A 203,291-nucleotide genomic window follows, 5' to 3' on the forward strand; every position below is an offset into this window, starting at 1 on the left:
AGCTTCGAACAGGAGAGGGCCGTTACTGGGGATCTGGAGCGAAGCCCGGTGTCTGTCCTTGCTGCAGGCCTGCGGGGCTCACAGGAGCTTCGGGACGTTTGGTGGGTTCCCTGGCCCTCGGCTGACGGGAAGGAGGGGAAATCTGCCCTTCCCTGATGGGGTGGAGGCAGGCGCGGGCCTGGCTACCCTCTTTGACCTTGGCTTCACCTCATTGCTCCCCCACAAGCTCGGTTTCCCTGGTGGGCTCATTGGGCGGTTAATTAGCTCTTTGAAGCTCTGAAAGAGGCAAAGTGGCGCTATGTGGGTTTTAGAAATAAAATCAATAAACGACTTAACCGCAGCCCAGCTATCTCCTGTGTCTCCCCCGGGGCCAGCTCCACTCCTGCGCTCCTCTGCTCCCTGCCGTCAGCTTTTGTTAAGGTTTGGAGAGTAACAAAGTGGCTGAGGAAGGCATCCCATGCAGCTCTAGGCCCTGAAATGGAGGAGAGACAACAGGAAGGCCGGGCCTTCTGAGTGGCTGCGAGCCACCTGCCTTTGGCAGATTGGAGAGCTGTGGCTGCTCCCTTCACCCCCTCCTGGATGCTCCCTCTGGAAAGGCCTTTTGTGAGCCCTATTGTTAGGGGACCGGCCTCCCCTTAGGCCTTTCTGTGCTGCCACATCGCCCACACCCTGCAGCTTGGGCGAAGGGGATGCCAGCTGGGGAAGGTCAGCGATAGGGCTGTTACTAAGACCCAGCCAAGTGCTCTGAGAAACTAAAGACTGGTCCAGGGAGGGAGGCAGGATTTCTGATGAGAAACCTGGTCAGACAAATAACCTTGAGTTCGTTCAGGTTGGAAAACGGCTTTAAGGATTCTTTAAAATAAACGCACATATAACTGGAGGGAGCGAATGAGCAGGGAGAACGGACTCGGTGAAATAGGAGTAGGGCCGTTGGAACCTACCGGTAGGTTTCATGCTGCTGGGTGGGGACATCGAAGGAGAAAAAGCTGGAAGCTGAGTTGGAGGCCACTGACACAGACCGAAAATGCCCACAAGAAGGCAGTTAAATGAGTCAGAAGTGAGTTTGTCACCTCCACTGCCTCAGTTGGTCAAGCATCGGCCGTGTATTAGGAGGTCACAGGGCACATGCCTGGGGTGTAGGCTCAATTCCCAGTAGAGGGCATGCAGGAGGCAGCCCATCAATGTTTCTCTCCTCAGAAATCATTAAAAACATTTAAAAATACACATTACTGATTTCAGAGAGGAAGGGGTGGGGTGTGTGGGGAGAAAGAGAAACATTAATCAGCTGTCTCCTGCATGCCCCACACTGGATCAAACCCACAACCTAGACATATGCCCTGACCAGGAATTGAACTGTGATCTGACTCAGATTGATGCTTGACCACTGAGCCACACCAGCCAGGCAATAAGAACATTTTTTTAAAAAGGTATTTTATTGATTTTTTTACAGAGAGGAAGAGAGAGGGAGAGAGAATTAGAAACATTGATGAGAGAGAATCATTGATCAGCCGCCTCTTGCACACCCCCCACTGGGGATGTGCCCACAACCAAGGTATGTGCCCTTGACCGGAATCGAACCTGGGACCTTTCAGTCCACAGGCCGACGCTCTATCTACTGAGCCAAACCGGTTTTGGCAATAAGAACATTTTTAAAGGCACATCTGTTTTCCAGTAGAAACGGTATGTCCTAGTTCAAGTGCCTTGAGTGAGAGGAAGAGTGGACACTGGATTGATAAGAGGACTGTGGGCCAATTCTGGAAAAGGATTGAATGAATTCGGGGAGCCGAATAGAAAGATGGGAGTGATCTGGCATTGGCCAGTGTTGCCAGTTCGATGCCATCTCGGGGCACAGGCCTGGGGTACAGGCTTGATCTCCTGTAGGGGGCATGTAGCAGACAACAATGGTTCACTCTCCCTCTGGAAGAGAAAGGATGGGAAAAGCCCTGGCTGGTTTTGTTCAGCAGTTAGAAAGGCAGGCCTCGGTCTGAAGAGTCACAGGTTTGATTCCTGGCCAGGAGCACACACCTTGGTTGCACGTTCAATCCCTGGCCCCCGTTGGCTGGGGCGCCAGTGGGAGGCAGCCATTGGATGTCTTTCTGATGCTTCCTTTCTCCCCCGCCCCCTCCTTCCGCTCTGAAAGTCAGTGGGAAAACATCCTCCTGTGAGGATTAAAGAAAACGAGGGGCATGGTCTGTTGGGAGCCATCCTTAGTGGCAGGAAAGAGTCTTACAGGCAATTAGGGGTCAGTATGAAGTTTTGTGAGGCCAAAGTGTGCTGCCATAGTTGGGGTGTGGCGAGAGCACACTTACCTGGTGTGCTCTGCTCGGACCAGCCCGCGGGGGGAGCTGAGCAGAGGCTGCGCAGGAGGCTGAGGACAGGAGCTGTGAGGAGACGAGAATGCCGCCAGCATTCCTTTTGGAAACAGACTTCTAGAAGCCTTGCCTCGCTGGTTTGGCTCAGTGACCAGTGTCTGGCCTGCAGACTGAAGAGTCCCAGGTTTGATTCGGGTGAAGGGCACAGGCCTGGGTTGCAGGCTTGATCTCCAGTAGGGGGCATGCAGGAGGCAGCCAATTAACCTGTTAACCCGGGAGTTCCTTTTCAATTACGCAAACTGTAATGGGCGTGTACTCTTTCACTAGGATGTGTCAGTACGTCATGCCCGGTGGACGTAATTTCATATTATTTTTATTTATACTTAATTAAAATAAATAATATATATATATTTTCATTTATTTATATATAAAGCACAAAGGAAAATACAAAATTATTTTAAAAAAATAGAAAAGAATACCAACAAAAAAAATGGAAACATCGAATTAAAAAATTATAAATTTTACAAACAATTATAAAGATTACAAAAAATATATACCGTTCCTCTCAGGGCGCAACATATATTTCCAGGACGTATTCATACGTCCTACCTGTTCCCGATATTGTTTACATTTGACGTATTTATAGGTCCCGCTCGGTTAACAGGTTAATCTCTTTCATTGATGTTTCTATATCTCCCTCTCCCTTCCTCTGAAATCAATAAAAATATATTAAAAGTCTGAATAAAAGTTATTTAAACAAAGAAAACCGGTCTTTTCTTTGGGTCCCTTTCCTCCACTGTGGAGCATGGCACCATGGGGGACCAGCATGGGCAGAGCAGGGCTTGGGTATCGGAGGCCTGGGTGGACTTGGACTTGGCCCAGCACTGAGCTGTGGTTCAGGCTGGGCCTGCTGTGGGTCACAAGGTCCTGGGGAAGAGCTTGCCTTCCCTGAGTCGGGCTCCCTGTACATCACCCTGCAGCTGTCCAGGCCTCTGACCTTCCTTGGCTCCTCCTCCCTGCCCCCAAACCACCGGCTACAGCTCCAGGAGGCCCAGGGCTCCCTTTGCTTCCAAAGTCAGCTTCCACAGCGCAGGCTCAGAAAACAGCACCCACCTGAGGACACAGCACATCGGTGCCGGGGCCAGTCCCTGAGCAGTGAGTTGGGGGCCGTCGGAGCCTCCAGAGGAAGATGAATGGCGTGAAGTTCCTGGGTGCAGGGGCTTCCAGTTGACTGAAGTCCCAGCTGTGAATCCTGGGCCACTAAGTCCTTGTCGGGTGGGTAGCCCCAGGGGGGAGGAGAGAGGGAGAAGGCCTCCAATCACCTGGCAGCTCAGTACAGGAACACGTACTACCATCGGCCATTGTTATGGCTGGTGGGGGGGTGGGGTGAGGGAATAGTATGTTTCAGTTTCTCCTACCCCTGTGGGCCCACAGGACTACAGTTCCCAGGGGCCCCTGCTACAGGCTGCTGGCCCCTAAGCAAAGTTGGCCTGTAATCTGACCATTCTGGAAAGGTCACCTCAGAGCTCCTTGAGAGACAGCAACAGGGGGAGATGGGCTTGGGTGGGGCTGGGAGGGGTGGGGATAGCGGCTCCCACCCCTTGAAACTCGGGGTCCTCATCTCCCTTTTCTCCAGACACCCAGTGTCCTACGCTAGCTGCACCTCCTCTGATTGGGGCACACCGACCATCAACTCCTAGCCCTTCAGCCTGAGGGGGGAGGGGGCCCTGTCCCCTTTTGCCACCACATGTGGCCTTCCCACCAGAGTGCAGCTAACATAGACAGCCCCCCAGTGTGGCCACTATGGAAGCTTGGTCAGACGTCATTCAGCCTATGGCTTGCAGTCTCCCTGGGCAAATGTCTAAAGCAAACCAAGCTGGCCCTAGCTGGTTTGGCTCATTGGATATAGAGCATCAGCCTGCAGACTGAAGGGTCCTGGGTTCAATTCCAGTCAAGGGCATTAAAATAATAATAATAATAATAATAATAATAATAAAGCAAACCAAGCTGCTCATGAAGGCTGGGCCTCCTGACACCTGCCCACTTGACAGCCCCCTCAGACTCTCCTGATTGACAGCCCACAATCCAGACCCACCCTTCATCTAGATCCCAGGAAAAGGACCAGATCCAGGCAGCCTCTACTCCAAGGTCTCAGCCCAGGGCCTCCAGGCAAACCTCGGGGCCCTCCAGCCAGCAGCTGCATCTTGTTTCTGACGCTGAAGACAAGACAGAGACCCCAGTGTGCAGGCCCGGAGGAAGTGGGTCAGCACAGGCTGTGAATGAGCCAGGCTGGGCCTGGCCTGGCCCCGTGCGGAGCTGGGCCCTGTTGTCCCTGTCCCGCTCTGCTCTCTCCTCCTCCCCTCACCCCCAAAATAGCTCCCGGGCGGGCGGGCGGTCTGGCCAAGACCCTCCCCTCCCGGGGGAGGCGGGGCGTGCTGCCCGGAGCCTGGCTTTAAGTCCCCGGGCTCCTGGGGATTTCCACTGCCTGGCTGGAGGCACCACTGAGGCCGCCCGTGCACCTAGCCCCCAGTCCGCCAGGCCACCTCCCGCAGCCATGTCCCGGCCGCTGACAGACCAGGAGAAGAGGAAGCAGATCAGCGTGCGCGGCCTGGCCGGCGTGGAGAACGTGACCGACCTGAAGAAGAGCTTCAACCGGCACCTGCACTTCACGCTGGTCAAGGACCGCAACGTGGCCACCCCCCGCGACTACTACTTCGCGCTGGCCCACACGGTGCGCGACCACCTGGTGGGCCGCTGGATCCGCACGCAGCAGCACTACTACGAGAAGGACCCCAAGGTGCTGCGGGGCACCCGGGCCGGGAAGGGGCGGGGCCGCGGGGGCCGGGATACGTGACCCAGGCGCAGCCCCTTCCCGGGGACCGGTTTTCCGTGGAAGTTTCCTGAGGCCAGAGGACCCAGGGTCCCCGGCCCAGGGGGGCTGGGCAGCCCAGGGGAGGAGCCCACGCAGCAGCAGGTCAGGGCGCTCACGTCCGGTGGGCCGGTTGCCAAGGCCCAGCACCCACTCTGAGTGGAGGGACTATGGGGGCGGGGGACAGGGGGGACAGGAAGACCCTTGAGGCCTGGGCTGGTGGATTGGACCTGAACTGAAAGACGGAGTCACTGGACGTGTGTGTGTGTGTGGTGTCTGGGCAGCAGGTGGTGGGCAGCTGGGGTGGCTGGGGCAATGGGATCAAGTGTCTTTGGGGTTAGTGGTAAATGTCAGCAACCCGATGCTTCGGGAAGGGGTGGGGGAGGGGCCGGTGGGTGGGGCAGAGAGGGGACCCCGGAGACCCGGCGCCATCCTGGATCCTGGTGCCTCCGCTCCCTCGCTGGGACGGCCACGGGGAGCTGAGCGCCGTAAGGCCCGGACAGGCTGACTCCAGCCATGAGTCATCGCGTGACCTTGAGCCAATGACTTTCTCTGAGCTCGGCCTCCCCCTGTCAGGGAGCGCTTGGACATATTTCTCAATGTCCCGGCTCCTTGCCGGCTGCCGGGAGGCTCCTGTGGGGCGGGCGGGGTTCGCCCCCTCTCCCAAGCACCCGGGTACCTGAGGGAGACACGGCCAGCCCCGCATTCCAGACGAGAAAGCGGGTTCGGAGAAGAAGACGGACGTGTCCAAAGTCAGAGGAAGTGCTGGCATCAGAACCTTACCTGCTGGGTCTCAGAGCCTGAAATGGGAAGAGGGAAGACAGACACGGGGCTGGGACAGGCGGGGACCCCGAGTGGGGCAGGGGCGGGGAGGGGTAGGCCTGCAGGGCCTGCCTAATGCTGGTGGGCGGCCCTGACCCCGCCCCTGCACATCTGTCTCCGGCAGAGGATCTACTACCTGTCTCTGGAGTTCTACATGGGCCGGACGCTGCAGAACACCATGGTGAACCTGGCCTTGGAGAACGCCTGCGATGAGGCCGTTTACCAGGTCTGGGGGGGCCGGGGGCGGGGCAGACCCGGGGTGTGGGGGCCTCCCCGGCTGGCCCTCGGCCCTGACTGCTGCCCCACCCTGCCCCCTCCAGCTGGGCCTGGACATGGAGGAGCTGGAGGAGATCGAGGAGGACGCCGGGCTGGGCAACGGGGGCCTGGGCCGGCTGGCAGGTGCGTGAGGGCCGCGGGGGCGGGTGGCACAGGATGCTTTGAGACGGGACCCTGACACCCGCCTCCCTGCCCGCCCCCAGCCTGCTTTCTGGACTCCATGGCGACCCTGGGCCTGGCGGCCTACGGCTACGGGATCCGCTACGAGTTTGGGATTTTTAACCAGAAGATCTGCGGGGGCTGGCAGGTGAGCAGCCTTGGGCCCCGATTTCATGGGGACCAGCAGTGAGGGAGGGAGCCCATGGGTCACCCATCTCCGGAGAGACCAGGGCAGCTGGGCCCCGTCTTGATGGAAAGCACCCTGCCCCTTCGCCACGGCCCCAATGCCAGCCGCTCACTCCTGAGCAGGCGGCAGGTGCCTCTTAGACTCCCACCGCACACCGGCCAGAGCCGCCGAGAGCCCTCATTTACCCCCTTCGGCCCCTTCGGCCCCGGCCCCTGCGCCTCCCTCCCTCCCGCGCCCGCCGCTGCCTCCCTCTCTCCCCCAACCTGCCCTGGGCTCAGATGGAGGAGGCCGATGACTGGCTGCGCTACGGCAACCCCTGGGAGAAGGCCCGGCCGGAGTTCACGCTGCCCGTGCACTTCTACGGCCGAGTGGAGCACACCAGCCAGGGCGTCAAGTGGGTGGACACCCAGGTGAGGACGGCGCCGGTGCCGGGGCACCCGGCTGGCTGCTCCTGGGCCCGCCCTTCCCCGGAGCCGCAGCTCCTTAGTGCTGGGGAGGGAGGAGCCGAGGTGCCCCAGCCCCATGGTGCTAGGCGGTTGTCGGCAGAAATCCATGACCGGGAATCGAACCCGGGACTCCGGTGTGCAGGACAATGCTCCTGCTGACTGCGCCACCCCGGCCAGGGCCAGTCACTGTGCTTGCTAATGGTGGGAGGCGGGCCAGCAGCGGTCACTGTGGTCAGCGGGGCGTCAGCTCCTGGGGTGGCCTTGGCCTCTGTGACTCCTCCGGTCAGGCCCCGGGACCCCACAGCCCTTTCCTGCGTCCGGAGTGTCCTCAGGTGTGCGCAGGCCGGGGTGCCAGGGCACCGGCAGCGCCCACCCTGCCTCTTCCTCCCATAATCCCTACAGCACCCGCCAGGCGGGCCGGGGGGAGGGGGCCTGGGTGTCCTCTCTGTGAGTGAGGCTGGGGGGAGGGGGGAGGGGGCCTGGGTGTCCTCTCTGTGAGTGAGGCCGGGGGGAGGGGGGGAGGGGGCCTGGGTGTCCTCTCTGTGAGTGAGGCCGGGGGGAGGGGGCCTGGGTGTCCTCTCTGTGAGTGAGGCTGGGGGGAGGGGGGAGGGGGCCTGGGTGTCCTCTCTGTGAGTGAGGCCGGGGGGAGGGGGGGAGGGGGCCTGGTGTCCTCTCTGTGAGTGAGGCCGGGGGGAGGGGGCCTGGGTGTCCTCTCTGTGAGTGAGGCCGGGGGGGGGGGGCCTGGGTGTCCTCTCTGAGTGAGGCCAGGGGGAGGGGGCCTGGGTGTCCTCTCTGAGTGAGGCCAGGGGGCCGGGGGGAAGGGGCCTGGGTGTCCTCTCTGTGAGTGAGGCCAGGGGGCCGGGGGGAAGGGTCCTGGGTGCCCTCTCTGTGAGTGAGGCCGGGGGAAGGGGCCTGGGTGTCCTCTCTGAGTGAGGCCGGGGGGAGGGGGCCTGGGTGTCCTCTCTGTGAGTGAGGCCGGGGGGAGGGGGCCTGGGTGTCCTCTCTGAGTGAGGCCAGGGGGAGGGGCCTGGGTGTCCTCTCTGTGAGTGAGGCCGGGGGGCCGGGGGGAGGGGGCCTGGGTGTCCTCTCTGTGAGTGAGGCCGGGGGGAGGGGGCCTGGGTGTCCTCTCTGTGAGTGAGGCCGGGGGGAGGGGGCCTGGGTGTCCTCTCTGAGTGAGGCCAGGGGGAGGGGGCCTGGGTGTCCTCTCTGTGAGTGAGGCCGGGGGCCGGGGGGAGGGGGCCTGGGTGTCCTCTCTGTGAGTGAGGCCAGGGGGCCGGGGGGAGGGGGCCTGGGTGTCCTCTCTGTGAGTGAGGCTGGGGGGCCGGGGGGAGGGGGCCTGGGTGTCCTCTCTGTGAGTGAGGCCGGGGGGAAGGGGCCTGGGTGTCCTCTCTGAGTGAGGCCGGGGGGAAGGGGCCTGGGTGTCCTCTCTGTGAGTGAGGCCGGGGGGCCGGGGGGAGGGGGCCTGGGTGTCCTCTCTGAGTGGGGCCGGGGGGAGGGGGCCTGGGTGTCCTCTCTGTGAGTGAGGCCGGGGGGAGGGGGCCTGGGTGTCCTCTCTGAGTGAGGCCGGGGGGAGGGGGCCTGGGTGTCCTCTCTGTGAGTGAGGCCGGGGGGCCGGGGGGAGGGGGCCTGGGTGTCCTCTCTGAGTGAGGCCGGGGGGAGGGGGCCTGGGTGTCCTCTCTGTGAGTGAGGCCGGGGGGAGGGGGCCTGGGTGTCCTCTCTGAGTGAGGCCGGGGGGAGGGGGCCTGGGTGTCCTCTCTGAGTGAGGCCGGGGGGAGGGGGCCTGGGTGTCCTCTCTGAGTGAGGCCGGGGGGAGGGGGCCTGGGTGTCCTCTCTGAGTGAGGCCGGGGGGAGGGGGCCTGGGTGTCCTCTCTGAGTGAGGCCGGGGGGAGGGGCCGGGGGGAGGGGGCCTGGGTGTCCTCTCTGAGTGAGGCTGGAGAGGTGAGGCTGGCGGAGGTTACCCACCGTCGGGACTGGACCCTCGGTGGGAGTTGGCAGGGCGGGGACGGAGCCTGGAGTCCGGCTCGGAGGGCCCCCGGTGAGACGCAGCCGCGCCGGCTCCCGCCCGCAGGTGGTGCTGGCCATGCCCTACGACACGCCGGTGCCCGGCTACCGCAACAACGTCGTCAACACCATGCGCCTGTGGTCCGCCAAGGCCCCCAACGACTTCAACCTCAAGGACTGTGAGTCCCTCCCCACTCCAGCCCGCACCGCCCCGCCTGCCCCTGCCCCTGCCCCTGCCCCTGCCCCTGCCCCTGCCCCTGCCCCTGCCCCTGCCCCTGCCCCTGACCCTGCCCCCTTCTGTCCCCCAGTCAACATCGGCGGCTACATCCAGGCCGTCCTGGACCGCAACCTGGCTGAGAACATCTCCCGTGTCCTGTACCCCAACGACAACGTAGGTCTCCCGGGCTGGGCAGGAGGCGCCTCTCTGTGCCCTCGTCACAGCCAGGCCTAGTGCTGGGTGTGTCCTGTGTGCCCCTCCCCGGTGCAGTGGGAGGATGCCCGAGTCCTGGGGCAGCGGGTAGGGTGGGCACTGCCCATGACTGCTGCTTGGTGGGGAGGACCGCCCTGGAGAGGGGCAGCCAGGCCTCCGGGCCCGTGTCTGTGGGTCTCTCCTGACCTCACCCGCCACCGCGGTCGGCCTGCCCTCGGCCCTGACGCCCTCTGCCTGCGCCGCCCCCAGTTCTTCGAGGGCAAGGAGCTGCGGCTGAAGCAGGAGTACTTCGTGGTGGCCGCCACGCTCCAGGACATCATCCGCCGCTTCAAGTCCTCCAAGTTCGGCTGCCGCGACCCCGTGCGCACCAGCTTCGACGCCTTCCCCGACAAGGTAGCTGCAGGCCGCAGGGAGGTCCCGGCCAGGGAGGCCGCCTGCACCTCGCCTCCTGCCTCAGCCGCCCCGGGGTGCAGAGGGGGCACGGCGGCTGGCGGCTGGGTGTATGTGAGGTGACAGGCTCCGGGTCCTCGGTCCATCGGCACACAGCTGGGCGTCACAGCTGCTCCCGCCTCACAGCTGCTCCCAGAGAGCCTAGCGCTGTACGGGGCCTCTGACTGATGGGACAAAGGTTTGGAGCCCGGCCCGACTCCCTGCCCGCGCCCCTCCCAACAGGTGGCCATCCAGCTCAACGACACGCACCCCTCCCTGGCCATCCCCGAGCTGATGAGGATCCTGGTGGACCTGGAGCACCTGGACTGGGACAAGGTGGGCTGACCTCAGGACCCTCTGCCCCCACTGCCCCCCTGCCTCGGCGTCCCCTTTCCGGCCTGGGGGGTGTGTGGCAAGATGTGAGTGGAGCCCCCACGGGACAGACGGCAGGGGGAGGCCGGGAGGGTGGCTGTCCTCGCACCCCGCACCGCAGTGGCAGGGCGGGGCTCCTGGCTGCAGTGTGTGTGGAGGGCCCGGGGCTGATGCGGGACCGGTCCTGCCTCCTCTGCCAGGCCTGGGAGGTGACGGTGAAGACCTGCGCCTACACCAACCACACGGTGCTGCCCGAGGCGCTGGAGCGCTGGCCCGTGCACCTCTTGGAGACGCTGCTGCCACGGCACCTGCAGATCATCTACGAGATCAACCAGCGCTTCCTCAACGTGAGCGGCGGGGTCCGGGCTCCGGGCAGGTCTGAGGGGGCGGCCGGCTCGGGTCCGGGCCTAGCTCTGGCTCTCCCGGCACAGCGGGTGGCGGCCGCCTTCCCGGGGGACGTGGACCGGCTGCGGCGCATGTCCCTGGTGGAGGAGGGCGCGGTGAAGCGCATCAACATGGCGCACCTGTGCATCACCGGGTCCCATGCCGTCAACGGCGTGGCTCGCATCCACTCCGAGATCCTCAAGAAGACCATGTGAGGCCCGCCCCTCCGGCCCCGCCCACTCACAGCCCCACCCACCCAAGCCACGCCCATTCTCACACCACTGGCCCGTCCACCTATAGACCCGCCCACCAGGGCCCCGCCCACCCACAGCCACACCCACACCCACTCATAGCCTCGACAACACGCACGTTGGTCCGCCCACTGATAGACCCGCCCACTAACAGCCACGCCCACCTATGGCCCGCCCCTCACTGCACAGCACAGCTGGCCCTTCCACAGGTAGCATCGCTCTCACAAGCTCCCACAGCCTGGACGTGGGGTCCAGTCCTGTGCCCAGATGGCCCTCTCGCACACAGCAGCACCTCAGACCCCCAGGCCTCTTTCATCCAGAACCCAGGATGGGGCCCCAAAGGAGGCCTCATCCCACAGGGGTGAGGGGTGACCGCCCCCTGTTCCCCCAATTCTGCAGCTTCAAGGACTTCTATGAGCTGGAGCCTCATAAGTTCCAGAACAAGACCAATGGTATCACCCCTCGGCGCTGGCTGGTTATGTGTAACCCTGGGCTGGCAGAGGTCATTGCTGAGGTGAGAGGTCACTGCGCGGCCAGGAGGGTCAACACGGGCTCCTGCGGGGACCAGCGGGGTGTGGCCATGTAGGTGGTGACTGGGGGTGGTGCAGGGCCGACATCCTTGTTGCGTTTTGTTCCCCAAGCCTTGCACGCACGCAGGGGGGGCGGACCCACTTCCTTACTTGCATGAGGATGTGCTAAGGGCTGGAGAGGCCCTGGCTCTGACAGTCACCCGGAGTTTACAGTCTCCTGGAGGGTCACCAATAGGTCACCCCCGAAGTGGCCTGTAAGGGGACAGAGACTGGGAGCAGGAAGGCGAGTCATTGCCCGTATGAGGAACTGGCCAGGAGGTCAGCTCAAGGCCAGGCGGGGAGGAAGATGGACAGTTACAGGTCACAGGGTGGGGGGGGGAGCTGGCGAGGGAGGAGCAGTCTGCGCGGGTGGGGCTTGTCTGGCCTGGAAGGGACGCCCTGTGAGGAGGACGAGGAGAGGAAGGAGCCTGACCGGGAGCCCTCTTCCCACAGCGCATCGGGGAGGATTACATCTCAGACCTGGACCAGCTGCGCAAACTGCTCTCCTATGTGGACGACGAAGCCTTCATTCGGGATGTGGCCAAAGTGAAGCAGGTGAGGAGCCAGGCGGCCTGGGCCCGCCCACTTAGAGGTCAGGCCGGGCGTGCCAGGCGTGGAGCTGGAGGGCCGGACGTCCAAGCCAGGCATGGCCAATGGCATCTCTCCTGCCACCGCAGGCCGCTGGTAGAAGTTGCATGAAGTCCGTGGTAGGCAGGCATCGATGACCTCCCTGGAAGAGTGCTGACATTGACTAGCAATGTCTGCCCCGGTGTAGGCCTGGACAGGTGGCCTCTACCCTCCACCTCCGGGGAAAGACGTGAGGCTGGAGGGTCTCCCGAGGCCTGTCGGTGAGCTCCCCCTCCCCTGCCTTCAGGAGAACAAGCTGAAGTTCTCGGCGTATCTGGAGAACGAGTACAAACTCCGGATCAACCCCAACTCGCTCTTCGACGTCCAGGTGAAGCGGATCCATGAATACAAACGCCAGCTCCTCAACTGCCTCCACATCATCACCCTGTACAACCGTGAGCGCCGGGCCCCGCTCCGGCTCTGGGCTCTCCCTCCATCGCCCCCCAGCAGACTGCGTGCCTCTTAGACAACAACTCCTCTCGCCTTGGAGCAGCTCCTGGGACATGGGATTATCCCCATTTTACAAATGGGCAAACTGAGGCTCAGAGAGGGGAAAGGGACAGATCTGAGGTCACATAGCAAGTGACCAAGGCCTGCCTACTTTCTCCCGGCGTGGGCCTTGGCGGATGGGGACTGTCAGGAGCTACCCCCAGACGGAACTGGCCGCTTCACCCCTCTTTCTCCACAGGCATCAAGAAGGAACCCAACAAGTTCGTTGTGCCCCGCACGGTGATGATTGGAGGGAAGGTGAGAAGCTGGCCCCAGGCCATGCCTCTGGTCTTTGGATATCCGGGTTGAGGTCAGCCTTGGCTGTGTTGCAGATGGGGGTAGGGGCTTTGGCCATGGAGCTGACTCCAGACGGTGCCCCCGCAGGCTGCCCCTGGGTACCACATGGCCAAGATGATCATTAAACTCATCACGTCCATTGGGGATGTGGTCAACCACGACCCGGTGGTGGGAGACCGGCTCCGCGTGATCTTTCTGGAGAACTACAGGGTCTCGCTGGCCGAGAAAGGTGGGGCGCCTCACTGACGGGGACCCTCGGGAGGCCCAGCTAGTTTGGTGCCTGGAAGAGGCCTCTTCCTGAGGGACTTGCACTTTCAAGAAGAATCTGGAGAGGGCAATAACTACACCATGAGGGTGTCCCCTTACACCCTGAGGGTGTCCCCTTAAACCCTGAGGGTGTCCCCTGGGCTCCCTGGCAGCATGGGTAAAATTATAGGGGAGATGGGCCTGGTTGGTGTTTGTCAAGTCACACAATGGATCCGGGTTAGATCCCAGATGTCCAAGGATCACCAAGGGGTTGGAGGCGGAGAAGGAGGCCCAGTGGCTGAGGACTGGAGGGTGGGGCGGAAGGGGCTTTGAACCTGGCTGTGCCTAGGACCAGCTCTCCCCACAGCTGACCCTGTTCTGCTGCTGCCCAACAGTGATCCCGGCCGCCGACCTCTCTGAGCAGATCTCCACTGCGGGCACTGAGGCCTCAGGCACTGGCAACATGAAGTTCATGCTCAACGGGGCTCTGACCATTGGCACCATGGACGGGGCCAATGTGGAGATGGCAGAAGAGGCGGGAGAGGAGAACTTCTTTATCTTCGGCATGCGGGAGGAGGACGTGGCCAAGCTCGACCAGAGGGGGTATGGGGGCAAAAGTCCTTACTTAAGAGTCTGTGGGCAGGAGGCACCGAGGTGTGGCTGCTGGAGGGTAGGGCTGGGAGCAAAGGGCATGGAGAGGCCAGTGCAGGCTGCCCAAGGTCGTAGTTATGCCATCAGAATTCTGGAAAACTGTTGAGGTAACTTACCAAAGAAAAGGTTAATGAAACAGGAAAAGAAAGAGTAATGCAGAACGGAAGGAAAAGGAAGAGGAAATTATATCAATCCTAAGAGATAATATTACCCTGGAATTGGAAGTAAACTAAATTCTTAGTTCCCTGGCAGCCATGGCAGAAAGGGAAATCTATAATAATAAAAGCGTAATATGCTAAGTAGAACGGATGACCTTCCGGATGAAGGCGGGGCTGAGAGGGAAGCCGGTGCCGCAGCCAGGGGGAGGAAGGCGGCTCTTGCACAGATTTCGTGCGCTGGGCCTCTAGGAAGAACATAAACGTTAACTGTGCATATGGCCGGAAGATAGGTCTTTAGAGGAGACATTTCCCTGGCGTTATCTTTTCAAAATTTATTTTTAAATATGATTTTTTTCTTATAAAAGCAATAATGGAAAAATACAAGACCACAAAAAACAAAATAACTGTCACCCATAATTTCATCACCTAGATTTAAAGTCACAGTTCTCTTTTTCTATGCACTCTGGTATTTATATGTGTGTGTGTATGTGTAGGGGCTTTTTTGTTTTATTTTTCTTTCTTTTGTATGTGTAATTTTTGAAAGTTAGGAATAACATATATATGTAATTTTGAACCCTGATATCTTATTTAACGGTGGAAAGGCATTTTCCATGTCATTAAATAGTCTTCAAAAATATTTTATTTTATTTTTATTATTATTTAAAAATATATATTTTATTGATTTTTTACAGAAAGGAAGGGACAGGGATAGAGAGTTAGAAACATTGATGAGAGAGAAACATCGATCAGCTGCCTCTTGAACACCCCCTACTAGGGATGTGCCCCGAAACCAAGTACATGCCCTTGACCGGAATCAAACCTGGGACCCTTCAGTCTGCAGGCCAATGCTCTATCCACCGAGCCAAACTGGTCAGGGCTTCAAAAATATTTTAAACGATTGTGTAGTGTTCCATCCTGTGGACATGTCATAACTTATTCAACCACTCCATCTAGTTAGACATTAAAGACGATATTCCATGTTGGTATAAATGCCACTGTCATGATCAACCTTTTACATCTCTGGCCACATCGCCATCAGTTCCTTAAGATAAATTCCTAGAGGGGCTATGTCTGAGCCACATTGTTTTCCAGAAAGTTGGTACCAGTTTACACCCCTACCAACAGCGTAGGAGAGCTGGCATTCAATATTGAAAGGCATTTCCCTGTGAAGCCTGACTCGGAGGTTCAGACGTGGTCCTTTGGGCCAGAGGGAGACGTGACACATGACATGTGTGCCACTAGGCTCCAGAAGAACAGTGTTGGCTGCAGGATGGAGAATGGACTGGAGGGAGAGAAGTGCAGGCGGAGGCCGGTGTGGGCACTCACACCTTCATGCTAGAAGAGTCACTGACGGCAAAGCAGGGCGGGGGTAGGGAGCAGGGACATCGCTGAGGAGGTGGCCTCAGTTTCTGGCTGAAGAGGGGCGGGGAAGGAAGAGAGAAGCCTGGCCTTGGGGATGCTTGTGAATCCTGGTGGCTGAGAGATGGAAGTGGGGCCCTTGAGAGAGCAGAGGAAAGAGACATTCATGGAAGAAGCACGCTGCCAGGAGATGGTAGTGTGTGACACTGCTTTCTGCCCCCCCCCAGGCCTCGGTTTCCTCATCCCCATAAAAGGTGATGAAAAGCCGAGCACAGAAGGCAGAGGGCCTCCAGGGAAGGAATGCAGTGGCAGCAGCAGGGAGGGGGGAGCAGGCTGGCCCTGGCCTCAGGACTTGGGGGTTTTCTCTGGAGGAAGAACCCCCCCCCCCTCCTGGGTGCTGACTGCGGCACCCCTGCAGGTACAACGCCCAGGAGTACTACGACCGCATCCCTGAGCTTCGCCAGGTCATCGAGCAGCTGAGCAGCGGCTTCTTCTCCCCCAAGCAGCCCGACCTGTTCAAGGACATTGTCAACATGCTCATGCACCACGACCGGTGAGCCAGCCGCTGGGGGCCTGGCAGGGGGCGCTGCTGGGCTGGGCAGGGCTGGGTGTGTGAAGGGGCTGGACGGGGCTCCTGGCAGGTGGGGCCGGCTCCCCGGGGAGCAGCATCCCTCTCCTCCGGGGCCCCCAGGCGTCCACCGGGACAGGATGGGCTGGGCCTTGACCTCAGGGAGCTCCCTGCCTGCCCGTTCCCCTCCAGGTTTAAAGTCTTTGCAGATTATGAAGACTACATTAAATGCCAGGAGAAAGTCAGTGCCCTGTACAAGGTAAGGGGTCCTCTGCCAGGGGCTGGCAGGGCTGGGGGGATCCCGCCGGCAGTGACCCCAGCCTTTCCCTTTGGCCTGTAGAACCCGAGAGAGTGGACGCGGATGGTGATCCGGAACATAGCCACCTCCGGCAAGTTCTCCAGCGACCGCACCATTGCCCAGTATGCCCGGGAGATCTGGGGCGTGGAGCCCTCCCGCCAGCCCCTGCCGGCCCCCGATGATCTGGCCTGAGCCTCCAGACCGGACCCCCAACCTGCCCCCCTGCCCCTGACAGTCTGTTTGCAACCCCTTGGGCCAGCCCCAGCGCCTCACCCGGAGGCTGGGCACTGGAGGTAGATCTGTAAGCCTCTTTCTGCAACCCTCACTCACTCCCAGCCTGAGGTCACACCCTCCATTTTGGCTGAGGACACTGCTCCATCCTGTCTTCCTCGGGCTTCCTGCCCCCTCCTATTTATGGGTCTGACCCACCGTCCGCCCTCCTTCCCCCCCAATAAACTGACTCTCCTTGGGAGCCTCGTTTGCCTCTCTCTCTGGTGGGGGATATTTTTAGCTCTGGGTGGGCCCCGCGGCAGCTGCGCAGTCACCGTGGCTTCCCCCCACCCGCCGCAGGTGCTCCCCTCGGAGGGAGGGGGCGCCCTTGGGGGCCGGGCCTGGGACTCTCCAGCCCTTTCCCCACGTCACCCTCCCCGCCCCTCTTCCCAGGACTGTGTCCATACTAGGGCAGCGGCCTGCCGGCTGGCCGGGGGCGGGGCGCCCGCCGGGTGGGGCCCCCCGGGCCTAGGAGTCGGGGACTCGGGCCGAGGCGGGGCTGGGGAAGATCCCCGCAGTCCGGGTGAAGTCAGGGAGGGGAGGGACCTGCGGAGGTCGGTGCGGTCTGGCTCCGCCCCCGGCCCCGCCCCACTGCGGCGTTGTAGGGTCTCTGAGCCGGGGCTCTGCTTGCACGGAGGCCGGGGAGGTTTTGGGGGGATGCTCACAGGCCGCCCAGGCTGGCCCCTGTCCCCCCACCTCGCTCTGGGGGGACAGGCCAGAGGGGGCTGCTCTAGGCCTCACGTTACCCAGGCTGAGTGGGGGGAGGTCCTGACTCCCGGGCCCCAGTCAGGGGGGGGCCGGCGGCGGAGGCAGTTTGGGGCGGGTGGTTTCAGAGTGTGTGTGTGTGAACCCACAGTCCGGAAACGGTTACCGGTTCCCCTGGGCCCGGCTGGTGGGGACCCCAACCGCCGGCGGCTGCCCCTCCCCAGCGCCCCCTGCCCAGCCTCCGGCTCCGAGCTGCGGAGAGCCCAGCATCTGGCCCCAGGCTTCCGGGGCGCAGGCCCGCCCGTGTGAGCCGGGGCGCCCCCACACCCCCAGACACCGAGGTCTCGCCTCCAGGTAGCGGCGTTTCCTCCCCCGCCCCCAGGCCTCTCCTCCCCAAACGCTGCCGCCCGCGCTGCCCCTCCCCGGCCCGCCGCCGGGCCCCGCGCCCCCATCGCCGCCGCCGGCCGGGCCCCGCGCCCCATCGCCGCCGCCGGCAGGGCCCCGCGCCCCCATCGCCGCCGCCGGCCGGGCCCCGCGCCCCCATCGCCGCCGCCGGCCGGGCCCCGCGCCCCCATCGCCGCCGCCGGCAGGGCCCCGTGGGAACGGTTTGTTTCGAAAACAGGAACCGGGCCGGGGGCTGGGCGGGGCGCCCCTTCCCCACCGCAATCCGCTTCCTGCCCCTCCCGGCTTCCTCTGCCCGCGCGGGCGGGGCGGGGGGCGCGGGCGCGGGGCCGGGGGAGAGGCCCGCTCCGGTCCGCCCCCCGCCCCCCTCCCCCTCCCCCTCCCGCCCTCCGCGCCGCCGGTGGCGCAGCCCCCGCCCGGCCCTGGCGGGGAGGGGTTCACGCCCGGGGACCGCGTGCGGGCGAGGGAGCCCCGGAGGCGGGTGCGGAGTCCCGCGCGGGGCGGGGCGGGCGGGGCGGCGGGGCCGGGGGCGGGGCGGGCGGCGGGGAGCGGAGCGGAGAGCGGGCGGGAGCCGCGGCCGCAGCCGGGCGGGCGGCGGGCGGAGCGCGCGGAGGGGGCGCCTCCCGGCCGGTGCGTCCTCCCGGTCCGGGTCCCACAGTGAGTGGCGCGGGCGGGGCGCCCGGAGGGGCCGGGCTCAGGCCGCGGGCGCGGGGGGCTGGCGGGGGGGCCTGCGGGGGTGTCTGTGGGTGGGGAGCTGCGGGGGTGTCTGTGGGTGGGGAGCCTGCGGAGGGTGCCGGCGGGAGCTGCGGAGAGCGGAGGCGCCGGACACCCGGGAGGGGGCGGCATCGTGGCGCCCGGCCCTCCCAGCCCGGGCTCAGCGTGACCCTCCCCGCGGACACCCCATTTGACATAGGAGGAAACTGAGGCTCCGAGAGGCCGAGAGAATCTCAAGGTCACAGCGAGGAGGGGGCTCTGGGCGGGTCCTGGGGAAAGTCTGACCGAGAACTCCTGGGGGGCCCCAGCCGCGGGGACCAGCCGGGGTGCGGGGCCCTTTCGGAGGCACAAAGCCCGCCGCCCGGAGGCGCTGGGGGTGGAGGTGAGGGTGGCCCGGACCGCAGAGGAAGGGGTGGCGGTGAAATGGGCGTGTGTGCGCCCACGGGGGCGTGTGCATTGTGCACGAGTGTGCATGCGTGTAGGTGCGTGTCTGGCGTGTGCGCACACGTGTGCCCTGTCCGCGCTGAGGTGGCTGCGGAGCTGCCCGGGCGGGGTCTGCATTCTGAGCGGAGGGCTGGGTTTGGCGCCTGAGGGTGTGGGTGCCATTGTGTGCGGGACGCCGAGGACCACAGGCGGCTGCCTGAGGCCCGGGTGCGTGTAAGCGGGGGCGTCCTGCACCCCAATGCGGGTCCCTCGCCTCGGGTGCGGATGAGTGTGTCCCCATGGGTGCGTACGGAGTTGCCGGTGGTGCACACGGTGACGCTCCAGCCCCGCGGCGATGGCGCCCCCTTCTGGGCGTCCTGCTCTGCAGGACGTGCGCTCCCCGCTCCGCCGCGCAGTGTGGGGCGGGCCGGGCTGGGCCCGGGCCCGGAGGAGGGCGGCGGCGGGAAGGCTGAGCCGGACCCCAGGGACCTTCCCGGAGGAGGTGGCCAGGGAGCGTTTCCCAGGCCCGGGCTTCCCGCCTCCGGCCGCGCGGGCTCCCCACCCCGCCCTCGGAATGTCCTCCTCCCCTCCCTCCTCCTCCCGGGGCAGGCCCCTGGGGCCCGCAGCCCGGTCTCCCTCCCGGGAGCCCAGGACGCCTGGGTTCCTATCCCTCCCACCCCAGGAAGAAATTCCTCCGAGGTCCCCTCGGGCTCTGGTTCCCAAAATAACCTGCGGGGGAGGGAGGCGGTGAGGGGAGCGAGAGCGCGCAGACCGGGCGCCGCGGCTGCAGGTGCTCCGGAGGGGAGAGGGCGCGGGGACAGGGGGCGTGGGGGGCACCCAAAGCCCCCGAGTCCCGGCTCGTCCCCATCCCCCGGGAGCCCCTGGGCCCTCTGGCGACGCCGAGGGGGGGCCGGAAGCCTCTGGGCCAGCCCGTGTCCCAACTGGGGCTTGCACCATCCCGGGCCAGCCCGCTTAACCCGGGAGCGGCCGCGGCGGCGACTCCGCCCCCGCCCGGCAGGGGGCGTGCCCGCCCCGCCCCGCCCGCCCCTGCCCACCCGGCTCCCCGGCCGCGCCTCCAGCCGCCCACTCCGCCTCTCCCGGACAGGGGTCCAGTCCGAGCCCGCGGAGGCTCCCGGAGCGGCCATGGCGGGCACCCTGGACCTGGACAAGGGCTGCACGGTGGAGGAGCTGCTGCGCGGCTGCATCGAAGCCTTCGGTGAGTGGCCCGAGCCCCCGGGACCCTGACTCCGGGCCGCTCCCAGGCCAGGCCCCGGCCCTGACCCCCTGGGCTCCGCATCCCGCATCCTCCTCCCGGACAGGCCCATGGCTCAGAAAGAGAAAGTGTTTCCCTCCCTAGCAGGCCGCCTTGAAGGCAGGGGTGCGGGTCCCCAGACTCTGACACTCGGGGTGCGTTATCTGCCCCCCCCACCCCCCCCAGCGCCCTGCCCCCTGGGAATCCGGAGGAACTCTATCTCCGCCTCGGAGCTGTTTCCGGCTGATGCGGGTGGCTTATCTGGCCAAGGGGTGCCCCTTCCCCCAAGCACTCAGGAAGTGACCTCTGGATTCCTGACCCTGGGGAACCCAGGCTCCTTCCGGCCCAGCTGGTTCCCCTCCTGAGGATGGCCCGGTCAGACCTCCCCTCCTCCATCCAGTTCCTCCGATCCTGCCCCGTATCTCTCCCACCCTACCTCCTCCTGCCAACCTCCTCCTGGTCTGGGAATCCTGGGGTGGGGGTGGGGGTGGAGGGAGAAGACACCCCTCTGGCTGAATTGGGGCTCGGAGACCAGGCTGCTGGACAGAGAGTCACCGCTTCTCTCCTCCCCGGAGGCAGACGACTCGGGGAAGGTGCGGGACCCGCAGCTGGTGCGCATGTTCCTCATGATGCACCCCTGGTACATCCCTTCGTCCCAGCTGGCGGCCAAGCTGCTCCACATATATCCTTCCGCTCACCCGCAGCCAGGCCCCAGCCCGCCGGCCACTGCCCGGGGCTTCCCTAGAGGCGGACCGCCAGTCCCGGAGTTCAGGCTTGGCCCAGCCTCCTAAGGCCCGGGCAGTCTGACTGCCCCCCAGCCTGGCCCTGCCTCCCCGCTCCCTGCCGTCTGGGGAGACCTGGCAGCTTGGTCTGCCTCTGCCTCTCCCAGAGACCAGGCCCTGCTCTCAGCTGCCCCCAGAACCTAGCCCCTCCCTCTCACCTCCGCCCCTGCTCGGCGCTCACCCCTCCCTGCAGCCTGTCCAGGGCCTCGGCCTCGGCCGGGGCCTGCCCATCGCTGCTCCAGGTCCCCCCAGCGTTGCTCCTGGAGCCAGGCCGGTCCCCGCCTCCCTTCCTAGACGTAGGCTGCCCTCGGGTTTTCCTTAACTCTCTGTCACCTACCAACAATCCCGGAAGGACAACTCCAGCTCCCTGCAGGTGAAGACATGCCATCTGGTGAGGTGAGTCCTCCCTCCGGGGCACCTTCCCCTCCCGCCCTGCCCCGGGCCGGGCCTGACGCAGGCGGTCACGCAGGTTTGCCCCCGGCTCTGTCCATGGTGGGTGAGCTGCTCCTGCCGGTCCCGGCCTGGGCTTCCTGGTCTCACAGCGGGCGGGGCGGACAGGGCCAGGACAGGGACCCTGGCTTGAAGCTCTATCCCCCTGTCACGGGGAGTTTCAATGCGGGGGGAGGTGGGGAGTGTGGGGTAAGGGCCGCCGTGGGTGACCCCACGCTCCTGCAGGTACTGGATCTCGGCGTTCCCAGCGGAGTTTGACCTGAACCATGAGCTCGCGGAGCAGATCAAGGAGCTGAAGGCGCTGCTGGACCAGGAGGGGAACCGCCGGCACAGCAGCCTCATCGACATCGAGAGCGTGTGCGTGGGGGGGGCTCGGGGGCAGGGCAGGCGCTCGGCACCCCACACGGTCCTCTGTGCTTAATAAATGCCTGTTGAATTGAATGAGTGAGGGTCATGTCCCTCTCTTGCTTACCAGCCGTCTGTGGTTCTCTGTCGCCTTCAAAATGTCTCAGCGGGGAGCTTCCGCCTCCCTCCACACCCCCCACGCGCCCCGGCCTGCAGCCACCGGGGTCCACTCTCCATCCCTGGCCCTGCCTCCTCTCCCAGCGCCATGCCCCGCTCATACTGCTCTCGCATCTCTGTGTTATCACATGTTATCACATGTTATCACATGCAGCTCAGGCGCGGAGTGTCTGTGGGCTGGCCCAGGCTTTTCCGGGCAGGACGTGTTGTTCCCTCTGCTCCCCGTGGCACTTTGCGCGAAGACCCGTACCCGCGCCGCGCTGTTCTGTGTTGTCTGTCTCCGGGCCCGTCGCCCTCAGTGGCCTGTGAGCTCCCCGGGGGCAGGAGCCGTGTCTTGCTCGTCTCTGCCCCCAGCATCCAGCCCCGGGCCTGGCACCGAGCCCGCCTTCCATGTGGGGTGCATGGTGAGGGGGCTTGCAGGAGCTCTAGGGCTGGGACAGTGTGGGGGGCCTCGGTCGGCGTGAGTGGCATGTGTCTGCATGCGTGTGGGGCATCTCCAGCAAAGGGCTCACTGCCCTTGCCCCCCCCCCCCCAGCCCCACCTACAAGTGGCAGCGGCAGGTGACTCAGCGGAACCCGGACGCACAGAAGAAGCGCAAGATGTCCCTGCTGTTTGACCACCTGGAGCCCATGGAGCTGGCGGAGCACCTCACCTACCTGGAGTACCGCTCCTTCAGCAAGATCCTGGTGTGCCCGAGGCCTGGGCAGGGGGGATGCAGGCTGGCACTGGGTCCCAGAGGGGCAGCATCCTTGGGGGAGGTGGGGTCACCACCAGAGGGCACAGGAGGGGCAGAGTGGCCGAAGGGAGGGCCCGCCGGGCACTGAGGCCGCCCCGCCCCCAGTTCCAGGACTATCACAGTTTTGTGACGCACGGCTGCACCGTGGACAACCCCGTGCTGGAGCGATTCATCTCCCTTTTCAACAGCGTCTCCCAGTGGGTGCAGCTCATGATCCTCAGCAAGCCCACCGCCCCCCAGCGGGCCCTGGTCATCACCCACTTCGTCCACGTGGCAGAGGTGCCTGCCGCCGCCCTGTCCCCTCCCTGCCGCCCCAATCGCCAGGAACCGGCTGCCTCCGCTCCAGGAAAGCTAGGCCAGATTCTGGACTCACTCAGTGATGCTCCTCCCCGCCCTGCTTTGTCCCCCAGAAGCTGCTGCAGCTGCAGAACTTCAACACGCTGATGGCGGTGGTCGGGGGCCTGAGCCACAGCTCCATCTCTCGCCTCAAGGAGACCCACAGCCACGTTAGCCCCGAGACCATCAAGGTGCCTGGGCTGGGGGGTCAGGCCGTGAGCTCCGCCTGCCTTCCCAGGCCTGGCTTCCCTGGGAACCCACAGGGCGAGCGCTGGGCACTCCTGCCCTCCTTTGACAGGCGGGGAAACTGAGGCTTGGGGGATCGAATGCTTCTGCCATGTTACACGGTGAACGTGGCAGCACGCCGGCTCACGCGTCTGCCTGGCTCCAAAGCTTGTGTTTTCTCCTCCTTTTCTCCTGCTTCACACACAGGGTGACACGCACATAGAAAAGTATGTAGGACACACGTACACTTCAAAGACAAGTGATACAGGAAGCACCTGGGTAGCCAGCACCCAGGTCAAGAGATAGAACATCCCCAGCCCCCGCAGCTCCCAGCACCTCGGAGCGCCTCTCCCTCCCCAGTGGGGGTGACCAGTGTCCCGGCTTTCCCCATACAGCTTCACTGCTCAGGCACGCCCCCCAAAACCGTGGGCTTTTTGTTGCCTGTTTTTGAACTTCTATACATGGAAGTATGTTGTTTATGTTACTTTACATCGTCTTTCATTCTTACATTCTGTTATGTGGAACACTCGTTCATTCATTTTCATTGCAACACAATATCTAATTGTAAGTTCGCCCCAATGTATGATCTGCTGTGCGGTTGAACATTTGGGGTTTTCCCCGCTCGGACTGTAGGAACCACCCATCCAAGAGCGTTGTTCTAGTTATTCCTGCGCTGCTTTGCCTCTGAGCCTCAGTTTCTCCTCCTGTTAAGTGTTGATGACCTGTGGCCAGGCCTGGTGTGCAGGTGTGGTCCTTGGCAGTGGGTGTTCCCCTGAACTCATGAGCTGTTACCTCTGACCTTCAGGGGCCGAGGGAGCCAGGGCTGGGGGACAGTGAGGGAGAATTCTGCCTTTTCAGCCATCCCTGGCTCAGATCCTCATCCTCTCCCACATTTCTAGGGCTGAGTGGGGGGCGGGGGCAGGGGATGGCTGACCCAGCGATGGCTGTATGTGCGTGACCTCCTGCCCTTTGCCCGCAGCTCTGGGAAGGTCTGACAGAACTGGTGACGGCCACCAGCAACTACGGCAACTACCGGCGGCGGCTGGCGGCCTGCGTGGGCTTCCGCTTCCCCATCCTGGGGGTGCACCTCAAGGACCTGGTGGCCCTGCAGCTGGCACTGCCGGACTGGCTGGACCCAGCCCGGACCCGGCTCAACGGGGCCAAGATGAAGCAGCTCTTCAGCATCCTGGAGGAGCTGGCCATGGTGACCAGCCTCCGGCCGCCGGTGCAGGCGAACCCTGACCTGCTGAGCCTGCTCACGGTGAGGCCGGGCACGGGGCTCGCAGCCACAGCGGCCGGGCCCACACCGCGCAGGCCTGGCTGGGCCCGAGATCCAGCCTGGGCTCCGGCGTGGAGGGAATTCTGAGATGGGCTCAGGCTCCGGACAGGACTGGGGCTGCCCTCGAGGCTGGTGTGTGGCCCTGGGAGGAGTCACCAGCAGTGGGTTGTGTTCAAGATTTGGGGCCAAGGTCCGGCCTGGCTTCTGGCTGAGACCTGGGCAGTGCAGTTTGCTCGAGGTTTAGGGGGAGCGTGGCCCGTGGTCTGTGTGCTGGCCGGCATGTGGCTGTGGGGTGTGTTCTAAGCTGGCCTTGTCCCGAGTCTGTCTCCTGGCCTGGGCTCGGCTGAGCTGGTCTCTGGCGAGCCTGTGGCCTGGGCGGGGGCAGCGGGCTCCGGGGCAGCAGGCCTGTGCTGTGACGGACCCGTGTGTCGCAGGTGTCGCTGGATCAGTATCAGACGGAGGACGAGCTCTACCAGCTGTCCCTGCAGCGGGAGCCGCGCTGCAAGTCGGTGAGGAGTGGACTCTCCTCCGTCCCCTTCCTCCCACACAGCGCCCCCCCTTCCACCCCTTAAGCCCAGGATGTGAGGGCTTTTATTCGGTCAGTTTTCCCAGTGGGCGGGGTTAGGGGGTGTGGGCGGTCCTAGGACAGGCTCACACTGAGGCTCAGACTGAGCAGCGGCCTCACCCCTCCTGCCTGGGGCACAGGCTCCTCACCCCTGGCTTCTCCGCTCCCCTCCCCGGGGCTCTGGGCTCCCTCACCTCTGGCTCTCGCTCAGGCCTGACCATCCCCACAGCCAACCAGCCCCATCAGCTGCACCCCGCCCCCCCGGGCCCCCGTGCTGGAGGAGTGGACCTCGGCGGCCAAGCCCAAGCTGGACCAGGCGCTCGTGGTGGAACACATCGAGAAGATGGTGGAGGTGAGGCCTGGGCGGCAGGCCTGGAGCTTTGCCGGGGCACCGGTCCAGGAACCAGCACCGGTGCCGCGTTCAAGGGCCAGCGCTCACTCTCCGGAAGGCACGGGTTTGGGAGAGGGAGGTGGCGGGCAGACGGACAGCTGCCCACATCTGGACGCCCTTTCACCGGGACGGAGAGTGCAGGCAGGATGGGGCTGCGGGGGCTCTTACTCTCTGTTCTCTGTGTCCTTCTGTGTCCCCAAGTCCGTGTTCCGGAACTTTGACGTCGACGGGGACGGCCACATCTCTCAGGAAGAGTTCCAGATCATCCGTGGGAACTTCCCTTACCTCAGCGCCTTTGGGGACCTCGACCAGAACCAGTGAGGAGGGCCGGGGGTCGGGGAGAGGGAAGGCAGGCCACTTCCCCTTGGGGTTCCGTTTCCTTCTGTGCCATCAGGCCATTGGACCAGACGGTCTTGGCAGAGAAGGCTGCCCCCGTGGGAAGGGACTCTCATTTGGGGTCATAGGGCTCCTGAAAGCAGCCAGGCCTATAGCTCCCCTGTTCAGACAGATGGCGACTCCCCCTGCATCTAACAGAGACGGTGGCCTGGGGACTGTTTCTCCACAAATGCCATTTCATTTGCGGGCTCCCAGCTGGCACGCAGGGTGGGCAGCCTGTTTTAATGAATAGATAAGAAAGGCCTGTAATTAGCACCCACTTGCTTATCAACAACTCACTAGCTGACAATTTGGGCCAACAGCTGGTTGTCTGAGGTAGGTGAAATGTGGCCCCCTGCGACCACAATCCTATCCGCTTTGCTGAACAGATAAAATCCCAATCAAAATTTACAGGTCAAGATATTTTTAAATGTTGATCTGTATTTAAAAACCAGTTGTTTTTTCCCCCCATAATGCAAAAACCCCTGGTTTAAAAAATTCAGGTAGGAAAACAGACTTGTAATAAGCAAAGTGTATTAAGTGAGAAGTGGAAAGTTGCCTTCCTCCTTTCCTATCTGAAGAGGTTATTAGCATAACTTCCTAGTAAGCAAGCCCTTGGCAGGGTTCCTGGTTTGGCAATATGTATATCCTTCCAGTCTTTTTTTTTCTTTCTTTTTTCTTTTTTCCATGCACGTGCAATTTGACAGATTTTGTTTGCCTGAGTTTGTGTCATGGACAAATGGAATTATAGCATAGGTCCAGCCCTGCCCATGGTGTTGGCTGTAACTGTTTTGTTTCTCCACCCAGCGTTGAGCCAGACTTCCGTGTTATCTCCCTGGGTGGGGTGGTGGTGCTGTTTTTCAGGCCACATTTCAGTAAGGATGCAGTCCTCAGGGACCTTGGAGGCCCATCTCCAAGCTGGAGTCCCAGCCTTAGCTCCCCGCCCCCCCCCCCCCTGCAATGCCACGGCCTCGGCCTCCCCCTCCCCTGGTTGGGAATCAAAACCCAGCACCTGGCCCTGGCTGGCTGCCAGCTAGATCCCCAGTAGGGGGCGTGCAGGAGGCAGCTGATTGATGTTTCTCTCCCTCTCCCTTCCTCTCTTTCTCAAATCAATAAAAATATACTTAAACACACACACACACACACACACCGCCGCCACCATCGCCACCACCACCACCAGCAATCACAATAGCACCAGCACCTGGCTCGCCAGGAGGGAGACCAGCCACCCAGAGTCCGGACCCAACTCACTGCCTCAGCTTGTCTCCCTCTTTGGTTCTGGAACTTAGGTGTTTTCTTTCTTTCTTTTTTTTTTTCCTTTCAAACTCACCTATGCATTTAAAGCTATTTTTTATATTTCACCAGCACCTAGATGTTTGTAGCAGTAAGGTTTCCAGGTTGTTGTTTTTTTAATATACTTTATTGATTTTTTACAGAGAGGAAAAGAGAGAGATAAAGAGTTAGAAACATTGATGGGAGAGAAACATCGATCAACTGCCTCTTGAACACCTCCTTCTGGGGATGTGTCCACAACCCAGGTACATGTTCTTGACCCGAATTGAACCTGGGACCTTGCAGTCCGCAGGCCGATGCTCTACCCACTGAACCAAACCAGTTAGGGCAGGTTTTTTTGTTTTTTTGTTTGTTTTGGTCGCTATCTTGGCAGAACTGCATGCCGTGCTTTTTTTTGCTTTTGTTTTCCACGTAAGCCGTTATCGCGGACATCTCTTCCTGCTGCTGCATGCAGGACACGTCCTTCTTTCCGACGGTTCCCGAGTAACGGTGACGCGGCCGGGCATCCTCTCCCTCGCCGTTCTCCCGCTGACGGGTGTGCGGGCGGCGCCCGGTTTCCGCTATTAATGCCTGCGGGCTGCCGGGGACAGGCCACTGTTTCTGTGGGAGAGATTCCTAGAAGAGGGATAATTGAATCCAAAGATATGCACATTCTAAATTAGGAGGGAGGCTGCCAAAGTGACCTCAGGCAAGGTGGTGCCAGCTTGCGCCCTCGGCGGCAGCGGAAGATGCCCATTCCCCAGCTTCCCTGCCAACAGCAGAATCTATAATAAGCCTCACAATGTTGCCCGTCTCATTGGCCAACAGTGTCTTGGTTGAATCTGCATTTCTTTACCACGAGTGGGGGAGGATGTCTCTTCATGTGCGTGTGGGCCACTGGTATTTCTCCTGTGAATCGCCTGTCCGTGGTCTTTGTCCATATCCCACTGGGTCTGTCGGTCTGTTTCCTCGTTGATTTTCCAGAATCTCTGTTAACGGGTATGAACCCTTTGCTGTCGAACATGTTTGCAAATATTTTCTTCCAGTCTGTCATCAGTGTCGTCTTTTCCCGCATAAAAAATTTAAAAAATGTTGTGTGTTCAGTATGTCAGTCTTTTTCTCTGTAGCTTCCTGGATTTGTGGTGTGTGCAGTGAGCCCCTCCCCCCCGTCCAGATTCCAGAAAAGATTCTCTTTAACCTTTTCAGGTTCTCTGATAAGGTTCATTGTTTCACACGGGCGTTCTCAGGTCAGTGGGGTTTGGTTTTCAGACACAGGAGGAGCTAGGAATCCTGGCATCTGTTTCCTCCTAACTGGCCAGTTGTCCCAATGCCCCTGAACTTGAGGGGCCACCCCGACCCCACCAGGGACCCCCAGACCCCATGGGTGGAGATTTGCAGCAAGGACCAGCCTCGGCAGCAGAAACAGCTGGGCGTAGCCTGGGAACCAGTGACACCCCAGACACTGTCCCCAGTGCTTCCTGCGCACTATCTCACTTAATCCCCCCCCCCCCCCGGACCCCCCCTACCCCCCCTGAGATGTGGGAACGACCATTATCCTCATTTAGAGAAGAGGAAGCTGAGGCACAGAGAGCTCTAACCAGCTGGAGGTCACACAGCCAGGAGGTAGTGGAGCCAGATGGGAGTGGAGGCCTGTGGATCTGCAGAGCGCATGCTCACTCTTCCTAACGCGGAGAAAGGGGTTCTGCAGGGAGCCCCGGGGAACGCGAGCACGGGCCACAGCGGTTCCCGCAGGGTGGGGGGCTCCGGGCCCCAGAACTGCTCGGAGGCCTCTTGCTGGTGCCTGCCAGAGCTCAGGGTGGGCGCACAGGCTGATAACGGGGGAGAGAGGCTGTGTGCAGGGGGCAGGGCGGGGTGGCAGCCCCGCTTTCTGGGGGGAGACCCAGAAGGAAACCCGAGGCTGCACAGCTGGTCAGTAGCAGCCGGGACCACTGACGCCGCCCAGCGTCCTTTCTCTGCCCCGCACCAGGGCTCAAACCCAGGCGTTGGGGAGGACCTTCTGTTTGCAGGGGTTTGCCCAGGGGTGGGTGGTTCGGGGAGGGCTCCAACGCAGGTGCTCCCTCCCCGGCAGGGACGGCTGCATCAGCCGGGAGGAGATGATCTCCTACTTCCTCCGCTCCAGCTCCGTGCTGGGCGGCCGCATGGGCTTCGTGCACAACTTCCAGGAGAGCAACTCCCTGCGCCCCGTCGCCTGCCGCCACTGCAAGGCCCTGGTGAGCCCCCGCCCAAGCCACACCCTCCCGCCCCCGCCCCGCCCCCGCCCCGTCCGCCCTGTTCTCCCTCTGGCCCTGCCCCTGCCAGCACCCTCAGCTCTCAGCCCAGGCAAGCCAGCCTCATGAATTTCACCAGCCAAGACCCTAACCTAACCCCAACCCCAACCCCAAACCTAACCCTAACCCTAACCCTAACCCCAACCCCAACCCTAACCCTAACCCTAACCCTAACCCTAACCCCAACCCTAACCCTAACCCTAACCCTAACCCTAACCCTAACCCTAACCCCAACCCCAACCCCAACCCCAACCCTAACCCTAACCCTAACCCTAACCCCAACCCCAACCCCAACCCCAACCCTAACCCAAACCCAAACCCCAACCCCAACCCCAAACCTAACCCTAACCCTAACCCTAACCCCAAACCAAACCCTAACCCTAACCCTAACCCCAACCCTAACACTAACCCCAACCCCAACCCCAACCCTAACCCTAACCCAACCCTAACCCCAACCCTAACACTAACCCCAACCACAACCCTAACCCCAACCCCAACCCCAACCCCAACCCTAATCCCAACCCCAACCCCAACCCTAACCCTAACCCTAACCCTAACCCTAACCCCAACCCCAACCCCAACCCTAACCCTAACCCAACCCTAACCCTAACCCCAACCCTAACCCCAACCCTAACCCTAACCCTAACACTAACCCTAACCCCAACCCCAACCCCAACCCAACCCTAACCCAACCCTAACCCTAACCCAACCCTAACCCTAACCCCAACCCTAACCCTAACCCCAACCCCAACCCTAACCCAACCCTAACCCCAACCCTAACCCCAACCCCAACCCCAACCCCAACCCCAACCCTAACCCCAACCCCAACCCTAACCCCAACCCCAACCCCAACCCCAACCCTAACCCAACCCTAACCCCAACCCTAACCCCAACCCCAACCCTAACCCTAACCTCAACCCTAACCCCAACCCCAACCCCAACCCCAACCCCAACCCTAACCCTAACCCAACCCTAACCCTAACCCCAACCCTAACCCCAACCCTAACCCTAACCCCAACCCTAACACTAACCCTAACCCCAACCCCAACCCCAACCCTAACCCAACCCTAACCCTAACCCAACCCTAATCCTAACCCTAACCCCAACCCCAACCCTAACCCCAACCCCAACCCTAACCCCAACCTCAACCCCAACCCTAACCCAACCCTAACCCTAACCCCAACCCTAACCCTAACCTCAACCCTAACACTAACCCCAACCCCAACCCTAACCCTAACCCAACCCTAACTCTAACCCTTAAGGGCCCAGAGAGGGTCAGGCCCAGGCCCTGCCCCAGAGAAGGAAGAAGAGCCATCACTTATACATACCTCCCCAGCACAGCCCTTCTCCTCTGTTTCAGATCCTGGGCATCTACAAGCAGGGCCTCAAATGCCGAGGTGAGATGGATGGAGGGCTGCTGGGCTGACTCCTGGGAAGAGTGACCCTCTGGGTGGGAACTCTATTTTGGTGGGGCAGTTGCACCGGAGTGAAGTCCCTTGGAGCCAGGGAGGGAATGGTTGTGTGTGAAGGTTTCTGGAGAGGGCAGAGAATGGCGAGCGGGATCAAGAGAGCACGTTGGAAGGAGGCTTCCGTTTTGGTGGGGCCGCTGCTCAGGACCAAAGGGACCTGGGGAGAGGCGCAGGCCTAGGGGTGGGACGGAGGGTGTTCTGACGGATGTCCCGGGCGGCCCCCCCTCTGCCTCCCCCAGCCTGTGGGGTGAACTGCCACAAGCAGTGCAAGGACCGCCTGTCGGTGGAGTGCCGGCGCCGGGCCCAGAGCGTGAGCCTGGAGGGGTGCGCGTCCTCCCCCTCCCCCACGCACACCCACCACCGCACCTTCAGCTTCTCCCTGCCCCGCCCAGGCCGGCGAGGCTCCCGGCCCCCAGGTAAGAAGCGTCTCGCTCTGTGTGGGCCTGTGGAGGGAGGGAGGCAGGGCAGGAGGGAAACCGGTTCAGAGTTTGGTAGGGTGACGAGGAGGGTTGGACTGGTAAGGGTGCCAGGAGGTAGCCAGGGAACCCTTGACCTTCTGAGGCTGAGGAGGAGAGACTTTCACATATAAAGAAGAGTAGAGCCGAAACCGGTGTGGCTCAGCGGCTAGAGCGTTGGCCTGGGGACTGAAGGGTCCCAGGTTCGATTCCGGTCAAGGGCATGTGCCTTGGTTGCGGGCACATCCCCAGTAGGGGTGTGCAAGAGGCAGCTGATTGATGATTCTCTCTCATCGATGTTTCTAGCTCTCTGTCCCTCTCTCTTCCTCTGTGTAAAATATCAATAAAATATATTAAAAAAAAAAAGAAGAAGAAGAAGAAGAGTAGAAATGAAAGAGACTTCAGATTCCAGTCACGCTCTTATTTTGTCAGGGGGATTGGGGATGGATTGGAGAGGGAGTTTATCTGCATTTTCTTGTCTGGCTGCTCTGGACCCATTTTGAGAATTCTAAGCCCCTCACCCCGAAAATCACCCGCAGCTCTCTGGGGGTCTCTGGGGGTTGTAGGTCAGTGTGCTGAATGATCATTCCTCAAAGGATTATTTGGCTGAGAGCAGTCTGAACAGCTGTGTTAAACTGAGGTCCAAAGCCGTTGACCACAACCTTTCGGATCAGCATAAGTCCTCAAAAATAGAAAAGACGAGACCATTTGCATGGGACCCTCCGGAAGTGCTGGTGTCTCCAGTGTGACACACACAAACGGACATTTAAGCAAACTGCCCTGACAGACCTGTGGCCGCGAGGAAGCTTAGCAGAACCTCCAGAAGTGGGCCGTTTGGTGGTTCAGTGAATTGGTTTTTGGTGGGTGGGTCTGCTACCGGACTGGGAAGGGGTCCTCCTGTGAGTGGGGCAGGGGCTGCTGCAGGCACGGGGACCCAGGAGTCGATCCTGTGATGAACTCCCCCCACCCCGGACCCCCCCGCAGAGATCCGGGAAGAGGAGGTACAGACGGTGGAGGACGGAGTGTTTGACATCCACTTGTAGTGATGGTGAGTCCTCCCTCTGCTTCTCCGGAGCCTCCACCCAGGGGCCGGGGGTGGGGGTGGGGTCCGGGATAGGGCGCTCTGGGCCAGGGGGTCTCCTGCTTTGGGGGAAGGATAGTCCTCACCACCTCTGTTTTTCTCTTCCCAGCTGTGACTGGATCAAGCACGCATGCCTGCCTTGGAGCAAAGACCTGGACCGGAGCAGGGAGCCGGGTGCTGGGGCAGCAGGCTGGGCTGGGGGGTGGGGCATGCGGGTGGCATGTGGTTGAGGGCAGGGCCAGGGCTGGTGTCCCTAAGGTTGTACAGACTCTTGTGAATATTTGTATTTTCCAGGAATAAAAAGGCCCGTGTCATGAACCTAGGCCGGCAGAGCCAAGCTCGTGGAGGGGGCGGGACTAGAACGTTGGCGTGGCCCAGTCTGTAGTCAGAGCATCCTGGGAGATCGGAGGTGTCGTGGGTCTGGAATCTTGGGGGGACTAGAAGCCTGGGGAAGAGAACCTTAGGACCAGAACCCCTTGGAACGTAAGCATCTTGGAGGCTCTGACATCTCGAGGAGTCCAGAATCTCTGGCCTAAAACTTGAAACCAGCACTTCTTTGCACCCAGACTCGCTGGGCCCAGTGGTTTTGGGTAGCCAGAGCCGTCAGCCCACATGCCACATTCCCTTGCTCCACAGGTGGCCTTCAGCTCCTGTTTGAGTTCTTCCAGCCGTGGGGAGCTCACCGCAGAGAATCCTGAGTGCCAGCTGCGGGCGGTGGTGGAGGGAGGGGCCTGGGCAGCTTTCCTGCCTGGGGTTGTTGGGGCTGCACTTGGGCTCGCAGCCTGCAGCCTGGTGCTGCTGCCAGCCGGAAGGACAGTGACTTCCAGAGGAAATGCATATTGATCCTGCTCTCAGCCTCCTGTGGCCTCTCCCAACCCAGCTCCTCCCTCTGAGGTTGCAGCTCAGAGGTTTTGGGGGTCAGTACTGCCCCAGGAAGGCCAAGGCCGTTCCACGGCCGGTCTAGGCTGGGGGGTGACCGGGGGTCTTCTAAGGGTTTGAACCTGGGCCAGGAGGCCTCTGGGGTCAGGATGGTCCAGGCGGAGGCCCTGGGAGTGGAGCTGCTTCCCAAACCCCAGCTGGGTGTGCCTCAGGCAGCTGTGCTAGTCCTGGGGCGGAGCCTAGGCACCTGACTCGTACCTGCAGAGCTCAATGTTCGTGGACCAGGCGTGGCCTCGGCCCCCTCCCTCGGGTCCCCTGACCCCACACCCTCTTCCCCCTGGCCTGCTCCTCAGCTGGGTCTCCTTCTCCCACCCTTACTCTTCAGCCCCATGTGGCCCCCGAGCCTTGTCCTCCATTGGGTCCCCCGTGTGTCCCGCCCTTCCCCCTCCGAGGCTGTAATATCCGTTTCACGATTTGGGGGCTGAGTTGCTATAACAACAGACGGTGATTGTGTTGTGAAGAGCAGCTCTCTCCCTGAGCTGCCCGCCTCCCGCGCTGCCTCCATCCCTGCAGGCTGTGGCCTCACCTCCCCAGCCCAGCCTGGCCTCTTCCCAGCCGGCGTGTGCGTGCGTGTGTGCGTGCGCGCGTGTGCGCGCGTGTGTGAATGTGTGTGTGTGAATGTGTGTGTGTGTGCGCGCGCACGCATAACCATGCCCAGGGCCGATCCGCCCGGGAATGTGGATGTACCGTGGGACTGTCTGCTCATGGTTGTATGTGTGAGTCCGGTGTATGCGCTTCACATTGCGTGTGTGCATGTGTGTGCTCAGACATGCATGCTGCATTTGCTGCATTTCCCCTTCACCTTGTGAGCCTACTGGACTTCGCACCAGAGAAGGGCCACAGTGCGGGGAGGGATGGGGGCAATTGGGGAGGGTGTCTTGAGGTGGTGGGTCCCAACTGCAGTAGGTGGTCTGAACCTTGGGCCTTGGGGGAGGCATCCTTGGAGTTGGGGGGAGGGGCAGGGAGGTGCAGCCGCTGTCAGGTGACCTTTCCTGCCCTTGACGGGCAGAGGTGGCCCAGGGAGCTGGGGAGGGGACAGGAGACAAATGCTCATGCTCACTCTTACGTTCTTTATGGCCCTGTCCTGACACCTCCCTGTGCTCTATAAGAGTGAGACATTCTGGGAACCGCTGCACCTGTCTGTCCGTGTACACACAGTGCCTGACTGGATGAGTCTGTGTGTGCGCGCTGCAGGAGGAGGAGGGAGTTGGGTGGGTGGGTGGGGCAGTGGGTTGTGGGGTCAGAGTCCCTGACTCAGCAGTTCCCGTTCTCTGGCTCCTTTAGTGGCCTTGATGGGGCCAGCCTGAGGGTCTCCCCCGGTCTGGCTCAGCAATCTCTCTTCCCAACTCCTAGAAATCACCCCCTGCAGCCTGGGTTACCCCCACCCCTTTACCCCCTGCAGGCTGGGGAGGGAGACCTCGGTAGGTGGGTGTCCTCACTCATCTACGATGTGATTGACTGCTCTGTGCCGAGTACCTGAGGGGGAGGTGAGCCATGGCAGGCCCTCTGTGCACCTGTTCCCGGGTGTGCATTGGCCTCTGAGTGTGCGGGCACCTGTGCGCACAAGTTCGTGCATGCTCTTCGGCAAGCCCGTGCGTCCTATGGGTGAACTACCCTGTGGGTGTCTACCTGTGGGCATTTCTGCAGCTGTCCCCTGTGCTGCTTTGGGAGTGGCTGTGTGCATGTGGGTAGGTGTGCATGGCTGTGAGTGTGTACTGCAGGCCCATGCGTGCATTAATGTTGAATGTGAGTGTGCTTTGCATGTTCCTCTGGCTAAGGAAGCACCAATTACCACTGGCTGTGCAGATCACAGACCCCGCAACCGAAATCAGGATCCTGGAGTGAGCTGGCAGGATGGTCTGGTACACACACACACACACACACACACACACACACACACTGCTTCATTCAAAAACCCACTGTCCAACTTTGTGGTGCACAAAAGGTGCTAGGTCCCCCTTTTATTGGCTGAGTGAGTACTAATACACACATATTAACACACATGCTAATACACACATACTAACACACACATGCCAGTACACACATGCATAGTGATGCGATGCCCTTACCGGAAGAGCTTCACCCCAGCACCACTCTCACTCTGAGGCGCACGGTTGGGAGAACAGAAAAGGGGGCGCTTCAGGGTGACGTGCAGTCGCGTCCCTGCCCTAAAACCTACCCTTACCCCAGTCCAGCGGTGCCAGCTTCACACCCTGGGATTCCCATGAGGCAGGGCTGGGAAACCCCAAGCCCCTGGGTCTGCCCCGCCCCCTCTCGGCCTTTCCCACTCTCACCGCCTGTCCTTCTCCCAGCAAAGACACCGCCTCCTCAGAGCCAGGGCAGCCCGGGCCCTGGGCGGTGGGGGGTGGAGGCCAGGCGAGAGGCTGGAAAAGGCCCCCAGAGCCGCAGGCAGGGCCCCCCTTCCCTAGGCTCCTCCCTAGCACGGGCCGCCCCTGGGCATGGCCAGTAGAGGGCGCCGCGGCCCGGGTCCCACACCGGTTCGGCTCGCTTGGTGCCCCGAGTGGGAGCCCACAGACTCCTCTTCGGCTCGTCCCGCCTCTGGGCGCTGCCCCTGGGGCCCGCCGGCCGGGAATGCGGGACCCGAGGGCCCAGCCCAATGGGCGAGAGGGGAGGGCACTTGGGTTTCCAGAAAAGGCATTGGGATGGGTTGAGCGTCTGCCGGTTTGGGGGCGCGGGCTCCAGGGGTGAAGACCGCGGGCGGCAGGTGGGAGCTCGGATGCCAGGGGCCGGGATGCCTGGGTCCTCCGCGCGGGAGGGGCGTGGGCCCGTGCAGCCGCCGGCCTGGCGGCCTCTGCGCCTTTCCATTGGCTGCGCCGCTCGTCCGTTAGCGCCGCCCGGCCCAATGCGCGCGCGGGGGGCGGGCGCTGGTGCTGATGCTGCCGTCAGTCGGTGTTGCAGGGATGCGGCGGCGGGAGCAGCCGCCCTGACTCGCGGAGCATCCTCCTCCGAGCGGCACCGCGGCGGGCCGGGCGGGGACGCGGCGGGGAGCGAGAGGCTCGAGGCAGCCGACGCCGCCGGCCCCGGTTGTGTCACCCGCCAGAGACGGGGCGGCTCCGGGGTTCTGATCCCCACCCTTCAGTTCCTGGATCCCCCAGACCAGGTACGGGGGGCGGAGGGGGGTGCTGCGGCGGCGGAGATGGGCGGGGGGCGGGAGCCGATCGGCGGAGGGGAGCCATCGGAGGGGCGGGGGAGGCTGGGAGGATAGGTTTGGGGGCGGGGGCGCTGCCGCTGCGAGGCTGGCTGGGTGACAGGAGGCGGGGGACTGGGGGTCGGGGCCTCCCTGAGGAAGGGGCACTGGCCCTGAGCTGGGGTGAACGGAGGTGGGGGAGGAATGGGCAAGGAGACAGGGCTGTGCGGGAGGCTCTGAAGAGGGGGGTCCCCAGTCGGTGCTGGCCCCCAGGTCTGGAGGCAGTGCTCCGCCAGAGGGGCTGGGAGGCTGTTGGGCTCCGAGGGGTCTGCAGGGGAGAAACCAGCCAGGAGCTGAGCTCCGTGGGAGGAGGGGAGGGGGCCGGAGAGGGAGAGAGAGAGAGTAGTGGAGAGGCGAGGAACTGGGGCCAGGCCAAGGGCTTCCTCCTGGGGGGCACCCTGAGGACCAGGCGTTCCTGGGGGATGGGAGCCAAGGAGAGGTTACTGGGAGGGAGCAGAGGGGAAGTGCCAAGGTGTGGAGGCAGAGAGGGGTCTGTGCTGGTGGAGACGGGGGAAAAAGGGGGCTTGAGGAAGAGGAGGGGAAGCTGGTGGGGGAATGGGGTGAGGAGAGGAGACTGGGAAACCCGTAGGAGGGAGCTGCGCTGGGTGGGAGTGCTGGGGCGGTGACTGGGTTATGGTCAGAGTGCTGCAGGGAGGAAGCAGCCGGCCTGGGCTACCCCCACCCCAGAGCGGAGGGGACCTTTCTCAGTCCCAGCCTCCTCCCCGCTGACGGAGACATCTGTCCTGGCTTCTCTGGGCTGGAGTGTGAGCCTTACCCCCTGGAGGGGCCCCAGAAGGCTTCATTGGCTTTGGGGGCTGCTGTCTCCGTGCTCTCAATGCCCCCTGAGTCCCTGCTGAGGGCATTGGGGCTTCCCCGAACCAGCCAGCGCTGGGAGGGGCCGGTCCTTGTGCCTGGAGGTGGACGGGGAAGCCGTCCAGACCCAGAGCGAGGAAAGCAACCTTAGGGGCTGGGTCGTGGCTCTCAGTCCTCTTGGCTGCCGAGGGGCCTTCTGTGCACCTTTGGTTTCATATGTGTGGGGGGTGGGGTGGGCGGGCGGGCGAGGACCTCCCGTTCACTCCCGCCCTCCGTCTTGCCCACCTTCCAGTGTCTGAGCATCCCTTTGGGGGCGGTGGACTGAGGGGTTTGCAGTCTCTGTCTGCTGCCAGGCGGGGAGGAAGGCAGAGGGAGGTCTGCCGGCCTGTCAGCCAGGATGCCTTCTGCTTTGCCGGTGCCTCAGTCACTCCAGTCCCTGCCTCCTGCCTCCAGGCGGGCTGGTGTCAGGCGGTGCTGGATCTTCCGGGGGCAGGGGGGCAGGGTCATTCCCGCCGGAGGAGGTGTTCTCAGACCCACTCTGTCCTCAGAGCCGTAGGGTGGCTGGGATGCCAGCGGGTGGCCCTCCAGGAGCCCAGGCCTGCGCTGGCTTCTCGGCCCGGGCTGAACCCACACTCTGGCCCCCTGAGGGGGGCTGGCCCTGGAGGGACTGCTGGAGACCTGTTCCCTCCAGACTCTGTCTGCCCAGGCCCAGCCGCTCCCTCCGCCCGTCTCTGCCGGCGACACAACCTGACACGGACTCATATGTTCTGTGGTCCCACCCAGACCCACCCCTACACAGGCACACGCACCTGCATACACAATACACCTCCTGGCAGCGTGCCGCCCACTCTCCGCCCAGACAGACTGCCACCTCACAGCTCAGAGACCTCCCCAGGTGCCGGCTGCCATGTACATGCTAGACGCATGGCCCCTACACACTCCCAGAGCCTCAACCCCACACTGCTGGCCTCACTGACACCCCCCCTCCACCCCCCTCCCCAGGCTCCCGCCTCCTCCAGCACACGCAGACTCTTCCACACACACCTTCACTCCCCGGACACGCCCTCCCCTCCCAGACACCCTCCATGCACACCCTCCCACATCCAGCCCTCCCTCCCACGCCCTCACAGGCCGTCAATAGATAACATGTGCCCTCCGGGTCCTAAGCACTTCACGCTAGGCCTTCGGGCACGCGTGTGTGTGCGCACACCGGCACACACGCATGCATGCTGGCAGCCCCGTTACACCTTGGCTCACCCCTAAGCTTCTCTCTCACTCTCATTCTCTCTCCCTCACTTGCTCTCTTATCTTTGTACCTCTGGAAAGCCCCCCGAACCCCAGGCCCTCCCACCCCTCCTGACCACAATCCCTCCTGGTCCAGTCTGCCACCAGCCTCACGGGCCTTCCTCAGCCCTTCCCCTCTCTAGGCGCCCTCCTCAGCACTCACCTCACCCTCAGGGCCTCCCCCCGCCTCGGGCTGACCACGCGGCCCATTCATTCCCCGCTCCGGAGCCCAGCCCCCCACGGGGACACCCCGACTGTGTCTCACAGGCAGCCACGCCTGCTGCTCCATCTGTGGGCGCTCCCTGCCTGGCCTTGTCCGCTCCGGCGGGCCCGGGAACTCCGAGACTCATTCAGCAAAGAATCAGTGCGGGCTGGGCACCTGGGCATTTACAAAGCCACCGCATTTACACCGTGGGGTGGGGTGGGAGCGACGCCCCCCGGGCTCAGCTCTGGCCCCTCAGCAAGCCTCAGTTTCTTCATCTGTAAAATGGGGGTCCTCTATCTACTTCATGGGTTTTTTTTTTGGAAGGGCTAGAGGAGATGATTAGGACAATCAGCACAGTAACAAGTGTACCGGTTGAGAGGGCGCTGTGCTCAGCGCTCAGCGAACTGCGCTTGGCCTCACGCGTTTGTGAGGCACCTGTGAAGCCCGCGGTGAGGAGCCGCTTGTGGCGCCATTGCCATAAGCGTCCACACACATACTGCCGTGGACACCCCGTTTCCAGGCGCATCGTGCTCACCCCCAGGCTTCCCTGAAACCCATCTGTCTCCTCTGCATGGCTGGGCGTCAGAACCCCCTAGCTGTGCCAGCACAGGGGTGGGCACAGGGGGTGGGCACAGCGGTGAGCTCACCCTCCCCACTGCCTCCCCCTCGGCCTCCAGGCAACTGTGTTTCACCCCCCACGCTGCCAAGTCATTCAATCACACCTCGGTCTTCAGCCCACCCATTTCTGCAGCCCACCCACCTGGCAGAGCCTCCTCACGCGCACCTCAGCTGCCACCTCCTGCGCCCCACCCCTTCCCGCTTCTCTTCTTGGACAGAGACCCGCTCAGGGGGACCTGTGCGCCCAGCCGTGCAGCTGGGGAACTCCCGCCATCTTCAGACCCCTCCCTCCGCTCCCCCATCTTCCTGGGCAGGAGGAGGTGCCAGCAAATAGGAGAGGGCCCGGGGAGAAATCTGAATGCCATGCTGCCACTTACAAGCTGTCTGACCTTGGGGGTCCCCTGTGAGGGTCAGTTTCCCCGTCTGTGAAAGGGGCCGCGTAAGACCTGCCTCGCTGACTTCCCTGGCTGGGGTCTGGTGAGAATCAAAGGAAACACGAGACGCACGGAGTTTTGCAAACTGTAAAATGCTGAGATGAGGAGTTTTAAACGTACTCATTAATATAACACATACTTTTCACTTCAGTCCATGCGAGGCACTGTATTAAGTGCTTTGCATATATTCTTAGTTTTGACAACACCATTATTCCCTCTGTTTCACACATGAGAAAACCCAGGACCACAGAAGCTAAGGAACTGGCCCCAGGTCACACAGCTAGACACGGGGAGAACTGCCATTGAACCCAGCTCCAGACTCCGCGCCTCTAACCACTGCACTACCTGTGGACACGCGTGAGGGCTGTCTCTTCTAGGTCCTCAGGGCTGGAAGGAGGGAGGGGACTGTTTGCAGCCTGCCGACCCTGCCGAAGGTTTTAGGGAGGCCAGGGAACCCCCCAAAACACATTGTGAGACTGGAAGGAACCTCTGGGCTTCGCTAGTTGGGTGTCCCCCTTCCGAGTGATTCAGGAGCCCGTCCTGAGCGCCTCTGAGCGGCAGTCATCCTGCCCGGCTCTCACACCCCCGCAGCCAGGGACGCGCCAGCCCCGGGAGGCTGCCTACTCCACTGTTGGCTGCTCCGGATTCCAGCAAGTTTCTCTTTATCTCGAGCCAAAATCTCCCTCCTCGCAACAGCGCCTCTCCCACCTGTCCGCGCTGCCTTCTGGGGCCCCAGAGTGTGTGTAAACCCAGCTCTTCCTCCTGCGCCCGGGGGAGGCCCCTGCTGTCACACTCCCAGCTGGCATGAGCGGGAGCTGGCAGAGGAGAGGACAGCAGAGGGAGGCAGGCATTCCCAGGACTGGAGGTGTGTGTGTGTGTGAGAGTGTGTGTGTGTGTGTGTGTGTGTGAGTGTGTGTGTGAGTGTGTGTGAGTGTGTGTGTGTGAGTGTGTGTGTGTGTGAGTGTGTGTGTGAGTGTGTGTGTGAGTGTGAGTGAGTGTGTGTGTCTGTGAGTATGTGTGTGTGTGAGTGTGTGTGAGTGTGAGTGTGTGTGTGTGAGTGTGTGTGTGTGTGAGTGAGTGTGAGTGTGTGTGAGAGAGTGTGTGTGTGAGTGTGAGTGAGAGAGTGTGTGTGTGAGTGTGTGTGTGTGAGTGAGTGTGTGTGAGTGTGAGAGTGTGAGTGTGTGTGTGTGAGTGTGTGTGTGTGTGAGTGAGTGTGAGTGTGTGTGAGAGAGTGTGTGTGTGAGTGTATGTGTGAGTGCGTGTGTGTGTGTGAGTGTGTGTGTGTGTGTGTGTGAGAGTGAGTGTGGTGTGGATGTGACCCGAGAAGGACGGAGTGGGTGCTGGGAGAAGGCCCCTGGTCAGGGCAAGGGGACTCTCTCGCCCTGGACACGGCACCGTGTGCTCCGTTTGCGCTGGTGGGCACAGCTTAAGGCTTTTGGTCAGACGGGAAGCCCGGGTATGGGAGCGCAGGCGCGTGGGAAGCATCTGGAATGGAAGGCCAGCGGCCTTGGTTTTAGCTTTGCTCTGCTGTATGACCCTGGACAGTCACTGGGCTCCATTTCCACCTTAAAAAAAAAAAAAAAAAGAGAGAGAGAGAGAGAGAGAGAGAGAGAGAGAGAGAGAGAGAGAGGGAGAGAGAGAAGGAGAGAGAGAGAGAGATGCACTCCACGAGCTTAGAGGTCTGTGCCTTCAGGCCTAGGGGCAAACTCAGAGCCTGGCTCATCCGCAGAGGGCAGTGGCCCCGTGAAGGCCCGATCAGAGGGGGGCTCTGAGCCGTCACTGCCTGTGGCCTGTGGCCTGTTCTGGGTAAGGCCACTGCTTACTTGGGCAGATGAATTCATCGTTCTAAGTGCAGGCTCTTTGTCTGTACGCCTGGGGTGACACCCCCACCTCCTGGAACTAGAGGGTTAAACACGCCTCCCGGTCCAGCCTGCACCTGACGCACAGTGCGGAGCCCAAACATTGTAGCCCGGATGGGACAGGGGTGCTGGCCTGGCCGTGCAAGGCGAGCAGGTTGTCAGCCGAGGAGGAGCCAGAAATAATGCAGGAGAGGAGTCAGCGGGGAAGAGAGCAGGACGAGGTCTTGAGAGCAGCCGACTCCCCTCAACCCCACCCGCTCCAGCTCCCATCCCTGCTGGCTCCAGGCTGCTGGGTCCACGTGCGGCAGGGGCGCTGGGAGCTGACCGGGGGCAGAACCCCAGGTTACAACGGAGAGGTCAGCTCCCCAGGGGGCAGCAGCCTGGCCAGCAGTGTGCACGGCAGTGACGTCAGAAGCAGGCAGGATATCCCAAGGCTGCTCCGGCCAGGAGGTGTAGTGTGCACTGGCAGTGGGCGCTGGAGAAGAGGGGGTCTTGGGGAGCAGTGCTTGGACCCTGTGGGTGCATTGCATGAGCCTGGGCGCGGGGCCCTGCACAGCTCCAGTAGACTTGGTAGAGCTGTGCAGGGCAATGGCTCTGAGGCCAGGTGCTGTGGATGGAGCAGGAGCTGCAGAAGGAGGGGCATCAGAGACCAGCAGTGTCCTGGGAGGAAGCATGGCTGTGGGCTGGGTCGGCAGAAACTGGGGCCTGGGGCAAGGGGTGGAGGGAGGGTGAGGACGGTGAGGAGCAGCGGGTGTCCTGGGAGCTGGGTGAGGTGGAAAGGACCCAGGTGTCCTTAGCTCACATTCCCCTTTGGACAGCGCCTGCCTGGCAGGCCTGAAGCCGCCCATGGTCTCTGGAGAGAGGACCGAGGAGGGCCTGGCCTCCAACCGGCCAGCCCTGCAGCCCCCCTGCCCCTGGCACCGAGCCCCGCTGGCCGTGCTGCAGAGCTGCGGGCTGTGGGGAGAATGAGTAATGAGTCTTGAGGGGCTGCAGGCCCAGACCCTGGCTTCCCTCCCAGGGGGCTCCCCTAAGTCGTCTGTCCCCCAAGCTGGCTCACAGACCCGTGCCTGTGCACGGCACCCCCTTCTTCCTCACATGCCACTCCAGATCTTGGCACACACAGACCCGTGGAGTCACCCCCACCTAGACTCACTCATTTGCTGTCAACCTCCCCCCCCAATCAGGTGACATTCTTTCTGGCTCTCAGGACCCAGGCCTGCACCTCCCAGTCTCTGGAGGCCTCTCCCCAATCCTGCACTCTGTCTGTCCCCTGCCAGCTTCCTGATGAGGGCGGCCCTGCCCCCAGGCTTCCAGCAAGCACCCCTCTACAGTCTCCCCAGAAGGTGGGGTTCTCTCACAGAGGGGCTGGGCCAGGAGCAGGGCAGGGTGACTAACACCCCCTCCCTCTCCTGAGCTGAGGGGCGAGTGGACAGCAGCACGGAATCCTATTCCCGCTGCTAGCGGAAATCGATAGCTAATTAATTCCCTCCCCAAAATAGTGTCCAGGAGGTGGGAGCCGGCGGGGCTGGGAGAGGCCGGGCCAGACTGAGACCGAGACCCCAGCAGGGAAGGGAGGGAGGGTGTCACTCAGGAGGGGCTGTGCGTCTGGGGTCACTGAGAAGGGTGTGGCCTTTCCCGCCCCCAAGCCTGAGGGTCCCCCTCCCCTGCCCTGAACTGGAGTGGGGGTACATGTGTGTGGGGGTAAAGGCGTCAATCAGACTGGGAGCAGGTGCTGCATTTAATTTGATTGGCTAATTAGCCCGCGCATGTTAATTACCTCCATTACCCAATGAGCAGAGGCAGTGGCAAAGCTATATATAACCAGGCAGCGAGAGGGAGAGGGGCTGCTTCCGGGACTGCGTCGCAGCCGCTGCCCCTGCCTGGGGACAGCCGGCCCCTGGAGGGGCGCGTGAGCCCCTGTTGGCATTTGTAGGGTTGGGGCTGGGGCAGCGTCAGAAGGAGCCAGATGGAAGGACCTGAGCACTGGGCTTTGGGGGGGTCTATGGGGGATGGCTCCCTAAACACTATCACCGGCTCCTGAAGACTTCCAGCCCCTTCTTCCTTCGGTACACACGTCACTTCAACCACCCTGCCCTCCCCCTCGCTAGGTTATTAGGGAGAACCTAGCTCTCTCTCTTCCTCCATACACCCCAGCTTCCTCCCACATAGCTCTCTGACTCCTCACCACGCCCTTCAACCTGCTCCCTCTCCGTCACCCATCTCCTCTTTGGTTCCCACCTGTCTGAGCTACACCTGTGGTTGCCCTGCCTTTTGTCTCCTTCATGGAGACAGACAGATGTGGATCAGACAGACGTGGATCTAAGTGCCAGGTCCCCGCTGAAGGGCTGTGTGACCTTGGGTAAGTCCCTAGACTTCTCTGTGTGGGCTTCCCCAGCGGTTAATGGGGGTAATGGGACTTCTCAGAGTGACGATGTAAAAGGACATTTGTAAAAATGCCCAGCACCCAGGGCCTTGACAAATGCTGCTTGAATTTGGAATTTAATTTTATCTGTCTCCTCATTCCTTTTCTCCTCACCGGCCGCCTTTCCCCTCCATCACTCTTCTGTCTCCGTCACTGTTCACTCAGTTCCTCTCCCTCCACTTCCCCCTTTTTCCATCTTTCCCTGTCGCTTCCCAAACTCTGGCCCCGCCCTGCTTCTCTCTCAGACTTCTCCCCACCTCCTTCCCTGCCTCCCTCCCCCAAATAAAAATCAATGCAATATTCAGGAGGGTTGTTGGATATAAATAATTACGACTTGGAGTTTAACGAGATGCAAATTCCCCTCCCCTGCGTGGGGTATAAATTGCTCTCTGACAGCCCGTTACAAGGGTAATCATTTCAGAAAGGCAATTTTATGCAAATGAGCCTGCCTGCCTCCTGGTGGCTCCCCCAGCCCTGAATGGGGAGGGGGGGGTGTGTGAAACCGAGAGGGGAAGAGGACCCAGGATTGGGCCAGGTTGAGGCTCAGGACTGGGAGATGGAGGTTGAGGGTGACATATCCAGGTTCATGAAGGATCTGGACTGGTGAGCAGTGTGGTTGGGGGTGGGGGATGGAGAAAAGGAACCAGCCGCCTGTGTCCTTGCCTGGATAGAGGGCTTGGGGCCTGGATGCCTGCGTCCTGGCTGGCTTCTGTCTCTAACCCCTTCCCAGCCATTGATACCATTGACGAATTGACATTTAATTAATCCCAATGAATTATTTAGCCACTTCATTATCCAGCATCAGGAGCTGAGGAGAGGGAGCTGTGGCTGTGGAGGAGCCATGCTCAGGGCTGGGTCGCCGGCAGACAGGAGGCGGGGAGAGGGCTTCTGAGCTGAGCTCCTATGGGCTCCAAGGTGCTACCTGTCCGCACCTCAAGCCACTTAGTGCTCCTGCTCTCCAGGCCAGCGCGGACCCTCCGGTCCTAACGGGAGACCATGTGCGCTTGCTAGTGTGAGGGAAAAGCTGCTAGTGTTGTCTCCCTCGAGCCCCGCATTAACCTTTCCCTTTCTGTCTCCCCGCAGGCATCCCTCCCGCCTCTCCCGTCGGAGCCCGCAGCGGGGGAGGGGCGCCTCCGCCGCGGCTCGGGGAAGCCGGCACCTGGGCCTCCGCGCGCGTCGCCTCCGGGCCAGGCCCATGGCACCGTGAAGCGGCCAGGGAGCCCCGCTCGGCGCGGGGGGCGCCCGGCCCCCTCCCCGCCCCATGCGCCCGCGGCTCTGAAGCCTGAGCGGGGCCGGGGGCCGGGCGGGGCCGGGGCTGCCGGAGGCATGGCGCCCGGGAGCCCGCGGCCGCTGCTGCTGGCGCTGCTGGCGCTGGCGGCGGGCGCGGGCGGCCTGGAGTTCGGCGGCGGCCCCGGGCAGTGGGCGCGCTACGCGCGCTGGGCCGGCGCGGCGGGCAGCGGCGAGCTGAGCTTCAGCCTGCGCACCAACGCCACGCGCGCGCTGCTGCTCTACCTGGACGACGGCGGCGACTGCGACTTCCTGGAGCTGCTGGTGGCGGACGGGCGCCTGCGGCTGCGCTTCACGCTGTCGTGCGCCGAGCCGGCCACGCTGCAGCTGGACACGCCGGTGGCCGACGACCGCTGGCACATGGTGCTGCTCACCCGCGACGCGCGCCGCACGGCGCTGGCGGTGGACGGCGAGGCCCGCGCCGCCGAGGTGCGCTCCAAGCGGCGCGAGATGCAGGTGGCCAGCGACCTGTTCGTGGGCGGCATCCCGCCGGACGTGCGCCTCTCGGCGCTCACGCTCAGCACGGTCAAGTACGAGCCGCCGTTCCGCGGCCTGCTGGCGAACCTGAAGCTGGGCGAGCGGCCCCCCGCGCTGCTGGGCAGCCAGGGCCTGCGCGGCGCCGCCGCCGACCCCCTGTGCGCGCCCGCGCGCAACCCCTGCGCCAACGGCGGCCTCTGCACGGAGCTGGCCCCCGGCGAGGTGGGCTGCGACTGCAGCCACACGGGCTTCGGCGGCAAGTTCTGCAGCGAAGGTGAGCGGGGAGCCGCCGCGGGCGCCCGGGTGCGGGCGGGAGGGCGGGAGGTGCCCGGGGTCCGGCCGGGGAGTGCGCCGCCACGCGGGGGTCGTGAGGCAGAGCCGTGTGAGGACGCCTGTCCCGGGAGACAGTGTGGATAGCTAGTGAGCTCGGAGCGCAGGGGGAGGCGGTGAGAGGAGCGTGGATGGCGTGGGCGGGGCCTCTGAGGGCCTACACCCCCCACTCAGGGGGCCCTGTGGCTCCTTGTGGGTGGCATGTGTGGTCAGGCCCTGGCGAGTGGGGGGAGGGTTAGCGCCCGAGGGCGTGTGGGTCGGGCTGGTGAGGGGGCGTGAGGCGCCCTTGAGGGCTGTGGGCGTGTGTGGGCGGGGCCTCTGCGGGAGTGGGATCAATGTGGGCGGGGCCTCTGAGGGATCGGGTGGGGTCAGTGTGGGCGGGGCCTCTGAGGGAGTGGGAGGGACCTCTGAGGGAGTGGGAGGGGTCAGTGTGAGCGGGGCCTCTGAGGGAGTGAGGGGTCAGTGTGGGCGGGGCCTCTGAGGGATCGGGTGGGGTCAGTGTGGGCGGGGCCTCTGAGATAGAGGGTGGGGTCATGTGGGCGGGGCCTCTGAGGGAGTGGTTTGGTCGGTGTGGGCGGGGCCTCTGAGGGGTCGGGTGGGGTCAGTGTGGGCGGGGCCTCTGCGGCGTGTGGCTGGGGGCCTGTGAGGGAGTCCGGAAGCTGCGGTGGGGTCTGCATGGCTAGGCCTCTGAGGGCTGAGCGGACGACTGGTCGCCAGGGGCGGGATGGGGCCTGCAGGCCTGTGAGGGTCCGCGAAGGACAGGGGCTGGGACCCGCGTTGGGGGGCGTGGTCGGGCCCGGAGGGCGGGGCCGGCGGGAAGCGTGGTCTCCGAGGCTGGGTGGCTGCCGGTGGCTGAGCCCCGGCGTGAGGGCGGCGGGCGAGGGGACGAGGCGCGGGCGGGCGACGGGGCGATTGCTCTACTGGGACGCGGGCTCCAGGACGGTGGGAACCGAGGGCTTCTTCTCCACAGAGTTGGCAGAGCCCCTTCGAAAGCGAAAGAAAAATGCGGGAAAGGGGGGCCGAGGCTTCTCCCGCTCTTGGCTGGGAGATGACGGGCTTGCTGAGGGGCAGAAACATGGCTGGTGGCGTCTCCCGGGAGCTTCTGTTTGCCACATCCAGCCCTGCAGCCGGGCTGTGGAGGAGGCTGGAGTATGGACTCCAATATAGACCCGGATGTGGAATGGGGGCTTGAAAGGAAGGTTTAAGGGGCGGGGGCAGCTTCTGCCAGCTCCCCCAGCTGGAAGGGGCAGAGAGGGCGATGTGAGGGGACTGGGTGGCAGGGCTGCACCAGGCTGGGTGGGCCTTGGTGTCAGGGGGGTGGGGAAGGAGGGACCTGAAGGCTTGTACTCGGGTCTGCCTGGGGAGTGGGGAGAGCGTCCCCATCGCCCTCACCCCTGCTCAGTGCGGCTGTTTCCTGCAGATACGCGCGGACAGGCATGCCTTCCTCTCCCTAGGCACCCCTCGAAGCTGTGGCTGCATAGCGGTTGTGTGTGTCCGCCCAGGAGGGTGTCTCTGGGGAGTGTGTGCACAGGCAGGTGTGTGCCCACAATCCAGGATGGCCCTGGCACTGCTTGGGGGATGGAGCCAAACCCAGCGCAAGCAGTTGTCCGCGTGTGGACAGCCGGGAGGGGCTGAGCCTTGAATTGGGGAAATGGGGACTCCGCCCAGCCCTGTGACTGTGTATCTAGAGCACATGTGTCAAACACAAGGCCCGCGGGCCAAATCCGTCCCGCCAGGCCTTGCAATGTGGCCCGCACCGCGCTGTCATCACTGCACTCCGCTGCGTTTCCATCACAATGACAGTTTATGACTGTTCAGTAAACCTTTCGGCCCTCGATTTAGGCTGGATTTTAGATTTTGGCCCCTTCTCTGATTGAGTTCGACACCCCTAATCTAGAGGAATCCATAAGGAAGGGCTGTGGATGGCTGGTGGGTCATGTGTACAAGGTTGTGGGGTGTATCCTCAGGAACGGTGTTTATGGAGTGAATCTGACACCTTCTCTCCTTCCTCCCAAGGAGCTCAGGTGCTCCCGAAGCTGTGAATGGTGTCTCTGCGTGGCTGCCCGCGCGCCTGGCCGCGAGGAGATGTGTGAACGGGACTGTTTGAACAGTAATGTTTACAGACTGGAGTCCGGTGCCTAGTACAGTGAGGACTACTCACGTGTGAGGGCATGTGCTCGTGTGCAGGTGCCCATGTGCATGTGTTTTAACGTGAGGCCTCGGTAAGGCACCTGGACTCGAGGAATCCTTCTTTCTATGCCCTTTGTGTGGTTCTGGGGTCCCTGTGACCCCTCTCCGTAAAGCCTTCTTAAGAAAATAGGACGAACCACCCTTCCAGCCTGATGGGAGGGAAATCTGAGCCACAGAGGCGCGGGTTGCGGTGACGGGACCGCAGTCTCACTGTGCAGAACTGGGCGTGGGTGTGAGAAACGCGGCCAGTGGCACCCGGGTCCCACAGAGCCCTGGGACCCCATTCTCTGAAAGGACTCCTCGGCCAGCGGCACCAGTGAGCCAAGCAAAGCGTGTGCTTCCCGGCGGGCGAGGGCGGTGTGCTGGGTGTGAGATGCGTGAGAGCACCCGTGCTGAGAGGGACTGTTGTGGGTGTCCTGTGTACATGTGCTGGGCATGTACCGGATGAATGCTTGTGCCAGCTGTGTTGGCGCTGTGAGAGGCGGCTCCGTGTCTGACCCGTTGTGTGTATGTGTGTGTGCTTCATGTGAAAAGGGGAAGGGAGATCCTCTCAGGAGGGAGTCAGACAGCTGGTAGGGGCGGGGCGCCTCCGTGTGTGTAGTATCTGCTGAGTGAGTGGTGCTTTGTCTGTGATAAAAAGGCAGGGAGATCATCCCTGTGTTCCTGGTACCTAATATAGCGCCAGACACTTAGTGGGTGTTTGATAAAGATTTGTGGAGTGAATGGAGAGATATTGCTACGTGCTGGAGAGAATAAGAGCTGGAGGTGAGGCTGTGGATGCACGTGAAAATACGCACGTGTGTACTGTCAGGTGTGAGTGTGCGCGGGCGCCGAGAGGACAAGCACTGTGCCAGCTCCGACCCCGTCCCCACCCTGTGATCCCGTCCCCTCTCCTTACATTTTTGTCCCTTATTTTCTGGGCAGCTTTTGTAACCTACTGTGCTCATTACACTTCTAGTGCATTTTCACCGAGCCAAGGAGGGACGGATCCTCCCCACCCCCCAGGCATCGGGGTTAAGACCCATCGGGGTTAAGCAGGTCTGGCTCCTGATCTCAGACAGAACTCGGGGCTTCCCTGCAAGCTAGAGTTACTTCGTTATTACTTGCTTTGAGTGGTTCTCAACTTTTTCCTAGATTAAGGACATTTAAAAAAGTATTTTATTCAGTTTTTACAGAGAGGAAGGGAGAGAGATAGAGAGTTAGAAACACCAAAGAGAGAGAAACATCGACCAGTTGCCTCCTGCACACCCCCTACTGGGGATGTGCCCGCAACCCAGGTACATGCCCTTGACCCGAATCGAACCTGGGACCTTTCAGTCCGCAGGCCGACGCTCTATCCACTGAGCCAAACTGGTTAGGGCAAGGACATTTTTAAAGTCAGTAATTCACAGTCCCCTTTTCCACGTAGTAGTTATTTTTATGTCTGTTGTGAAAATAGATGACAAAGCTGCCAGCCGTTCAGGAGAGCTTCTGGATGTCTTTGATGTTGTATTTGCGCTGTGGTCCATCGAACACCCTTTAGAAGGAAATAGTTTTAGCTTTGTATGCAAGACACACCCGTCCGCCTTCAGGTATTTGGCTCCCCCTGCCTTCCCAGGCCTGGGCCTCCCCATTGAGTGAGAGTTTCCATGCCAGAAATTTATTTTTCTCCTCTGGGGTGTCTGGCCACAGGGAATGGAGACGGAGCTAAGTATGAGCAGCTGCATGTGTGTTGCTGCAGATTACCCGCCAAAGCTAGGGGAGACAGGAGTTTTGTCGTGGTTTGCGTGTGAACTCCTCCTCATGCTACTTGTGTGTGTAGAGAAAGGGTGCAGGTGTGTGGGAGACTCCCCAGGAGCAGGGGCAGAGGCATGGGACAGTGTCAGGCGTGTACCTTGCTTGGGAGAGAAATAGGTAACGTGCGTGTTGGCAGGGGGTGGATGCGTGTGTCGCACGCGTGTGTTTTGTGAGTTCTTCGGGGATTTCATTCAGCATGTGGTGTTAAGGCCTCCAGGTGGCGGGCCTGAAGGTGTGGCCCGAAGGGGAGTCAGAGATGATGAGACACAGCTAACAACGACCAGAACGGTCCAGTGTGTGGTCACAAGAGCAGATTCTGCAGCCGGACTGCCTGGGCAATGACCTTGGACTTCAACTCTCCCTGTCCTTATCTGTAAAATGGGGACAATAATAGCGCCTCCATTATAGACTTGTGGTGAGGATTACATTAGCTACATCTTGTGACATGCGTGGAATAGTGCCCAGCTTACAGAAAATGCTGGTAAACAGCAGCAAGAGGGCGGCACCAGAGAGGGTACCCAGGAGAGGCAGCGAGGCAGCGTGGCTTCATGATTAGACCACAGACTCCGAGGCTCAGATCTGGGTTTGGACCTGACTTCTCTACCACCACGAAGCCTGTGACAGCAGATGAGCACTGACCTTCACACTGATTTTTTCCTAAGTGGGCATCCCCATGCTGACCTCACAGGTGTGCTGTGGGAATTAGATGAGGTCTGACGCACACTAAGTGGTGAGTAAGTGGCAGTTACTCTTAGAGGCCGAATGCTCTTGGGGTTTTGAGGAACGGGGGAGTTTACCAGTGGGGAGGGTCGGTGATGAAGGGCGTGCTATTTAAGATCGGCCTTGAGAGCCGATTGTATGATTTGGGGAGGCCACTCCAAGCTAAGGAATCAGTGAGGACAAAGGCATGCGAGGCGGGAAGGGTAGGCCTGTCTGCAGAGGGGCACACGGTTGCAGGGAAAATGGTGGCCTCTGAGGCAGGAGCAGCAGGTTGAGACCAGGTCTTGGAGTTTTAAAAAAATATATATATTGATTTTTTTACGGAGAGGAAGGGAGAAGGATACAGAGTTAGAAACATCGATGAGAAAGAAACATCAATCACCTGCCTCCTGCACAATCCCCACTGGGGATGTGCCCGCAACCAAGGTACATGCCCTTGACCAGAATCGAACCTGGGACCCTTCAGTCCGCAGGCCGACACTCTATCCACTGAGCCACACCGGCTAGGGCAGGTCTTGGAGTTTTGACTTAAGTCCTTCAACCAACCTTTATTGGATGCTAACTGCCTCCAGCGTATGGGCAAATAGGACCAGAAGAGAATTCTGAGCAGGTTGATGTTTGGGAAGCTGGGAGTGAGGTGTGGAACGGAGTGGAGGGGTCAGAGTTATGTGGTAGAGAAGCCAGTTGGGAGGCAGTTCAGGAAAGAGCTATGGAGGCCCTGCCCCTTAGTTGCCTGGGGGAGTGGCAGGGAGGTGGTGGCAGCCGTGCTGGCAGCAGGGGTAGTGGTGGCTGAGAGCCATCCCTGAGGCTGGGCTGGGGTCTCTCTCTTGTACGTGGAGGGGTGGGAGGGGCCGAGAGGATGAGACTCCAGTGTGCACGGTCGGAAGCCGGTGGATGGTGGGTGAAAGGAAAGGGGGAAGTCAGCAGGGAGCAGGTTTGGCCGCAGAACATGCATGTGCGGAGTTGGGGTGCCCCTGGGGATTCCTAGACAGAGGAGTCCAGACTGCAACGAGACCAGAGCTTTGAATGGCAGGCGGGGCCGCAGAGGGAGACCTGGGAGTCACACGCGTGGGGCGATGGTATTTGAAGCTCTGGAGTTGGATGAGGTGCCCAAGGAAAAGGCGAAAGACTTCAGAGGAGCATCCAGTCGGGGGGAGGAGGGACAGGAGCAGCTGGAACAAAAGGAGAGTCAGATCACACAGCGGAGGATGAGAGCGTGGGGCCTGGCGGCAGGGAGAGCGCATCGCTGGGTGCAGAGCGTTTTATCTCTTTCATCCTCGGCCACCCCTGAGATGTGAGCGCTGGCCTCTGCGCCGGGACCTGTTGCCCCACCTTTGTCCGTGCTGCCTCCAAAACAGAGCCGGGCCGTCAGCTGTGCCCATGGCTACTGCACTGGGTTTATTGGGGCGCTTGGGGACGGCATTTGATCAGGTACCAGTAACTGGCCCCGATCTCTCGGGCCACAGTCCCCCCCTAAGTTGGGATGGGACGAGGGTGCTCCTGTGTCTGTGCCAGCGGTCCCTGCACTGAGAGAGGCTGGTGCAAACCCACCCGGAGACCCTCAGTCCTCGGAGCCCTCAAGGAAGAGCTCACTTGCCATGAAGATACACAGCTCGCTTCCATCCAGCTCCTTCCGGTGGAAATCTCCCTGCAGGCTGCCGTGCCTGCCTCCACCAGAGTGTTGGAGCGGTTTAACCTCCTCGATGACTCAGGATGTCCCGACTCCGCAGGTACTACCCTGGGTGGTCCCGTCTTTGAGGTTTGAAACGATGCTCGGCTGCTGGAATATTGACTTCTTTATTATTAATATTATTTTTTAATTTAAAAAACATTTTTAAATTTATTTTTATTATTTTTAAAAATATATTTTATTGTTTTTTTTTTTTTTTAAACCGCGAGGAAGGGAGAGGGATAGAGAGTTAGAAACATCGATTAGCGGCCTCCTGCACACCTCCTATTGGGGATGTGCCTGCAACCAAGGTACATGTCCTTGACCAGAATTGAACCTGGGACCCTAGAGTCTAGGACCCTGGAGCGTAGGCTCTATCCACTGAGCCAAACTGGTTAGGGCTTTAAATTGATTTTTAGAGAGAGAAGAAGGGAGAGAAAGAGAGAGACATCGATTGGCTGCCTCCTGCACATCCCCTATTGGGGATCGAGTCCACAACTCAGGCATGTGCCCAACTGGGAATCGAACCCGAACCCTTTTGGTGTACTGACAACGCCCAACCAACGGAGCCACACTGGCAGGGCTAGACTTTTGAATTCTTACCTTAGCCTTTTCTAGTTTTCCCATCTCCGTCTAAGGAGGAGTTGTCAGGTAGCAAGTCATCTCCATCGCTCTGTGTGTGAACTTGGAGCTCGGCAGCCCCAGCATGGTGGGTTGCATGTCACAAACAGTGGAGTCGGGTAGCCTCTGAGGTTCTCCCGTGAGAAAATGGCAGTTTTCATGCATGACTATTATGTGTCAGCTTTGACAGCTAAGAACCGTTTCTTCTCTCTTGTTCTGGTCTTCATCGCTGTCCTCACCAAGGAATCTGCTGGAATCACATTTGTGTTGGGCAAGACAATACCATCTATGCCCTTGGGTGGGGCGGCACAACCTGCGGGTGTGAGGTCACGTGTGTGGACCCACTGTCAGTGCGAACACCCGGTACCTGTGGTCCTCACAGTTTCCGTGGTTGGAAATAGCTCGGGGCAGAATGGGACCACCAGCTCCAGGGAGTGACTGCTGAAAGACCCAGATGTTCTCACGGACAGCTCACGTGGCAGCATGGCTAAGAGCATGGGCTGCTGGGGTTCGAATCCCCGCTTTGCCACTTGCTAACTGTGTGAACGTGGGCATTTACCTAGTCACAGGGTTCTTCAATGTCCTGCTCTGTAAAGTGGGAGTTACAATGTTGTTTAAGGACGAAACGAGTTAATGTACGGAAATCCGTTGCCATCTGCCAGGCACTGTTCTTGCTCCCGTGATTGTCAATCCTAGTGGCCAGGGAAGGCTTCAAGGAGAGGTGGGACTTGGCCAGGTCTTGCAGTGACTGAGTGACATTTGTGGGGCTGGAGAGGAAAGGACAGGGCTTTCCCATCAGGGAAACAGCCTAAATGAGGAGTCCCGTGGGCCAGGCAGAGGCTGTGAGTCAGGGGCCTCCGGGGGAGAGGGAGGAGACCAAGACCTTTGTGATTTGTGGGAGGTGAAATCAGTCTTGACTTCCAGGCCAAGCATGCAGTTTCACCGGAAGTTTTTCTTGTTGTTTTGTTTTGTTAATCCTCACACGAGGATATTTTCCCATTGATTTTTAAGGAGAGTGGAAGAGAGAGGGAAAGAGAGAGAAACACATTGATTGGTTGCCTCCTGCATGCACACTGATTCTGGTTGGGGAAGAGGCTGCAACCGAGGTATGGGCCCTTGACCAGAATCAAACCCGGGACCCTTCAGTCCACAGGCCGATGCTCTATCCACTGAGCCAAACCGGCTGGCGCTCATTGAAAGTTTTATTTATTTATTTATTAAATTTCTTTATTGATTAAGGTGTCACATATTTGTCCTCATCCCTCTCATTGCAAGTTTTAAAGCCGAACAGGGTTGGGCTCAGATTTTGCCGCTGCCCCTCAGGATCAGTATGATCTTGGAAAAGTTTCTTCCGCTTTCTGAGCCTTGGTTTTTCCATCTCTCCCAGGGAGTAGTAGCAGTGTCCACGCCCAGGGGATGGTGGTGAGGAAATGACACAGTACATGGAAACAGCCAGGATTGCTTTCTATTATTCATTCAACAAACACAGCCATGTGTTTTCCTGATCCAGGAACTGTGCAAGCAGCTCGATAGAGAGAGATGAATGAGACATTCTCCTCGCTCTTGGATATCTCACAGTCCAGTCAGGAAGCAGAGATGGAAACACAGGACAGACCCGATAACGGGATAATGACACAATGTGCATATGGAGAGCAGGCTTGCTCTGCCCAGGAGGTCACTTCAGAACACAGAGCTAGCCGAAACCGATTTGGCTCAGTGGAAAGAGCGTCGGCCTGCGCACTGAAAGGTCCCGGGTTCGTTCCTGTCAAGGGCGCGTACCTTGGTTGTGGGCACATCCCCAGTGGGGGGTGTGCAGGAGGCAGCTGGTCGATGTATCTCTCTCATTGACGTTTCTAACTCTATCCCTTTCAGTTCCTCTCTGTGTAAAATCAATAAAACATAAAAAAAAGAAAAAAAAGAACAGAGCTATATTGACCGGGTCTTTTTTTTTTTTTTTTTAAAACACACAACATTTTATTGAATTTTTACAGAGAGGAAGGGAAAGGGATAGAGAGCCAGCAACATCGATGAGAGAGAAACATTGACCAGCTGCCTACTGGGGATGTGCCTGAAACCAGGGTACGTGCCCTTGACTGGGATTGAACCCAAATTCTTCAGTTCGCAGGCTGACACTCTATCCACTGAGCCAAACCGGTTAGGGCTTGACCGGGTCTCATAAGGACTTATAAGAGTTGACTTGCTTAGGCTGCTGAGGACGAGAAGAGAGAGGATGGGGAAGGGCGTTTCCAGCTGAGGGCATCTATGTGCAGAGCGTGGCCGGTAGGGAGGTGGGGAGACGTCAGGTGTGGCTGGAGCCTGGATGGCCGCAGGAAAGGCGGTTGCAGGGAGATGTGGCCAAACTGAATGGACTTGCCTGAGGCAGGCCCTGGAAGCCCTGAAGAGTCTTTTGTTTTTTAAATATATTTTTATTGATTTTATACAGAGAGCAAGGGAGATGGATAGAGACTAGAAACATCTATGAGAGAGAAACATCGATCAGCTGTCTCCTGCACACTCCCCACCGGGGATTTGCCCGCAACCAAGGTACATGCCCTTGACCGGAATCGAACCTGGGACCCCTCAGTCTGCAGGCCGATGCTCTATCCACTGAGCCAAACCGGTTTTGGCTTTTTTTTTTTTTTAAAAATTATTATTAATATATTTTTATTGATTTCAGGGGGAAGGAAGAGGGGGAGAGAGAGAGAAACATCAACGATGAGAGGGAATCATTGATTGGCTGCCTCCTACATGCCCCCTACTGGGGGTTCGAGCCCGCAGCCCGGGCATGTGCTTTTGACCGGAATCGAACCTGGGACCCCTCAGTCCGCAGGCTGATGCTCCATCCGCCGAGCCAAACCGGGGAGGGCGCCCGGAGAGTTTTACGCAGGGGCCACTCCGGGCTGTGCCGCGGGGTGAAAAGATGGGCCGTTAGTGTGGGGGGAGGTCGCTACGAGGCTTCTGAACGTCCTGAGGAGAGGGTCTGAGGAGGGCCTGGCCGTGGGGCTGTGCTGATGGTGATGGAGGGACGAAAGGGTTTCTAGGAACTTAGTTTAGTTTTTAGGTTTTAGAAGGTGGCACGGGTGGGCATGGGGGCTGGTATGAAGACAGAGCAGGGCTGATTGCTGGGTGCCTAACCTGACCAGGGAATGTGGGGGGGGGGGCTGCGGGGGAGGGTATTGAGGTCCCTCTGGGACATGTGGGGATGAAAAGCCCAGGAGACACTCCGTGGGAGCTTTTCCGAAGGCAGGCGGGTACCAGGCCAAGAGGACACTAGAAAGTTCCGCGTGTGTGCTTGTGTGTGTTGTGTGCACGCTGATCACCGCCGCGCTTGCCAGGTGTATCTGGTGCTGGTGCCAAGGGAGCCAGGCTGGGGATGGGCAGGGAGACCATCCAGCAGGATTCCAATGCAGAACCCAGGCGAGGGGCAGGGCCTGGTGACTGGACAGAGGCCACGGGGGCTTTGTGCTCAGGGTTCTCTGTCCAAGGACGTAGGTGATACGGCCGAGCTGACGCAGGCGCGCTGAGGCACCCGCTGGGGCTGCATGGTGCGTGGCTCCCTAGTGGGGTCCCTGGAGCAGTGTGTGGGTCGCCTTGGGGGTGCTCAGGAAGTGTTGGCTGAAGCAGTGCCTTTGCCAAACGCAGGCTGGGGGTGGGGATGTGGAGCGTGGTGTCAGTGGTGGAGTTGGATGGCAGACACGTGAGTGCTGAGCGGACAGCGGAGGCTGCAGGACTGGCACCCAGAGAAGGGGTGGGGCCGCAGGCACAGTTTCGGGGGGTCCCTGAGCCACAACAGTGACCTGTCACTGAGGAGGAGGGAGAAGAGTGTGGAGGGTGTGGGCTGAGCCCGGAGGGGCCTGGGCTGGCGGGTGAGGGGCACAGGTGAATCAGCAGGAGGCAAAGGCCAGCAAAGAAAGCGAGGCCAGTGAGTCCCAGGTGCCCCTCTCAGAGGCAGGAGTGGGAGGGCCGGCACAGGCAGCAAACCAGACTTGATTGCTTCACTTTCCTGAGCACAGCAAGACCCCGGCCCCACCTCAGCCCCAGCCCTGACCCCATAGGAGGCAGGGGACAGTGTTGGGTTACCCTGAGGCCATCGCACCTCCTTGTCTGTGCAGGTGCCGGGGAGATGACTGAGCAGGGCCTCGCACCCGGGGCCAGAGGCTCTGACACGGGCTCTGCGGGAGAGCCGGGGCTGCCCCGAGGTCCCCTGAGGGCCTCCTCAGCTCGCCAGGCCCCAGATGCAAAGGGTTCCGTCTGCTTGAGGAGGCAGCGCAGACACGGCTTTTGGGGGGGCAGCTGGCGGGAGAGAGAAGCTCTGAGTGAACCGAAGCATGGCTCACACATGTAGATTGTGGGGCTCGTGGGGCAGGGTTAGAAGATGGGATGGAGGGAGGTGGGGGGGTGGGTGGACAGAAAGAGAAACCGGGAGCTGTGCTCATTGCAGGGCGTGCCTTTGTCCCCGGAGAGCGTGTGGAGCGGTGGTATGCATGCATCTAATATTGTGTATGAGATCACCGTGGGGTATCGATTCTGCGTTCAGCCAGCGTGTGGATTGTGGGGGTGGCATAAGTTATGATAAATGACAGTATGTGTTTCTGGAGTAGAGCTAAACTGCGCAGAGCGGATGAGCAAATAACACAAAATGAGGCTGGAGGTAGGAGGAGATGGCGTGTGCTCGCAGCTCTAAATATGGACTGAACAGCTTTTGGCGTGTGCGCGCATAGCCGGGGGCCCACATGCGTGTGCGTGTGTGTGTGTGTTTGTGTTTCCCACTGGGTCTGTGTGTTTGTAGGCTGTGCTATTTCTGTTCCCGCCTGTTGCTTCTGTAAAGGCCAGAGCCCAGCCTGCTCCGGGAGGGGTAGCTCAGTGGGGGGAGCGGCCCCGTCCTCTCTTCCTTCTGTCTTCTCTCCGGGCTTATTTGGCAAGCCCTGGCCTGGCCCAGGAAGGCCCGCTAGGTGCAGGCTGGCTGCCCGAAGGCTGTGCCATGACCTAGGATGGGCCCCGTTGGCCCACTGCCTCTGCACCCCTCCCACCACTGACGTGGCCCAGCCAGGTGGGGGCGCTTTGCCTCACTCAGAGGATCAGAGGCGTGTGTCATAGAACCCCCGGACCAGAGCTGGAAGGGCTTTCAGAAATGCTCCAATTCGCCGCTCTCACATTTGCAGAAGAGGGACCGGGCTCAGAGAGGTTAAGTGACGGGGTGGGAGCCACACAGCACTTGGAGGCGGGACTGTGTTTGACTCTTCTGCCCTGGGGGGCGGTGGAGGGGGCTTTGGGTGTGAGCTGTGCGGGAGATTACCTGTGTCTCCGGATCCGTGGGGCTTATGTGTGTCAGTGTGTCACGGAGCATGAGTGTGTCTCCGGTGAGCCCCGAGCATGTCCCCGTCTGCCTCAGAGATGCGCTGGAAGGTGGGAAGGAGCGTGCCTGGGAGGCAGGGCGCCTGACTGCCTGCGCTCTGGGCTCTGCTTCCCATTCTCCACGTGACCTTGAGTGGCCACTGCCCTACCCTGGGCCTTGGTTTCCTGAAATGTAATAGAGGTTTGGGTCCTCGCGGTGTAAGGCGCTGACTCAAACACCTCGGTCTGTCTCCTCCCCCGCAGAGCCCTCCAGGTCGGTGGCTTGTGTCAGGGCCTGGGTGGGCGTGGGGACCTTGACCCCCTCAGTCAGTCCTTGGTATCCTCGCTAACAGCCTCCTTTCTCTCTCTCCCTCTGCACCCCTTCCTGCGCCCGCTGCCTGCAGAGGAGCACCCCATGGAAGGTGAGTGGGCCTGCGGCTCCCTGAGCGGCGATCAGTTGTGTGGGGTCCTGTGTGAGGGGGTATCGTTGGCCACCCAAGGGCTCCCTCCCCTGCCCCTGCCCCTGCCCCGGGGAGGATGTCTGGGCACCCTCTTGGCGGCCTCGGCCCCACCTCTGGCCCAGCCCCTCCTTATTGGGTTGCCAGGCAGCGGGCAGGCCCTTCCACTGCCTGTCTCCCGCACCAGCCTGTCCCTGGCCTTGCTGCTTCCTTGGGGCTGAGATGGGTGGGGGGGGAGGTAGGGAGGGATGGGGCCGGAGGATTCTAAAGCGCGCAGAGCAGGTGAGGGGACACTGCTTTGCCCCGCCCAGCGAGGAGGCTCAGGACAGCCCTGCAGACAGGGAGTGGTTGGGGGAGGGGTGGGCTGGGAGAGCCTGGGTACCAGTCCCGGGTCTGGCGAGTCTGGCAGAGGGGGGTGGGGACTGTCCCCGGGGCAGGGAGTAGGTAGGGCAGCTTCTCTGCTCTGACTGACACCTGCAGCAGGCCCTGCCCCTGCCCTGCCGGCCCGGCCCGGCCCCGAGGGCTGGTAGGTGGGGTGGCCTGCGTCTTCCTTCAGCCCAGGCCACGGCTCTCTTTGGGGTCTCTCTCCATCCTTCCCGACTTCTCTTCCTGCCGCCCTTTCTCTCTGGGTTTCCTCTAGGCTCTGTCCCAGGCTTTCTCCGTCTCTCGTTCTTGTCCCAGGCTCTCTTCGGTTCCCGTCGTGCTCTGAACCTTATCCTCGGATTGGTCTTCCCTGTTTCTTTCCTCCTGGGGGGAGCGGGTCAGGGAGAGGGGAGCCTGGGCTGATGCCCAGGCTGGGAGGCTGGGCTGCTGGGAGCTCCCGTGGGCGCCTCGAGAGGGCAGGCAGCAGGAGCGGGGGTGGCATCCCATCCACACACCTGCCATGTCCTCTTCCTGGAGAAGCAGCGGGAGAGGGAGGGACACAGCCGGCCCTGCCCTGGGCGGGCAGGGGACCAGCAGTCCTGGGGAGGAGAGGGGCGGGGCTCTGGGCCTGAGTGTGGGCTGCCTAGTGGTGCCCACAGTTTGGCTGGTGTCTCTGGGTGAGGTCTCTTCTCCTTGGATGCCCTCATGTCCCCGGTCCTGGCCTGCAGGCGCCCGTGTGTGTGTGTGTGTGTGTGTGTGTACAGCTCTTTGTGCACGTCTGCACATACATGCTGTGCATATGCATCTGCGTGTGGCGGTGTGGCCTCCATCGCGTGTCTTCGCGGCGTGGCCCACATCTCTGCTCCCCGAGCAGTGTCTGCATCTGTGTCTGCATCTGTCCTCTCCGTGTCTGTGTCTCCGTGGCAGTGTTTACCTCGTGTGTGAGAGCTTGCGTGGCTGGTGGCCGCAGCCTTCTGAGGGCTGGAGATAAGATTTAGTGCTGATGTGACTTTTACTTGCTCTTGATGTCTTGTCTGCTCTGAACAAAGGGAGAGATGAAGGGAGGAAGGGAGCGAGAAAAAGGATAGAGGAGAGAGGCTGGGGGAGGGGGAGGGAGGGCTGGTCCAGGAGAAGGAGCGGAGGGGTGGGTAGAGGTGGGGAGAGGAAGGACACTCGTGGAGGTAGGGGCAGAGAAGCTTGAAAGGGGGCGGGAAAGGGCCAGGCCAGAGAAGCAGGCAGGGCTGCTGCTGGAGCGGAGCGACTGGGCCGAGGGAAGGAGGGAGCACCTTTCCCCGCAGGTGAGACCTGCAGAGCGAGAAGGGACGCCGGGCGTGGAGAGAGAGTCCACTGAGGCTGTGATGCCACCTGGCCGTTTCTTGGGGGCGGCAGGGGAGTCTGGGGATCGGATTGACACTGCGTGTGCCCGTATGTCGAACGAGTGCCTGTGTGTGTACATACTCAGTGTGTGATGCTTCTGTGTGCGGGTCTCTGAGACATGTCTGCTCGTGTGTCTCTCCACGCTTGACCCCGTCACCAGCTCCCTCCTTCTTGATGGGAGAGGAGGCGGTGGGACAGTGGGAGGGGGCTTGCAGGGGGTGGCTTCCGGGGTGGCGGGGCCTCCTTTGCGAGGCTCCCCCTTCAGGTCTGAGTCCTCCATGCCTCCTCCCTCTTTTCTCGCCCCTGGATGCTGTGTCTCAGGCCCAGCTTTCTCCCAGGAGCCCAGACATCCTGCTCCCAGCCTCCTGCTGAGCATCTCCTTTTGGGGATCCCGACTTCCCCTCCCTCCACCCCCACCTCTTGTAGCGGAGAGAAGACACAGAAGCAGCAGATAAAGTGCCCTAGGAAGGACCCTGCTAATGCATCCGTCACAGCCAGCCTTCCCCAGTGGAGGGAGGGTGATGCCACAGGTGGACCTGGGGCGGGGATGTAGGGGCGGGGGTGGGGGAGCTGGGCATGAGGAGGAGCAGAGACTTCAGGGCGGTGGGAGGCAGGCTTTAGGGAGAGCACCCTTGGGCCCGGCTGGGCTGAGCCGCGGGAGACGGGGCAGGGGACTGGCCTCCCCTCACCAAGATGGCTGGTGCTGTCACGCCTGAGGGAGCCGAGCAGCTGGTTGCCGTGGTGACAGAGGAGAGTGCGGCATGCTAATGAGGCCGCCGGAGCTGGGCAGTGGAAGGGTCTGCAAGGGGAGGTGCCCCCCTCCCGCAGGAGGACAGGCCTGGCGGGGACAGAGGGCAGGCCCACATCACGGCTTCCAGCAGCCTGCGAGCAGGTCTGTTTCTGCCAGGGAGAGTCAGATGGGGTTAGGCTCTGGGTCTGGGCTTTGGAAGAAGTGCTGGCAGTTCTTGGGGGAAGGAGTGGGGGGGGGCATTTCAGTAAGATGGTCCCCGGGTTTTGTGAAGAAGACCTGTCTTTCCAAGAGCTGTCCTGTCCTGAGGCAGCCCCATCCGGCCTCGACCCAAAGGTGGGTGAGACCAGTGCTGCCGAGAGAAGCGGGTGCCATGAACCACATCTCCCCGGGAGCCGGGCCTTGGCCCCTGGCCACGCCTCTCTGAACCCGGGCCCACCAGCCTCAGCTCCATGTCAGTCACCGGAGCCCGGGCCCCTCTCTCTGCCCGGGCCCGCCTCCAGTGTGCAGAGCGGGGATGGCTTCAAGGGCGCGTTCTGTCTGCAGGGCTGTTCCTTCCCACCCTCCTGGCCAGACACCGCGGCTGCAGGTGGGGGAGTGGGAGGGCTGAGGTTCGGTGGGGCTGACTGGCCGGCTCAGGTCCCAGGTCTCAGCCCAGCTGTGGGGCTGGTGTGGCCGCCTCTCTGGGGAGAGCTTCCTTGACTCGTGGCTTCTGGGGACAGGGGGCCTGGTCCCGTGGGCCAGAGTCCTCCGCTAAGGCTGAGGGTGCTCTGGGTCGGGGCTGGCCGGGCTCTCTCCCGGGGCTGAGGTAACTCTGAAAAAACCCCACTGCTCTTGCTCACAACGTTGGAAATAGGGCTTCCGTTTTCCATGTTCAAAACTCAGCTTTGGGTCATCTCAGAGGAGGCCCGGCGGGGACAGGGGGCCACGGAACAGCTTAGGAGCGAGGTTTGACCCCTCAGACCCGGGCCTTCTGCCCATGGTGTTGGCCGTCCTCTTTGCCCCTGGCTGGCCGAGGGCGCTGGCCCCTAGTCCTCCCTGTGGGAGAATCCCTGCCCCCAGACTTGCTCCAGGGTCTGCCTGGACCCTGCTTCTTCCCACTGCTTCTACACTCCCCCTGTCCCCCACCCTGGTTCCTTAGAGAAGCCAGGCGTGGGTGCCCGCCGCCCGGAGCGGGTGTGGGAGGAGCAGCTGACGGGACGGGAACGGGCGGAAGCCTTTCCAGAGCTCACTTTTGTGGGGCCCCTGGGCCCGGGCTCCTCTGCCTCCCTCTTCCCCTCCTCTGCCAGGATCACAGGGGTGACAGGGATGGGGCGTGGGGGGGCGGGTGGAGGTCCCCCTTGCCCACTCAATCCCACGCTAACAGGACACTCTCTCTCTCTCCAGGTGGCTTTGATTTTTGTGTCGTGTTTTATTTTCTCCTCCATCCGAATCGTTTTTTTCTCGTTGACCGTTTTTTTTTTTTTTTTTCTCTCCGTCTCTCGGAAGAAAAAAAAAAAAAAGAAAAAAAAAGAAAAAGGAAAAAGCAGCCCTCCCAGCCTCTTGCTTCTCCTCCTTTTCCTTTTTTTTTTTTCCGGCAAGAATGAAAAAAAGAAACCAAAATCTCCTCTCCCCCTGCAGCGACCCCCTGCCCCACCCCCCTCCGGCTCCGCCTGCACCCTCACCCCTCTCTCTGCCCCTCTCATGCCCTCCACCCTCTGTTTCGGCATCGGGCCCCTGTCCCCAGCTTCTGGACTGGGGCTCTCCCCCGATGTCTGTCACAAGTTAAAAGGGTTTTTAAATTGTGGCAGCGAGAGCTTCTCTCCCCCCTCTCTGGCTGATTTTGATGACTCGTGTTTTCTTTGTTTCTTTCCCCTTTTCCTTTCTTCTTCTTTCTGTTTTGTTCTGTTTTTCCTTTCTCTCTCTCTCTCCTTCCTCTCTCCAAGGTCCGGCTCACCTGACGTTAAACAGCGAAGGTATGGTCTGAAGTTCTGGTTTGCTTTGGATTGGACTGGATTGCCCCCACCTGCGCCTGGATCTCCTGCTCCCCCTGTGCTCCTCCCCCCTCCTCCATCTGGCCCCCATACCTTGCCTTCCCATCCCCTTCCTCTGCCATGTCTTTATTTTTGGGGGGTGCCGGGTGGGGGTGGGGGTTTGTCCGTGTCTGTGCTCCTCCCCCCTCTGCCCCCCCCTCCATCCCCCCCGCATCTCACCTTGGTTTCTGACATCAAGAGATGTTTGAACTCCTGCCGTGTCTCCAGTCACCTTTTTGTGTTCTCCTGGTGGTGTGTCTTGCTTTCTCTCTCTCTCATGGTGCGTTTTGTTTCCTTCCACTCATTCTGATCACTCTTTCTTCTCTGTCAATCCGAGTACAAAGAGGGAAGCGGGGGCTGGAGAAATAGGGTTTTAGGCACCTGGTCCCCGCCCCCTGGTGCTGTAGGATGCCCCCTGTGCCCACAATGGAGTGAGTGGGAACGTAGGGGAGCCGGGCGTGGAGTCCCCCTTTCCACGGCTGTCCTGCTGCAGGCCTTCCCCCGTGTCTTTGAAGGCTCTGACTGTGGAGCAGAGGAGGACAGTGAGGCCCGGAGGATGAAGTGGCTGGCTAGTGATCACTCCGACTAATTGGTGCTGCCGTTGGGGCTGTGCATCTATTTTTAGCCTCGACCGAGCCCCCGCCATGTCAGCCAGCCTGGCGGTCAGCACCGGGCAGAGTCCAGGGTGCCGACTGTGGCCCTGCCCGCCAGGACCTCCCAGGCCTCCTTTGAGCTCGTGGCCTCTGGGACTGCTCCCTGCCAGGGCAGCCCGCTGCTGGGCTCACCCCCCTTAGGGCGGAGGCAGGAGAGGCCGACAAGATAGAGAGACTCGGAGCTGGAGTCTGGGTGGATTCGGGTCTGGGAGGCAGCGGCCTATGATTCCGGTAGGGATGCCACATACGGCAAGGAATGCCAGGAAAGGAATCCCAGCTGGGCAGTCAGGACCTGGTTGGCTCCCTTACGTCCTTCCTGCCTGTCAGCGCCTGGTGCTGGGGTGCTGGCTGGGGCACCTCTGTCGTAGACGCAGGCGGAAAGGGCCGCCCCTCCCCGGGGAGGTGCACGGTTGAGGCGTCATCCTCGCTTTGGCTCTGGGGCTTTGGGGTTGGGGTGGGAACTCCATTCTTGAGTTCCCCTCATCCCCTGGGGTCTGGCCAGGTGTGGGTGCCGGGGAGCCGGGCGCCAAGCACACACGTCACCGGCAGTGGGGGTCGGGAGCTTAAGCTGACCGGGCACCGGGCATAACGACACGGCCGCTGGGCCTGGGGAGAGGAGGCCTGGAGCTCACAGCCGGGTGGTCCAGAGCAAGGAGGCGCCCCTGGGAGAGGGCTCCCCACTAAACAGTAGCCTGGCTAGTCAGGACCGCCCTTGGTGTGCACAGCCCTCTGAAGACACAACGGAGGGACAGGAGGGACAGGGTGCGAACAGCATCCATGGCCTGCCCCTGTGATGCCCACAGGCTCATGGGCAAAGCCGGGACAAAGGGGCCATGAGAGCATCCTCTCACCGCACCAGGTGTAGACAGAGCCAGGTTGCCTGGGGGATGGCACAGGTCCGGGGAGGGGGTGGTGTGTGGCTTGGGGAGCTCTGGAGGAAGAGTGTGCCCTCTGACCCGCAGAGGGTGAGAGCAAAGATACGGAGCCGGAGGGGCGGGAGCCGGGAGCTGGCGGCGGAGCACAGGCCTCCAGGGCCCTGAACCAGCCCGAGGCCTCTGCCTCTCTGCCGCCTCCTCACTCCTGGGACAAGGGCAGAATCTGGTGGTCCTGAGTGTGATGGGGTTCCTGGGGTCTTTCCCAGAGCGAGTGGATGCCCAGAGCAGCTCCCCTTGCCCCAAGCGTGTACGTCCAAGCGAGAGGACCTCTGCCCCGGAGGGCCCTCCATCACCAAGGCTGGGGTGGGTAGGCTGGGTAGCCCTCTGTCCTGACTCCCCAATTCTGCTTCTCCAGTAGGGTCCTTACTGTTCTCCGAGGGGGGGGCCGGGAGAGGAGGAGCCGGTGATGTGCACCAGCCGACAAAAGGTCAGTGACCCCACTGTCCCCGGAGAGCCCAGCCCTTGCCCCTGCAGGCAGACTGCACTTCCCTTGGGGGAGGCTAGTGGGCAAAGGTGTGCCCGCTCCGCGGCCCCCGGGACACCTGGGCCCGCGCCCCCGGGACCGCCCGGTGAGAAGGACCACGAGCTTGCGTTCCCTCCCCAAAGCTCAGCTGTGCCGGTGACCTCGGTCTACGACCCAGACACCTTTCTGTGGCAGTTGTTCAGTCTCATTGCTGGAGTACGTTTCCCTGGTGGGCCAGGCAGCGGGGTAACACCCCCCCGCCCCCATTTAATCATCTAAGTGTGGTTTGCAGATGTGGTGTTATATATGTTATATATGACATATGTTATATATGACGTATGTACCCCATGCGTCACCTAAATGATGCTCCACCACCCTTTGTGGAAGGAAGGGCTTGCTGCCTGGGGTTTACAGAGGAGGAACCTGTCACTTGCCAAAGTGGCCCCGCCCCCTGCCCCCCCCATCCCTCCTCCCCCAGCCCCAGATTCTGCCCATGGGCTGCGGGTGGTGAGCACCAAGGCTGCCTCTCTTCAGAGATTCTCCTTCCCAAGAAGTTTGCAGGGCACTTTCCCAGCTCCTCCGGGAAGGCCAGTGGGTGCAGGATCCCGTCTGTGTCTTTGTACACGCTGTTCTGTCCGCCTGGACGGCCGCCATCCCTGCCCTCTCCCCCAGCGGGCTGGTATCCCTTTCAGCTGACTCTGGGAAAAGCAGGTGGGCTGTCCAGCCGGGAAGTCGCCCGCACCCCCCCCTGGTGCACCCAGACACTTGTGTTCCCCTGGCCACACGTCCGCTATGTCGCCCATCTCACTGTGTCCTGTCACTCCACCTGTCTGCCTCCCGCACCTGGACGAGCCCCCGAGGACAGCGCTTGGGGGTGTTCATTTGTGTGCCTCAACCTCCCCCCCACGCCCTCTCAGGAGCAGTGTGTGCCCGGCACCTGGATTCTAAGTGGGAGGATGGTCTCTGTCCTCAGGGGCTCATTGAATCCTAACAAATCAGCATCATAAAGCGTGGGACACGCAAAGTGCAGACTTTGTCCAGAGGAATTAATTATTCATTGATCTGGAGAGGAGCGTACTGACACGCACATGCCAGCACAAGAGGCATTTATTTGTGGAGCGGCTCACAGTTGAGAAAGTCGCGTCCATCTGTTCGCTTCCGAGTGCCCACGGCAACCCGCGAGGTAGGCCGTGATTAGCTCCTTTGTCCAGAGGAGGAAGCGGGGCCCGCGATGCTGCCTCCTGGCCAAGGTCACCACGCCGGCATTCGTGCCCAGGCCTTTCTCACCTCGCACTTCCTCTCCAGGGAGTGGTACAAGATGTCACCGGCAGCAGGTGCCAAACGAGCCAGCAGACAGCTGTAGTGCCGGCCAGCGGGAGGGGCCGGGCCGGAGACCTCGCAGGAGGGTCTGGGCCGGGCTGGAAAGGCGGCAGCTGCTCTGTCCCCCTCTCGCTCAGAAATCCAGGGCCACAGCTGGTCTCTGGGCACATTCCGCTTGGCCTGGGACCCTGTGGGCTCCACACTCCCTGGCCTGGGAGATACACACGCATCTGCCACTGCCCCCTTCCTGTGCCAGGGCAACATCCCTTCCTGTGCCAGGGGCGACCCCCCTTCCTGTGCCAACCCCTCGTTCCTGTGCCAGGGGCGACCCCCCTTCCTGTGCCAGGGGCGACCCCCCTTCCTGTGCCAGGGGCGACCCCCCTTCCTGTGCCAGGGGCGACCCCCCTTCCTGTGCCAGGGGCGACCCCCCTTCCTGTGCCAGGGGCATTCGGGAGCTCAGCTTGCTGTTCAGGCGCTGCTGGGAGTTGTAGTTTAGGGGTGGTGTGGGCTGTGAGATGGGGGCGAGCGCCCCCTGGTGCATCAGGTCTTGCTCCTCCCAGACCTGGCAGCCTCGCATCCTCACCCAAGGATCCTCACCACATCCTCCCCCACAAAAGCCGTTGAGGTCCTGCTCCCTCCTCCCCACTCAGAGTCTCTCTGTCCTTCCCACTGTCCTGGGGTTTCCCGTTCACACCTGCTCTCTCTTTTCTGTCCCTCTCCTCACGCCTTCCGGGCGCCCTCTGGCTGCCCAGGCCTCTCCGGCTGGGGCCTTGGGGTCGGGCTGCCCTGGGAAAGCGGGTCACGCAGCCTCGCTGGGAGGGAGCGCTGGCTGTGCTCCTCTCCTAGGAGACGAGGAGAGCGAGGCAGCGAGGCTGCCTGCTTCTCCGCTGGGCCCGGCTGCGCGGTCAGCCCAGGCCCGCCCCCTCCTGTCCCCGGCCTCTTTTGTTCTGCCCAATCGCTTTTGCATGTGGTTGCCTTATTCTTTCCCTTTTTCTACTTGACACTCCCTTTATGGATATTCTCTTTGACTGCAGTGAAGGTGAGGGAGAGGGAGGGAAGGCCTGGCTCCTGGGAGAGAGCAGGATGTGTGGCAAACCCAAGGTCAAACACATGCCTTTTCTGGTCCTTGAGCCCCCAGGCCCACCCTACCGGTGCCCAGGCAGCGGGCCTGGTTGCCATGGAAGCAGTCAAGTCCAGAGGAAGCCTGGCTTCCCTTCCCTAGAGGTTGCTGTCCCCTTTCCTGGCTGGCCCTCCTCCCATCCCCGTCCTGTGCCCTCCCAGTGGCTCCTGTCTTCATTCAGATGTTCACTCGCTCACCTCAGCTGTGCTGCCACCATTTCCTTTCCGTCCCGATGGTCCCTCTTTCTCCCCCTCCCTGGCCTCCCTCTGCACCTTCCCCTTCTTGCCCCTGCCTGACTCCTCCCCTTTTCTCTCCGAGCCTCCCCATGCAGCCCCCAGGTAGGCAGAGCGGGTTTCCACTGTCCCCATGTTGCCCGTGTCCTCACCAGCCTCGCTGCCCCGTGGCCTCAGGAAACTGGGCCCCGCCAGCTGCAGGAGGTGCGGTGCCAGGCGCAGGGGCGGCAGCTGGTGCTTTGGCATCCGGAGGCAGTGAGGACAGTCTGCGGGCAGCCTGCCCGGGCAGAGAGAAGCGGGGCTGCTGTGAGCAGGGCAGGGGCGTCAGCAGAACGCGCACCAGAGCCCTGACTCGCACATGGCGTCCGCTGCTGTGGCCGGCCCAGCAGGCGCCTCACGAGAGCCTGGAGCCCCCCAGCCCCGGGCCTCGCTCCTGCCAGCCCTGGGGGCCTGTGCCGAGGACCCCCACACTCCGTAAGGCCTTTTGCCGGCAATCTTGTTCCTGCGGTGGCCGGGCCAGCTGTTCGCTGAGAGGGGAAGAGAATCGCCGTCAGGGTCCAGGTTCTCTGCCCTCCCTGCCTCCATGCCCCCTTCTCTACCCTCCGCGTGGGCTCTGGCTTGTGGAGCTGTGGGGCTTGGACCCCAACTCCCCTCCCTCGAGCCGTTGACCTCTCACTTGTCATCCACTTCGAGAACGCTAAGCATCCCTAAGCCTCTCCAGTCATTTTTGCTTCTGCTTAGAAAGTGCTGTGGAAAGAGACCAGTGTGTGCATGCTCACACACACACACACACACACACACACTCACACACACGCATACATACATGCACACCCATGAGAGCCAGGCCTGCCCTTGCACTTTCACCCCTAGCCACCTGCCTGGTCTGTGGGGTCTCACACCTGTCCTCTGGGGTTCCAGAGGCTGTCCCTAAGGGCCCCCCTATGCTGCCCTCTGAGGTGGAGTGGGAAGCTGGAGGGTGAGAGCTGGCAGGAGAGCCACCGGGTCAGCCCTGCCCACGGCCTGCTACCTGGTGCACACCCCTGTCACCGGCATTGCCTTCCTGCGCCCCCCGCTGCACCCCCACCGCACCGCTTCCCGTTCCTCCTAGCTCCTCCCTAATGGGGAGGCCTGCAACGCCCCTGGGCTGAGAACGGTCGCCTTCAGCAGGAAGGCAGGAGGGGAGGGGGCTGCTCACCGGACAGGGCTCCCAGCACCGGGGGAGATCAGGTGGAGCCGGACAGGGCTCCCAGCACCGGGGGAGATCAGGTGGAGCCGGACAGGGCTCCCAGTATGGGGGAGATCAGGTGGAGCCGGACAGGGCTCCCAGCATGGGGGAGATCAGGTGGAGCCGGACAGGGCTCCCAGTATGGGGGAGATCAGGTGGAGCCTCCTGGTCTCCACATCCCTCCGCCAGGGGGAGGGACTGGCTGACTGGAGGCTGGGGGAGGAGACAGCCAGGAGTCTGCTTTGCCTGGCCCATGGCAGCCTAATTGTCAGCTGTCAGTGTGAGAAGCACTTAGCAGCCGCCTGCCAGGAAAGGGGCACGGGAGCTGACTGACAGCAGAGGTGACAGGGCGGGAAGGTGGGTGGCCAGGCTGAGAGCTGGCAGTCAGGCCCGGGGGCCGGGGCTGCGGAGGGGAGCAGGGCGGCCTGGCACACCCCGTCCCACTCAGCCTCTCCCCTCTCCCCACGCCCGCGTCCAGGCAAGGAGGAGTTCGTGGCGACCTTCAAGGGCAACGAGTTCTTCTGCTACGACCTGTCCCACAACCCGATCCAGAGCAGCACCGACGAGATCACGCTGGCCTTCCGCACGCTGCAGCGCAACGGGCTCATGCTGCACACCGGCAAGTCGGCCGACTACGTCAACCTGTCCCTCAAGTCCGGCGCCGTCTGGCTGGTCATCAACCTGGGCTCGGGCGCCTTCGAGGCCCTCGTGGAACCCGTCAACGGCAAGTTCAACGACAACGCCTGGCACGACGTGCGGGTCACCCGAAACCTGCGCCAGGTAGGGGAGCGGGAGGGAGGCCGGGCCGAGGCGTGGGGCACACGGGGGGAGGGCGTCCAGGAGTGGGGCCGAAGGGCAAGGCTCAGCATGGGGAGTGCCTGGGGGTGGCAGTAGCTTCCAAGACCGGGCGTGGGGCTAGGGAGGCGCTGGAGAGATGCCGGGCAGGGGTCTGGGGGACGGCAGGGCTGGCAGAAAGGCGATGCGGGAGCTGGGAGGAATGAGATAGCGCCTGGGTGGGGGGCCCTGGCCTGGTGGAGTGGCCCCGGTGTCCGGGCACTGGGCGGGGGCACAGGCGAAAGGAGGTGTGTGTGGCCGCAGTGTGGCCTGCTCCAGGGCGGGGGAAGGGGGCACTCTAGGAAGGCAGGGAGGGGCGGAGGTGCAGCAGGTGCGTGAGGGAGCAGGACAGGACCTTGGTGCCACCTCTCCTCCGGGCAGTGTTCTCCCTTCTCTTTCCCCGCCCAGTCCCCCCGAAGGGCCCAGCTCTCCCACGGCCATGGCCAGGCCGTCTCCCGTCTCCTGGGGCGCAGTCCATGGGCAGGGCTCAGAGGAGCCTCTTGGGTCGCCCCCTGCAGGCAGGAGAGGCTCTTCTCCACATGTCCCCTCAGCTTCTGCTCCCAGGCTCACCCTGGAGAGGCCCTGACCTTCGTGGGCATCAGCTCCGTCCTCTTAGCAGCAGCCACGTTGCCTCTCGGGGGGCCCTCTCTGGCCAGGCTTCTGCTCGACAGCAGCTCCCGCGGCTTGTACCCAGCCTCATCCGGGGCCCACACCACACCCTGTGCCAGCAGGAGAGGCCACGTGCACCTGCCTCCGCCTCCTGTCTCCTTTCCCCGCTGCTCGGAGACCAGGCCTTTGCTGGCCTCTCTCGGGTCCTTGCTTTCTCTCTCTCTCTCACTGATGGTGGTGAAGGTTTCCGGCCCCTCCCCCCATCCCCGAGTGCAGCCAGCGCAACTCTCTCCTGGTTTAGTCCTTCTCTTACTAGTTGTGCCTCTGGTTGTGTGGCCAGCCTTCGTGGTTTCTCCTCTTCAGCATCGTCCTCCCCTCCTCCTCCTCCTCCCCTTCCTCCCTCGAAAGGCTCGTCTGTGGGGTCGACTTCCGGCTGACCTCTCAGTCTTCTTACCCGGTCCTCTTGAGCGGAGTGCCGCCCTCACAGTGTCCTCCCGGGGGTCCTCCTGCTGCTCCTTCCCAGCCTCCGCTGCCTCTCGCAGTCGGGCCCCTATTCTCTGTGACCTCTCCCTCCCGTCCGGGTCCATGGCAGGGCCTGGGAGCACCGGCTTCCCCGAGTGGTTAGAAGGCCATCTCGGGGAGGGCCAGCCCCAGAACGACACCGAGAAGCCAGCTCCCAAGACGGGAAGGAGGCAGATCTCCCCCGCTTCCCCCTCAAACTGGATAACCCTCCCTGAGACCGTCAGGAGGCCCTAGGACTGGTGCCAGGATGGGGGAGGCCTGGCTGAGACAGCGCCTGCTCTTGCCTTCCTCTCCCTCCGAACCCGCCTGAGGCCACTGGGACCGGAGGTGTCTCCAGGGATCTCTGCAGGAATGCTTGCCTTTGAGAACTCCCCAGGGTCTAGTTTAATCCTGCCTCCCTCTCCTCCCGGACACGCATTCCTCCCCCACCACGCCCACCGTGAAACCACTTCATCATTAGCCAGCGCCAGATTTGGACGACAAGCTGCCTCCCAATGCATCACGTGGTGCCGCCCTGCCCAGCTCCCTCAGGCTGCTTCTCAGTGCAGAGTCTTCCAGGAGCTTCCGGCCCCAAGGAGGCAGTTCCCCCAAAATAGGGTCCTCCAGGCATTTGGGGCTCCCTCCCCCACCTTCCGGCCCAGGCCATCTTTTTCTCTGGCCGCTCACAGGCTGTCTAAGGATCTAACTGTGCCACTCCGGGCACTCCATCTCCGAGGCTCCGCAGCTCCCCCTGTGTTCCCACAGGGCTCCCACTGACAGCCCCTTCACCCCCCAGGGTGGGGCTTGAGCCAGGCAGGCTGGGTTCCAACCTCAGCTCCACCCCCTGTTCCAGAGCCTGGAGGAAAGTTTACCTCTGCGGCAGCTCCTCATGGGCAAGGGGAGCCTCTGCTGCCCGCAGTGACCCCCAGAGCACAGGCCTGGCCCTCGGGCACTGACACCAACGGGCTCTCTGCCCCCATTGAGCTGTGGGCCTTCACCCCTTGGGCCTGGCTGCGTGCCGCGTCCTTGGTGCCCCCACCCGCCAGGCTCTGTTCTTTGCCGTGTCCTAGCGCCATCACCACGTGCTGTCTGAATGGGCAGCATTTGCGATCATTTCTTTTCTCTATTCCAGGTGGAAAGCTCCTTGAGGGCCTAATGCCAGCAGCTACTGTCTCTTCAGCTGTCTTTCTAGTTGTTTTTTTCTTTTCTGGTTCACTGGGCTCTTTCTTGAGGGCAGTTGGTGAGTCTCGGACAAAAGGACCCAGTAGATCTGTTTCACACGGGCCTCCAACTACCCTCCGCCCTCCGGGGAAGACTCCCCCTCGCTTCCCGGAGCCAGGAGGAAGGCCCCCACCCCGCTCTGACTTCCCGAGACCCTGGCCCCCTTTCTACCTCCTCCTCCTCCAAGTGCACACACCACTCTCCGCCAGCCCTCCCTCGAGTTCAAGGGTCTGGTTTCTCTTTGGAATCTCCTGGAGTTTTCTAACAGCCCTGTGAGTGGGAGGTGCTCCCATGTAACCGAGGAGGGCACCTTGCCCAAAGCGACTCAGGTAGGACGTGGTGGCTCGGAAGTCACCCGACTCCACAGCCCCTGCAATTCTCTGCCTGGTGCTGTCAGTGGTGCAGAAGGCGAGGTGGCTCTAGTCCTTGGGGTCCTGCCCCTCTGGGTGGTTCTCAGATCTTGAAACCATCGAGTGTCTGCCTGTCTCTGGGATATCGGCCCAGTCAGCCCTGCGAGGAGCAAGCAGGCCGCTCTTTGCTTTGTCCTGAGCTTTTCTGGCTCGAGCTCCACGGAGGTTGCCTTCTTGCCGACTTTTGTGACTTTTGTGTGAAATCCCCTCTGGGCTTCTGGGAGGGCTGGGGCTACACTCAGAGTGCAAGTTGTGGGCGGGGTGTAGTTTTGGCAGAGGCCCTTGACCATGAGAAGTTAGATGTGATGTATTGACCGGCTTCTCCCCTCTGTGACTTGGTGTCCTCTCTCTCGAGCTGCCATCCCGTGCTCCCGCCCATCCCGGGCCTCGCCCACCCCGGGCTCCTGCATGGGTCCTGTGAGTGGGAAAACCCTTCCCTTCCCTCTGTTAGTCTGAGGTTCCCTCTGGGAGCTGCCATTGGGAAGGCACGGGTTGCCATGTCATAGGAATGGGATCCAGAGGGAGCTCCACTCCAGTATTTGCCATCATCGCCCCTCTGGCATGATCTCCATGGACTGGGTTCTGAATCCCCGATCCCTAAGTCTAGAGGGGCCCCCTGTCACTCGCTCCAGCCTTTCAGAGGAAGTTTGGATCCCTGGACACCTTAGTGGAAGGCCCAGGCTTAGAACTCACATCTTTTCTTTTTTTTAAAAAAATGTATTTTTATTTATTTCAGGGAGAAAGGGAGAAGGAGAGAGGGAGAAACATCAATGATGAGAGAGAATCATTGATCAGGTGCCTCCTGCACACTCCACACTGGGGATGGAGCCCACACCCTGGGCTTGTGCCCTTTCTGGAATGGACCTGTGACCTCCTGGTTCATAGGTCAACGCTCCACCACTGAGCCACACGGTCAGGCATCTCTCTTCCCTCTTAAGCTTGTTTCTGAATTTGCTCTTCTGTTTGCTAAAAGCAGGTTGTCCACGAAAGCTGGAAGTTTTTAATTTTAGTTTCCACAGCCAGTTCCAATTCAAAAAGAGCAGCAGCTGCCTCTCCCCTCCGATGCCTCTTCTCTGCCTGTTGGACGAGTGCCGCGACCCCAGGCGACTCTTTCCTTTTTGGGTGAATTGTTTAGCTGCCCTGAAGCTGGCTCCTCCCTCCGACTAGTTGGTCTCTTGGCTTCACAACAGTCCTGCCGTCCGGTAGCCCCGGCCCTGGCATTGCCCCCTCTCCCCGCGCGCCAGCCCTGCCCGCAGTTAGATCTCGTCCTCCTGCTCACTGACAATTAATATTGGTTATTCAGCACTTCTCGCTGCTAGATATTGAATTCTGTTATTTTTAATTACGCGAGGCCCTTATTAATTGTGTTCCTGAATTAGCCCTGTGCCCACTGGTTATCATAGCTCTCTAATGGATCTGTCCCGGGGATACTTGTCCTCACAACCACCCTCTCGGGCACGCATTTGGTATTTAATGGGCATCAAGTAGTGGTGTCCCCCCACCTGGTGCTGGAACGTGAAGCTGCCTCCGCCCCTTGCCATCTCCCCCGACAGACCAGGGTGATTTCCAAGGTGGCGGTTGCTGCCACCTTTGGCCGGAAGAGATAATGACCGTGGGGATAGAAGAAGCTGGTTTCTGGCTGAGGGAGGAGTAAGGGGTTTTAGAGGTACACGGCGTGGAGGGGGTGAATTTCCAGTTCTGGCTGTGGGCAGTGGAGGCTCAGGGGTCTGTGGGTGGGCATGGAAGGGAGCTGGGCTGCTGGGAAAGCCTTACCAGCTTGCAGGGGCGGTGGTGGTGGGCACTTAATTCTGGGAGGGGCAGCTGCCCCAGGAGCATGAGGGAATTGGGGGTGGAGTGGTTGAAGAACCCGGGGGACTTCTTTGGGGAATGTGGGCTCGGCAAAGTCAAGTTAGGCTGGAAGGTGGGAGAGGGGAGGGGGAGGGGGAGACGGGATGATTAGATGTGATTTTAGAGTGAGCCCTCTACCAGCCCATGGAGGGCAAGCTTCCTGTTCCTCGTTCTGGTGACAGCTCACTCTCTCTTCCTTTTTAAGGAACTAGGGCGAACCTGTCCCTGGTTCCCCGGATCTAGCTGCCTGTCCTCCATCCTCAGGAAAAGCAGACAACCATATCCCTCCTAGCCCCTGGCAGCCCTTCCCTGTGTCCCCAGATGAAGTCACCCCTCATCCTCGCCACTCCCGTGATCCTCTAGGGGTGCTGGCTACTCCTCTCCCAGCCTGGCCGCCTGCTGGCCCACCTCCGAACAGTTAACCCATCAACGCAACATGGTCATTGGTCAGCCAGTTGGCCGGCACCAACTTGCCCTTCAGCCAGTTCTCTGGAAAGCCGTCTGGTTGACCAGTTAGCCAACCAACCCACCCGTCCATGACCCAAGGCAATAACAGTCCATCCCTTTCTCACACCCCTTGCTCCCCTCCCCCACTTCCCCTCAACGTCCTAACATTTCAGCCGGAAGGATGTACTAATACTGCATAAGTGGGTCTGCTTCTTAACCCCCTGCCTGCCCTTTCACCCTCTGTTGGAAAACCCCCCTTGCCGACTCTGTGTGTGTTACTAACACGCTTATAACCCGGGGGACCAAGGGATGGGCAGGGACAGGTGGGGCAAGGTATGCGTGAAAGACTGAACTAACCTTTGTCTCATCTGCGGAATGTCGGCCATCTTTAAGTCTTTGCTTTCTCGGTCCAGTTCTTTTGTTGTTTTCTTCTCTACTAACCAAGGTCTCTAACTGTTCCCCTTCTCCACAGCAGGCTCTTCCTCCGGGAGGGGATTGGGGAGAGGGAGCCAGAGGAGGGGAGGGGGCGGACTGGGAGGAGAGGGGGTCAATGTTTGGGTGTGTTTGATCTCTCCTTCCCATCATGAGGTGGGCGGGTCCGAGCAAACCACCGACGATATGTGGGCATATATTTCTCCTCCTTCCTTGAGTTTCACAGTTGGTCATTTTATTTTCCTTTTCTTTCGTTCTGTTCTTTTGTTGTCGTCTTCGTTGTTTTGTTTTCTTTGACCCCGCCCCTCCCCCACATCTCCGGTGAAGCACGCAGGGATTGGACACGCTATGGTAAACAAACTGCATTATCTGGTAGATATCACTCTAATTGTCTTACCGTTTGGTTTGCCGTGGGTTTTTTTAACTGTTCGATTCTCCCTCTTTTGTTTCCTTCCCCTGTTTGATTTTGGTTGTTTTGCTCTTCCTTTTAGATTTTTTGCTTCTCCTTTAGTTTTCCTCCTTCCCTTTTGTTTCGTTTTTGGTCCAAACTCAAATCCAAAAGACAAATGGAAATCGAGGAATTTGGCCTGTCCCTGCCCTAACGCCCCGACTCCTGACTTCAGATTCCCGGCCAGAGGGGCCTGGGGCAGGCCCGTGCTCATCGGCTCTGGTTAGACCAGCCCCGATGCCAGGCTGCTTCTTTCTATTGCTTTGTTTTGTTCATTTCCCCCCTCCCTCGTTTTTCCCCCCCTCTTTGATTTAGTTTCTTTCTTGGTCTCCTGAAAATCCATGGAAAACACCATCCCATGACATGCTCCGCTCTGCTCACCGTCACTCCTGGACGGGTCCCTCGAGTTGGAGGAGGGGGCTGGGGTGCGACCTCCAGTGGCAGCCAGCCGGACAGGCTCCCTGAAGGGGGCAAAAGTGGCCTGGGAGGTGCACAGCAGCCTGGGACCAGTCCAGACTGCTCCTTCCAATCACCAGTGCATACCAGTTTGGGGGCTGCCCCCTGCTGGCTGCCAGGGGAGAGGTGACATCCCTACCTTCGCTTCTCAACCTCGAGGGCTCCTGGTCCCGCCTTCCCCCACATCTGCATGGCACGAGTGGTCTTTCCGCACCAGGGACAGCGTCCAGTCCCCCACAGCTCTGCCGCTCTGACTAACACCGTGTTTCTCACCGTCTCCTCCCCTCCATCTCTCCCGCGCTCTGTCACCCGCCTGTCCCGCACGGCCTCTGCCTGGGGCCGCTTCCTTCCCTGTGGAGGGGCGAGAGGAGGAGGCCCGGCGGGGGTGAAGTTGGGGTGCTTGTCGCCAAGCTCCTCTGTTTGGGTTGGACTCAGTCCCGGTGAGTGCGGGCGTGGTGTGTGGATAAACGCAGCCGGTGTGTGTCGGTGTGTGGGTGCGCGTGTGTGTAAATGCTGTCGTGTCATGGGGGTGTGAGTGGGAGGCTGTGCGCTGTGTTTGTGGGATTCTCTGGGGACGCGCCATGTGTAAATGCCAGTGTGAGCCGGGGCCATGTGACTGCGTGTGTGTATGTTGGGGGGGGGGCCTGGGGCGGGCGCAGCGTGGAGGTGTGTGTGGGCCGGGGCAGGCCGCCTGGCTTGTGTGCCTGCAGGCCCGAGGCGCCATCCCCTGGGATTCCCTCCTGCCTGCCGGGCTGGGCTCTGCGGGGGCAGGCGGTTAGTCATCGCCTATTAATAATGCAGAGGGACTGAGCGCCCTCGGGTGGACTGTCTGCTCCCACGGGGCCCACGCTGCGTGGGGCAGCGGCCTGGCCTCCGCCCCCAGGTTTGTGTGGTGCTGGGCTGGCGGGGTGGGAAGCAGGATAACTAGGCTCCCCACCTCCCCGGGAGGCCCTACCTCTGAGGCCGCATGTGGCTGGTCCTGCTGCTCTCGCGGGTCTGTGCTTCCCTGCACCGCGGACTCCGGCAGCCTGCCCTCTGCTCAGCCCTGAGCCGGGCCCTGCCTATAGCCATCCCAGCTCTCCCAAGCAGAGGTCTCACCTGGTCACACCCAGTCGTTCCATGTTTAAATTGAGCCACTCGTGGTCCCAGCACCCCCCCTCCCAGTCTCGGCTCCCCAGCTGCTGCTCAGGGTTTAGCTGCTGCCCACCCCCAGGCCGGCCACCGAGTACTGTCAGGAACTCTGTATAGCGCCTCCTGGGACAGAGGGAGGCGGGATCAGCCTGAGAGCACAGCCCCGGCTCCTGGGGAATGCCATCTGAGAGCCAGGGCCCTGCAGACCTTCCTTCCCGTCTCAGTTCAGTTAAAAATGGACCATGTGACCTGGGCTGGAGTTCAGGTACCCACCGGTCTGACGACACACCTGTGTGGTCTGTTTCCTGGGGCCAGTGGAAGATCAGGAGGGGTCATGCATGCGAAAGCACATGTACTGTATGAAGCTTTTAAGATGCTGACTGACACTCAGTGTGGCCAGGGCAGGGTGTTTTGTAAAGATGCAGTTCCCTCCCCACAGCACCCCTGGAGCGTACGATCGCTCCCCGACCCGACACCCTGTTCCCATCCCTTAGGAATCAGTCCTAAAGGAACTGTGTGAAACCCCAGAATGCCTCAGGAATGGGGTCTGGGAGGAGGAGAGACGGGGTGAGCAAGCTGGTTACGAAGCATAGAACCCGAGTGGCTTCCCCCTGGCTAAAGTCTTCGCTCCCCGGTGCCAGCATCGCTGTTGGGGATCGGGGATCGGAGCTGTTGCCTCGGGTGACCTTGTGAACCCCGATAAATCTGTCCCAGGGAGCCAGAGAGTGGGGCTCCGAGAGATGGAGTTAATTATTTTTATTAACTCTTTTCCTGCTATTTGAACATTTCTCCCTGGGGGAGAGGGTGAAACCAGTTGAGAGGTTTGGATCAGATGTGGTCGGATCGATGGATATTTTCTTGTAAAAAGAAAAATAGTTCTTTGTACACACACCAGGGGCCTTGGTTCCTCCAAATAGCTCTCACTTTTTGAATATAATTTAAACTCCGTGGATGTCTAGATTGCAGGCAGAGATCACTCCCAGTTAGTAGATGGGGAAACTGAGGCCCAGGGGAAGCGTGGGCTCACCCGGCCGGTGACGGGAAATCCTGGTGCTCTCATTTCTGTGAGCCTCAGTCAGCCTGGGAGGAGGCGAGTGATGGGGTGGTTACCCGCCTTTTACAGCTGAGAGTCCGAGAGGGAGAATGGGTTGTTTGAAAAATGGCGGAGGCGAAGGGCCTCAGGGTTTCTGACCTGAAGTTTCTGTGCCTCAAATCCAGATGCCAGGATGGACCGTGGGGCTGTCACTGCCGGCTGGGCCATCTTCCCTGGGTGTCTTCCCAACCAGTTTCTCCCCATCCCACACAGACGGCTAAGCGCCTGCGTGCAGCGGGCCTCGCCTCCCTCCGAGGTCCTCCCGGCCCTCCGGCCCCGCCCCGTCAGTTCCGGGTGAGCCACCTTGGCTCCCGGAGCCCTGAGGACCTGATGACACAGAAGTGACATCTCCCAGAAAAGCAAGTGCCCGGTGACTCAGTGCTGCCCACACGCCAAGGGGCGTCCTGACTCCCCAAGGCCCATTCGGCCCCCACCTTCAGAGCACGCTCTCACTGTCCTGCTCTCCCCGGAGCCCGGGTCCAGGCTGGGGCCCTGTGGTCACACAGGGAGCTGAGGAGGGCGCCGCATGGTGCCAGGGGGGCTCCCGCTCTGCCTGCCTTCCCTCCTGGGGCGTGGCCATGGGGGACGGGTGTTTGTGGTCAGGGCCTGGTTTTACATCGTACCAGCCTGCCCACGTGCAGGGAGCCAAGCTGAGCAGAGGGGAGGGGAGGTCAGTGGACAGTGGGGAGGGCAGAGAGCCCTCCCATCCCTTGTAGCACCTCTCGCCACCCTCCCTGCCCCCGGGAAGTGGAGCCGGGGCTGGGTGGCTGGGCGCTGGGCTCCTGGGTCTTCGGTGCTCCCCACTCGGTTCCCTGGCTGGGCACGGCTCTTTGGGGCAGACCTGTGGCCCCTTCCTTCTGGCTGCCTCAGGCCCGCCTGTCTGTGTGGAGGGGCCTGGCTGAGCGGGCGGTCTGGGTTGGATGCTGTGTCTGCGCTGTGTCTTGGGGCCCTGGCCGTGGTCCTGCCGACGGAAAGGATGCTGGTTGGAAATGAGTCCACCGAGCCCTCCCCTCTGCCTGCCGCCAGTGGGTGGGATGTGTGTGTGTGTGTGTGTGTGTGTGTGTGTGTGTATGACAGGCGTGTCTGGGGTCTGTGAGGAGTGGTGTGTGGGCCGTGGGCGTGAGCGCCTGGGCACCCTCTGGTGGGGAAGGTCTGAGTCTCATGCCCCCTCCCTTGCTTTCTCGGCCCACAGGGATGTCCTAGTGGGGCCCCTCCCCTCCTCTGCCGGAAGGAAGCGTCTCCTTCCTGTCCCCTCCGCTCTTTAGCCTCCATCTCTGCTTCCCCATCTCCCGGCCTGGAGTGCATGCCTTCTCACGGTGGCTGTGCTCTGTCTCCTGCTGGGCCCGCCCCCCTGGCCCTCTAACCCGCATGCGCCCTCGATGCAGTGGCTGTTCTGTGTGGCATGCCCCCCCTGCCTCCTCCCCGCCGGCCCTACCCCTCCAGAAGCTGTGCGGGGGGGCTGGGGGGCAGGGGCATCCTGAACCCCAGGGTGGAGGGGGACAGGGGACCGAGTCCCCTGTTTCCTGCTTTTACTAACAAACCCACCATTTTTGTGTCTGGACTTTGGTTTGTCTGAGGAGACAGTTGGGTTTACTAATCCGTCATCTCCCTCCTTGCCTTCCTGAGACCTCCCTCCATTCCCCTGCCCTTGGCTTCCTTCCCACCAGTGCCCGCCCCCACTTCCTCTCCTTCCCCACCCCAGCTGACCCCCCTTCCTCCACGAATCTCCTGGTGCTCCCCACCCTCCTACCCTCTCTTCCACCCCCTGGGCCAGGGCTGCGCTACAGAAATAGTGGTGAATGTGGGGCACAGATAGGAGGGTGATTAAGGCCACCCTATTCTACTAGGGGGCATCGCATGGCATAAAGCTGGGGGCAAGGTCAGATGTGCACCCAGTCTGCAGGAGAGTGGAGGAGGGCACCCTCTCCCCTCCCCTCCAGTCAGGTCCTTATAACTCCGAGGGCGAAGGCAGGGGCCGGGCCCAGGAAAGCCCGCCGAGGGGAGAAGATGCTGCAGCTGGTGCCTGGCTTCCAGGCCGGGGCCGGGACAGCGCAGTGCCGGGCGGGCTGGAAGCTGAGGGTACTGACAGGGCCAGATGAGCCTGTTCCTGGGGAGCTTTGGGGCTGGGCAGGCCCTGCCGCCCCCCACAGAAACAGGGGTGCCTGGTTCCAGCAGTTCTGGAGGACTGAGGCTCTGCCCACCAGGGGCTTAGGCCCCCGAGGCGGAGGGCGAATAGATGGTACACAGGCTGTGGCCCTGGTCTGAGGTGACTTGATGTTCACTTTCAGCTTGGGTGTACGAGACTCAGGAAAGGGGTATAGTGGTGGGCATCGGCCCTGAGGATGACTGTGATGTGTCCCTGGCCCTCGCTGGGATTGGTGGGGTTACAGGGTGCCCATTCTTCTTTAATAAAGAAAAAAAAAGTGTTTTGCTGATTTCAGAGAGGAAGGGAGAGGGAGAGATAGAAACATCAGTGATGAGAGAGAAGCATTGATCGGCTGCCTCCTGCAAGGAGCCAGCAACTCGGCCACGTGCCCTGACCGGGAGTTGAACCGTGACCTCCTGGGTTCATAGGTTGACACTCAATCCCTCAGCCACGCCGGCAGGGCCGGGAGCCCATCCTTCAGGGCTGACTGTCTATTTGGGGTGGCCAGATGGACGCTCAGGAACTAACTAGTGGCCCAGTCCGACGTGCAGGTGGAGGGCGGGAGGGAGCGGAGTTTGTCCAGGGAGACCCCTGCACCTGCCACCCCTTCCTGTCTTCCCCACCCTTCAGCCCAGCCCCCTCCTTCCGTCCCTCCAGCCCCTCTGCCCTGTCTAACCTTGTCTGCATGTCTTTGTGACTAATACTCTGACCCTTCCCTTCCCCACCCAGACCCCCACCGCCCAGCCTCAGGTGGGAGGGAGGGAAGAAGAAATAAACAATAAAGACCAGCCCTCCCCTCCAAGCAAGACTCTGACGCTTTCACCCCTCCTCCTCCCTCAGAGATACCCCTTTCCATCTGCCCTGAACCTAGATCCTCAGCACAAGGTTCGATGGTTCCCAGGAGGGCCCTGCGCCCGGGTTTTGATCAGCCTGCACGCCCCCCACCGGAAGGCTCCAGCTCCGCAGGCGGGGACTCGGGGTCCTGGGGGGTAGTCCCCTGCTCCCTTCTGCTCATGTCCCTCAGGAGTCCTAACACTATGCCTGCCCACGACCATGGCCTCCGGAGACCAGTCCCTGGAAGCTGGCTGGTGGCCTGTGCAGGTGGACTGGTACAGGTGGGACTGGGAGGCCCCCATCTCCAGACTTTGCCGGAAAAGGGGGTGCTGAAGCACTTTAGGGGAGTGGGAAGAGGGGTGACTTGCCAGCTGATTGTCCTAAAGCAGGGGGCGGGGTGGGGGTGGGATTGGCTGAGGAGGGGCAGTCTGAGAGTTCCCTGCGTTGCCACTCTCCCCGAGATCACTGCTCCCCGGCCACTGTGCCCCTCTCACCCCCTGGAGTACCAGGCGGCCCATCCTTTTCTCCCTGACTTTTCGCCCACGGCCAAGTGTCCTGGGTGAGCCCTGCCCCCCTTCTGCTCTAACCTGGCCTGGCCCCTAGAGTGACGGTGGCCTCGGTTGGGAAGACGGAGGGAAAGGCAGCTGGGTCAGTAAAGCGCTGCCCTCTCCTTGGGAGACGAGGGACCTGGGTGGAGGGATCTGGGCGTAAGAGGCTCAGGAAAGGGGTGTAGTGGTGGGCATCGGCGCTGAGGATGCTCTGCCCCCCACCCCCGCTCCCCTCACTCCGGAGGCTCCAAGGCTCAGGAATGTCTCGGTTCTGCTCCTCGTGCCCTTGCTCGCTGCCACCGCCCTACTGGCTGAGGCTGGAAGGCTCCTCAGCGCCCTGGGGCAGGAGGGGGGAGCTGCAGGGAGTTGGAGCCGCCAAGATGGGGGGGGGGGGAGAAACTGGGTCTCTGCCAGTCGCATGCGGGTCCAGAGAGCACCCTCAGGAGGAAGGGCCTGAGGGTGCCCTTAGCATCCCCCATCCTGGAGCCCTGACCTGGGGTGCCCGCTCCCGTTCGGAGCCAATCCAGGAACTGGTTCCGGAGAGCGCTCCCGTACCCTCAGGCCTCTGCCCACCCTGGGACCATCCAATCTTGTGCTGCCTCCTCCCTCCCTCCCCCTCCCCCCCCCCCACTGTTCCTCCTCTGAGACAAGCAGACATAAAAATGGGGGGTCCGGCCCCCTCCCCCACTGCCCCCCGGCCCCTCCCTTGCCCAGCCCTCGGCTCTCCCCAGGGAGTTGATGCCGGTTGTCTCCTTGTCTCTCCCTCCCGCCCTGGGCCGGGCAGGTGACCATCTCGGTGGACGGGATCCTGACCACCACGGGCTACACGCAGGAGGACTACACCATGCTGGGCTCCGACGACTTCTTCTACATCGGGGGCAGCCCCAACACCGCCGACCTGCCGGGCTCGCCCGTCAGCAACAACTTCATGGGCTGCCTCAAGGACGTGAGTAGCCGGGCCGGCCGGGCTGCCCCGAGCGCTCGCCGCCCCGTGTGATGTGGTCTGCGCTGGCCAGCCTCCCGCCTCCGTGCCTGCTCGTCCTCCTCTTTTCAAAACCCGAGGCCATCGACCCCGCCCAGCGGCCTCTCCCTCACATCCTCTCCGGGGACCTTGAGCAGCTGCTGGCTGTGAAGACTCAGCCCCCGTGGCTGGGTCCCAGCTCTCCGCTCTCTGCTCTGTGCCCTTGGCCAAGTGCCCCGACCTGGCCAGCTCTTCGCTTGCTCCCCAGTAAGATGAGCACCTGCCGTGGTGGTGGGTGAGAGGAGAGTGCAAAGGAGAAGACAGAGCTGGGAGGTGTCACCGGGGTGGCTCTGACTGGCCGCTGTTGCCTCACTGCAGAGCTGGGCAGGAAGGCAGGACTGAGCGTGGGGCGCGGGGGGCGTGCTCACAGCCTGTGTGTGTGGTTCTAGAACAGAGGCCACGCCGTGGTCCGGTGGAGCGGAGCAGGGCCCCCAGGGCTGGGCCAGGGCCCACGGTGCTGGGCAGACGGGCCAGCCCGGCCGCTCCACATCTCCATCCCTCCCCCCCTCCCCGCAGGTGGTCTACAAGAATAACGACTTCAAACTGGAGCTGTCCCGCCTGGCGAAGGAAGGGGACCCCAAGATGAAGCTGCAGGGGGACCTGTCCTTCCGCTGTGAGGACGTGGCCGCCCTGGACCCCGTGACCTTTGAGAGCCCCGAGGCGTTCGTGGCGCTGCCCCGCTGGAGCGCCAAGCGCACCGGCTCCATCTCCCTGGACTTCCGCACCACCGAGGCCAACGGGCTGCTGCTCTTCAGCCAGGGCCGGCGGGCCGGGGCCGGGGCGGGGGCCAGCAGCCTCGGCGCCGCCCCGCGGGCCGACTACTTCGCCATGGAGCTGTTGGACGGCTACCTCTACCTCCTGCTGGACATGGGCTCTGGAGGCATCAAGCTGCGGGCGTCCAGCCGCAAGGTCAACGACGGCGAGTGGTGCCACGTGGACTTCCAGAGGGACGGGCGCAAAGGTGGGAGCCCCCTGCCCTCTCCCACCCTGGCCGCTCCTGGCCCTGACCCTCATCCTCCCAGGCCCCTTCTGTCCTAGTTTCCCCAACTCATCCTGCGTCTCCCTCACTGGCATCCCTGCCCTGCACTGTCACTCCTGTCCTGCGGGGGGCGTGGTGGAGACCTGGGGTCACACCTCCGCCCTTTCACTACTGTGTGGCTGACTTCAGGCCCGTCGCCCATCAAGAGAAAATGACAGGACCCTGTAAAGGCCTCAGCACAGGGCCTCCCACAGTGTGCTATCTCTCTCCCCTAAGAACTATTCCCAGCAGCCTGCCACTGTCCAGACCCATTCAGTTTTCTTTTATTAATTCACTTTAGAAATATTAACAGCACAGCTGCTGGCACGCTGGGCGCTGTCCAAGGTGCTGGAGCAGAGGGCGCATGAACGAGAGTCTTTGCTGTCACAGCTGTTCTGGGGGCGCAGGGCACTGGGGGGTGGGGGTGGGGAGCTGACAGTGGCCCCAGTGAGGACTCAGCACAGGGAAGGTGCAGAGCAGAGCCTGCTGTCTTGAAACTCCTGTTGCTTTTAGCTCCCCTCGCCTTCACGTGTCACCTCAGTCCTCCTGCCCACCCTCATCTTGTCTTCTGCCTAATTCATCTTGTCGAATACGAGAGAATTATCTGGGAAAGGGAGAGCTGATGTCCGTGAGACGGACATATTATCCAGTGTAAGCCCCATCCACATCAGCTGCGGTGTCGCGCTCCCCGGCTGCCACCACGCTAGGCTGTGTGTCTACCTCCAGTGCATCCTCCAGTGTGTCTCCGTAGGGTGACGGGCTGCCATGGCCCCGGAAGTGTCCGCCCTTCATGGGCTGTTAGCTGGGTCTGCCTCTCCCTCAGGGCAGGGCTCCCGGTGTCTCCACACGGCTGGACAGTGGCCCTTTAGGTTGGAAAGCTGCCGGGACTCCCGGCCTCCTGCTCGCTGTGGCCTCCAGGAAGTGATCTCCGTGGCCTCACCCAGAGCTCAGAGCCCACCCACAAGGTCTGGCTGGCCCCGGGGCCACTGCCCTGAGCAGCTCTGGCCATGCCCAGGGGCCCAGGCCCATCCCTGCACCCAGCACACATGCTTGAGCGGTCATTCCAGCAAAGCCCTCTGACGTATTCCCGGGTTTCAGCAGAGTGGTAAATTATACATAACCTAAAAGTTACCTTTTAGCATTTTAGGTGTACAGTTCGGTGGCGGAATGGGTGCGTCCATGTTCCTGTTACCACCCCTCCCAGCCATCTGCAGACCTTTCCTTTTCCCTTCGAGCACTACCTCTTTCTGCCCCTGTGAACGTGACTGCCCAGGGGCTCCTACAGCGGAACACGCAGCCTGTCCCTCGGGCCAGGCCTAAGTTCGGTTTAATTTCCTCTTGCTCAGTGGTCGCCTTGAAGCTCCTACCTGAGCCCAAATCTCCCCTAAGATGACGGGTCTCCCCTCTATGGGAGGGGAACTCCGCACCAGCCGCCCCCGCCTGGCTGCCAGCTGGCCTTGCAACATGGGGTGGTGAAGGACAGCCTTATCTGTCCCTGAGGCTTACGTGGTGTGGCGTGCAGAGTGCCAAGTGCTGGCACGTGGTCACGAACGCTCAGTTGGGAAACCTCCTCAGGGACCGGCGCCTCTAGCTCCTGGCTTAAGGGAGGGGGCGGGAATGACCCGTGAATGATCCAGTCCTTTGGGGTGTGTCTACCTCCAGTGCATCCTCCAAAGACTTGCTCAGGTGGGGAGGGAGGAGTCTGGACCTCACCCTGCAGCCGGGCTGGGCTGGCTCACGTGAGCTGAAGTTGGGGGACCTTTGTCAGACAGTGTCTGAGCTGGCGAGGGAGACTGAGCTTCCCCCAGGACAGGTGGGGAGGCAGGCCGGCACCCTCTCTGGCCGTCCCGTCCGTCCTGCCTGCTGAGGCCCGCTGTTTGGTGACCCCTAGGCTCCATCTCGGTGAACAGCCGCAGCACCCCGTTCCTGGCCGCGGGGGAGAGTGAGATCCTGGACCTGGAGAGCGAGCTGTACCTGGGCGGCCTCCCCGAGGGGGGGCGCGTGGACATGCCGCTGCCCCCGGAGGTGTGGACGGCGGTGCTGCGGGCCGGCTACGTGGGCTGCGTGCGGGACCTCTTCATCGACGGGCGGAGCCGCGACCTGCGGGGCCTGGCCGAGGCGCAGGGGGCGGCGGGCGTGGCCCCCTTCTGCTCCCGGGAGACGCTGAAGCAGTGCGCGTCCGCACCCTGCCGCAACGGGGGCGCCTGCCGCGAGGGCTGGAACCGCTTCGTCTGCGACTGCGTGGGCACCGGCTTCCTGGGCCGCGTCTGCGAGAGAGGTGAGGCGGCCTTCCCCGCCTGCTCCCATCCCCGGCCCTCCTCCCTTCCCCGGCCCTCCTCCCCCATCCCCGCCTGCTCCCATCCCCGGCCCTCCTCCCATCCCCGGCCCTCCTCCCTTCCCCCTGCCTGCTCCCATCCCTGGCCCTCCTCCCATCCCCGGCCCTCCTCCCATCCCCGGCCCTCCTTCCCCATCCCAGCCTGCTCCCATCCCCGGCCCTCCTCCCATCCCCGGCCCTCCTCCCATCCCTGGCCCTCCTCCCATCCCCGACCCTCCTCCCCCATCCCCGCCTGCTCCCATCCCCGGCCCTCCTCCCCCATCCCCGGCCCTCCTCCCATCCCCGGCCCTCCTCCCATCCCTGGCCCTCCTCCCATCCCCGACCCTCCTCCCCCCATCCCCGACCCTCCTCCCCCATCCCCGCCTGCTCCCATCCCCGGCCCTCCTCCCTTCCCTCTGCCTGCTCCCATCCCCGCCTGCTCCCATCCCCGGCCCTCCTCCCCCATCCCCGGCCCTCCTCCCCCATCCCTGGCCCTCCTCCCATCCCCAGCCCTCCTCCCATCCCCGGCCCTCCTCCCCCATCCCCGGCCCTACTCCCCCATCCCTGGCCCTCCTCCCATCCCTGGCCCTCCTCCCATCCCCGCCCCTCCCCCCCCATCCCCGCCTGCTCCCATCCCCGGCCCTCCTCCCATCCCCGGCCCTCCTCCACCTTCCCCGGCCCTCCTCCTGTCCCCGACCCTCCTCCCATCCCCGGCCCTCCTCCCATCCCCGGCCCTCCTCCCATCCCCGGCCCTCCTCCTATCCCCGACCCTCCTCCCATCCCCGGCCCTCCTCCTGTCCCCGACCCTCCTCCCATCCCCGGCCCTCCTCCTATCCCCGACCCTCCTCCCATCCCCGGCCCTCCTCCCATCCCCGGCCCTCCTCCCATCCCCGCCCCTCCTCCCCCATCCCCGCCTGCTCCCATCCCCGGCCCTCTTCCCCCATCCCCGGCCCTCCTCCCCCATCCCCGGCCCTCCTCCCATCCCCGGCCCTCCTCCCATCCCCGGCCCTCCTCCCCCTTCCCCGGCCCTCCTCCCCCTTCCCCGGCCCTCCTCCCTCATCCTCCCCCCCCACCGCCCTCCTCCACCAGCCTGCCCGTCCTCCTGGTGATGACTCCGTCCTCTCTCCCTCCACTGGCCTCTGCCTGCCCCGCTCCCTGCTCCCCTTTCTCCCCTCCCCACTCCCGGGCAGAGGCCACGGTGCTGAGCTACGACGGCTCCATGTACATGAAGATCATGCTGCCGAACGCCATGCACACGGAGGCGGAGGACGTGTCTCTGCGCTTCATGTCCCAGCGGGCCTACGGGCTCATGATGGCCACCACCTCCAGGGAGTCGGCCGACACCCTGCGCCTCGAGCTGGACGGGGGCCAGATGAAGCTCACGGTCAACCTCGGTAACCACCCCCCACCTCTGGCTCACACCCCTCTGTCCGGAGAAACGCCTGCCCCCCCTTACACACCCCACCCCAACTCACACCCCTCTGTCCGGGAAGCTCCGGTCCCCGCTGACCCCCACCCCCGCCGCTGACTCACCCCTCTGTCCGGAGAAGCTGGTGGTGCCCAGTGAGGGTTTGGAGGCGGGAGGGTGAGAGCCCAGAGGACGCACTGTGCGGACACCCCGTGGCCGCACCACCGCCCGAGTGTGCGGGGCCGGGGGCTGCTCCCGGCTCACCTGGCCTTGGCGGCCTCTGTCCCTGGCGCACACAGCCACAGCTCACGCTGGTGCCGCCTCGCCCGCTGCTCCCCATGGCTCACTCTCTGGGCAGCACCCGTGCGCCCCAGCCCGGGGCAGAGGCAGATCCAGAGCTGAGACCCTCCCAGCGCCTCACTGGCTCCCCCTGAGCGGCGTGTCTGCGTCTGGCGCGCAGGCGCACGTGGACACGGACGCGTGGGACTCGCCACCTGCCACGTCTGCGTCCCGTGGCTGCCCTGCGGTGCCACCAGGTCTGATAGGTGCCGCTGTCCCTTTAATAGACTGTGGCATTCATGACCCAGGGCCACGCTGACGGGGGTCGTGGGGGTGCGGGGGGCCGGGCTCAGACTCAGGGCATCTGCCTGAAGCACGGCGCTCCCCTCACTGCCTCTCACAGAGCTGGGTGCGAGCGTCCAGGCCTCACCATCAGGCTCGGGTCTCTGCCCTGCCCCGCGCCGGCCCTGCCACCTCCCGCGCAGTGCCCTGGGTGTCAGCAGGCGGGACCGTGAGGGCTGTGGGACTCACTCGCTGACATTCCCGGGACCCCCTGTAAGGGCCAGGTGTCCGCCACCCCGGCACAGCGGTGGGTGAAACCGCTGGGCTTCAGCCGGGAGGCCCTGGCAGTGAGCGTCCTGACTGTCCAGGCCACGTCCCATCTGTCCAGCCCAGACGCACTCTCAGCGCAGATGGTAGCACCCGGCGCCCGCTGCGCAGGCAGGTCCCGGCCGCTCGGGTCCCGAGGGTCCCGCCCTGAGCGGATTAGAACCCTTGACCAGGCAACACAGCTCTGAGCTTCTCAGAGTCCATCTGGAGTCTCGCTGACGTGGTCTCCAGGGCGTCGGGAGGACAGGCGGGCCACCACCTTGTTTATAAACGTGCACTACTGGCCCCTGGTCTCCTATCAGGACCAGGCTTTGCAGACGGAGGCGGGAGCGGAAGCGGGAGGTGTGCGAGCCTCTGGGGCCTCTGACTGTCTTCAGGCTCCCCGAGGCTCTGCCTCTAGCCAGGACCACAGATCATAGCCGAGTGGCGGCAGCGGCAGCGGTGGTGCTGCAGGGGAGCTGGACGGGAAGTGCCTTGGGGCCAGCGCTCCCGGTCCCTCCCCCTCCCCCTCCCCCAGCACTCTGAGGCGCCACAGGAGGAGGCGCCAGCCTGGGGCCCATGAGTGGCCGGTGCTGCTCGGCTGCCCAGGTCTGCCCACAGGAGATTGCTCGCTCTGTGCGCAGTGGGAACAGCGGGTGCTGGGCCTCCCGCTGGCAGGACGCAGACACGCTTCCTCACCGGGTCCAGGTCCCCCCGGAGAAACCCGGGTTCCTTCTGATTAGACACTCTGGGGCCCTCAGGACCGAGTCTGCCCTTCCATGGGCGTGCTTTCCTGTTGGTGTGACTGAGCACGCAGAAGGTCGAGAACAAGGCGGCCTCAGGCTGCATGCGCCCTTGCCTCTGGCTGTGCCTGGCCCCGGCCACAGAGATGCCGTCTCTGACGTGGCCCACGACCAGCTGTGACCAAATGCCTGTGCGGACGCATGTGTCCGCAAATGCAAGTGATGCGTGCACAGGGCGGCGTGAGGCCGCTGCGCGATCACGCAGGCTCCGCCTGCCCACACCGGCCCCGGCCGCGGGCTGTGATGGGGCCAGAGGATCTGGGTTCTAGCCCTGGTCCCCTCGAAGGCTGGTAAGTCATTTCCTCTCCGAGCCTCCGCTTCCCTCTCTGTAGAATGGGGATGAGAGTCCTCACTCCGCCCACTCTGTGATGGCTGAGGCTGAGATGGAATAACGGGAGTGAAGACAGCGCGCAGAGCAAGAGACACGGGTAGACGCACCCGCCTTCCCGAAGGAGAACCGCCCAGGGATAGGCCTGGGGCTGTGGGCTGCAGCTGGTGGGGGCCTGGCGGGGGGGGCTGGCTTCCTTCCACAGGATCCCATCTCAGGGTCCCGTTCTGATCCCCATCCTGCCCGCCATGCAGGGCCTGCCTGGCCCCGTCAGGCAACACCATCGAGGCCGCAGTGCTGGCTGGACCACTTCTGGGGAACGGAGAGAAGACGGTTGAGCAGGGAAGCCAGCCGATGCCGCTCCCAGACTCAGTGGCCTGGCCCAGCCTGGGTGCCGGCCTGGAGGCGGGAGCGGTCCGCCATGACCACTGGACGGGCGGCTGGGGATCATCCACTCTGTGCCCGCCTCCGGAGCCAGGTGTTTGCTAGGCCAGAGAGAGCAGAGGCCGGGGTCAGAGACCCGATGCCTCCGGCCTGCCCCGCCTCCCGGTCCTCGGTGCCCCGGGCGGTCCCGGAGCTCTGCAGCCTGCCGCCTGAGCAGAGGCTCCTCACCCTGCTCAGTGTGACCTGTGTCCCTGTTCCTTCGGCCTTGGCCATGGCTCCTGGGGCAGCACCAGCCGGCTTTCTGTCCCTCACCCACCCTCCCTGGAAGTGCCCATGTGGTCCCCGCTGTCAGCGAGAACACTCGGAGGGCGCCTTGCATTGTACTGAAAGCATCTCAGAGCTGGAGGGTCTCAGAAGTCACCCGGGCAGCCCGTCCCCGATGTGAACTGTCCTTGCCTCCCCCCACAGATAGGAGGCCCCCCCTGGGCTGAGACCCGCTGTGCCAGGAGCTCCTTGTCTGAGACAGCCATGCTGGCCACGGTCCTTCTTCCTCCACGCAGCCTCCCCTTCTCAAGTCCCTGCCCGGGCACCTGGTTCTGCCCCCATCGAGCCGGACGGAGCAAGTCCAACTCCCGTTCGAGGTGTAAGCCAGGCTCACACACGCCACACCCCACAGCCTTCAGCCCCGGCTGGAGGGCACGGCCACGCGGCTGCTCGGCAGCTCTCCGGCTCCCCCTGTCGGCCAGGCTCTGGCCCGCAGCTCTGGATGGGCTGCCTCCGTGGCACTGCTCCTGACAGCGGACTGGCCAGTGGCTCCTGGGGCCCCTTGCAGAGCAGCCTTCCCCACTGCGCCCCCTGCAAGCTGGGGGGCTGGGGTGGCAGGGTCAGAGGGGGCCGGGAAGCCGGTTCTTCCCCTCGGCTCCTTCCTGCGCAGGTGGCTTCCTCCCACCCGACCCGTCACATCCCTCTCCCCGCCTGGTCTCTGTGTCCAGCCAGGGCCTGGTGTGTCTGGGCAGACCGGTCCCTGTCCACCCCTGACTTGAGGCGCAGGTGCCTGACCGGCCGGTGGGTGACTAGCTACGCCCCAGGGCTGTGCCCTGCACCGAGGGCGCCCTGAGGCCGTTCCGTTCACTGCGCTCCTGGCTTTCCTCCGGATGGCGCTGGCTCCCTCCTGGGGCCATCCCCAAAGGGTGTGCTTCCCTCTCACCCCACTGGGCGGGGGCTCCTGAGGTGTGGCCGCTGCAGCGGGTGGGACTGGAGCTGACACCCCTTCTCTGGACAGACGGACCCCATCCCTGCGTTCCCCCGCTGGGAGGGAAAGAACCAGGCCTCTCCCCCATGGAGTCAGCGGCCCCTCCCACCCTTTTTTCTTTTTTGGACCCTTCACTGGTGAAGACTCTGCTGGCCTGAGAGCCCCCGCGACCTGACTCCAGGCCTGGCACCCTCCATACCCCCTTCCCCCCCCCTCCCCGTCCAGCTTCTCCTTCCCTCTGCTCCCTTTCTTCCTCTTTCCTCTCTGCTCCCTCTACCTCCTTCCTCGTCCTGGCCTCTGACTTCCGTGTCTGCCCTGGGCCTCCGGCCGCCCTGACTCCCGCGGTGCCAGGCTGTGGCTCAGGGTCCCGGCTGCTCCCCCACTCTTCTGCTGTGGTTGACAACGCGTGTGGAGCTCAGCGTACCGCCCAAGGGCCGTGCCCCCGGAGCACAGGGGAGTCTGTTGGCCTTCCCTGCAGGAACCTTCCCGCCCAGGGCATGCCAGATGCCCGGCGCCCCTTGCTTCCTGGTCCAGAGGGTCTGGGCAGAGCCAGGGCCACTGGATGCCAGGATAGTGCTGCTCACAGGCTGGGCACTGCCCCCTCGGAGAGGACAGGGACAGCCCATTTCTTGCCCCAGCTCAGGACCCTCTGGCTCAGGCCCTCGGTTCACAGCAGGGGGTGGGGGAGCCGAGGCTCAGGTCTGCCATTGCAGAGTCTCGGCCAGCCTCCCTACCTCCTGGCTGCAGCTCCTGCTGGTGGGCCCGAAGGGGCGGCCTCCCCGGACCTGGTCCGCTGGCATGTGGGTGATGTGTCCCCCGGGGGAAGGGGGTGGCCGGAGGCTCGGAGCCACAGGGAGGGTGCTGCTCTGCGTAGACCGTGTGCTCTGGCCAGTGGTGCCCGCAGCCTGGAGTTGGGGGTAGCAGGCTGGGGCAGGGCAGGGCAGGGCAGGGGACTTGGCTTGTGGTGCCTGCCGGCCCCTGACTTGCTGTGCCCTCAGAAGCCGTGCTTCGGTGTCCCCCCTGTGAGGCCGGGCTGCTCCTAGGAAGACGAACAGCGGTTCCTCTTCGGGGCGAGGGGCCTCTGGCCGGTGAGCCCGCGTCCCGCAGGCTAGGAAGGGAGAAGGAAGGTTCCTGTAGGAGAGGGGCAGCCCCCTGGGGCTCGGGGAGGTTTGTGGCCACGGGGCAGGCCTGGGGCAGACTCCTCCGGCTCAGAGCCCAGAGGACCTGGGGAGTGACGGTCACCGCCTGGGCTCTGAGCAGGGAGCCGCCCCAGAGCGGGGTGCAGGGCCGCTGGCCTGCCCCATGCCTCCCTCCCGGAGACGGGAGGTGTTGGGTTGGCCAAGCCCTCAGCGCCCCTGCGATCCCGTGTACGCTGATTCCCAGGGTGCCATCTCCCTCGGACAGGAGAGGCCCGGGCCCTCCCACGAAGGCCCTCCCTGTCACCTGCCTGCCCGCCTCCCAGCCTGGGGAGGGGTGGAGCCCTCTTGGGGACAGGAGGGACAGGGTCCCCCTGAGGAAGGGGAGAGGGCACCTGGGCACGCGTGGTCCCCGGAAAGTGGCCCCGGGGGAACCCCCGTCCGCAGACACCCCTCCCTGTGAAGGATGTAAAAAAAAAAAAATTGTTCTGCCTTTTTGTCTTCCCTCCCCTCTGCCCGCCCCATGGCCCCCCCAGACTGCCTGCGCGTCGGCTGCGCACCCAGTAAGTGGCTTCCCTCTTCTTCTGCAGAGTCCTGAGGGGCTTGGGATGCTGGGCCGGGGTCTGGGGAGGGTCGGTGGCGGGGAGGAGGGCCGGTATGGGGTTTGGGGAGGCAGGGAGCAGGGTGGAGGGGGTAGTGTGGTTGTGGACAGGATGGGCCAAAGGAAGCCAAACCAGGGGGAGCAGGTGGGGATCCGGGTCAGCATACTCACTGGGGCCAGGAGGGGGAAGGAAGTGCCTTGTCATCTCACGTCCTCAGGAGCGGGACAGGGTCTTGGTGGCCCCGCAGCCGGATGGCCCACACCCCTTTATGGGCAGGAAGGCGGAGAGAGCTCTGGGCCAGAATATCCCGCTGCATGTCCAGCGGCGGCCACAAGGGGGAGCGCGAGGCACGCCGGAAGGAAGCCGCGGCTTGAGATCCGTGGAGGCGGCGTGGTCAGGCCTTCCAACCCCTCCCGGCTCCTGCGTGGGCAGGGCCGTCTTTCTGCCGCATGGGGGCGCTCTCAGAGGCGGCGGGGTGCGATAGAGAGAGAGTGGGCATTTCTGAGCGCCCCAGCGGCCCGGCCCCGCGCTGTCTAGTTCCACATGGTGTGCCTGCGGTCCGTAGGAATGAGCACAGGAAGGCGGCGGGCCCAGGCAGCGGGTGTGTGTGTGTGTGTGTGTGAGAGCTGAGGCTGTGTTCGGTACCTGCGTGCATACCCATGGGGACCCTGCTCCTTGCTGGCGTGAGCACTGAGGACCCAGGGGTGACCTGGGAGTGCTGCAAGGCTCAGCACCATTCTAAAGAGAATCTTTTTTTTTTTTTTAATCTTCATCCGAGGATATTTCCCCCCATTCGTTATTAGAGAGAGTGGATGGGAGAGGGGGAGAGAAATATCGATGTGAGAGACACATCGATTGGTTGCCTCCTGCATGAACCTCGACTGGGGCTGCGGATCAAACCTGCAACTCAGGTCTGCGCCCTTGACTGGGAATCGAACCCATGACCCTCCTGTGCGTGGTCCAGCACTCTAACCACTGAGCCACACCGGCCAGGGCCAAAGGTAAACCTTTTATTTATTTTTCTTCTTTAAATATATTTTTATTCATTTTAAAGAGAAAGGAGGAGAGAGAGAGAGAGAGAGAGAGAAATGATGAGAAAGAATCATTGATCGGCTGCCTCTTGCATGCCCCACACTGGGGATCAAGCCTGCAACCCAGGCAGATGCCCTGACCAAGACTCCAACCGTGGCCTCCTGGTTCATAGGTCGATGCTCAACCACGCTAGCCAGAGCCAACGATAAATACTTTTGTTTTAGGCTTGGAAGCAGGTCATCCTGGCCTTGAATGAGTGGTCATATTTCCTCAAGACACATTCCCCTCTGGCCCCGCTGAAGCTGTGTGCGGGGTAGCCTGTGTGTGCAGGGGTCACCCTGGGCCCCTGGAGCGGGGGGCTGTGTGTCCCTGTGGAGGGCCCGTGCCCGCAGGAAGCTGTGGGTGCACGTGGGCCTCTAGCTGGGAAAGTTGCAGGTCTGCGCGTGTGTGGGGATTTAGCCGCTGGCTGCGCACATGGATGTGGAAGGTCCTTAGGGGACAGGGAGGAGCGTGCTGGCGGTAGGACGGGTGTCTGTGTGCAGAGCCCGGGGCACGGCTCCACTGGCACGGGCCACATCGATTCCCTGAGTGGCACCCTGGCACGCTGTACAGAGGGCAGAGCTCTCCACGTGAGCGTGCGTGTCGGTGTGCACGGTGTGCGCACAGCCGGGACTGGGCCGTAGGTTGTGTGTGAGGTTGTGTGCACACCTGGGGCGGCGAGGCCGCGCCGGGGCTGTGCTGCGGCCGGGCACGGAGGCCGCACTCACGCCCCCCTTGGTGCCGCAGGTAAAGGCCCCGAGACGCTGTTCGCGGGGCACAAGCTCAACGACAACGAGTGGCACACGGTGCGGGTGCTGCGGCGCGGCAGGAGCCTGCAGCTGTCCGTGGACAACGTGACCGTGGAGGGTAGGCGCCGGGCGGGCGGGGCGGGCGCGCCGTCTGGGCGGTGGCACGGCCGCGGCAGCACCCCCCCGAGCTGCTGCCGGCACGTCTCCCTCGGGGGCGGTGTAAGTGGGGCCCGGACCCCGGACCATCCAGCTCCCTGCAGGCAGTGTGTCCCCGGAAGCCTGGCTCCTCCTGGAGCTGGGACGGTGCTGGCTCTCCGGGCAGCCCGTGGGCGGAGGGCGGCTCCTGGGGACCCGAGGCCCGGCCTCAGGGCCCCGCCGTCCGGGTCCAAAAGCCGCCCTCCTCTCTGCGCCCGCCCGAGCAGGACAGATGGCGGGGGCCCACACGCGGCTGGAGCTCTACAACATCGAGACGGGCATCATGACGGAGCGGCGCTTCATCTCGGTGGTGCCCTCCAACTTCATCGGGCACCTGAGCGGGCTGGTGTTCAACGGGCAGCCCTACATGGACCAGTGCAAGGACGGGGACATCACCTACTGCGAGCTCAACGCCCGCTTCGGCCTGCGGGCCATCGTGGCCGACCCCGTCACCTTCAAGAGCCGGAGCAGCTACCTGGCGCTCGCCACGCTGCAGGCCTACGCCTCCATGCACCTCTTCTTCCAGTTCAAGACCACGGCCCCCGACGGGCTGCTGCTCTTCAACGCGGGCAACGGCAACGACTTCATCGTCATCGAGCTGGTCAAGGGGTGAGCTGCCGGGCGCTGCCCCGCCCGGGGAGGGGGCCCTCTGCCCGGCCAGGACACGGCCCCTCCGTACGGCTGAGACATCTGATCCCCCAAACCATCACAGGCCAAGACTCAAGTCCCCAAATACCAGCCAAGATAGCAAAACAGCGCCCCCTCCTGCTGCCCGGTGACTGCCCGCTACGTCCCTGCCAGGGTCTCCCAGTCACCTGCCCGCCCTTCCCCGTCCTGCCGGCCCTCCAGCCCCCTCTGCAGGCAGAGGACAGGCGGTCCGGTGGCCTCCGGTGGAGAGGACCCCGGCCTAGAGCTGCGCTGTCGCTGATCCCAGGGGCCCCTGCTGCCCCACTAGCCTCTCCCCCGACCGGCTCCTCTGTGGTCCTCTCTCCACGTCCCCCCTCGACCACAGTCCTCGAGCGGGGGCCTCCCCCTCTCCCCCTCCCTCCCTGGCACCGAGGACCCTGCCGGGCGCAGCTCCTCCCCCAGCCTCGCCCGCCGTGACCCCGTGCCCCCTCCCGCCGGCAGGTACATCCACTACGTGTTTGACCTGGGGAACGGCCCGTCGCTGATGAAGGGGAACTCGGACAAGCCCGTCAACGACAACCAGTGGCACCACGTGGCGGTGTCCCGGGACCCCAGCAACGTGCACACGCTCAAGATCGACTCCCGCACCGTCACGCAGCACTCCAGCGGCGCCCGGAACCTCGACCTCAAAGGTGGGCCGGGCGCCGGCAAGGCCTGGCCCAGGCCAGACCCCGCTCCCCCCCTCCCCCCCCCCCGCCCCGCGCCCTTCCACTGGCCGATCCTCCCTCCTCCCCGCCACGGCTCCCTCCTGCCTGTCCGCATGGCCACCTCCCCGCAGAGGCTGCTCCCCGGGGGCCGTCTCAGCACCGGAAGCCGGTCCCAGGCTGCGTCTCCTGGGAGCTCGGGGCCTCACCCCACAGCTTCCAAGACCTCCTGGTCCAACCAGCTTGAGGAGCCTGGGATGGGGGCTGGAGAGCGAGCAGGGAGCTCAGCACCCTGCCAGACGCCTCCCAGGGAGGGTGGGTGGGGCGCTGGTGAGGGGAAGGGTCATATACCTTGGGCCTCGGCTGGGCTCGCCTGTGGTCAGCATGACACCAGGGTGCCACATCTCCAGCCTCTTCAGTAGCCATTGAAGCCGTCACTCACCTCCTCCCCCCAGGGGCTGGTCAGAGAGGGAAGAGGAGGAGGAGCCTAGAACAGGTTTTGGAACTGAAGGGAGGACAATGCCCGTGGCCATCCCAGAGCCCAACGGGCAACTGCTTTCACACTCCCAAAGCCGCCCTCAGCTCCGCAGGGACCTGTGTCAGTGGGACTCAGACTGTCCGAGCTGGAGGGGGACCCTCAGAGACCATTGGGCTCTTCCCCTCTTGGAGAGGTGGCGATAGAAGCTTCTGGAAGCTAGGTGGCTTGCCTGAAGTCACCGAGTGAGAAGGCAGCTGAGCTGAGAGTGGAAGCTGGGCCAGATGTTGGGCATGATGCTGCCAGTTCTCCTTGCTCTCAGAAGGGGGCGATGAGTCACAGATAACCCACGGCGGTAGCCAGCTGGGGCGGTCTGGGGCCATGGTCAGGGCATCAGGGCGGCCTGCGTCTGGATGAAGTTCTGTTGGGGGGTGGGCGGGACAAACGCCCAGGGAGTCAGGTCCGCTGTGGCCGGACACTGATGTGGTGACTAGGAGCACTCCCCAGGGTCCCCAGAGTTCCCTGCCAAGCCTTCCTCATCGGGGACTGAAGCTGGGCTGAGAGCCCCCGGAGAGAACTGGGGGTGGGGAGAGGCCTCGGGAGTTCCGGCAACAGAGACTTCGGCAGGGGGAGCCGGTGTGTGTGTGTGTGTGTGTGTGTGTGTGTGTGTGTGTTGGCTGCACATTATGAAAGGCCCTGATTACAGGCCGGAACTGGAATCAGATGTGTGGGAGCGTGCGTGGAACATTTCCCTCCAGCTGCTCCCCGCCCCCGCCCCCTGCATCTGGGCTGCTCTGGGAGGGGAGCAGACAGATGGCAAAGTGGAGAAGGAAGGAGGAAGGCGGGGAGGGGACGTGGAGGCGTTGGGTCTCCGTGAGGAAGTGTCTGGGATGGGGCCCTGCGCGGCCTGGAGGGTCTGAGGACCCGGGCGCCCTCCGGGAGGGGCCGGGCCTGGAGCTGAGGTGTGACCCTGACCCTCCGCAGGGGAGCTGTACATCGGCGGTCTGAGCAAGAACATGTTCAGCAGCCTGCCCAAGCTGGTGGCCTCCCGGGACGGCTTCCAGGGCTGCCTGGCCTCGGTGGACCTCAACGGGCGCCTCCCGGACCTCATCGCGGACGCCCTGCACCGCATCGGGCAGGTGGAGAGGGGCTGTGACGGTGAGTGTGGCCAGGAGGAGGCGTGCGACCTGCAGCTGCAGGAGGGCCAGCTGCCGGGCAGGCCGGGCGGCCTTCCTTCCAGGCCTTGCACGTGCCTGCCCCCAGCTCTGAGCAGGGGTCCCCGGCTGAAGGGTCACCTGCTCTCCCTGGTGCCTCCCACCCCTGGCCCTTAATCCCAGCTCAAGGCCAAGCCTGGCAGTCCTTGAGCGCCCATTCCCACCCCACCCCTCGTCAGTCAGTACCGGCCCTTTCGGCCTGGAGGACTGGGAGCCGGACCCTGCCCGGCCCTGGCGCCTGGGCGGGAGGGAGGGGCGTGGCTGAGCCGGTGTGTCCCTTCCTCCCGCCCCTTCCAGGCCCCAGCACCACCTGCACCGAAGAGTCTTGTGCCAACCAGGGCGTCTGCCTGCAGCAGTGGGACGGCTTCACCTGTGACTGCACCATGACGTCCTACGGAGGCCCCGTGTGCAATGACCGTGAGTGCGGGGCGGGCGCGGGGCTCCGCCTGGGCTGCTGGAGAGCCGCTGAGCCTCCGTGCTTCTTCCTCCTCATCCCTTCTCGTCACGAGAGCCCAGGGGAGCTGCGGGCCTGAGCGGGTCTGCAGCTGCCTCACTCTGGGCGCCCCATGGCTAGCTGGACGCCCTCCTTCGCTCTGAGCTGGTGGGGCGTGGCTCCCTGCACCCGTGACCGGAGGTGTCGGCCTCTGCTGCTCTCCCCGTGCGACCTTGGCCGTGGGCTCACGTGTTACATGTGTAGCTCCCGCATACACACTATTGCAGAAGCGGGGGGCTGGCCAGCCTGCACCCCTTCCCTCGGAGCCCTCAGAGTGTCACAGTGGAAGCCTGTTGTCTCCCCCAGAGGGTCCAGGCCCCGCAGGCAGGCTCAGAGGTCCCCGAGGCCAGGCCGCCGGACATTGGCTGAGTGAGCCCTGCTCTTTCCCGCCCGGAGCCCAGCTGCAGGCTGCCTCCTGGAGCCACAGGGACCCCTGGTGCCCCTGGCGCCCTCTGCCCCGGGGGCACATGGTGTGACCCGCCCCCCCCCCCCCCCGGGCGGCTCCAGCAGCAGCTTCCAGGTTGGCGGCCTGCGGCTGGTGGCAGAGGAGGCCAGCTGGGCAGGAGGGCGGGCAGCTGCCACCTCGAGGGGCTTTTGGAGTTTCCCTCTGATGATGGGGATTGGAGGGGGGCCTGCTGAGAGAGCAGGGTGTGAGCACTGAGCTTCCTGGGAAACACACACACACACACACACACACACACATGCGGACACACACATGCGCGCTCGCGGACAGGGCTTCTCCCTCCACTTTACCAACATGGAACCCGAGACCCGGAGGGGTGAGTGGACCCGGAGGAAGTTCACAACGGACCTGGGGCTGGTGCCTGTGCCTCTGTCCCCCGAGGCGCCTGGGCATCAGGGCGGAGGCCGTGTTTCCTGTGGCGTGGGCGGTGCCGGGATGGGCTCTGAGCGGGTCATGGTGCTCCGCCCTGGGGGTGTCCAGCCATCCTCCCTGGTGCTGCCTGGTGCTCTCAGGCAGGGGCACCCGTGGGTACTCCCATCCCCACCCCGTCCCCCGGATTTTCCTTGTCCGACATCCGATCCGTGCAGAGCCCCAGGCCATGGCCCGCTGGGCACCGCAGCCCCGGTCAGCATGGGGCTGGGCTGGCCCCTTCCCGCAGCTCGTCCAGCTGTGCTCAGGTCTGAGGCGGCGGGCACGTCGCCGCCAATAGTGACAGCCCCTCTGGAAGGCGGTGGGGTGGGGAGCCACCTCCCCCTGCACCGAGGAGAAAACCGAGACGCCCACTCGCTGCCGCTCATGTCCCGGCGCTGGAGGCGCCCGCGGGGGCCTTGCTGGCGGGGAGCGGGGGGTCAGGGTGAGGAAGCCCGGCCGCCCGTTGTTGCTTCCAGCCTCCCACAGGGTGGATGGAGCCTTCTGGAAGGGGGTAGAGATGTGTGGGGGGGGGGGGGGCTCAGGGGCCACACTGTCCTTCAGCAGAGGTGGGAAGGAGGTTGGGACCTCCCGGTCTTGGGGGGCAGGGAGAGCTGGGGCTGGAGAAGGGCCCCCACAGCCACCCTGGTCTGCAGTCCAGCGGCAGAGCCTGGAGAGAAAGACAAGGTGGGTGCGACCTGAAGCCTCGGACCGCCGGCCTGGGCACCTCTGAGACCTCACCTGCAGGACAGGGTGACGGGGCGGGAGCCTGGGCGTCGGGGACTGTGCCCCCCTTCCATACCTCCACGCTCGGCCCCGTCACGTCCACGCTGTGCCCCGGGGCTGTCTTCCCGCCCGTGAACACCAGGGCCAGCGGGAACACCCTCCATCTGGGTGCCACCTCCACACCCACATCAACTCGGTCCGCCCAGAGGGTCCTCTGAGAGGAGGGGCCCGGGGGGAGAAGGAAGTTTCTCCAACCCGAGTGTGAAGGCGCTGGGGCACCACTGGGCACAGAGGGCCCCGGGCGTGGGCTGGGCGGGTGGCGGGGTGGGCCCGGACCCTGTCCTCGGATGGGTGGGTCGGGGTGAGCTGTCTGGGGATGAGCCTGGGATGAGAGGTGCAACCTGCAGGACGGCACTTCTCTCGCCTCGGCGTCTCCACCTGGGACCTGGGACCGCACCAGGCGGCGTGGCGAAGGGGCTGTGTCCCTTTAAGGCTCCGGAGTCTGTTCTGGGAAGGCAGGAGAGAGCCAAGGGCGAGAACCCATCTCTTTGATGGGGAGGGGGGGAGTGGGAACGTGAAATGGGAAAGGAGGAAGCTAAAGGGAGGGGCACGCTCTGACCAGCCCCGGAAGCCCAGGCTGGGGGCGCAGGCCACGGCTCCCAGGGGCCCGCCTGCGGCTGTCTCCCGGCGCTCAGTTCCTCACCCTCTGCCCCTTCTCGCCTCTCCATCTGCTGGGCTCCTCTGCAGCCTCTATCGATCTCTGTCCCTCCCTTCATTGTACCCTCTGCCCCCCCCCCCCCCAGCACTTCCCACTCACCGGTATCGATTGGCCTCCAGGCGGTTTCCCTTCCTCTCCTCTTGCTACCGGCTCCGCCCTCCTTCCCTCGGGGACCATAACTCTGCCGCCTGCTCCGAGCTGTGTCAGTCTGCATCTCGGAGCCAGGGGCACAGAATGGGGTGCAGAGGGCAGCGGGACAAGGCTTGGGGCCGCGCACCAGCTCAGATCCTCCTCCCGGTCCCTCTGAGGACCCCTTTCTTCACGTCTGTAGGCCCAGGTCAAAGGGGCCTGGCATCTAGCAAGGGCGGGTGTGGCAGGAGCTGGCCTGGGTCCTGACAGCACCGGGAGTGGGCACAGCGCCATGTGGGGCCACTGGCGGTAGTTCTGCTCCGAAGTGGAACCAATACCAGAAGTCAGTCCTCTCGCCCCCAGAATCTCCCTCCCTCTCTCACATCACCCCCTTCCCTTTGCCCCTCGCCCCTCTCCTCACTCTGCTGCACTATTCCTTTGACTCCTCCTTGCTAGGTCTGTCTCCACCTCCTTCCTTCTCCCCCCGGCCCCCTCCTCTCAGAGGACCCTCTGGGCGGACCGAGTTGATGTGGGTGTGGAGGTGGCACCCAGATGGAGGGAAGGGGGCCTCCTGCGTCACCTCTTGGGCTGTGACAGGCGCTTCCTGAGGTCCCCGAAACTCTGGGGCACAGCCCAGTGGAGGGGCCCCTCGAGGGAGCAGGGAGTCCTCAGCTGGACATCGTGGCCAGGAAGGGCCTGTCCAGGCGGGACGCTCAGTGGGCAGTGCCCTGGGAACGCGGTGGGGGAGAGGTGGAGGCCGGGGGCGGGCCGGGGGTGGAGAGGAAGGCTTGGAGTCCAGGGGGGGTGCGGGAGGTTGGGGGCACTCTGGGGGAGGTGGGAGGAGGCCGAGTGGTGTGCTTACTCCAGTGCCTTTGAGGTGCGGGTGCCGTTTGTGTGGACGTAGGTGACCCTGTTCGGGGAGGTGGGGGGGTGAGCGAGGGGCCGTGTCTGCGTGCGCCTGGCCATGGATTGCCTGTGATCAAACATGTATGTGTGTGTATGTATGCTTCTGGGAGCGGGTGTACACGCTCGGCCCAGTGTGAGTTCATGCGCCAGCCTCTGAGAGCACATGCATGCATGTATGTGTCTGAGCCTGTGTGCATGCGCGCGCCCGCACCATGATGCCTGTGTGGGCACGTGGGTGTCTCCGTCCCCAAGCCCCGGAGCCCGGCCACCTCCTGGCGAGCGCGCGTTCCGAGGGGTGCGGGCAGGGGTGCGAGCACTATTGGGGTTCACTCAGGTGCGAGGGGGGGAGGGGAGGGGAGAGAGCCGCCTCCCCCGCTGCCTCAGCCCTGTTCAATTATTCATCGGGGCCCTTCGGAGGAGGGGGCGGAGGGGAGCGCGCTCCCGGCGCGGGGCGGGGCGGGGCGGGCGCGCGCCCGGGCGCGGCGGGCGCGGAGCCGGCAGCCAGGTGCCCGCGCAGGAGCGCCCAGCGCCGCCCGCAGCCCGGAGCCGCTCGGTCCTCCGCCTGCCCCCGCCTTCTCCGCGCCCCCCTCCGCTCCGCTCTCCCTCCTCCTCCCCCCTCCCTCCTCCCTCCCGGCGCCCTCCTCTCCCTTCCAGCCTCTGCCTCTGCCTCTGCAGCAACACTCCGCTGCCTCCATCCTCCGCCGGAATCTCGCCGCTCGCGCCTCTCCTCTGCTCGGCCCGGCTCCCCTCCTCCCCTCCTCCCTCCATCCCTCCTCACCCGGATCTGCTTCCCTCCCCGCCCCCTCCCCGCCGCCCTCCTCTCCCGGCCTCCGTGGGGCGGCAGCCGGCAGCTCCGCTTCTCCGCCAGCCCCTCCCGGCTCGGCTTTTCCGCAGGATCCCCGCCGCCTCCCGCGGGCCCCGCCCGCCGGCCCGGGCCTGAGCGATGCCCCCTCCCCCGGGCGCCCCCCCGGGCTGCTGACGGCTCCGCGCCCGCCGCCGGGATGCGCGGGGCCCCTTAGCGCGATGGGCCCCGGCGGTCCGGGCCGCGCCGCCGCCGCGCCGCAGACCCCGGGCTCCCCGGCGGCGTCCCGCTGATCCCGTGGCTGCGGACCGAGCCCGGCTCCGGTTCTCCCGCTCCTCGCCCTTCCCCCTCCTGGGGCCGGAGCCCGAGGGGGGCTGCGCGTCCCCGCCCCGCCATGGGGCTGTAGGCGGCCGCCCCCGGGCGAGATGCCCCCCGGGGGGAGCGGGCCGGGGGGGTGCCCGCGCCGCCCCCCCGCCCTGGCCGGGCCCCCGCCGCCGCCGCCGCTGCTGCCGCTGCTGCTGCTGCTGCTGCTGGGCACGGCCGAGGGGGCCCGCGTCTCCTCCAGCCTCAGCACCACCCACCACGTCCACCACTTCCACAGCAAGCACGGCACCGTGCCCATCGCCATCAACCGCATGCCCTTCCTCACCCGCGGCGGCCACGGTAAGTGCGGGCCCTGGTGGACCGGCCCGTGCGCGCCGGCCCCGGCCCGGGCCGCACCCCAGCCTGTGCGCCCCTCACCTCCGTCTCTGCCCCCTCCTCAGCCCCACCCTCTTCCCTCCACCCCCCCATCTCTTGATCACCCATCTCTGCTTCTCCACTCTCACTCTGTGCCTCACCTCACCTCCATCCCATCTCTGGTTTGTTCCCACCTTCACGGCCTCCATCACCTCCCATCTGTCCTTCCACCCTCTGCCCAGCTCCCCCTCCCTCTCTTCCTCATCACCTCCTCCATCTCACCCCTGTTTCTCCATCCAGGTACCCCCCTCCGTCTGCCTCGCCTCACCTTCCCATGGCTGGTCGGCAGCTCTCACCCCATCATCTTTCTCCCCCAACCACCCTCCCACCCTGACCATCTCCCACCCCTGCCCCTGACATGTTCCATCTCTCCTTTCCTCAGACCTGTCTCCTCTCCACCGTCTCCCTTTCCCCACGGCTGTCCTCCACCACACTCCCGGCCAGCCCCCCAGGCCGTCCTTCCCCATCCTCTCCTCCCCGCCCCCTGCCCTGCGCCCTGCGCGCTCACACCCGCCCCTCTGGCCTATTGCTGGGAACTGACCTCTCCAGGGCCAGCTCCCCTCACCTCCAGTGCTAGCCCCACCACTTTCCACTGCTCTCACCTCACCTCGCTCTTCGCCTCCATCTCAAAGCCCTTCGGACTCTACCACCTTCCATTTCCGATCTCTGTCACTTCTTCTTTCTGCCCCCATCACCCCCATCACCCCCATCACCCCCATAATCCCCCATCACCCCCCATAATCCCTCATCACCCCCATCTCCTCCCATCACCCCCATAATACCCCATCACCCCCATCACCCCCCATCACCCCCATCACCCCCCCATAATCCCCCATCACCCCCCATCACCCCCATCTCCTCCCATCACCACCCATCACCCCCATAATCCCCCATCACCCCCATCACCCCCCATCATCCCCCATCACCCCCATCTCCTCCCATCACCCCCATAATCCCCCATCACTCCCCATCACCCACCCATCACCCCCATCACCCCCATCATCTCCATCATTCCCTATCACCCCCCATCACCCCCATAACCCCCATCACCTCCATCATCTCCATCATTCCCTATCACCCCCCATCACCCCCATCACCTCCCCATCACCCCCATTAACCTCCATCACCCCCATCACCACCCATCACCCCCCATTATCCTCCATCACCCCCATCACCACCCATCACCCCCCATTATCCTCCATCACCCCCATCACCCCCATCACCACCCATCACCCCCATCACATCACCCCCATCACCCCCCCATCACCCCCCATTATCCCCCATCACCCCCCATCACCCCCATCACCACCCATCACCCCCCATTATCCTCCATCACCCCCATCACCACCCATCATCCCCATCACATCACCCCCATCACCACCCATCACCCCCATCACATCACCCCCATCACCCCCATCACCACCCATCACCCCCATCACATCACCCCCATCACCCCCATCTCCTCCCATCACCCCCCATCACCACCATCACCCCTCATCACCCCTCATCACCCCTATCTCCTCCCATCACCCCCATAATCCCTCATCACCCCCATCACCCCCATCACCCCCCATTACCCCCCATCACTCCCATCTCCTCCCATCACCCCCCATCACCCCCATCTCCTCCCATCACCCCCATCTCCCATCACCCCCCATCACCCCCATCTCCTCCCATCACCCCCATCTCCTCCCATCACCCCCATCACCCCCATAACCCCCATCACCACCCATCACCCCTATCACTCCCATCTTCTCCCATCACCCCTATCACTCCCATCTCCTCCCATAACCCCCATCACCACCCATCACCCCTATCACTCCCATCTCCTCCCATCACCCCTATCACTCCCATCTCCTCCCATCACCCCTATCACTCCCATCTCCTCCCATCACCCCTATCACTCCCATCTCCTCCCATCACCTCCATCTCCATGGCCTCATCACTTCCCGCCTTAGGCCCGTGATGGGCTCTGCATGCCGCCTCTGCACCTGCCCCCTCTGTCCCTGCCCCCCACGCCACCGCTCCCCATCACCTCCCGGGTCTGACCCGCATCACACACATCTCATTGCCGGTCAGACTGTTCATGCTCCGTGTTAGTCCCTCCTCACACTCCCTCTCAGAGCTGCTGCCCTCCTGTTCCAGGGAACCGTCACCTCCCGTTTCAGTCCACTCACCACTTCCCCCTCTGGACCACCTCCCTCCCACCCCTGGGCCTTCCATCTCTGCACCCTCTCACCTCCCATTTCTGTTCCTCCTTCCCTGTTCACCCTTGAACTCTCATCACTTCTTCTAACGTCCTCTCATCCCCTCCCATCCCTGGGCCTTCCATCTCTGCACCCCTCTCACCCCGTCATCTCCGCCCTCCTTCACCTCCCATTTCTGTACCTCCTTCACTCTCATCACCTCTCCTGTACATCCTCTCACCCCCTCCCATCCCTGGGCCTTCCATCTCTGCACCCCTCTCACCTCCCATTTCTGTACCTCCTTCACTCTCATCACCTCTCTGCACACCCTCTCGTCCCCTCCCCGCCCTGTAGCCCGGTTGCCTTCCATCCCGGTGCTCCTTCTTCCTCATGCTCCCATCAGCCCTTCCCTCGGCTCCCCTGATCCCCATCACCAGACCTTCACCAGCTCTCACTGGCCCCTTGCTGCCTCCGATTTCTGTGCTTCCATCACCTCCCATTTCCGTTCCCCCGTCACCTCTCATTGTGTAGTTCAGGTTTTTTAAATTTAATTAAATTTAATTTTATTTATTTATTTATTTAATTTTTTTAATTCAGGTTTTGTTCCTCCCTCATCTCCCACGCTGTATCCTCCTCATCCCATGGAGGTCCGGCATGGCCTCCCGCCTCTCTGCCCCATTACTGCCTCCACCTGCCCAGCCTTGCTTCCCCATCCTAGTTCCCCCCATCACTCCCCTTCTCCCCCCCCCCCCCCCCCCCGCCTTTCTGCCTCTCTGTGCTTTCCTCCTACTCCATCTTCACCTCATGTGTGTGCCCCTCCTCTCTCCTCGTCCAGTTCTCAGGAGGGGCCCCTCACCCTCCTCTTCCCTGTCTTCCTCTCTTCCTCGGCATCGTCCTGCCTGGTCTATCCCTGCCCAGCCAGGCCCTCTCCACGAGGCCCGCTCCCATCTCCGTCTTTCTCTCTCCACGTGCCCACCCAGCACTCCCTACCCATTTCTCCCGTGAGCTCTGGTCTCCTGCTCCCCCTCCCTCCTCCTGACTGTCCCCCAGGCTCCCCTGGGGGGGGGGGGGGGGTAGGGGTAGGGCGTAGGAAAGGGGAGCCGGGGAACTGGAGGAGAGCATTGGGGCTAAGAGGAGAGGTGGGGCCGAAACCGGTTTGGCTCAGTGGTAGAGCATCGGCCTGCGGACTGAAAGGTCTCAGGTTCGATTCCGGTTAAGGGCGTGTACATTGGTTGCGGGCACATCCCCGGTAGGGGGTGTGCAAGAGGCGGCTGGTCGATGTTTCTCTCTCATCGATGTTTCTAGCTCTCGATCCCTCTTCCTTCCTTCCTCCCTGTGGAAAATCAATAAAATATATTTTTTTTAAAAAGAGGAGAGGTGGGGAAAGAGGAAGGAAAGGAGTGAGCCCTGGCCCAGGGAGGTGAGCAGATGGGAGGGAGGGGCCTGGCGGAGTGGGGATGTGAGAAGCGGGGAGAGAAGATGGAGGAAAGAGCCTGTGGGGGGAGGGCGAGGAGAGACGCCGACGGGATGTTGGTGTTGGGATTGCCTCGGCGACGGCCTGCAGAGGGGCCATGGCTGCCTGCTGGCCCCGGAGCAGAGGAGGGCTGAGGCCGGGGCAGTGCGGGCGGTGCGGGCGGTGGCGGGAGACGGCCGGAAGGAGCGGGAGGTGAGCAGGTGGAGGAAGGAAGAGGTCAGAGGTCAGGTGGAAGAGCAGGGAGCAGGGCAGAGGCCACCTGTCGGGCGGCACCCACCTCCGCGCCCCTCGCCGCGGGGCTGGCAAAGGACAGGCTTCCCTTGGGGGGCCCCCTCCCCTCTCTGCCCCGTGTCTCCTCAGCACCCCCAGGCCGGGAGCCTCTCTTCTGCACCCGCTTCTCTCCTCCCCTCCCGTCTGGGGTCTCACTCTTTTCCTCTTGCTTCCTCCCCCCTGCTCTTCACTCTTTCCTCCGTGTACCCTTCCACCCCTCAGCTCCCCCCCCCCCCACCCCCGTTACATAATGTCCCTACGACCCAGTCACCGTGGCCCTCCGGCACCTGATGCTGGTCTAGGCCCGGGAGCACCGTACAACTGGGCCCTCAGACTGGCCTGGGAGGTGACAGTCTCTTGTCCTTGACCCCAGCTTCGGTTTCGGGGTCTTTGAGGCACTCACCAGCCCCGGCTTCCATGGCGGGGACCCCCTGGCGCCAGGGAGGACGGGGCCATCCAGCTCAGCCTGGGCCAGTAGCTTCCAGTTCAGGGTTCGCCCCTCCAGCTTCGAAAGGGGCGGGCGGGTGCGTTCACATGGGTGTGTTTCTAACTGGATGGTTTTGGCCTGGAAGGGAGCGGGTACTGTATTCCAGGGGTCAGAGCCCGGCGTCGGAGCTGTGGAGAGTCCCCTGGGCGGGGGGGCCCTTAGACAAGAGTGGGGGTGGCTGGAGCTCCTAGGAGCGGTCTTTGGGGACCGAGTGGGACTGCTCTGTCCTCTCACTGTTCCGTACCATCCGGAAGGTGTGTGTCATGGCTTCTGACGCCGCGGGGCGATGGGCACATGTATGTTCCGCCACAGGGCAGCCCCGCATGCGTGCCTCCCTGAGGGGTCTGTGGTTCGGGTCCGGGTGAGCTCACGTGACCAGTGGAGGGCTGGCTTTCTCTGGAATGCAGGAGTGTGGGAACTCTGTTAAATTCTGGATCTTTGGAGTGTCTTCCCGGACCAGTGGGGCGTCGAGGGGACTGTGTTGGGTGTGGGCCTTTGGGGGGTGGGCCAGAGCGCGTTTGTCTTGAGCTTCTGGGGTGTGCGCACCCCAGGGAGCTCCCCAGTGGTTTCCGGGGAGACGGGAAACCGTGGGTCTGGACTGCCCAGGCAGCATGTGGGCCTTGGTTCAGGCCCCTGCTCCACGGCCCTTGCTGGGCTGAGGTTCTGGACGCGGTACGGAGCCCGAATCCGGCTCTCGGTGCCAGTCTCCTGGGCGCCTGGTGGCCAGGACAGCTTGGGGGTGAGAGGCCAGAGGCCCCTGAGACCCCAGTGGGCCCAACCCGAGGGACCGGGCAGAGCCCGCCCCTGCCCTCCCTGCCAGCCCTCTGGCCCCGGCGGGAGGCGGGCCGGGAGGGCACTGTCTGCCGGGGCAATGACAGCCGCCGCCTTAACTGGGTGCTGGCACGGAGCTGGGCCTCTGCCCGACCCCCACCGAGTCACCAAGGCCTTTAGGCCTCCCAGGCTCGCCGCCGAGTCACCTGGCTGCAGGGGAGCCGCTGGGCCGTCAGCCCCGGGGAGGCCGGGAGGCCAGGCTACAGGGCGGGGCGGGACTCGCACCCGGCCTGCCCAGCCCCAGCTCAGCCCCGGCCCAGCCCCTGCCCTCGCGCCTCCGGGCCAGCCTGCCTTTGTGCGCCCACCAACACGTTTCACGGGCTCCGCGTCTCCTGTGGGTGTGCCTTTGTGTGCAGCCGGTGGCCTTCCCCTGCGGGTGGTGCCGGCCTGCGGTGTGGCCCTGGTGGTGTGCATTGTGGGCCTGGGGCTTGGGGTGCCAGTGCCCTCTGATCCTCAGCCTCATGCCCCGTGGGACAGGGGCTGCCCGCACCTCAGGCCCCGGGCTCGGGGGCGCTCTGCTCTCCAGGATTAGGCGTGGTCTTTGTTACCGGGAGGTGGGGGTAGGGGGAAGGGAGGAGAAAGGGCCTCCTTGAGCCCTGACCTGGGAGATGTGGGGGCTGGGCCCAGGCCGATGGTGTTTCCTTGCTGATTGGAGGGACCCAGAAACCCGATAAGCCCCTTCTTCGCCTGGCTGGGAGGCCCCGGGCCCAGGGGTGAAGGGGCGGCAGCCTCTGGCCCCCCGAGTCTGGGAGGGGTGTGGGGGAGGTCAGCATCTCAGCTCCCGGGGCTCCCCACCCCCACATTTGGCCATGCAGTTTGTGAGTGGAGGGAGAAGGGAGGACTCTGGTATCACGGTCGCCATGGAAACAGCCGGATTTCCGAGTGCTGCCTTGGGAGTGGAGACTGGGCTGGCTGAGGCCTACCTGCTCTGGCCTCAGGCCCTGCCTTCCCGGCAGGGGGCCCGCCCGCCCTGTGCGGGGTGCTGCTCCCTGTGTGCTCGGCCCCCATCCAGCTCTCCACCCTGATCTTGGGGTCCCATCCTGAGGAATAACCCTCAGCACTGGGCCTTCGGGGGGCGGGAGCAGGTGGGAAGGACCTGCTGGCGGGGTGTCAGCTAGGAGACTTAAGGTGGGGCCACCCCTCCCTCTGGCCCTGCCTGGGAGCCTGAGGGCATTGGTTCAGGGCTCGGGAACAGCTCCCGCTCCCCCTTCGCCAGGCCCTGCGGCCCAGGCACAGCCCTCCGCTCAGCTCCTCCGCGGCCTCAGAAGCCCCCTCTTGGGGGACCTGGGAACTTCCTGGGCTAGCGCCCCCCTCCCTGACCGGCGCTGCCTGAACTGCCCACAGGTGCTTGAGGGCCTGGCCTCAGCGCGACCGGTTGGTCTGCCCTCTTAGCGGGCACTTTTGCCCTCCAGCGGCGGCCCTCCTGCCCCAGGCCCCAGCTCCCTGACCCCCGGTTTCCACCCCGCCCAGAGCCCTCCCACCTCCAGGCCCACGTCTCTCCCGCCCGCCCGGGCTCCGGCTCTGCCCGGCTGCCCCTCCCGCTGTGCATAAACCCTCTTCGAACCCCTCTGCCCCCAAGAAGTGCTCAGAGAGGAGTAGTTAGTGCCTAATTATTTAATTAAGCATTTATGACTCTCCTAAAGAAGGCAGGATGTTCCCTCCCCTCCTCTGAAGGCCCCGGAGTGCCAGTCCTTCAGGCCCTCGGGCGCCAGCCTTCCGGACCACACCGGCCGCCGTGGTCCGCACCCCCTGCCCTAGGCCTCCCGGACAGACTCCCTTCCTGGAAACTGGGTGACCAGCCCCCCCCCCCAGCCATCCGCCCGCCCCCCCGTCCCCAGGGAGCCCAGTCAGCGGCAGGAGGGAACGTGGAGACTAATGGGGTTTATTTTGGGGCTGAATCGTTAGGGACCTCACACCCGCCCCCGGCAGCCGGATGGAGAAGAGGAGACGGAGAGGGGGTGGGGTGGGGGAGGGCAGGCCGAGGAGCCTTCATCTCTGCCTCCCGCTCTCCCACTTTCTCTCACCTACACCCCAGTCTGCCCCTCTGTCCATCTGTCCTGCCTTCCTCCTCCTCTGGCTGTCAGTCTCACCCCCCCCCCCCCATCAGGTCTGTCCTTTCTGGGCCGGGCTCCAGGCCCCCCCATTGTGGGGCCCAGGCAGCCCCTCGTTGTGTGTGGAAGCAGAGTCCTGGGCGAGCTGGGCCAGGATTTCCAGGGCCCGGAGGGTGCAGGCAGGCGCTGGAGGGGTGCCAGCCTGTGGGCTGTGAGTCAGAGCTGGGCACAGCTCCGCTCCCCCTCCTGCCGGGGGCTCCTCTGCCTGGTGCCTGCTCCGCTCCGGCCCTCAGAGGCCCTCCCCTCGGAGCCGTCCCCGCTCCAGCCCCGGCGGACGCGAGCTCAGGCCCCGGGCCTCCCGGCCCCAGCGGGCCGCTGGCTCTCTCGGGGCCACGCTGCCACCTCTCTGTTCTGCTGTAATTAAAGCCACCGTCCCTCAGGACGGCAGGAAGGCTGGGGTCCTCGTGAACCTGCTGATGTCACATCGCCCTCCCTCTCCTCCTCTCCGCAGCCGGGACCACCTACATCTTCGGGAAGGGGGGGGCGCTCATCACCTACACGTGGCCCCCCAACGACCGGCCGAGCACGCGCATGGACCGCCTGGCCGTGGGCTTCAGCACGCACCAGCGGAGCGCCGTGCTGGTGCGCGTGGACAGCGCCTCGGGCCTCGGCGACTACCTGCAGCTGCACATCGTAAGGACCGGCCCCGCCCCGCCCCCTGGCCTCCGACCCCTGGCCCCACCCCGACCTTCCCACCCAGACCCCACCGGCCCCTTCGCTCCCTGCTAGCCCCTCAGATCACCCCTCGCTCGAAGCCCTCTGTGCCCTGACTCCTGGGCTTCCGCTCTGCTGCTGCCTCTGAGGCCATCCCTGCCTGTCATTCCCGAGAGCCTGTCTCACCGCTGACGTGAGGCCCCTCCCCGGCTCCCTGAGGCCACCTGTGTCCTCTGACCTTCCCGAAGGCAGCCAGGGCCTCCTGAGTCTTCCGGAAATGTCCCCACAGGCTGACGGCCCGGGCTGCGGCTTGCTCACCCCTAGACGGGTTAGGAGAGCCCCCCCCCCCCCCCCCTGCCCCTGTCCCTGTTGCCTCCTCACCCTCCCTGTGCCAGCAGCCCACCTGCTGCTTCACCTGGCCTTCTCAGCCTGCCCCCCGCCTCTGCCCTCCCTTGACCTCTGTTCCCATGACCTTTGCTCTCCCAGCCACCCTCTGACCCTGCCACCTGCTCTGACTGTCACTCCTACAGCCTCTCTGACCTCTAGGCTCCGCCCCAAACCCCCACCTTGACCTCTGACCCCACCCAGCTCTGCCTTTCTCTGCCCAGCTGCTCCCTGGGGCTGCTTCCTTCCTCAATCTCTGCTCCTCCCTGCCTCCCTCTGCCGCCGCCCGTCGAACTCGAACCCGCAGCCCCTGTCCTCGCAGTCTTCATCCTGCAGCTGGTCCTCAGGCAGCGGCTTCCCCCCTCCCCGCACACTCTTCCCCGCAAGCTGCCCGCCGCCTCCTCATCCTGCTCTGGCCCTCCCCGTGCTTTTACCCCGGGCTCTACCTCCACCCCTTCCCCACCCTACAGCCCTTTGCAGCCTCTTTCCGCCTGCACTCTGCAGGCTGACCCTGCCCGGGCCCCAAGCTGGGGTTCAGCAGGTGGCCAGGCTTGTGTGTGGAGAGGGAGAGGTCTGGGGGAGTCCCCGGGCTTTGGGGGGGTGCGTGAGGAAGCCGGGGGAGAGGGCTTGTCTGGGCTCCGGCCCATCCCCATCTGATTGGGACCATGGCTACTGGCCGCTCCTTATGCAACAGCTCTTTAGGGACCCACGGCTGCACACCTCCCCCAGCCAGGGAGCCCCGGGAGGAGGTGTGAGGAGAGATGTCCTGTGGGCAGAGAGAGCAGGAGTGGAAGTGGCAGCTGATGGGCGCTGAGGGGGGCGGAACGGGCAGGGTGAGTGGAGGGGGGGGTGCAGGGCGCGGAGGGAGGGGGCAGGGTGTGGAGTGGCCTGGGGAGGAGGCCCGTGCCCGGGCCTGGTGAGTGAGACACAGCGTCTCGGCTGTGGGTGAGAGACGGTGTGGCTGTGATGACAGCGGGGCAGGGCCTGTCAGGAGTGGCAGTGTGACCTGGTTGTGGGGCCGATGAGAAGGCTGTGTCTGGCCTCTGGTCGGGCCGCTCGGTCTGAGCTCCGGGCGGCGCAGTGTCTGTGGTGTCGGCCTCCGGACCCCGTGTGGAGACGTGGAGACGGGCTGTCTCTGTGGCCTCTGTGACCGAGGCAGTTCTTGCCCCCGGCCGTGGAGCAGGGACCTGGGCTTGGGTCCCCCTGCCCCCTCCTCCTCTCGGTGCAGAGCCCGCGCCCCCCCTGCGCTGTGCAGGCTGGGCGGACGGGGCGCAGTGCGGGCTGAAGGGATCATGCGTGTAAAGCAGGGGGACGCCGCTCAGCCCGGGAAGGCCCCTGTCAGCCGGCGCCACCTGTGACTCACCGGGGCGTGCGGTCTGTCCCGTGTCCGCCTCTGACTGCCGAGTCGCAGGTTTAGGGCACCGGCTCCCGATGCTAGCGGGGCGGTCGGGGCCAGGGCGTGGGGAAGGGGCCTTGCCTGCTGCCGGGTCAGGGGAGCAGGCTGTGCCTGGAGCTGCGGAGGGCGGAGGTAGGCGCCTGGCCCTCGGTGAGGCCAGTCCTCCGAGGAGAGCCGCACACATGGCCCCCGAGCCGCCTCCCCAGGGACGTGACACATCGGCTCCCACCGAGGCGGCATCAGCAGCTGAGAGCGGGGAGGCGGCAGCAGAATAGGAGAAAAGCAATTTGACGTTTCTAATAAAGCGTCGCTCCACTTTGCCAAATTAATTTTGACTCCCATAATTATTTGCTGTAGGAGCGGCCGCGTTCCCCCACCGCCGCCTAATGAGGTAATTGGGGAATTAGGAATTAATGACTTTAACAGAAGTGACAACTGACTGCACGTCGCCAGCAGCTCTGGGGAGCCGCCTCTCCCCCGGAGTGCGGCTCGGAGCGCGGCTCCTAGGAAGCCCAGGTGTCCCGCCTCCCGGCCCGGAGCCCGGAGCCCGGAGGGCCTGAGGCCGGCCCTCGCTGGGCGCTGGCGCTGGGCGCTGGGCGCCGGCCTGGGCGCTGCAGTTGCTAACAATAGTGCTGCGGAGCGTGGCGGCTCCCCGCTTGGCGTGGGAGCAGATGATCTGTCTCCTGGGATGTCAGTTGTGGGTGGGTGGGTGGGGCTTGCTAGTACTCTGAGCAAGGCCAGCCTCAGTTTCCCTACTTTATTGAGGAAGATGCTGCATGTATAAAGTGTGTGTGTGTGTGTGTGTATGTGTGAGAGAGAGTGTGTGAGTGTGTGTATGTGTAGTGTGTGTGTGTGTGAATGTGTGTGTGTGAGTGTGTGTGTGTTTGTGAGTGTGTGTGTGAGTGTGTGTGAGTGTGTGTGTGAATGTGTGTGTGTGAGTGTGAATGTGTGTGTGTGGATGTGTGTGTGTGAGTGTGTGTTTGTGAGTGTGTGTGAGTGTGTATGTGTGTGTGTGTGTGGAGTGTGTGTGTGTGAGTGTGTGTGTGTGTAAGTGTGTGAGTGTGTGTGTGTGAGTGTGTGTTTGTGAGTGTGTGTGAATGTGTGTATGTGTGTGAGTGTGTGTGTGTGAATGTGTGTGTGAGTGTGTGTGTGTGTTTGTGAGTGTGTGTGAGTGTGTGTGTGAGTGTGTGTGTGTTTGTGAGTGTGTGTGAGTGTGTGTGTGTATGTGTGTTTGTGAGTGTGTGTGTGTGAATGTGTATTTGTGAGTGTGTGTGTGTGTGAGTGTGTGTGAGTGTGTGTGTGTGTGTGTGGAGTGTGTGTGTGTGTGTGTGTGAGTGTGTGTGTGAGTGTGTGTGAGTGTGTGTGTGAGTGTGTGTGTGTGTGTGTGTGAGTGTGTGTGAGTGTGTGAGTGTGTGTGTGTGTGAGTGTGTGTGTGTGTGAGTATGTGTGAGTGTGTGTGTGAGTCTGTGTGTGTGTGTGTGTGTGTGTGGCTTTCTCAGGTTCTAGCCATAGAACTGGACCCACCGGTGGGGAAGGGATAGGGCGTGGGTGTCCATGTGAGCCCTGGCTGCACTTCCTGCCCCCCAACTACCCAAACCCATCCGGACCCCATCTGTGAGCCACCCCCCCCAACCCCAGTACCACCCGCTGTGGGCCCCACTGGTGCAGGAGGCGCAGGCCGGCCGGGGCAGCCTCTCGGCAGGACCGGGAGCCGTGCCGGCCTGGGCTCCGTGCCTGACCCTGCCAGGCCGGTCCGTGGGGGAGGGGCGTGGGAACGCAGGAGGCTGAGGTCAGGGTGCGGCTGGGAGGGAGGGCATGACCAGGGCTCCAGTGAAGGCCTCATGGCCTTTGTCTGGGTCTCTAGATGCCTTTGGTCCCAAAGGTGGGCCGGCCTGGGCGGCCTCTCGGATTGCCCCTCCCAGCAATGTGAGCAGCGTCTCCCTGGACTAATGGGGGCATCGGCTGGAGTCAGACCAATGGGGCTCAGTCTGGGGTTCTTTCCTCTGAGCTGTGAGACGGCATGTCACGGACCCTCCCTCGGCGTGCCCCTCGGTGCAGGGGGATGCTCTGAGCTTCCCCCGACGGTTGCCATGGGGATGAAGGGAGCACGCTTCTGGGTTCAGTGACGCCTCCCTCTCCCGCAGCTCCACCGACCGAACTTCCCGGTCGGGACCCCAGGGGCCTCTGCAGGCTCCGTGGGTCCTCGTGGGCCTGGGCTGGTCCCAGGAAATGCTCAGAGGACTCTGCTCCCTTTCTCCAGCCTCAGTCCCCGTCTGTCTTCCGCCTGGCCCTCCCCTGTCGCAGCCCCTCCTCTGCCCACACCCCATGCTCACTCACCTTGGTTAAGTCCAACTTGGTTTATCTCCCTGAGCTCTTCCCATGCCTGTCATTCCTCCCCCAAAACACGCAGCCAGACCCCACCTCTGCTCCCCAATGTGAGAGGCCTCCCCTGACCTCCAGGGGGCCAGCGGGCTGCAGGAAGGGTGTCCTGAGGCCCGGGGGGGGGGGGGGGAGGGAGAGGGGGGAAGCTGGAGGCTGGGGTGGTGGGAGGGGGTCAGGCCTTCCCCAGGCAGGGGCGGGCTTCCCTGAACTTCTCTGTTGGCTGTGCCTTGGGGAGCCCCACCCTCTGAGCTCCGGCTGATCCCCATGGCGATCCTGGTTGGCCTGCCTGAGGCCTGGGCTCAGGGCCCTGAACAGAGTATGCACCCTGTACACCTTTGTGAACATTCTGATTGCACTAGAGACAAGAGGCAGGGGTGGCTAGTGGAGGCACCCCGGGTCCAGACTCTGCACCCCACAGGGGCTCCCCAGCCTGCCCACCTCTGGGCAGGTGGGAGGGTCGGCAGAGGCGGGGCTGGGGCAGTGCACAGCGAAGCTGAGAGGGCCCTGGCACTGGGCCGGGCTGGGCACGGCTCCCTCTTGGGCGCTGAGCGCTGCTTCTCTGTCCTCAGGACCAGGGCACCGTGGGGGTGATCTTTAATGTGGGCACCGACGACATTACCATCGACGAGCCCAATGCCATCGTGAGCGACGGCAAATACCACGTGGTGCGGTTCACCAGGAGTGGTGGCAATGCCACCCTGCAGGTGGACAGCTGGCCGGTCAACGAGCGGTACCCAGCAGGTAGGTGGGGGGCCTGGGAGCACGGGGCGTGTGCTGGGCGGGGCCCGGCAGGCAAGCCTTGGATAGGAGCACTGCCTGCACTGGGGCGGGGAAAGCCCAGTGTCATCCTGCTGTGGGCGGGGCGAGGCTACAAGAAGGTGTGGCTTGGGGGTGGGTGGGACCTGGATGGGCGGGGCTAAGGAAAACCAGCGGGTTTTGTGAGGCTGGGTTCTGTAGGGCCTGGGTGAGACCGGATCCTTGTGGGGTGAGGGAGAGGGCGGGCTGAGTGGGAAGACTGCCGGGCCAGGGTCCAGTTTGGGGAGGAGGGAGAAGGGCCAAGGAGGAGGGTAGAGGGAGAGGGACAGCTAAGGAAAGGAGGAGTTCAGAATTGGGACAGGTGGAAACGGGAGACAGATGCAGAAATCAAGGAGAGAAGATCCGGAAATAACCCAGCACACATCTTTGCAAGCAGGCAGGGCTGTTCTAAGGAACAAACCAAGGTTCTTACAAAGAGCGAGTCAGAGATCCCTATTAGGAAATGTAGGTAAAGGAGGAGACGTAACCATGGAGACCCAGAGGAAAGGAACCCCAGCGGCTCAGGGGGTGAGGGAGAGAGACAAGTGAGGAGAGTGAGAAATGTGGCCAAGTGCATGCAGCCGCCCTTCCCTGCTGACCTACGAGGTGTCAGCCTGCTCTGGGCCCTGGGCCGCGCGGGAGTGCCTGTGCCGGTGGGGACGGCGGGCACGGAATGCACACTGACCCAGTTCAAGTGTGACAAACCGAGGGAGGGACGGGGATGAGGACATGAAAGAAATGAGGAAGCAGAGACCCTGCAAGATACTGAGGGAGGCTGAGAGGGGCCGGAGGGGAGTGAGAGGAAGCCAGCGGGGAGCGGGGAGGGGGAGAGAGCCGCTGAGCCACAGCGAAGATGGGACCGCTTCCACAGCGCGATGTGCGGACGCGGTCACCCAGGCCCCGCAGTGAGAGGTGGGCAGGAGGAGAGGAGCAGAGCCTCCGTGCGGAGACAGGGAGGGAGGGGAAACTGAGCCACTGTGGGAGAACCACAGGAACTCGCATGCAGTCACCCTCTCGAGTGCGGACAGGCAGAGAGGCCTGCGCCTCAGGTCCTGTCTGGCGGCAGGGACAGTCGTGCTGGACGCAGGGCAGCTGCCCCGGCTGCCCTCGAGGCGTGCGGGCAACGGACAGGGGAAGGTGCAGGTCCCACCCTCACGGGCCCACTGGCTGGAAGGAAGATGCCAGGGTCGACTCACAGCTCACCATCGTGCGAACTTTACCCAAACATGGAGCCTCAGGCCCACTAATACACACAGAGGCCGTGTTCACACAGGCCACCTAATACACACAGAGGCCGTGTTCACACGGGCCACCTAATACACACAGAGGCCGTGTTCACACAGGCCACCTAATACACACAGAGGCCGTGTTCACACAGGCCACCTAATACACACAGAGGCCGTGTTCACACAGGCCACCTAATACACACAGAGGCCGTGTTCACACGAGCCACCTAATACACACAGAGGCCGTGTTCACACGGGCCACCTAATACATACAGAGGCCGTGTTCACACGGGCCACCTAATACATACAGAGGCCGTGTTCACACGGGCCACCTAATACACACAGAGGCCGTGTTCACACGGGCCACCTAATACACACAGAGGCCGTGTTCACACGGGCCACCTAATACACACAGAGGCCGTGTTCACACGGGTCACCTCCTGGCACCGAGTGACTGTGGATGTTCCTACGATGGGGCAGGCACAGGGCACAAAGCCCTGCTGGGGGGAGAGGAGAAGCCTGCTCCAAGGCCCGGGCGTCCGTGAGGTCGCTCAGACACACAGTGCTCCTATGCTGAGTCCCACCGTGCGGACACCCGCAGGCGCTGTGCGGGTGTGACCGCCCTGCGGGCATCAGACTGTCTCTGGCTCAGCCACATGCACACACACACACACACACACACACACACAGCAGTCTGTAGTGGTGAAGACAGCCTGTGCGGACAGGGCTGGATGGGGAAGGAGGGCCTCAGCACAGGGAGACATGTCTTCAGTCCTGAGCTGCTCCCGCTGAGCCCAGAGGCCCAGAGGACACGTGGGAGGAGTCACGCCTGCCCTCCTGGGCTCAGGCCCTGATGGGGGTGAGGGGGTAGGAGGGTGGGGGGGTGAAAGGAGGGAGACCGCTGGGTGCCCCTCACCTGCAGAGCAGAGCAGCCTGAGGCTGGTGGCTGCCCGGCGCGCCTTGAGCAGGTCCCCGGTCGGAGCGGCCGTCCTGAGCGCACAGCAGGCCAGGGACGCTGAGAGCGGGGCCTGGCGTCGGCAGCACCGGCTTTCACTCCGGGGGCGCCGGCTCACAGCTGTGTGGCCTTGGAGGCGTCATCCAGCCTCTCTGGGTCTCAGGTGGCCCCTGGTGCGGGCACCCATCTCCTCACAGAGATGCTGTGGGAGTCCCTGAGAGACGCCCGCGGAGGCACCAGGTGGAGTGGCCTCGAGGAGGGCTCGCCAACAGCTTTGGGTAGACCAGCTTTGGGCAAACCGCGGCTCGAGAGCCACACGCGGCTCTTTGGCCCCTTGAGTGTGGCTCTTCCACACAATACCACGTGCGAGCGCTCACATGCAGCGCGATTGGAACTTCGTGGCCCATGCGCAGAGGTCGGTTTTTGGCCTGGGCGAGTCTATTTTGAAGAAGTGGCGTTAGAACACTCAAAGGGCCAAAGAGCTGCATGTGGCTCATGAGCCTCGGTTTGCAGACCACTGGGTTACACGTGACGTGCTCAGCGAGGCACATGGACATCCTTCCTTTCCTCTCAGGGCACACACGGACAAACACATAGACACACAGCCACACACACGGGTGTCCCGTACGGGTGGGTTCCCGAATGCCTGCTGCCTCCCTCCCTGACTTCCTGCGGCCTCACCACCTCTCCTCTTCAGTGTCTTCCTGGGCCCCTCCCGCCCACCCGGGAGCCATGTCCAAGCCCCCCCCCCCCCAATAGCAGAACACAGCTCTGCTAGTCACCAGCCAGCCTCCCGAATGGCAGGGCTCCTGCCGGGCAAGGGCCAGGCCTTCATCTTCCCGCCCCTCGTACCCGGCTCGGGACCGAGCGGCCCCAGGGATGTTTGCTGAGTGACCAAAGGAATGAACGGTCATGTTTACTTACCAGTGAGCATGGGTGACTGCGTGTGTGTCTGCCTCGTAGCCCCCGGGGCAGCACCATGCACACAGGGACACGGGGGTGCTCCTTCAGGGGGTGCGCACAGGCCGGCGAGCGCAGCTGGGCGGTGGGGGAAGCGGGGAAGCCCCCCACCTCGGGTGCATGTTACTCTGCAGCATGTAAGTGGCTGCCGTGGGAGGCGTGGCCAGACTCCCGAAGGAAATCATTTCCGTTTCATGGCTGCCGACTGGGGTCACCCACAGCCCAGGGTGAGGGAGAGCTCACAGAACAGGCAGGCACATTGACAGACCTCCCTGTGTGCGCGCGCGCGCACACACACACACACACACACACACACACATGCACACACATATACACACATACACACGTATATACACATATACACACATATACATACACACATGCACACACATATACATACACACACACGCACACACACACACACACACACACCACTTGCTGCCCAGGCCTGCAGGAGGGGAGTGGAGGAGGAGCAGGCCACAGCCAGGGACGAGCTGAGGACAGAGAAGGGGAGCCTAGGGCGATGGGGAGCAGCGGAAGGAGAAAGGCTGTGAGTGGGGCCAGGAGCGGGGCGGGTCCACAGGGCATAAGGGGGAGGGGACCTGCACAGGGAGGAGTCTGAGGGTCTTGGGATGAAGCTGAGGTGCCGCCAGGCAGAGGACAGAAGGTGCCAGGGGGAGGGTATGGGGTGGAAGAGGAGGTGAGATGGCAGCAGAGCAATAGGGAAGTGGGGTGGGCGGGGCTGCTGGGTGAGGACCCAGGCACCCGTGAGGTCACCTGTGGGGTGACACGGTGGGGGCAGTGGTGGGCTTGGGCTCCTGGTCAGGTGGGTGCAGGGGTGAGGGTGGCAGCGGGTATCGGCGGGGCTGGGGGGGGGATGGAGGGAGAGCTGGGACTGAGCAGGGGGAAGGGAGCTGAGACTGGCATGGAGACATGTTTTTAAATTTCACTGTTAAATGAATGTCGGGCCACCCCCCTAAATGCTGCATAAACCCCTGCTTAACCTGCCCCCCACCTCTAAACGCCCTCTAAACCAGTAACCAGCTGGGCCCCAAGGCCCCGCCCCCGACTTAAACCTGCTAAATGCCCCCCACCGCTGCCCCTCTCTGGGATCGGGAAGGACGAGGGCCACTGCTTGAGCACAGAGAAACCTGTTTAACCTCTGACCTTTGACCTCCAGCTGCCTTTTCTTGCATCCCCTTTCCTTTTCTTCTTTGTCCTTCTGTTCCTTCGGGTCTCTCCTGCCCGCAGGGTGGGCTGGCTCCGGACGGGAGCCTGGGGGGCGGGCGGGAGGACCAGGGACCCAGTTTCTCCCCCCCTTCCCGGGGGACGGGCCGCTCCTGAGTCTCTTGAGAAATGCGTGATTACTTTTCTAACGCCTTTGGACTTCGCCGCCTGAGAAACCTACTGTCTTTCTAAACTTTTCCAAGGAAACTTTGATAACGAGCGCCTGGCGATTGCTAGACAGAGAATCCCCTACCGGCTTGGTCGAGTAGTAGATGAGTGGCTGCTCGACAAAGGTAATTAACCAGAATTAATTAATTAATTAATTAACTTTAAAAACACTATCTTAAAGGTGCAGAGCTCTCTCTTTCCCCATCCGAGCCTTCCCCGCCGCCCACCCCCGAGTGAAGGGACGCTTGTCCTGCGGGTGCCCCTTCTCCCTGCAGGCAGGGGCTGTCTTCGGGGTGCTGGGCCGGGCCCGGCGTGTCTCTGTAGGCCGGGGCGGGACCGGGTGACGGTGACCCCTGACCCCTAGGAAAGCAGGTAGAGTGCAGGGGGGAGGTCAGCTCAGGGCTCTCTGAGGGCCAGCGGAGGGCTGCGTGAGTGAGGAGCAGGAAGGGCTGACCCAGAGGAGGGTAGGGAGACTTCCCCAGGGTCATCTGAGGAGAAAAGGAAAGCGGGGGGCCCAGGTCCTACAGGAAAGGCCCCCAAGAAAGTGGCAGTGGGCCCCTCTCTGCAGTGGACCCGCTGTGGTCCGGAGGGGCTCCCCGAGGTAGAGGGGGTGTGGGGAGATGAGGGCAGAGGGGGAGGGGGAGCCGTGCCTGCAGAGCGGGGAGGGGCTGCCAGGGGCTGCTGGTGGAGGGAGAAGGCCACTTGTCACAGGGGAGCTGGGGCCGAGGGCCAGGCCATCCCATTCCCTCTGGGGGGGCGAGCTCTGTACCTCTAAGGCTAAACTCTAGGGGGGAAGCTGACCTGTTAAACCTCCATCTAACCAGCTGCTAACTGTGCTTCTAAACGTCACCGGGGCCTTCCCCAACTAAACCCCAACTCACTCCAGCCCCAGCCAGCGGGGACTAAACACGCCGATAACCAGATGATAAACCGGGCAGGACCGAAGGGAAAGGGGCTGCGCAGGCATCGCTCACCCTGCAGCCCCAGCCGCACCGACCCTCCAGCGGGGCGAACTTTAACCCTTTGAGGAGTTCATGGCAGGTGGGGCCAAGGGCCACGTTTGCTAACCGAGTAGCTTCCCCATCGCCACCGCCCTCTCCCGGAGTTAGAGGCGCAGGGAGCGGCCTGGGCTGAGGCTGGGACAGCTTGTGACCCCAAGGGGTCTGGAGAGCAGGGCGGGCGGCGTGGGGGTGGGACTCCTGGTCCAGGCGGGAAGAGCTGGGCTGGAGATTGGACCCCGCCTCCCCCGCTGCGTGGTCACACCTCCTCTTCAGGCCTCTACTTCCTCTCCTCGGACGGGAAGGACTGGCTCCATCAGTGCTTCCGGCCTGGAAGGAGGAGCTCAGCCTTTGTGTGGCCTTGGGGGAGAGGGTCAGGACTGGCCTTCTCCTCCGGAGCCTCAGCTCCCCCCCAGGGGGATGGCGCCCCCCCACACACACACACACAGGTGCCTGAGGGGAAGGCAGGAGGCATGGCATCCCTGGAGGATTATGCTGGCAGCGCCTGGCATGTGGACGGTGCTCGATAAATATTTGCTGGATGAATCCGTTTTCCCGTTTCACAATGTGTCCGGGAAGCACGGGGCCCAGAGATGCTCAGGAGAGGCCTGTGAGCGGAGCCCGGGAGAGGCGAGGCCGTGCTCCCTCCCGGAGGCGAACAGGAAATTGGCCCCTAAAGGAGAAAGAAACAGACTCCCCAAACGTGTTTGACTGCTGGGGGCCCTCTCCTCCTCCTCGTTCTCCTGATTCTTGTGCCGGAAGTAAGTCCTGGGCACCGTGACCCTCCTGGGTCTGGCGTTCCGGCTGCCGTCACCAGCGCGCAGCTTCTCGGGGCTCCGGCCCCCACGTGTAAGGTGGAGGGGCTGCCCCGGCCGAGGGGGGGGGCTGCCGGAGGAGGGGCCGAGCAGACACCGGAGGGTGGGTGTCCCCGGAACGCGTGTTTCCAAAGAGAGAAAGGGTTTCACAAGCTGGACTGTCCTCAGCCCGGGCACCTAACTCTAAACCAGATCCTAACGAGGCACTAACCAGAGCTAACGAGGGCTCAGCCAGGTCCTAACCCCCAGCGCCAGCGGCCGCGGAGCGGGGGGCAGCGCCAGTTCCTCTGCCCCCTCCCTCCCCAAAATAAGCCAAACCAAAACCAAAGTTAAATCTAAACTTAAACATAATAAATATCTTTTCTAAAAACCAAACAAAGCAACAAACTCAGAGGGTTAAACCGACCCCCAGATCCATTAAAATCAGAGGCACAGAGACCCACCAGGTGGGAGCTCCGAGGGACGGCTGAGTGAGGAGTGGGATGGAGCTGGAGTGGGATGGAGCTGGAGCGGTCTGCTCTTCTGGCTGCAGCAGCCAAGACAGGTCCCTTTAACGTTTCCGTCCGTGCCGCCCATCCTGTCCCTGGGGGGCCGCTGCGCCCCGGGGCGCTCCGGGGGCAGTGTGGGGCCTGGGAGGACAGCGGGAGCCTGGCCGGAGGTCTGCAGGCCTGGCGGTGTCTGGGAGGGCAGAGCGAGGTCCTGGCGGCTTCTCCCACCCTCACGCATCCCTCCTCACGCACTGCCCGCACGCACTGTCCGGTCCGCCCTCGGCTCTGACACGCACTCGCACTAACACTGGCCCAGTCCGCGGCTTCCTCCATCTGCCTCTGTGCGATCTGCCGCTCCAGGGCCTCCGCTCCAGGGCCTCCGGGGCGGGGCTGGGCTGGGTGCTGGGTGTGGGCGCTGGGGAAGCAGAGGGAGCAGGTGGGGATGGGAGCAGGAGAGGAGAGGAGAGGAGAGGAGAGAGGAGGGGAGGGAAGGAGCGGGGAGGAGAGGGCAGGGAGGAGAGGTGGGTGGGAAAGTCAGGGACATGACATGGGGAGGGGGGCGCTGGATCCCACTGGCCGGGCTGGGCTGTGGCTGACAAGGACTTTCCCTTTGGTGTCTGCCCCTCCTGTGTCTCCCTCTCTCCCTTCCCCCACTTGCTGGTTTCCATCTCGACTCCTTCCCCTCCCCTGGCTCTTCTCCATTCTCCCTCCTTTTCTGGTCTCCCCCCTGCCTGTCCCTCCTCTATCTGTCACCCCTGCCCCCCTCCCCCCAGGCCGCCAGCTGACCATCTTCAACAGCCAGGCTGCCATCAAGATCGGGGGCCGGGACCAGGGCCGCCCGTTCCAGGGCCAGGTGTCGGGCCTGTACTACAACGGGCTCAAGGTGCTGGCGCTGGCCGCCGAGAGCGACCCCAACGTGCGGACCGAGGGCCACCTGCGCCTGGTGGGGGAGGGGCCGTCCGTGCTGCTCAGCGCGGAGACCACGGCCACCACCCTGCTGGCCGACATGGCCACCACCATCATGGAGACCACCACCACCATGGCCACCACCACCACCCGCCGCGGCCGCTCGCCCACGCTGAGGGACAGCACCACCCAGGTGAGCCCGCCCCGGGCAGACCGGGCGGGGCAGCGGGGGGCCCCGGGCGGGGCGGGGGGCCGGGGCCCGGTGGTGGTGACGGCTCCGGTGAGGCGGCCGGGGTCCCCTTCCACGAGGTGTCCTTCGCCCTGGGACCCCGATGTGGAGGTGCCCACTGTTCCTCGGGGACCACCCCAGAGCGGAGGGGCGGTTTGGTGCCCAGCGAGACCAGGGAGGATGCCCGCCTGGGCGGAGGCTGTTGGCGAGGGAAGCTGCGCGAGGGCTGGGCCGCCGGTGGCAGCCGCGGGATCAGGATGGCACCGCTCCGGGCACAGATGGCAACACTGGAGGAACATGGCCCCCGGCAGGGCAGCCCCCCCCTGGAGGCTGGCACAGCCCGGAGCGGCCTCTGCCTGCTGGAGGCCCCGCTCCCCCCCGCCCCGTGGCCCCGGCAGGCGGCACGTGCAGCGGCCTCCGTGCCCCCAGTGGGTGCGGACCTCACCTCCCAGCGCCCGCCGCCTGCTCAGCTGCTGGCCCGGGCCCGGCCCGCCCAGGGACTTGTCCTCTCTGGTTCCCCGGGTGGCCAGGCCGGCTTTCCTGGTGGCGACTCCATAGAGCCGAGTGACTCACTGAGGCCGGGGGGGTGTGGGGTGTGTGTGTGTGGGGGGGGGCTGGCCAGTTGTTGCCACAATCCAGGGAGTGCGCACACCCGGCACGCTGGGCCTCGCTGAGTCACCCTGCCCCCGACCCCCGCTGCTCTGCCCCGCTGCTGTGGCAGTTGGGCCTCTGGGCCTTGAGGACTGTCCCCCGGCGTGGGGCGTGTCCTGCCTTTGGCCTGTAATGAGCTCCGTGAGCTCCTGGCCCCCCCCCCCCCCCCCCCGCGGCCGGTGTGCCCAGGGGCCTGGGACTGGCTGTCGGGCAGGAGAGGCAGGCGGACCCTCCCTGCACTGCCTTCGTTACCACGAAAACCACGGGCACTCGCATGCCAGGCCTTGCCCTAAGGAGCGGGGCCCTGGGAGAAAGGCTGGGCAGCCACAAGCCCAGCGCCCTCCAAACACAGGCCGGAGGAGTGGCAGGTGATGGGCAGGCCGTCCCGTGGGCAGAGCGGCCGTAGGGGTCATGGCTGTGCTGCTGAGGCCCCGGGGAGGCTGGGGAGAAGGGGCAGGATGCAGGGTGCTCAGGGCCCGCCAGGCCCGCCAGCCCTTGGGTGAGGGCGGAGGGGTCTGAAGATCAGGGGGTGGGGAAGAGGGGAAGAGGCAGGGTATACCTCTTTCTCCCTCCTCACCCCAGACTTCTCCCATCCTGACCTTCACCCGGCCCCCTCCCCCCTGCCCCCCAGCCAGCAGTCTCCCAGGCTCCCTTCCTGCCTGGACCCTGGGTTTCCCTCCCAGGGTCTTTTCCCTACACCCCCGCCCCCCCGCCCCCCCACACACTTACTCATCTTGGGGATTCTCTTTCTTTGCAATCAGGAGAGAAAATGCTGACAAAGTCGACTCCTGTTGTCATGACAACCACAGCCCTAATTATTGTGTGCAGCCTGGTTCCCGGCTCAGGGAAGGGGGTTGGGAGAGATGAGGGTGATGGGGTTGTCAGGCTGGAGCCAAGGGGCCCCAGGCCCTGCTCCCCCTCTCTGCCCTGCTGGCCTCCAGAGGCCCCCGATGGCCTGGTCCCCGTGCCCGAGCCTGAGGTGCCAGGCGTGGTGCCAGCCTCCCGGTGCCTCGGGAGCTGAGGGCGTGTTGCTTACTCTGCCTTTGAACAGGGAACCAAGGCCCAGGTTACCCGCGATGACCGAGCTGGGCATGGACCCCATGCCCTGTGCCATCCTGTACCTCAAGAGGTGAGGGTCTGCTGACCCACCTGTACCCCTCTTCTTCCCCCCTCCCTCCTCTACCCCCCAGAACACAGATGACCTCCTGGTGGCCTCGGCTGAGTGTCCGAGCGATGACGAGGACCTGGAGGAGTGTGAGCCCAGTACCGGTGAGTGCCTTTCCCCCCTCCCCCGCCCCGGGCCCACTGTGACTTCGACGGGAGGGGGGCGACTGTCCCTGCCCCCTGGCCAGGCCCAAGGGGCCTGCTGCCAGCCCTTAGCTTTCCCTGACAGCTCCTCTCCCTACTGTGCCCCCCCACCCCCCACCCCCAGGTCCCTCTGTGCCCGCTGGTGAGGCAGTTCCTGTTTGGTGGCCCAGCCCTCAGAGGTAGTGAGGTCCTTAGCTTGGGGTCTGGGGTTGAGAGCCAAGGGATGCTGGGAGGGGAAGAGGGAGACTTTTCCCTAGAAAGTTGAGTGACTGCAGCTCCCATGAGCCCTGGGGGAGGAGGGTTGGGAAATGCAGGTTTAGGAACTACAACTCCCATCAGCTCTTGGGTCCAGAACTGCAACTCCCATCAGTCCCTGAGCCTGGTGTTCCCTTGGTCACTAGTAGAGGAGCTTGTGCTAGATCCTGAAGCTTCCTCATCCCCAGTCCCAGGGAGGTGGCAGACATTCTGTCAGGGCAGCAGCCGGGTAGGAGGGAAGGCTCCTCGGGTGGCAGTCCAGCCTCTGCTTGCTCCTTCCAGGCAGCCCCAGAGAGAGGCCAGAGTGGCAAAGCAAGGGTGGGCCCTGAGTGCCGACCGTGAACTGAGGGGCCAGGAGTGGCACAGTGGGCGCAAGGGCTGCTCGCCCGAGCAGGTGGGAGGGCGGCTGAGAGGAGCCGAAGTCCTCGCGCTGAGGCTGAGGGGGGCAGGGGCTCCGCAGCCTAGAGGAGCCCATGAGCACGCATCCCCCGCTTGGGTTTCTCCAGCAGGTGGCACCTGGGCTGCTGGTTCGGGAGGCTGGAGGCTGGGCGGGCACATGTAGGTTCAGGGAGGCGATGCGGTCAGCTGGGGGGGACAGGGTCCACCCTGTGAACCTGGCCGGGGGCTGGGCCCGGGTCTGCCAGCCCCAGAAGAGGCTCATGCGGAGGGTGGGCTCGGCCGCGGAAGGTGTGTGGTGGAGCCTCAGCTTTTGAAGACTGAAGGTGGGGTTCTAGGGTGCCGGCCTTCACACCCAGAGGCTGGAGCCCAGCTGCCCTCTGTGTCCCCCTGAGGATCAAGACATTTGGGGAGCCCAGGCCGCGGGGCTGGAGAGGCCCCATGTGCAGCCCAAGGGCCTGTGCTCTTGGAGCAGACGCCCTCTGCCCTCCGCCCTCTGCCCTCCGCCCTCCGCCCTCCGCCCTCCGCCCTCTGCCCTCTGCCCTCCGCCCTCCGCCCTCCACCCTCCGTTGTGGGACTCCCTCCCTCTCACCCTCACACTCCACCGTAGCTTTGGCAGCTGGCAGCGGGAGCTCAGCACTCCCCCTCCGCTCTGCTTTATCCCCTCTGCCTCATCTCTTCTGAGGTTCCTGCAGGTGCCGTGCCCTGGGATAGGGCTCTATGTGGCCCCACCACGCGTGTTTGCACACATGCTCCGTGTTCACACTCTGGGAAGGGAACTGTGGGGTGAGAGGAGGTGCCCTCCCCCCACAGGGAGGGGTGAGGCCCGGATGGCCACCACACAGAGACAGGCCCCCTGGGCCACACTGTCCACCGAGGTCCTAGCTTCCCAGCCCCAGCCCGAGTCTTGCTAGGGGCCTGGTGCAGTGGTCGGCAAACTCATTAGTCAACAGAGCCAAATATCAACAATACAACAATTGAAATTTATTTTGAGAGCCAAATTTTTTAAGCTTAAACTTCTTCTAACGCCAGTTCTTCAAAATAGACTCGCCCAGACCCTGGTATTTTGTGGAAGAGCCACACTCAAGGGGCCAAAGAGCCACGTGTGGCTTGAGAGCCGCAGTTTGCCGACCACTGGCCTGGTGTGATGCTGAGGGTGCAGGTGCTGTGCTGGGAGAAGGGAATGAAGAAGGGCCGAAGCACTGCCCTGATCGCTGGCACTCCTGGGAAAAGGGCCAAGAGCGTGATGGAGGCGAAGAGGATGGAAGCCAGCGGGCAGGGAGGGGGTGGGCTGGCCTGGCTCCCAGCTTTAAAGTAGGAGGGAGAGAAGGCAGAGCACGCTGAGCCCCGGAGGACACCCACAGGCTCCCAGACACGTGTCACACGCCTGCACTTGAAATGCCTCAGGCTGGGCTCTTGTCATCCTGATGGGGGGCCAGGCAGGACCAGGACAAGTCCTGGGTTGCCCAGGACCCACATCCGGCCCCCACCTGAGGCCTTTGCTCTGGCACAGGACCAGGCCCCCTTGGGCCCGAGGTCAGCCTGGGGGGAGGAGGTGGCCTGGGGGAGACTGGCTGCCAGGGACTGAGCCCAGGGTGTTCGCACCCCTTCCGCCTGCCGGATCCTCCCCTCTGGGCCCAGGAGTGAAGCCTAGGATCATCCCTGCTCCTCTTTCCGCCTTTCCTGTGACCCAGCCCTGTACAGACCCGGCTCCATGCCCGCCCCCAGCACGGTCATTGTACCAGAGGTTGGCCATCCTGTCACAAGGGTACGGCTTGATGGACACGGTGTTTACATTCTTTGTGTGGGCATGTACTCACAGTGGGTCCCAGACCCACCGCCCCTCGCTGCCTCAGTGCCTGACCCACATACTGCTATGCACCGGGCCCCTGTAGGGATCTGAGTTTGCACAAAAGCTCAGACCACAGAGGCACACATCCATATGCACACGCAAGTCTGGCCAGAGGCTATGAGCACATCCATGCACATGTTTACGAACCTACCAGCAAGCTCACATGTAGCCACTTTCGTAGGTATGTGCATGTGCTCAAACCTATAAGACTCCATGCCATTTGTACCCAGACCAACAGAGACACGCACATGCTCAGATTTTTTTTTAATATATTTTATTGATTTTTCATAGAGAGGAAGAGAGAGGGATAGAGAGTTAGAAACATCGATGAGATAGAATCATCGATCAGCTGCCTCTTGCACACCCCCCACTGGGGATGTGCCCGCAACCAAGGTACATGCCCTTGCCGGGAATCGAACCAGGGACCTTTCAGTCCGCAGGCCGACGCTCTATCCACTGAGCCAAACCGGTCCCGGCCATGCTCAGATCTTAACACACACATACACAGAGCCCTAGAACAGCTGTTGAACTGTCCACAGCAGCACACATCTGCACACACATGCAGTCTCACAGAGGCACACATACACAGCTACAGTCTTGCACATTTGTGCTTAGAGCTCCAAATATATCTACATATAGGTGTGGACTCACAGGTGCCCCCTGCTCAGACCCACAGTTTCATACTTACCCAGGTGCCCAGCCAAGCACAGATGCACGCACAGCATGTCTTGAATGCACCACAGCACTTGCACATGCTCAGAGCTGCACATGCATGTGTAGACCCACTGTGGCATGCTTGCTCACATGTTGAGGCATGCATATTCCGAGTGACACTTACATGCTAGATCTAGAGGAGCACGATGCACTTGTATGTTCAGGCCTGAGCATACACACGTGCTCAGAGCCATCGAGGCACACACATGTCCATGTCCTCAGATTCACAGAATTCCATATCCCTGCTCAGCTCACAGGTGCACACATGTGGTCAGACCTTTATGATCCTACACACGCACTCAGGCTTCCAGCTGCTCACAGAAGTTTTGGAATTGCAGGTGCATGGATTCATGTTCAGAACAGCTGCACACACAGCGTGCTCAGACCCGTGACTGAGCAGTGCCCAGGTGCAGGTGCACAAACGTGAGGAAGTCGGGCTCACAGAAGTGTACGTTTATCTCCTCCCAAGTACACACTCGTGCTCAGACCCTCACAGGGGTGCTCTCAGGTACCAACATGTGCACTCCTTCCCGCAGAGCGTGCCTGTGCACACAGCGCACCTGTGCGATGACCATCAGGTAACCTGTGCACATGCTCAGGTAGGCTCCGTGTGCCCAGGTCCAGGGTCCAGACCCTTGCACACTTTTGTTCTGACTTACAGACCGGCACCCGCCCCCACTGGCCAGGAGAGAGCCTGAGACCAACAGCTCATTCTTATGTGTATAGCCATGTGCTCAGACACACACGCATGCCCAGACCCCTCAAGGCATGCATCCGCGCACCAGTCCCACAGTGATGGCACCCGCGCACAGGTCTGCATTGGTGCGCCAGCTGCTCCTGCACGGCAGCCGCGCCGCTGGCAGGGAGGGGCGTGCACGTAGCCTCGGCTCCCGCTGAGTTCAGGTTCGCGCAGGCACAGATGTGTTCAGATCCCCGAGTGTCTTAAGGTAACACTAGTTCTGTCACAGGTGCACCGCACAACATCCGTGGTGTAACACGGATTTATTCCCCCCGCCCCATGCAGTTATGCACAAGTGTTCCTGTGTGCGGCAGCCCTTCCCCAAGTGCCCACTAAGGGCCCAGGCTTCCGAGTGCGGGGGGCTCGCGGAGGGGAGGGTTTGCGGGCCAGGCCTGGGCGGGAGGTGCACGTCGCTCCTGCCGGTCCTGCCCCCGGGAGCCGGCCCCGGAAGGTGTGGCCAGCAGAAACAGGGTGACAGCTGGTGACTTACTCGCTGCGGTCTGCTTTTCCAGTCACCAGTGACCCATTCCGTTCTTCCCACCCACAGCACACCACCCCTCCCAAGGGGACCCCGAAAGCCCACCTAGTGAGGGCTGTGACCTCAAAGGTGAGGTGGCTGCCCACTCCATGGGGTACTGGCCTGGCTCCTTGGTACCGTGTGCGGTCTGGATCCCCACCAACTAGTTGATCTCATGGCCCAGCACACACCCGAATACAGTGGTGGGCCAGAGAGCCACCCCCCACCCCCGCCCCCCAGTCAGCCTCCCAATCGAAAAGGGTTGGAGGGGAGGCAGTGGCTCCTGGCTCCGAGCGCAAGGAAGTCCGCCAGCAGAGCACAGAGCACAGTGCACAGAGCACCGAGCACAGTGCACAGAGCACCAAGCACAGCACAGAGCACAGAGCACTCGCCTGCGGTGGGCAGGGTTGTCCTTAAACCCTCCTCTGCTGCTGGGAGAGATACCCTCCCCCTGGCGCTGCCCTCTGGAAGGTGCTTCCTGGCTTCCCCTGTTCAGGGCCGTCACAGTGGGTCACGGACTGCACCCCACATGCCCAGTGGGCGGGGAAGAATGCCCTCTGGGGGCTGCGGCACTGACGTCCACTCCGGCTCATGCGTATTTGAAAGGGCCCTGAAGGTGGAGTGAAGGCTCCCAGTGACCACGCTCAGGGACCCTTCCAGACCGTTCCCCAGGCCTGTCTTGGTTTAGGGGTGATGTCTGAGGGCAGGTAGCAGTTGGTGGGAGTGGCCACACCTGGGTCTGCTCCTGGGCCTGGCTGAGCCCCGGTCCAGGTGGCGCTCTGCGCCGCGGTCCCACAAGTCTGACGATGTGGGGTTTGGAAGCAGCGCCTCTTCTGACACTTGCCGGCCCCACATTGCCGGGTCCCTCTGTTCCCTCATCTCTGCAGCGCCGTGTCCTGCCTGCCTTTGTCTCCTCACTTGTCTGTCACAAGAAGCAGGAGGCAGCGGCCAGCAGCCGCCCTGACCTCCCGGGCGCTGGCCCCGGTGCCTGTGCCTCAGCTCGGCTGCCCCTGTCATCACAGCGACAGTGGGGCCACAGCCCCGAGCTGCATCACGGGCTTCCCCTGCCCGGCTGCCCGTGTCCTGGGCTGTTGTGTGATGCACAGGTTCCCATGACACCGTTTCTGGGCAGGTCTCTGATCCAGGAGCGTCCGTTTGTGTCACCAGTGCCCTGGAGTCTCGGGGGTGTTCTCAGAAAAGGGGAGCTGCTTACGCTGGGGGAGCCTAGGCACCTGACCACTGTCTCAAGGGCGCTTTGAGAATCCAGCCTCCTTCCACTTACGGGCTCCCCACTTTTGACAGGGGGTCGCAGGGTCCCTGGGAGGAGGGGAAAGAGCAAGGAGGGTCATGCACAGGAGGCTTTTCCGGGCCGGTACTGCCACTGCTCAGTCACGTGGCCACACCTAATTGCAAGGGAATCTGGGAAATGACTCGCTACCCAGCAGATGGAGAAAATGAGTTTGGGGAAAGAGGTGACCCTAGGAGCACAGGGCATGTGCACAGACCCACGGGCACGTTCACGTGTCCGCAGGGGCACACCCACACTCCCACACCTGCGCACACGAGCTCAGGCTTACGTGCACACATGTCTGTTTAGGCTCAGATCCATCGAGGTTCATGTATGCACGTGATTAGAGACATGCCCAGGTGCCCGGAAGCAGGCCCTCAGAGCTGTTTGTTCCTGCACACGTGCACACAAGTACCTCCATCTCTGACCTTGAATCCACCAAGGTGCTTGCCGTGGCCGGGCGGGTATTTCTGGGTTGGGCAGGGCCCCGTCCTTCAGGTCACAGCACACGATCATGCAGGCCCCCTGCTGGAACAGGTGAGTGAGCGCTGAAGCTTCTCAGGCACCCTGTGTGCCCAGCTGCAGGTCCTGGGCCCGGAGGGTGGGGCTGTGCTCACGAGAGGACAGGCTGCCTCCGCCCAATGGTGCGGGAGATGCTGCTGGCACCCACAGGCAGTGGCCAGCCAGGGCTGCCTTCCTTCTCATTTGCATAAATTGCTCTTCGGACTCTGGCCTTGCCCTCAGCCTGGGCAGGGCACCTGGTGGCTGAGGCCTTAGCCAGCTGACGGCTGAGTTTCTGACATTCAGCCTCAGTTCCAGACTTTGGGGGTGGGCACATCCTGTTTGGAGGGAGTGGGATTCATGGGTAGATTCCCAGTCGGGCTCTTCTGTTCCCTAAAGGCAGCTGGGTGGTGGGGTGAGGGTGGGGGGAGGGGGCCTCCGCATGTGGACCTGTGGCAGGCTGGGGCTGGGGGAGGAGGTGCCCGGTGACGGCTGGTGGTCTCCTCGCCAGAAGGGAATCCTCCAGCAAGTGGGACTGGAATTCAGGTTCAGAGCAGGGGGGTGGCAGCCGTGGTAAGTGCACCTGCATTTCCCAAATGCTGCCCATAGGGGGGCTGCTGGCATCCTTACCAAACCGGGGCGCCCCGCCCAATGTGCGCCCTTGGTGTGTAGCTGCACCCAGGGTCTTTGTGAGTCTGCACCCAAGTTGGACTTTCGCAGTGAGGAGTCCCTGGGGACCCTCCTCTCCTCCTAGGTCCCGCTGGGAGGCTTGCCTGACGCTTCCTGCACCAGAGTGCAGCCCAGGAGAGCCCAGTGTCCACGCTGTGTGAGACTGGGCTGCCCCAGAGCCCAGGCCAGCTTCAGAGCTTCAGGGAAGGGAGGCGGCCTGGGGTCTGACAGCCGTTCTCTTGCTGAGGGTGAGGCGCAGGGGGAAGCGGTGTGGGGTTGGGATCGATGTGGAGGGTGGAGGTGGAGGTGACGGGGACAGTGTGGCCGGGGTTAGGAGGGAAGCAGTGAAGGCAGGACACTGGGTAGATGAAGGCCCAGGAGAGCAGGGGTGGGGGTGGTGCCAGGTGTGGAGGCCGGGAAGCAGACGGAGTTGAAGGGAAGGGGAAAGAGGTGCATGTGACCAGGCCTGGGGGGCTCTAGAGGCGGGGCGAGGCTGCTCAGGGGAACTGGGAGCCGGTGTGTCCTCAGGGCCTAAACCCCAAGAAGTTGGAGGAGATGGTTGTGGGGCCCAGGCCTGATGCCTCCGCATCCCTCGTCGAGATGGGGCTGAGAAAGAGGGCAGGGAGCCACGGCCTGTGTCCTGATCAAGTACTCCCAATCCTGTGCCCTGGGCCTGGCCAGCCTCAGTCCTCAAGTTTCCAGGAGCAACTGGTGTCCCAGTTCCAGGGCTAAATTGGGGACAGCTAGGGGTTGAGCAAGGCTCCTGCAGGCTGGCCTCGCAGTGCCTGCGGCCCGGGTGGGTGGGGGAAGGGGATCAGGACCAGCGGGCCTGGCCTGGGAGAGGGCCTTTCACCCGCCTCCAGCCGGCCTGGCTCAGAGGAGACGCGTGGGGACGTGTCTTCCCTTCCTGGGCCGGGGAGACAGACAGAGGCCTCGCCTCTCCTGGCAGTGAGCTCAAACCTGGGAGAGGAGGAGGTGTTTGGCGGGATTCGCACCCTGAGAGACCCCAGCAGGGGAGGTGTTCTGAACAGAAGGCAAAGGTCAGGAGGGGGCAGGTGGGGGGCCAGCGGTGAGGCCCCCAGATGTGTTCAGGGTCCATCCAGAGGGGGCCCCCCCATAACAGGCCAGGTGCTATGACTCGCAGGGCTGCCAGCTGAGAGCGGAGGTGGCCCCTTCCCCAGGGGCCAGGTGCTGGGCATGTACTGGGTCTGGGCTCAGGTGGGGAGGGAGGACAAATTATGTTCAGCTGTCGGCTGGAGGTGATTGGGAGCCAGGCCATGGCACCACCCTCATTGTATAACGAGGAAACGGAGGTCCAGAAAGAGAAGGAAACACGCCGGGGTCGCGCGGGAATTAACGGCAGAGCAGTCTGTGGCCTCCAGGTGCAGCCGCCTGGCAGGCTGCTACAGCGAGGGGATGAGCCAGGCCTCCCGGTCGCCTGTGCGGCTCGGCCCTCCTGGCCCCCCAGGCCGCAGAGGGACTGGATAGGCCGCTAGTCCACCCAGCCTGCCTTCCACCTAGGCCTTGGCATCCTCCATAAACGCCAGGTAGGACGGACCCAGCTCCACCATCATCTCTGTGCTTGGCTGCGTCTTTCCGTGTGGGCCAGGCGACCGGGGGCTTCCTAACCTGGGTGCAGGTGAGCCTCTGCTCAGGGGGGTTGGAGGTTGATGAGAAAAGCAGCCTGAGGTACTCAGCAAGACTTGGAGTTCAGTGGCAGGATCTCGGCTGCGGTTGGCTAGTGTGGCCAAGGATGGCTCTGCCAGGTTGCTGGAGCTGGTAGTCTGATCAGCGGAGGTGTGAGCAGCTGGCCTGGCTGCAGAGTGGCAGGCTGGCCTGGCAGCGGAGCCCTAGGGTGCTTCCTACAGGGGTGGAGAGCTCGTGGTGCCATCTGTGAGGAGCACGCCCGCCCGGCAGAGCCCAGGGAGGAGACTCAGATGGGGGCAGGGCTTGTGCTGCGCTGCCTGGGAGAGAGAGCACGTCCAGCCCCTCCAGCCTCCCTGAACCCGGCTCCAGCTCCCTTCTACCCAACACTAGCGGACTGCAGTGCTTTGGGTTGAGAGGGGGGCCTAATGGGCTGATGGGAGTTGTAGTTGTTGACCCAGGGGCTGGTGGGAAATGTGGTCCATACCCCTCCAAAAGCTGATGGGAGTTGTAGTTCTCACCCTTTGGGGCTGATGGGAATTGCAGTTTCTGCTCTGGGGTCCCGCCTCATTAGACCTAACGCCCCCAAAGCCCTCCCCAATGGTTCCCTTGGGCCCCCTATTAGCAAATGCTTCCTTCCCAGACGGCTGTGTATGTATTCTTTTTCTTTTTTTGCTTTCTTCTTCTTTCCGTTGTTTTATTATTGTTTTAACAATAATAAGAGGGCCAGCAGCAGTCAAGCTCTGGCCAGGTCCTGGAGGCCCATGGGGGTTTGGGGAGGGGGCGGGGGGAGTCAGTGGGGGTCAGAGGTGGAGGGTGAAGAAAGAGAAAGTCGGGAGTTAGGGAAAGCTCAGGAACCTGGTGTCCCTGCCCGCCCCCACCTCCCTGCCTCACCCTGGCTTCTCACCGCCCCTCCCAGAGTAAGGCCTATGGAACAAGACCCGCCCTGCCCACTCTTCCTCGTGGTCACCGCCCACCTTCAATTTCTCCTCCCCATGGCTCCCCTGCAGCTCACCACCCACCTCCTTCCATGGCATCCTCGCCCCTCCTCACACCGGGAGCAATCCCTGCACAGCCCCTCCGTGCCTCTCCCCAAACCCTCGTCCCCCCGCCCCCGCCCTCACGCTGACACCCTGACACCCTGACACGGTGAGGTAATGGTCCCTCAACAGCACCCCGCAGTCCAGCTCTGCTCCTGTGATGGGGAGAGGGCCGCAGTCAGGAGGAGAGAGTCTCGGAGGAGGTGCCCAGGGCGAGGAGAACGAGGGAGGGAGATGCGGAGCAGGCAGACAGGAAACGTGGTGCGGAAAAGTTGTTTTTTCTTATTTTTTTCGGGAGAACCCGCTTACACAGCTCTGTTTGTAATTTTTTTCTTCATGCTAAAATCACACGGCCTATTTGTTGATGTAAGTTGCCTGAATTCCGTGGTATGCTATCTTCTTTTTTAAAAACAAAAGAAAAAAAAAAACAAGCAAAAAAAGACATATCTAGAAAAAAAAGCCCTAAGAGTACTGTTGTTAGGCTTGTTTAAATGCTGCTCTTGTATGTTTTTAAAGTCGTAAGCCAGTAGAGTTTCTCTTTCCGTTTCTTTTCGATTTCCTTTCCTTTCTGTTCCTTTCGGTTCCTTAGACAAAGCCCAGGGAGCAGAGCCCGGGAGCCCGGGACCAGCGCTGCCGCTAGGGCGTGCGCGGCCGGCGGGCGGCGGGAAGCCCGCTGTAGTCCCCGCCGAGGCCAAGTGGGACGGTTGGGGGTGAGGCTGTGGTTCTCGCTCTGGGGCGCCCCGCGCCCCGGCCCGCGCTGACGCCGCCCTCTCTTCTCTCTCTGTTCTAGGAGGAGAGTTAATATTGCCCATTATCACGGAGGACTCCTTAGACCCCCCTCCCGTGGCCACCCGCTCCCCCTTCCTGCCCCCGCCCCCCACCTTCTACCCCTTCCTGCCGGGCGTGGGCGCCACGCAGGACACCCTGCCCCCGCCCGCCGCCCGCCGGCCGCCCGCGGGGGGCCCCTGCCAGGCCGAGCAGGAGGACAGCGACTGCGAGGAGCCCGGCGAGGCCTCGGGCTTCGCCTCCGGGGAGGTCTTTGACTCCAGCCTCCCCCCCACGGACGACGAGGACTTTTACACCACCTTCCCCCTGGCCACGGACCGCACCACCCTGCTGGCCCCCCGCAAGCCCGCCCCCCGGCCCAACCTCAGGACAGATGGGGCCACGGGCGCCCCCGGGGTGCTGCTGGCGCCCTCCGCCCCGGCCCCCAACCTGCCCGCGGGCAAGATGAACCACCGCGACCCGCTGCAGCCCCTGCAGGAGAACCCGCCCCCGGGGCCCGGGGCCGCCCCCTCCTCCGAGCCGCGGCGGCCCCCGCCCCCGCGCCCCGGCGTGACCGCGGCCCCCGGCTTCCCCCGTCTGCCCACAGCCGGCCCCACGGGCCCGGGGGAGCGCGGGCCGGGCGCCGTGGAGGTGATCCGCGAGTCCAGCAGCACCACGGGCATGGTGGTGGGCATCGTGGCGGCCGCGGCGCTCTGCATCCTCATCCTGCTCTACGCCATGTACAAGTACCGCAACCGCGACGAGGGCTCCTACCAGGTGGACCAGAGCCGCAACTACATCAGCAACTCGGCGCAGAGCAACGGCGCCGTGGTGAAGGAGAAGGCGCCCACCGCGCCCAAGGCGCCCGGCAAGGCCAAGAGGAACAAGGACAAGGAGTACTACGTCTGAGCCGCGCCCGCCCGCCCGCGGGTCCGGCCTGTCCGTCCGGGCGTCCCGGGGAGGGTGCGCCGCCCGCCCGGGCTCTGCCACCCACACCCGGCTGCCTCGGACTTCTCTCGTGAAGAGGAAACGCAAAAAAAGAAAAGAAAAAGAAAGCAAAGGAAAACCCCGTGCTCGCCCCTTTCCTCCTGCCGACCGTCCGACCGTCTGTCCGACCGACCGTCCAACCGTCCGGCGGCGCCGTCAGTCCGGCGGCTGCCCCCAGCGCTGCCCCGGGCCGGGCGCCTGCTCCAGCCCCGGGCTGATTTATTTTTTTAAGGGGTAGTTTTATTTTGTGGGGTTGGGCGGGAAGGAAGGCCGCGGGTTTTGTCCGGTTCATTTCCGCCGACTTTTCTTTCTCCCCCTCCGTCCCTGCCGCCTTCCTTCCCCCCCAAGCCCCCCCCACCCCCCAGGCTTACGGTGTCTCTCGGGCCCCCCTCCTTCCCATTGTGTGTGTGTGTCTGGTTTCTCCCTTTCCTCCCTTTGGGTTTCCAGAGTCGGTGGGAGAAGGGGGGAGGGTGGGCGAGTGGCCCAGCGAGGGAGTGGGGGGCGGGTGGGGCAGTGGGTGGCCCCAGCGCCGGGCTCCGTCCACCTGGGAGAGGTGCCTTCCCGGGCGGCCTGGGGAGGGGCTGGGCCGGGGCCTGGGAAGGCCTGCCCGTTGGGTGCCGCCGGGCGAGGTGCATTGTGGGGGAAGCTGCTGAAGGAGCAGGGTGGGGGGCGGGGGGAGGGAAGGCAAACGCAGATCTATATTAAAGACAAATACCCAATGTCCGAGCAGCAGCCTGGGCACCGGCAACAGGGGAGGGAGGAGGCACGGCCTCCCGCTGCCGGGGTCCCTGCCCGCCCATGGGCTCCCTGCTCCCCGGTTTTTTTCTCTTTGTTAACAAATGTGTCTAAGTCTTGGAAAACACCCCAACCCCGGAAATGTGTGGGAAAAGAAAACAAAAGCTTTCCAAACGCGAAGGTCCCGTGCCGTTTGTTCGGGGCGGGGCTGCTGGGGCCCGGCCTGGCCCAGAGCCTCGGCCGGCAGCTCCCAGACTTCGGGGCTGAGCATGGCGGCTCCGGGGGCAATTCCTCCTCATTGCTGCACGGCTGACAGGGCAGGAGCAGCCCGTTGGTCTCTGGCCCTGGTTGGGTCACCCTGTTCACCTTGGCTCCTCCCAGAGGGGACAGGGCCCCCGAGGCCGGTTTCTGGGTGGGGGGAGGGCCCTGGCTGCCCCTGGTCTCCAGGTGGGGAGTCAGGAGCCGGGCCACAGTTGCCCCCAGTCCTGCCTAACCCCAAGCCTGTTCCTTCCGCAGCCTGCGCGGTCGGGACCCTGTGCTCACTTCACCTCTGTGGTCCCCTCTGGCTGCCTGGGCAGCGCCTGGGCTGCGGGAGGAAGGAGACCCAGTGCTCCTCGCCCTCGGGGGCTTGCTCCTTCGTGGAGACACAGGCCCAGGCGAGCTGAGAGGCGCTGGGTGGGTGTTTTAGAGGGAGGAAGGCAGAGCGAAAGAGAGACAGTCACAGGCTGGTTCTCGCGTGTGCTGGGCCAGGAATAGAGCCACGCTCTAACCACCGGAGCCACCGGCCAGGCCTGTCTGGAAGCCCCTGGGTTGCGGGTGCGAGGTGGGGCGGTAGGTGAGTGGGTGTCGGCACCCTCAGGAGGGCAGGGTGCAGGGGGCGTGCACCCGTCTCCCTGGTGGAGGCGGAGGCGGCTGCCAGGCCCTGAGCAGGAAGGGGGCTCAGACGCTCCTGCTTCTGCTCAGGGATCGGTCCCCCTCCCCACCCTGCATGGCCCGCCATGCAGGTGCCATCACCCTGCATGGGTGCCATCACCCTGCATGGCCCGCCTCATCCTGTCTCCATCCCCCACAGCGTCTGCTTCTGCCCAGCTCGCTCCCATGCATGTGCCCGCGCACAAACCCAGTCCATGCTTCAGCTCAGACACCCCAGGCCCTCGGCTCCATCCCTGCTGGAGCCCCTCCCACCCTCCGTTCTGGGAGGCAGATTTGTCTTGGGACCCCCTCCCCCCGGGGTGTAGCCTCAGGTCCTGGAGTCCTCCCCAGAGGCCTAGGGGCTGGGTTTCCGTGGCCTGACCTCTCTGCCCCCCTAGCCAGCCGCTCCGGTGCCCTTTCCCTCGCTGCTCACAGTCGGAGCCTGAGGCCGGCATCCCCCAGGCCAGGGCTCGCCTGCGGGGAAGCTGGCGGAGGCCCTGGCTGGGCCGGCCGGCCCGGGCCCTCCATCGCCGCTCTGTCCAAGGTGCCCTGCCCCTGCCCCTCCCGCCAAAGAAAGACAGGCAGCAGGCAAGGAGGGAAGGAGCATCCTTACTTCAGAAATTCAGAACAGCCCTGACCGGCCGTCAGGAGCCGGGGCCAGAGGAGGCAGTGCAGGGCAGGGGGGCTGCAGGCCGAGGGCCCCTCTGCACAGGGAGGCAGGAGCTCCTGGCTGGGCGGGGGGCGGGGGGGGGGGCCTCAAAGGCTCGGCGGTGCGAGGAGAAGCTCCTGGACCTGCCGTTGACTCGGTTTACCCATCGGTAAGAGATGGTCCCTGCGGCCTCCCCGCCTTTGTCTGGGGCTCCTGGCGCTGACCTCGGCCCTGGGCCTGGCGGGGCCTCGGGGTCTGGCTGGCCCGGGGGTGGCAGTTCAGGCACGTCGCTCATGCAGTTAGTACTTGGGGCGGAGTCAGGAGAGTCCACCTTGGGGGGAACAGGACAGGCCTGGGAGGGAGCTAGCAGAGACGTCTGCCTGAAGCCTTGGACCCGGAGGACCTGCCTGCAAGCCCCCGGGGGAGGGAGCGCAGCTGGGCCGGCCGTGCTGGGCTCCTGGGGGGACGTCCCCCGGAGGTGGACATGGAGCCGGGGCGCCCCAGGAAGGCCTGCCATTCGGGGGGCTGCGCCGGGCCGCGGTGCAGGCCTGTGGCTGCTGCCGAGGCGCACCGTCTCCCTCCGCGACGTGCCCGGTGACGGCACCCCCTGGTGGTGGAGGGGCCGGGCCCTGGCTGAGGACTGCGGCCGCCGGGAAGGACGGCAGCGAGGCCCTCAGGACCCTGCGGGGACCTCGCCGGTTCGGAGGGGAGGCCCCGCCCGCCGCCCGCGGCCCCTCCTGGCTGAGGTCACGGGCACCTGCTTCCCGGAGCCTGAGCTTCCCCTCTGGGATCCGGCAGAGCCCACCTCGAAGGCCCCGGGGAAAGATGGACGGAGAGGTGCCCGCCTGGTGCCCGGCCCATAACGGTGGCAGAGGGCAGCTGCTCAGGGGCCCGCGGGGCGGGAAGGCAGCCTGGAAAAGGGCCCCCAGCCAGGAGCCCCACCCGGCAGACCGGGGGCCCATCGCCGAGTCCTGAGGGCCAGTCCTTGTTCCTTTATTCGCTCTCGTCTCCCCCGGCTGTGTCTGCCGCCGGCTCTGAGTGGGCCCCCGGGGACTCGCAGGCTGGGGGTGGGAGTCGGGGGTGGAGGGGCTGTGGGTACGGGTTCCACGGACCCGGGGCTGGGCCTGGGCCTGGAATGAGGACACGGCCTGGGTCTGGGAGGCCGTGGCGTGTGGAGAGGTGGCGGGGGGGGGGGGGCGGGTCAGGAGGAGACGTGGCCGCCAGGCGGGCCTGGCTGTGTGGCCGAGTGTGCAGAGGAGGGGCCAGGAGCCAGCACGCCGTCCCTGGGAGCCCTCAGGCGGAGAAGCCGGGCGGCTTTGACCACGGGTGCCGACCCGCCTCGGAGCGCTGAGCCCGCTGAGCCCGGGCGGAGGGCCGCTGGGACCGCAGGCGGCCGTCCCCGGCCCGGCCTGGCTCCTCTGCACCCGCGAGTGGAGTTAGTGGCCTCCTGTCAGTCACGCTGGCCGTTGCCGTTCTGTGTTGGAGGCGGCTCCTCGGTGAGAGCAGGGCTGGCCGGGGGCCGGCCCCCGGGAGTCCCGGCCTCCGGCTCCTGCCGTCAGCGGAGGACGGCAGCTCCCCTGGCCCTCGCCGGCGCTCAGGAGCCTACAGCTGCGTGGACTTCAGGACAGACGGCCCCCGGGCACCCTGCGTGGCCTTCTTCACCGACCTGTCCGGGAGGCGGAGGAGTTGTGTCTTGAAGGTGCAGTGACCCCTGACCTCTGACCTGTGTCCATCCTGAGGATTCAGCCGATCCTGCTGCTGTCAGGGCCCAGGTGCAGGGCGATGGGCAGTGACCAGCATCTCGGGGCTATGGGGGCAGAGTCCGGGGCCGGGGAAGACCCCACAATGGCCATCCTGCCCTCGGCCGCACCCCTCGCCCTGATGCTCTCCGGGTGGAGCTGGGGCGGCTGGGCCACAGAACGAACAGGGCACACGACCCTCACTGTCAGCCGGGAGACCCAGCCCTCGGCCTCCGTCCCTCGCAGACGCGCTGTGTGACTCCCGGCCGATCCGTCCCTCTCTGGGCCTCTGCTTCTCCTCCGTCCAGGGAGGGGTGGTGGCCAGGCCCCCCTCCCGGGTTCCGGGTTTACTCACTGGTTCTGCACATCCTGGATGGTGTCGGGCAGCGGAAGGTTCTGGGTCTCGGGCAGCAGCAGTGCGGCCAGGCCGCTCAGCACGGGCACCGCCCCGTACACCAGCAGGGGCAGGGAGGGGTGGTAGACGCCCAGGAGCCGGACCAGAGGCCCCAGGATGGCTCCCCCTCGGGCTGACATCTGGCCCAGGCCCACCGCGGTCATCCTGTGGGCACAGTGGCCGGTGAGGAGCACGGCCTGGCCCTGCTCTGCCCGGGAGGGGACCCCACGGGAGAGACACACAAGGCTGAGCCCGGGCCTGGCCCCCCCCCGCCCCCCCCCGCCCAGGCCGCCCCCGGGGGCCGGCCGCCCTCACCTGAGCACGGTCGGGAAGAGCTCCCCCGTGTAGACGGAGACGCAGGTGAAGGCCACCCCGAGCCAGCCGAGCCCCAGCAGGGCCAGGGCCGAGCGCAGGGGCCTCATGTCTGTGGTGGAGACAGGACGGCAGGGCCAGCGTCAGCTGGAGGCGCTCTCCCTGACCTCCCCATGTCTGCCCCTCCGCTGGGGTGTCCCAGACCCCACACATGCACGTGGCCTAAGTGACCTCATAGCCACCCTCTCTAATCCCCCCGTCTGTTTCCCACCCAGACGCCCAGAGCCAGACCCAGGGGTCCTCCTGCCCCCCTTTCCCTGCCCCCGGCCCCACAACTCATCGCCGAGTCCTTACCCATCTCCACAGTTTCCACAGTGTCGCCCGCCCCTCCATCCCTGCTCCCCTGCCCGGTCAGGCCCCGCCCTCCCCGGCCGCCGCCTCCCCAGCGGGCGGTCTGGCCCAGCGCCCTCCGCGGAGGGGCCGGGTCTGCTCCCGGCGCAGGCCGCCTCCGGGGCCCGGCCGCAGCGCGCCAGGCGGCTCACCGCGCGGCACCAGCGCGTTGGCCAGGATGCAGAGCCCGGCCAGCGCCAGCGAGGCGGCCTGCGTGGGGCGGCGGCCCAGGCGGCCCAGCAGCAGCAGGGTGCCCAGCTTGGCCGCCGTGTCCACGGCTCCCATGAGGACCTGCAGCAGGAAGACGTCACTGCCCAGGGCCTGCAGGTCCAGGGCCAGGCCGAAGAAGGTGAAGCCGAAGGCGAACCTGGGGGCGGGCGGGGCGTCAGGCTGAGGGGGGCCGTCCAGGGCTTAGTTCTCAGGCCCCTTCCACCCGCGTGGCCTCGATGGCAGAGGGTGTCTCCGAGACCGCCTTTCCCGGGCCCTGCCAGTGCGGCCTCCTTAGGGTTGGCCAATGGGAGGCACCAGTGGGGCTGGAGGCGGGGCCGGGGAGAAGCTGGAGGCAGGGAGAAGCTGGAGGCGGGGCCGGGGAGAAGCTGGAGGCAGGGAGAAGCTGGAGGCGGGGCCGGGGAGAAGCTGGAGGCAGGGAGAAGCTGGAGGCGGGGCCGGGGAGAAGCAGGGGGCTCCTCCCCCCCTTGCCCTGGGTGCCCTGGGTGCCCTGTGCCCTCCAGGGCTCTGTCGTCCCTGAGCAGGCTGGCGCTGAGGCCTCTTTGCTGGGTGCCCTGGCTCCCAGGCTCTGAAAAGACCCCCCCGCCTCCTGGTCCCTCCACACTAAGGGTGTGCTTTCTGGTGCTGAGTTCTGACTCCTCAGAGCCTTCATGATGAATCCTCCTGTTCCTCTCTTCTCGCACTCAGCTGCCTGAGCCGCCCGCCTGGCCACTCCCCGGGTGGAGGCGCAGGGCGGAGGCCTGTGCCCGAGCACCCGCCCTCCCCCCTCCCCCCTCCCCCTCCCCCGGAGCAGTGGGACCAGCCCGAGAGCCCCCAGAGGCCCTCGGGACCCAGCAGAGCCTGACGGGCCGGGGCCGGGGGCGCGGCGGGGGCGGGGCGGCCGGGGGGAGGGGCGTCTACCAGCACAGCATGGACACGGCCGTCCGGAGGCCCAGCCTGGCCGTGCAGAGGCTGCCCAGGCCGGCGGGCGCCCGGCTCGCACGCAGCTCCTCCTGCATGGCGGACAGCACCACCTGCGGGCAGGGGCAGTGTCAGCGCCGGCCGCTCCAGCCGCCCAGACCCTATCCCGGGCCCCCCCGCGAAGGCCCTGTGCGGGCAGGGCGAGGCCTGCGGGCGAGGCCTCACCTCCATGGTCAGCGCGTCCCCCGCGGCCCTCCTGCCGTTGATGGCGGCCGCCCGCTGCAGCTCCCGCAGGCCCTGCTCCAGCCGGCCGGCGATGAGCAGCCAGCGCGCCGACTCCGCCAGCCACCTGGGGGGGGCACTGCCTGTGGGTGCCCGGGGCCCGGCCTCCACAGCCTCCTGACCCTGTCGCCCCTCTGCCCCACGGGGTGGCCTCACTGTGTCCACAGGCCCTGGACTCGGGGGTGATGCCCGGGCAGCAGTGATGGCGCTGACATGTGGCAGCCGCCCTCCTTCCCAGCAGGCCCTCCTTCCTCCTCCCCCTCCTCCCTCCTCCCCCTCCTCCCTCCTCCCTCCTCCCTCCTCCCCCCTCCTCCTCCTCCCCCCTCCTCCCTCCTCCCCCCTCCTCCCTCCTCCCCCCTCCTCCCTCCTCCCTCCTCCTTCCTCCTCCCTCCTCCTCCCTCCTCCCCCCTCCTCCCTCCTCCCTCCTCCCTCCTTTTCCCTCCTCCCTCCTTCCTCCTCCCTCCTCTTCCCTCCTTCTCCCTCCTCCCTTCTCCGTCCTCCTCCCTCCGCTGGGTTGAGGTGGGGGTCCCTGTTCTCCCCTTCCTGCCTCCCTCCCGACGCCATGGGCCTTCCCTTGCCTCACCTGGGAGCCGGGCCTGGGCCCGGATGCACACCCGCCTGCATGGCTGCACCTCCTGCCTGAGCCGACCACGCCCCCCACCCCAACCTGCACCCAGCTTCCCGCTTGCCCCGGGGTCAGGCTGGAGAAGGGTCTTTGGTCCCACATCCCCCCTTCACCAGGTATCAACAGTTCTCAGCACCCCGGGGCGGAGGGGGAGGGGGAGGGGAGGGCGGCGGCGGGCGGGGGCACCCACCAGGAGTACACGAAGCAGAGGAAGAAGGGCAGGGACACGGCCAGCTGCAGCCGTGCCCAGTCGCGCACGCCGTAGGCCACGGCGGCCATGAGCACCATGCCGAAGCTGTAGCCCAGCGAGTTGAAGGTCATGGCCAGGACGCGGGCTCGGGTCGACGTCCACTCCATCACTGCGGGGAGACGGAGTCACCCCGCGCCTCCGGGCCCCCCCGCCTGCCCCCCTCTCCCCCCGCCCGGCCCCCCCCGCCTGGGCCCTCCAACCCGGGCCCTCCCCGCCCGGGCCCCCCAACCCGGGCCCCCCACCCCGGGCCCTCCCCGCCCGGGCCCCCCAACCCGGGCCCTCCCCGCCCGGGCCCCCCAACCCGGGCCCCCCAACCCGGGCCCTCCCTGCCCGGGCCCCCCCGCCCGGGCCCCCCCCGCCCGGGCCCCCCCCGCCCGGGCCCCCCAACCCGGGCCCCCCCCGCCCGGCCCCCCCTGCCTGGGCCCTCCCCGCCCGGCCCCCCCTGCCTGGGCCCTCCCCGCCCAGGCCCCCCAACCCGGGCCCTCCCGCCCGGCCCCCCCTGCCTGGGCCCCCCCTGCCTGGGCCCTCCCCGCCCGGGCCCCCCAACCCGGGCCCTCCCCGCCCGGGCCCCGCCCCCCACCCAGCCCGGGGCCACCCCCCCCCACCCGGCCCGGCCCCCCCTTCTGCCCGGCCCCTCCCCCCCAGGCCAGACCCCCCCCCCCCGGCCGGGCACCTACGCAGCGTGGCGGTGTTCATCATGACGCCGGCCACGGCCAGGGCGCCCAGGAAGCGGAAGAGGCAGTAGAGGGGGAAGGAGGGCGCGAAGGCGGCCGCGGAGCCCCACACGGCCATCTGCAGGTAGCTCCAGCTCAGCACCAGCCGGCGCCCGAACCTGTCACAGCGGGAGGGGCGCACGCCACGGTCGGCCACGGAGCGGACACCAGGCCCACGCGCGCTCGCTCGCCTGCGGCCCTGGCCGGTGTGGCTCAGTGGATAGAGCATCGGCCTGCGGACTGAAGGCCCCGGGTTCGATTCCGGTCGGGGGCACATGCCTGGGGTGCGGCTCTCTCCCCATTGGGGAGCGTGGAGGAGGCAGCCGGTCAATGATCCTCTCTCATCATTGATGCTTCTCTCTCTCTCCCTCTCCCTTCTCTGAAATCAATAAAGATATTTTAAAAAATAAAATGACACCTGGGGTGAGAGCCACACTCTTTTTTTTTTTTTGCTAATCCTCACCTGAGAATATTTTTCGGTTGATCTTTTAGAGAGAGTGGAAGATAGTGAGGGGAAGGCAGAGAGAAATATCGATGTGAGAGAGACACATCGATCGGCTGCCTCCTGCACAGGCTCCGACCAGGGCCCAGGCCGGAAGGAGCCTGCAACCAAGGTATGTGCCCGTGACCGGAATCGAACCCGGGACCCTTCGGTGCACAGGCCGACTCTCTATCCACTGAGCCACACCAGCCGGGACCAGAGCCACGCTCTCCACCCGTGGGGGCTCCTGGGCACCGGTGGGCACGATGGTGCTGTCGGGGGAACAAGTTCCCGCCAGCAGGGCGGCCGAAGGCGGGGCGCCGAGCAGGTGTGAGCGTGATGTCTGATGAGCACGGCCCCCCGCAACCCCAGGAGCCGGGAAACCGCGGCCCAGAGGGTGAGCCTGCGCACAGCCAGCTGGTGCAGGAGGGGCCCACAGGCGGGCCTCCGGACGAGGGCGCAGCCTGCCCGGGGGGGGGGGGGTCCGCACCTGTCGGAGGCCTGGCCGGCCACTGCGGCTCCCACCAGGACGCCCGCCAGGAAGATGGCCTGGGCCATGGGCTTCAGGGCCTGCGAGTCACACACCAGGTCCCACTGCGGGGAGAGGGGCAGAGCTCAGGAGGCGGGGAGCAGGTGTGGGGGCAGCCTGAGGCCCCGAGGGCTGTGGGCAGGGCCCGTGGGACAGCCAGGCTGTCACTGCTCGCCTCTGCCTTCCCTGGGGCCCGGCCTCTCTGCCTCCTCTCCCGCCCTCCCTCCCTCGTCCCTCCGGTTCTTTACAAAGAGCCCCTTCCCACCGGCTGTGGGCCACCTCCCACGCCCGGATCTGCCCGCGCCCCTGGCGGTCACCCCGGAGCCTCACGGTCGCCCCTGAGCCGCTGGCAGGCCGAGCAGCTGGCGGCACGTCAGGGAGCCGCCTGCCTCCCGGCTGGTGAGAGGTGCCACCCGTGTCACCTGCTGACCCGGCCGGGGCCGGCGGGCGGTCTCCGGGCCCCGGGTCCCGGGGCTGGCTGGCGCGAGCAGTGGCTCTGCCGCTGAGGGCCGGGCCGGGGGCTCACCTCGGCCACGATGGTGGAGGAGAAGGTGCTGCGGTCGTACACCCAGCCGTCCGCGCACGGCTCCGTGGCCGCCTCGCTCCAGTTGGCGGCCGTGGCGTTGGGCGCCAGGAGCTGCCACTGCGGGCTGCGGAAGCGGCGGCAGGGGTGGGGCCCGGGGCCGGGGCCGGGCGGGATGGCCGCGGCCAGCAGGGCGTCGGGGCCCGGGGCGCCGGGCGCGCCCGCCCGGGCGGTGCTGTTGTCCAGCAGTGGCACCCAGCAGCGGTGCGCGGGCACGGCCGCCGAGAAGTTCTCCAGCACGTTCTGCGTGGTCAGCCACATGATGGGCACGGCCAGCGCCACGGCCTGCAGCAGCTGCAGGCGGCCCAGGCTGCCCACGCGCTCCAGGAGCTCCGCGAAGGCCATGGTGCTGCCCGGGGGCCGGGGGCGGCCGGCGGCCCAGGCGTGCAGCCCCCCCGCCGGGCGGGCCGGCAGCTGTCACTCCGGGCGGCTCCCGCCGCTGGCGCCTCCTCGGCCGTGAACTTGAGACGGCAGTCACCCGGCTGGAACGGAGCGGGCCAGGTGGCTCCTCGGGAAGACGGTCAGCGAGCGTGTCCCCGTCAAAGTTTAACCCGGCGTGAGGGCGCCTGCCGGCCGGGCCCTGGCGGGTGTGGGCCGGGCTCTGCCTGGTCTGCAGCCGCCCCTCGCACCCGGTCTGCCTCGCTGGATCCTCCTGACCGTGGGCTGGCGGGAGCCTCAGCGCATCCGTGCACCGAGGACCTGTGTGTGCGCAGGTGTGTGCGTGTGTGTGCGTGTGTGCGTGTTTGCACGCACGTGTGCACATGTGCTTGTGTGCATGTGCGTGTGTGTGTGTGTGTGTGTCCCGGCCTCATGAACATCTCCCGCCAAAGCTGAGCCCCCTTCCCCCCTGCTGCCCACGCCGCCTCCTGTGCAGGGGCCGCCCTGCCCCTCGTCCTTCCACGCCCCCACGCCCTGGGCCGGGAGTCCTGGGCCCGGCCACAGGGCACCGGACAGCCACCCGCTCCCCGCCCGGCGGCCTCGCCCGGAGCACGGCCGCGGCCTCCTCGCTGGCCTCCTGCCTCCCCCGGAGCCGGCCCAGCGGTTCTCGCACCCGGACCCCTGGGTGCCGCTCACGTCCACGGGCCCCTGCGGTGCCCGGAGCCGGCCGTGCGGCCTCCCCAGGGCGGGAAGCCACGCCGGCACCGAGGCCCCGCTCACCTGCTGCTCAGTGTCTGCTCCGCCTGCTTCCCACACTCAGAGGCCTCGCCCAGCCCGCACCCCAAACGCCCCAAACACCCAAACCGAACCGCGCTGCGTCTGGGCCCCGCCGGCCATTCCTCGGCGCAGTTCCCATGTCTGGCCGGGGCTTAGGGGAAGCAGGGGGGCGGCCGGCCCCGCGGCTCAGGGACCCGCGCGCTGGCTGAGCTCAGGCTGCTGCTCGGCCTTCGGCTGAGACTCTGACTCCCCAGCGATGGGCCTTGTCCTCCCAGAATTTATGCTTCTCGCTTAGAAATGACGATGGGTTCTTCCTGGACCGCCATGCCAGCTCTGACCCCCGCCGGCAGCGTGGCTGTGGTCGCCCTGGGCCTCCCGGAGGACCTGAGCGCTTTCCTGCGTCCGTTCGCCGAGAACGTCGCTGAGCTCCTGGCCGGGGAGCCGCCGGGAACAAGAGTCCCTGCCCGGGCTCCGTGGAAAGCAGGGCCCGGACAGAACGAGGCGCCTGCGTGCGGAGGCCTCTCTGGGGACGAGGCCCAGGGTGCCTGGGGGGGGGGGGGGGGGTACTCCGAGCACAGGGAGGAGCACGTGCCTCAGGGAGCCGTCCGGGGCCGCGTGGCAGAGTGAGTGAGCGTGAGAGAGTGGGATGGGGCCGGGCAGAGCCGGTACGGGGCAGAGACATAGAGATCTCACAGGGCTGTGGGGCGAGGAGCACGGGTTTTAGGGCGACCCCCGGCTGCTGTGTGGAGAACACGCTGAAAGGGGGGTCCCGGAGGCGGAGTGCGTCCGTGAGGGACGAGGGGATCGGGGCTGGCAGGGGGCTGCCCGGGCGCGCTGACTGGCTGCAGCGGATGTGAGCTGAGGGGAGAGCATGGCGGGCGGGCGGGTGCGGGGCGTTCCTGACGCCGGACAGGATGGGGGACCTGGCCGGCTGGCAGCTCCCGGGCGGTGGTGTTTGGAGGGAGGGGAGACGGAGGCATCGGACAGCCCGAGGGCCTGTCGAGTCCGGGACCCGGAGCTCCCCGAGGTCGGAGGCTGAGGCCTGGAGGCCAGGCTCAGAGGGTCAGCCTCGCCCGCGGAGGACAGGGCGGTGCTGAGGGCGCGGGCGGCGAGGCCGAGCTGGCAGTGGGTGTGCTGGCCGATGGGCGTGGGGTCGGGGAGACAGGCTGCAGACACCTCCCTAGGGCGGGGAGTGGGGGGCACGGAGCGGGACGGGTGTGCGTTAACGAGGGACCGCCAGCCGCCCTCACGCCCCAGGCCAGCCCGGCCGTGGGGACGAGGGCGGTGGCGTCATTCCGAGCGGAGGAGGCGAGCTGCCCGGCCTCTCCTTCTCCCGGCCTGGCGCCCGGGGCCTCCCCGGCCAGATCGCCATTCCTCCCTCCTCTTCCCCCTCCCGCCTCCCCTCCTGTCCCATGGCGACGGCAGCTGCTCCGTCCGGGCCGGTGGGAGGACGGCCGGGGAGGGAGGGCGGCCGGGCGGGGGGACGGCCGGGCGGGGGGACAGCCGGGGAGGGAGGACGGCCGGGGAGGGGGGGCGGCCGGGGAGGGAGGGCGGCCGGGGAGGGAGGGCGGCCGGGGCGGGAGGACGGCCGGGGAGGGGGGCCGGCCGGGGCGGGAGGACGGCCGGGGAGGGAGGGCGGCCGGGGAGGGGGGGGCGGCTGGGGAGGGAGGGCGGCCGGGGAGGGAGGGCGGCCAGGGAGGGGGGCCGGCCGGGGCGGGAGGACGGCCGGGGAGGGAGGGCGGCCGGGGAGGGAGGGCAGCCAGGCGGGAGGACGGCCGGGCGGGGGGACAGCCGGGGAGGGAGGACGGCCGGGGAGGGGGGGCGGCCGGGGAGGGAGGGCGGCCGGGGAGGGAGGGCGGCCGGGGAGGGGGGCCGGCCGGGGCGGGAGGACGGCCGGGGAGGGAGGGCGGCCGGGGAGGGAGGGCGGCCGGGCGGGAGGACAGCCGGGGAGGGAGGGCGGCCGGGGAGGGAGGGCGGCCGGGCGGGGAGGGAGGGCGGCCGGGCGGGGGGACGGCCGGGGAGGGAGGGCGGCCGGGCGGGGAGGGAGGGCGGCCGGGCGGGAGGGCGGCCGGGGAGGGACGGCAACCGGGGAGGGGGGACGGCCGGGCGGGGGGACAGCCGGGGAGGGAGGGCGGCCGGGCGGGGGGACAGCCGGGGAGGGAGGGCGGCCGGGCGGGGAGGGAGGGCAGCCGGGCGGGGGGACAGCCGGGGAGGGAGGGCGGCCGGGGAGGGTGGGCGGCCGGGGAGGGAGGGCGGCCGGGCGGGGAGGGAGGGCGGCCAGGCGGGGGGACTGCCGGGGAGGGAGGGCGGCCGGGGAGGGTGGGCGGCCGGGGAGGGAGGGCAGCCGGGCGGGGGGACGGCCGGGGAGGGAGGGCGGCCGGGCTGGGGGACGGCCGGGGAGGGAGGGCGGCCAGGCGGGGGGACGGCCGGGGAGGGAGGGCGGCTGGGGAGGGTGGGCGGCCGGGCGGGGAGGGAGGGCGGCCGGGCGGGGGGACGGCCGGGGAGGGAGGGCGGCCGGGCGGGGAGGGAGGGCGGCCGGTGACTCAGGCAGCCCTGGGCCAGCAGAGCAGGTGGAGTCCAGGTGGCCGGCCGGAGGCAACGGCCGCCACGGCCCCCTCCGTTCGCTCAAGACTCGGGGTCCCCAGACCCCAGACTCTGTTAATGTCCTCACTTCACACCGGAGGGCCAGAGGAGGTGCAGACCCTCTGAGAACTGTCTTTTCTTCTTTTTTAAAAAAATATATGTTTTATTGATTTTTTTACAGAGCGGAAGAGAGCGGGATAAAGAGTTAGAAACATCGATGAGAGAGAATCATCGATCAGCTGCCTCCTGCACACCCCCTACTGGGGATGCGCCCGCAACCAAGGTACATGCCCTTGACCGGAATCGAACCCGGGACCCTTCAGTCCTCTGCCGACGCTCTGTCCACTGAGCCACACCGGTTTCGGCAGAACTTTGTCTTCTTATCATGAAACACACTGCCGAGCAGGGCTACGGCGCCCATTTTACAGACGAGGAAATCGAGGCTCCAGGAGCCTTCCTGCCTCTCCCCGGCCTGCCCGGGCCCCTCTCACACAGGCCCCGCTGTGAGCACAGGGGACCCCTCAGACCGGCGGCAGCCGCACCCCCCCCCCCCCGGGAAGGGCCCCGGCTGAGCCCCCATCTCCGTGGGCTCTGAAGGCACCTGCCTGCCCAGCCGTCCCGATCCGCCTGCCATGCCCCCCTCCCCGTGCTGCAGACACAGCGCCCGGGGCGAGCCCTCCTCCCCGGGCCGGCCCCACAGAACACCGACTCCTACAAGGCCTGTTCTCCCCCCTGAGGGCCATCGCCACCCCAAACCCCCTGCTGCCCCCGCCCCTGCCCGCTGGGCCGGCCTCGGCCCTCCCCTCTGCCGGGCCTCGGGGTGCAGGTCTGTGCTCAGAGCGGCCTGGCCTGGAGAGGCAGGCAGGCTCCCTGGTCTCTGAATCGGGCTCCCGGGCCTCAATTTCCTCGTCTGTAAAATGGGTTTTCCTGACAGGAAGACAGTCCTCGGAGGGTCTGCCCGCTCTGGCCACCGGGTGGCAGTGGGGACCAGAGCCCCACGCCCACCCCTGCAGCATCTGGGTCACCGCCCCATCTCTGGGCACCCAGCGGGCACTCGTCAACAGGACCCTGCTCCCTGCCCGCCTCACGCCGGAGCTGTCGCCGGCTTTGGCTGCATCTTCCCGCGGCCCCTCCACGCTGGTCCGGGAGCCAGGCCGGCTCCGCCCTCAGGCAGGGCTGGGCTGGGGTGAGTGTGTTCGGGCTGGGCTGAGTGTGTCCCGGGCCCTGGCTGGGGTGAGTGTGTCCCGGGCTGGGCTGAGTGTGTCCCGGGCTGGGGTGAGTGTGTCCCGGGCTGGGCTGAGTGTGTCCCGGGCTGGGGTGAGTGTGTCCCGGGCTGGGGTGAGTGTGTCCCGGGCTGGGCTGAGTGTGTCCCGGGCTGGGCTGAGTGTGTCCGGGCTGGGCTGAGTGTGTCCCGGGCCCAGGCTGGGCTGAGTGTGTCCCGGGCTGCGGTGAGTGTGTCCCGGGCTGGGGTGAGTGTGTCCCAGGCCCAGGCGGGGGTGAGTGTGTCCCGGGCCCGGGCTGGGCTGAGTGTGTCCCGGGCTGGGGTGAGTGTGTCCCGGGCTGGGCTGAGTGTGTCCCGGGCCCGGGCTGGGGTGAGTGTGTCTGTGCCTTTAATGGCCCCGGTGGGAGCTTCCGCGGCCCCAGCCACAGCCGCGCTCGCTCGTTCACTCATCCCGGCTCCCCGGAGCCCCGCCCGGCGCCCTGGCCCCTGAACAGCCTCCGCTAAGTAGGTCAAGGAGACCGCGGCGCTGGGCAGGCGCTGGGCAGCCGCCGGCTCCTTCCTTCCGAGTGCCCGGCGCCGCCCGCAGGCCTGGCCGCCTCCTCCGCGGGGACTTCGCTCTCCTCGTGTCAACGCGATTCCTCGTGTTAAAATTCAATCGCGATGCTCGCCGGCTGGCAGAACCAGACGCATCCGAACTCAGCTGCCCCCGCGCTGGGTGAGGGCTTTGCCCGCAGCTGACGGCAGCCAGCTGGCGCCTGTTAACTTTTCAACAAGGCGGGATGATGCGGGTACTGCCCCGCCCTGCCCCCTGCCACTCCCCTGGAGCCGTGCCCCTGCCCAGCGGCTGGCCCGCGTCCAGGCTGGGCCTTTTTAGCTGACAAACAGCTTGCCATCCCACTGTTAACTCTCGGTGGGCACGAGGCTGGCTCTGGGCAGGGCACTAGGCCTTGCCACCATCCATCTCCCTCCATGTCTTTATTTTTATTGCGATCAGAGAGGAAGGGAAAGGGGAGAGAGAGAGAAACATCCACGATGAGAGAGATCCATCGATCAGCTGCCTCCTGCTGGGGCCTGAGCTGCAGTCTGGGGCTGTGCCCTGACCTGGAACCCACTGGAACCTTCTGGTCTATAGGCCGGTGCTCACCCGGAGCCCGCCGGCTGGGCGTGGTGGCTTTAACGAACGTTCTTCTTTTCTGAGCTCGAAGGCCTGGAGGGCGGGGAACAGGGCCCTGGGCCCCCCGGCTGCTCCCACCGGGCCGCTGGAGCAGAATGCAGGACGGTTTGGGCGGAGGGTGCAGGGGGCCTCCCGGCTCCTGGAAGGACCCTGTCCCCGCCGTCTGTCTGCCACGGGGCCTGTGATTATCCTGTGTTTCTGTCCTGGATGCCCCTGTACCCTGGATGCAGCCCCACCTTCATTTACACAGACACACACGCATGCACGCACACACATGCACACAGGTGCACATGCACGCACCGTTTGCCTAAGTCCTTGAGGCTGGAGGAGACAAAGGGCACGTTTTCCCACAGCCCTGAGGGCCTCCCTGCCTGCATGGGCTGCACAGTCCTACCTGCTGGCCGCCTTCGGCCTATGGGTTCCACCGGCAGCCTCTTCCCCACCCTCTCTCTCCTCTGCTTCCCCCACCACAGAGGTCTGCTCTTCTGTCCCTTCTGCTGCTCTTTCTTCTGCAAAAACAGGTGTCCTCAGGGTCTCACCTTCCCCCGTGGCCTCGCCAAGGGGTTTTCCTGAGCCACGACAGCTGTATCTCTGACGGGAAGTCCGTTCTCAGCTCTTGGAGTTGTAGGTGCTACACGTGGCTGGCTGGAAAGGCACAGGCTCCATTAGGCCCCTCCTCCGGAACCCAGGCAGGCAGAAGCCGCTCCAGCCCCGCCACCCGCTGAGCCTGGTGAGCCCTGCGTGGCTCCCCCCCTCATTGCCAGGCCCAGGACTCAGCGTGGTATCACCCGGCACGCTGGGCTGGCATCTGACTAGGGTTGCACTGAATCCATCAATTCCTATGCGGAAAAATGACATCTTGGCAACAGTCTTCCAATCCATGAACACGGTATCTCTCTCCATTTATTTAGGTCTTCTTTTTAACTCTTCAGCAATGTTTCATCGTTTTTAGTGTACGTATGGATCTTGCCTTTCTGCCCGGTGCTGTTTAGTGGTATTTTCTGGTTATTACTGGCATACAGAAATACAATAGATTTTTGTATATCGACCTTGTATCCTGCAACCTTACTAAACTCCTTTATTATTTCGAGTAACATTTTAGTAGATTTTACTGGGCCAGTGGTGCAATGGATAATGCGTCTGACTACGGATCAGAACATTTCAGTAGATTTTTAAGTATTTTCTACCATTACGTCATCTGCCAATAGAGACCGTTTTGTCTTCCTTTCTAATCTGTGTGCCTTTCACTTATTTTTTTCTTGCCTTGGTTGCACTGACTGGGACCAGTGTTGGACAGAAGGGATGAAAGTGGACGTCCTAGATTCATTTATAACTGAGGGAAGCCCAGGCCTCCGCCATCAAGCACGTGCACCACCGGGTGTTCCACAGGTGGCCTCTCTCGGGCGGAGTGAGTGTTCCCAGTGCGCAGAATGCCATTTGTAAGGACTAAATGCTCTTCCTGTTGGGACGATCCCATGGCTTGTTAGCAATTATGTTTGTTTACCTTGATTTTTGAATATTAAACCAACTCCGAATTCCTGGGACAGACTCCACTTGGTCATGATGTGTTGCCCTTTTAAATATATTGTTGGATTCAATTTCCTAAATATTTATTAAGAATTTGTGTGTCTGTGTTTGCAAGTGATATTGACTTGTAGTTTCCTTTTCTTACTAGAGGCCCAGTGCATGGATGTGTGTGCAGGTGAGGTCCGGCCGGCCTGCCCCGATGGGGCCCATCGGCCTGGGCCAGCGGGGGTGGGGGGACGTGGGGGGTTAGCCAGCCACAGTGCATGTCATAGTGCCTGGTCCTTCCGGTCAACCCAGCGTTTCGGCTGCTTGGCTTTTATAAACATAGATGTGTGTGTTTTCTGATTTTGATATCAGAGTAATGCTGCCCTCACAGTATGAATTTAGAGGTGTTCTCTCTTTTTCGATTTTACGGAGGATTTTGAGTAGAACTGGTAGTATTTCTTGCTTAAATGTTTGGCAGAATTAACCAGTGAAACCACTAACGAAAAAGACCTGGGATTTTCTCTGTGGGAAGCCTTAAGCCATAAGTTCACTTTCTTTAATAGATGCAGGTCTAGCTTTGTTATCTATTTCTTCCTGAGTGAGCTTTGGTAGTTTGTATCCTTCAAGAAACGTGTTGATTTCATCTAAGTTGTCTGATTTATATATATATAAAAACCCAGCAATCGTAGACTGTAACACCGGTCACTATGACACCCACAGTGGCCAGCGAACCGGCCTGATCAGGGCCTGGGGCCAACCGGCACCTCGCAGCCCCTCCCGCTGCCGGCCTGCCCTCACTGGACTCTCCCCCGGATCAAGAGTGGGGTGAGCCGGCCAAACCCCCCTCCCTTCCCCCTGGCCAACCCGCCCCCGATCAGCCCACCCACCATGATAGGCCCACAGCCCCCAGCTGGCCCGCCCCTGATTGCACCCCCCTACCCCAATAGGGGGCAGAGCTGGCCGGCCAACCTCCTATAGCTCCTCCCCCCAGCTGGCCATGCCCCCAATGGGCCCCCACCACCCTGATTGGCCTGCAGCCACCCCCGTAGCCAGCCTCACCCCTGATTGCCACCCCACCTCAATAGGGGGCGGGACCAGGCAGCCAACCACCATGGCCCCTGCCCCAGGTCACTGGCCCCCAATTGACCCCCCACCCCAATCGGGGGTGGGCTGGCCAGCCAACCTCCTGCCATCTTCTCCTCCTGACAGGCCAGCCCCGATCCTCCCTGACTGGGGCCGAGCTGGCCAGACCCCACCTGTGCACAAATTCGTGCACTGGGCCTCTAAGCTGGTAATAAAATATTGCTCATACTATTCCTTATCGTGTTAATGTCTGTAGGATTTGTACTGATGCTTCCTCTTTCATTTCTGATATTGGTAATGTGTATCTTTTCTCTTCTTTTCCAAATCAGTGATTAGAGGTGATAGATTCGGTTCTATTTCTTGAGTTTGTACTATTTATTATTTCCTGTCTCTGACTTAGTTTAGGTGTAATTTGCTTTTTTTCCTCATGTATTAGAGATTTCTCCCTTTTTAATGTAGGCAGTTAATGATATAAATTTTACTCTGCTCCCTGCTTTAACTTCATCCTACAATTTTTGATATGTCATTTAAAACTTTAAACCAGTTCAGAATATTTTCTAACTTCCTTTGTGACGCTTTCTCTGACCTGTGGGTCATTTAGAAATGTGCTGCTTAGTTTGAGGAGATTTTTAGATTTCTCTCTGTTACTGGTGTCTAGTTTAATTCCATGATGATCCAAGAACAGACGACGTGTCAGCTAAGTCACTGAGAATTTATTGCGTGTGACGGGAGCCTGGGGAGGCGTGATTGTGGCCACAGGCACAGGGTTCTGGGCAGCAGGGGATTTGACAGGAGTGGGTCTGATCGCTCCGAGTGCAGCGAGGTGACAGGGAGCTCGGGAACGCCCGGACGGGGGCCTGGGCCCGAGGTCCCCTAGTTGGCCAAGGAGAGCAGACAGTTGTGTGCAGAGCCCGCTCTCCGGGAAGCTTCTGCCTGTGACGCGGCTCAGATAACGGGGCAGAGGGTGCAGGTGAGGAAGCAGCTCGGTGTCCGGAGGGCCCTGGGCTGGGAGCCGGCCAGGGTTCACCGTCACCCCATCGCCCTGGGCTGTCTCCTCGCCTCCCACGTAGGCGGTCAGCGCCCGGGCCGCAGCCCGCACAGGGGGTCTGTGCGGAATTAATTTCGTGCTCTGTGACATCGGGGGACCAGGAGGCTCTCGGAGGCCTGGCCTCCAGGCTGCCGATTGGCTCCCCCTCTGACGGGAGACAGGCCCTCTGTGTGCGTCTCTGGCCACGGGCTCGGACGGCCCACTCGGGGAGTGGGGTGGGGGTGGGGTGGGGTGGGGTAGGGTGAGGTGAGGATAGGGGTGGAGGGTGGGGGCCGGGGGAGTGGGATGGGGTGGGGTGGGGTGGGGTGAGGATAGGGGTGGAGGGTGGGGGCGGGGGAGTGGGATGGGGGTGGGGTGGGGTGGGGTGAGGATAGGGGTGGAGGGTGGGGGTGGGGGAGTGGGATGGGGGTGGGGTGGGGTGGGGTGAGGATAGGGGTGGAGGGTGGGGGCGGTGGAGTGGGATGGGGGTGGGGGTGGGGTGGGGTGAGGATAGGGGTGGAGGGTGGGGGTGGGGGAGTGGGATGGGGGTGGGGTGGGGTGGGGTGAGGATAGGGGTGGAGGGTGGGGGCGGGGGAGTGGGATGGGGGTGGGGGTGGGGTGGGGTGAGGATAGGGGTGTAGGGTGGGGGCCGGGGGAGTGGGGTGGGGGTGGGGTGGGGTGGGGTGAGGATAGGGGTGGAGGGTGGGGGGGGGGCGGGGGAGTGGGATGGGGGTGGGGGGGGGGTGGGGTGAGGATAGGGGTGGAGGGTGGGGGCGGGGGAGTGGGATGGGGGTGGGGGTGGGTGGGGTGAGGATAGGGGTGGAGGGTGGGGGCGGGGGAGTGGGTGGGGGTGGGGTGGGGTGGGGTGAGGATAGGGGTGGAGGTGGGGGCGGGGGAGTGGGGTGGGGGGGGGTTAGGGTGGGGTAAGGATAGGGGTGGAGGGTGGGGGCGGGGGAGTGGGATGGGGGTGGGGTGGGGTGGGGTGAGGATAGGGGTGGAGGGGGGCGGGGGAGTGGGGATGGGGTGGGGGTGGGGGGTCGGAGTGGGAGGAGGCCTGGCGGGGGGCCCAGTCTCTCCTTACCCCCAGGCGGCAGGGGCCCAGCTCACAGGCCCGCAGCACTATTTTGGGAGCTTCTACTTGAGGCTCAGGTTGCCGTATTTAGATGCAGCTCCCAGGCGGGGGGTGGGGGCAGACCATGGCCACCAGCTCGCGGCCGTGGAGCCCTCTGTGGGACGCGGGGCGGGCGGGCGTGCAGGGCAGGGGAGGGTGGACGCACGCCCTGGCCCAGCGGCCAGGCGGGCGCTGGGGCTGCTGTGCACCCGGCTGTGCGCTCACCACTCTGCTCCCCCCTCACCACTCGCTGCAGGAGAGACCCGCGGTGCTGATCCCCCGCGAGAACCAGGCTCAGAGCCGCAGGCGGCGCGCCCGAGGTCACACAGGGGTCCTCGCCAGGTTGGCTCCGTGGACACAGCGTCGATCTACGGACGGAAGGTCCCAGGTTCGATTCCGGCCAAGGCCACGTGCTCCCGTGGCAGGCTCCATTCTCGGCCCTGGTGGGGGCGTGTGCGGAGGCACCCGTCGATGAGTGCCTCCCATCGATGTGTCTGCCTCTCCCTCTCCCTTCCACGCTCTAAACGTCAATGGGAAAATATCCTCGGGTAAGGACTGACAAGATCAACAAGTAAAATAAAGCCTGAAAAATGAACTGAAATGAAATGAAATGAAATAAAACAAAGCCTGCTCTCCCCGGCCCCGGGCCAGCGACGAGCCAGACCTCAGCGTGGGCTGGGATTCGGGGTCTGGGTCAGAGGAGGGCAGCCAGCGCCCAGGACGTGCGAGGAGCCGGCGGTCAGAGCCGGCGGTCAGTCCCGGCGCGGCCGAGTGTGGGCGGGGGACCCTGAGCTCCAGGAGCCCCCAGAGGACGCGGGGCCCCCACGACGGCATCACAGGAGCCGGGAGTCGGGGTTCCAGGCCCGATGCACAGCGGGCTGCCTCCTCCCCTGCTCTCCGGGCAGGAACTCACTGCACGTTTCAAAACAGCAAACAGAGCCGAAACCGGTGTGGCTCAGCGGTAGAGCGTCAGTCTGCGGACTGAAAGGTCCCGGGTTCGATTCCGGTCAAGGGCATGTACCTTGGTTGCGGGCACATCCCCGGTAGGGGGTGTGCAGGAGGCAGCTGGTCGATGATTCTCTCTCATTGATGTTTCTAACTCTTTATCTCTCTCTTCCTCTCTGTAAAAAAAATCAATAAAATATATTTAAAAAAAGAATGAACCAATAAATAAATTAATTAATTAATAATAAATAAATAAATAATAAAACAGCAAACAGAGCCGAAACCGGTTTGGCTCAGGCCTGCGGACTGAAAGGTCCCAGGTTCGATTCCGGTCAAGGGCATGTACCTTGGTTGCGGGCACATCCCCGGTAGGGGGTGTGCAGGAGGCAGCTGGTCGATGTTTCTCTCTCATTGGCATTTCTAGCTCTCCCTTCCTCTCTGTGAAAAATCGATAAAATGTAAAAATAAATAAATGAAACGGCGGAGAGAGGGGCCACCCGCACTGCAGCCCCGGGGCCTTGGGCGTAGCCGGAGCCGGGAGCGGCCGCGGCAGCGCTTCCCGGACAGGACTGTGCTCTCCGATGTGTGTGCGGCCGCCCCCGGGCCAGTGGGAACTTCCCCTCGCTGGCCCGTCTCCGGCCGGGGAGAGGACCCGCTGCCTGTGGCTGCCCCTCGCTGCGCCTGGACCGGCGACCACAGGATGCCGGCCAGACGCAGTGCCCGCCCAGGAATCTGCATTCACCGCCAGCCCCCAGGGTCCCGCTGCCCCGGCCCCGCCTCCTGCAGGACCGCTGGGCTGGAGGAGGCTGCTGAGCCCCAGGCACCCGAGAGCCCTCTGGCTTCCTTCTCCTCCCACGTGTTTTAAACGGTTCTCTCCCCTGCCCTGTGCCTCCTGGACTCCCTGGGCTTTGCTCATGCAGAAGGTCAAACCTCCCGGATTTGACAGGAGGCGCCAGGAGTCTCCAGCACACTCTCTGCTTCCAGGCCAAGGAGTCTTTCATTTGTATTTTCTGTTTTTCTGCAGCCGCTGGGGGCAGGGCTTCCTACAGCCGCCGCGCCACCTGGTGGTCACACCCGGCACTGCAGCATTTCCAGCGGCAGCACCCGCTCCCCCTTGCCTAGGTGCCCATCCCCCAGGGCTCCCAGGCCCTCGGAGGGAGAAGAGGGTGCGGGGAGGGGAGGGGCGGCGGGAGGCAGGCAGCCTCAGATAATAGCCGCCAAGTCCTCCAAGTGTCTCATCGAATTAATTGGTGTAAATTGAACCCTTGGTTCTCGTTGAACTATAATTGCCGTTGGGGCTGATTTTCCCAGCCAAGGGCTCCGTCAATTAAAGCCAAGGCCAAGCTCCGCTGCCAAGTGACCTTCGGCCGTTCGCCTCCCTCCGGAGACGCTGAGCTCCCGCCCGGTGTTCTCTCTGTTTCTTCCCCGGTGAAGTCGGAGCACCTAGGACCCGCGGGCTCAGGGCCGCCCGGCCTGCGCTCCTGAAGAACCTGGGTTGGGAGAAAGGGGGGTCTTCACAGGTCAGGGTGGGAGGGAGCTGTGCGGGGCCTGGAGTCCTGACCTGCGGAACAGAACCGCTGAGCCGCCGGAGAGTCGCAGGGACAGTGGCCTTAAACCGTTACCGTCTTGTTTATAGAGCAGGCTCGCCCTCAGGGTAGGAGGTGTCGCTGAATCACAACAGGAACAAACCGGGTCTCACCATCCCAGGCCTGGCGTCCTCCCCAGGGGCATACTTCGGGGACCCCCTGCCCCCCAGTAACACCACGAGATTAAGGCCCTCTGTCCTCCCTCTGGAGTTCTCCACAGTCACTGCCCGGCGGTCGCCTAGGCCCCCCAGGCCTGGCACATCATAAAGCCTCACCTTTGCAGCCCCCCCTGGTGTCTTTTGGGGGGACGGGGGGAGGGCACCCTCTCAGCTCAGCTCCCCTGTTCTCTCCTGCGGCACACACACTGGGAGAGCCACGGACGCGTGTCAGCCACGGAAGGAAGCCCTTCTCCGAGGGTGTGCAAGAGGCAGCTGATGGATGATTCTCTCTCATCGATGTTTCTAACTCTCTATCCCTCTCTCTTCCTCTCTGTGAAAAATCAATAAAATATATTTTTTTAAAAAGCTGGAAATATAGTTTTTCACTTTGTCTTCAGATTTTGTGAGCGTGTTGTTGCTGTTTTCGGTAGAATTTTCTGGGTGTGATCGGATTTCCAGTCTTGTCTTCGTTGGCTTTGGACTCTGTGTCATAGTCAGGATGGCTTTTCTCCTCTCTGCGATGAAGGGTTCTCCCACCATGTTCTTCTTTAACCAGGAATGTTGTCACCTGCCTTTCGTGCCTGGTTAAATCTGCCCAGGACTCAGACCACACACCAGGACACAGCGGGCACAGCTGCATGCGAGCTTGGGCAGGACCGAGAGAGGGCCTGTGGCCGAGGGTAGAGTGGAGGAGGTGGGGCAGGTGTTTGAGGAGGTGGGACAGTGTGTGCAAAGGTCCTGGGGCTGCGAGAAGAGGGGCTGAGCCTCGGAAGAACGTGTGGGGACGGGCAGGAAGGGCGCGGAGCGTGGAGGAGGGTGAGCAAGCAGCAGCGTCATGCTCCCACGTTTGCACGTTCTTCTTGGTGTGGAGACGGAGTGGGGCCAGAAAGGGCCGCAAAGAGGGAAACAGGAGAAGGTGCCACAGAATGACCGGGGAGGCCCTCCATGTCCCCGTGGGCTGTCCTGGAGCTCGGGGTGTCAGAGCGTGTCCGGCCGGAAGCGTCTCTGGGGCAGCCTGCCCCGGCGCAGAGGCCGGGCCGGGCCTCAGGGTTAACGGTGAAGCCTGCTAACCCTGAGGGCCCGTGCGGCTCCCTGGCTGGCGGCGTCCAGCTCGGTCCCCGGAAGCCACGCCGGCCTGGCCCTGAGCCGGTCACGAGCTGCCTGCACCGGAGCGAGACTGCAGCTGCGGGAGCCTCTGCCGTGACCGCGCGGGACCCTGGCAAACGCCGCTGAGCGGTTCGGCCCGAGAGAACCCAGGGCCCCTGACCTGCCAGTGCGCCCCTCCGCACACAGGCCTGGTTCACGCTGGCACCACGGTGCTGGGACGGCCACAGGACCGGTCTGACCCAGGGCCGCCCCCCCCAGATCAAAGCCAGCCCCCAAGTTTTGAAAACACTCACCCTGCCCTAGCCCCACGCTGACGGTGCTGCCCGCTCCGCTCTCCCTCGGCCAGCCTGGGCCCTGGCCAGGCAGGTGCGGGCAGCAGGGGCCTGTGTGGCCCGGGCGGGGCTGGTCTGTGCCGGCGGGGCCCTCAGGAGCCCCAGCAGCAGAGGGAGGCGGCGGCTCTGGCTACCCCCTCCCCTTGCTGCCCAAGGTGTGGTCCATGGCCAGCAGCATCCGGGAGCTTGCTGACGGGCAGGGCCTTGGGCCGGCCCAGACCTCCTGTGTCTGTCTGCGGGCACCGAGAGCCCCACATTTGCGGGCCCCTTCAAGTTCAAGGTCCCGGCCCGGCCACCTCCTCCACAGCCACCGCTGTGCAGCCCCTCGCCCTCCTCGGGGTGCCCCCCAGGCTGTGTCCTCACTGACACCACAGCCTCCTCACCAGCCTGAGTCCCTCCCCTGGGACTCCAGAGCAGGAAGGTGCAGCGGGTCCGGGAGGCCAGGCCGCCCCCAGGAGTGGGGAGCGGGAGGCGGGGGGGTGGGGGACGCTGCTGAGCGGAGGCGGGGGAGGGGGACGCTGCTGGGCTGGAGCAGGGAGGGGGACGCTGCTGAGCGGTGGCGGGGGGGGGGGGGGGGGGGGACCGCTGCTGGGCGGGAGGCGGGGGGAGGGGGACGCTGCTGGGGCGGGAGGCAGGGGGGGGGACGCTGCTGGGCGGGAGGCAGGGGGGGGGACGCTGCTGGGCGGGAGGCAGGGGGGGGGACGCTGCTGGGCGGGAGGCGGGGGGGGGACGCTGCTGGGCGGGAGGGCGGGGGAGGGGGACGCTGCTGGGCGGGAGGCGGGGGGGGGACGCTGCTGGGCGGGAGGCGGGGGGGGGACGCTGCTGGGCGGGAGGCAGCGGGGGGACGCTGCTGGGCGGGAGGCGGGGGGGGGGGGGACGCTGCCTCCGCCAGCCGAGCCGGAGCCGCGCCGGGCCGGCCGCAGACAGACGCCAGGCCAGGTGCTCCCCCCTGTCCCGCACCCACACGCTCCTCCTGAGTCTCCGCAGCCCCTTTGTGTTGGACACGTGTTGGACAGAGCCCTGAGGCCGTGATTTCTGCTAAAAGCCAGGGGGCCGGGACATCAGGGAGGAGCCGCCCTCCCTGTGGGCCCGGGCGTCCTGGGGGGAGCGGCTGCTGGTCCGGCCTCGGAGCAGCCAGGTCTCAGTCCGGAGCCCCCTCTGCCGGCCGGGCCGGGGCCTCCGCTGGCCGCCCGCCTGTCAGCCCCGGGCCTGCTGCCGGGCCCGGCCTGCCACCCCATCCGGTGAGGAGGTGAGCAGCGCGGTCCCAGCGCCGGAGGAAGCCGGCGCCCAGGCCTTTCACGTCCTGTCAGGAGCTGTGACACCCGCAGGGCTGCGGTGGGAGGGCCCTGCAGCCCCGAGGGGGGCCGCGCTCAGCTCCTGCAGCGGTGCCTTGGAGATGAAGAGGGAAGAGGAGGCTGACACCTCCCGGGCCCCGCCTGGTGCCTGTCCGGAGGCCGGCGGAGGCCGGCGGAGCCGGGGCTGCCTCCCGCCGCCGCTGCTGCTGCTGCTGCGATGGTGACAGCGTGGGGCGAGGACGCACTGTCCTCCTGAAGCCTCGGGCCTGCACGCTCGTCTCCCTGGCCGAAGTGAAGGCGACACGGGACGGCTCCCTCCCGGCTCCTCGCTTTCCATCCCGGGCCTGTGCCCCCCGCTCCCGGGCACCCTGCTGCCTGCCGCCTTCTTCCGTCAGTTCTCCCCCTGCCTCTCTCCAAAGGACACTTGTGAGCACGTTCAGGGCCCCTGGGGATGATCCAGGATAAGCTCCCTTAATCTCCAGGACCTTCCCTCAATCACGTCTGCGAAGGTGTCTGCTCAGGTTCCGGGGCTGGGGCTGGAGAGCCGTGGCTTCGAGGCGCAGGGGCCGGGTCTTCGGTGACCCCCAGGTCTCCGCAGCCGGAGCCTCCGTCCTGAGCTCACACCGCCCCCTGGCGAGCACCTCCCGCCATGCCTAGTGACCGGTTTGTCTGGGCACCGGCCTGCCCGGCTCCTCCTGGTGCGAGTCCAAGGACCCCCCAGAGCGCCCAGGCCACTGGGAGCAGAGACTCGCCTTTTCAGAAGCAATCCTCCGTGGAGCCCTCAGATGCACTTCCCAGGCCCACCCCCCGAACAGATCCAGCCGAACTGGACAATCATCTCTGAGGTGAGCACTGATTAATGTTTGAGCCAGTCACCCACTTAGTGAATTAAACCCCTTCAAACGTTTTCAGCTGCAATCAGAGTTTATTATATGCCGTTTCCAGGGGTTCTCAGTGACCCGCCTGACACATCTCCCCAGGCCCTGAAGGGGTGCTTACCAATCAGAGGCGCTGAACTGACAGTTTGGGCGACTTTTAAATATTCAGAGACTGTTTACCCACTGAGCGGGATTTCAACTTAAACCACAGCTCGAATCAACGACTCACGAGCACATTTAAAATTAGAATCGCAAGTCTGACGTTAGCACGCAAATATGCCCAACTCTCTCAAACGTGGTTTAAGTTTGGGGTGTGTTTTTCTTTTTTAAGCTTTTTGTTGTTGCTGTTGTTAATCCTCACACTGATTTCTAGAGAGGGTGGAAGAGAGGGGAAGACAGAGAGAAACATCGACGTGAGAGAAATATACCCATTGGTTGCCTCCTTCAGGAGCCCTGACCAGGGCCGGGGCGGGGCCAGGGCTGGGGCGGAGCCTGCAACCCAGGTGCGGTTGTGGGCAGGGGCAGACTTTGTAAGTTCTTAAAGGGCCAAAGACACGAAGTAGATTTCTGAGCTGAATGCCAAAAGCCGCGTGCCGCGGTTTTCCCTTCGCCTCCATCACTGAGCTCTCCGCCTCACCGGCTCCGGCTCCCGGCTCCCGCAGGCCCCGCCCTCCCGGCTGGGGGGCTCTGCTGGGGGTTCTTCTCAGCACCCCACCCCACCCCACCCCAAGCCCCACAACTCAGCCCTGACCTGAGTTTTCCTTCCCTGTTGGGAGTGGTCCACAGCGTTCTCCACTCGGGAAGCGTGGACAGGGAGCGTGAGCCGTCAGCCCGGCCCTGAGTTCGGCCGGAAAGGTTCAGAGCCAAGGCCTCTGGCCGCGGCGGGAGCCGGCGGGGCTGGGGGCTGGGGAGGGAAGTCCAGAGGGCGCCCGGAGGAGGCAGGAAGGGGCCGCCCAGCTGTGCCAGGTGGGCCCTTCCTCCTGGGGTTTTATCCGGTCTCCAAGGCAGCGATTCCAGGGCCGGTCTCCATCTTCGATAAAAACGGCCGTTTGACATTCTAGCCCTGCGAGTTGGCTCCTGTAGACGCGTGCTTGCTTAAATAATAAGGAAAACGAGACGACCCCCGCTTCAGAGAAGCCGTTAAACCGTCCCCGGACGCAGCTCTCAGTGCGGGCGCCAGGCCAGGCCTCTGCCAGGTCTCACGGCCCCAGCACAGAGGGCCCTTTAGGAACTTGCAAAGGGGGCCGGAAACATCCCGTATTTGGGAGGCAAAGAGGGTAAAAGGGTATAAACACAGGAAACTTCCTGTGTGATGGGGCCCAGAATTTGAGAGACAATTTCCTCTGCGCCTGTGCTCACTAATAATAACAATAATAACAATAATACATGTGACTCCATCTCTCTGAGCGTGCTTGGTTCTCCCCGGGGCCGGCAGGGGGTCCCGGAGGACGGACCTCGGTCAGTGCCAGGACTGGTGTCCGTGCCGAGAGCCACTGGCGCTCCCCGGGAACCAGGCCTGGCCCGTGTGCCAGAGAGGGCACTGTGGACATTGGGGGTCCCCATGCTTCCAGCATCCCGCCCCCCCCAACAGAGGACCCCAGCTGGTGGCCAGGGAGAGGAGTCGAGGTGTCTGCTGAGTTAGTTGAATCAGACCCTTTAGATCCTCCAGCGCAGACGTTATCCCTCTGCAGACTCCTCTGAGTTACACGTTTCTCTGGGGAATGGCAGGGTCTGTACGACCTAAGGCTGTGGCCGTTTTCCTCCCAGCGCCCCCAGCAGCCGGTTCCCAGGCCCAGGACCGGGAGGAGGGTGGGCTCCGAGCAGGGCCGTCTCCCAGGACCGACACGTTAGAATGTAGTGCCTGTGCCCTGCCCCACCCCACCCCACCACACACACACACACACACACACACACCTCTGCCAAACGGTTTTAACCCTTCGCCTCGCAACCAGCCGCGTAGCCTGCGGCTCCTGTCTGCTAACGCGGGCCTGAGACAGCTGGAGCACAGATGAGACTCGCTGTCCTGCGCAGGACAGACCGGGCGCCCGTAACGGTTCCTGTGGCCCCAACGTGAAAATTTACCCGAGCTCTGAAAAGCACTCGTTTGCAAGGACTTTCCATTTAGAATATTTACAGGAACCATTTCCGGGGACTTAAAGACGCCGATGCTGATTACAGAGGAGACGCGAAGGCGCTGCTCTCCGCACGCCGGAATAATTGTCAGCTGAACGGCGCGAACAGCAGAGCCGCGGGTTTATGGGCAACACAGGTTTCTTAAAGCGACAGCAGAGGCCGCGCGGGTGGTGCCTGGGACTGTCCTGGTGGCAGAGGCAGTGGCCTCCTCCTTGCTGAAACGCTTGGCACCGTCAGGGCACGCGAGCCCGAGAACACGGAGCGAGCGTGTTATTAGGCACATTTTTAGAAAATATATTTTATTGATTTCAGAGAGGAAGGGGCGGGATAGAAACATCCATGTGAGAGAGAACCACTGATCGGCGCCTCCTGCACGCCCCTGACTGAAGATCAAGCCCAAAACCCGGGCCTGTGCCCTTGGCCGGAACTGAACCCATCTAAACGCCCCCGCCAGGCTGTGACCAAGTCCTGGCTCACCTCCACCCGCTCTCCTTCCCGCGCCCCCAGGTCAGGGCTTTGGCCTCCTAACGGTCTCCCTGGGCCTGGCCGCCTCGTCCCGCTGCGCATTCTCCACCCAAACCACGTCCCTGCCTGGGGACCCCATCCTCCCCTCCGCTCAACGGAGCCTGCTTTTATTTTATTATTATTATTATTATTATTATTATTATTATTATTTTAAACATACGTTTATTGATTTCAGAGAGGAGGTGAGCGATAGGAACATCAGTGAGGAGCGGGAATCATTGACTGGCTGCCTCCTGCACGTTGGCCCAAGCCCTCAACCGGGCATGCGCTCTTGGCCGGCATCAAAGCTGGGACCCTTCGGTCTGCAGGCCGATGCTCTGTCCACTGAGCCAAACCGCCGAGGGCTCAACCTGCTTTGAAAATCATAAGTTTCAGCCTGGCTGGTGCGGCTCAGTTGGTTGAATATCCACCCAGGAACCAAGAGGTCAGCGGTTGGATTCCAGGTCAGGGCACACGCCTGGTTTCGGAAACACTAAAGCACATGTGTCAAACACAAGGCCCGCGGGCCAAATCCGTCCCGCCGGGCCTTGCAATGTGGCCCGCACGGCGCTGTCATCACTGCACTCCGCTGCGTTTCCATCACAATGACAGTTTATGACTGTTCAGTAAACCATTCGGCCCGCGATTTAGGCTGGATTTTAGATTTTGGCCCCTTCTCTGATTGAGTTCGACACCCCTACACTAAAGTGTTTGAGGTAACGGAGCACCCAGTGGTGATGTATTCTCAGATGAGGGGGGCGGGGGGCTGCTGGTATTATTCTCACAATTTCCTGTAAGTGGAAAGTCATCTCAAAATGAATGAACTGATGAATTGATTAGTTAATCTTCCACACTAAAAGGAGGAATGGAGCCCTGGCCGCTGTGCTCAGAGGCTAGAGTGCACTGAAGGGTCCTGGGTTCGATTCTGGTCAAGGGCACCTAACTGGGCTGCAGGTTCGTTCCTGGCCCCCGTCTGGGCATGTGCGAGAGGCAACCAACCGATGTGTCTCTCACACGGATCTCTCGCCTCTCTTCGCCTCTCTCCCCCTCCCCACTCCCTTCCACTCACTCTTCAAATCACCGGGAAAAATATCCTCTGGTGAGGATAAACAAAACAAAACGAAAATGTGCCCAAGAAATCTAGGCAAAAAGCAAATTCGAGTGGTAACATTATTATGAAAGAGGGTGGAGTTTAAGGTTAAAAGCTCTGATTAGGGAAAAAGGAACACTGTGTAATGATGAGAGGTACCATTTAAGAAAAAAAATAGGCTAGTTCTAAACCTGCATCCATAAGACAGCAGAACAGATAAATACTATACACAAAACCAAATCCCGTATGTACACACACACACACAACTAATCCACCTGCACACGGACACATATGTGCACAGGTATCATGGGGAAATGTCAACATATATGATAAGATACAATCAAGACCTTCATCGGCAGAAACCGGTTTTGCTTAGTGGATAGAGCGTCGACCTGCGAACTGAAGGGTCCCGGGTTCGATTCCGGTCAAGGGCATGTACCTTGGTTGCGGGCACATCCCCAGTGGGGGGTGTGCAGGAGGCAGCTGGTCGATGTTTCTCTCTCATCGGTGTTTCTAACTCTCTGTCCCTCTTCCTTCCTCTCTGTAAGAAATCAATAAAAAAACATTTTAAAAAAAGAAAGAGAGCATTTCCTCGCTTACATTGGGCTTAAAAAGGATGTGTTTTGATAATGACACACTATCTTGAAAACATAGAAAAAGAGAGAGGACATGCCATTCCAGAATCTATGCAAATCCTCAGATAAACGTGACACTCGGAGGACATTTTATTTAAAATGTAAATGCTTTTCCTAGTGCTAGGGGAGAGCCGTGAAGAGCAAAATGCCTCATCTCTTTAGTCATCGCAGGAAGCTGGGAAGGAGAACAAATGTTCTCAGAGACACCGGGAGAGGACACGCAGGAGGAGGACGGTGACAGTGACGGGCGGAGCGCCTGCCCCCGGGGCCGAGTCCCGGTCTCACTCTGACCCTCGGGCACGGAGGAGCCAGTGGACAGGGCGAGGAGAAGGGGGGCATTTCCTCCGAGCCCGGCCCCGGCTGCCGTGACGAGACGCACAGGCTGCCCCGCCCCAGCGAGGCGGGACCCCGGAGGGCTCCGGGGCGATGGGTGTCGGCTGGCCTGGGGGACCCGCTGTGCGTTTCACTGAGACCCTCACGTGAGTCCCTCCCGGCCGGGCCGAGGCACAGCCGGCCGGTGGCGGCGGCAGCGTGTGAAAGAAGTGGCTGTGGAGGTGAGATATGGCAGCAACCAGACTTGGGTAAAAACTGCTGTTTGAATTTTAACCCCTCTTGTCTGGCTCCTGCACCTGATTAATCACAGGATGGTTACCTCAGCTTCCAGGTGGAGACCTGGAGGCTAAGGCGATTCTCCTGTGCCTGGGACCGGGACCACAGGAGATTCATTCCCACGGACTCAGCAGCCACAGGGGTAGAAACTGTAGATGACCTTCAGGGACTAACCGCTGAGCTCTGCTTCTGTGTCATCGGCCATCGCGAGACAGGGCCACATTCCAGTGTCCACCCTGCAGGCTGCTCCCAGCACTCAGAACTTAGAACAAAGGAAAATGCTGTGGTTTAGACTTTAAAAGGACTGCCTCCACCTGAAATAGGCCACCTGCGGCTGGTGCTCTCGCGGCCGTCCTGGCCAGTCCCTCAATAAATCCTTGCCTGCTTTTCATAATCCATCATCAGCCCCCGGTGGCCTTATTTTGAGCCCAGGGTTCGACCCCACAACAGAGGTGGCGCTGGGAGTGGGGTTTCCACCCAGTCAGAGCCCGGCTGGCGGGGGACGCTGAGCGGAGGGGAGCAGCGGGTCAGGAGGCAGCAGGTCTCGGGGTGCAACCTGGGCAGAGGAAAGGGGGGGGCAGGGAGGGGCTGCGGGCGACCCTGGACCTGCAGGCCTCCTGTTTGGGGGGCCTCCAGGCGGCCCCTGGGCCCCTGAGGAAAGGAGACGAGCCCAAGTGGACGCCGCGGAGCTTGTGCCAGGAAAGCCCAGCCCGTCTTCCACCCGACACCCATGGCTCCTTCCGGCCGCACGTCCCCACCGAGTCTCCAACATGGAGGCGCTGATAATGGCCCAATAGCAAAGCACGCAGCACGCAGCCCGCAGCACGCAGCCCACAGCCCGCAGCCCAGCCCACAGCCCACAGCCCGCAGCCCACAGCCCAGCCCACAGCCCGCAGCCCAGCCCGCAGCCCGCAGCCCAGCCCGCAGCCCGCAGCCCAGCCCGCAGCCCGCAGCCGCAGCCCAGCCCACAGCCCGCAGCCCAGCCCGCAGCCCGCAGCCCACAGCCCACAGCCCGCAGCCCAGCCCACAGCCCAGCCCGCAGCCCACAGCCCACAGCCCGCAGCCGCAGCCCAGCCCACAGCCCGCAGCCCAGCCCACAGCCCGCAGCCCAGCCCGCAGCCCGCAGCCGCAGCCCAGCCCAGCCCACAGCCCGCAGCCCAGCCCGCAGCCCGCAGCCGCAGCCCAGCCCACAGCCCGCAGCCCACAGCCCGCAGCCCAGCCCGCAGCCCGCAGCCGCAGCCCAGCCCACAGCCCACAGCCCACAGCCCGCAGCCCAGCCCGCAGCCCAGCCCACAGCCCGCAGCCCAGCCCGCAGCCCACAGCCCAGCCCACAGCCCGCAGCCCAGCCCACAGCCCACAGCCGCAGCCCGCAGCCCACAGCCCGCAGCCCACAGCCCACAGCCCGCCAGCCCACAGCCCACAGCCGCAGCCCACAGCCCACAGCCCGCAGCCCAGCCCACAGCCCACAGCCCGCAGCCCGCAGCCCACAGCCCGCAGCCCACAGCCCACAGCCCGCAGCCCACAGCCCACAGCCCAGCCCACAGCCCACAGCCCGCAGCCCACAGCCCACAGCCCGCAGCCCACAGCCCGCAGCCCAGCCCACAGCCCACAGCCCACAGCCCGCAGCCCACAGCCCGCAGCCCGCAGCCCGCAGCCCGCAGCCCAGCCCACACCGCAGCCCAGCCCACAGCCCGCTCCAGCTGGCGGCCACGGCACCAGGCAGCAGGCCGGCTGGAGGAGGGTGCCCACCGCCCCGGAAACAAGGCCACGGGGGTGAGCCCAAGGGCCATTGGGCCCGGCTTGTGGGGCGCCCCCAAGAGGCCGGTGAAGGCGAAGCCGCCTGAGTGTCCCACAGACCGAGACTCGGGGACTCTAGAAAAGGGGCCAAAGCCAGCCTTTCCCGGAGCCCGCAGCCATGGCGATTAGTCTGCCGGCTGCGGGGCGCCCACCCTGGCTGCTGGCAATGAGTGTACCCTGCCCTGGTCTGCTGTTCACCCGCATGTGCAGTGCGCCCCCTGCTGGGCGGGCGCAGGCCACGCAGTGGACAGCAGCTTCCCCCCACCCCCCGGGAGGCATGGGGTGGCGCCAGGCACGGTGTGTGTCCCTGGGTGAGATAACGGAATCACTGACGTGGAGTCACATTTCCCAGAAGACCAGAGCAGCGCGGACGGATAGCGGAACAGCGTCCCAGAGGCTCGAAAGGTGGAGCAGGGAGTTTCAAGAAGCCCACGCGGGCGGGTCACCCCAGCTCCTCGGCACCCAGGCGCCCGCGGGTGCTCCTCGGCCGGGCTGTCCAGTCAGGAGACCTGGGCTGGCGTCCCTGCCGCCGCTGGGTGGCGCTGGGGGCGTTGCTCCCTCTGGTCAGTGACTTCCTCTCAGAGCACCAGTTAGGTTTGCAATTTTACCTGTATGTTCCCCAAACTTCCAGCTTAGCACTTCTCAGCTGGGATTCAGGAATCTGTGGTTTAACAACTCCACCGGGTGATTCTCATCATGAGAGAAGTTTGGGAAACACTGCCCTACAGCATGGAGGTTAGAGCTGTTCCCACCTGCAGACACCCCCGACGCTCGAGAAAGTCGCCGCGAACACGGAATCATCAAACACCAAGCTCTGCTCCTAGCGGAAATAGGCCAGGGTCCCGCCAGCGTGTCACAGCACCTTGTCACCTGGTCAGAGTGCCGCCTTGTTTTAGGCGTGTTTCTGTTTGTGGTTGGCTCATTAACGCGGAATTCCCAGCAGCAGTGTGTCCGGCGCCTGCTGCCATGGGCACCCGCCCCGGCTGGGGGCACAGCCCGGCCTTTCACCAGCAAAACCACCGAGAAAGAGCGCAGAAAGGGGGCGACTGACGGTTCTGGGGGGTGGGGGATGTGGGAAGAGACTGAACAAAAATCGTACACCTATGGGGCAGGACCTGGTGGAGGGGAGCTATGGAGGGAAAAAGAGGAACAATTGTAATAATCTGAACAATAAAGATTTATTAAATTTTAAAAGAAAAGAAAAGGCGCCAACGTGCAAAACCGTGGCACCGAGCCTACTTGCAAAGGGCCCTTGTTTGCAGTAAGAGAGGGAAGGAGACGGCTTCAGCTTGTCCCACCTCCGGCCCCTCCGGCTGTGCTGATCCGTGGGCGTCAGGAATGGCGGTGCCTGGGGTGTCGTGGGGTCACACAGGATTCCAGCCATCAGGCCCGTCTGCAAACCGGACCCGCGAAGAGTGAGGACCGGCTTGTCTGCGCCCGGTCTCCCCCGGCCCAGCGGCCGGCCTGGGTGGGACACGGCTCGCAGGAGCGGCCTGGCCTGGCCCACAGCGCCCGCAGCACAGCCTCGCGTCACCGAGAATGTGACCGCCTTTCCCCGGAAGGACGTCTACGTCTAAGCGATCCTCAGTCCCAGGCCCGCACTTCGATTTTCTCTCCGACGAGAAAAGCAGTAAGAGGAGGCTCAGCCCGGACCCCAGGGAGCCAGGGGCGTCGTCCGGCCCTCCCTCCGGCAGGGGGGATGGGGGACGCCGTCCGTCACATTACCAGCGCGGCCCTCCCCACCAGCCCTGCGGGTCCCAGCCAGCCTCTGTCAGCAGAGCCACACGCCAGCCCTGACTTACACCTTCCACTCCCTTACGCCTGGCGAGGAGCATGTCAGGTGGGCACGCCCAGATGAGTCCTATCTACTCCCGCCCCAGCCCAGCCCCAGCCCCAGCCCCAGCCTCAGCCCCAGCCTCACCCTCACCCACACTCCCACCCACACCCCCACACCCACCCCACCCCCACCCTCACACCCTCCCCCACCCACACCCCCACCCCCACCCTCACACTCTCCCCCACCCCCACCTCCACCCCCACCCTCACACCCTTCCCCACCCACACCCACACCCCCACCCTCGCACCCTCCCCCACCCCCACCCTCACACCCTCCCCCACCCCCACCCCACTCCCACCTCCACCCCACTCTCACACCCTCCCCCACCCACACCCCACCCCCACCCTCACACCCTCCCCCACCCCCAGCCCCAGCCTCACACCCTCCCTCACCCCCACCCCCACCCCCACCCTCACACCCTCCCCCACCCCCAGCCCCACCCCCACCCCGGGTGGAATGGCAAACCCCCAGCCGGTGGCTCAGACCAAACTCCCCTCGGGCACCCTTGGTTCTTTTCTCTCTCACATTCCACGTGTCGCACCCACTACAAATCCTGTCAGCGCCCCCCCAGAATGAAGCCGGATTCCAACTTCACCCCCTCCCGGCCCAGCTCCGGCCCTGGGCCAGGCCCCGAAACCCAGAGAACCCCCACCTCGTCTCCCTGTCTCCTCCGCACCAGACACTTTCAGTACAGACAGTGTTTCTGCAGGGGGGCAGGGGGGCAGGGGGGCAGGGGGGCAGAGGGGCAGGTGGCAGGGTGGCAGAGGGGCAGGTGGCAGGGGGGCAGGTGGCAGGGTGGCAGGGGGGCGGGGGGGCAGTGGGGCAGGAGGCAGGGGGGCAGGGGGCAGGGGGGCAGAGGGGCAGGGTGGCAGGGGGGCAGGGGGGCAGTGGGGCAGGTGGCAGGGTGGCAGGGGGTCAGGTGGCAGGGTGGCAGGGTGGCAGGGCTGCTCCCCGCACTGGGAAGCTAGCGGGGGCTCTGGGCGGTGGCATCTGCTGGCAGGGCCAGAGCAGCCCGATGCCTGCGACGGCCAGGGGAGGGCGCTCCTGCCCCTCCGCCTCTGCGTGTCCGGAGCCCACTGCCCGCACCACGCCTGCCGCGTTACCTGTGCCAGCCCCTCTGTTTCCACAGGAGACCAGTGTCTGTGCACACCCCATGCACGCCGCCTCTCAACTGCTTCCAAACTGGAATAGCTCTGTTCCCTTTCTGCAAACTGACTGAGGTCTTCTAACGCAGGGTAAGCGAGCATGTGGAAAGGAGTTTTTACAAAGTGAATTCCATTGGGAGCAGGGTCCTAGGAGCACTAGCACGGCTCTAAGGAGGCACTGCCTCCTGCCTAAGAGCCACCCTGCGCTGCCTGACCTGAGGCTGGTGCCTCCTTAAGCTTCAGGCCTCCGGGCCTCCCCGGAGTCCCTGCTGGACATGTGTCTGCGGTGCGATGGGCTGGAATGATTCTGTGCTGGGCTGTCCAAACCCACTGACCCGCTCATTTAAAATGGGTGCTTTTATCAGTTACATCTCATAAAGGCCATTTTATAACATCCATTCTACTTCCCGTTCTTCGGTAAGAAACCCTGACAGCGTCTTCCTGATGCTCACACTCATCAACCCTAAAGTGAGAATTTAGAAAAACTTGGTTGGTTGTAAAAGGAGATCAAGATAAAGCCTTAAAAATGGTGAGAGTCCTGCCGTGTGGGTCTGTGGTGAGTGCCGGCCTGTGAAGCAGGAGGGCACAGGCCTGGGTTGCGAGCTCCATCCCCAGGGGGTGGGCATGCAGGAGGCAATCGATCAATGATTCACTCTCATCATTGATGTTTCTGTCTTTCCCTCTTCCTTCCTCTCTGAAATCAATAAAAATAGTTTTTAAATGATTAAAAAAACGGGGGCTCTTACCTGGAAGACGCGCACTCTGCCGAGGGGACACCCCCCACCCCCGGGCCTGAGAGGTCGGCACTGGGTTCCGGGGCTGCTGTAACCGAGCACCAGGCTGGGAGTTCACACAGCAGCGGCCACGCTCTCCCGGAATCAGCGTCAGCGGGCCACGTCTCTCTGAGGCTCCAGGCCTCCCCCTCTTCCCGCTCCGGTGGCCGCGGGACCTCAGCACCCCGGGCTGGTGGACCCATCACTGCCACCCCTGCCTCGTCCCCGGGGCCTTCTTTCCAGTGTCCCTGTGTCTCCACACGCCCGCCCGTGTCCACATCCCCCTCCTCTGACGATGCACCCGCCACACAGATGTGAAGGAGGCCATGGCGGACAGACAGACAGATGTTTCTGATGCCTGCACAGCTGGCTGCCATCTCCCGTTCCCAGCCACCGGGGCCTCCTGGGCGCTCTGGGCAGGGAGCTGCCCTGCCCGGTGGCCTTCAGCTGCTGCCGGCACAGATTACAGAATCGGCCGCCCGTGAGGCCGGTGTCTGCGGCTTATCCTCCTCTGGCCCCGGGCCCTCCCTGGCCGCGGGGAGGATTCGGAGACGGTCCTGCCAGCCCAGTCCTCTCCTGAGGGCCGGCCCGCGTGTCCTGGTGCCTCGCCTTAGGGTGCCGTCTGCCGGCGAGTGTAAATCCAAGACGCAGCGCTTCCACAAGAGCCGTGGATCTAATTAAAGTCTCGGCAGCTGCAGAGCAGGTGCTGCTCCTGGGACCCGTCCCCCTGAGCCACGTCCTCCTCTCGTCCAGCGGTCAGCGTGGCTGCCTCTGTCCTCGTTCCCTTGTGCTTTCCTCCGTGGCCTTCGGCTCCAGAGCCAGTTTGCCCGAGGCAGACAGCCCGCCGAGGGGGCCGCCAAATACCCATTTGGACCCAGATTTCCCCAAGAAACACTGAGGGCGGCTCACCACCCACAGCCCGGCGGACGCCCGCAGCCAGCCGGCCGCACGGGGCTGGCTCACCCGGCCGGGACGCGGCCCTGCCCGTGTGCCTGCAGAGGAGGAGCCAGGGTCCGTCTTTCCGGCGAATCTTAGCGCCCGGAGAGGGTGAATCGGGTTGGAATTTCACGGCTGAGTCCGGGCAGAGTTTCTCCATTTCAGAATGTTCTGGTGCCGTTTTCCTGCAGACACCGGTGGTTCGGAGTCTGTGGATCTCTTCCTCGTTTTGTTTTATTTCATTATCGACGTCAATAAAGCCTTTGTTTACAGCCCACAGAGAGTTCCCCAGACGAGAGACTCCGGCAGCGTCTGACTGAAACCAAATCCCCAAAACCTCGGCTCTCATCTCCCATCCAGCCGTCTCGCCGACGGGCCTCCCAGACGGACGCATGGAAGCCGTGGTGAAAGGACGCTGAAAGCCATTCATCGGAACCACTTTGGGAAGGTGGCCGGGATCGCTGAGCGAGAAGGATCCCTGCATCCGAGGCTAGTAATGCGACCCACGGAGAATCCCGCCCCCTTCCCTCCCCCCCGGAGCGGGGCCTGGCGAGAGGCCGCCCCGTGACGGCGTCTGTTCTCCGTCCACACGGAACCAGCAGACGCACCGTCTGTGTCTGTGACTTGCCCGGCCCCGGAGGGTGCTGGGGGCGGGCTGCCAGGTTCCCCACCCTCTGCCAGGGTCCCGGCTCTCGGGAGAGGAGGAGCCTTAAAAGAGGTGATTAAGGTAAACTGAGGCCAGGAGGCTGGGCCCCCCACCAATCGGACGGGTGTCCTCACAGGTGGAGGAAAGCTGAACAGGCAGAGAAGGACACGAGGGCTGCACGGGCACAGAGGGGCGGCCACGCGAGGACCCAGCAGAAGGTGGCCGTCTGCACGGCCAGAGACAGGCCTCGGGGACATCCAGCGGCCTGCACCCTGACCTTGCACTTCCGCCCTGGCCCCGGACGGTGACAGGACAGAGGCCTGTTGGGGAAGCCTCCGGCAGATGGGTCTTTGTTTTGGTGGCCCCAGCGAGCTGACCTACGTGCTGACTCATGTCATTTGAGCTTCCAGAGGTTTCCAGCGGCCACAGGGAGGGAGGGTTCCTGTCTTGGCGGCCTCACAGGGTCGATGCTGAGGATCCCTGGCGTCATGGACGCAGACGCCCTTTGGAGGACATAAAGCACAGGAGGGCATGCTGCCCGTGGGCGCCAGGGCCAAGGCCGGGCCTCGGAGAGCCGGGCTCGGCCCCTCACGGGTGCCTGTCTCTGGCTTGCCATGGGTCCCGCCTGCCAGCGTGGTCTTCCAGGGACTCACTGGTATCAAAACCTTAAAAGCACGCGTTGCCCTGGGCTTCCCCCTTGCACCTCTAGGAGAGTCGAGACGACAGAGCTGACATCGGGGGAAAGATGCTCATCCCAGAGCAGCTGTGTTTGCACTGGCGACCGGACCATCCTAGGCCCGAGTAACTGGCATCTGTCAGGACCAGGCGGTGGGAAGCATGCTATTGGCATGGAAAGGCGTTCATAACGTACTGCAGCCAGAGAAAGCCACCCCATAACACCACCCACTGTGAGAACCGCTTCCTCAGGGCTCCAGGCCTCTGAACAGCGCACAGAGGAGACGGGAGACGCACCCACAAGCGAGCAATGGCAGGGCTAGGCACTCGGTATTTTCCTGGAGCTTTTCTAGATTATGCTATTTTTCTGCTTTGGACAAAGAAAGTAAAACCATTACTACTTAAAAAAAAAAGTAATAACCATTATTTTATTTTATTTTTAAATAACAATCTTTTTTAAACTTTTTTATTCATATATATATATATATATATATATATATATATATATATGTAAATTGATTTCAGAGAGAGACCGAGAGGGAAAGAGAGATAGAAACATTGATAAAGAGAGAATCATTGATGGGCTGCCTCCTGCACGCCCCACACGGGGATCAAGCCCGCAACCCAGTCATGTGCCCCAACCGGGAATCGAATCCTGACCTCCTGGTTCATAGGTCGAAGTTCAACCGTGAAGCCACACCAGCCGGGCAGATTAAAAAAATGCTGTAATAATTAATAACGTCTGAACAATGTAGTTCACAAGCTTAAACTACTTTATATATTTGGACCCAACAAACAATACTGATTATTTTCAAGCACGTGTCAAACACAGATAAAGGTTGACTATTGATGAGGTCGCCGAGGACGTCTTGAGTTCAACTGGAGTGACGCTGTTTAAAAACAATTCTTCTAGTCTCACTCGCTTAGGTAACTACACATCGTAAAGGAACCTCTGAGCTAATGACGAAATACTAAGAGCTGGGTGTGGACATAAGCTCTGGAGAACCAGGGGACGCCGCTGAGGGAGCTGCCGAGTTCTGAACTGCCCTGCGCTGCCTCGATTTCCCAAAAACAGTGACCAAAGCAGCCAACTCAAGAAGCTAGAGAACAGTGAAGAGAAAACCAAAGGAAATAGAAGGAGTGAAATAAAAGTGGGAAAAGAACACTTAATAAGATGCGGGCTTTTCATATTGGAGATCGCTAGCCCTGGCCCATAGTCAGTTGGTTAGAGTGTCTTCCCCACAAAACAAGGTCGCCGGTTTGATCCCTGGTCAGGGCACATACAAGAATCAACCAACTAATGATCAATAAGTAGAACAATAAATCTCTCTCTCCCTTTCTCTCTCTCTCGTCAATAAATTAAAAAATGTAAGATATTGGAAGTAGTTAGGATCAGGGGAAACTGCCTCTCACATCAGCTCTTCCACCTCACACGTCCTGGGGGACTGGAGTGGCTCCCCTGATTGGACCCAGGCATAACTGGTCTACCAGTTGGACAAAGGTTTAAGAAGTAAAATATAATAATAAAATATTTTTAAAATAATAGTAAAACACATGCATTATGACCAAGTTGGGATTGCCCTAAGCATGAAATGGTTAATTTTAGAAATACATTTGGATAAAATTTGCCAGATTAACAGATTAAATAAGAGAAAAGATCACCATCTCAGTAGATGCAGGAAAACACGTAACAAAATTCAACACTATTCATGATACAAACTGAAAATAGAAAGGGATTCCCTTAGTTTGAGCAAAGTTATCTACCAAGAACGCATAGCAAATCACCATTCTTCCTGTGAAGACATTAAAAGCATTACGGTGACAATTTGGGAATAAAATAGTGGGTGCCAGCAGCCACTCCTCCGTCCCACATCGGACGGGAGAGCATAGCCCATTCAGTGAGACCAGAAAGAGAAATAAAAGTGTAATAGGAAAGAAAGAGCCAAGACAGCAGCCTCTTTGCTGATAATACGGTTGTGTGCACAGAAAGTCCAAGAGCTTCCACAAACAGTGAAACTAATAAAGGGGCAGCAGCAGATCGATGTGAACGCTCAGTAACCCCGTGTGCCCCGCCACAGCCGACAGAAAGCCCCACACGAGAAGCATGGCAGCGACGGCAGCAAAGCCCGCTGGGAGCGGAGATTAAAAGAGCGATGCGCACGCCCTCGCCCAGGAAATGAGAGCCCGTCACTGCAGAGCCCCAGAGACGTGAGCAAATAAAGACGCACGGCCTGTTCGTGGGCAGAGAGCTCAGCGTCACAAACATACCAGTTCTCCCCAAATCAATCTATAAAGTTAATGCAGTTCTAATCAAATTCCGAATGAGCCTTCCAGGGAATGTAATATCGCCCTAAAACGCAAACGGAAACTAAAGCACCCAGGGGAGTCCAGACGAGTCTGAAGAACAAGGGGAGGTAAGAGGGCGTGGGGGAGGGGGTGGTCCCTCCCAGAGGCTTAGACAAGCTCTGCTCATAAAGACCATGTGCCCTAACCAGTTTGGCTCAGTGGATAGAGCATCAGCCTGCAGACTGAAGGGTCCCGGGTTCGATTCCGGCCAAAGGCATGTACTTTGGTTGCGGGCACATCCCCAGTGGAGAGGGTGCAGGAGGCAGCTGATCGATGTTTCTCTCTCATTGATGTTTCTAACTCTGTATCCCTCTCCTTTCCTCTCTGTAAAAAATCAATAAAAATATATATATTTTTTAAATAAAAAAGAACCGAAACCAGTTTGGCTCAGTGGATAGAGCGTCGGCCTGCGGACTGGAAGGTTCCAGGTTCGATTCCGGTCAGGGGCATGTACCTTGGTTGTGGGCACATCCCCAGTAGGGGGTGTGCAGGAGGCAGCTGGTGGATGCTGTCTCTCTCATCGATGTTTCTAACTCTTCCTCTCTGTAAAAAATCAATAAAATATATGTTTTTAAAAAAAACAAAAAAGGCCATGTGACAGTAACACAGGGACAGACAAAGGCACCAGAACGGGAACCCAGGTTTCTGACTTAATAAAATCAGTAAGAACATGATGGTCCGCTGAATTACGTGTCTGGGTCACCTGGCTGTCCACGGAGGATAAAGTGAATGCAGATCCCAGCCTCACACTGTGTGGGCCCCCTTCACACTCCCGATGCAGACACACAGGGTGTCCACTGCCAGCGCCCCCGAGCCCTCCGCTTCCACTCGCCCGCAAGAACAGCAGGCTGGGCCCGGGCCGGCTGGCCAGTGTGGCTCAGTGGTTGAGCACTGACCTATGAACCAGGAGTTCATGGTTCAATTCCTGGTCAGGGCACATGCCCAGGTTGCAAGCTTCATCCTCGATGTGGGGTGTGCAGGAGGCAGCTAATTAATCAATGATTCTCTCTCATCATTGATGTTTCTATCTCTCCCTCTCCCTTCCTCACTGAAATCAATAAAAATTTTCTTTTTTTTTAAAAGATGGCGCTCTGGGATGGGCAGAGCTGAAGGGTTAACACCACCACGTCCTTAAGGAGACCGAGTGCCCAGGGCCCATGTGGCACCCGCTCTGCCCCTTCCCTTCCCCTTCTCTTTGCATCCAAATCTGTGTCTCAGCTCGACTCCTGAGAAAACTAAGCCTGGGATGACACCACACACACACAACCAGGGGCACCGGCGTCCCCAGCACGAAAAGATGAAAAGTGACTTTAAAACGTTCCTAAGGAAATCTAGGAAAGCCCATTTGTGCTCGCTGTGTGAGGAAGGGATTCCTTAAACACAATGCGAAAAGCAGGTCATACAGAGAAGGCCGATAAACCGTGTCAGGACGCAGTATCTCTGTTCAACAAAAGACACCGTAGACACAGGGAAATGGCCACAGATCAGGAAGAGGCATCTGAGTGGCACTAAGGACCATGACAGGGATGTGCAGGGATGTCCGAGAGAGAATAAATGCAGACAGAACGGGGAAATGAACTAAGGACAGAAGCAGGATCTCCACAAAGTAAACAATATAGATGACCAAGACACTAAAACCTGTTCACCTCTGCCGGGAACCAATTCCAGCATGTAATGATTACAGGAGTTCCATCAAAAGGTTGATGGGGCCAAAACCAGTGTGGCTCAGTGGTAGAGCGTCGGTCTGCGGGACTGAAAGGTCCCAGGTTCGATTCCGGTCAAGAGCATGTACATTGGTTGCGGGCACATCCCCGGTAGGGAATGTGCAGGAGGCAGTTGGTTGATGTTTTTCTCTCATCAACGTTTCTAGCTCTCTATCCCTCTCCCTTCCTCTCTGTAAAAAATCAATAAAATATACATTTTTTTAAAAAAGGTAAAAGATACTTTCACTTTTTAAAAAAGTCAATAAAATATATTTAAAAAAAAAAAAAAAAAAAAAGGTTGATGGGACTTGGGAGGCTCAACAAGGGTGAGCCACAAATGTATTTTACGGCTAAACGGCACTTCCCCCAAACCTGAATAGGATGATTGTTAACTGCCAGCCAGCTCAGGGCATTTAATTGCCTCCTGTTGGCCAAACACCTGAACAGCAGTAGGCTATTCCCCAAACTGACAATGCTTCTGTTACCCTACTCTTTGATACCGTACCCTGTTATCTCCAACTTGCCTTAGGATAAATCGTGTGAATAAAAGCAGGGTCCTGAGTGAAGGAGGAGAGCCTTTAGCTCCTTCAGCTGAAGATCCTCTGACCCCCAATGGCTTTCAAAATTATCTTCTGTCTCCAGACTCTTTAATTTTGTACACTCAGCTAAACCCTTGTAAGACTGGGACAAGAACCCCCACATGCCTCAATGATGCCTAAGGATGTGCAGGTTATCACAATGAGCACATCACTTCCTTTACCAGACTGGCAACGTTTTAGATTGGAAGATGGAAGCTTGGTGTGGGGAAAAGGGCACAGCAAACACTTGGGTGGCACCCAGGACTCTGCACAACCTTTTGGGAGAACGAAGTGGCCATCTCTGAAGACACTTACAATGACGAGACCCTGTGACCCAGCCAGCCCCCCCCCTCCTCCCCCCAGAGAGCTGAATCCTCAGAAATAACAGCGTGAGTACGTAAGAAATATGTTAGTCCAGCCAGCATGGCTCAGGGGGCGTGTCCGCCTATGAACCAGGAGGTCACGGTTCGATTCCCGGTCAGGGCTGCAGGCTCAGTCCCCAGTGTGGGCCGTGCAGGAGGCAGCCGATCAATGATTCTTTCTCATCGTTGATGTTTCTCTCTCTCGCTCCCGCTCCCTTCCTCTCTGAGATCAACAAGAATATATTTTTAAAGGGTATGTTTTCTGCATTGTAGAAAGCAAATACACACACACACACACACACACACGCACACGCACACACACACATACATACACACGCACACACATACACACATGCACACACATGCACGTGCACACACGTGCACACGCACATACACACACGCACACACACATACACACACGCACACGCGCACGCGCGCACACGCACACACATACACGCACACGGAAACCCCAGTGTCTCCCAATAAGGACTGTTAAGTCACTGAGGCTGCACTGTCATCCTGGGAGTAAGGGGGGGACTGCCGTCTATACAGACGATGGGATATTATTCAGAAGAAAGGGGATCCAGCACTTGCCATCTCACAACCCTGGAAGTCTGGGCTGCCAGCTGGCGCTGCTTTGGGCCTTCCTGAGCCCAAGCCCTGACCCGCCCCTTCCGTCGAGGACAGAGGCCTGGCCCCGGGGCCTGGGGGACGATCCCTCGGCTCCTGACGAGAAGCCGTGGCCACCTGGTCCCTGGCTGCCCCCTGGCAGATGCTCAGCCTCTACCAGGGCCATGGGGGGGGGGGGGGGCAGGCCAGGAGCCCTGCTCTGCGGAGGGAGCCTGGCTCGGCCCAGCCGCTCGGGCTCCACACTCTGCCCGGAGGGTCCGGCCGGTCACACGCCCGAGCACAGGTCCCGAGCACGGACACACTCACCGCAGCGCACACCAGCGCAGCTCTGCGTCCCCGCTCGGCCGCTCGGCCGCGGTCCTACGCCTCCGGCTGATGCCGCCCGAGTCCCCGGGGGGCGGCCTCTCGCCAACGGAGGAGCACGGACAGCCAGCGAGCTCCCTTCCCCGGGGGCGAGAACCTCCTGCAGTCCCTTCGCCTTTCACAGCTGCCCCTGTGCAGGCCCGTCTCCGCCTCCCTCCGGCCCCCACGCACTCGTCTGCCTCCCACACCCCCGCTGCCTGCGGGCGCTGATGAGCATGCTGCTGCCGGCAGGCGGCCGGTCCCTGCGGATTCCGCGGAGACCAAGACCGACAGCAGGAAAATGAGCGCGGCCCGGGGTGAGGCCCGGAATACAAACACCGGCATCGATAGCATCGATAGCACATCCACGGCCACCAGGGCGAGCCCGCCCCGAGGGCGCCGCCTCCTCTCTGGGCTGATCTCCGCCATCGCCGCCCCAATCGGCTCCGGACGGACGGACGGTGGGAGCCGCGGGCCCTGACAAAGGCCCCCTCCGCCCCCCACGCCTCTGCTGCTCAGCATCCCGGTCAGGCCTGGTCCCAGCAGCTGCAGTGGGACAGTCGGCCCTGGAGCCGTGGGAGGGTTGTCCGCCTGCCGCTCAGCATCCTGGTCAGGCCCGAAGGCGGCCAGGTCCCCGTGGCTGCAGTGGGACAGACGGTCCCAGTGGGGCAGTGGGACAGACGCCCTGGAGCCGCGGAGGGCCGTCTGCCTGCTGCTCAGCATCCCAGTCAGGCCCGGTCCCGCGGCTGCAGAGGGACAGACGGCCTGGGCACTGGGACAGACGCCCTGGAGCCGCGGAGGGCCATCTGCCTGCTGCTCAGCATCCCAGTCAGGCCCGGTCCCGCAGCTGCAGAGGGACAGGCGGCCCCGGGCACTGGGGCAGGGCGGCTTTCCTCACCTGGTCCCATGCGTGATGGCCGCGGGACCCCCCTCCGACAGCCCTGGCGTGACCTGGGCCCCGGCGGCAGCCGAGGGGCCACTCGCTCTCCCTGCCCGAGGAAACCTGCGGAGACAGCAGCTGGCAGCCTCCAGGGGCCACGGGACTGGAGCCACGGCCACGCCTCCCTCAGCTGCCGGCCCTGAGCGCACCCAGCGGGCAGTGGGCCTGGCGTTTCCTGCCCCCTAGGGGGTGGGGGGCTCCTCTGAGGGAAAGTCTGTGGGCCCTGAGCCCTCAGAGCCGCACTGAGCCGAAAGCTGCCGGCCTCCTGCCTCCCTCACCTTTCGCAGGCGATGCCCCCCACCCCCACCCCGACCCCTGCATTTCCAGCTCCCCGTCCTCTCGAGAGGGCTGCCCGACACAGCCCCCCAGGCATGGCCACTAGGACGGCGGCTGAAGTCTCCTCTCGGAGCTGATGTTGAGGCCCTGACCCCGTCCTGTGAACCTGGCTGTCCTTGACAACAGGGTCTTTGCAGAGCAGCAGGCTAACGTGAGGTCCGCAGGGTGGGCCCCAATCCAGTGACTGTGTCCTTATAAAAAGGGGCATTTGTCGGCCTGTGGACTGAAGAGTCCTGGGTTCAATTCCGCTCAAGGGCACACACCAGAGTTGCAGGCTCCATCCCCAGTAGGGGGCGTGCAGGAAGCAGCCTGTCAATAATTCTCTCTCATCATCGATGTTCCTCTCTCTCTCTCTCTCTCTCTCTCTCTCTCTCTCTCTCTCTCTCTCTCTCTCCCTTCCTCTCTGAAATTAATAAAGGAATTTTTAAAGGGGGGGGGGACATTTGGCCACGGAGACAGACACGGGGAGAATGTGAAGATGAAGGCAGAGAAGGGTGGTGTGTCCAGAAGCCGAGACGCCCGGACGGCCAGCAGAAGCTCGGTGGGGGTGGGGGTGAGGGGGGGTCCCTCGGCCTCAGAGGAGCCAGCCCGCACGCCCTGACCTGACCTCCAGCCTCCAGACCGAGGCCCACGTGCTGCAGTCTGCCGCCCGCTCTGCGGAGCTGTCACAGCGGCCCCCGCTTTGGAAGATGGAGAGACCACTGCCCGGAGGCTGCCCTGCAGCTGCCATGGGAGCGCTCATGCGCCCACCGGTGACTGTGAGGACTGTTCCGCTCTGGGCAAAGGTGTCTGACCTCAGCTTCCTGCTGATTCTTTTTTTAAACTCTCGCCCAAAGATATGCTTTTATTGACTGAGAGAGAGAGAGGGAAACATCGATCAGCTGCCCACTGTGCACACCCTGGCTGGGGATGGACTCCACAACCTGGTATGAGCTCTGACCAGGGATCGAACCTGCCACCTTTTGGCGGACGGGACGATGTTCAGCCGGCTGGCCCGGCCTGGGCTCTGCCTCTCTGACCGGCTCGAGTGTCCTCTTGGGCGCCAAAGCCAGGTCGCAGCCCACTCTGCGAGGATGGGCGTGCAGCCATCTCCTCTGAGCCTCCACCGAGGGGCAGAGAGCTGGCGGCGACACCGTTATCCTGGACTGTGAGCCGCTCAGGCCCCAGCTCCCCACTCCCCACCCTTTACCCTCCCTCTGCGCAGGGCTCACCGGCCTTCACCCGAAGACCCAGCAGAGGAGGAGGCCCAGCTCCAGCCCGCCCCCACCACCCAGAGCCCAGCCCGGAAGGACGCTGCGGGGAGAGCGCCACCTAGTGGACGCTGTGGTCTGTCTCTGTGAGTGACTGAGAGGTCCTTCACTGCAGCTGGAGCCCAGGAGAGGGTCCAGAAGAGGGGGGCCCAGGAGAAGGGGGGGTAGGAGAGAGGTGCCCAGGAGAGGGGGTGCCAGGAGAGGGGGGACCAGGAGAGGGGGGACCAGGAGAGGGGGGACCAGGAGAGGAGGGACCAGGAGAGGGGGGGAACCAGGAGAGGGGGGACCAGGAGAGGAGGGACCAGGAGAGGGGGGACCAGGAGAGGGAGGGTCCAGAAGAGGGGCGCCCAGGAAAAGGGGGGTAGGAGAGAGGTGCCCAGGAGAGGGGGTGCCAGGAGAGGGGGGACCAGGAGAGCGGGGACCAGGAGAGGGGGGGACCAGGAGAGAGGGGACCAGGAGAGGAGGGACAAGGAGAGGGGGGGAACCAGGAGAGGGGGGACCAGGAGAGGAGGGACCAGGAGAGGGGGGGACCAGGAGAGGGGGGACCAGGAGAGGGGGGGACCAGGAGAGGGGGGACCAGGAGAGGGGGGACCAGGAGAGGGGGTGCCAGGAGAGGGGGGACCAGGAGAGGGGGGACCAGGAGAGGGGGGACCAGGAGAGGGGGGGACCAGGAGAGGGGGGACCAGGAGAGGGGGTGCCAGGAGAGGGGGGACCGGGAGAGGGGGGACCGGGAGAGGGGGGGAACCAGGAGAGGGGGGACCAGGAGAGGAGGGGGAACCAGGAGAGGGGGGACCGGGAGAGGGGGGGAATCAGGAGAGGGGGGACCAGGAGAGGAGGGACCAGGAGAGGGGGGACCGGGAGAGGGGGTGCCAGGAGAGGACTAGGGGGAGGACTCTGGAAAGCGCACTAACCGGGGCGCTTCCATGGCTGCCTGAGCCCCGCCCACAGGGGTGAACTGACACCCGGACACGCGTCCGGTGAACTGACCCGCCGGGACATGTCCGGTGAACTGACCCGCCGGACATGCGTCCAGTGAACTGACCCACCGGACACGTGTCCAGTGAACTGACCCGCCGGACACGCGTCCAGTGAACTGACACCCGGACACGCGTCCGGTGAACTGACCCGCCGGGACATGTCCGGTGAACTGACCCACCGGACACGCGTCCAGTGAACTGACACCCGGACACGTGTCCAGTGAACTGACACCCGGACACGCATCCAGTGAACTGACCCGCCAGGACACGTGTCCGGTGAACTGACCCGCCGGGACATGTCCGGTGAACTGACCCGCCGGACACGTGTCCGGTCTCTGCCGCGCCCCCTTTTCCTGATCGGTCCAAGGAAGCCACTGAGAACCCCCTTGGTGCCCGTGTGCCAGTCCCAACAGGAGGTGCCAGGACAAAGCCAGGAAGGCGAGAGGTGGCCTCTCCATGGGGGGGCCCACGGCCATGGTGTCTGGGAGTGAGGAGGGTGCTGAGCTGCACCCAGAGGTGGGGTGGGAGGTCAGCACCTTACCTGCGTGTGGATACACACCGAGTGGCCAGATGATGATGATCTCTGAACACAAAATCATCTGGCCACTCAGTGTCTATCCTATAGAATAAAAGGCACTTATGCAAATTGTCCCCTCCACCAGGAGCTCCACCAGCAGGCAGGCCGGCCAACCGCCCATGTCCCCTCCCCCTGGCCAGGCTGGATGGACCCCACCCATGCACGAATTCATGCACCGGGCCTCTAACACACACACACACACCACACACACACTCTGAGTGGCCAGGTTATTATGCGTTCAGAGACCATAATAATCCGGCCACTCGGTATATATATGGGCTCACAGCTACATAAAAGGTCTGGGAGCTTCTGCCCTCTGCGGGTAGAGGCGGGGGGGGGGGGGGGTGAGGAGGCAGGAGACAGAGTTTCACTTCTTCATTTATACACTTCCCCCAAAATGCGGTGGGATCAGTGAGCTTTTTCCGTGTTTACCCCATTCTGTGTTTTTCAAGTTAAAACAACAATGGGATCAGAAAGGCAGGCAGTGCTGGGGGTGCCCGGGGCTGGAGGGGGGAAAGCGGGAGTGGGTGTTGAACGGGGACGGGTTCCCTTTCTCCGAGATGAGGAGAGCAGTGAAGATGGGGGCTGCACAGCTATGTGGACGCGTGTTCCCCCCGCAGGCACCGGGCCGCGGGTCAGGCGGTAACCCGTGTCACGTGTACTTCCCCACAAGGGAAGAGAGGGGGCGACAGGACCCGAAGCTCCACGAGGCGCCCGTCACAGGGGTGCAGGCCGGAGCGCTCCCCGCCGTTCGCCCACGTGTGGCCTGTGGCTGCCCTCAGACTGAGGGATTGTGACAGAAACCAGAGGGCCCCCAACGCCTGAACCGTCCCATCTGGCTTTGGACCCAAACCGTTCGCCAATCCCTGTTCCCTGGGTCCAACTACCAACTGCAGACACACAGGAGCCAGTGCACCAGCCAGGCGGCACCGGCAGAGCCAGGCCGCAGCCCCCACAGGCGGCCCGCGTCTCCCACGGATAATGGGCGACAACAGCCACAAGAAGGGGCTGGGCAGGGCCGACGGAGAAGGCAGAGGGAGAGCGAACAGCCGCCTTCTCCCCGGGAGCCAGCGCAGAACCGGGAATCACAGTGCAAACCGTTCTGCTTAGAAATGGCGATCACAGAAGAGGAAGCGTCTACTGCAGAGCTGGCTGTGGTTGCCTCTGGAGAGGGGGTTTCAGGAATCGGAAATGGAGCAGGGTACTGATTTTTTTAACCATGTATATATTTAAACAAAATATTTAAATATAAGCATTTGTTGTTGTTTTTATTTTATTTTTTAAAATATATTTTATTGATTTTACACAGAGAGGAATTGAGAGGGACAGAGAGTTAGAAACGTCGATGAGAGAGAAACATCAGCCAGCTGCCTCCTGCACACCCCCCACTGGGAATGTGCCCGCAACCAAGGTACATGCCCTTCACAGGAATCGAACCCGGGACCCTTCAGTCTGCAGGCCAATGCTCTATTCACTGAGCCAAACCGGTCCCGGCTTGTTGTTGTTTTTAATGTATACTTTTTTAAAGTATGTTATTGATTTTTTTGTTTTGTTATTGATTTTTGAGAGAGAGAGAGAGGAGAGGGGTAGAGGGAAACATTGATGAGAGAGAAACATCTATCGGCTGCTTCTGCATGTCCCTACTGGAGATGAGGCCTGCTGGGGAATTGAACCTGTGACCTGGCTCATGGGTCGACGCTCCATCACTGACCCACACTGGCCAAGCTAATTATAAATGCGTTAATAATAACTTTAACTTTTTAAAATCTCACCTATGGGTGCATGTTTTTGTAAACTTGGGTAGTGGAAGGCCTTTCTACACTTGACCTGAAAACCAGAAACCGCTGAGGAGCTGGTTGGCCGACTTGGCTGCACAGGAATCCGGAGCTTCTCGTGGGAAGGGCTGCCGCGGTATCAGCTGCCGGACTAAGGACAGCTGGGAAAGGGTTGTAACAGAGAACACAGACAAAGGGCTAGCGTCACAGTTGGGTTTTTGTTCTTTTTGTTCTCTTGTTTTCTTCCAAGCAACATTCTCTCCAGAATGAAGTGCGCACGGCTCCTGCTGCCCTGATCGTTAGCTCCCAACTGCCCTGCTGGGGCAGGGGCATCTGAACGGCAAACCCACCTCAGGCCGGCATCCTCGCTGCGAGAAGGCTGGAGGCGAGCTCCTGCCATTGCCAGCTCCCGCAGCCGAAATGAGGGGGCCCCTCAAAGAGAGGAAGGGGCTCAGAGGCTGGTGGACAACAAAAATAATGACAAGGAAAGTAGAAGACAGCCTGGCCTGGCGGCCCAGCTGTCTGGACCGCCATCTGGTCACCAAAGAGGCTGCGGGTTCGAACCTGCTCGGGGCACATCCGGGATGTCACCCAGCTCAGCCCCACAAACACGGACTGACACGGCCCCCACGTCCCTGCTGTGCAGGGCGCTGTGTGCTGGGCTTTCTGTCCTGGCCTTTCTCCTCAGCGGCTTCCTGGCTCATCGCTGTTCCGAAATGTGGCTCCCAGGGTTCCCCCGACAGAGTCTGCGCAGCCCGAGTCGGGCGGCCGCTCCCTCCCTATCTGGGGTCACCCCCTCAGCGCCCTGAGGCTGGGGATCTGCTCTCGCCTCCGGCCTGGGACACAGGCTGGAGAAGAACGTCCCTGGGGACCGGACAGACGTCAGAGTCCGCGCTGCGAGGCTGGGAACCTGACCCCGAGGACAGCCCTCCGGCCTCCGCGGAGCCGTCACTCCCAGCCACAGGCTGACGGGCCTGGGACGGGGCTGCCGGGTCCACGGCCGATCCAAAGGCACAGACAACAGCTAACGCGGCAGGCGAGGCGGCGAGCCGGGGTCGAGGAGAGGCGATGGCCGAGTGCCAGACGGCGCCGGGCACCCCCGGGGCTGGCTGAGCCTGTCCATTTGACAGGACAGGGAGCAATCTGCCGAAAGCCACAAGCTAGTCAGCAAGGACCCAAAGGGGCACGTCGTAGACACTCTGAACAGTAGCGCCTGGTGAGGGTTTTGGCCTTGGGGCTGTTTGTGGGTGAAGCAAAATAAAAAGCCAGTGGGAAGGGAGAGACAAGAGGGAAGCAGGTTTTCGGTGGGAGAAGGTCCGGGTGGAGAGGGACCCTCTGAAGCAGGGGCGCAGGGGACTCCTTCCCCGCCTCAGCCAGGCCCCTCCCGGGACAGGCTGCCCCCTCCCTGTTCTCCGGACCCAGCCCCAGCCCGGCCGCGGGCCAGGCCACAGCTCTGCCTCGCCCGGTGGACAGGCCTGGCTCCCTCAGGGCTGCTCACTGAGACACAGGGGCCTGGACCCACGGGGCCGACAGACAGACCGGGCAGGACATCCTGCACTGGGCTCAGTGCAGGGAGAGCCAGCCCACTGACTGCCATCCCCCGAAGTGGCCTTGCCCAGCAGGCCAGGGCCCCCCACCCCGGGCTGCCCCCGGGGGACAGGAGAGCAGGTGCAGCCTGCACTCAGGGAACCTGATCCAGCCCTTCTTCCAGCCCCAGCAGCGCCAGCCCTGCCTCCTCCCGCCCCTCAGCCCTGCAGGGAGATGCAGGGCGCTCCGTCTCCCCGGAGAGGGGGCGTGCATGAGCAGTGGACACGGGCAGAGCCGAGGGGCCGGGCAGGCAGTGTGCTCCGTCTGCAGACCCTGGCTAAGGCGGAACCCCCCCGGATTTTGGAAGCTTTGATGACCTCCCTCCTGGGGATCATTTAACTTGTGATGGTGACACATGTAACCTCATATGTTCCACTTGAACAGCACTGTGCAGCCATCACTGCCACCAGGACTTCATCTTCCCAACTGAGCCTCTGGCCTCATCGAGCACGCCCTCCCCACTCCCTGCCCGGGGACCGCCATGCTGTGAGTCTGTACAAAATGGACCAGTAGCTGCCTAAGTCCCATTGTGCAGTAACTGTCTTTCTGTGGCTAGCTTATTTCCATATGTCCGAATTTCCTTCCTTTTTATTTTTTTAATACATGTTTTTATTGATATCAGAGAGGAAGGGAGATGGAGAGAGAGAATCATTGATCAACTGCCTCCTGCATGCCCTCCATGGGGATTGAGCCTGAAACTGGGCATGTGCCCTGACCAGGAACGGAACCGTGACCTCCCAGTTCATAGGTCGACGCTAAACCACTGAGCCACACAGGCTGGGCTCCTTCCTTTTTAATGCCGAGTAATGCTCCCCTGCGCGTCTACGCCTCACTTTGTTTTTTGGGGGTGGTTTGTTTTGTTTTTAATATTTTTATTGATTTCAGAGAGGAAGAAAGAGAAACATCAAGATGAGAATCATCGATTGGCTTCCTCCCACACACCCCACACTGAGGATCAAGCCTACAACCCAGACATGAGCCCTTGACCGGAAGCAAAGCTGGGACCCTTCAGTCCGCAGGCCAACGCTCTATCCACTGAGCCACACCAGCTAGGGCTATGCCTCGATCTGTTTAGCTGTTCATCTGTGGATGGGCATTTGGGTTGCTTTCAATGTTGGCTACAGCCAGTAGTCAAATATGCCAGGCCCTGCGCTGATTCCTTTGGGTCCGTGGCCGGAAGTGGAATCCGAGGATCGTTGGTAATCACATGTTTACACGTTTGAGGCCGCACTAGGCGGCCTTCCGCAGTGGCTGCATCACTCACATTCGCAGCAGCCACGCGCGACACTCCCAATTTCCCCGCCGCCTGGCCAGGAGGGGTCATTCTCTGTTTTTCCAATCGCAGGCCTCCTGTTAATTGTGGTTTCCGTTTGCAGTGTCCTAATGACGCGTGATACCGAGCACCCTTTTATATGCTCATTAGCCATTTGTGTATCTTCTTCAGAAAAATGTCTGCTTAGCCCTAACCAGTGTGGCTCGGTGGATAGAGTGTGGGCCTGCAGACTGAAGGGTCCCAGGTTCGATTCCGGTCAAGGGCATGTACCGTGGTTGCGGGTACATCCCCAGTAGGAGGTGTGCAGGAGGCAGCTGATCGATGTTTCTCTCTCATTGATGTTTCTAACTCTCTCTCTCTCTCCCTTCCTCTCTGTGAAAAATCAAAATATATATTTAAAAAAGAAAAGAGGAGGATCCAAGATGGCTGCTCGGGTAGACACCTAACCGCAGCAGCTCACAACAATTTCAATGGAATACAACTAAAATGTAGAGTGGACATTGCCCAGACCTACAGGTGGTCGACTGACTGAAAACTCTACAATAGGAAGGTGGGAGAAAGCCAGAGGGAAAGTCAGAGGAGCTGAAAAAAGAGCCTAAGGTACGGAGACATGCTGCGCGCTCGCACGTTCGCGCGCACCGAGAGGTCGCAGCCGGAGAGGAGGAGAGGGCTGGGTGCTGCCTGGCGTTCCCTAGCAGGAAGGAAATGAAACCCCCAGCCTGGGCTGAACCCCCGAACTGGCAGCGCTGAGCCCCATTATGGGCCAGATTCTGGGGACCCAGGCTCCGGCAGGGGGAGACGGGGCTGGGAGGCTGAATCCCAGGGGAAAAACGAAAGGCGGGGGGCCCCCCCGGAGTCGCGCGCTTTGTGCGCAGAGGACTGAATGTAGACTCTGATGCTGGATTACCCTAGCCGGAAGGAACAAAGCCTCCGGCGGCGCTGAGCCTCAGACCGGACCGCCCCGAACTCCCGGTCTGGGCCAGTCCCTGGGGACCCAGGCCCGGGCACGGGGAGACGGGGCTGTGAGGCAAAATCCCGGGGACGGCGCGAAAGGCGGGGTCCCCCGGAGTCGCGCGCTTTGTGCGCAGAGGACTGAATGTTGACTCTGATGCTGGATTACCCTAGCCAGAAGAAACAAAGCCTCCGGCGGCGCTGAGCCTCAGACCAGACCGCCCCGAACTCCCAGTCTGGGCCAGTCCCTGGGGACCCAGGCTGGGCAGGGGGAGACGGGGCTGTGAGGTGGAGTCCTGGGAGCGCGGCGAAAGGCCGAGCCCCCGGAGTCGCGCACACTGCGCGCAGAGGACAGTCTGTTGACTCTGATCCTGGACTCCCCTAGCGGGAGAGAGAAAGAAAGCTCCAGACTGGAGGATCGTGACGAGGAGCAGGAGCCCCCGCTGGACACCTGCCAGCCGGGTGCCAGCAAGGAGCCGGGCGACGGGGCCCCCAGGGGGGAGGGGGTGCCCCTGAGCCGTCGACCGCTGAGCGCAGGCAACGGAGCCAAGGACTGGGGATGCTTCCTGGGCGGCGCCAACCCCAGCGACAAGCTGAAGCAGCGCAGGAGCCCGCGGAGAACAAAGGGGTGCCACAGGCCAACCTGCTGAGATTCCAGGACGGGAAGGAAGAAACAATAGAAGTTCTCAATGTGAAGAAATCAAGTGAGAGCAAATGATAGTAAAATTACTTAAGAAAGATTGCAAAGAATATCTTGAAAAATCAAAGACTAAGTCAGAACTCAACTCACCAGCCAACATTGCAACATAAATGCGTTTTTTAAAAAAAAGAAAGTAAGAAAGAAAGAAAAAGGGACAGAATGTTGGAACAGCGGCGACCAGACCTAGAGTGGCCAGGCACAAGGCAGTGGCAGCCGGACCCGGAGCAGCAGCGGCCAGGCCCCAGAACAGCAGCAGCCAGAACCAGAGCATCAACGGCCAGCACTGGAGCAGCCAGACCTGGGGCAGGGGCAGCCAGGCTTGAGGCAGAGGCGGCCAAGCCCAGGGTGGCCAGTCCAGGAACACCCAGACCCGGAGTGGCCGGGCCCGAAGAAGCCAGGCCCAGAGCAGCCGGGTTGGGAGCAGCCAGGCCCAGAACAGCAGAAGCCAAGCCCAAAGCATCCAGCCCAGGTGCGGCCAGGCTCGGAGCAGCCGGGCCTGGGGCAACTGGGTCCAGAGCAGCCGGGTCTGGTGTGGCCAGGCCCGGAGCAGTGGCTGCCAGGCTGGGAGCGGCCAGGCCCGGAGCAACCGGGCCTGGTGCGGCCAGGCCCGGAGCAGCGGCTGACAGGCTGGGAGCAGCCAGGCCCGGAGTGGCCGGGCCCGGAGCAACCGGGCCCAGAGCAGCCGGGTCGGGTGTGGCCAGGCCTGTAGCAGTAACAGCCAAGTCCAGAGCAACTAGGTGGGGAGTGGCAGTGACCAGACCCGGAGCAGCGACTGCCAGGCTGGGAGCGGCCAGGCCCGGAGCAGCCGGGTCTGGTGCGGCCAGGCCCGGAGCAGTGGCTGCCAGGCTGGGAGTGGCCAGGCTCGGAGCAGCGGCTGCCAGGCTGGGAGCGGCCAGGCCCGGAGCAGCCGGGTCTGGTGCGGCCAGGCCAGGAGCAGCGGCTGACAGGCTGGGAGCAGCCAGGCCCGGAGTGGCCGGGCCCGGAGCAACCGGGCCCAGAGCAGCTGGGTCGGGTGTGGCCAGGTCTGTAGCAGCAACAGCCAAGTCCAGAGCAACTAGGTCGGGAGTGGCAGTGACCAGACCCGGAGCAGCAACTGCCAGGCTGGGAGCGGCCAGGCCCGGAGCAGCCGGGTCTGGTGCGGCCAGGCCCGGAGCAGTGGCTGCCAGGCTAGGAGTGGCCAGGCTCGGAGCAGCGGCTGACAGGCTGGGAGCAGCCAGGCCCGGAACGGCCGGGCCCGGAGCAACCGGGCCCAGAGCAGCCGGGTCGGGTGTGGCCAGGCCTGTAGCAGTAACAGCCAAGTCCAGTGCAACTAGGTGGGGAGTGGCAGTGACCAGACCCGGAGCAGCGACTGCCAGGCTGGGAGCGGCCAGGCCCGGAGCAGCCGGGTTTGGTGCGGCCAGGCCCGGAGCAGTGGCTGCCAGGCTGGGAGTGGCCAGGCTCGGAGCAGCGGCTGCCAGGCTGGGAGCGGCCAGGCCCGGAGCAGCCGGGTCTGGTGCGGCCAGGCCAGGAGCAGAGGCTGACAGGCTGGGAGCAGCCAGGCCCGGAGTGGCCGGGCCCGGAGCAACCGGGCCCAGAGCAGCCGGGTCGGGTGTGGCCAGGTCTGTAGCAGCAACAGCCAAGTCCAGAGCAACTAGGTCGGGAGTGGCAGTGACCAGACCCGGAGCAGCAACTGCCAGGCTGGGAGCGGCCAGGCCCGGAGCAGCAGGGTCTGGTGCGGCCAGGCCAGGAGCAGCGGCTGACAGGCTGGGAGCAGCCAGGCCCGGAGTGGCCGGGCCCGGAGCAACCGGGCCCAGAGCAGCTGGGTCAGGTGTGGCCAGGCCTGTAGCAACAACAGTCAGGTCCAGAGCAACTAGGTCAGGAGCGGCAGTGAACAGACCCAGAGCAGCGACTGCCATGCTGGGAGCGGCCAGGCCCGGAACAGCCGGGTCTGGTGTGGCCAGGCCCGGAGCAGAGGCTGCCAGGCTGGGAGCGGCCAGGCCCGGAGCAGCCGGGTCTGGTGCGGCCAGGCCAGGAGCAGCAGCTGACAGGCTGGGAGCAGCCAGGCCCGGAGTGGCCGGGCCCGGAGCAACCGGGCCCAGAGCAGCTGGGTCGGGTGTGGCCAGGTCTGTAGCAGCAACAGCCAAGTCCAGAGCAACTAGGTGGGGAGTGGCAGTGACCAGACCCAGAGCAGCAACTGCCAGGCTGGGAGCGGCCAGGCCTGGAACAGCCAGGTCTGGTGTGGCCAGGCCCAGAGCAGTGGCTGCCAGACTGGGAGCGGCCAGGCTTGGAGCAGCGGCTGCCAGGCTGGGAGCGGCCAGGCCCGGAGAAGCGGCTGTCAGGCTGGGAGCAGCCAGGCCCGGAGCGGCCGGGCCTGGAGCAATTGGGCCCAGAGCAGCCGAGTCGGGTGTGGCCAGGCCTGTAGCAGCAACAGCCAAGTCCAGAGCAACTGGGTCAGGAGCGGCAGTGACCAGACACGGAGCAGCTGGTTGTGGAACAAACCAGAGCAACAGAGGCCAGGCCCGGAGCAGCCTGGCCCAAAACAGCTCGCTCCTCACCTGCCCCTGCCCCACGGCTGCCTCTCAGACATGGCTGGAAACTTTTGCGGGAACTTGAGGGTCTGCTGAATCAAGTGATGAAGGCTTAGATCTGGATGTGTTGAGTTAGTATAGCGCTGGGGTGTTGATCTGTGAGTGCCTTGGGTGGGGCCTGGATGAGGCTGGTTGACCTATTTGGAAATGTCTTTTGTGTGAAGTGTATCATTGGGCATATGGAGGTATTATTGATATGAGAAAATGCTAAGTAACAGATTTGCTATCTGAAAAGGGATTTACTATCGGGGAAAGGGAGGGAGGAAGAGACTGAACATAAACTGTGCACCAATGGATGAGGATGAGGGGGCAGAGGGTGGGGTGGGAACCTGGTGGAGGGGGGAAGAAACGAGGAACCTGTGTAATAATATGAACAATAAAGATTGATTAAAAAAATAAAAATAAAAATAAAAAAATAAAAAAAAAATAAATAAATAAATAAAAAAGAAAAGAAAAATGTCTGTTTAGTCCTTTGCCCATTTTCTGACTGGGTTGTCTGTCTGCTTTTGTTGTTGAGTTGCAGAAATTCTTCAGATAGCCTGGATGCTGACCCCTACGAACTGTTTGTTTGCAAATATTTTCTCGCATCGTAGGAGGGGCTTCCACCTGGTGAGTGTTTCATGAGGCAGTTCTGTTTGTTTTGATGGAGCCAGTTCATCTAGCTTTCCTTCTGTCTGTGCTGTGCCACCACCGAAAAGTCACTGTCCATCCCGCGGCATCAGAGGGAGCCTTTGAAGGCTGTGGTTCCAGCGCCGATGTGCGGCCTGCGGGCCCTGTCAGTGTTGGACCCGGTGTGAGGTGAGGCCCAGCTCCCTCCTTCCGCTGCGGACCCAGGTCCCCAGCACCCCTTGTGGAACAAACGATTGTTTTACGTGAGCAAACACGAAAGCCGTGTTGGCGGCTCTCAGAGCACCGCACGCCAGGAGGGATACACAAGTTAAATGCAAACAAAACAAACGCCCTGTAGCATTGCAAACACTGCAGTGACGGAGAGAACGAGGTTATTCTGCTGAAACCCAACCGGCCCGGCTCAGTGGCTGTGCCTCTGCGATTCTCCACAGGAATCCGACATCCGTCCCTGGTGAGTCTGCCCTGTGTGTGCCACCAGCTCCCGCGCCCGCCCTGCCTGCCGCAGGACAGCACCCACCGAAGCTGGTAAATGGCCCCTCGGCAGCACCCACCGAAGCTGGTAAATGAAGAGGAACCTCAGCCCCCACAAAGCCTCAGCCCCCCCAAACCTCGGCCCCTCCCTGGGACCTGCTCACGCACCTGAGGGCAGGGCTTGTGGAAGAAGCACGGCCCAGCCTGGCCCGGCCCCTCCGCCCTGCGGGGTCCCCCTGCGGAGCTCCGGGCCTGCCTGCCAACCGGTGCCCACCTCCCCCGCCGGCCAGCTTCCCCGCGGACGGTGTGTGAGCGGCACAGCGCTGTCCGGAGCGGGTGGCAGGTGCTGTGGGACAGGGGCCGCCTCCCTGTCCATAACAGGTGTGGCACTCACACATCCAGGCTACTCTGGCCAATGTGCGACCCAGGACAGCGGCCGCCAGCCTCTCAGACCTCAGGGACCACAGTGACCACCGGGACGGAGGGCCCAGGTCCCTGAGGCCACGGAGCTGCCGCACTGAATCGGGACCGGCCGCCTCGGGAATTCTTTCAACGTGAGACGGACACGTAACCTCTCTCTCCCTTATTCTAGCCACGGGTATTCCGCTTCTCTGTTACTTGTGGCCAAGGACAATTCTGTATCAATACCGAAAGTCTTGAGCACAACTTTCCCGCCTCTCTTCGAGAAGGAAGAGGAGCCTGAGCCAAAACCGGTCTGGCTGTGGATAGAGCGTCGGCCTGTGGACTGAAAGGTCCCGGGTTCGATTCCGGTCAAGGGCACGTACCTTGGTTGCGGGCACATCCCCAGTAGGGGGTGTACAGGAGGCAGCTGATCGATGATTCTCTCTCTTCGGTGTTTCTAACTCTCTATCCCTCTCTCTTCCTCTCTGTGAAAAATCAATAAAATATATTTTTAAAAAATAAGTAAAAGATAAAAAATGAAGAGGAGCTTGATGCGCTGGTCGCAGGGTGACCTGAGGGGGCCACGGGGAGGCAGAGCCTGCTGTCCGCAGCCGGGGCCGGTGGTGGCCGGGCTCCATGGGCAGGAATGGACAGCTGTGGTTCGCTGAGGCCTGGAGGGGGGTAAAGGGTTTGGTACAGGAGGGCCCGGGGGAGGGGGGAAGGCTGGGCCTGCAGAGCCGATCCTGTGAGAGGTGCTGGGCCTCTGGGCTCACGCAGCGTCCCTTCCAGCCTGGATGGCGGAGGACAGCCCGGCAATGGCGTGGCCCAACCCCAGCCTGACCCTGACTCTGCAGGACCGGCTGCCGGGGGCACCGGGGGCAGACCTGCTGGGCACAGGGGGGGCGGGGACGGAGGGGGCCTGCTCTCCTAGAGGGCAGGTCAGCAGGAGCAGAAAGCACAGGCCGGACGAGGCCGGAGAGGAAGGCAGTGCGGGCTGGCTGAGCCGCGGGAACCGCCTCGGTGCTGGCGGGGGTGCCGGGAGCGCGGTCATTGAGACTCGGATTGGCCAGCGCGCATCAGTCCTGCAGCAGCCGAGCGGTGACACAGGGCGGGGACCGGGTGAGCTTAATTAACATCATAAATTCTGCTCAGCTTCCGGCGCTGGGCTCTCTGAGTACCAGGGGGCCTTCCCCCGGGCAGGCCGCTTCCAGCCACCGCTCCGGCAACATCCGGGAAGTGCCGGCCCTCCCCGGGACTCACGCCAAACTGTCTCAGGCCGGTCAGCGATCTTTGCTTCCCGAGTCAGCAGTTCGGCCAAATGGCCTTAAAGGCACAGGCAGCTTTTTTTTTTTTTTTTAAGCAAAAGCTCCTATCCCGGTTTAAGCAGCTGTCTGGCCTTCCATTTGCCGGAGGACTTTGTTCCCAGAAGCATCCCTCTGCCTGTGGGTCCTCGCGATAAAGATGCAAAGCACGCCGCGGGATGGGAGGGCAGTGCCGTGGTCGCCCCTCCGGCCGGGCAGGGAAGCCCCCCCGCAGGCTCGGACAGGGCCCAGGCGGCCGGCCTGGGCGGCCGTGGCCGGGGAGCCTCCGGGGCTGAGAGGAGAGGCTGCACCGGCCCCTCCAGACGGCCAGCAGCACAGGAAGAGGGGCTCAGCCGCAGCCTTACTGCTTTAACTGGAAGACACATGCTGGTTGTGTCACAGGCGCATCCACCCTGAGCCTGGCCAGCACAAGTGCCTTCGGAATGAGGTTTCACCCAATCCCGCCCGGCCCTCCCGCTCCCACCTTCCTAAAGCTCCCAGCGTCCCCAGGCGCCCACGGGGCCCTCCGGGACAAGCACATTCTGGGCGGCGGTCTGCGGCCCCCGGGTGGCCCCCACTGCCCCACCCGCCTCTGCTGTCCTCCCCGAGGCCCAGGCCCGAGGGCCCTCCTGCTCCCGAAGAGTGACTGCGGCTCCGGACATCGCACCCCCTCCCGGGCCCAGGGCATGGACAGCAGCGAGGGCACAGGCCGTGCCTCCCAGCGGGCAGCCTCCCCAGGAGCTCCCCAAACCCCCGTACTGTCCCCTCGCCGCCCGGAAAGGCCGGGCAGCAGGTGCTATGACCGCCCGCGGGCACTCCCACACCGGGCGCAGCAGGTATTGTAGCAGCGTCGGGCTCCCTGCCTTGAGAGCCGGATGGGAGGGAAGAGACAGCCTCGGTCCTCGCTGGTTTGCTCCGCAGATAAAGTGTCGGCCTGCGGACCAAAGGTCCCGGGTTCGATTCCGGCCAAGGGAACATACCTGGGTTCCAGGCTCCTTCCGGCGCAGGCCCTGGTCAGGGCTCATGCAGGAGGCAACCGATGGATGTGCTTCTCTCACATCAGCATTTCTCCCTCTTTCCCTCTCTTCCGCTCTCCCTGAAAATCAACGGCAAATGTCCTCGGGCGAGGTCCGGGAGGGGAGCAGCGGGACACACACACACACACACACACACACGCACCACACACACGCACACACACGCACACACGCACAGGCACCACACACGCACACACACACACACGCACCACACACACACACGCACACACACACGCACCACACACGCACACGCACGCACCACACGCACACACACGCACACACACACGCACACACATGCACCACACACACACGCACCACACACACACACACGCACCACACACGCACATACACACACACACACCACACGCACACGCACACGCACCACACACACACACGCACACACACCACACACACACACACACACACGCACCACACACACACACGCACACACACACGCACCACACACGCACACACACGCACCACACGCACACACATGCACACACACGCACACACGCACGCACCACACACACACACACCACACACGCACACGCACCACACACGCACACGCACGCACACGCACGCACACGCGCGCACACACGCACGCACACACGCACCACACACACACGCACCACACACACACACACGCACCACACACACACACACACACATACACACACTCACACACACACGCACCACACATGCACCACACACACACACACCACACACGCACGCACACACGCACCACACACGCACACACACGCACACACACACCACACGTGTGCACACTCACCGCACATGTGTGCACACTCACTCACCGCACATGCGTGCTCACACACTCACCGCACATGTGTGCTCACACACTCAGCGCACGTGCATGCACACTCACCACACGTGCGTGCACACTCACCGCACATGCGTGCTCACACACTCACTGCACATACATGCTCACACTCACTGCACGTGCATGCACACTCACCACACATGTGTGCGCGCACACCACACATGCATGCACACTCACCGCACATGCGTGCTCACACACTCACCGCACATGCATGCACACTCACAGCCGCTTGCCCTCGCTCCCAGCACGATGCTCTGCTCACAGGCGCCTCCTGCACATCCACACCCTCCATCACACCTCCCTGCACTCTCACACACACTCACTCCCAGGCACCCACACTCGTGTCCACACACACACACACACACACACACACACACACACGCCCTCCCAGCTGGCTCTGTTCCCAGGCTGCCCACGCCTCGCCAGGCCGGGAGCTGAGGCAGCGCCCATCTGGTCCCTCGCGGGGGCTGGACGCTCGGGAGGCGCTGGAAGGCAGGAGGGGGGACAGCGCCCTCTCTCCTGCCCAGACAGGGTGCTGGCAGGAGCGCACCTGGGCCCATCCTGACACCCCGTTTCTCTTAAGCTTTAAACAGTCACGTTTTGCAGCGGCTCCCAGGTGCGGGTGCCTCTCCGAGGCAGGCGTTCTGTCCGCAGTCCCTGGGAGGCAGAGGCCCTGGTGGCTCGGTCCCCCTGCCCGCCTGGGAGGGCAGTGCCAGGTCTGGGCCCACCGCGGCCCCGCTCCCAGGGCTGGGATTCCTGGCCATGCCCGCTGCCCTCACGCACCCCGCTCCTGGGAACCCCACCTCCTCCCAGGTCCCGCACAGGGGGGGAGGGGCCTGTCCCCGCACAGAGGGGGAGGGGGCCTGTCCCCGCACAGAAGGGGAGGTGGCCTGTCAACACACAGAGGGGGAGGGGCCTGTCCCCGCACAGAGGGGGAGGGGGCCTGTCCCCGCACAGAGGGGGAGGGGGCCTGTCCCCGCACAGAGGGGGGGAGGGGCCTGTCCCCGCACAGAGGGGGAGGGGGCCTGTTCCCGCACAGAGGGGGAGGGGCCTGTCCCCGCACAGAGAGGGAGGGGGCCTGTCCCCGCACAGAGGGGGAGGGGCCTGTCCCCGCACAGAGGGGGAGGGGCCTGTCCCCGCACAGAGGGGGAGGGGGCCTGTCCCCGCACAGAGGGGGAGGGGCCTGTCCCCGCACAGAGGGGGAGGGGGCCTGTCCCCGCACAGAGGGGGAGGAGCCTGTCCCCGCACAGAAGGGGAGGGGGCCTGTCCCCGCACAGAGGGGGGGGAGGGGCCTGTCCCCGCACAGAGGGGGAGAGGGGCCTGTCCCCGCACAGAGGGGGAGGGGCCTGTCCCCGCACAGAAGGGGAGGGGGCCTGTCCCCGCACAGAGGGGGAGGGGCCTGTCCCCGCACAGAAGGGGAGGGGGCCTGTCCCCGCACAGAGGGGGGGGAGGGGCCTGTCCCCCCACAGAGGGGGAGAGGGGGCCTGTCCCCGCACAGAAGGGGAGAGGGGCCTGTCCCCGCACAGAGGGGGAGGGGCCTGTCCCCGCACAGAAGGGGAGAGGGGCCTGTCCCCGCACAGAGGGGGGGGAGGGGCCTGTCCCCACACAGAGGGGGAGGGGGCCTGTCCCCGCACAGAAGGGGAGGGGGCCTGTCCCCGCACAGATGGGGGGGAGGGGCCTGTCCCCGCACAGAGGGGGAGGGGCCTGTCCCCGCACAGAGGGGGAGGGGGGGGGGGCCTGTCCCCGCACAGAGGGGGAGGGGGCCTGTCCCCGCACAGAGGGGGGGGGGCCTGTCCCCGCACAGAGGGGGAGGGGGCCTGTCCCCGCACAGAAGGGGAGGGGGCCTGTCCCCGCACAGAGGGGGAGGGGGCCTGTCCCCGCACAGAGGGGGGGGAGGGGCCTGTCCCCGCACAGAGGGGGAGGGGGCCTGTCCCCGCACAGAGGGGGAGGGGGCCTGTCCCCGCACAGAAGGGGAGGGGGCCTGTC

At 63.2% G+C, this 203,291-nt stretch overlaps 4 protein-coding genes and 1 long non-coding RNA gene across 34 annotated transcripts; 3 read left to right on the forward strand and 2 right to left on the reverse strand.

The window, feature by feature from the left end:
- The first annotated feature begins 4,513 nt into the window (after nt 1-4,513).
- PYGM (glycogen phosphorylase, muscle associated) lies at nt 4,514-16,672 on the forward strand. Its single transcript, XM_036430492.2, has 20 exons — nt 4,514-5,109; nt 6,128-6,229; nt 6,324-6,402; nt 6,483-6,586; nt 6,904-7,035; nt 9,140-9,251; nt 9,381-9,463; nt 9,752-9,895; nt 10,175-10,267; nt 10,504-10,650; nt 10,735-10,898; nt 11,338-11,452; nt 11,961-12,062; nt 12,382-12,529; nt 12,823-12,881; nt 13,008-13,149; nt 13,562-13,769; nt 15,753-15,887; nt 16,095-16,161; nt 16,243-16,672. The coding sequence occupies exons 1-20, from the start codon at nt 4,867-4,869 to the stop codon at nt 16,390-16,392; spliced, it is 2,529 nt and encodes an 842-aa protein (XP_036286385.1). The 5' UTR covers nt 4,514-4,866; the 3' UTR covers nt 16,393-16,672.
- A 1,451-nt stretch (nt 16,673-18,123) lies between these two features.
- On the forward strand, nt 18,124-32,514 carry RASGRP2 (RAS guanyl releasing protein 2). Of its 2 annotated transcripts, XM_036430508.2 has the most exons (17): nt 18,124-18,238; nt 19,820-19,930; nt 20,546-20,648; nt 21,082-21,144; nt 21,424-21,555; nt 22,256-22,406; nt 22,562-22,735; nt 22,867-22,983; nt 23,997-24,278; nt 24,731-24,805; nt 25,091-25,213; nt 25,454-25,569; nt 28,989-29,130; nt 30,548-30,584; nt 30,896-31,072; nt 32,096-32,159; nt 32,302-32,514. In XM_036430508.2, exons 2-16 carry the CDS (start codon nt 19,858-19,860, stop codon nt 32,152-32,154), a joined length of 1,824 nt encoding a protein of 607 aa, XP_036286401.1. In that variant the 5' UTR covers nt 18,124-18,238; nt 19,820-19,857; the 3' UTR covers nt 32,155-32,159; nt 32,302-32,514. The 2 variants fall into 2 exon arrangements, with proteins under 2 accessions (XP_036286401.1, XP_036286402.1); XM_036430509.2 differs by lacking the exons at nt 18,124-18,238; nt 20,546-20,648 and having other exon boundaries at nt 19,843-19,930; nt 21,043-21,144.
- A 3,522-nt stretch (nt 32,515-36,036) lies between these two features.
- On the forward strand, nt 36,037-138,484 carry NRXN2 (neurexin 2). 28 transcript variants are annotated; one of them, XM_036430467.2, is made up of 23 exons: nt 36,037-36,252; nt 45,058-46,012; nt 58,783-58,800; nt 63,250-63,279; nt 65,280-65,351; nt 69,764-70,065; nt 75,915-75,959; nt 83,028-83,189; nt 83,781-84,225; nt 86,174-86,560; nt 87,787-87,990; nt 93,311-93,337; nt 95,195-95,314; nt 95,619-96,000; nt 96,520-96,710; nt 98,182-98,355; nt 98,709-98,828; nt 111,605-111,786; nt 116,539-116,710; nt 121,336-121,425; nt 124,375-124,700; nt 126,578-126,656; nt 137,101-138,484. In XM_036430467.2, exons 2-23 carry the CDS (start codon nt 45,301-45,303, stop codon nt 137,982-137,984), a joined length of 5,124 nt encoding a protein of 1,707 aa, XP_036286360.1. In that variant the 5' UTR covers nt 36,037-36,252; nt 45,058-45,300; the 3' UTR covers nt 137,985-138,484. The 28 variants fall into 28 exon arrangements, with proteins under 28 accessions (XP_036286360.1, XP_036286365.1, XP_036286366.1 ...); XM_036430472.2 differs by having other exon boundaries at nt 137,683-138,484; XM_036430473.2 differs by having other exon boundaries at nt 75,915-75,938; nt 137,683-138,484.
- Nucleotides 138,485-140,274: 1,790 nt separating this feature from the next.
- On the reverse strand, nt 140,275-159,610 carry LOC123652034. Its single transcript, XR_006741057.1, has 3 exons — nt 159,598-159,610; nt 152,279-152,281; nt 140,275-140,439 (listed from the first exon to the last, which is right to left on the reverse strand). It is a non-coding gene; the product is annotated as an uncharacterized LOC123652034 (long non-coding RNA).
- On the reverse strand, nt 141,642-161,086 carry SLC22A12 (solute carrier family 22 member 12). Of its 2 annotated transcripts, XM_036430511.2 has the most exons (11): nt 161,047-161,086; nt 147,728-148,133; nt 147,163-147,266; nt 146,156-146,310; nt 145,419-145,587; nt 144,547-144,670; nt 144,322-144,434; nt 143,346-143,560; nt 142,807-142,915; nt 142,453-142,656; nt 141,642-142,024 (listed from the first exon to the last, which is right to left on the reverse strand). In XM_036430511.2, the coding sequence occupies exons 2-11, from the start codon at nt 148,127-148,129 to the stop codon at nt 141,961-141,963; spliced, it is 1,659 nt and encodes a 552-aa protein (XP_036286404.1). In that variant the 5' UTR covers nt 148,130-148,133; nt 161,047-161,086; the 3' UTR covers nt 141,642-141,960. The 2 variants fall into 2 exon arrangements, with proteins under 2 accessions (XP_036286404.1, XP_045434886.1); XM_045578930.1 differs by lacking the exons at nt 147,163-147,266; nt 147,728-148,133; nt 161,047-161,086 and adding an exon at nt 146,026-146,032 and having other exon boundaries at nt 145,419-145,630; nt 146,145-146,259.
- Between the last annotated feature and the right edge of the window lie 42,205 nt (nt 161,087-203,291).

The sequence above is a fragment of the Pipistrellus kuhlii genome, unplaced genomic scaffold, assembly GCF_014108245.1.
Source record: "Pipistrellus kuhlii isolate mPipKuh1 unplaced genomic scaffold, mPipKuh1.p scaffold_m20_p_109, whole genome shotgun sequence".
Lineage (NCBI taxonomy): Eukaryota > Metazoa > Chordata > Mammalia > Chiroptera > Vespertilionidae > Pipistrellus > Pipistrellus kuhlii.

Excerpts from the sequence above, each read along its gene's own strand:
- PYGM (XM_036430492.2), top strand. The coding sequence starts at position 4,867 with ATGTCCCGGCCGCTGACAGACCAGGAGAAGAGGAAGCAGATCAGCGTG. Across the intron at positions 9,464-9,751 it reads TCCTGTACCCCAACGACAAC|TTCTTCGAGGGCAAGGAGCT; the intron begins GTAGGTCTCCCG and ends CGCCGCCCCCAG. Across the intron at positions 12,530-12,822 it reads CATCATCACCCTGTACAACC|GCATCAAGAAGGAACCCAAC; the intron begins GTGAGCGCCGGG and ends CTTTCTCCACAG.
- RASGRP2 (XM_036430508.2), top strand. The coding sequence starts at position 19,858 with ATGGCGGGCACCCTGGACCTGGACAAGGGCTGCACGGTGGAGGAGCTG. Across the intron at positions 19,931-20,545 it reads CGGCTGCATCGAAGCCTTCG|ACGACTCGGGGAAGGTGCGG; the intron begins GTGAGTGGCCCG and ends CCCCGGAGGCAG. Across the intron at positions 31,073-32,095 it reads GCGAGGCTCCCGGCCCCCAG|AGATCCGGGAAGAGGAGGTA; the intron begins GTAAGAAGCGTC and ends ACCCCCCCGCAG.
- NRXN2 (XM_036430466.2), top strand. The coding sequence starts at position 45,301 with ATGGCGCCCGGGAGCCCGCGGCCGCTGCTGCTGGCGCTGCTGGCGCTG. Across the intron at positions 86,561-87,786 it reads GGGCCGCGTCTGCGAGAGAG|AGGCCACGGTGCTGAGCTAC; the intron begins GTGAGGCGGCCT and ends ACTCCCGGGCAG. Across the intron at positions 96,711-98,181 it reads CCGGAACCTCGACCTCAAAG|GGGAGCTGTACATCGGCGGT; the intron begins GTGGGCCGGGCG and ends GACCCTCCGCAG.
- SLC22A12 (XM_036430511.2), bottom strand. The coding sequence starts at position 148,129 with ATGGCCTTCGCGGAGCTCCTGGAGCGCGTGGGCAGCCTGGGCCGCCTG. Across the intron at positions 145,588-146,155 it reads GATGAACACCGCCACGCTGC|TGATGGAGTGGACGTCGACC; the intron begins GTAGGTGCCCGG and ends GTCTCCCCGCAG. Across the intron at positions 142,025-142,452 it reads ATCCAGGATGTGCAGAACCA|GTCGGTGAAGAAGGCCACGC; the intron begins GTGAGTAAACCC and ends CCTCCCGGACAG.